Here is a 288,358-nt window from a genome sequence, read left to right on the forward strand (position 1 = left end):
TATGGGAATATGAATAAAATGAAAGCTTTTGTGTAGCTTCTCCAGAGGGTGTTGGGATCACAAGATGGAAAAAGTACCATTTAAGACTGGCTTGTGTTACGAGAAGCAAATGAAAATTCTCTTTTAATTGTATTACATTAACTTGACTGTGAAAGATAATGGAAATAGAAAACACCTGCAGCCTTGATGTGATTTACACTGCAGTTAACACCAACAACAGAGCATAGCTGCACCAGAGGCTGAATTCACTGAAGATCTGATCTGCAGAGTTTGAAGGTGTTTCAAAGGGTGGTATAGTGTTTTTCCTCTTTGTGCAATTTGTTTTAGCAGGTGTGAACAAAGTTAATAGCACTTGTGTGACCAAAACAATCACCAAGACCTGGAGGAACTGGTAACATAACAGTAACAAATGAAACCTGCTTTGGTTTATTTGTGGTGGGAACATGATGTGACCTTGATTCCATTCAACTACCAGATGTACTTCATATATCTGAGTGGCTCCTGTAGCCAGGTGTGCTTTACTGTTGGCAGAGCATGTACGCTGTCACTGCTTGTGTATTTGCAGTAGCAGGTAGCCAGAGAATCAGCCAAGGTCTCTAACCAAGGTCTCACAGATACGCATAAGCCCAGAGCAGGACCACCTCCCTGGATGTTTTTTTTTTTTTGCTCCAGCATTAGCTACGTCTGACCCACAAATGGAGCGAACAAGTGGTTTATAGTGATGCATTTTGATTTGTATGGATTTTTCTCTTTGTGGAAAAAAACTGAACCAAGTGGAGGATGCTCAGAGTTTACAAACGTATTGATTGAAGCTCATTGATCAAGTGATTTGGACTAAATCAAACAAACCACAGGTGAAATGTTACAAATCTTATAGTTCTAAATCACTTGTTTTCTTGGAATTTCCACCCTAATACTGTTCTAATTATTAAAATGTAGAATTGGCGCTACATTCTCAGCACAGTATTAGCAAAAACTGAAGGGGTTCGTGTATTAATTTCTAGCTTTTTGTGATATTTGAATATTTAAAATTCATCTTTATTCATTCAATTTCTGTTACTGATGAATCCTCAGGAGGGTCATGGGGGGGGGGGCTGAAGCTTATCCCAGCTGACATTGGGGGAGGGCGGGACTCACCCTGGACATGTTGCCAGGTCATCGCAGGGTTGACGAACAACCATTAACTGTTATGTTCACACTTACAGGTAATTTAGAATGACTGGTTATACCATTAAGATGTAATGGCTTCACCATGCTGCTCAAATTAAATTTGACTTACATCATAATCATAGATATTCAATTATGATTTAAGAAAAATGTAATGTTCTGTATCCAAAGCTGTGTGGAGTTTGCATGTCTGGAATACCTGGGTTTTCTCCAGCCTCTTCCCTCAATCCAAAGACACGGACATTAATAGGATAATTGGTGAATCTAAAATGTGGTAGGTGTGGTTGTAAACACAAACTGGTTGTTTATCTCTACATGTCAGTTATAATGAACTGGTGCTCTGTCCATAGTGACTCCAATCTTTACCCAATGCCAGAATGGATCAGCTCCAGCTCCGTGCAACCCCACAGAGGATTAAGCAGGTTTGGGAAATGAATGACTGATAGTCGGAAAATGTTTGTTTCACCAACTGAGAAATATTTGTCAAACTGATAGCATGTGAACATGGCATCAGTTAAGCATGCCCAAATGGCCAAATGTATTCACACTTTTCCTATTTTATGGAGAAAGTTTTCAGCGCTGACATGTGGACTTTAATGTGAGAGCATTCTCCAGGGTGCATTTGGCATCATGCAGCAGCAGTACTTTGAGCCAGGCTCATAACTGTTAGAATTTTGGTGAGTCAACAATTGTGAGAATATTTCAGATGAGAAATTAACAGCAACATTTTAATGCTAGGATAGATTTATCATATTAATGTCCCCTTGAAGGCTGTTCAAATGTTTTTGGACGGATAATGAATCAATATTTTTTTGGCCTTCCTAACTGTTTCCCAATTTCCAGTGTTAATTCTATGGTGAACTACCTGACATAATTCACCACAATCTGTAGTTTGTGTGTGTTCTACACATAGTTTACGTCTGTATGCTAGGCAGTCATGAGTATTTTGAAGGATTATTAATATGGGAAATGTGTACATGCTCAGACTTGTAAAGTTTTGCTTGAGTCTGTGTTGTTTGTTTGTTGATGCTAGCTACCTGAATTTCCACGTGACTTTCTTAGTTGCCAGTTTCCATGGTAACAGCTTGTGCACTGATTTTTACATCAGTTTTTTGCAATCTTGAAAAGTGCACCAAAGTTTTTCCATTTGGTAAATTAGCTTAGATTAAAACATAAATAAATAGTGAACAAAGTGTTTGTTACATTAACAGTGTAATAATAAAACTGCATTAAGTGATTTCAGCTGTGTAATAAACATTAACTGATACAGTTCTGTTTGATAAAAGTATGGTCTAAGTCGTAGAATGTATAAATACATTGAGGTCATAGAATTCAGCATGAATTGATGCTAACTTCAGCTAATGCAGCTAGCTTCACACTGGGTACTGTAATTAAGTACTGTAGACCTAATGACAGAATCCTCTGACCGTCTTGTTCGTGTCACTCCATAAACACAACTACAGCAGAGCTGCCTGTTAGGAAGGAAAATAAGTCACATTCAGTAAACAGGAGCTCTACATGTCCTTCTCAGAAACACAAGCTAAAGCTAGTAAAGCCCACACAGCCACTGATGGCAGTCACCTGTCAATCACAGTGGCCACACCCATAATTATGCAGAAACTTTAGTGTGAGTTAATGTAGTTGGTGGTGGTGGTGGTGGTGGTCGGGGGGTCATATCAAAATGCAGCCCTTGTACAGTTGTCCCAGAAGGGGAAATGAACTGTGGAGAGCAAACTGCCTGTTGTAGCAGCTGTAAACATGTTTGTACCGGCTACGTGGCTATTTTAACCCACAGGTCTATGGGGACGGACTCCCTCTTGTAGCCAGCCCCCAGTGGACGTTCACTGACACTTCACTTTTCAGTCCCGGTGGGGGCTCCTTGGCTTCAAAATACAGTTAGCAACTATCAACAGACTGGATCCCAATGTGGAACAGATTCCTACACAAACTTCATGTACACACACAACCACATGCAAATCTTACACGTCTAACGAAGACAGACTGGGTTTTCATTTTGTCTGTTGAGTTTGTGCTGAGATCAATGACATGCATTTATGTAGTGCATGAGAGGCCTGTGCCATGCAACTAACATTTTCTTTCTTTCTTTCTTTCTTTCTTTCTTTCTTTCTATTCCTTTGTTTCAAGCAGAAGAAAAAAGTGAAACTTTTGTGTGTACAAGGAACTAATAGCAGAGCAAATAAATTAATAAATAGAGGTGATTAAGAGAACATAGCACTTGCCATGTACACTAGTAATAACAAAATAAATTCAATATGTATTGCTCAAGAAGGAGTGGGAAGAAGAAAGCCTATTAACTCCCACCCCCACCTCTCATTTATACAACATAACACATTACTTTTGCTTCCTTAATAATAAAGTTACATCTGTTTAGAGTCCTAATAATGTAAATAACAGATAGTAAACAGATTAGGAAAACTGATGCATATTACACATAGTAACTATCTAATTGATAGTCTGCATAACTTATAATACAATATATTTCAACAATAATTGCATACCAACAATGGTAAAACCACAAACCGTAAAGACCCAGTGTGATGTTTGTGGCAGTTTCCAGGTACTTTTTTCCCTATATTTAATCTTTCTTAAGTAATTTATCACCATTTATTGTAATATTATCCTTTGTATTTTTTTGTTTTGTGAAAATCATGTATTTTCCTATATTTAATTTTCTTATGATCATGTAGATGAGCAAAAAAGCTCAGAGTAAATTCAGTGGTTATTTTATCAGGAACAGAGAAAACTAAAGAAAAGCTGTTACAAATACATGTTATTATTCAATTGTCTATTGTTAATTATTTAGCTTTCTTTCACTTACATCTTTTAGCCTTAAACATCTGTGTATTACTTGTTTAATCTCTGTCTTATTTATAAATGACACTGATATCCATTTAATTATCTTTTTCTCTTTCCCTTTTAACACAAAAAGACCCAGTGTTATTTTTATGGCCATTCCAAAACACATTTTTCTCTATATTTAACTTTTCTTAAGTGATTTATCAAAATTCATTATGACATTATTCTCTGTATTTTGCGTATTTTCATTGAACATCATGTATTTTCCTATATTAATTTACTGATCATGTGGATGTTCATAAAAGCTCAGATTAAGGTTATTGTCAGTTATCATATCAAAAACAGAAAGCTGAAGAAAAATTGACTTTTTCTGTAAAAGATATCATTAACTGAACATAAACCAAGTGTGTCCATACACTGTCATTGATCCAACTCCGTGGGTTTTACTGGTGAATCAATGTTGTTGAAGATGACAGTGTTTCCACATTCACTCTGAACGTCCAAATGGGTCATTTCTGATAACCATGAAAAGATGACAAACTGTATTTTACACCAATTATTTACTTGTATTAATAGGATTAGTGGATCAACAGGTACTAAACAGTTTGGATCAGTAGATGCTTTTGGTTGACGGTGGATGTTTGGGTCTTTATGGGTTAAACATAATGTACGTTTAGATATAATGGTTTACCTATGGGAACCAGTTTGTGCCCTAAATATGAGACGGATTCCCAGAGAATGTGAACCAGTTTCACTCCTTATAACATGAGTAATACTAGAGTCCATACACACACACACACACACACACACACACATACACATACAGAGTGGGCTGTGGAAATCTGTCTCAGGGCTATAACTCACTTCAGGCCTATATTTGCTATGTAATGGTTCACTACTTATCTCTCTTTGTCTCCTTCCTTCTATTTCTCCTCTTCACCTTCATCATCACTCACGCTGGTTCTCACCCCTCTGCCCTACCACCCCCAGATACCCCCCCCCCCCCCTTCTCCTTACCCCACGTCCCCTCTCTTTCTGTCTTTCCTCTTCCGCCCGTCTGAGCTGTGTCTTTTCCTGTCTTCTATTTCTGTCCCACTCCACGTCCCCCCTTTTTTCCTCTCCTCCTCCCCACCTCCCATCCCACATCTCTCTTGTCTCCTCCTTCTCAGGGGTCCTGTTCTAATTCAGTACTCATCCTCCAACCTAGTTTTCTGCTTTTTCTAATCCCCGTCTACACTTTAACGGCTTGTTGGGACACAGTAAAGTGATACAGTAGAAGAGGCCTCCAGTAGTCCTTTACTCTCTGCTCTTTTCTTGTCAAACTCTTCCCTTTTATCTCCTCTTTACCCTCTAACATCTACTTTCCTTTATGCTTTTCTGATCATGTCTTTGCTCTTAACCTTGTCTACTCTGCATTCCTCGTCTCTTCTTTGTTTCTTTGCTTCTTTTCCTTACTTCTCCCTCCTCTCACTCCTCATTGCTTTTCTCTTTTAATCTTCTTTTTTCTTTCCTCTCTCATGACGTTACAAAGTCATGGCTGGCCGGAGGGGTGGTTAAGAGAGGCTTTTGACAACAAACTTTCAGGGAAGCAAACACACTTTCTCAGTAAGGAATTAAGACGACGGCTGCTTATCCACACTCAACACTTCCCAGTCGCCTCTTTTTTCTCCCTCCTCAAGTAAACTACTGAGACTTCTTCATACTCTGCCTGTGTGCAGGGACTGGATAATATATATCTAAACACATACACACACATCATTTAACAGATCAGTTTAAAATAAACAAACCTTCAGTTGTAGTTTTTATTACGATGGGAGCCAAATTAAACAAAATAGTATTAACTGAAAGCATCAAGAGCCTCCAAAAATAAAAATAAAAAATCCAAAAAATTGAAAAAAGCAGTACGATTTCCCGCATTGATACTGAACTTTACAGATTGTTGTTTTTGTTCTGAATTACAAAGCAAATGCATCTGCCAAAGTTAAACAGGCCAAGATTAATATTATGGAGCTGTGCAGCAGAACTGAGACTTGAGGTTTGAGGCAGCCTGCATATTGCTTGCATAATGCTGCTTATGCCAGTAATCTCATTACAATAATTACATTACATTTTAAGGGAGTGTAAACATATTTGCTTATAACACTGAGGCTGTGTCCTCTGTTTGTGGTTCTAGCTACTAAATACATCATTACATTATGTCCTTACATTCACAAATTTAACAACTAATGAACTACCATTTTATCAATAATTACCCTTTTGGATAGTTTCTTGGTGTTTAGAAAGTAAAGAAAACTAGTCTAGTTTCTCTCAGTATAACATTTAATGGTCTTGGTTGGAGTTGGAAGTGTGGAGTAGTTGGAGTTTGTTTTCAGTACAAGTCTAACCAATCTGGTCCGATCCAATCCACCTATCAAGTAATGAGCTTTGTAGACCGAAATACATATGAATGAACTGCTTTAAGCAACATGCAGATGGAATGTATAATCACCTATGGGTGTTAGGGCATTAGTGACTTCAGATTTTTTCAGATTGACTTATTTGTCAATAAAGTTGAAGTCGAGTTGATTAGTCGTATGATGACGTCATCACATTGACAGCGGAGGAACAGCACAGACACACAGCCGTTCAAACAATGAGCAACTTTTATTAAAGTTAACTGGAACATTAAAGGTGGTGTGTGAGATGTTTTCCTGGAGCATTTTCTACTATATTGCTTAAAATCCCCTTCACACCCCGATTACAACCAATTAATAAAAAAAATTTTGTCACTTGTGGAATCGACAGGATTGAAAAAACACCATCCAACCATTTTAAGCACCCAATTGAAATGATTGAATGGTGAAATGCCTACTAAACTCAGCTGCCATTTGTCCCTCCCCCCTCCCCCCTCTGCACATACCCCTCTTTGTGCATGAATCGTGCGTTCTCAGAGGCTTGGAGCACTTGTACGGGAAACGAAGCCAGAGCCAGAGCTTGGCTATATTAGTTATATTAGGATGGAGAGTTCACCGGCAAACTGTTTCGTCGCTAACATAAATCAGTCGTAAATGCAACGTTAGTCAGATAGGTATGAACTGGGGCTGTTCTGTAAGAGTGGGGGTGTTGGAGGAGACTGGATGAGGTATGCATGGATCGGGGCTGGGGTCGGAGCCGGGGTCAGAGCCAGGGTTGGAGCTGGGCGAATTGTTGCTGTGCAGCGTTCGTGAACCCTCAGGAACAAGCACTGCTCGTGCTAGTACTCTGGAGGCGTGGCTTCGGGGGGAATGTCTGAAGCAAGGGGTTTGGACTTTTGAATTGAGTATTTTCAGAATGTAGCTTGCTCAAACCATTTTTCTAAGATCTCCTACCCCACCTTTAACCCTTTCACGCACAGAGGTCACTACAGTGGACAGCTATTCTACAGCTGTTCTCTTGTATATTCATGGGTTTTATTGTTTTAGTTCCATATCAGCCAACACAGTGGACACTTATGCATCATCCCGTACAGTGCATTTCATACCATTACTGTAACTATGCTGTTCTGGATAAACCTGATCTGCAGTGACATGTTTTAGTGTAAATCAACAAACAAAACAGTTTTTTTTTTTGCATATTATCTCCATGAAATGAATAATAACTAGTATTAGAGTATGTTAAAATGTGGGAAAACACCTGATTAGCAGCATTAAAAATGTTTTTATTGCATACTTTTCCATATCACTTTCTGATATTAGGTTTTAAATACATGTTTTTTTGCTTGAAAAATTAAATGCATGGAGTCCAGCTGAGTGGACAGTTTAGTAACTCCTTAAAAAAAAAAAAAAACTAAATCACATGTTTTTTTCATGCCTAAAGAGCAAATATTGTGACCAAGGTTCTCATAATTGCATGAAAGGGTTAACAATATACAGTAAAGAGCAGAATAAAAATCTTGCAAGACACAAACATCAACAGTCCTTCTCAGACATTTTAACCAAAACAAAACGTAGGCTAACACCTTGAATTTTCTTTTAAATTTAAGTGAACAACATAAAGTGGGAAAAGGTTCAGACAGTGGCAGCCAAGACGTACAGCACGTCAGAGAAAAGAGCGCACTGTCTTCATGAAATAAATGAACAGAATAATCCAAACACACTGGCTGTCCAAATTGTTATTCAGTATTGGTCGTGCTTACATGGTTCACAGAACATTACTTAGACCAGGGGTGGCCAACCCTGGTCCTGGAGAGCCACTATCCTGCATTTTTTAGATGTTTCCCTCTTCCAGCACACCTGACGGTCCTTATCAGGCTTCTGCAGAGCCTGATGATAGGCTTATCATTTGAATCAGGTGTGTTGGAGGAGGAATACATCTAAAACATGCAGGATAGTGGCTCTCCAGGACCAGGGTTGGCCACCCCTGACTTAGACGATAGTTTTTCTAGATCACAATCAGTTTAATAATCCCACTCTGAGTCGTCTTCTTCCTTCAGTCTTGGCCTTGCGCTTGTGATGCACGGTTTCTTTGTTTTTTTCAGTCTGCTTTTATGGCATTATTTGATCTACCCTGCAAATAAAGTGACATTTTTTGGACCTTGCACCAACCTAACCCGGGTCCGCTGATCTGCACATCACTACCTCGCGCTCCCTGTTTTTATGTAGAAAGATGAGAGTATGGACATGCACTGAATGAAGGCTCGCATGTTGTTGGGTGATGGAAGGGACAGAGAGAATAACACACGACTAGTCGACTCCTCCAAAGTAACGTCAACTTGTGCCACAGACGTTGACGCGCCAACAAACTGGCTTTTCTGTTAATGCCCTAATGGGTGCACGTCCATTCAGCTGTCATTATTGGCTTTTTCAATTTGCACATGGAATCATAGAGTGGAAATGCAAAAAAACATGAAAAAAGACTCCAAATATTGCACAAATATGGTAAAATTTCCTGTAATGCTGTTTTGGTTTTTTTTTGGTTTTTTTTTTACTTTTTATTTAGATTTTTGCACAATATAAAACAGAACAACACATCTGAGACAAGACATAAATAAAAAAAAATAATAATAAATTACACCACATAGTATTATTATTGTTACAAATATTATACTACATCTATAGATACATTGCCAAATATTGAAATATTCATATATTTGTATACATATGCACACATCTATATAAATACAAAACATCTCATGTCAGGGCTTATAAGAGCAATTCTCGTCAACAACCCAAAAAGTTTAATTATACAAATAGTCTTTGACCATGTGCCATCTCCGCTTAAAAATGCTGTTTGTTTTAATGTGGTTTTTCTGTCTGTTTGTCTTTTAGCAAGATAACTAAAAAAGTTATGGACGGGTTTGGATGAAATTTTCAGGAAATGTTGCACAACAAACAAATGATTAAATTTTGGTGGTGATCAGGGGGCTGGGGGGTGGACTGATCTGCCTTAGCGGAGGTCTGCGCTCTCTGAGTGCTTTTCTAGTTACTAATATTTGTAATATATTTAACATATTTTAGTATTGTATGTGTGTCATGATACTGCTACACTGGAATTTCCCATTTTGTGATATGTACATCTATCTATCTATCTATCTATCTATCTATCTATCTATCTATCTATCTATCTATCTATCTATCTATCTATCTATCTATCTATCTATCTATCTATCTATCTATCTATCTATCTATCTAATAATATTTTATGTAACACTCCAATGAAATATCATCTTAAGTGAAAAGCTGCAGAACCAAATGTTAGGCCTTGACAAGTTCTGCAGCAACGTTATGATCCAGACCTGTGATTGCATTTGTGGAATAAAAGCTAACCCAGCTATAGGTTTTTGTCTCCGTAAACCTTTTCCCTGCTTGTCTGTTGGATGAATATGGATATAATAGAAATGGATAAATGTAAAATTTCACACAATGAAGGTGATGATGAAGCAACTCTTAATATTTGCATAGCATAACCTGACATAAATTCACGTTTTCTTTTGCAGATTTTCTGAAGATTCTGCTGAAAAATGCGATACAGCAGAGCTCGTTGCTGTGAGCAGAACTTCAAAGATTTAGGCTTTAAAAATCAAAGTATAAGATGAAAGCTGAGATCACTATTCATATGATTCAGTCATTTGATGCATTGTCAACGTACTGTAAGGAGATTGATTGGTGCAGTTTTAATATTTCTTGCACTAATTAATGAGTCAAATATGGTTGGTTCTAATCGCACACAATTAGACTAGACAGTATCATTAAGTTTGCAGCTTTGACATGATTGATCTACAACGTCATATCTCTAGCATCTGTGCTCTAAATTATAACGTGGGATACATTCAAAGACACGCAGTTCTTTTTGTTTTTTGTTTCTATTGTTGCATTGAGGAGGTGGTATATAGCTAAAGTGCTTTATCTGAAGGCGAGTTTTACATAAATAGGTCAAAATTTTTCTGTTAAAGAGGGAGATGTAGTCGGAGCACAGCTGATTTGATGGTTAATTTCTAAGGGGAGAAACTTTTCAGGAAAGACTTGTGAGTATTTGTGTATCCCTATAATTTGCACCTGATGTTTGTGTTGATGTTGTTGCACAAATTATCCTGCCTGCTTGTCTTTATTGTGAAAAATGTGGCTATTATTTTGTCTCCTTGAATAGTTTCAGTATAGAGGATGATGAAAGTCAGATTACTCGGTGCCTCCTTGTGTATAAAACTCTCATGCATAATTCGCTCAAATACATGCACTGTAAGACCAGATAAGTTGAGTTCACTTAAAACATTTGAGTAAACCGGTTGCCTTAAAAAATGTATGTAATGAGTAATGAAAACTTGAGTGTATTAAACTTAAATGCTTGATTTGAATGGAATTACTATTTTAAGTACAACACACTAAATGCCAAGTTAATTTAACTTAAAAATTTGTTGCAATGTCAGTTGCTTTGTATAATCATTAGAGTTAATATCATCAGGTCATTGGACTCATTTCCAAGTTGATTTAAATTAAAATCTTTTGCAATATGAATTGCTTTATGAAATTATTCAACTTAATATATTGTGGCGTGGATGGAAGTTCGTTAGGACGATAGCTCAGGGTTATTTGCCAGTACAGAGAGTGCTATTAATTTGGCAAAGCATAAAGATTTGCTTGGGGTAAGAACAATTGTAGCTGAACAGTACATCCATTGTTTGGCCTATGGCTCTGACTCATGGTGCAGCTCTGCAAAAATACAAAAACAAACACAAAAAAGCCAATAAACACTGCCATACACACATTAAGTCAAAATTAACACTAACATCACAACCCCACTGAACCCCTGCACAGAAAAATAACACATTTTCAACAACATGCCCAATACCCACAATGCAATGCGGAGATAAAAAGGTGTGGTCATGACTAAAACGTAGTGATTTAATTCCATTCAACTTAAACTTTTTCATACTTTTGACTATGTCTATAAATTAGTAGAATATACTTAACATTTTACAGTAATGTAATAAAACTGAAATCATTTAAGTTCATTGTAATTAAAGCATTTTAGTAAATACAAAGTCTGGGCTTACAGTGCGACTGTGCTGTACAGTTATACATGTCAGACATCCTGTTTTTCTCTGACAGTCACCGCTGACAGCCTGCAGTCCACAGGTGACATCGGGCAGCTGTGGCCAGTTTAACCCTCTGCCACACATACAAATGTACACATCTGTATGTCCTATATGTCTGTACAAATGTATGTTTTAAGGATCATATCTGACTCAGCATGCTTTCCACTCTCCTCGTTCCCCACCATTAGCAGCAGCATATTCCATGACATGCTAATAACAGCTTACTGCAGTGGCAGGCATGAGACAGTAACACCACTTACAGCCAGCCCTCACAGCTGGCTAACCAGTATCCGCAGTGGTATCATTTCCATGTTGTCACCAGTCATTCATTGTTTAAGTTCTGCTTAAGCAATTGCAGGCTGCTCAGCAGAAAGGGCTCGTGGCGATGTGTCCCGCCAGCGCTGCCTGTTAACTCAAATGTAACACGTTGTCCTCCGCTTCACCCCCACCAAGCTGGGACTCAGAGGCAGACACATAAGATGCAGCCGAATGGCTTCAGGATCTGGCAGGTCCACCGTGGTTTTTAAGCCAGACTGAGAAATGGAGCCAAAGAAAGAATGAAAATGAAGAGAAAGAACCCAAAAGAAAAAAAATCTACTGCTTTAGGGAGAGCAAAGAACTGTAAAATAAAAAGAAATGGAGAAGGGATTGATTAAGAAAGAGTCATGGTAATGAGGAGGTCGCCCTTTGTGGGTTGCCTTGGTGGATGGCTGCCATCTCCACGTGAATGGCCTGGCTGATTAGCCAGACAGACAAATGGGGCAGATCATGCATCACTACAAGTAAAGATGAGACTCCTGGAGGAGAACAGGCGACCGAGGGTATCTGTAAGAGAGATGATGATTTTCAAAGTCAAGCCAGAACCCTATAGCGCACTCCTTTCTGTCTTAATTAGATGGCAGTTTTCGCAAAAACATGCGCTCTCCGACTGAGGGAATGCCATGGGAGCAGATTAGGAAGGTGTTGTTCTTGGAGATGAGGACTACACAGGACTGTATGTGAATGTGTTCCATCTCATTCATTAAACATTCACAAGAACTGATGTGACTTTTACTCATATACTGAAACTCTGAAGATTTATTAATATGTTATTTATATGTAGGTCATTTGTGAAGTTAGATCAGTCTCAAATATCCAGACGTATCTGTGCACTTCATTTTAGTGCTGCAATGTCTGGCTGAACCCATTATCACACTGGAAAAGAAGGGAAACTCTCCAGCATGTTTGCATTTTTTAAAAACCAATCCCAGTCATTTTTGGTGGCACTAACCCAGGCACACAGCAACAGTACTGTGACAAAAAGTGTCATGGGAACACTTATTTATTTATTTATTTATTTACTTTCTATTGACATAGTTTTCCAAAAGCCACACTGATGGTTATATAATATATTGCTTACGTCCAAATGTTTTATTATTCTTGAATACACTAGCTTCTTCATTACTTTAGAAAAAAAGGGTAAAACAGATATAGGGTGATACTTTGTAAATGTGCTGGAATCATCAGATTTGAACAGTTTTATTACTTTGGCTACTTTAAGGTCTCTTGGTACAACATCTTATTTGAAAGATAAAGTTATACTATGGGTCAGGGGCTCGATAATAGAGCAAACAACTTTCTTAATCAAACCTGCTCTTATTGCATCGACATTTACATGTACAACTGAGTCCTGTCGTTAACATGTAAAAATCCCATCTATGGCACAAAAAGACAAACCAGGCCTTGTCTTATTGTATGATCCAAACTCCCATCAAAACTTGGCATTTTGCATGAAGTCCCTACCTCTGAGGAGGCTGTTAAAAAGGGAACTTTACAGTAACACACAGGTAACAGAAAAGGAGGTGAATCGTCACCAAAAAAGTTATTTAATGAAAAGTTTATTCAGTAATTGTCTAATAATGGTAATATAGTGGTGACAGAGTTTATTGCCATTGTATTTAAAAGTAATATGCACTGTAAAAAAGATCCTGTTGTTTTTTACAGAAAAAAACTGGCAGCTGTGGTTACCTGTGGTTATCAAACTGTAAACATATTCATGGAGTAACATGTAGATTGAATATTTTAAACATGTATATTTAACTTTGGATTTCGGTAATATTTACATGTTTAAAATGTTGAATTCACTTTTTTATTACTTATCTATTTTTAAAAAGTGTGAGAATAGGCTGTTATTTCAACATTATGGTCTTGCAATTTAAACAACACCAAATTGTTTTTCAATTTATAGTTTTATTTTCTCAAAACATTAGAAATACATAATTTCTGCACATAAATCTGGTTTTGTTAACATACTCTTTCCGTAAAAACAGCTATATTTGACACAAAAATCCTTTCAAATAAACAATTTGGATGGTATTTTCACTTACAGTTTTTTTATGTTGTAGTTTTACAACTTTTTGGTGTTAATTCTACGGTCATTTTTTTTTTTACAGTGTGCAAGATTGTTAAAGTGAGTTAATAAATAAAGAAATAAGGAAAAACCATTGGAAACACACATACTGACATTCAAAAGCAATTGCTACATTATTATAACTAAACTGATGAATAAATATTGTATGTAAATTGAATATTTCTTGCACTTAACATCCTTATTACTTACAGTCACAGAAGAAACTGTTAGACCACCCTTGTTTTCTCCAATTTCTTGTTCATTTTAATGCCTGGTACAACTAAAGGCACATTTGTTTGGACAAATACAAAACAAAACAACAAAAGTAGCTCATAATAGTTTAATTTCAGAGCTGATATCTAGCCATTTTCCATGTTTTCTTCATAATAACCAAAATCACTTCAGTTCTTACATCAATAGCTATGGCATTGTACTGACAAAAATAGTACTTTTAGGCATTCCATGTTTTCTTTTCTGTCTGTTTTAGTCACATGATACACACAGGGGTTAGTACTTGATTGCATAAGCATTGTTTTTGATGACTTTTGATGGTCTAATAATTTTTTCCACGACTGTATTTCTATATATATTGTTTTGCACATTTTTAATTTGCATTCTACTGCTGCAGTCACTGTCTATGTATGGCTGTCAATAAACTGTGTGCAAAAATATTCAAAAAAGTAGAAAAAAGGCATTTAATGTCAAACTGAAAACATTTGAAGAAAGAAAAATAACCCAGTAATCATGTATAAAAGCTATGTAACAATGTGAAAAATGCTGTATATTTTATATCTTATTAAGTCTGAATGGTATTGCAGTTGGGTTTGTCTGTCTGTCCACACAAACATCAAAATCTACACCATGTTTCACCTTAAAATTAAGTGAAAATAGACATTTCTCCACCCTTCAGTCATTTTCTCAGAAATGAAGGCAGCTATATGCTGTATAAGGCTATAGAATCACACACATCAGCTGAGATCATATCATTTCCACAAACCCAAAGAAGAACCATTGTTTTTGATAACTTTTGATGGTCTAATAATTTTTTCTGTGACAGTATATGATACACATAATCCTTATTGTACTTGAATACAACAGTGAGTCTGACACGTTAGATATTAATTCCAGTTGATCAACAGGAATCTGCAGAATTTCGTCAAGCAATAAACATTTAAAATAAGCAACAATTGCAACTCTGGGGCTTTTATAGTTGTATTTTTGTTACCAGTCTTTAGCTTTTGGTCAACAAGTCCCAGGCTATAAACAGGAACAGGCACATAAGTAGTTGTATGTGTGTATTATGTGGATGTGTATGTGTATTTGTGTGAGAAATAATAGCCTCAGGCCTGTCCACAGTAGTAATTATTGTGAGAATATGGCTGGATGACAGCTTGTTGGTTACAGAGAGCCATTCAGTGCTCAGTCATCCTTCCCAGCAGCCCCGTGGGGACCCTACCACGAGAGAGAGGAAGATGAAGAAGACAAAGTCTGGAAATGGGAGGAGGTGGATGGACACAGGAAGTCATTAGAGTCTGGACAGAGATTGGTTTGACCCTGGCGTCCACCCCCTCCCCATTCTTCCCAGAGCCTGACTGGACACAACAGATGTTAGTGGAGGCGGAGTCAGGAGAGAAGCAGTTAGAATGGCTGAGGGGAGGGGAGGGGGGTGGGGTGGGGGTGAGATGACAGCTGTACATTGTCTGTCCACACCAGGCATTGTCGGAGGATAAAAGAGTGGAGGATGAGAGGTAAAGAGAGAGGGAATAGTTGATTACCAGCATTTGAAACTGAATTTTGTGCAGCACTTTGGCAGTGATGTCAATAATGTGATTGAACTAATGGAAGAATGAAGAGAGAGGAAAATAAGAGAAGGAAAAAGGGAAGAAAGGAGAAAGACTCTGCCAGACGTTGTGTAGAGTTACCGGCTGCTTCTGGACACAAGAGTCCTCAAAAATAATGAAATCTGAGACACTTGAAAAATGTTACAAAGCCTTCATTCTATCATCTGTTGATGGTAGAAGGTCAGAACTGATGCAGACTTTTACTTCAAAATGTATCATTAAAATTTGCTCAAGTAACGTATTCATGACAGAAGAATAACACAGAACCACTTGTCTTTTAGTATTATTTACATGGGTCTAGCTGGATTCTTGTATCAAGTCAATGCAGAAAATATGTGCATCATGAAGATATTTTAACCCATGAAGACCCAAACATCCATCACCGACCAAAAGCATGTACTGATCTAAACTGTTTAATACCTGTTGATCCACTAATCCTATTAATATACGTAAATAATTGGGGTAAAATGCAGTTTGTCGTCTTTTCATGGTGGTCAGATATGACCCATTTGGACGTTCAGAGGCTCTGTAGTTACCATGGAAACACCGTCATCTTCTACAACATTGATTCACCAGTAAAACCCATGGAGTTGGATCAATGACAGCGGAGGGAGACACTTGTTTGTATGTTCAGTTAATGATATTTTTGCTGAAAAACTCCCTTTTTCTGCTGTTTTCTCTGTTTCTGATATAATATCCCTCAACTTTAATCTGAGCTTTTATGAAAATTTATATGATCAAAGAATTAAGTACAGGAAAATACCTGATTTATAGTGAGAAAATGCAAAATACAGAAGATAAAATTACAATAAATGGTGATAAATTGCTTAAGAAAGGTTAAATATGGGTGCTTCTATGAAACTGGATTCATTTTGGTACCTGGCAATTTTCCAGCTTTTTAGACCCAATAATAAAAGAGAAATGTAGACATATTTCCCCCCAGGATGTACCTAATGATGACCTCAGATTAATGCAAAACAATTATACTCTTGCTCTGAGCCATCCCAAAATTAATGAATTTTTAATAAAATACTGGGGCTAAAAATAGGACCTAAATTGGGACATGAAAAGCTACCTAGCTGCCAGTGCATTTGATCTGGAAAACATGGCTGTAAATGGTCTTATATACCACTATAAATAAAGACACTGTGTTAAATATGTCGATCATTGTGGTTTTTCTAATCCAGACGTGTTTTTTTTTTTAATGAATTTCAGTCTCATTCAAGGTTTTGTGTGTAACCCATCGTGTCCACTTGCGTTACATGCAGAACCTGCCCATTTAGATGCATATAAATCACAAATGATTTTGCAACAACGGTCATTTTTGTGAAACACACTGCCTTGCATAATTAGTTCAATTCCCAAAATGTACCTGTGAGAGAATAAAGAGATATTCAAAAAAATAGTAGCATGTAATTTTTGTGTCCTTTTGACCATGTTACATGCAGATTTTTGTATTAAATATAATGTAAAATAACATAAAAATGTGTTTTATCTGAAAAATAGTTTCTCTTTTATCTCAGTAAGTATTATATTTTTAAAATAGACCCAAAGTGCTTCCAAACTTGCTTCATAACATTAGTCTACATCTGGTTTGAATTTTTACCCCCGATGACCAGTTTCATAGAAGCATCCAAGTAGAGAAAGTTTTATTTGGGAACTGACACAAAAGTAGCTCTGGGTCTTTATGGGTTAAAATCATAGAGTTTTTTGTGTTTGGATGCAGTCATACGCCTCTTCATAAGAAGGATTTTTTTTAAATTCCTTGAGTAAAAACCAGTACATTTAGATGAATACTGGGGAAGAAAATGAGGTTTTTAGGCATTATTCTCCTGGCAGGTCACTGTGGAAGTAGATTAATACCAGAATGTTCAAAACTGATGAGACTGAAGAAAGAAGACAGGATTAACAGAGTAACAGAGACAGAGACAGATGGGCAGGGGAGGGCAAGCATCCTAGATGGTGGACAGCCAAGGCTGACAACTTGATATAGGACACAAAAAAACTGCTAGGTCAGGCAAGAAACCCCATCGGCACAGGAGGAAATTCATGACATTCACATCACATCAGCAATATCAATTTTCAGAAAAACCAAAAGCAATGCATAGATGGGGGGAAAGGGCAAGAAAGGAGAGCAGGAGGAGGAGACAGAGTGATAATATTGCTATTGATGCTAGTAGAAACCAAAGTATAGAAACATCTTTTCCAAATGTCTCACTGCTGCAGCCAAAGAAAGGAGAGAAAGCCAGCAGGGCTCGTATCGATGCAGCAGAGGTTTGGAAACATCGACAATGACACGGCCAGGCTTCTCCTGAGGGGAAAGAGTGACGAGAGTTGTTCCAAAATCAGCTGTGTAGCCATAGCTTTTTACCCAGGCTGACCAACAGAATATAATTAAAAAAGAAAAGGACACAGATTTCAATAGTTTAGCACATTAGACTGTATTGAGAATTCCGGCTACTATAATGAGAGCATTTCCAAATGATTGTTTTCCAATGTTTTAAAACTTAGCAGACACATAAATATGCTAAAATCACAATACACAAGCACAATTATGCACATAAATATGCACACTAACCCCACAGAGAGACATCAGCCAACCCTGCAGTTAATTGAAACAAAATCCTCAACTGTTAGTGTCTGAAATGAACTTTTTGACTCATTGGCCAAGAGGACTGGTAGATTTAAAAAAAAAACTCCAATGGAAAGGCATATTTCTTTCCAGCCAAAAATATATGCACACTGGGTATCTCTTTGCTATTTAATTATTTTTAAATATTGCATTAAAATAGCTTGAAAATGATCACTGAAACATTCGGGGGTCTATAGTATAAGACCCCCAAAAGGACATATGAGTTTTATGTTAACATTTTTAAATACTATTTTTTAATCTGCCTATGTTTTAATACTGCAGGAAAAAAAAACAAGAAAGCAATGAAAAATGTATACTGTGGTTAAAACAAGGGATAAAATACTGTGTATAAACTTCTGTGATCTTTCATCTTTCATTTATAGATACTGAGTTATGACGTGCACCTGAATGCACCATGAAGTCCCTGTCGGCGTCCACACTTTTCCATGAAGATTTCCTAGTTTTTGAGATGTACCTTAACGCGCCATAAAGTCCCTATCCCTGTGTTCTGTCAAACTCCAACAGAAATGACACCAAAACTCAATAAGAACTCTTTATTCCATGATTATTTGGTACAAATATTTAGCTTGTAGTATGGAGCTTTGGGGTGTAGCTACAAAATGACTGCATAGTCTGCTCGTAAGGTGAAGACACACCAACCCAGTTTTCGATGGTCGGACATCGTCAGGCAGTCTGGCGAGGTCAGAGACATGAGTCTGGTTGGTGTGTTCCATTCAATCGGCTGTCGTTAATGCCGTCGCCATTCTTTTTGGCCGATTCAACACGTGTAATCGGCCACTACCGGTCGTTCAGTCAGACCAATCTGATTGGTGGAGGGATAGCCCTTAACTAGTGAATCAGTGAATGAGAAGTTTCCATGTGAATACAGCTATGCCAAGGTACTTCACACTATTAATGTCTTCTATAATAGACCATTCACTGCTCATATCGTATCTGAATGAGTGACAGTTAGTGTTGTCTATGGACTTCATTCATTCCATGAAGTGAACACCAGAAATGCACATCTCTCTAGATCAGGGGTGTCAAACTTATTGTAGTTCAGGGGCCACAGTCAGCCTAATATGATATAAAGTGGGCCGGACCAGTAAAATTATATAAATAATAGGATAAGAATTTTAGTGTGAAAAAGTAAATTCCGTAATGAAAATGTTTACATCTACGAATTGTACTTGAACATAATAATAATAATAATAATAATAATAATAATAATAATAATAATAATAATAACAACAATAATAAATTTTACTTGTATAGTGCTTTTCATATAACTCAAAGACACTTTACATACAGCAGATAAAAACAGAAACAAACATATTAAAACAGATAAAAACAGGTGCAAAAGGCAGGTATGCAAATATAAAACAGTTAAACATTAAACATTAAGATTAAACATTAAAAGCTATTTTAAATAAATGAGTTTTTAAAAGGGATTTGAAGGTGTTGGGGTCGGAGCAGTGTCGGATAGAGGGTGGGAGGGAGTTCCAGAGGGTTGGGGCTGCGATGGAGAAAGCTCTGTCCCCCTCCTCATAACATGAACAAATATGAACAACCTGAAAATTCTTTAGTAAGATAAGTGTAATGTTAACAATATTACGCCTTAGCTTATTGTTTATACATGTGAATCACAACTTGGAGATCACAGTGGATCTACAAATACACAAAACACTGAATAACAGGGAGAATATTATTAAAATTCCACATACTTCTCATAAGAGATTTCAGATATTCACATTTTTTGTAGAAGGCTAGTCTGTAAATGTGAACATTTTTGCGTAATTTTCCTTTTTTTTTACATGAAAACAAAGAGACAAATTTCATTATTTATAGGTTATTAGGATAGTATTTAACTAGTCTGATCCACTTTAGACTGAAATGACCTAAAATGATTTTAACATCCTTGATTGTTAATATCTTCAGTGGAATTTTTGCATTTCACAAATTTATCTCAGGGGCCATATTGAACCCTTTGGCGGGCCGGATATGGCCCCCAGGCCGCATGTTTCACACCCGTGCTCTAGATGAAAACACAGAGCTTGTGAGTCGTCACTCATTGTTGCCAGCAGAGAGTGTTGAGTAGTCAAGAAGGGTTGTTGTAGTCATTGAATGCATGGCTAGTAATAAGAAGATACTGGCATTGTCAGCTCTCAAGCTTCTTCTCGTTGGAAGAAGAAAGATGTCACAGGCGAAAACTACAGAGAAATTGCACTGTGCTAACAATGCTAACAGGTTTTACGTCTCGCACAAGCGCAGAACGTACACTCTTGTCGGTAGTCGGTTTGGTGTGTTCTTCACACTTTTTTGACAAGGACACGAGAGCCGACTGAACAATAGGCTACCTTTTCTGGTGACGATCGGCAGTCAGGGTGGTGTGTCTCCGCCCTTAGGAGTATTTGACCTGCAGCTTCACATAAATATTACTTGCATTTTGTGGTTAAACCAGGTTTTAGTAAAAACTTCTTGGTCAGTGTTTTTAGCTTGTTGCACGGCTTCCACCCGGAGAACAAAAGCTGATATGATGCAGCAGAGTTTACTCAACTTACTGCTAAGACCTCTTCCTCTCATTTTATTGCACTCTTTATTGAACCATTTTGTCTCTGCCTTACAAACAAAATAAATCCACAGAGAGCAATTTTCCAGATTTATTCTCCTCTGTACTTCTCTGTCTCTGGGTCTTAGTATGCCGGCCAGATGCTGTCAGACGCTGCCCCAGTCATAGCAGTCAGGTGTTCATTTCTGCCTCTGGTATAAGAACACGTGAACAACATTAAATATTTACAGCTACATCTTCTTCCCTGCTCCGTTCCTCTACTCTTCATTAGTCTGGACTAACACCGGCTCGTACACGAGCACACAAAGCAAAGGTTAGCCTCTAATGTAATTCATCTTGTACTTTCACATGTTCACAAGCACACGGCTGTGCACAAGCGATAAGATGCACGAGAAGGACTAATTATTTCCAGCCTTTATTCAAAAAGAAATCCGACAATTTAAAGATTTCATTGAGAGCAAATGAAAAAGGGGGCATATAATCAGCTCATTTGCATTTTCTCACCTTTTTTCCTTCATTTTATTCACAGAGGCTTTTGTCTGAACTCACAACACCACAAAATCACCTTGTTCTCTGTTAACTCAGGTGATCGGAGTCCTGCAGCGAAAAGGGTGACATGCCTTTCACATTTGTATAGTAAATGGAAAGCTACAGGGAACAGCCTGCTCGCTTAATTTAGCAAAAGGTCTGTGGATAAAAAGAATAAAGCAACTCTGGGCTCATTGTTATAGGCTAAACAAATTAAGATTAAGTATGAAAACTGCAATTTGTGGTTATACTGGGATTATTTTTGATTTAAAGTTACACAGGAGGACTGACACTTTACAGTTTGTGACTGTTCATATTATATAATATCTTTCACTGACAGTGTTTTATCCGTTAAATCCCAAATTCGTGTTTGCCAGGTTTTCAGGCATTTTTGAATTAACCGCAAAATCAGTGACACGGGAGCGCTCAGTTTCCCAGTTGTAATTATAGCTTAGATGTTGTTGTGAACTCCATTTACTAGTTTAGAGTTTGTTAAGAACTTGTAAACAGTACAACCAAGTTCCAAAAAAAGTCAGGATGTGATGTAAAATGTAAATAAAACAGAAAGAAATGATTTACAACTCTCACAAATCCATATTTTATAACAGAAAATGTACCATTTTAAGAAACAAATATGGTGATTTTAAATATGATGACAGAAACACATCTCCAAAAAGCTGGAAGAGTAAGTGATACTAAAAATAAAAAGAAGGAACATATTGCAAAAACCGATGTTAACTGGCATCAGGTCAGTGACATGACTGGGAGTAAAATGAGCATCTTAGACAGGCAGAGTCTGAAGGAAGTAAAGATGAGCAGAGGTTCACCAATCTGTTAAAAATAAAAACTGTACACATTTTGGAGCAATTTCACAATATTTTTCCTCAATCTGAAATTAAAGATACTGTGACTATCTCTTCAAATACAGCTCATAGTGTCATCAAAAGATTCTGAGGTTCTGGAGGAATGTCTGTGCACAAAGGACAAGACTGGAAATCAGTTTTTTGATGCCTGTGATCTTCGGGCGCCTGGGTGGTGCTGCATTAACACCAGGCATGATTCTGTAATAGAAATCACTGCATGGGATCAGGACACTTCCAGAAATCACTGTCTGAACACAGTTCACGTGTCATCCACAAATGCAGGTTATAATTCTATCACACAAAGAAGCCATATGTGAACATGATGCAGAAACACTGGCATCTTCTGTGTGATCAAAATCTCAAAACAGTTCAGAATGAAGTGAGAAAAGTGAAAACCTGTTCTGTGATGAGATACACTGAAATCTGAAATTCTTTTTGGAAACCATGGACACCACGGCCTCTAGAATAAAGATGAGAAGGACATCCGGCTGCATCTTTGATGGTGTGGGGGTGCATTAGAGCCTATGGAATGGACAGCGTTCACATCTGGAAAGGCATTATTAATGCTGTATATAGCAACATATGCTTCCATTCAGATTATGTCTGTTTTAGAGAAGATGTTGCATATTGAAGCAAGACCATGTTAAACCACACATGGCATCTATTACAACAGCATGAATTCATAGTAGTAGAGTCCAGGTGCTGAACTGGTCTGTCTGCAGTCCAGACCTTTCACCAATTGAAAACATTTGGCACATCATGACACGAAAAACATGACAAAGATGACCCCGGATGACCCCACTGAGCAGCTACAATCCTACATCAGACAAAAATAGGATGATGTTCCTCTCCTAAAACACCACCAACTGGTCTCCTCAGTTTCAGATGTTTATAGATTGTTGTTTAGAGAAGAGAGGATGTTACACAGTGGATCTGTCCCAACTTTTTTGGGGGGGGACATATATCTGCCATTAATTTCCAAATTACTTTTTTTTTCTCTTAAAGGAGTGATATTTTTGCTTTTTTAAATGGAATGCATTTGAAACATTTCCCTGTGGTCTACATAAACTGTAAATGCTATGCTTGGGTCTGAATTCTTTAATTCAGCTCCACAGGTCCATCTTCAACCCTATTTCTGAGGAATGACACCAGAAAGGTCGTTCTGAGCGCTGGCCCTTTAAATGCAAATAAGCCACTTCAGGCCCCACCCCCTCCAAGTTGTTGACCATGCTTCTCTGTCCAATTCAGCCACTTGTGTTTGTTAATACAACCAACAACTGAACCTTTTAGGTAATCAGCTCTAAGTTTGGACATATTTTCAGTATGGACTACAACTGCTGCTGCTGACAAACAGTTATGTCATACTTGGAGAAATGTTCACTGGAAGTCTTGACCTTATATGTGCAAATGTCATAATGTAACTAGTTATAGACGTAACAAATTAAGAAGGAGTTAAAACAGGTTGTAGAAATGCAATTGATTTTTGCCAAAATGAATATAAAGATAGCTTTGCAGCACCTGGAGGGTTCAAATTCAAATTTTTTGAACTATTAGGGTCCAAATACACAAATAAATGAACCAAAGACTAATAAAAGTGGGTGTAGCAAAATATGACTCCTTTAATATGCTAATTTTTTTCTGTTTAAACATTTGATGTATTTTCTGTATTCTATCATGAATAGAATATGGGTTTCATCGCACTCCAACTTCTTCTTTTTTGTTTTTTTTTTTTTTAAATATAATAAACCAATACATTGACAAAATACATCAATAAGCAACATGTGGAGATATTCTTTTATATTGTAGGTTACCTATTGCACTAAGCTTTAGCTGGTTACAATTGCTTTGATTTTACGTTGCAAAAAGAGTAATGATCTCATCTAAATTCTGACCACAGAAATATATTGGTATAAACTACTGCTTTGAAAGACAAGTATATTTCAGTTAAAGTCTTATAAGAAACTCACAGAAGCAGTATGCAGCCTTTCACACAAACATACCTTAAAGCATGCTAACACACACTCCCTTGCCCACGGCTCCAGCTCCACCCATATATCCACATCTTGGGGTGCCATTGTGCATGGCCACTCAAGCAGGTAATTCACTGACAATGAATAAAATGAGATGTAATTATTCTCAAGCAGTCACTTGTTGAGCAAGACTGAATGGGCTGAGAAACATGTGTTGCTCCCGGACTCCATTATTATCATGCTGCCGTGAGTTTTACAGTAGCCAGACAGAGGTTAACGCTCACAATCAAATTGTATGCCAGTGTGTGAGCGAGTGTGTTTTCGATTTGGCAGGAGAGAGGGTGGGTAGGTGGGTGGGTGGGTGGTAGAGGAGCGGTTAGATGGGAAAGCGGTGGAGAGGCGGCGAATGGAGGGAGGTGAAAAATAAGCCCCTGGCTATCATCACAGTAAATGGCCTGAGACATCCACTTCTCTGTCTCCCTGCCACCCACCCTCCTCTTGCTGTCTATCTCTCACACTGTTGCTATCTTTCTTGTTCATTCAACCTTTTTCTCCCTCTCCAAACTCTCTCGGGCTTTCTTTTCCACTCTATCTCCTCCTGAATCCTTCTTTTCCTTTCTTCAGATTGCTTTCTCATTCACTTCCCATCCCTCTCTGCCTCTCGTTCTTACTTGGTGTCTCTCTGCAGTCATTATCTGCTTTTGCTGCTCTTTCTTTCCCCGTGGCTCCTGTTCTTTCTCCATTTCACTCTAGACTTCAGATTCCCCCCCCCCCTCCTATATGTCTATTTGACTCTTTCTTATTTTGCGCCTCCCTTTTCATCCCTTATTCTTCTATTCTTTCCATTTCTGTATCTCTTATTCTGTTTCTATCTCCCTATATTCCCTTCGGTGTACCAGAACAGGTTGAGGACAAGCTGATAAGTCTCAGTTTGACGCTTTCCCTCCTGCCAGCCATCACTCTGATACTGTGTTACTTAAAACACACCTTCACTGTTATCTGTGTTTGCGTACATGGATCGCATTGTATCTGCAGTGTGTACACGGCTGCATTACAACCAGAGAGATAGATATTTTGCTTTTGAACTGTTCACACAAAAGCAGCTCTACCTCACCCACCACACCAAAGAAGCAATTCCAGCCAATTTCATCCCAGTCCTGTCTTGGTAATAATTTGCATCCTTTTTCTCAGCTACTCTATTTTTTCACCTTTTTCCACTCTCCTGGCTTAGTGTCTTTCATCTCAAGGCAGTACTTGTAATACTCACATGCACAGAGCTCATGTCACAGGGACATGCACAAGCGCACACACACACACATCTCACTCTCATATCTCTTATTACTTTGGCTGGATAAGGTTGAGCAGGACTGAAGTCAGATCGTTTAACATATTACGGACTCCCAGGGGTTCCTGTTTATGCCCGCTCACTCCACAGCAGAGGAGTGGGATTCCAGTAGCTGCTGTGCATTAAGCAGATAACTGCAGCTCCAGAGGGCCCCCGAGGACCTCAAGATGCGACAAATGCGCGTAATGCACAAAACAAATTGAAGAGATTCACAATTTTTGGCGGTAGCAAATAAGCAGAAGCATGCAGATGTATACAAGTACATGCTTGATCGTGCACAGAACAGAGATATGCAAGAAATGATAAAGCCTTTTTATATAGACTTTAAAGTCAGATCCATAGACATAAATCTGATGAATAGTTGTAGTGCTCAAACAGATGATAAAATTGTTGCATCTTTTGAATAAACTGCCACTCCTCGCTATTTATCACCATTAGGGAAAATAAGCTCTGTTGTCAGACAGACAGCAAATATTGATCATTGTAAAGTGTACTGTGGAAGCCCAAGGTGTTCATCAGACTGAATTGTCATGTTCTCTGAAAATTGGTTAATTTTCCTTGTTGTATAGGTAGTGGTTTTTATTCATCATTTTTATAACCATCTGTAGCCATTTGTTAGAAATATATTAATATATATATATATATATATATCGCCTTTTTTTTCATTAATATAGCTATGTAGATTGATAACTTTTTAGTTTTTATATCATGATATGATCACATGGTGACAGCACTTGTTAGCACTTCCATCTCACGGCTAGAGGGTTACGTGTTAGATTCCCACTTCCACCAGGGCCTTTCTGTGTTGAGTTTGCCTGTTGTCTCCGCACCACCACCATCAAAAACAAGTATCCATAGATCAGTTCTCCTGTCAGTGCCCTCGGTCCATGAGCACAGTCAGTGGCAGCACACTAAACGTCCTAATGTGCTAAGTGCTAATGCTAATTACTAATGCTAATGCTAGGTGCTGTGTGTATTATAATTGGTAAAATGCAGATACTGAATTCCTGTACAGAGATAATAAAGTCAGTTTAATACTTTGTTCAGCACCAAGGTTATAATAGTTTTAGATGTTTCATTATAGTTTAGTTGTATTTAGTTTTGACTTTTTTTTCTCTAATTCAGTTAGTTTTAATTAGTTTTTAGTGCAGGTTTGCTGGTTTTTATTAGTTTTGTTTTTTTTCTAAATGCTTAGTTTTAGTTTCGTTTTAGTATTAAGTTTTACTTTTTTCATATTTTTTAATCTTTCCCGCCATCATATTCAAATAAATCCCGTACAGGACTCTGGTGTTTTCTCCCAACTTTAGTGACGCACAAGAAGTGTTGTATGGTGCCTCTAGCTAAAATTGCTCGACTGAAATAGACTAATTTCATATAAATCTGACATTGACAAAAACAAAAAACGAAGGAAATGTTATCCATAATTTTTACACGTTTTAGTTAGTTTTGTAAGCACACAATACAGTTTGAGTTAGTTATCGTTTATTGTTCTTTTAATTTTAGTTTTTATTTATTTCAGTTAAGGAAAATGTGTTTTCAATTCTTGTTTTTGTTCATTTCGTTAGTTTTCGTTAATGATAATAACCTTGTTCAGCACCTCCATGTCTGAGGCCATGGAAAGTGAAATGGCAGCTCCAGGTTGGAAATGAGTTACCTCCTCAAGTAAAGGAGTTTAAGTATCTTGGTGTCTTGTTCACAAGTGTAAGCAATGACTCAGACACTGTACCAATCCTTTGTGGTAAACAAGGTGCATAGCCGAAATGCAAAGCCGTCAATTTACTGGACAATCTGCATTTGTAACCTAACCTATGGTCATGAGCCACGGGTACTGACCAAAAGAATAAGGTCATGGTTATAGGCGGCAAGAAAGGGTTTTCTTAAAGATGGTCTGGGGAGCTCAGAGTAGAGCTGCTGCTCCTCCACATCCAGAGGAGCCAGCTGGTTGGGTGTCTGGTTTAGGGTGCCTCCCTGGTGTGGTGTTTTGAGCATGTTCAACTATGAGGACACCCAGAGACAGACCCTGGACATACTGGAGATGGATGGATGGATGGATGGTACAATCTTCAGCAGTGTTACTTTTTTGTACTTTTTGTAGTGACACATATGTATATGATAGTGTATTATGTAAACTGGGGCAGTTTTTCCTAAAATTCAATTTAGAAATCTCAGTTGCCTTGATTAGAGTATCACAATATGTTGAATTGCAACCCTATGATAAATATCACCAGATTCTTGCCAATACACACCCCGAGACACATCCAGAAAAAATAGACACATGGGCAGCAATTCAGATGTCTGCCATCTGTTGAGATTTTTCCATGAACACATATACGTTTTAAAGATCATGTAAATCACGTCCTCTGCTTCTTATTGAAACTTTCCTAAAACTCAAAATGCACAATGATTCCCATATCATGCAGTCCAGTTGCAGCCCAAGATTAAGGCTAACTTTTATTGTATATTGTTTAGTGTATAGCAATAGCTAATATTAACTTTAGGGAAAGTTGAGGCTGACAAAAATCCATCATTAGTAAATTTTCACTTGTCTGACTTTGCATTTAACTTGGAACAGAGGCTCCAAAAGGCAGAGGATGAAAAGTCAGAGAGATGTGAAGTCAGTGAAAGACAACTCTTTATTTAGCACAGTTCTGCACACCATATTTCATGCCTATCTCTTCATTTCCTGCCAAAATATTTCACTCTGAACCAAGACAGTGACAGTTAAAGACAGACCTTCATACTGACATGATCATTCCCATGGGGCTACACTCCCAGTGAAGCTTCAGTTCTTTTTTCTTTTCTTATTAACATGTTGAATTCATATATATACACATATATATATATATTTCTTATTTGTGTGTAGTTCATACAAAAGCCAAGTACAAGGGCTCACACAAAGGCACACACAACTGTTTCTAATATATTCATGCCTGTACATGCAGACACACAAACTAAACCTTGTTAGCGCAGACCGACCTTGTTACTGTAACAAGTCACATTGCTCACCACGCTCAAGTCAGCAGTGCGTTCACATGCTCCTCAGTACAACAAGGGCTCTATACTGCAGCGTCCGTTGGGACAGGGGGTTCAAAACGTATCCAAAGGGCTCCGGCTGAGACAACAGAGGCCCGTGTTCTCGTCCTGCCGCCGCTCTGCTGTTGGCCTGGTGGTGGCCAGCACAGGGGCTGCTGATGGAGTAGAGTTTCAGGTTTCAAAAGGATTTTTTGCTCCCCTTTTCTACTCAACTGGATCAGGGCAAATACAGATACAACACAGGGGTGTGTGCATGTCTGTGCAGTGTGTATTTATTGTAGCATTTGGAACTGAATTTGTTCACAAAGCACCTAGTGTGTGTTGTTCATATTCAGGTCGCCAGTGGAGAGCCGCATGCTCTGTTCTCATCACCACCTGATCCCACCAGAGCCTGTATGACAGCAAAACAGACCTCTGTGTGTTTGGCTCAACATGTGTTCACAGTATGAATTTGTGCATATGAGAGCGGAAAAAAAGTCACACTGAGCCGTTATGTCACACAGTCACAGACCCAATTCGTCCCATATGTGGTGTATTATCCAGGCCTTAGCTCACTGAGCTACAATAGCAAGCCACTTTTTAAAAACACCAGCACAATGCACGACAGTCACGTGGTGAAACCGAACCCAGTCACAGGATATGACCCTGGGGAGTGACGGAGAGGGGGATTTAAGTTCAGAACCAGGAAGTGTTTCGATGAAAGGAGTAGGGCTTTGGGGGAAGTTTCTCCACCCCCTCCTCCTCCTTCCATTTTACTTTCCCTGCCAGCCTAAACACATCTGTCCCAGCCTGACCACCATCCCCACCCCCACCTCCCCACAGCTGGAGCAGCCAGTCCATGCCACGTTCAGCTGAAACTGAAATTGTGATTTAGGAACAGATGAGATCAGAGCAGCACAAACATACATATAAAGAGGATTTTAAAGGATTTGACTGTGGAGTTGGTGAAATGTAATGTAGAGTGAGATGTGGAAATCTAAGAAACTATGAAAAAGGAACCAAAAGGATAAAATATATCACAGTTTAAAGTTAATGAGCTTCTTTTGTCTTGCTGTATATATAGGGAAAATTACTTTTGAAATGTAATAAACAACAGATTACTAGTTAAATGCATAATAAAGTATGTCATATTTTAACTGATTAAGTTACTTTTCTAGCACAAAAGAAATGGGATAAATTCAGATAGAAGACCTGATCAAAAGTCTTAAAATCTGGACATATACTACCAGGCAGATACAGAATTTCCCAAAAGTTTCGTAGTGCTTCCAAAATCATACATGCACCTTCCTCGAAATGAGACACAGCTAACTTTATGGTGGGCAGTTCTGTCTTTAAGTGTTTCACATAAAGCCTTCCTTCCGATCATAAATATGACCTACTGTATGGCATTCAATTTTTCTTTTTTTTGGGGTGGGGGGGATGGGGGGTGGAGTGAGTTCAAAAAGTAGTCCAGTAGCCAAGGTAAGACTTGGTTATATTTACTTCAGCAGTAGACACAATAACATTAGAAAAGGAAATGCTTAAAAGTAGGATTCTACTGAAGCAGATTAATGCTTCATATTTTGCCGCAGGTGTTTATCTCTAAAGGTCACATCTCTACAAATCAGGCTAGAACTTTCCCAGTCATACTTACTTTGTTCACAGAATTACAATCTGTCTGCCAGCATCTGAAGGCAGCATAATTACTGGAGCGTTGCTGCCTGTTGCCCCCACCCCCATCTAACCGCCTACCCCTCTCAGGGTCTTACTGGGAGGGTTGTTAGAGAGCTGGTTGTGTTTTTTTTGTGCGGCCAGGCCTCACTATCACATTACTGCACACATGCTGATGCAGCAGCTCCTGCAGCCCCCTCCACCCTAAACCATCCCAGCCTCTTTTTTTTTTTTTTTTTCTACTGAGCTACCCAACAATGGAGTGAAACAAATTACTATTTCAATGTGAGTAGCGCCACATTACAGTTTCCAGTCACAGAAATAAGTCGTTACTTTTGTTATCGCCACTTCTAAATATAAGATTAAATTTGCATTATCTAGGAAATATACCCCACCCACCCACCACCACCACCCACCCAATCTCCCTGATTAATTTTCATAGAATTAGTCATCGTCTGCTCTCAGATTGCACTGAGCTGAGATGAGGAAAGGCAGAAAAAGTTGGCTTTGCCCGAAGGAAATATTCCCTCAACTTTGATTTTATCGAGAAAGAAGGAGAGGAATGGAAATTAAGTTGAGTCCCAATCTTCAAGGATAAGAGGATGCCACTGATAATTTTAAAGTTACAACACTGAGGTAATATAGTAGCCTTAAAAATATAGTTTTAGAAGAAGAAGAAGAAAGTTACGATATGAGTTTTAAAGTGCCTCCAACTATTTTTAAGTAATAACAGCTGACATGTTTGGATATCCCACTGGCAATGAACAAAATCACCAAACAAGTTGGAAAACCATGTTATTCTACAGCGTTCACTTACTTAAATGAAAAGTTTGGAAATGTTTACATGCAGAATAGGCCGAGTCAAAACCAAATCACAAATTGGACTCTTCTCATATCAGGGAAAATAGCCACACTGGCAAGAAAAGTGGTCCTGTAATAAAAATACAGTGTTTACTATGTTCTGAGGTCTCACATCTTTCACAAAGACCCACCCTGACTGTCTTTGTGTTTGACTTTGACATTAACCCTTTACAGGACACTCATTGAAATACTCTGAAATTCAAAATTTTAACCTTCGTGTGTCAGGGCATTTTCACACAGCATACATGAGTCCATACCGTACTTGGGTACGTTTACACTTTTCCCACGAACGTTGTGTACCGCAGCCCGTGCTCGAGTATGAATGGGTGTTACAGGGCTGAAAAAGTAGGTGGTGGTGTGGAAGGAATTCTGTCGCTATCCAACAAACATGGAAGTCAGAAGAAGACAAACCCTTATGTCATCAGCTGAGCAACTGTTCTGTTCCCAGGCAATACTTTTCTATCTGTTAGCCTGTTTGAGGCAAGAGAAGAAGAGCGCCCTTCATTGTCCCTGATATATCACTGAGTGGTTCGGTCGATAAGGTGAGCTTGTGCTGCGCAGATCCGAGGCATTTTCAGGAGACAACAGGAGCGGCGTATATGGTCTCATCTTGAATAACTCACTTCCATTGTCGGAATAGTGATTAGGTCACGTCCAGTCTCGGGCACGGATCGCATTCACATGGCAATGTACCGTGCTGCAGTCCATACCCAGGACTACCTTTTCAACTCTACTCTGGTACAACACTTGAGCATGGAACAGTTACATTCACATGGATAAAATTAAGTGGACTTTAGGGTCCAGCGTACTCAGATATGGACTCAAGTACGCTGTGTGAAAACGTCCTTAGATTCCTCCCTCTTGCCATAAAACATCTGAGCAGCACTTGCAAAAAAGTAAACATATGCAATAAAACGACTGTTAAACAGTGAAACTGACAAAAATCCCTCACGTTCACTATTTACAGCTTAACAATGTTTATAAAATCTAACTGAATCACTGTATAGTGTTATAAAAACCAACATGCTTCTTGACCTCAGTGGGGCAAAGGGTTGGCCCCGTATTGAATGTTTGCGAAAATGACCAAAAATAGTCACCAGCCTGATAAAGGGTTAACTTCAATGTTAAAATCAAACCAATGATCATCTAAACATAATCCTGTTACAGAAAGGGACAGCAGAGCAGGTTTGTGGAGAACGGGTGGAAAAAACTCCATTATTATGTTGCTAGCTATCGTTAAGCTAATTACTTGGTGTCAGTGTTTACAAGGAATAAGCAGCCTTTAACACAGAAATCTACCAATAAGAAGAAAAATGAAGCACATACAAAAGAAGCTGAAGCTGTGGTGTGGTATCTTCTCCCCAGTGTGTCTCTACTTAAGTTTGTAGGCAACATAATACTTTATCACAATGAAGTGCACTGAAATGAATGTATATATCACGTACAAAAGTCATATATCATTGAGCTGGTGAAAAAATATTCAAGGCTCGTGCATTTTGCCGTCTGGAGTCAAAAGAGGTTATTTCAGACGTTGCTCTCCGTCTCGGTTCAAGTAAGGGAAAACTCCTGCGGGGGAAAGAGTGTGGTCATATACACAGAAATGTATATTTCAGTGAGTATTCAGAGATGATAGGCTTAGACTGCAGAGGTTGGGAACTTGAGTCACACTTAAGTCATGATTTTTAGAACCGGAGACTTATTTGACTAACAGATAAAATACTCAATTTGACTTAGTCTTAGTGTTCACCTGACATTGACCTACAGCAGAAGATCTGCTCCGAAACATCAAAGCCTTCAGTATGTAGTGACACTAAACCACATAGTTGGAAGACGGCTTCATGGTTCAATGTAGTAGTGAAGACAGCGGTGGAAGAAGAAGTAGATGAATTATTTCAGAAATCATGCAGTGAAAATACTCTTGGTACTGTGTTCTGAAACTTATTTCATTAAAAGAGTGATATTTTAAATTCCAAATTACTTTTTTTTTCTCTTAAAGGAGTGATATTTTGCCTTTTAAATGGAATTATCCATTTTAAATCATTTCCCTGTGGTCTACATAAACTGTAAATGCTATGCTTGGGTCTGAATTCTTCATTAATTCAACTCCGCAGGTCCATCTTCAACCTTATTTCTGAGTAATGACACGAGACAGGTGGTTTTGAGCGCTGGCCCTTTAAATGCAAATGAGCCACTTCATGCCCCGCCCCCTCTGTGGGGGCGCTCTGTCCCATTCAAATAACAACTGAACACTTTAGGTAATCGGCTCGAAGTTTGGGCATATTTTCAGTATGGACTACAACCGCTGCTGCTGACAAAAAATTATGGCGTACTCAGTGAAATGTTCGTCATAAGTCTTGACCTTATATGTGCAAATGTCATGACATAACTAGTTATAAACGTAACAAATTAAGCAGGAATTAAAACAGGTTGTAGAAATCCATTCAATTTTTGCTAAAATGATTATAAAGATAGCTTTGCAGCACCTGGAGGGTTGAAATTCAAACTTTTTTAACTTTTAAATACACAAATAAATGAACCAAAGACTAATAAAAGGGGGTTTAGCAAAATATGACCCCTTTAAGTTTAGGCTTTATACTAATAATACTATAATAATATACTAATGATACTACTAATAAGTATAAACAGCTGAGTCAAAGTGTTGATTGTGCAGTTAAATAGTGTCAAAGTAAAACTATTAAACTACATTCCACCACTGTCAGTATGTTTTAGCCTGCTATTAATTTTATTCTAACTTTGACTTAAAATTTATTTTTATTTTATATTTTTTACTTCCTGATGAAGGTTTAAAGCTGAAATGTGTTGTTTTTACTGGTATAACTTGACTACACTGTGACAGTAAATGCATCTCGATATTCTTAACCCATAAAGACCCAGTGTTATTTTGGTGGCAGTTCCGAAATATTTTTTTTTACTCTCTATTTAACCTTTCTTAAGTGATTTATCACTCTTTATTATAATCTTATTCTCTGTATTTTTCATTTTTTTCCAGTGTAAATTAGGTATTTTTCTATATTTAATCGGCTGATCATGTTGATGTTGACTAAGCATCATTAAACAGCTCAGAGTAAATTCAAAGGTTATTAAATTAGAAACAAAGAAAACTGAAGAAAAGTGACATTTTCAAAAAAAAAATATCAATAATAGCATAAAAACAAGTGTCTCCAACCGCTCTTATTTTTCAAACTCCATGGGTTTTACTGGTGAATTAATGTTGCAGAATATGACAGTGTTTCCACGTGTTTCTACAGAGCCACTGAACGTCTAAATGGGTCATGTCTGATGACCATGAAAAGATGACAAACTGTATTTAACACAAATTATTTGCACGTATTGATAGGATTAGTGCAGTAGTTCTCAAACTTTTTTTTTACAGTGGAGTACCCCCTGAAATATACTTTTTCAGCCAAGTACCCCCAACTCTCACTTCAACATTTTTGATTGAAAAAAATTACGCAACATGTGTTCCCGTGCCAAAGGTGTCTGTTTATATTTTCAAAACTTTGTAAACAAACAACACATATTTAACTGTAATATATAAAAATAGCAAATTTTTTTAAAGTAAATTTTGTGTGCAAATTATAAACTGAAAAGTGCCCTTTTGCATTGATAAGAACTGTTAGGACAGATTGTACGAGTACTGGACCCAGATGCAAGACCCTCAGACAGGAGTACAATTAAAGTGGATTTATTAGAAATAATCAGAGTAACAGGTTCACACAGAATGGTAATGAATGTATCTTCAGCTGGACTGAGATGGGGAATCGTCTCGGCTTCGGATCTAAAGAGAACCTCGTTACGGCCCAGGTCGGGAGCACACGAGGGGAACCCGACTAGGAGAGAGCACAGGAGAATCAGTGGACAGACCAGGTCATACACGGGCAGACTATCAGACAGGCAAACGTACATAGGGGCAGGCAGGCTCACGTACCAGTAGTCCAGGCAGGGGTCAAACCAGGAAAAGGCACCAGGGCGGAGGAACAGACAGGGGTCAGGCGTAATCTCAGGTGTGATGGACAAACCAGGTCGAAGACAGACAAGCAGGCAGACGAGGAACAGGCAGAGTCGGTGGTCGATGGGCAAAACAGGTCACAACAGGCAGGCAGGATCAAAAAACGCTGGTAAGTTATCACACCGAGGGTTGAAAACGAACTGGCAACGAACAGGGGGAAACACAGGGTTTAAATACACAAGAGGGCGGGAAGACAATTGGACACAGGTGGAGACAATCAGGGAGGAGGCAGGTAATCAGGGCAAAGGTGAACACAAAGAGGAAGTAAAGACACCAGACAAGACACATGAGGGAAACTAACAAAATAAAACAGGAAACACACAAAACAAGAAAAAGTCCAGGGACTGATATGACAGAACCCCCCCTCAAGGGACGGCTCCAGACGGCCCAGGAACCTCAGGGTGGCGATGGTGGAAATCCCTGATGAGCTCCGGGTCCAGGATGAAGGACGCAGGGACCCAGGACCGCTCTTCTGGTCCGTACCCCTCCCAATCCACCAAGTACTGGAATCCTCTTCCACGGCGGCGGGCCGCTAGGAGACGTCGTACTGAGTACACCGGGTCACCATCGATGAGCCGAGGCGGCGGTGGGGGTGGAGTGGGGGGTACCAGCCGGCTCTCCCTCGCAGGCTTGACTTGACTTACATGAAACGTGGGATGGATCTTCATGGTTCGGGGCAGCCTTAAACGGACTGAAACAGGATTAATAACCTTAGATATGGGAAATGGGCCAACAAACCTGGGCGCCAGCTTGCGGTTCTCCACCCTTAATGGGAGATGACGTGTGGATAGCCATACCCGCTGGTCTTGCTGATAGGCCGGCGCCGGGGTCCTGCGACGGTCCGCCATGGTCTTATAGTAGCCGACCGACTTTAATAAAGCCTGTCTGGCCCGCATCCAGGTCCTCCTACAACGTCTGATGAGGGCCTGGGCAGAGGGAACACTGACCTCTCTCTCCGAAGATGCAAACAGGGGCGGTTGATATCCATACACGATATGGAACGGAGACAAACCAGATGAGGCACAGGGTAGCGAGTTATGTGCGAACTCAACCCAAACCAGCTGACGGCTCCAGGAGGCCGGGTTATGAGAAGCCAGCACACGCAGACCGGTCTCCAAGATCTGGTTGACCCTCTCAGTTTGACCATTGCTCTGTGGGTGATATCCAGAGGAGAGACTGACAGATGCCCCTATGAGGGCACAAAAAGCCCGCCAGAAGCGGGCCACAAACTGTGGGCCCCTATCAGACACCACATCCTTAGGGAAGCCATGTAGTCTACACACATTGAATAACAGGGCCTCAGCCGTTTCCTTAGCAGAAGGGAGTTTAGGCATGGCGACAAAATGAACCATCTTAGAAAACCTATCCACAATGGTGAGTACAGTGGTGTTACCGTCTGAGGGGGGTAGACCTGTCACGAAGTCCAGGGAGATATCCGACCACGGCCTCTTAGGAACTGGTAGGGGATGTAGCTGACCAGCAGGAGCTGCGTGGGATGGCTTACAGGATGCACAGGTGGGACACGCGGCCACATATTCCGCCACCTCTTTATCCATCCCGGACCACCAGAACCGCTGTTTAATGATGAACATCGTGCGTCTAACACCAGGGTGGCATGCCATCCTGGACGTGTGAGCCCACTGGATCACCTGCGGACGGAGACAAACAGGGACAAACAGCCGCCCCGGCGGTACCCCCTCCGGGACGTCACAGTCTTTAAGGGCCTCATTAACAGACTTCTCAATGGCCCACTGAAAAGCCCCCACTACACAGGACTCCGGTAAAATAGTCTCAGGTTCCATGACAGAGTTAGTGGCAGAAAACATTCTGGACAGGGCGTCCGGTTTGCCATTCTTAGAGCCCGGCCGATAGGACAGGGAAAAATTAAAACGGGTGAAAAAAAGAGCCCACCTGGCCTGCCTGGAGTTGAGCCGTTTAGCAGAACGCAGGTATTCCAGGTTTTTATGGTCAGTCCAAACCAGGAACGGGACCTCTGTGCCCTCCAACCAGTGCCTCCATTCCTCTAGCGCCACCTTGATAGCCAACAGCTCTCGGTTCCCGATGTCGTAGTTCCTTTCTGCTTGAGACAGCCTCCGTGACAGGAAGGCACAGGGGTGAAGTTTATTGTCCTTCTGGGATTTCTGTGAGATGACCGCTCCCACCCCCACATCAGAAGCATCCACCTCCACCACAAACTGCAGGGCCGGATCAGGGACGGACAGGATCGGTGCTGATGTGAAAGCCTCCTTAAGGCGACCAAACGCCTCCTCGGCTTCGGGGCTCCAACTGAAAACAGTCTTCGGAGAGGTGAGGCAGTGCAAGGGGGCAGCCACATTGCTAAATCCCCTAATGAACTTACGATAAAAGTTAGCAAATCCCAGAAACCTCTGTACCTCTTTACGAGATGTGGGTGTGGGCCAGTCCCTGACGGCGCTGACCTTCTCTGGGTCCATCTGGACACTCCCCTCACCAATGATGAACCCAAGAAAGGAGACAGAGGACCGGTGGAATTCACACTTCTCGGCCTTAACATACAGTTGGTTCTCGAGTAGCCTCTTCAGGACTTGACGGACATGCTGGACGTGAGACCTCTCATCGGGGGAGAAAATCAAAATGTCATCCAGATAGACAAAAACGAACAAGTTAAGCATATCACGGAGGACGTCATTCACTAGGGCCTGAAAGACAGCGGGAGCATTAGTCAAACCAAAAGGCATTACCAGGTATTCATAGTGTCCGCTGGGAGTGTTAAATGCAGTCTTCCACTCGTCTCCCTCTCTTATTCTCACCAGGTGATATGCGTTTCTGAGGTCCAGCTTGGTGAAGATCCGGGCTCCATGCAGGAGCTCAAAAGCAGATGACATCAGAGGTAATGGGTAACGGTTGCGGATAGTAATCTCGTTAAGTCCTCTGTAATCAATACAGGGTCTAAGGGTCTTATCCTTTTTATCCACGAAGAAAAAACCCGCCCCAGCAGGGGACGAGGATGGTCTGATTAACCCTGCAGCCAGTGACTCATCAATATACTTTTGCATTGCGGCGGTTTCCGGACCCGACAGGGAATATAACCTCCCTCTAGGGGGACAGGTTCCAGGCCGGAGGTCTATGGCGCAGTCGTAGGGTCTGTGTGGGGGTAAGGAAGTAGCCCGGGTCTTACTAAACACCAGTTTCAAGTCATGATAATGTTCTGGAACTTTACTGAGGGCCGGGAAATCCGCCTCGTCCACCTTAAAGGACTGGACAGAGGCCACCGTGGTGTGGGGAACCTGGGCTACTGGCTCAGACTGAATACCTCCCACTAGACAAGAGGCGCACCCCTCCCCCCATGCCCGGACCTTCCCTGTGCTCCAGTCCATACAGGGGTTGTGACGCTGGAGCCAGGGGAAGCCTAAAATAAGGGGGTGAGCCTCAGACTGGTACACATGGAAGGACAGAGATTCAGAGTGACCGTCAGGGAACCGGACAGTAACAGGTTGGGTGCGCTGGGTGATACGGCAAATTAGCCTGTCATCTAGAGCTTTAGCCTCCAGTGGTCTTTCAAGGGGCGTCAGACCGAGTCCCAGCTTCAGAGCGAGGCTGATGTCCATAAGATTGGCGTCTGAACCGGAGTCTATTAACACGGGGTGCTGTAATGACAGGGAGGTAGAACTGAGAAGAATCATAGGTTGCAAACGGGAAGAATCTGAAACACACACAGTTCGACTAATTAATCTGTCCTCACCAGTGGTCGACTTGTTCTTACTGGGGCAGTTAGCGACCCGATGACCCTCCTGACCACAGTAGAGGCAGAGCCCTGCCACAAGACGGCGCCGATGTTCCTCCGCAGAGAGACGGGTGCGACCCAGCTGCATAGTCTCCTCCTTAGGACCGTCTCCTGCCTCCGTGACCGGGAATGGTAGACTTGCCGTCGGATTGCCTTCAGTCACCTGGGACGACGGACGGAACCGTGCAGGCTCCGCGTTCCAGAAGGTCATCTGGTCGGAGGTCTGGATGGCAGATTCGATGACCTCATCCAGGGTCCTTAGCTCCTGACGGAGCGCCATCTCGCGTCCGATGGATCGAGTGAGTCCTGACTGAAAGGCAGTTATTAAGGCTTTCTCGTTCCACTCAGACTCCACCGCCAGAGAACGGAACTCACATACGTACTGTCTAATGGACCGCTCCCCCTGCCTCAGTCTCATAAGCTGTAAGGCAGCCTGCGGTCCTCGAACGGGGTGATCATACACACGTTTAAGTTCAGCACATAATCTGGAATAGGAACGAGCCACTGGGGATTCCTTTTCCAACAAGGCATTGAAATAACTCAGGGGAGGACCCTCCAATAAACTAGCCACGTATGCTATTTTAGCAGAGTCATTGGAAAAACGCCGTGGCTGAGCCTCTATGATTAACTGAATCTGAGAGAAAAAATTCCTACAAGTCTCTGGGTTACCTGAGTACTTGTTCGGCGGAGGGATATTAGGTTCGTCCAGGGCTCGGGCAGACGAAGCAGGAGGCACAGACTCAACAGACTGAACCGGTACCGCAGTCTGTGTTAGGGAGGACTGGGCGAGCTGGGCGGAGAGCTGGTTCATCTTGTCGAGGAGACTGTGTAACACCTGCTCGTGCCCCCCTAAACGCTGCCCCTGTAACCGGATAGCCTCCCGGACCTGGTCAAGGTCTGCTGGGTCCATATCTGGCCAGTTCGTACTGTTAGGACAGATTGTACGAGTACTGGACCCAGATGCAAGACCCTCAGACAGGAGTACAATTAAAGTGGATTTATTAGAAATAATCAGAGTAACAGGTTCACACAGAATGGTAATGAATGTATCTTCAGCTGGACTGAGATGGGGAATCGTCTCGGCTTCGGATCTAAAGAGAACCTCGTTACGGCCCAGGTCGGGAGCACACGAGGGGAACCCGACTAGGAGAGAGCACAGGAGAATCAGTGGACAGACCAGGTCATACATGGGCAGACTATCAGACAGGCAAACGTACATAGGGGCAGGCAGGCTCACGTACCAGTAGTCCAGGCAGGGGTCAAACCAGGAAAAGGCACCAGGGCGGAGGAACAGACAGGGGTCAGGCGTAATCTCAGGTGTGATGGACAAACCAGGTCGAAGACAGACAAGCAGGCAGACGAGGAACAGGCAGAGTCGGTGGTCGATGGGCAAAACAGGTCACAACAGGCAGGCAGGATCAAAAAACGCTGGTAAGTTATCACACCGAGGGTTGAAAACGAACTGGCAACGAACAGGGGGAAACACAGGGTTTAAATACACAAGAGGGCGGGAAGACAATTGGACACAGGTGGAGACAATCAGGGAGGAGGCAGGTAATCAGGGCAAAGGTGAACACAAAGAGGAAGTAAAGACACCAGACAAGACACATGAGGGAAACTAACAAAATAAAACAGGAAACACACAAAACAAGAAAAAGTCCAGGGACTGATATGACAAGAACAATAACTGAATTGGTCATTAATTCATAAATGAACCTTTCATCAACAAAAACATAATTACTTAGCTACTCAAATAAACTAATTTTGAATAATATAAAATAGAAATGTTCTTAAAATGTTACCAAATCTTAAATAAGATGATTGACAATAAACTATTATATGAATGTATTTATTGTGCTTTATATTTCAGCATTAATTCTCATTATTTATTTTGTATTCAGTACATGATGACTTAAAATTCAAGTACCCCCCACTTTGGGAACCCCTGGATTAGTGGATCAACAGGTATTAAACATTTTTGGTCTTTAGATGGTTTTGGTGGCTAGAGGCTGTTTGGGTCTTTATGGGTTAACTCTCCGGTATCCCGTCCAGCAAGACCCTTACTAAGCACCAAGTGTGCCATTTTGGCACACTTGTGGAATAATGTCCAAAAAATTTTCATACAATTCGTTTTTAATTCTTTTACACTTTTTTTCTATTTCATCAACTTGAGCCGTAAATAAAAATACCAAATACTCAAAAATTTTCACATTTTTTAACCCTTTAAATGCTGTGTTTGTAATGTAAACAAATCTTTTTTTTTTGGATGGAAAAAACACAAAAATTTTTTTTTTTTCAATATACTACATAAAAATGGTATTACATGTATTTGATTCTTGCATCCTGGCATATGTCAATGATTAACTCCAACATCGGTTAATTTGCATTATTATTTTTGGCGCTAGGCCAAATGTTCAAAAATACTAGCATCTGTCACCAAGTGTGCGAAAAATCCACACCGATAAATCAAACTATTAAATATTATATATTGATTTATTTTTCTGCTCTAATTTGATTTTATTTTTGTAAATCAAGGTCAGCCCTAATCATACATATCAAATAGAAGGAATAGTGTGTTTTAGGCACACTTGGGAGACAGATGCTCGTCTTGTAATTTTCTTTTGTTTACAATGTGCAAATTTTAATTGGTGGCCAGAATTTTAAAGATCATGCAAAAATAAACAACTTTTGAATTCTAACCTTATTTAAATTGTGAAAAATAATATGAAGTTTATAAACACGAATTGCAAAGTGTGCCTAAAAGGCGCACCCGGATACCGGAGGGTTAAAAGAGAATACCTTAGAATTCATTGTTGTTACCTGAGTGCATACACATCTTAGTCTAAATAGCACCTCCGACAAAGCATGTTTTTTTGTCCATTTTATGATTTAATATGTGTTTGTGTGGAGAAACACATACAAAAAAAATGACTTGTTGTTTTCACCTTGCCTCAGAGCTGTTTAGACTTGTAGGTCTATACTTTAATTTCCTAAAGTCATTCACCATTGTTGTTTGTTTGAGTTTGTAAATGTTGATTCTGTTTTTTATGTAGTGTACTGTAGATCACCAGAGATTTGTGTAACTTGACTCGTCACTTGTTTTTCTTGAACAATGACCTGTCTTACTCGGCTTTCGGCGGGGACTCGACTCGACTTACTTGATTTTCTGATCCGAAATATGTGTGATTTATAGCTTCCAGTTCCTTTTAATAGATTGGACCTGAGACACACATCTCTGTCATGATGAAATGAGCAAAATTCACACAATACACAGGCATCATATAACCCTTATTCACATACGTGGGAGAGAGCAACAAAGAGGCAAGAGAGAAACACAGCTATGAAGTGGGAAATGTTAAAGGATTGTACTTACAATGGCTGCATTTTGAGGAAAATTACGCTATATGAGTCATAGGACAAGAAATTTGCACTGGATAAGAATAGTACTGGCAGCTGTGTTTCTGGATTCAAACTAGAACTCCTGATATTTCTTTCTTTTTACATTAGAAAATTCAAGGAAGGATAGCTGTAGTGATGAACCACATTTGCCATCACTGCTAGTATAACTGGAAAATCACAAAATAAAACATAGAGTGAGGTCGATTTCATGTTTTACTCTTCTGATCATGACAGAAAATGAATGAATATATGATAGCCTAAACTGGTAACTGCTACGAATACCAAGTGTCATAAATTGAGTACATTATCGTACATTTGGCATTACTGATCTGCATTGTACAGAGGGCAAAATTATCATTCAAATGCAGTAATTATTGTAGATCTGACAATGCTGAAGTGAGACAAAGATGAACAACATGAATGCAGGGAGAGAGAAGAATGAGGTGAATTGTTCTGCTTGTTCCAGAGAGCAAGATTGAATGTATTGAAAATGTCAGTGGTATTTTTATGATAATTTAATAACATCTAATTAAAAAAGTAAATTAAAAAACCCTTTATTTTCTGTATGAAGCTGAGACAATGTTGGGGCTGTGACAAGTCAATAAACTCCATTCATTTTCACTTCTACCCTGGATACCCCCTCTTCTCCCCCCTCCCCGCTCTTTTTTTTTTTTTTTATTGTACCCTGTATATATCCTATATTACATGTATATGTCCTTGTTTGTTGTACATATTTCTCACTGTAGTATAGCGTTAGCTTTTTGTATATTTCAGCAGTTTTTGTAGTACATTAGTAGTATTTGTATATTTAACATTTTATCTTGTAGCGTTTGTACATTGCTTACATTTTCAGTATTCTGTGTGATATTTTTTTATACAGTCCTTTTCTGCATTAGTTGTTTTTGCTGCTAAACAGAACAGAGCTTCTAAACAAATGTTAATTGTTCCTTTGACAGTAGATGCTTTCCCATTGACCCTCAAATTGCACAAATATAACTTGCTCATAAAAATTTACCTAATGGAAAAATGACAATTTTGCCAAAACTCTTGTTTTTAATTTAAAAAAATTTTGCGCTGGTAAGAGGTGATTTTTTTGGGCATAACGCAAATTGTGTATCATGCAAAACTGCAATGGAAAGACCGTTTTCCGCGACTCACCGAATATTGACGGACATTACAACAAGCGAAGAAGAAGAGTTTTAAAAGAAATATGGCGCGGTATGTGTGGACACACCAGGAAGCCGAATCATTTTTTAATTTAGTACAGAATAGAGGGGTAATATATAATAATAATAGCTATATCTGTAAATTAACACGATATTTACATTTGTCGCCATGTTTATGGAATGATTTCTTGTGTCATCTAGCAATAATAAATAAACAAATCAGTGCGTTTGTGATTTAAAGGAAAAAACAACATTATGCACTTCTGTTTTTTCAACATTGAGTAAATATTAGTAAAGTTTTGTGCAGATGTCCAATGGAAATGCCACTATTGACAATTAAGATCTATTCTATTCTATTCTATTCTATTCTATAGCCAACAGTGAGAGACACTTAAACTGTAAAGAAAAAAAAAATAATAATAAAGAAATTCAACTTTTCTGCACAAAATGTTAAACAGGGCAGAAAGCGCTGAAAGCAATGAGGTTTTGTTTTGGTACTGTATAGAAAGACGTGTGCCAGACTGCAGCATACGAAAAAGGAGCAGTCACTGTTTATTTTTCCTCCCAGCAGAAAAGGCCTTCATTGATGGTTTTGGATACGCTGCCCTTTTAGAGACATGGAGCGGTTTTGACCTGGCCTTTCTTTCCTTTTTCCTGACTTTCCTCTCCCTCCCCTCTGTCTCGCCCAAAGAGCTGGAGGGGAGCTTGTAAAGTCAGCAGCCATACGTTGTGTTATAAAAATAATCCCCGTTTTATTGGGATTGCCACGGGAGGGTGGTATTAGAGGGGTGGTGTGGGGGGGGCAGGGGTTAAGTGGTTATACAGCACAATTCACTCCTCTGACCAGAAAGAAGTGCACTGTTATGTACAGTGTGAGCGCACAGGGAGACAGAGCAGCTATTGGAGATGCCAGTGGTGAGTTCTTGGAGATAGAATACAAAGGTAGGAGTGTTGACGTGTATTTCCTTGAGCATGTGAGGAGGCAGTATGTGTGAATCAGTGTGTGGGGGCATTAACAACATGCTGGTATTTAAACTACGGCTCTAACAATGGGGCTTAAGTCTCTGCCCAGTGCCCACAATCTGTCTGCTAATGGTACCAGTCCACTTACTTACCCAGCAGGATGGAGACACTCCAGGGCCAGGAAATACTAAACATCCTTAAACGATCCTATGGAGTCCAATATAAATGCCAAATCACCCTGTAAACATCTTGTCGTCTGAAACAGAGATGTTCAGGTCCAGTTTATACGCATGTGTTAAGACAGTGGTTCCCAAACTTTTTTGGCTCGTGACCCCATTTTAACATCACAAATTTCTGGTGACCCCAGACATAAAAAATGGAGACTTTTTTTTTTTTTTGCTAAAATTAATTTGTTTTTGATCATGTAATAGTTTGCTATACTATGTTGCAAATAAACATTAATTTTAGACAGCATTTAGTCTATATAATGTATATTATTATGTATGGAGGCAGAAAAGCCAGGTTGAGATTACTGCACAAAGGGAGAATTTTATTTTTACTGAAAAAACAATAACTCAAACTATGAATTAGGAAAGATCTGCAGCATCTGAAACCGACCACAATGAACATTTGACAGATAAACAGAACCACAGTGCTTCAGTTTCAGAGTTTGTCGTGTCTTTTATGTTTTGTGATTCTCTCTCAACTCACCACATCATTTTTGTTAGTACGTTTTTTAAAACTATTTTTATCAATTACTAGAAATTTCAGGCGACCCCGTTTGAATTCCAGGCGACCCCACATGGGGTCCCGACCCCAAGGTTGAAAAACACTGTGTTAAGACATGCTCTGGAAACAGGCACTTTTAGCTAAAGGTCATTGAATAAAAGTAACAAAGCAAGTTCAGGCCCTGTCTGAAGCATTTTCAGGATGACACAATCACAGCTGTGCACAGCTGGGCCTACATGCAGCACTCTGCTTGAAGGACAAAGGGCTGTAGAAGAAATTGATAGATTAGAAAAGGCCACGGTCAGTCATTTGTCTTTTGTTTTTCCTATCAGAAGCCCTCGGTGTTGCCATGTTGCCGGGAACAACATTATAAAGCATGAAAGATTGCCTAGCTTATGGGCATTTATGGCAAGTGTAAGTATTTCGACTGTTTTTCATGGCTGAGTGAGTTGCCCTTTAGGGATTGCAAAGATGTCTCGGAAAGGCATTCTGACGCCCAGGCTCTGGAGAATGCGAGATATGGTGTAAGGCAGGGGGTTTTGGCAGACGCTCGGCTGTAGAAAGGAGCTCAGTGTCTGTCCGTCATTGTCCAGACGTCTCAGAGGCCACGCTGGGTCACAGCAGTGGAAAATGCCCTTTGTGGGATGGGTGAGGGTGTGGGAGGTGAAGCTGCTGTCTCCACTATTCCAACACCGCCAAGCCTTCATATCCGCCGCATCCCTAACCAGATGAACCTGTAAAATTAGCCTGCTGAAATGGGGAGTTGTTACCCTGGCAGAGGGAGCTCTGTGACAGGGATATTTGTCAAGAATTGGATTAAAGCAGATGGCTCTCTGAAACCTCAAACCACTGTGATTAGATTTTGAGCATTGAACACTGATTGAAGGATGATTGCATTAGATGACACTGGGGCAGAAAAATACACACAAAAACAAGCTCGTTTTGAGCCACGTAGCAGGACTGTAAGCCTCTGTACCCTCTAGCCACACATTTCCACCCTGTTTTCTTGCAAAGTTGGGTATATGTTGCAGTGTGATTTGTTATGTTCTTTAAAATGACCCAATCACAACAAAAAATGTGCATTTCTGTGTTTAATCTTTTAAGACCCAAACAGCTTCTGGCAACCAAAACCATCTACTGATCTAAACTGTTTAATACCTGTTGATCCACTAATCCAAACCATGTAAATAATTGGTGTAAAATACAATTTGTCGTCTTTTCATGGTCATCAGAAATGACCCATTTGGACGTCCAGAGGCTCCGTAGTGAACATGGAAACACTGTCATATTCTACAACACTGATTCACCAGTAAAAACCATGGAGTTTAATCAACGACAGTGGATGGAGACGCTTGTTTTTATGTTTAGTTAGTGATATCTTTGGTGAAAAAAGTTCATTTTTCTTCAATAATAATACAATAACCTTTGAATTTGCTGAGCTTTATTGAAAATCTACATGATCCGTAAATTAAATATAGGAAAAATTCCTGATTTTCTCTGAAAAATGCAAAATACAGATGATAAATGGTTGTGATTTTGCAATAAATGGCGATAAATCACTTAAGAAACGCTAAATGGAGATAAAAATGTATCTGGGATCTGCCTCAAAAGTGGGTCTTTATGGGTTGATATCAGTCGACATTTCATATTTCATATCAGCATTTCTACATAAGTTGTATATTGACAGCATAGCATTTCACCTGCTTAACACAAGCTTCTAAACTTTGCAACTACAAACCAGAGTTGTGGGCAATAAGATGTGATACTTAGAATTTGGTTTAATTATTAATAGATAGAAGGAATAGAACTTCCTTTAGAAATTTACCTGTATCAAACCATGTCCTTGTGTCTTTTACACTGTCACCCTTAAAGATAAAGTGTAACTGGTGATTACTGATGTGGATTAAATAGGAATAAAAAGAGCAAGGTGCCTGAAAACTAAATTATTCCAATTATATGGGCACTAGTGTATAACTCTAAACAAATCCTGCAGGGCTTAAACCTGACAAGGAATACAATTAAATTACATATAACCGTAATATCTGATAAATATAGTTGTACCACGATCCAGTGAAAAACTATGACATGATATAGAAATGTACTTTTAGTTCACAAATGTTGAGATGACCTTTGTTCTAGTCTTTTTTTTTTTCTTCTTTTTTTTCAGAAACAAACTATGGCAACATTTTGTTCTTGGCAACTGGGTTGTTGAAAACCTGGCTGCATGCAACATTTAATCAAGCGGTAGATAAAAAATGCAGAGTCACAAACACATTCTCAATTCTGGAGCTGGTCACTGTATTCTACATTCGTGACAGCGTCTCCGAGCGAACAAGTGGACACAAATGATGTGCATTCATAGCCAACGACTAACCAGCCCCAGGCATGAAATGACCTTTTAAAAAATGTCTCAATTCTGTTGAACTCTGGATTATTTTGATTCAAATGCAAGCCAAATTTCTCAAATCTGTCAAACTTCAGGCTTAACCAAAGCCTATTCCCGTGTATCTTGCTGAAGAACAGAACAGTGTAGGAGTTAAGACTCTCTGTGTATAATTTACTTGATGTTGGCGAGTGTGTTTGCATTTGCATGGCTGACGCTGAAGATTCATCATGAGGACTTTTCAGCTTCATGAATGATAGAGCTGAGGGATGTGAGGGGGCTAGCCGCTGTTTATTATTGTAAGCCAGTTAAGGGCCACGGGGTGCAGCAGAAGATGGAGAGTATAGGGGGATACAGGGGTCCCAAGGGCCCCAAACCCTGCCTCCCTCAGCAGTTTTTCCCTCTGCGTTGACAGCCAGCACGCTCTCTCTGAGGGACTGAAGAAAGCCACTTTTGTCATTTCCAGTGGAATTTAATAACCCCCTGAAACTATTCTTCTTTACATAAGACGGTAAATTAGCATGCTGTTATCCCATCAGGGGGGAAAGAAGGCCAGAGAGGTAATCTATGCAGATTGCCAAGTTACACAGTGAACCAACACTGATTTATAAGCTCAGGGACTTGAAATTAAGTGAAAGAAACTTCGGGCTTAACCAGTGGGTTTGTCTCTGTCATCCATCAGATCTATCACCTGGACTTTGTTGAAAATTAACATCCTCTCTAGATTTCTCCTAAACCACATTATTCTGATGAAAATAGGCCTTGTTATGTCTAATCAGTACTGCAATTTCATCTACAGGTCAGATCATAAAGATGGTGTGTGTTTATAAAGCGCTAATTAAGAGCAATTCTTGGTCGATTCTCATTTTTCCTGCCCCAAAAACCCTCCGATTAAAACCTCACTTGTCGCTTCCTATCTGCTTTTAATGAATATACAAGCTAAATGAAAAGATGTTCTGTTGAACTGTAATTTCCTTCTTCCGTCGCAGGAAGGAGGGAGCTACTCATCATATGGGACATGCTTTAATACACTCATCTCAATAGATATTAACCACCAGGCGATTGCAGAGGCAATGAAACATTTGGGCCATTCATTTCAGATGAAGACAGGAGATTTCTCCACTTCGTTCCACAAATGTTTACCCATGAAATTGCAATGAGATGAAATGTGACAGATCAGCAGCGGCTGAAAGCGGTTTTCTGTCAAAAAGCTAACGTTGCGAAAAGACCTTTAGATTGATTATGACAACTTTGGTTCTCTGCCGTTTAGAATCAAACTGCCACTGCTGGGTGCTAAAATCATTCATTACTTTGCATTTCACTCCCTTTATGATCTAACTGGTAGTCTAGTGTCCTAATTCTATTATCAGGTCAATTTTATCTGATTTAATTGGACTGATGTCTGTCAATAGAGAATATGAAATATATATCTGTTGGAGATTTTTTAATTATAACTCTAGCCATGACTTCAGTGAAAATGAACAGGCTCCAGATAGGTGTTCCAAATATATTAACACATTGAACTCCCACCTGTATTGTTGAAAAAGATGTGCATATTCGTAGACGTGCTATTAAAAACTCCTCGAGGCGATGATGAAAGGTAACGTGAGGTGAATGAGGTAATGGTGGAGAATAATTGCTTCCCAGTTCTGCTCCTTTTCCAGTATGAATCTCAGCCAAAGTAAAGCCGAAGTGATGGAAAAGTCCAAACAGAGCAAACCCAGAAAAGTGATGCAAAGAGAACAGACGCTCACGGGAGGTGACCTGTGCTCTGCCTCGTAATGAGACTTTACCCCACTTCTCGCTGACTGGCCTGCTTTCTACATTTGCCGGGCGTGTGCTAAATAATGTTCCTGTTGCTGTTTGTCACCAATTCAACCTTGATACCACCAGTTCTGGGACACACCGAGTCTGGAAGTATTGGAGCAAAAACTGATTTTGCATCCACCAGTTGAGGATATAAAAGCTTTTTTTTTTTTTTTTTGCCTTGCAGCCCGAAGCTCTTTAGGGTTTAGCGCTCATCAATACTAGCGAAATCTCCCCCTCTATTGTTGCTGGGGAAGATTGACCTGAATTGTGAATCACTACAGTTAATCCCTCCTACAGTTACTATATGAAGGGCTGCCTCTCTTGAGCCGGCCTCATACACACTAACCGTGGATTAAGCAGGATTCGGCATCAGGTTGATGTCTGCGTTGCACACTGTAGACGCTTGATTTCTTTATATTTTTTTAGCATATGATGCAAATGAGGTACTTCACTGCTCTTCAAGACCTCAAAAACACACTTCACTCTGTTATCTCAGCTTAACACATGACTTTTTATAAACTGACTGCTCCACAAACAGAATTTTGAAGCGATGACACTATTTATAAGTTAGTTCTAGAGACTGAATGACTATTTTCTATATACTGTGTCTTTGTATAGAAAAATTACCATTGACTATATGAATGAATGAATGGTTTATTTTTGGTTTGTACAGTAATCACCGGACACAGTACAACAACCACAAGAAACACTAAAACCAAAAAAAAGGAATAGGCCAGAAACAGAAGCTTATTTTTTGCCTATCCTTCTCACCTGACACTCCAATTACATTAAATTAAATGTGCGCATCATCAAGCATTGTCATTAAAACAAAAGAATCAATAACAACAAAAACACATCTACCATCTCCACTTAATATTCCTGGATGATCTTATACTTAAGGTATTTTTTTTTAAACATATTTTATTTTGCAGTTTTCAGTTATGTAAAACACACACAAAAACAAACAAACAAACAAACAAACAAACAACCCCCCCCCACAAAGGCTCAGATGTGTGTAACAACTAACGAATGAATTAACTAGCCAGTCCTTGAACTTTGTCAGAGGAGTGAACAACTTAAATTCATCATCAAATCCATTCCATAATTTCACACCCACAACCCAAATACATCTGGATTTCACATTGGTCCTCACTTTTATACACTGAAAAATATAAAAACCTCTTAAATTATAATTACTCCCTCTTAAGTTAAAGAACTGTTAAATGGTATTGGCAACAAAATTATTTTTTACTTTATAAATCATCTGTAATATTTTAATATATACAATATCTGGTAATTTTAAGGTATTAAGTTGAATAAATAGAATATTAGTTGCTTCAAAATATCCTACTTTATGAATTATTCTAATAGCTTTTTTGTAATTTTACTAATGTATCTATTCATTTATTTTTTATTTTACCTTTATTTAAACAGGAAGTCCCATTGATATTAGGAATCTCTTTTGCAAATATACTATACTGTGGGATTTTTGGTTTTTTTTTTCCAGTTCTGCTCCCAAAACTATGTTACATTTCTTGTGTCTCCATTGTGTTTTGGGGGTTTTAATAAGAAAAATGTAATCTGTTGCAGTACCTGTGTTTCTTGGTAATTTCTGTACCATCATTTATCAAAAATACTTGCACTGTTTGCAACAAAGAGAAGGGTTACCAGTTGAGGTCAGAGGAAAAGGTAAAGAGGAAAAATGCTTATATATTACAATTTTATCCACATGGTTATTTCTACAGTCTTTCTTCAGTTACTACTTGATGCAACTAGAGCAAGGTACACAGAATAAAGAGAGCTGTGATTTATTTAAATACTGTCTAATCTAAAGATGATCTATTGAACTGCCTCTAAAAGAAAATCTGCATCTTTTTATCCCCTCATATTAATTTCTGGAAGAAAAAAAAACACGGTAGTGCAATGCTGTAATTACTGGCGTATCCTTGTTATTGTTTATCAGATGCTCTGAAAAATAGTGTGCGAGCTCCAAGCCACTGAGCAGCTATCAGCCGCTATCTTTCTTTGTCGCTCTGTCAGCCATTAGCCTGTAATTTATGCTTTCACACTCTCAAGGCCTTATGCTCAAAGCAACGGCGTTTGCTGTATGCAAGAAAGTTTTCGCTTTGAGACTGTTGACGGCTGTACATTGACTGATAAACAGAAACGCTGACAAATTGAGTGCTCCTTCACGCCCACTGCAGGTGTTCGAACAAAAAAATAAAAAAGGGAAATGAAAGAGCGCTCGTCGGAGTGGAGGTGCGAATTTAGCTCCACAGCGGCGGCGTGGTGTGCAACGTGCAAAAGCGACACAGACCTTGAAACTTATGCTATGCAGTTTAAACAACTTAATAGTGAATCTTTAAGAATGAACTACTGGTGCTGTTATCAAGGACAAGAAGCTGCTTTTTCTCCAAACATTATAAGCACAGCCGAGTGTGTGCAGTATTGTCAGATCAGCACCATGGATTTCTAAAGTAACATCGGAATAGAGGCCTAGGGGCTGTGAAAGTGGCTCAGCATACAGAAAATGGAGTAAACTTTCAAAGAGAACAAGCATAACATTATATAAAGCTGTTTGCTATAGTGAAACTTATTTATCTTGAGTTGCTGCAGAATGCAACACAGCACATCAATAACAACCTGAACTGGAGGTCAGCCGTGGAACTTTACACATGATTGCTTCCTCATATAATACATCCGAATTCTATTCTACCCAACCTTGGATAATAATCCTTTTAAATTAATTTTCAACAAAGTCATTTCCATTTTGAAGTGTTATTCACCGGGACGGGTGCCGAAAACATCGAGGGAAGGTCAATGTCTACGTAGGGTTTATTTAAATTCCTAGAAGCCCATATTCACCATACTAAACACAACCTTCCAATACAAATCCCACATTTTTCCCAGCACTGTCTCTTGATGTGGCCCGAGGCTGTGCTACTTCTCCTTTTCATCACCGAGCTGTTTTTAACGCACAGCGGAATGGGAGTCCGACTCCAAATTAGTGTCCTAAATCCAAACTCATTAAGTCTCAAACCAAACAAATGTGCGCCAGACGTCTACAACCTGATGTATGTTTGAGATTATGAGCATTATAACTCAGCCTCGTTTATTTGGTAATCTGTCTGCGTGAGGATTTGGGCATCTTCAGACAGCATGTAAATTCAGCTGGTGCAGATAATTTAGCAGCAGTCTGGGCTCAAAGGTGCTCGACACACATACTCACAGATGGCTGTAAGCAATAGAAGGAAACTACTGAATGTATTTGAGCGCCGAAAGAAATTAAAGACACCGTGGTCCCTCCGTTGGGAAATAGCCGCAGTCACATGGAGTGTATTGATTTGTTCAGGGGTTAAAAGGCCCCATGGCATCTGTAGATACATCCGGCTCTTCTTCCACTACACAAAACATACCAGACCAAAATAATTCATGTTTTCTGTGCTAATCCATCAAGATTATTGTTCTAATATTGACTTTCTAATCTGTATTCTTAATCTTTAGATATAATCCCATGGTTTATGTTATTTCATACCAGTTGTTTTTATCCTCTGTTATTTATCCTGCATGCATGCACATTTTAATATGTTTATGCTTTATTATTTCAGAAAGCTATCATATTAACACCCAGAGTTCGTGTTTACTTTAAATGTTTACTTTAAATATGAAGGTTACTTGTATATTAAAGCGTCAAATAGAATATAAGTGTTGTCACATCTTTTAGCAATACGACAAACTGAAAATGCTTTGTTCCAAGTAACGCTTACTGCACTGTACTTTTACTTAAAGGAGTGATATTTTGCTTTTTTAAATGGAATTATGCATTTTAAAACATTTCCCTGTGCTCTACATAAACTGTAAATGCTCTGCTTGGGTCTGAATTCTTCATTAATTCAACTCCACAGGTCCATCTTCAACCCTATTTCTGAGTAATGACACCAGAAAGGTGGTTTTGAGCGCTGGCCCTTTAAATGGAAATGAGCCACTTCAGGCCCCACCCCCTCCAGGTTGTTAACTCTGCTGCTCTGTCCTGTTCAACCAACAACTGAACATTTTAGGTAATCGGCTCAAAGTTTGGGCATATTCTCAGTATGGACTACAACCGCTGCTGCTGACAAACAATTATGAGAAATGTTCGTCGGAAGTCTTGACCTTATACACAATAAAATCGCCAGTGTTTATATAACACTTAAAGAGTTAATTTTAACACTACCTCAATGAACATATGGTCCCTATCTACAAAGTGTAAAATTTACACTGGACATAGACTTACATTTCCAGTCAACTTTACTCTAGTAAGAGTTAATATTTTTACACTACACTACACTAATTAGTGTCAATCAAGTTTTACACTATGTGAGAAGTAACACCCATAGTGTTATTCACATTCAACACTGAAGAGTTAAGTGTCAAGAAATAACTTTTCCAGTGTTAAACATACTTAACACTACATGTTGATAAATAAATTACTCCAAAGAGTGTTGATTTTTAACTGCCTCCTACCAGTGTTACATATGATGTACTACAGTCCCAGTGTCTGCAGGGGTGAAAAAAGATACAATTATTTCTGTACCCAATTTATTCCAAGTAAAAATGAAATATTGCAATTAAAAGTAAACATAAAATGACTTGTAAAATGAAAGCCACCGACCCGATATCACGTTATCCATTTGAAATTCGGTATTTGAAAACACGTACCCAACATTGACAACGACGACGTAACTATATTCTTGCGCACAGATTCTGCTTGGATGGAATAACAAAAGCAATAGTTTATTTACACAAACTGACAAACGCAGTTTTTCGATGTGAGAAAGATGGCAATGCTAGAGTCCAACTTCTCACTCAGTTTGAGCATGGCGGTTGGTGGGCGGGGCTTTTCAGAGTCATTATTTTTTAACACTGAAAGGTATCTTGCTCTTATCGGTGTTGAATTAACTTTGAGAGACAATTTACTTTAACACTGAATATATGACACTGACAGTGTAAAACCTCTGTTAACTCCAATTATTTTCACCGACACTGGAAGTTATCTTGTTAATTTTACTCTATCCATTGTTGGAATGACTGCGAAAGAATTAAAATACGTTGACACTGCATTTTTTACACTGGTAAATTTACTGTGTAAGTGGAAATGTTGTGACATTACTAGTTATAGACGTAAGAAATTAAGCAGGAATTGAAACGAGTTGTAGAAATCCACTCAATTTTTGCCAAAATGAATATAAAGATAGCTTTGCGGCACCTGGAGGGTTCAAATTCAAACTTTTGGAACTATTAGGGTCAAAATACACAAATAAATGAAACAAAGACTAATAAAAGTGGGTTTAGCAAAATATGACCCCTTTAAGTTAAAGTACGCTGCGTATGTATCTATCATTAAAAGTAGTGAAGGTAAAAGTATTCATAATGCAGTAGAATTACTCATATCAGTTATTTTGCTTTTACATTAATATTAATATATCTGTCTGAAGTGGTACTTTTATATCATACTGTGATATGTATGTACTTTCATGTTATATCATGATATGTTTCCTACAGATCAGTCACTATGATTATTACAACAGACTTTTTTAATATCGTTAGCCTCATAGCATAATTGCCAAAGTCATACACTGTATGGACAAAAGTGTTGGGACATGTTGAATTCAGGTGTTTCTTTTCTAACAGGGGTCTGGGATACAAAACAATAATGACAAATATCGTAATATAGTTTTATATTGGGATAAATATTGCATTGGTTAGTTTGTCTGTCTTTGCTTCCAAAATACCTCAGAGATAGCTTTGCTTAATTTCTCCCAACATTGATTTTATTTTTTTTGTTTTTATCCATGACTATGACTTTAACCCATAAAGACCCAAACATTGAACATCGACTATAAGCGTCCACTGATTTAAAATGTTTAATATTTCTGATTGACTAATCCTATCAATACATGTAAATAATTGGTATAAAATACAGTTTCATCTTTTCATGGTCATCAGATATGACCCATTTGGACGTTCAGAGGCTCCGTAGTGAACGTGGAAACACTGTCATCTTCTACAACATTGATTCACCAGTAAAACCCATGGAGTTGGATCAATAACAGTGGATGGAGACACTTTTTTATGTTCTAATGAGTCACGTTTTCTTCAGTTTTCTCTGTTTCTGATATAATAACCCTCAACTTTAATCTGATCTTATATGAACATCTACATGATCAATAAGTTAAATATAGGAAAATACATGATTTACACTGAAAAAAAGCAAAATAAAGAGGATAATATGACAATAAATACTCATAAGTCACTTAAGATAGGTTAAATAGAAACAAAAATGCATTTGGGAGCTGCCACAAAAGCAGCACTGGGTCTTTATGGGTTAAATGTTCCTCTAAATTCCTAAAATATTTTTCGTGCTCTGGCTGTAAATAATAATTTTCTACCACAACTAACCATCTCCTTTCTCTACGTCTCACTTAGGAAGAAAATCTCCCATTAAACTTTAAATAAATATTGATGTTTATAAAGTACATGGACAAAAATATTGGGACACATCATGGCTAAAGCTGTGAGATGTCCTGTTCAAGCTGATATGACACATAAACATCAATATTAATAATGAATATGTTTATCCCAGTATAAAACTATATTACAACATTTGTCATTATTTTGTATCCCAGATCCCTGTTAGAAAAGAAACACCTGAAGTCAACGTGTCCCAATACTTTTGTCCATATAATGTATGACTTTGGCAATTATGCTATGAATCTAACAATATGATAATCATCATTCTGTGTCTGGGGAAGTTATCAGTTTCATTTGTTTGCATTTTCAAGTAAAAGACAGAATGTTTCAGTTTTGTTTTTTTTTTATTTCTATTTTCTATTCTACTCTGATTCTTGAAAGAAGGTTTCATTCTAATTGTTTTGATTGTTCTGATTCCTTAAGTGTTGTGAAATGTTTGCCACTTTCTTACCTCAAAACCACAAGTAATTGTATGATTTCTTCTATTATCACCCAGGAACAAAAACGAGACTTGAGAGAATTAATAATTTAACATTGACTTTCTCATCATGAATTAGAAAACACACATCCTCCTACTGCAGCCCCGTCCTAAACACAGACTGAATATAAAGATGGATGGGTGTCTGTGAGTCTGCTCAGTACAGACTCCTCTGACTCATGCTTCACTGTGATTGGTCATTACAGCTGTCAGTCACATGTTTTCAAATCTCACCTCCCTGTGATTGGCCAAAATCTGTCAGAGGCTGGACTTTCTGAAACCTGAAAACAGAAACATGAGTGCACAAGTTTCCTCTCATGATGCTTTAACTCACAGGTGTCAAACATGCGGCCCGGGGGCCAAATCTGGCCCGCCAAAAGGTTCCATTCCGGCCCGCGGGATGAAAGTGCAAAAATGAACCTGAACAGTCCAGGTTGTCCGAATTATTTTGGTTCAGATTCCACATACAGACCAATGTGATCTACAGTAAAAATAACAACACAATAACCCATAAATAATGACAACTACAAATTTTCTTTGTGAAAAATTATGTGGAAAAAAATTTATTTACATTACACTGTGAAAATATTTACACTTACAAAACTATTCTTTCACAATAAAATGCAAATAAATACATAGAAAAGAACAAAGATGAACAACTTGAAATGTGCAATTTTAACAATATTCTGCCTGTTACTAAATGTTTGGTGCATTCATGGATCCACTGTGATCTGTAGTTGTGTTAATAATAAGAGATGGAATATTGTAGTAATTTTTCAGATTTTAGTCCCACTCTCCAAAATTTTAACAATTTTCTGCCTGTTACCAAATGTTTATGTAACACTGTGTGTAAATGTACATGTATAAATAATAAGTCGAGGCATAATATTGTTAAAATTGCACTAATTTTTCGAATGAAATTTCTGTTTTTTCAGGTTATTCACGTCTTTTTAGCAAAATGTAAATATTTTCATAATGTAATTGGGGTTTTTTGTACCAAAACAAAAAGAAAAACTTGGATTTGTCATTATTTATAGGTAATTAAGTCATTATTTTACTGGTCTGGCCCGCTTGAGATCAATTTGGGAGAAATAGGGCCCCTGAACCAAAATGAGTTTGACACCCCTGCTTTAACTTGTAGAGGTGCATCCCATTTAATTGAGGGACAAAGACTTACAATTATATTTTGGACTTCCAAATGAAATTTTGTGATTTATCAACATTTATTATAATATCATCCTCTGCATTTAGCATTTTTCAGTCAAAATCAGGTGTTTTCTTATATGTAATTTACTGATCATGTAGATGTTCATAAAATCTCAGGGTAAATTCAGAGGTTGTCATATCAAATCAAACAAAACAGAAAAAAGGTGACATTTTTAGCAAAATATATCATTAACTGAACCACTGTCATTTGCTAAACTCCATGGTTTTTGTGGTGAATCAATGATGCAGAAGATGATGGTGTTTCCACATTCACTTTGGAGCCTGTGAACATCCAAATGGATCATATCTGATGACCATGAAAAGCCCAGAAACTGCATTTTACCTGAATTATTTACACGTATTAATAGGATTAGTGGCTTAACAGATATTAAACAGTTTAGATCAGTAGATGCTTTTGGTCGCCAGAGGCTGTTGAGGTCTTCAAGGGTTAAGTAAGGATTCTATGAAGTAACTGGGGCCCATATTTATTTAATAATGAACATCCTACCTTATTTATTTCTTCTCTTTGTTTCAGCTCCTTGCCATATCATCACAAACCTCTTTTATGGTTGGGAGAAAATCCTGTGAGCATGATCAATAAACATACATTACATACATGATGAAACCTGAGACCAGGTCTGGAAGAAGCTTTATTAGTAAATTCATTATTGATTTCAAGTCAGGACAAAGAAAAATTAATAGAATCAAATCTAAACTATGTAATATTTGGCTAAAAGGTTTCTCCAAAGGGCTTTATCTGAAACAGATCAAACAGGCTATTTTCATTCATACCCACTTTCCTGCTGTGTTCACTTCAGCTCAATGCAATAACAGCACAGGTAATAATAATATAGCAGTATAAATGCTGTATTGATCTCTAGTGGCGTATTCCACTCTCCTGTTCTGCACTAAAAGAAAGATCAAGAGACAAGGGAACAAAGCTGGTGCCTTGCTCACTGGCACATCAGGAAGGAAATGACTTCAACAGAGCTTTTCCTTTTTTTTTTTCCACTAATAAAAACCCAAACAACCACTGTCAACCAAAATCATCTACCAATATAAAATGTTTAATAACTCCTGATCCATTAATCCTATCAATACATGCAAATAATTGGTGTAAAATACAGTTTGTCATGTTTTCATGGTCATCAGATATGACCCATTTGGATGTTCCGAGGCTCCGTAGTGAATGTGGAAACACTGTCATCTTCTACAACATTGATTCACCAGTAAAACCCATAGAGTTGGATCAGTGACAGTGCATGGACACTCTGGGTTTATGTTCAGTTAATGATAAATTTTGTTGAAACTGTCCCGTTTTCTTCTTTTTCTCTTGTTTCTGATATTATGACAATTAACTTCAATCTGAGATTTTATGAACATCTACATGATCAGTCAATTAAATATGGGAAAATACCTGATTTTTATGGAAGAAATGCAAAACAGAGGATAATATTAGAATAAATGGTGATAAATCACTTAAGAAAGGTTAAATTTGGAGAAAAATTCATTTGGGATCTGCCACAAAAGTAGCCCTGTGTATTCATTTGTTCAAATAAGAAAGCATATGAGGTCATGGTAGTGTATTATATGGGTGCATTCTTTATTACATGTCACACATGAGCATGTGTCTCTGACTTAACTGTTTTCCATGGCGTTTGATCAATGACAGTGGATGGAGACACTGGGTTTATGTTCAGTTAATGATATATATATATTTTTTTTAACTAGTCACGTTTTCTTCTTTGTTCTCTGTTTCTGATATCTTCCTGAGACCCAACAATGCATTTTTGTCCTCTGTAGGGGACAAAAGTTGAACAGTTTTACTTGAAAAATGCTGTCCTTTGCAAAGGACACTCCATTACTAAATAAATAAATACAAATTATTTAAAAAAAAATGTATCTGAAAAAAAAAACAAAACGGTTGCGTGATGCAGTTTCCAATCCAGACAATTGTTTAATAAAGGGAAAAAAAAAAAAAAAAAAAAAAAAGCTAAAACTTTCACTTTCCTGGGTCTGGGTTTATGTTCAGTTAATGATAAATTTTGTTGAACTGGTCATGTTTTCTTCTTTTTCTCTGTTTCTGATATTATGATAATTAACTTCAATCTTATATTTTATGAACATCTACATGATCAGTACATTAAATATGGGCAAATACCTGATTTTTATGGAAGAAATGCAAAACACAGAGTATAATATTAGAATAAATTGAGATAACTCACTTAAGAAAGGTAAAATGGAGAGTAAAAAGTAGCTGTGGGTCTTTATGGGTTAACGGGGGCGGCACCCTGCTCTTCAGCTATATGCTCACTTGGCTGTGGGTCCCCTCTTAAAGACCCTCGGGTCAGACCCCAGGTTGGGAAGCACTTTGGCCCAAACAGGCTGTCACTTTGCACACAATGAACGCGTCTTAATCATGCGGTGTAATGGCTGCTGGTGCTGGGGGGCCCCTGGTCTGTGTGGGGGCCCTTGTTCGGAAAGGCTAATGGGCGGAGACCTGGTTTTTGTGCCTTTCTGTTTTTTTTTTTTTTTTTTTTTTTTTTTAAACCAAGTCCCTGCTGTGATGCGTACTGCAGAAGTAGGCTGGGGGCGCACACACGCTGCAGCGCCACGCACCACGCACGCACACACTCGCTCTTTAAACACACGCATCATTTCTAGTGGAAGAAAGAGAGAGAGAGATTGGCACCGGAGACGCAGCACCACGACCACTCCGATATGTCTGTTGGGGACGGACTGCTGAAACTTGTGCGCAGAGACACTCAAAGGCGGATACATCCATCCAGCGCGTCCCAGATAGTGGATTAAATTCACGCTTTCTTCTCTCTCCCTCTCTCTCTCTCTCTTTTTTTTTTCTTCCTCCTCCTCCTCCTCCTCTGGTTTCGTGTTACAAAGCCTTGGGAGGGAGTTGCGCGGAGAGCCAGTCCCTCTATGTAGTAACTGAATGACAGGATCATATGGCTCGGTTCGCCTTATAGTCCAAACATCTCCAAAAAATTAGAAAAAAAAAAAAAAAATACAAGGAGAAGAGAGGGAAAACAGGACGACTTCATGTGGAATAATTTATAACTCCGATTGAATTTAAAAAGGCAAACCAGAGATAACGGAGAAGAGGAGGGGAGCAGGAGAAGGATACTGGGTCTGTCGTCGGAGGGAGCCGAAGAAAGCGCAGGACGCGTCGGCTGGAATCATCAGCACCATCTGCGTAAAAACAAGGTAAGTTTGGAGCCCTAATTTATCATAATGGAGGTTGCAGAGCTGCGTTCAAAGTATCAGCACAACCAAAGGATACAAAACATCCTGATCCAAGCTCCGGATTTCTCCAACTGTTGCCACGAACCCCCCCCCCCACACACACACACACACACACATACACACATACACCTTCACCCCCCTTCTTTCTTTAACATATATGGAATCCGTGCGTAATCGCGTCCATTTAACAGATTCTTCTTTTTTTCTGCTGTTGTGTTTTGTGCGTTTGGGGTTCAGTGTGATGCAACTTTATCCCCATTCCACGCGGTGTAAACACAGCGCACTGCGGTCAGGGGCAGTTGGAAGAGGATCAACTCCAGAGTGTGTGTGTGTTGGACTGAATTCTGCTCCAAAAATCACTGCGTTTCCTGTTCACTTACTACACCGGTTGACTGTCACCCTTCCTGGTGCATGGATCCACGCCTGAATAACATGTCTTATTAATGCCACTGCCTATAAGGTCTGGGTCTCTGCAGGTGTCTGGTCCTCTGCAGTGAACTTTTAGAAAAGCCACTCTAGTGTATTTGACACTCCAGTTGTATTCTTCTTTTACTTTTTTTTTATTGTGCTGAACAGACTTTGCAGTTAAAAATAAATGTTAGAAAATATTCTCCCATTTTACTGCATGCATATGACATTTTTATAGTATATTTTCCACACAAACTCCCAGACTCGTGCCGTTTATAATGCCACTCATCCACTTCCACTACCTAAAAAGCTAGGACTTTTTTTTCAGTTGCCGCCTTCATTTCTGACACTTCAATATTAAGCTCTCATGGAGAACTGTGACAATAATCCACTGACTTGAGATATTATTTTGGAGTGCTTTTTCCCTCTTCCACTCCTGACTTTCTTTTTTTTTTTTTTTTTTTTTGGTATAATGAAGTAAGTATTAGCTTCAGTTGAGTGATTATTGTAATTACTGAGGAGGGGGACAGGCGTCTGCACTGGACAGCAAACAAGGGTTGTGTATATTTAAAAAAGACAAAAAAGTGGTTTGGGAGCAGCTGAGGGGGGTAAGCCTGCTTTTTTTTCCCCTTCCTTTTTTTTTTTTTTTTTTTTTTTTTACAAGCTGAATGGTGCCACTGCCAGTTAACTATCAGACAGTTCAGAGGGGAGTAAGCAGCAAACAGGCCCTAAAAAATAAAGGTTATAGGAGAAGTTAGTGGAGTCATGTTATTGCCATGTGGGAGGGAGGAAGACGACAGGATGACACCAACGTTATTGTGCCTGAGGACCGGCTTTCCGCTCTGATATTTGTTGAATATTCTCATATAGTTTGTCACATGATTTCTTTTTCATAACGTTAGTGAGCAGGTAGGTGTATGTCCCTGCGTGTTTGTGTCACCGTGTCATTTGCAGTGATTAATGAAAGTAATATACCAGCAGACTTCAGTGTGAGCACAGAGCCACACAATGACATTTGCAGTGTATTAGAAGGAGTCAGGAGGATGTAGCAGAGGATAATCCTTCTGAAATTCACTTTACTCACCTTTTAATTTGCTAAATCAACTTCTTAGACCTTCAAAAACAGACGTAATCCTTCATATAAATACAAAGATTATATTAGGTGGTAACCGGTTACAAGGATGACTCTTTAATGGCAAAAAATACATTTGATTGTTGAAAACCTCCTGGTATCTGTATTAGTGCTAGTCTGAAGACGGCCCTTAACACCCAGTTTTATCCAGGACCACAGATGTGCACACACATTCACACACATTCACACACTTCCAGAAACACTGCAGCCCTCTGGCCCCAGATGTTAATGCCTCCATTGACGGAGCCACAGGACTCCTGCCGACTCGATCTCTTCATTGTCGGACAGACAATAGACTCCACATCCTGATGGCCAGCCTCCTTCCCATCTTCCTCACACACCCCACATATTGCTCACATTCACACAATTAAACAGCACACAGCCATGCAAACAAAGAACAAAACACATGCCTAATGTATACATGTTGTACACAGCTGGCCGTTGACTTATATAAACTTTATTCTCCACGTGCGTGCATGTTTCCTTACATCGATATAAGCTTTGGTCAGTGTGACGTTCACGTGTTCGTTGGATTGTCCATTCTGCTGTGTATCAGTGTACGTTTGTGCACATGTGACAAACACTGTGTTTTGACATCAAACATTGCATCACAGCCATTGTATCGTCACTGCGCCAGATGCCTCCTGTCTGCTGTGTGTTTGTGTGTTTAATTGTCAACTGTGTGTCACATGCATCACGTCAATGCAACAGATACTGTAGCCCACAGGGCATGCAGCTGAATGCACAGTAAACTCCCGTGATAACGGGATGATTTCAGATTATGTAACTCATACAGGAACACACACATGGACTGTTCAGTTGGTGTTCATGCTGCTTTGGTCTGTGGATCTGAATTCACTCCCTGTAATGTATTTTAGATGGTGGGAGAGGCATTTTTCACATCCTTTACAGAGCAACAGTTGATGTGCCAGCTTCCCACAGGATTTGTGGAAGAAGCATTTTTCAAAACAGCAGCCCTTTCATCCAAGCAACAATTTAATTCCTACTCTATCAGCCTTTCTGTTCTTCTTTAAATATCTCTTTCAAAGGCAGATTAGCTTTTGTTTTTGCTGCTTCAGACTGGTCTGTGAGCTGTATTTCCTGCTGAGCTCAAGAGTGTTCCAGCCTTACCCTCTACGTTGCATAAAGAGAATCACCCCAATTCATTTCTTGGTGCTTCACGGTGTGTTTGTGTTGAGCAGAGATATGGTTCATGGCAGGCCAGATGCAGGGTCTGGAGAGCAGAAGCAGATGGGTTGTGTGTGTGTGTGTGTGTTCTCGTATGTGTGTGCTTGAGGGGAACAGCAGGAGGCAGGGCTCCGATGGACAGGCTGATGTTTAGAGAAGAAGGAAGGGAAGAGGCTTGTTTACAAGAACATCATGGCAAATGGGCTTTGGTTGGGCACAGGGTCAAAGTGATATAAACCATCTGGTTGATGCTCTGTGAGCACTTACTGTATGCATGCATGTATTACTATTGATTAAAGCTGACTAGAAAAGTCTGTATTTGCTTCTAAGACATGCTGAAGTGTTTGTGTGTGTGCTGAGTTTTGCCTTATGTGCACAGCTGTTGACTAAAGTGACAGTGACACTGCAAAGTCACAGTTAGTCTCCCACATGCAAACATTACTGCCACATTCATGGTGATAGATTGGATTTGACTCTTTGAAAATGAGAAAAAAATCCCTCTGTGATGTTTTTTCTCACAGCCGCTTTTTGGTGATTTTTTTTTTTTAATTTCTTTGACTTTTGTCATTAAGTTAAAGATGTTAAGGTTGAGGTCGTAATGTTGTTCTACCAACCTTGTATTCTGTGGCATGAAAAGGTTCCAACTGCAATTTTATCTGTATATACTCATTTTCTTCTTTCATAGTGTGTTGAGTTCTTCTGCATAGAAACCTGACCCGACAACTGTAAAAACTCTGACAAAGTCGACTTGGCTTTAATATATTGATGTTAAAAGGCTATGGAAGATTCTGACACACATCTGTATCCACCACAACAACTGCCCAACCTCCAGCCTCTTCTCAGTGGCTTTGAGGCCCGTTGACAAGTTTCCGTCAGGCGTCGAGGATAGATCCAGAGGCTTTTGGCAGCGGCTGTGATTGCAGTTGTTCCGAGACGAGAAGCTTTTGCTCTTCTGCAACTTAGCCCTCCCTTTGAGCTCTCTCTCACTCTTCCTCTATCTCCCTCACCCACTTACGCACGCATATTTTTACACCCCTCCTCTCTCACTCGTTTCGGCTCAATTCAAGTAGCATAATGAGGTCATTTTTGCATTGCCAAAGTGTAAGCACTTACCACTTATAGAGCTCAGCTTTAATTGAACAGACAAGTGGATATTCACCCTATTGTGAATGAAAACTATGCTGGGGTACAGGAAAGTAGTATAATCCTTTTGGGCACTCGGGTAGTAGTGCCAGCACCCAGAATGCCCCTGGAGCAACCATTATAGATCCATTCCAATCAATTCAGTCAAACTAAATGAAGATTTATAGGAGTTATTGTGAGTCAGTAACATTAGCGCCAAATTACAGTACTCACACATTACACATTACAGTAATAAATATTTGTCTCACCCCACCCCCCTTGAGACACTGTGTTGTAAAAAAAAAAAAAAAAGAAAAAAAGCCCTGAGGCGGGAGAACTGTTTTCCAGGAAACTTTTTCCACCAGCTGGTGGAAAATCCAATATGGTGCACAGTGATGGTCCTGGAGGCCTGATTGTGGAGCAACTAGAGGGTTCCACCAAATCTTTCTCTACCTTTACGTGACACACTCACAGAGGTACTAAGGCTTTTTGAAGGAGCTGCCCTGGGTGGCTCCAGCCTCCTGCATTATTTATGAGCAGTAGAATAGAGGTAGAGGAGTCCTGACCTGCTTGTTTGTTACCAGATGACCACTATTGGCCATCTGCTGCCCGCCAGCTTCACACTCTCTCTCAGTCTCAGTGTCTGACCCTTCTCCATATAGCTCTGCTCTCTGTATAGGACTGTCTATCAATAGCTCGGTTTTCATCAAGTCGGCAATGTAGAAGAGCCATATAGAGCTAGAGAGGTTAGACTTGGTAGCTCGAGCAAGACGTAGGAGTTCTTGGTGAAAACAAAGTTATTAAAATAGGACCAGTGGCCCTGTAGCTTACCGGCACTTCCTATCTGTTATAATGGAGAAATTTTTCAAAGTTGCACCAAATCCAGAATCAGAGCCAGATCCAAATAATTTCACTAACTTTTGTTGACATCATCATAAAGAAGTTTATTACCAAGTTTAAAGTCAATTGGAATTGTAGTTTCGGAGAAGAAGACGATTGAAATTTTTGTAACAGACAACAGACGCTGTCGCCGGAGGCCGCATGACAACAATAGCTTAGAGCCTATTGGCCAGTAAGATAATAACATCATCATACAGTGCTTATCTTAAAATTGTGGGTCTGCTTTGTCATTTTTATTCTACATTGATTAATTGTTTTGAAATAATTAATTACTGCAAAGGCTGCAACTAGTGATAACTTTCATTTCATTCACAACCAGCTTGATCTAGTCAAAAGATCATGTGATGGTCATGTGAGGTAAAATCATGATCCACGAGATGAATCCCAATTTTCTCACTCCTTAAAACTAGTTTTCTTCTGCTGTCTCTGTTTGTGTTGGTTTCAGCTGTGTGAGATGGCTTTTATTTGTTGTATCTGACAAGAAAGTCTGAATTTATTACAGTGTTTTGACAATATCTTGATCATTTTCACTGTAGCAGTGCTCTGTAGCATCTATGTAAATCAGACTCAGACACTGCAGCTCAGTGACTTATTTCATTACATCATTATTTATTCAGTGATGGCAAAATAACACGTTACACAAACTGTGCAAATAAATACAGACAGAAAGTAATAATTCTAGTACAAACACAAGTATTGTTGTAAATTGATTGAAATAAACGCTAGCCTTGTAACCTGTATTAGCGACAGTATTGCTAGGGCAAAATCTGTCAAATACTGCAATCACAGGCCTTTTACAACAAACATTAGCCGAATAGGAAAGTTTTGAAAGTGTGCTTATTCTTTAATAACACAATCTGCACAAAAAGTAGATCATATGCCAAATTAAAATCAGTCTCAGTTTAATATCATGGGATTCCAGAGATAATCATAACATTATCTGTTGGTTCTATTCTCATTTAATTCATTTATTTGTTAAATGTCAGAAAATGGTGCAAAAGTTGTTGACAAGATGTTGTCATCTCCTCTACTTTGGTCAGTATGACAGAGGGGGAAAGAAACCAAAAAAATATTCTCATTAGAGGAGCTGGAATCAGAGAATCTTTTCATTTTACTAAAAAAAAAACAACCTCAAATTGATTATTGATTATTAAATAAATTGTCGGTTAGTTTAATCTGGTTAAGTCTGATGTCACGGTACCGTAAAACCAATTTCCACATCCAAATGTCTGTAACAGTGGAGCCTATAATTGTTTTCTATAACTCCTCTCCCTAAAGGCCTGTACATACTCTGCAAGAACAGAGAAATGGATCTAGTTTCTCAAGGTGGCGATAACAAGAATAAAGTTTGTTTTGCTAATGATCTGCCGGGTTTGCAACATTGTGAAAGAGCCAGGCTACAGATTTACCCCTGTTTTCAGTCTCTTTGTCATGCTAAGCTAACAGACATACAAGGATGGTGAGAATTTCTTGACATAAAGCAAGAAATTGCATTTCCAGCTCACCGTTAAAATTTTTAAAATAAATATAGCTAACTACAACAGTACGCAGTGTTTCTGCCCTGTAATCTATTTCTTCAATCATCTTTCCGAAGCAGAAGCAGATAGATGGAGAGACATGTTCATCGTTTTTGATACTGTAATTTCCTCCCCAAATAGCAGCTGGACTCCTTTTTTTCCCTTTTTCATCCTGTTTCCTGGGCCTTTCTGTCCAGCTGTGCTTGAAATTGTAAAAATGGATTGGGGACAGATCGTATGCTCGGCCAAAAACCTTGACAGCGTGCCAACTGTGTTTCGGGGGCACAGTGTAAGGTATTTAGTATGTTCTCTGAGGCCCCCATCGCGCCTGTATGTCAGCTGGATGCTGTTTTGTTTGTTCCGACTCAGCAGATGTTTTCTGGCTCAGTTATCCACACTGCGTTTTGTGTACAGAGGACCACGAAATTGTTCTGTTTCTCTTATTCTGGTTTTGGTGACACGTCAAAGCTGTTCGGGCCCACTGTGAATGCAGAGGGTCCTATTGTTTAAAGTCATTGGCAAAATGATGGTGTTTGTGTGTGTGTTGACTTTGCATAAAGTGTATCCCCATGCATATTCAGCTCCTGCTTCTATGTTGTCTGCATGCATTGTGTTTTGGATAGTATATGCAAATATGTGTATATCTTACCAGCAACAGATAACACTGAAATGCTGGCTCTTGAACTGTGTGTGTGCGTATGTGTGTGTGTGTGTGTGTGTGTGTGTGTGTGTGTATGTGTGTGTGTGTGTGTGTGTGTGTGTGTGTGTGTGTATGGGGGGGGTCCAGACTCGGCTCCTTAACTCCTCTTCCCAATGCTAACCAGAGCATGGTAGTTTGTTTTTATGACAGCCTTTTTTGGCATTGTTCTGGTCCAATAGAGCTCACCCTCCCTACCGTGGGATCGCCCGTTAGTGGGCAGGAAGTGCCGGGAGTGCGCAGCTTGAGCACACACACTGTACTGCAGACCCTTCCCAGTCACACTGCCCCTCCCGTGCTATCACCCCACACTCACACATAAAGTTTTGAAAGGACAATAAAAAGTTGCCCTGCGGCTCTCAGGCTGGTAAGCTTCAGCTTATCCAGGAAGGAGCTGCAGCCAGGCTAATGGCCTCACTCCAGGATAGGCACTACAGAGGGGCCCATGCAGGCTTATCGGCGGCAGGAGGGCCCTAGGAGGCTGCACTCTGAGATCTGCAGAATAAGTACGTGGGAGTAGCTTAGTTTTTGTAGTTAGTGGGAACTTGAGTGCTGCCCGTACGTATTTCCTGCTGTGTTTGTGTAGTGTTAACATGGCCAGTAGGAAAATCAAAGTTAGTCGTCAGCCCCTCCTGAAGGAAAATATAGATGTTTACCCAGTGCTGTACCTCTAATTGGAAACTCAAAGCTAACTTAATGTTGCACTTCCTAATAGAAAACCACTCTTATTTGGAAGTCAGTGTTACTCTTTAATATAAAAAAATCAATGATACACTAGTTTGGCTCTCACTGCTGAGCACATACTTTTCTCTAGTACCATGGGGCACTTTTGGCAAGTGTGAGGACGATGGCAGACAAAGTGTGAAATACTGTTTTAAAGGACTCCATGGTAGAAACGTATTTCTTTTCATTAATTGGAAACGTCTGAGTAAAAACCCAGCATGATTTGTAGAAATGATTTAAAGCGTGATGAAGAGGAGGAGCGAGGTACTTTGCCCCCTGACTGACTAATCAGATTTTACCTCATGGATCCCAGTATGACGACTCCAGCATGATCTGATCTCATGAGTCACTGCTCCTTGTCTTCATCATATCGAGGGAAGAACTGATACAGTATTCACAGCAGTTGCTGAGTCGACTGCAGCGAGGAAACCTGTCACTGTACTGTGGCTTTTCATAAAAGATTTGTTAAACATAACCCTTTCTGCCTCCAATGAAAGGCCAGTACAGGCTGTAGAATGTTGTGCCTACATATCCTAAACCTGCTGCTCTGTTTTGTTGATCATACCACCTTCCCACCTCCTTGTCTGTTTTGTATATTGCCCATCAAGGATGTACTGAGTTCATGCAGATAGGAAGAACACCACTTTCAATACTGGATTCAAAAAGGGAGATCAAGCTGACATTTTTTTTAGCTCTTTTGGACTGTGGACCAGAATATCACTGTAACGCTAGACACACATGCATAAAAGCTAGCTTATCTCCATCCTTCATAATGGAAAATGATGGGAGTTTTTAGACCTGTGTGCATATATTTCCTAAAAATCAGCTTTGCATATGTTATTATTCCACAAAAGGATCAACACTTTATATCAGTAGGGGTGTAAGAAAATATCGGTTCTGCAATATATTGTGATATTTAATTTCACAACACTGTATCGGTATTTAAAAGTACTGTATCAATATTTTTAGGTATTTATTCAAATGCAGATATTGTGGAGGTTCACTTGTTTTTCTTTTTTGTTTTTTTTATTTTATTTATTATTATTTAACACTCTTTTATTAAATAATGTTAGTTCCTTTGTTGGAATTACACAAAAATAATGTTCTGATGTTAGTTATGAACTAATAGAATATGAACATTTGAACAGGATCTTAAACTGTAATGTCTGTTAAACATCATTTCAGTTTGAACACAGGAACATTTTGTGATATAGCATTAGATCCTGTTCTGATCAAATAAAAATGTGTTTAGTATTTGTGCATATTTCCAGAAAATAATCATTTAAAAAAAAAGAAATAAACAAAAAATTGCCTTTTTAACAATATCATGATATATTGTGATATATCGTATCATGATCCTAGTATTGCGATTTGGATCGTATCTCCAGATTCTTGCTGATACACACCCCTATATATCAGCTGATCTTTACTTTAATAATGATGATGAATTTGAGCATAAATAATTGAAGAATGCATTATATTTGCGGACCGCTTTTAATATGAGGGGCCGCGCTTTATTAACTTCACAAATGCACTGCTATGCGTGTACAACTGGATTATTTATTGATGAGAACAACTTGCTTTAACAAATGACCACAATACTCAATAAGCCAAACCTATTCCAATGCATATATTACATACTGTGGTACTAGCCGACTATAAATTTGTGCATAATCCATTCCACTGTGTGCTTCGCTAACCTCAGAGCTGTTCTACTGTGCTCTGCTTTGTAAATTACCTTCATACATTCTCTCAAAGCATCGGCGGTAGCTCGGTACGGTGTTCAGTTCTTTCTCAATTTGGCTATTAGTACTTCATTAGCTTCAGCTTTGGTCCGGCTGCGGGGGTCTTCTTGAAGAGGTGAACTGTACGCTGAGAATAACCCTCCCCCTCTGTAAGATATAATAGACACTGGGTTTAATTTATTTATGAGGACCTTTTACGCCCCGATGTTACTTTGCTGCTGCTTTTTTAAAAATGTATTTATTCATATACCCTTATCGTACGTGGTTAAATTGGAGTATAAGTTGCAGATGTCGGCTGTTTTTACTGAGATGGAAGAGTTTTAGTCGCTGCAACTTGGTATAATATAAAAAAAGTTATTAATTCTTAAGAAGAGCTTGACTCATTTTTTTTTTTTCATCCTTTGGGAATTATACATTTTAATCTCATTTTACTTCTAGCTGTTCTTGTTGATTCATCGTCTTTCTACTTTAATTGATGCAGTTTTTCTTAAGATTTTATTGCTTTACTGAATTCCATTTGGTTATTATTATCCTTGTTTATTTTTATTCTTTGTATAAAGTACGATCAGCCTTGATCTCTGTATTTTCTGGGTATATTCTGATTGAATGAAAAGGTGAAATAGACTCAGACAGTTTGCATTTGCCCCGTCATCTGCCCTTATCCTGCTGCAGACTCACCTCTGACCCCCGGCTGTCTGCCCTCACCCCTCCCCTGCTGCTCTTTTCCAGTCCACTGCTTCTCTGCATGCGCCACTGTCTGCAGAAAGGGGTTGAAAAAGTAAAAAAAAAAAAAAAAAAAGAAAAAAACACAGAGAGAAGGATGTGAGATGCTCAGTGGGATAAGGCCACAATGAAATGACAGAGAAGAGGAAGAGAGGTGAAAGAAAGAGATGGAGAGGACTACAAGGTCTGGAAGAGGAGAAAAACAAAAATATAGAAGACAGAGGTATATGGGTTGCCAGGTTTGGTCTACATCTCAAGAGAGACACAGATTGGAGAGCGAGAAAGAAGCCAGTGTGCCCAGACAACAGCGCTGAGAAACCAAGATAAGAGCCGACCAGCAGTCAACAATTACACCATCAATTTCCAACCTGGCTTTCACCCTCTTTTCTCACTCTCTTTTTCATCTTTCGCTTTCTTGTACCCACTCTTATTCTCTTCGCCCCTTTTGTCCTCTCCGCTGCGCTCCCTGGGTATTTTTGTAATAGACCTCTCGGTGTGAAGTCACATGTACTCACACGCACTCACCGAACGAGCTCCCACTCAAGAGCGAATACAGGTGGAAGATAGTAAATAAGTTCACGTGAATGAGGTAAAAGTAGAAACGCAGTGAGCAGCTGCGGAATTGTTCATGCATCAAGAACAAATGACAGAAATGTAACCGTGTAAAAGATCCACTCTGCTGCGTTTACAACTACACAGGTATATTTTGCTAATTCGCCTTATTTTCATCGTTTTATCTCAATTCAGGATCATTTTTAATGTATGCGCCCCCAAAACATCAACCTTTAATGTGCTTGGCCTGTTTTTAAAGTGCTCGAAGCTGCATTATCTTTAATCTGGCACATTTTGAAATTATCTACTTAGTTCAGGAAGTTTTGAACATTTATAAAATATAGATGAGAAAATCTTTTCGGGGCCAGGCAGCGGTGCATTCAAGTTCAGCAGAATGGAATATGAGGTTTTCACAGTTTGTGAAGGTTTGTCGTTGTGAATATGACATTTCCCTTCCCTCCTTTGTGTTTTTCTGAATGTTCGCTTGCTGAGCAGCAGCTGGAGAATACATCCTGGTGGTGGCATTTAGATTCCATGGACAAAGTACCGGCCAGTAGCAACACACATACAGTATTCACGTTTCAGACCGTCTCATGTTTTATGTTGCTATATCTGGGTTAATGGGAATATATTTGGTAGTGATATTCCAAAGTCTCAACTGCACGGGGAAGTCGTGTATCGGAACACACTTAGAACCAAAACTGATCAATGCTATGTACAGGGGTCTTAAAAAGTCTTAAATTTAACTTGTAGAAACCCTGTATGTATCCACAGACTGTATCATTCACTGAATAAAGTATAAAACTCATTATTTACATCTGTATTATGGAGTAGGGATGTAACAATTACCGGTATAACGATAAACCGTGGTAAAATTGCCAACCGTTTTAATTCTAATTATCATGATAACCGTGTTTGATTACTGCACTTTTTCAGAGAGAACGCCTATATAAAGATATGTTTTTATGTCAAATATTTGAGTATAGTTTTAATTTTTTACAATTTTAATTTTTTTATACCTAATATTTGGAACCAGTATTCATTTTTAAAGTGTTTGAAAAGGTTCCTTAAGCATCTTTGTGTTATTTATGCAATAAATTCTATACATTTTTCAAATCGGATTGTATATTTTTTTGTGTTTTCTGACCTTTTATGTTGATATAGTAGGATAAAATGAAAAAATAATAGACAGATGATATAGATGAAGTTGTGCTGAAAAAAAAAAAGATACCAAACATGGGTATAGTAAACATTTGTTTATATAGTATATAAAGGCAAAATCAAAAGTACTGAAAAACGGCCAAAATAGGCCCAGACCCCTAAGGGTTAATATTTGAATGTTTCTACCAAGAGAAAGTGCACTGTGCCAATTATTTTATTTGTTGTTGTTGTTTTTTTTCCAAAATATATGTGTTTTGAGCACAATTTCAATAATACCGTGATAATAATGATAACCGTGATCATTTTGGTCACAATAACCGTGATATGAAATTTTCATATTGTTACATCCTATTATGGTATCATCAAGTTTTCCTCTGCAAACTAAAACTCATAGCCAGTCGGTCATAATAACACTGTGTCTTATGAACTTCACGTGTTGCATCTGCTGATAGTTTACATTATAGCTCTGTTAGCTTAGCTGTGTTTTTAGACTGAAAACAGCCACAGTAAAACCATAGATCACCTGTTTTCTGTGCAGTTTGTGTTGTCAGTAACTGAACTAAAGATCTGTTTGGAATCAAAGAAACAAGGTCAGAACTGTCACAGTTTAGTCTGAACCGTGGATCAACAAACGACAACTTAGCAAAGATAATAACATCACATAACAAGTGGTGCCAGGCACAACAAACCCCGCCCCTCGCTTGTATTGTAGCTTATTTTGGCATCGATCCGGCTGATGTCATCATGTCTATGTGTGTGCTGATGTCACCTATTTTTCCCAAAATGTAATGAAATGTATTTTGGGTCACTGGCAATCTACAAACCCAGTTTGGTATGAATTCAACCAATACTTTTGCTGCTACAGACGTGAAATTTTGCCCATTATAAGTAAACAGGGAAAAAAAGATGTTAAAAAAATTCATCAAAAATGTGAACTTTGACCTACTGTTCCCAAAATGTAACCAGATCTATTCTGGGTCACTAGCAATATATAATCAAATCTGGTATGAATTCAAGAAACAGTTTTGCTGCTAGAGTGTTAACAAATAAACAAACAAACCAAACCAAAAACAATACTCCTTGCCTCCCCTTCGGGGGGTGGGATAATAACTTTATACCTTCATAAGCCTCATAATCAAACTTACCCATGTAGATAAAACATTACTATTTCAGCATCAAACTCTATTCTGTTCATTTAAAGCTGTGTCCAGTGATGTGAATATGTTCAGGTCATGTCTGTACAATCCAGTGCATTGGTATCTTTGACATAACTTCAAAGCTCTTTATTCTAAACCAGTGGTTTCCAACCTTTTTTGGCTCGTGACCCCATTTTAACATCACAAATTTCTGGCAACCCCAGACATTCAAAACAGAGACTTTTTTTTTTTTAGCTAAAAGTAATTTGTTTTTAATCATGTAGTAGTTTGCTATACTATGTTGCAAATAAACATTAATATTAGACATTTAGTCTATATACTGTATATTATTCTGGACGGAGGCAGGAAAGCCAGGTGTAGATTACTGCACAAAGAATTTTATTTTCCTTGGTCAGGATATGTACAGTCAGTCCAGCTTGGATTTACAAGGCTGACAATTAATACTGAACAAACAAGAACTCAAACTATGAATTATGAAAGAGCTGCAGCATCTGAAACTGACCACAGTGAACATTTGAAAGATAAACAGTACCACAGTGCTTCAGTTTCAGCTTCAGTTTGTCATGTCTTTTATGGATTGTGATTTTTTTTTTTTTTTTTTATCAATTACTAGAAATTTCAGGTGACCCCATTTGAATTCCAGGTGACCCCACGTAGGGTCCTGACCCCAAGGTTGAAAAACACTGTTCTAAACACTCTAATGGCAATTTCAGGTTATTTTTTAGAATATTTAAACATAGAAATACTGTATATAACCCCTTTAAGGGTGATTCCTAAATCCACACTCTACTCCAGCAGCTTCAGTCTGTCATGTTTAATATACTGTGGTGATGGACTTGTGGGATACGATGGTTTGGATGGTAGTTGTTTTTTTTTGTTTGTTTTTTTCAGAAATATAACTGAATTTTGAATGGCTTTAGTTCCCAGTTGACCGACATATGACACAATGGAAATTCCCTGTTTATTTGACTAACTCTGGCTGCTGCTCCAGTTTAGCTGCACTTCAGAATAAATCTGGCAGTGACATTCATGATGAATTGACTGTTGTTGTGTTGGTATTTTTACATAAGTAAAGGACTAATGACTTTTCTCCTGCCTCTGATACTCCTCTATTAGGTCTGCATGATATGAAGAGAAGCTGCAGCGTGCGATAACATTGTGCAATATTTCAGAGATGATGTGACTTGCGATAAGTAAACAAACTAACCTCACAGGCGCCTCGAAATTGACACAATTAATCTGAGGGCCTCGTCTGATTGGCTGAATGCATAGCACATGTAAAGAAAGACATTTTTTCCCCCTTTTTCATTATATTTGTATCAGTGTCTGCGCAATATTGGATAGACATGTATGGACAGTGTGTATGTTATCAGGCAGAGATACACTATTAAACACACACACTTTCTTACCTGTAATGACTCATTCACACATTGTTTCCCGTATGCGTACACATTCACACATGAATCTTGGCTTCACGCATTCTCAGACTCGTGGCATATGGAACGGTTTATCTCCCAGTGTTTTTTTTTTTCATACCTATTAGGCAAAATCTTTTTTTAAGAGCACCAGGGAGGGGTGTAAGGCAAAGTCGTTATTATGTTTTTTTCGCCTGAGGTTAGACCAGCCATGGTGATTGTTCACACACACACACACACACACGCACACATGCACACACACACACACATGCACACACACACACACATAGATAGGAGTACACTCTGAACCTCCCTCTGCTTCTACACGTCAAAAAATCAATAGCACGTCTTTTGAAAAAAGGTCTGAAAACTAATGGAAAGAGACAATCAGGGGGAGACAGAGGGATGCTGATGAACCCACCATCACACACACATACAAGAGACTCGCTCTGTCGTTTTGTCTCGCTCAGTTTCTCTGCTGATGCTGCTTTTTCTCCCAGTCTTTCCACCACATGAATACATGCACAATAGACAAATGGATACATGGCCAGACAGATTGATAGATAGCAAAAATCCAAGCACAGAAGAGAGACAAATTTGCAAAGTTGTGTTGAATTTTTCCCATTGTGTTAAAATAAATCGAGTTATCTGTTTTCAAATTAATTGGCTATACTCCATCCCTCCGTCCATTCCATTCCATTCCATTCGTATCTCTGCTGCTGAACAGCTCAGATTTGTGTACCAGGATTAAATTCCTCAAATTTGTCTTTCGCTCCCTGTGGGAGATCACTGTGCTTTCTAATTAATTGATTCTGAAATTAAGTTAGCGGCAGAGTGTGTGTCTGTGTGGGTAACTTTGTGTGTGTGTTGCTTAGTGGAGTCACAAAGGGGTGTGGCATGGTGTGTATTGCTGCCTTTGTGGTTATTTATTGTAAAAGGAGTTAAATTGACACTAAATCTTTGTGTTTTAACTGGACTTTTGGGGGATAAAAATATTTTTTTTCCCATGTGAGGGATCATGGGAAAAAGGCTGAAGAGAGCAAACGGACATTGGCAGTGATGTATAAAGCCAGTGTTTAACATTTCACATGTCCTGATAGATTGATTTCACTTGTTTTTCTGTCCATTATTTGCACACTAAGCACTGCATGGACTGTCACAGTACCCTGAACTCATAACCCCTTATTCCACCTCTAGACCCCTTACATCCCACCGATCAGACATCACTCTCCATCTCACGCAAAAGAGCTTTTTCAATCATCAGCCCTAAATATTAAAACAGTTCACCACCTACAATTAGGTTCTTTAAAATGCAACCCACTCTTAACACCTACCTTTTTTTCTTTGGCCTTTAAATTGTTTTCATGACTGCTTTCTGGATTTTATTTGTACTTACTTTTTTTTTTTTTATTTGCCTCGTGCTTTTGCTGCCTGTGTTTGATTTTATCTAGTTAGACTAGACTCTCATTAATTCACTTATTCTCCCTTATTTATGTCTGTGTTTTATCTCTGCATATCTGATGTCTCCTGGCTGCACTTTGGTCAACATTTTTTTTTGTTTTTAAGTGCGCTTTATATATAAACTGACTCCACTAAATAATTTCCCAACTGTTACACTTCTCTAAAAGCTATTGTTTCATATTGTAACCAGTAGGGATGCTGGGATATGGCTGTAAAACGAGGATAGATCTTTTCCTCTACAGCCAATTCTGGTTAATCGTCTGTTAAGTCGTACATATAGGGATGCTGTCGTATCCACTTTGCCTTCCAACCTGTGTTTCTTCTCAGAGTCTGGGAGCTCCATTGTGCTTGTATTTTTGCGATTTCTTTCTTTTCCAGATGCACGAGCACTTTGCTTTGTTCCACCGAGCTTCTCTGTTGTTTAATGCTCATATTTTATAGCGCTTTAAACCGTGTTCTCTAGAGCTACGTTTGCTATCACAATGCAATGCCTCAGAGCTCATAGTTTATGAGGATTGTGTTGCTTATTGGTCGGGCCTCTTTGTTTGTCACGGCGCTGTTGGTGGATCTGCTGCATGCTGCCGGGCCCATGCCGTCTGTCGCAATGTGTGTGTTTCCTTTTCTTTGTGTCTGTGTCTGTGTGTGTGTCTTTGCCTTTGTTTCTCCGAGTCTGTGGAGCTGTTTCTTTGTGTCTGTGTCTGACTGAGTGTGTGGTAACCTGTGTTTGTCCTTATCATTGTGTGTTTGAATGTGTGAATGTGTATTTGCCTCTGCACCCGTGTGGTTTCATACGACTTTGTACACATGAGGGTGTGTGTTTGCCTAAATGCTTTGTGACTATAGTCTGATTAATTATATATATATCTGTGTACCCCGGGTGTCTTTATTTTTTATGTGTGACCACAGTAAATGACAGACCGAGTCCCCGCTAGACTTTATTTACAACATTTAGGAGAATCTCTGCCGGGTATATCTAAGCTCAACGATTAAGATGTACATGTGCATAGACACACACTGAAGAGACTGATTCACAAAGGCACCAGGGGTTTTGGAAAGAGAGGATGATGTGTGTGTGTGTCTGTGATAGAGTGTGTGTGTGGGGGCGAGCTTTGCAAAATCAACAAACACATGCGCTGTAGCATTCCAACACATTCACTCACACTCTTTTCTCACATGTCCTTGTTCTGTCGTACTTACTGTGTCACACCTCCCACACATACATGCACGCTCAAAAACGAGCATACAGGATGCAATTAGTATTAAATGACTTATTTATATCTTGTTTTCACCGGACTGTAACACCTTGCATGATCTCTCACACACCTGAGCAACTAAGGTGTTGTTAAGTACTGAAAACTTCGTTGTTGTGTGCCTTTTTTCATTATGCGTGTGTCTGCTGTAGTGCTGTGGTGCAGCAGCAGCAGTTGGAGTGAGTTTATTGACTTAATGATTCTAACAACGGGAATGTGGGATGGGTTGATCATCGGTGTTCATCTACAAGGAGGGACTGCACAAGCAGATGCTGTTTGGAGAGATGAATAATCAGAGGTGGTTTAAGTGGTTATATGGATTGTTTATATTTACAAATATTCATTAAAAAAACCCTTATCATTAGAGTGTTTAGAATGAAGAGCTATGAAGTTATGCTATAGATGCCAAATGTAGTGGATTGTACAGATATCAATTGTATATATACGCACTGGTTCAGGGGATTTATGTGACCACTAGAGGGAGTAGTGAGCCACTCTGGTTAAGAAAACTAATGCCATGGGGCCTTTGACCAAAGTGTCAGACAGTGACCAGATGGGAGGAGAACTAGAGCCTGACTGATATGGGATTTGGTAGTGACATAAAAATTATTTGCGGTATCATTCTTTAATAAGTAAGTGACAGTTAATAGACAGTATAAATACCCAGGTGCACCTGCAGAATGAAATTGTGAGGCATACAGGAAGCGCACAGACGGGGGTGAATAGTTCGTAAGACGGGGGGCAGGGTGGGGATTGTCAAAGTGAAAGTGAAACTGAACACACTTTACTATTCCTCTAACTCTCCAGGCAGCACAGACATGCAGGAGCAGAGCGACAGCAAAAAAGTTAGTACATCGGTTACAAATTGACCGATATTGATTAATCAGCAGTCGGGCTCCAATGAAAACCAATAAGAAAGAACTGTTAGAGTCAAAGAATGTGACAAAGTGATAAACATAATGTGCGCGCACTTGAAAACCCTTGGCCTGACTTATCAGACGCACTGCTGCCCCCAGTGGCCTGACTTATCTGTGCATGGCAAAGTTTTATAGAGACGGACGAACGGACAGACGGACAACCAACTGATGACAATACCCTGTGGTCAATGTGACCAAGGGTAAAAACTAGAAGCACTGTTGTTGTTGTTGTTGTTATATAACAGCTCTAAATGGAAAAAAATGGAGTTTTATGCTGAAATGGCAGCATTTCTTCTCCATGGGTGAGTTTGATTATGAGTCTTATGAAGGTATAAAGTTATTATATGATGTTATTATCTTTGCTAAGTTGCCGTTTGTTGTTTCACGGTTCAGACTAAACTGTGGCAGTTCTGACTTTGTTTGTTGGATTCCAAACAGATCTTAAGTTCAGCTACTGACAACACAAACTGTACAGAAAAAAGAGGTGATTTGTGGTTTTACTGCGGCTGTTTTTTGACTATAAACAGAGCTAAGCTAACAGAGCTATAATGTAAACTATCAGCAGATGCAGCATGTGACGATTATAAGACACAATGTTAATTTGACCGAATAGCTATGAGTTTTAGTTTAGAAAAAACTTGATGATACCATAATACAGATGTGTGGAAATAATGAGCTTTATTCTTTATTCAGTGAATGATACAGTCTGTAGATACATAGTGTTGATTCATTGATGGTTTTATTAGCTGTAAATGGTTCTGGTATGTGTATTCCCCCTGCTCCTGAGAGTTTGGAATAACTATCCTATATAGAACCCTGTAAAGAAGTAGTTCATATCTTTGCTTACTCTGTGTCTGTTTGAGACTGAAATGTTTGATATTAACTCATGTCTGTGCTTTAAATGCACCAAGTGGTAATTAGCACAGCTTATGAACTGGAGAGAAACATTTTGTTTGTATATGGCAAAGTCAAAAGTGCTGTCAATTAGCCAGCAATAGAAAAGTTCATAAATGATCACACTGCATTTATTATTTTTTAATGTGTGAGAACATTTATTTTTGTACAGAGCTAAATGTGATAGTGCAATGCCCTGACAGGAAGCAACAAAATATAACAAGAAAAGTTGTTAAAATATGACCCTAGTTAATAATTCCCCGACTAATTATATTTTTTCATAATTTTGAAGAATTAAGTGAACATTAAGTGTTAAATACAACAACTAAGAAATTGTCTTCTTTTTTCTTTTTTTAAACTTTAGCAGGCTAACTGTTTCTCTTTGTTTACTGTCTTTTTGCCAATTAGTGAAGAGCCCAGTTTAACACATCACAATGTTCAACCAGTATGACATGTACAGAGACAGAAAAAAAAAAACTTCACAAAAACTTTTCCTCTAAGAAAAGTAAGTGAACAGAGAAATGAATAACCCCAGGCAGGTAATGGCTCAAAGGGAGAGACGAAAGGGCTAACAGACCATCCAGCAGACATAAAACAAAAAAGTCAAAGTGCCAGATAAAAGTGAGAAAAAGCAAAACTGGAAGCAGAAATAAATGGAGAAAAGGGACTGAGAAAACTCATACACAGTGAATGGGAATCCATGGGTCTGAGATTACGAATGACAGTCAGAAAAAAACAGATAGAGTGAAGCAGACAAGAATAGGAAAGCTCCAAATACTGCAGATAAAACAGACACAGGCTGAGTTTGCATTCGTTGTCGTCAGCAGCTCCTGACTTTTGCGCGGTGACCACAGTCCTCCTCTGCACTTCATTTATTGTCAGTCTTTATTTGATTTCTTTCTTGCTGCTGTCATTTTCCCCCTCCCAACTCACCACCCAGACACCCTGCCGCTTTTGTTTTTCCATTGCTGCAACAAAATGGCCTACTTTTTTTCCTCTAACCTTGAGTTAAAGGGCCAGAAAGTGTGCTTTCACTCCTGTTGTTGCTTCATGAAGTTGAGGTTTTGTGTAGTTTTCTAATTAGATTTTTTTCCTTTTCTTAAGGTTGGATGATTGAAGTGTTTTGGCTAATTTTTTTAAGGTTTCTTTTGCAAATCTGTCCCGATACCTTTAAAAATTAAGTAATTTGGCACAGGTTTGAACGTCTCAGTATGTGCCATAGTTTTCACATCATGTGATTAAAAAAAATGATAGATGTGTGTTGAATCCAACACATCCTTTTAAACATACCAATTTGTATTTTCATGCTGCCAGGGTGTCTAAACAGTTGGCCCACCACTGGTTTTGGTTATGTGCAGATGTGGCTTTCATTTACCAAAATGAAGACATTTTTTCCAATGCGAAATTGACTGCTGAGCTTTTGATTCAAGGACTGACAGCATGTGTCAGCTACCACTGAGCTTCGCATTTATTTAGAGGCAGGTTTGTTTATGTTGATATTATTCAAAATGGCCTGCAATTTGGGAACGGTTGATGGAAAGTTGAAAAAGCTTCTTAGTGACAAAGCTGCATGTGATGACAGTTTGTATGAATAAATTAGGGGTTCTAAAAGCTGATCTTTATATCTTGGTTGGAATAATATCAAGCTGATTTTATTGAGTCTCCATCTGTGATTTAATGTAGGTGAAGTAATGATTTTTCTCCACAGCTTCTGGGCTGCCAGCCTGTAAAACTCTGCAGTGAAACTTGCCTCAAGCATCTGCTCACCCACCTTAAAAAATCTCGTTTGTATGCCTTTTATTGGAGCATTTACATGTGACATGGTGGCTTAAAAGAGGCGTCAGATGGTTTTTCACACTGATAAGAATGAACTTGGAGCGCAGATTTTCTAATTTTTTCAGCTCGAAAATATATATTAGACCCACTGCAATTCAAATCAAACCCCAGTCTCCCATCCTGAAGCTTTCCATCGCTTTCTCCATTCCTCACAAATTACAAGGTGAGCATTTTACCCGCAGTGAAAGGGCAGCAATAGAGGCTGCATTTAACAGGTAACATTATGCTTTAACACGGTCTCCTGTTGTCCATTATAGCACCATTGATTCAAGTTAGGCTCACATTGGAAATGGATAAGATGTAAGTGAGAAGAGGGTTTGAGTGGAGAGTTTAATTTCATCTCCATCGGTCCTGACACTTTAAAGCACATCTAGCAATTGGCTCGGGGCCTGCTGCGATCTCATGACGAGGTGATATAATCCTTGTTGGTCATGGTGTCTGAGCTGCCAGTTGTTTACCATTTAGCGAGCTGCTTAACGTACACGTCTGGCATCGTTTCACCTCTATTTTTGAATAGTCATTGAATTTACATCTACATGAAAAATGCATGCAAGCCTTTTTTCAGCTTCTTCTAAGATCACAAAGATATTTGAAGTCTTTCTACCCCTAGAGGATGCTCCACAAAATGGGCCCAAACAGTGGAAATAGTGTTTTGGGATGTCCCAAGGCTTCAGTGGGCTAAGCTGTCTAACTCAACAACACAGTGTGCTCAAACCCAGCTGGCAACATTTGTGTTTGTACCCTCAGTGTCTCTGCCATGTCTCCGCTCTGCAGCCTCCAAAAGAAGCACAAATACCATAGAACAGCGTCGTCGAGGTGGAAAAAGAAATTGTTTTTTAACCCAAAGTTAAATGCAGCCTAACCAGAGCGAATGGTGAAATTTACCAGCTGTTCTGCATTTTACAGAGCAAGACGATCCGCTGAGGTTGAAATGTCACATGCTATGTTCTTGAGCTCTCTTAAAGACACGGCGTGGCTTAAGACTCATCTCGTCACAGAATCGCTGCATGTACCAGGAGTCGTGAACGCGATAATCTGCCGCAGCCTTTGCCGTCCTCTCTGTTACAACACTGTCTATGACACGACACACTGGTTATTAAACATACATGCCATTCATAAAGCTTTTATTTGTTTTTCTTGGGCTCTGCCGCAGTAAACAGTCAGCGTGATGTAAGTCAGCACTGTGAAGAATCCTCTAGAACATGAAGTATCACAGGAAGTGGTGTGTCTTACATTTGGCCTACAGCAAACACAGGCTGTTTGAGATGGCAGAGAAATATAGTATGTTGTTAAAATACTTCAAATTGTCACTATGCTACTTACAAAAACCATAAAGTTGTCAACTTGGTGATGAAAGAGTCACCACATTTAAAATTCTGTTTTTTGATGACTGATATTTAACCCTTAGACGCAAAACTATTTTTGTTTACGACTTCCTACTGAATTTTTCTCTTAATTTAACCTTTTCTAAGTGATTTACTGCCATTTATGCTAATATTGTCTTCTGCTTTCTGCATGTTAATGAGTTAATTTGAAAGTTATTATATCAGAGCAGGGAAAACTGAAGAAAATGTGACTTTTTCAGCAAAATATGTCATTAACTGAAAGTAGCAACAAGGGTCATTCATCAAACTACATGGATTCTACTGGTGAATCACTGCTGCAGAAGATGACAGTGTTTCCACATTCACTACGGAGACTCCGAATGTGACAAATGGGTCATATCTGATGCTGGTGAAAAGCTGAAAAACAGCATTTTATCAGAATTATTTCAGTGCATTGATAAAATTAGTGGTTTAACCCATAAAGACCTAGTCCTACTTTTATATCAGTTCCCAAAAAAATTTTTCTCTCTATTTAACCTTTCTTACGTAATTTCTTACTGTTTATTATAATATTATCATCTCTATTTTGTGTTTTTTAATTGAAAACCAGATATTTTCCTATATTTAATTTACTGACTGTGTAGATGTTCAAAAAAGTTCAGATTAAAGTTGAGGGTTATTATGTCAAAACCATAGAAAACTGAGGAAAAAGTGACTATTTCAGTCAAACTTATCATTAACTGAACATAAACCTAGTGTCCATCCACTGTCATTGATCCAACTCCATGGGTTTTACTGGTGAATCAATGTTGTAGAAGATGACGATATTTCCACATTCACTACGGAGCCAAATGGGTCATATCTGATGATCATGAAAAGATGACAAACTGTATTTTACACCAATTATTTACATGTACTGATAGGATTAATAGATCAACAGGTATTTAACAGTTCCATAAGTAGATGGTTTTGGTCGTTGGTGGATGTTTGGGTCTTTAAGGGTTAAAAGATATTAAATATTTGAGATCAGTAGATGCTTTTGGCCACTAAGGGTTAACAACGATGAAGAGAAAAAAGGCTGATACCTTACTTTGGCAGTAACCACTATGTTTACCAAGGCACACCGCAATGTAAAGTTGAACAAACAGCAACAAATCAATCAATAATGAGTCATGGCGCCACTTAGAGTGACGTTTATTCAGTCTGACAGTCTTTTCGACTCAGTGTGGCATATGCAGGAGTGTTGTGTGTTTGTCTAATCCAATGGTTATAATAGGTATTCAGGCTGGTTGATAACATGCCACTCTGTTTTTTCTCAGTGCTCTTGGCTGTTCTGTCCCAGATGGCACTTAAAAAAAAAAAAAAGTAATTTTGGTGTCACATAGGCTGCCACCGCTTGCTGGTTTAGCAATAACTTACCAAGTCTGCTAGAGAAGATTACATATGTTGCAGCTGTGTGTGACCTATAAATGTTTTTGTCACTCACATTTCACCTGTAAACACTTGCTGTTGATAAAGTGTCTATCGCTGGCACATATCGCTATCATTTGACTGCTGTGACAGCAGCCCATGAGCTGAGACTCATAAAAAAGACCTTTAGACACGTGCAGATCAATCATCTTGGTTTAATGATGTGATTCTGACCTCAGTTACTCTTACATGTGTTAAAAAACTGCTGAAACAACGCAAGATTTTCTGTGTTACTCGCATTGGTCATTGGACCCAGTGCTTCCTCTGTGGCAGTTCCCAAATGAATTCTTCTATCGACTTAATATTTTTTAATTTATATATCACCATTTATTATAATATTATCCGCTGTATTTTGTTCTTTTTCAGTGTAAGTCATGTATTTTCCATATTTAATTTTCAGATCATGTAGATGATGATAAAGGCTCAGATTAAAGTTGTGATTTATTAAACCAGAAACAGAGAAAACCGAAGAAAAAATGACTTTTTCAACAAAGATATAATAACTAAACACAAAAACAAGTGTCTCCATCCACTGTCATTGATCCAACTCCATGGGTTTTACTGGTGAATCAATGTTGTAGAAGATGACGGTGTTTCCACGTTCACTACGGAGCCTCTGAACGTCCAAATGGGTCATATCTGATGACAATGTAAAGATGATGAAATGCATTTTACAACAATTATTTACATGTATTGATAGGATTAGTGGATCAACAGGTATTAAACAGTTTACATCAGTAGATGGTTTTGTTTGATGATGGACGTTCGGTTCTTTATGGGTTAAATGCCACTGGGTAGATTCATCCAAACATATCATTTTTGCTGCCTTTAAGGGAGTCTTGCATACACTGCAAGAAAGGCCTGTACAAAAATAAGAAAATTAAACTCATTGTTGGGTTGAAATGTCTTATTTCAAGTAAAATTATCTGCCAGTGCAGAAAGAAAATTGCATCAATCAAGTTTTCTTAAATCTATATTATAATACTGGAAGGTCTCAGAGTGTCTGTGTGTGTACTTGTGTGTACATGTGTGTGTGTGTGTGTGCGTGCGCGTATGTGCGTGTGTGTGTGTGTGAAATTGAGATGTTTTTAACTGGCCAATTTGATACCAACATTTGAGGAATAGTCCCATCTCCACATTACATATCTCGGCAAGTTGATAGGACTCATATTTTAGGAGATATTAGTCATTTTGGAATACAATAGCCTTACAATCACGTTGCTCAGTTGACTGGAAGGGCAGTACCACACTGCATGATGGGAAATGAAGTTAAAAACAGGAACGACGCATTTACTAACTTCAGTCCCTGGACAGTGGTATTAATAGTAAGAAAATCTTATCTTAAGATTATAGGATGCTAAAATTTTCATTTTTAGCAGAATATACTTGTTTCAAGTCTTCATAGTAAGATTTTTTTAAATCTATGACAGCTGCACAATATATCATTTGAGCATCAACATCGCAATGTACGTGCCACATCGCAGGTCCTACAACTTAGGAGGCAAATGAACTCAGCGTGTTCTCATGTAATTTCAACCTGGGTACCTGACACACATCACATGCAGCGATCCACCAATCACAATCTTTCTTAATCAGTTTGGAGTGAGTCGCTGGTAACAACATTGAAAAATGAGCAACGAACAAGAGAAAATCACCGTAAACAAAGACTTGGTGCCAAAAAGAAAAGCAATGTCAGTTATCTGGAATTATTTCAGCTACAAGAAGGATGATATTGAAACACGTATTCTGTGTCGATAGTGCCTTACACCTGTTGCCACAATGAGAAGTAACACAACTAATTCGTTTTATATATGGTCTTGTGAAGATGTAAGGAGTCAGTAGATATGTATAAGCAAAACTGCATAAAACAAGTAGGGATGTAACGATATGAAAATTTCATATCACGGTTGTTGTGACCAAAATTATCACGGTTATCATTATTATCACGGTATTGTTGAAATTGTGCTAAAAATGTTCAAAAAGTACTGATACACACACTGAAATAATTTAACCAAGTTGTATTAAAAAAAACAACAAAAAACAAACAAATAAAATAATTGGCACATAACACAAAGATGCTTAACGAACCTTTTCAAAGACTTTAAAAGTGAATATTGGTTCCAAATATTAGGTATGTAAAATTAAAATTGTAATAAATTAAAACTATACTTAAATATTTGACATAAAAGCATATCTTTACATAGGCGTTTTCTCCCCTAAACGTGTGGTAATCAAACGTGGTTATCATGATAATTAGAATTTAAACGGTAATACCAACCGTTGGAAATTTTACCGCGGTTTATCGTTATACCAGTAATCGTTACATCCCTAAAAACAAGTAAATATTTCTTGGGGGCAAACAGTTCCTGTGTCCTCCATACTCCTCCCCCAACAATGTAGCTTGTTTTGTTATAAATATTGCTTAAAATTAGGTTTAATATCTAAGCGGGGTAGCTCAAGATGAACATTTTTGGAACACGTCAAATAATCTTAACAAGATTAAGTCTCAATAAGTACATAAATCTAAAAAGTGATTTTTCAAGGTAAATATTCCAAATTCATGTCAGTTTATCAAAGTCAATTCCTTTTTTACAGTGTCTTCAGACTAAACAAACTGTGGATTGTTTTTCTTGTTTTTATTCCTTAAAACAAATCACATCTGTTTTGCAAAATTAAATTAGAAAGTGTGTCTGGAACTTGTTTTGGTGTAATTTTCAAGGGGAGAAGTGGAAGAAAACAGCGTATAAATTGACGTATCTGGTCAAATCTAGCATGTAGTTGCAGCTCAGATGTTGTATGTCACATATTAAAGGGAGACTGAAGATGCATATAGTGGAAGGGAGGTGAATGCAGACTGAAGTAAGTGTCTGATTGCAGCTTTATTCCAACACATTACTTCCTGTGAGTCAGATTACAGGGGCTCAGGTCTCTGGAAAGGAACAATGCAGGTCAGCGCAGTCCACCAGAGGAAAATCTTCTTGCTCCGATGCTGTAGCTCCGTTTCTTACAACCGTGTTAGCTGAGTCACTTCCTTAAGGGCACTTCATCATCCTGATCCCAGGTCAGGTTCATCAGAGGCCCCTTGGAGCAGAACTTCTGTGACTCTCCATCATAACAAATATCACACCGACGCAAAACTCCAACGTAAACATACTGGGTAATTAAACATAAGACTTCCACCTTAGCAGACAGACACAGGCTTAAGCTTTGATGCAAACGTTAGCTCTCATCCACTGCTTCTTTGCCGTTGACTGTCTCACACACTGACACACACACCTGTCCTCCTCCCTTAGGCATATCTTGTAGTGAACCATCCCTCTCCTCTCCTGTCAGTGGGAACAAATGAGCCGGGGCATGTTTCTTAGTGTGCATCTGTGTGTGCGTTTGAGTGTGTTACTTGTGCAGGGCAAACTTCCTGTCTGTCTGGCCTTCCTGTCTCGCTTCCACCCCCAAAACACACACATATACACACCTGCTCCGTACTGTTACCCTCTGACAGATCACTGACATGCTGTCTCTAGGCCATCCTGCACTCTGGTGTGAGTGTGTGTGTGAGTGTGTGAGTGTGTGTGAGTGTGTGTGTGTGGTTACAGACAACCCCCCCACTGTGTCAGTCTGGCAATTGCCATTTCTCAAGCAGCTAAGTAAGGGAGGGAGATGAGGGGAGGGCAGGAGCCTTGATGTGAGTGTGTTTGTTGTCAGAGGGTTTATTAATAAAGATGACCTCAGCTGGAGCTGCTCGCAGGGTATTGGTTTCTCTTTTTTCTTCTTTTCACCCTTTGTGACTCCTTGATCAAGTCAAATATATGATTATTTTGCCAATAAGGATTCCTTTCCAGTGTGTTCATGCAGAAATTTCGATGAGTTCTCCTTTCTTCCCTCATTCTTCCTTGTCATCTTGTGGTCTGAGGTTGCTGCACTCCGTTTGCGTGGACTCATAATGCGTCTTTGCGTGCATACGAGCTCATCGTAACGTGTGTGCGTGGGCGCAACAGGGATAATCCCTCTTGATATAACTCCTTTGTGTCTCAGCATCCGAGGATGTGATTATGGGCTTCATTATGTCACACTAAACAGGTCGAGTCCACTGTGTGCATCTGTGCAAACGTCAGTCACCTGCTGTGTGTCTTAAGAACAACAGATGCCCTCCCTAGAATAGCACGATTAGTTATGTGGTCTCAGGTCTAACAGACTGACTGACGACTGTCTGTCCATTTCCATCAGCTATCACAATCTGTCGGCAAGTCTGGTCTGGCTTGTTTGTCTTTATAAAGGTTAGACGCACAAATGGAAGAAACTCACATTTTCACATGCTTATGAAAATGACACATGTAGAACGTATTAGGGCTATGTGAGTATACTCATATTTATTACCTCCGCCAAGGAGGTTATGTTTTTGTTGGCGTTGGTTTGTCTGTTTGTGTGCAAGATAACTCAAAAAGTTACGGACGGATTTGGATGAAAATTTCAGAAAATGTTGATACTGGCACAAGGAACATTTTTACATGATTACAACATGAAACATGATTAAATTTTGGTGGTGATTGGGGGTGGGGGTGGGGTCACGGGGGCCCACTGATCGGCCTTGGCGAAGGTCTGCGCTGTCTTTTCTAGAAAAGCACTCGTAGAGCGCAGACCTTCGCCAAGGCCGATCAGTGGGCCCCCGTGACCCCACCCCCACCCCCAATCACCACCAAAATTTAATCATTTGTTCCTTGTGCCAGTATCAACATTTCCTGACATTTTCATCCAAATCCAGGGCACTGATCTGCCTTGGTGGAGGTCTGCGCTCTCCAAGTGCTTCTAGATTTATTTTATTTTACCTTTGTTTAACCAGGAAGTCCCATTGAGATTAGGAATCTCTTTTACAAGGGAGACCTGGCCAAGGTAGCAGCCATACAAGGTCCAAAAAACATAAAACACATACATACTACACAATGAGCAATAAAACACACAAAAAAAACCAAAAAACACATGCCTTTAGTGAGAATCTACAATGCAAATAGTCATGAAAATAAAGAAAAACCAGTTGAGTACAAACTTTTGACTGGTAGTGTATGCTAAAATCAAAGTTTTCTAGAACTGTTATGCACATTTTCAATTACATGTGTAGAAATGTAAAAATAAGAAGAAAAAAAAACCCTCTGTACTGAAAAAAGACCTTGGTGATGAGTGTTACCTTGACGTATTCTAGACAAAAGCACATCCAAGTGACAGAATTAGTTCATCCAATACTCCACATCTTGTCTTAGTCAGTTCAAGTTCCTCTGCTTTTCAGAATTAACCCAATCCTACCTGCAGGGCAACTTCTGACCCATAATATGAGTCGACGTGTACTTTTGTTACATGATATACATAATCTGACCAAACAAAATCCCCTACTCTGAGTTCATGCAGATTGACCCTATTCCAAAGGGATGGACACATTAGGGTCAGGGGAGAGGTAGATGAAATGAATACCCATCATGCCTAAACATGGCTCATAAAACCTTAACTCTAACTCTTAAATGATTTGCCGTTGACCTGGTGGATGCTAGACAGTGTGACTTAATAAGTATGCTTTAAAAAAATCAAATGGAGATTTAGGTTTTTGGTCTCATGAAATAGGACATTTTTAGCTCTAAAAACGTAATGGTGTTAATGGAGTAGGGTTGCACGATTAGTTGTTAAAAGATTGCGATCTCGATTCACACATGTAGGTGATCTCATTTCTAAACACAGACAATTCGATGAAGCGTCTTTACAACAGGTGAGCCTGCTGCTGTCGGCTGCTTTTGAGTGAAGAAAGAGTGAATTACAGCGGAGGAACGTCTGCGGTAAAGAGAGTGAAATGGATGAAAACCCCAGTGGTAGTGGGGAGAGTCACCCACCCGAACTCGTGCCCAATAAAGGTTCGCATTCAGCTGTGTTAAACGCATGTCGGTCTTCTTTTCTGTCGTCCAAATCCAAGTGTCTTTTCACTTTCACTTCTCTGACCTCTGCGCTACTGTTCTTCTTCTCCTTTTCTTTTCTTTGCCGGTGAGGATAACTCAGCCTTTAACCAAGAATCAAAAGTCTCGCCCTTTACAAAAACTTTATATTCAAAAAATTCCATTGTGCCGGCTGGGAAGTTTCCTTGCGCTGCAAACTTTCACAGGTCAGTTGACGTGGCTTAGCAACCGGGACCATAAGTGACCGGACTACTTGCGGAGTGATATGAAAGACGTGAATCAGAGGTAAAAGAACCTATTTTCCTCGACTGCAGTGCAATAAACATTTTGTGAAAAAAGTCATGCCAGAGAATCGTGATCTCAATTCTAAGCAAAAAAAATGTGATTCACATTCTTGCCAGAAGCGTGCAGCCCTACAATGGACTAAGTTAGACTTACACCCAAAAGAATTCACAGATCTTGTGTTTTAACGTAGTAAAAGTAAGTTGACAGTGGGTTTTGATATTTAAATTAGTTTCTTCTGAATTCTGATGAGTAACTCAGATAAGGTTTGAGTGGTAGAGACATATCTTAAAGATTAACCCTTGACAGGGCACTCATTGAAATACTCTGAAATTCCAAATGTCAACCTTAGTGTGTTATTGGACATTGTCATCTACCTCCTCGTCGGTTGTCGTGACAACAGTCTCCATTCTCTTGCCATAAAACATATAAGTAGCACTTGGTAAAAAGTAAACACATGCAATAAAACAACTGTTATAAGGTCATAAACTGACAAAAATCACTCATATTCACTATTTACAGCTTCAAAAAGTCTATAAAATCTCGCTGAATCACTGTATGTTGTTATAAAAACCAACATGCTTATTGACCTCACTGAGGCACGGGATTGGCCCCATATTTAATGTTTGCAGAAATGACTGAAAATAGTCACTTGCCCGATAAAGCGTTAATACCTTTAACAGATTCATAGCTATTAGCATAGATCGTGTCTCACTCAATGTTAGTAAGAAAATGTGAATTTGAGCTGGTTGACTTTTTTGAAAGACAGAATTAGGATTAGCAAAGTGAGGCAAGGTTAATAAGAGGAGTGAGGGAAGGTTGAGGTTCACAGTCTGAGTAGTGGGAGGTGATCTCATTTGTTTAGCTGTCTAGCTCCTCTCTGAAACTGTCCCTGAGGGCTGGGGCTGGAGCCTGAGTGGGACACAGAGCTCAGCAATGGGCCCCCGGAGGCCCGGCGGTTACCATGGAGGGGGGGGGTGGCCCGCATTTTGCCCTCTGTCTGCCCCAACACAATGAACACAGTGACCACTAGGGACGGAGACCTCCTGCAGCCTGGGAGAGCCACTTAATGAGATAATGCAGGGAGCTCGTGCTATTACTGTCACCTGCGCGCGCACACACACACACACACACACACATATATATATATACAGTATGCAGGGTCACATGAAAGTCTGCAAGTGTGTGTACGTTACAAACAGCACCCAGTGGGAATATAGATGTGATGCACGTCTGGACCCACGTACACTCACAGGAATAGCTGTATGAATTGATCCTCGCTTGCATATATTACTCTTTAACCTTCCTCTCTGTCAATAATCCTCCACCCATGTAGGCTTCCCTCGCTATTTGCTATTTCAGCTGCAGCTCCGACCCTCAGCTGGCTACATTTTGTTGTACAGACGGCAACAGCAGTGAGAGGAAAGCTAATGAAACAGGATATCCCTGCCACTGGATATTCCACTGGAAGAAAAGAAGAAAAATCACACTAACTCTGACCTTGAAAGAATCTATAAGATAATAGAGTATGCAGAGACCGACTGAAGGTTTACCCGCTTTAACGTGTTCGCTGCCGTTCTTCTCAGACTCCCACGCAAGATCTGAAACAGCGTTTACTCCCCCATAAGGATTCAGGCTCTCCTCCAGGGAGGCACTGACTCATACCTGTTAGTCTTTTGTGGAAAGTTAAATCACATATTGTTTAATGTCAGTACCTACACTATGAAATTACAAAGAACACCACTTTGAAGAATACTTTTAATGGATGCTTCTTTTCTCCAAGACCTCAGGTGTGTGTCAATTTAAAGACAGTTTTCTTTCACGAGCCTGAGGCTTGTTAACTTCATTTATTTGTATTTGACGAAAAGTATGAAAAGAGAAAGTATGAGCGCTTACTTTGTTGTAATGATAGCCTGGACATAAAGTGGATATAAAATAATATCCGATTAAAGCTGTATCTTAGTCTTACCCTCGACGGGTTTACCTTATTTTTATCCCCTGGTGTCTTTTAATTAAGCCAAAAATCATCACTTTATTAAAGATTCTGCTTTCTTTATGTTGTACATTTTAATAAGTGTGTTGTAGGATTTTGCAAGAGAACTTTACAAAAAACAAGTTTTCTCATCTAACAAATGTAATAATCACTCTTGGCATGACAAGCACGGCAAAGCATGTCCGTATTGGGATGACACAGGTCAACATTTGTATTCATTTGTATTCATGTTTGAGACCACCGGGCAAACACAGATTCTCTCCAATAATTCTCTCCTTTTCTGTTCTTGCTGTTCTTGCTCTTATGCTTGTTTTTGTTGGAAATATCTGCTCTTTAGCTTGTAAATCTCTCCTGAAAACTGCTTCAAAGAGTGGTGAGAGTGAACCAACACTGTGAAATCGTGAGCCAGGAAACCCAAAAACTGACTGTGAATGTGCTAAGACACTGACTTCTGTGAATTATCAACACCTTTTTGCTGTGTTTCCTTGCTACAACACTACAAGTCCCGTCCTTCGTGATACATTTAATCCCATTTCATGTAAAATATTGACTGCAGCTTTAATAAATCTTGGTAAGTCACTCTAGACCAATGTGGAGGGGTTTAATATTATTAGCACCAGGATAAAACATTTACTGCTGGATTTCATTCCAGCCTCAGCACTTCTCTGCGTTCACACCATTATTGGGAATTTCAGTGGATGGAAAAGTTGACTTGTTGACGGGTACGTGTTGGGGGGAAAAGCGGAGATAGGTGGTAAAAGCAGTCCAGTTTACGACCCTGGAACGTTGCAGGTTTTATCAGAGGGTGCCTCAGCAGGAGGGATTTGTTTGGCTTTACTCCTTTATGAGACAAATATTGGGATAAATCCCCTCTCAGTCCTGAGCCCTGCTGTGAAAAGGCCGGAGCCCAAGCCAGTGCTTTACCATCACATCCTCCCACTTACGTAAACACGTTTCATACAACACACACAATCATGCATGCATCCCATAGTAGTTTGGTGCACGCTCATCTTTTTCTTCTTCTGCAAAACTTGAACACTTACTGAATGTTAATCAGACGTATTTCACTTTAATAGACTCTTTGTCATCGGGGGTCTTTTAATGTCTTTGAATACAGATGAGTCTTTTTATCCTATTGGAATCGGCCTCTTAGATGTAAAGTACTTGTGGATGTATTGACAAATGTGACCATTTTTCTTCCTCTGCACTCATGTCTTCCTCAGTTGCAGCCCGCACACCAGGTGCTGCTCAGTATTTCATTGCCATTGTGAGCTTGCGAGCATTCTGGCACCGTGAGACTAATAATCACAGCCCCTGCACTCAAACCAATATCAGTTGCCAAAAGCAGCAAACATAGCCTCTGAGCTTCACACAGGAAATGAGTGGATGATAGTGGAAAGGTCCCACTTCACTGAAAAAATCTAAATCACAATCACTTTATCTGTCCACACCAACAAATGTTGGGTTTTTTTTAACACCGTGCAGAGACAATAGTCTTTCCGGCTGCTCGTTCATATTGCCAGAAGCTCGGTCGACGTGTTCTGACCGACTGCAGTGCCAGAGGCTCTGATAGCATCTGTGCTGTGGGCTGCAGTTACAGGGTTGGAGCTCGCAAAGCATGCCTCTCCCTCTGGTCGTGGTTATGTTCATTTAAAAAAAGAGGACACAGAAAGTTTGAAGCTTGAAGTTTAATTAACCCGAAAAGTCTCAATGCACGTGAAAAACTTGTCAGATTTAACATATTGACTATAATGACACAAACGGTACATGTTGGTCCCCAACAGTGTTGGGAGTAACAAGTTATAAAAGTAATGGATTACAGTAATGGATTACTTTTTGCTGTAATGCAGTAGTGTAAGGCATTACTAATCAATTTTTCGTAATATTTTACTCTATATATGTTCAATGTTTACCCATAATTTAATTGTTCAAATAAAAAAAAAAAAAAAAGAACAGTAAGACCGTGAGACCTTTAGGAATAAAAAATGCCATAGGAAAGTTCTGTTTCCTGTTGGTGTTCAGCCAATGGGTGAAGACGGCAGAGGACAGTCCATTGTCCACATGGACGTATGTTCATTACTAACCCTAACCCTGCTTTACAGAAGCTAGTTAGCATGATCCCTGTGATCAGCAATGACAACGTAAGCTAATGTTTCTATGACTAGTTGGAATTCTTTATCGATTACGGATTTATCTACCAGTGTCCTTGGTGCCACAGCCCCTGTTTGAACATGTAAAATGTTGAAAAAAATGCAAGTGTTCCTGCTAGGATTGGAACATCGTAGACCGTAGTGTTATTTACTGAGCTATCGTCTACATGTACTTAGGAGCGCAAATTTATGCGTCCCAAGGCTCTTCTATGTCTTGTATTGGGGGGGGATGATTTCTACTGCGCACGCAACATTTATGACAAGAGTCTGTAAGTAACTCAAAAGTAATACAGGAGTCATGTAACGCATTACAATTCGGAGACAGTAATATTATAAAGTAAGGAAATACTTTTAAATAACAATAACAAGTAATCTGTAATGGATTAGTTTGACAGTAACTTGCACAACACTGGTCCTCAAAGCCTCATATCTTTCAACTCTCATGACAGAAATAGTAACACAGTGCAGACACTATTTTTCTCACATGCAGGGTAAAGCTATAAGAAGACAAATGCTGCTCCGTCAGCTGCATATCAGTCATTTCTATGGTACGCTGAATAATCGATCCTTCAGTACGCCATGAATTGACGACTCTCATGAGAGAGCTCAGCAGCGGTTGACTCTGTCATGCATTTACGTTGATAATGGCCACAGCAAACGGCAGCCAACCTTAATTTTAGCTTGTAAATCATGACCTGTGAGTAATGGGCTGCACTTAGAGGGGTCAAAGGTTGCGACTAAATCACCCCGGCGGACAAAAACGGTAAAGTCAAAAGCGTCGCGACTCAATCTTTGTATTATTTAGACGGGCGGAGTTGATGACGGTGGTGTGAGTTGCATGATGGGAGGGAGGGGGAGGTGCAGTTGGTACTCATTTCTCAGATGTACCCCTGACCTTGGCCAGATGTCCACCAAGATGGAGAGTGTGTTGTGTGTGTATGCATGTGTCATCGCCAGGTTTTCGGAGAGTGCTCAGCTCTAATAGGGACTGGCAGGCATTTTGTTGGGCTTTATTGCCACATGCCTCTTCCAATCTTGCCGCTGATTAGAGTTGCCATTACTAGCACACACACACACACACACACACATACACATACACTTCTGGATACCCACACAGAGGCAGACCCACTCACACACTTTTGGCACATACTCAAAGCTCAGGCCTTTGAATGTGATTAGCATCTCATTGCGTTGTCTTGCACGCCGATCAAACGGGAGTTGTGCTCTTGTCGAGTCCGATCGGAGCAAGTGACAGGTACATCGTTGTCTGACTTTCATTCTGCTCATCAGGGTGCTGTCAGCTTAGACAATATCAAATTTTGTGCAGCGCAATTAAAGGCTCGGTCTGTCACAATTGGGCCTGATGGGTAAGGCTTCCATAGTGTCACAGATGCACACTCATATACACTTCCACCCACATGCACACATACATATACAATCAGAATGCGGGCGATTAGCTCAGAAAATGCAGGTTTAAACTGTTAGTCACTGCTGATTCACATAGGACTGGCTGCTTTCCATGCTACCACTCACATCACTTTCTGTCAAACATGCACCCAACCAGCAGCTGGAGCGAGTGTGTGTATGTGTGTGCGTGTGTGTGTGTGCATGCAGGTGTTCTTAAAATCCTGCTTTTTAACCAAATGCTTCGACTCCCCCCCTTCCTCGCTCCACCCCTTGTCCTCTTTTACGGCCTCGCGTGTGTCTGCGTAGCGCTAGTGTGTGGATGTGTGCATATTTAGTGCGTGCATGTGTGTGTGTGTGTGTTTGTGTGTGTGTGTGTGTGTGTTCGTGGAGCCTTGCAGGGTTTTGGCTGCCGTAGTCTTCTGGATGAGTCCAATGGAAAGCTGAGGTCTGGATGACTTACTTATTTAGGAAAAATCCACCAGAGATAGTCAGTGTGCTGCCGTGCTGTCACATAGTATGCGTTTGTGTTTCAGTTCAACCCAGCCAGCAGACCCAGTAGCAGTGCTGTATTTCATTTTTCCTTTAAAGTGATTCTGCTGCTGTTACAGCTTCTGCAGAGTCCCAGTCCCAGGTGGAGGCGCTCACTGAAGGGTTAAACGTTTTACCAGAAGCCGTTTACACACACACACACACACACACACACACACACACACACACACACACACACTTATATGGTGAGTTAGTTACAGCCGTGAGGTTTTAGATTAAGTCTAAATTCACTTTCCATCACATTTAATTAAACTAACTCGATTCAGAGCTGGCGTCAAAGAGGGTTTTAGATTTTTATGTAACTCTCAACATTCAGAGGAGGTTTTTGTCATCCTTGAATATACTTTTCCTGTTGAATGGTTCGCCCATGTCTCTAAGGATTGAATGATTTTTTTTTTAATGTTTTTGAGGATATGCTTTGGATAAATAAACACTTTGAAAGCTTTGTAATGTTTAGCAGAATGCCTAAAATGAGGAAGGAGAATTATCAGACAATGTAGCTTGAAATGTTTTTGTTTTCATTTAATGAAATTAACAAAAATGTGTTCCCAGAAATTTTAATTACAGATTTTTTTTTTCAGAATTTTCTCATTTTCCTTTTGTTAAAGAATAATTGCAATGTTCAGCACAGTGTTTTTTTCTTGTGGATGGATCAATGAAGTCTGATGAACATCACAGCTTTTCCGGTCGATATCATGTAGTGCTACGTGCGCTCTGAGTGTAGCTGACTTTCCAGTATCTAGTTTATTGACAGCAGTGAATGAACTATGACGGTGTCAGAGGTTTTTGGTCCTGCGTCTGTGTAACACTGGCCAACCCATAAGTTACTGACATTTCTGCTTGGCCTCAGGCACGCTTATTGTGATTAGTGAGCCATTGATGTTGACACGAATCACGGCCTCTACGCACACACTTAACACTGTGCTGTGACTCTGCACTTTGTTATGTGGGCTGTAATGTGAGGTCTGGTGTGAATCTTAAAGAATTCATGTGTGGGTGGGTGTGTAGATAAGTGTGGCCTTTTGCATCCAAAACTAATTCCAATATCAAGTGCAAACTTTAGAAATGGGGCAAAAAATAAAAAAGCAAAATGCAAATTAGGCCTCCATCACCTGGTTTGGTCAGCTTTCAGATGGAATATTATGACAACTGACATAATATTCCATCTACCATACCATACCAATAAAGTTGGTATGGTATGGTATGGTATGGTATGGTATGGTATGGTAGGGAAAGTGGTATTTAATTTGGATTATCTCATTACAATGGGACCTGTCAGTGGGTCGGTTATATTAGGCAGCAAGTGAACATTTAGTCCTCGAAACTGATGTGCTGGAAGCAGCAAAATGAGTAAAATAGGGAAATGAGAGACTTTGACCAGGTCTTGTAGGGTGCTCCTGGTCTGCGTTGAATAGAACTCACCAAAATGGACCAATGCGGGACATCCCAAATTCAGCCTGATGGACAAATACAGGGTTATTCAAAAAGAAGGAACTGATTTCATTACCCAATATTTTAATAAGGAAAAGCAATAGAAAACTCCAGCTGAGTCACAAGTATTCTACTCATAATCAAGTGTTATTTCCTGTCTTACAAGTGTTCAATGTGTCCACCACCTGCAGCACGGACAACATCAATGCAATAAGAGAATTCTTGCCAAACGCATATCAGTTGATCGCTGTTGTTATTTGATGTTTGAGGTCATCGAGGTTAGTGGGTTGCGGTGGAACATAAATGTGACCTTTTACATATCCCCACAAGAAAAAATCACACATGGTAAGGTTTGGGAATCTCACAGGCCAAGCACAAAGAGCAAGGTCTTGGGCCCCCTTCTGACCAGTCCATCGCTGGGGCACTTTTTCATTTAAAAAAAGCTCAGACTTAGAAAACTCCTCTTTCAAATGGTCACTGACTCATTGCATGACAATGCTTGAGAAGTGAAGCAATGCGTCATGAAATTGGTTCATTCTTTTTGAGTAACCCTGTATAGTCCCCAAAGCTGATATGTTGGAAGCAGCAAAATGAATAAAAAAGGGAAATGAGTAACTTTGACCATTTCTTGTTGGGTGTTCCTAGTCTGCATTGAATAGAACCCATTAAAATAGACCAATGTAGGACATCCCAACTCAGACTGATGGAGCATCTGTGGGAGGTGTTGGACGAATATAATGTTCTTAAGATACTTTTGGTAGGTACTTTTTTTTTTTTTTTAATTTTTTGACACCTAGTTTTTATTAGTTATTTATCTTTTTGTCATACAGAATGTAACAAACAACAATTGGCAACACATATTAGTCACAATCTAATAGTAATGATGATGTAAGGCTCAGAAGTTAAAATAATTTATGTTGAAGGAATGTAAGGTTTAACAATGGAATAATTTACAGGGAATAAGTTAATTCAGGTATTTGTTAAAAAAAGTATGTTGACAGTGTTTACACAAATAACTATGTACATTTATGTTTGCAGAATTATTATTTGCACATATACACATTTAATTATTTTCATTTGTTGTATTTAAGGAGCTAAAATCATGTGTTGAATGTGCCTTTTCTAAATCACTTACATTTACCAATCTAGGTACTGTTAGTTCCTGATTGGCTGCTTCGGTCATGTGAGGTGATGTTTCAGGAAGTGTTGTGGTAGCTGTTATAATATCTGAAAAATAAAGCACTGTGGTAAGAAGAAATCCATCTCCATCCTGCAGTCTCATTTTATAAAGAATGAATTATTAACCACCAACGAACCCTCACGTTACAATAATTTAGGTTACAGTTATGAAATGGCAATCAAGTTACATAATTAATTACAATTTTAGAGCAGCAGTTTATATAGAATTTCACCGAACTATGAGACAAACCACACATTAATTGTATTTAAAGAAACTAATCTGTTTGCCCCATCTTATCATGTAAAGTTCATCTTACAACCTCAGCATAAATGTTAAATATCTCCATTTTGTGAATTTCATCAACAATTTTCAACATGTCCTCCAGCACTGGCGGTTGGTAGGTACTTTTGTGGCAGTGCACTTTCAACACATTTTATTTGGCCTATCACACATTGATAAAATAACTCCAGAAAAAAAATATATATATTATCGACCTTTTGATTATTTTTGCCAAATTTCACATTCATTGCTCCAAATTTGCACATCAATGTCCAAACATCACTGTTTTCAAAGCCCTTTTTTCCAATTATGTAGACAATTTGAGACAGTATAAATTGTAAAGCAAATAAAACAAAAAAAAATGTCAAATGTATAATCTTATTCAGTTTGTATAATTTCTATTTATTCCTCGAGCAATTTTTTTTAATTTTTACTGCATATTTATATTTATTTTTATTTATTTATTTTATTATATTTATTTATTTATTTATTTATTTATTTATTTTCTTTCCTGATATTTTTACTTGCATGTATTTCTCTATATAATGTAGAAGATTTTGTGAATTATGGAACTTTCTACCCTTGTTGTTGTATACTGTTATGTATGTTTACTATTCAATGTTAGTTGTTCAAATAAAAAAAAAAAAAAAAAACTTTTGTGGCAGTGCAGTGGATAGCACTATTGCCTCACAGCAAGAAGGTCCTGAGTTTGATTCCAACACTAGGAACCTTTCTATGTGGAGTTTGCATGTTCTCCTTATATTTGCGTGAGTTCTCTCCAGGAGATGATCAATATTATTACTGCTTTTTCTGTCAGTGGCCGTAATGTTATGGTTGATCAGTGTGTGCAGAGTTGTATTGTATTTGTGGTGCTGGTCATGTGGGTGGGTATTCAGACAGCACCAATACGACATTTCATAAACTATCCATACAGACAGAAATTCACTTAGATAATATCTTATGGTGAAAAATGGACTTCTCAACCTCTCATACCTCAGAAAATGCTGTTAAATTGATCCTCCGTTCCAGATTTATTGAGAAATTTGATATTGATTGAAGCAGTTTCATTCATTACTTTCACTTGATTTTCACATCAGCAGTTATCTGCTTTAAAATAAAGTCAAAGATTGTTCTTTTTCCGCAATATTGACAGATTAATTGGCTATTGGATTACTTCTGCTCCAAAATATTATTATTGTTATTTCAGCCGCACCATTGATCGATCTCTATAGTTTTTAACATTAATGCTGCTGGGTTGGTGAGTTTATAGTAAGTCTGTTTATAATGTATTTTAGAGTCTGTCAGCGGTAAAGGAGTTTGTGTTAGCCTACATGTTTTGCTGCTGACAGTGGAAAGGACATGACAGTGGACTTCACATTAGTTCAGATTTAGCTGACACGCACAGTGGGCATGTCAGAAAAGTCCTAGTTTCTGAAAGTTGTGAAGGACATAATAGATACTAAGTTCTTTTTTTTTTCCGAGATTTTTATTTAGAAATATTGAGAAAAATTCAACATATATTTAAATTACATTGTGGTCATGTGTGGTCAAGTATGTGACCAATGACCAATCTTTCCATTGTCAACATTTCAGTTTTTCTTTTTTTTTTTTTTTGTTAATAAACAAAACAATTGAACAGTGAACAATGGATGCATTGTTACATAAAGAAAACACATACGAAAAACCAAGAGACTTTGACCTCCTCTCTCTAAAGAAAAAAATAAAATAAAATAAAATATAAAAAGTAGAATTAATTAAATACACAAAAAACAAGACAATTCCAGATACATTGTCATTATATTGTCATTTCTTGTACATTTAGGGTTCCAACAGATTGTGTTTGGTAAGTGTAAACAAAAAATATCCACTTTGACCATAGATTTGAAAATTTTTTCATTTGTAATCGAAGGGAGAAGGTTAGTCTTTCCATCTGGTAAATTTCATTCACAATATCTACCCATTTTTCCAGATTAGGTGGTTCAGGTTGGAGCCAGTGCCTGGTCACAGCCTTTTTGCCAGCAGTTATTAAAATTCTATACAAGTAGGCGTTGTTTACTAAAATTTCAGTTTTTCCCATAATTAAGGTGGCAAATTACTAAGTTCTTTAGTTTGTCATGATAAGCTGTTGTGTTTCTTGCCGTATGATATTTACTGCTCAGTCTATTATGTTGTACATGCTGTACATCTGAGGCATGTAGTTAAGGACAAGACCTGTGTGTGGACACATATGAAAAGATGATCTGCTTGGTGTTCAGACTGTCGTGCTGTTATGAGTCTGACTCACAACATGGTCATTATAAGAACAACATGGAAAAAAATATAGTGTGGCAGACTCCTGCAGACTATATAATTAATAGGAAACACCACATACAGTAGAGACTACATTATGCATTTTTATATTAAACACAATGGAAGCAGTAGGGGTCAGAAAATGGGAATGTTCTGTGCGTGGCCTTTTTATGGAAGAGACAGGAAAAAACAGCTTCTTCATCTACTACAAGCTATGTTTTTTTTTTTTTAATGTATTGAAAGTAGTGCTGTCATCACCAGCCAGCAAGACAGCAAACCAATACAACTTAAATACTGATGTAGTATATGCTGGAGTGCCGTAAAGGGGGGGGTAAACGTGACAAATTCATGGGGCCCAGCATTTCTGGGGGGCCCATAGAGCAGTGGAGGGGGTCCAGTGAATACAGGTTAGAAGGTGTGAAAATTTCATGTAAGATCCGTGGTATAATAGAGGCATAGAAGCGGGGAGTCAGACATTGAAAGTATGTCAAGTTTCATTTTTGCTTCACCCCAGCGTTAGTTATGTTAGTTATGAACCCCCCCACCCCACCCCCACTCCAACAAATAGACAAGATAGTGAATTTTATGAAGGGCCCACAACCTTTAGCTTTCATGGGGTCCACAATTGCTAGCAGCGCCCCAGAGTATATGTGCAATATATGTGTATACCTACACATAACAAAATCAATACAGAACAGAAACTCTAGCTCTGCTGTGATTATTTCACATTTCTTATATCTGTAGGTGTGTAAGTCTGCAGTAGATCGCTGTCGGCACTAATACGTGTTTTAGTGTTATGGCAAAATGTACATAATATAAACGATATGCTCACAGTTCAGTATTACTCAAGGGTTTGTGATTTAGATTCTGTCAAAAGTAGTGATTTGTCTGAGTCTGCGCACAACTTTATCTCATGATTCCACAATTTTACTGTCCACTGGCCAATATCTAAAGTCCAAACGGGGCGATTTAGGTTACTCAGAGTGTAAACCACTCTCTTGGGCTGAATCATTCACTCATTTCAGCCTGACCAACAGTTTATGTTAAACCTTGCAAAGTCACGATTTTCTGATTCCTTTCCATCTTGCCTTTGACTGAACCCAGACCTAGATGTTGCAAGAAGTGCTGGAGTATACACTTGCATAATTGGAAGTCTGTGTTTGTTTACAATATGTGAGGAATTTCCAATATTTGCACTTAAAGGAAGATGCTGCAAACGATATCTTTTTCTTCCTCTTCTTCTCTTGAATCAGACACAGTTGATCAGCCATGAGTTAAATATTCACTGTCAAAACCTGATCCGACAAAGTGTTTCTACCTCAAATTAAGTGCTGTAGCTCTTTGTCAACAAATGCAAAATCCATCTCACTAATGTTATTATGCAACCCCCCGAAGGGGAGGCAAGGGGTATTGTTTTTGGTTCAGTTTGTTTGTTTGTTTGTTAACACTCTAGCAGCAAAACTAGGCTATTAGTTGAATTCCTACCAAACTGGGTTTCTATATTGCCAGTGACCCAGAATAGAGCTGATTACATTTTGGGAAAAGCAGGTCAAAGTTAAACATTTTTATGAATTTTTTAAATCTTTTTTTTCTCCCATTTACTTTTAATGGGCAAAATTTCAAATGTCTGTAACAGCAAAACTATTGGTTGAATTCATACCAAATTGGGTTTATAGATTGCCAATGACCCAGAATAGATGTGGTTACATTTTAGGAAAAGTAGGTCAAAGTTCACTTTTTTTTTTTTTATGAATTTTTAAATCTTTTTTTTCTCCCATTTACTTTTAATGGGCGAAATTTCAAATGCCTGTAGCAGCAAAACTATTGGTTGAATTCATACCAAATTAGGTTTATAGATTGCCAGTGACCCAGAATAGATCTCATTACATTTTGGGAGAAGTAGGTCAACATTCAAATTTTTAATGAATTTTTAAAATATTTTTCTTCCCCCATTTACTTATGCTGGGGCAAATTTCAAATGTCTATAAAAACATCAATTTTGTTTCAATTTACTTCAGACTTGGCACATATATAGAGGCAGTTGATGTGCTGACATCAGATGGACTGAAGCCAAAATAAGCTACAATATGTGCGAGGGGTGACGTTTGTTGTGCCTGGCAACACTTGTTTTGTGAGGAGTTTTTTTACCATTCGATTTTCTTACCATTTATATCAACCTTTTCCAACTGTGATATTTCAAAAGTGCATAAAATATGATTGAAACATTGCTATAGAGTGTTTTGCTGTGTGCTTATTAATGCTCCTGTATGTGTAGGAGTATTTGACTGTAATTTTTGTGTCATTACGACATGTGAATGTAGTCTTCGCATCAGTATCATAGTAATTTATGTCTGTTTTTGTGTATCCGTTATTCCGAGATGCTCACAGTGATTAAGTTGCCAATCTTATGTGGAGAGATACATGTGCACACACCCACACAGATGCATAAACTTCCACTCCTGTCTCTAACAACCCCCCCTTTTCTTGATTCTCCTTTAGCCCGATGTGACCTTCATCTGAGTCAAGTGTCTCTACTCAACATTCACGAAAACGACAGAAGGAGGAAAAAAAAAGAAAAGCCTGAAAGGGAGATTAAGAAGAAATCACACAGACGCGCAAGGGAGGAGAAGAAAAACAAGTAAGAAAGCAAAAACAGAATAAAGGGTGGAGAAGAAAAACACAGCAGCATCTTTTCTGCCTCCTTTGAAACCTTATTTTGTAAACAGCATGTGAATCAGAGGGAGGAGGACAGAGGAAAGAAAGAATGGAAGTAGACCGTGGGGGGAGGGCATCCAAAATGAGCAAGGAATCAAAAGAAATAAGAAAGTATGAGAAAAGGGAAAACTGTGAAGGAGGAGGGAGGGAGAAGAAGGGAAGGATGGCAGCAGTTGTCAAAACAGGACGTGGAAATTACAGGCATTTTCAGGTACTCGGAAAAGAAATGATTCTAGAAGGAGACAAAGAGAGAAAAGGGGGGAAGAGAAACATGAGCGGGGAGATAAGAACGGCGCAAACAAAAGGAAAACGAACAGTACCGAGGAAGACAGAAAAAAAAAAGTTACAGATAAAGTATTGGTTTTCAGATTTTTAAGGCTGATGATGAAGGTTACTGGTGTGTGAGTGTGAGTGAAAGAGAAGCTGTCGTATTTTGCCTGGAGCATCAAAGCAGAAAAAAAAAGAAATATATAGCCTCCAACGATGCCAGGTGAATGTAAATGTTTGAGCAGAAAATTAAACGATAAGGCCACACTTAAGGCTGTTTAATATTTCCAAGAACAAGAGCGTGTTTTATATTCTCATCTTACTACCCAAAGGACCAAAAAACAAAATCTATGTTGATAAAATGTCGAGGTTTACTACAATAAGCTTTATTTATTTATTTATTTTTTAAGATTTTTTTTTTTTTTTTTTTTTATATCCTGGTTTTTGCCTCTTGTTCAAGGTTCTGGCCCTGACCGATTGGTTGAAGCTACAATAAGCCTAAAGGGAAGATGCACCTGTACTATTTAGAAGTGGAAAAGCATAGCCAGATAATCGGTTAACTCCCCCGAACCCTGTTTGTTGGAGTTCGTACTTTCTTAAAGTTGTGGGAATCGAGCTCCTGTCTATAGACGAGGCTGTTTCATGCTGTTATGGAAGTGAAGAAACTTTTCAAAGCTTGACCAAATCTGGTCAGCGATGAGTAATTATAGCTCTGTAACATGTATTTAACCTCTGAAAGCACCTCAAATTTGACAAAAACCTGTGTCTGAGTAGATTTTCTACAGCCCATAAAAACACAGGGAAGTAATAGATGCAGAAGGCTCATGTTCTGTCACTTAAATTACAATATACTGAAAGATATGATTTTTTTTTGCCCAGTGACACGAAGAGGCTATGCAGCTTTAAGGCTTTAATCATGTACAATTTTACTTTAGTTTTACATACTGCATATTCCAGATGTACTTTTATTGAAATATTTACCATATACATAGATTTCCTCAGGTACTATAGCAACAACTAGTCCATTTTTATTTAATTTAAAGCAAAACAAAGAGCAGCTATTAATAAAAATCACCATATATAGTCATAACCTTGTCATTATAATTATGATAAACAATTATCAGGCTTCAGGCTTTATTTATTTTACATTTTCAGCTCAAACACTTGTTGATTTTTGTAACTCTCAAAGACCTAAACAGCCTCTGGCGACCAAAAACATCCACTGATTTAAAATGTGTAACAACTATTGCACCTCTATCCATACATGTAAGTAATTCAGGTAAAATGGAGCATTTCAGCAGCATCACAGGTGTCTTTTTTTGGACATTCAGAGGCTTTGTAATGAACATAAAACACCAAAATCTTCTGCAACATTAATTCAACAATAAAACCCACATTTTAACTAATCACAGAGGATATAGATGCTGGTTTTTATGTTGAGTTAATGAAATATTCTGCTCAAAAAGTCACCTTTGCTTCATTTTTCTCTTTTTGATATAACAGCCTTTGAATTTCTATTAGTGTTGTCAAATGATTAAAATTTTCAATCAGATCAACCACAGGGTTGCTGCGGATTAATTTTGATCAATTGCTATTAAATATAATTCATTTTTAATCTATATTGATCGCGTATCATTTTGTATGACCAAACAGACTCAAGAAAGAAGGGAATATATATGCACTTAACATGTTTATTAAACACCTTCAACAGTTTCAACAAAATAACTGTAAACAACCGTTCCATCTTGGGGGTTTTTGTGCTCATATTTCCATCCAGAGGGTCAGCGCGCTGTTTAGCATCTTCCATATTTATGGGTTGGTTCTGTTGCCTGTCACTACTGGATTAACTGCCCTTTTGTGCATGTGTGATGGTACGAGGGCTGTTCAATAAGTTCATGGCCTCACCCAGAAATACTGGTTGTTATAATACAGGATGTTACATTCTTTCATGATGGGATAGTGATGCTTGAACATCGATGGACCAAGTGCATTGCTGTAAATGGAGATTATGTTGAAAAATAAAATATAAATTATCAGTCTGTGTTGTTCTGTTCTGGGTGAGGCCATGAACTTATTGAACGGCCCTCGTAACTGCCTAAAATTGCGTTAAAATTTTTAATCAGATTAATCATAATGATGGATTAATCTACATTAATGCATTAATTTTGACAGCCCTAATATATATATATATATATATATATATATATATATATATATATATATATATATATATATATATATATATATATATATATAAACAGTAAAAACAGGAAAATACATGATTTTTTATCAAAAAATACAAAATGCAGAGGATAAAATTGCATTGCATAAAATGCATTAATTTTGACAGCCCTAATATATATATATATATATATATATATATATATATATATATATATATATATATATATATATATATATATAAACAGTAAAAACAGGAAAATACATGATTTTTTATCAAAAAATACAAAATGCAGAGGATAAAATTACTATAAATAAGGATGAATCTCTAAATACTGAGAAAAATTTAGCTAGCTGGAGACCTTAAAGGGTTAATTTGCATCATGTATAAGTTTATATGGAACAAATGTTTTACCTGTAGAACATCCAGGCTTCTGCAACATTAAACCAGGAAGAAGCAAAATGAATACAGGGATTACAGGTCATCTTGAGTCTTTTCAGAGCCACAAATAAATGTCTAATTTCTTCAACTTTCTCTCAGGACCAAATATCAGCCTTTAGAATGTGAATTAATAATGATTTGCAGCAGGTCAGAAACTCTAGCTGCACTTTGTTAAAGCTAAACTGACATGTTTTAGCTTTGGCCTTCAACAGGGTCATCATAAAATAAATAACCATCTTCACTCAAATAAAATAACTTATTTAAATGCAGCTGGCTTTAATAAAGTTGTTCTATACTAGACTTGCTGCTGGAGTTTTTTGACCTTGTACAAGTTTTTTTCTTTTCAATTACTTGGACATAGTTGTGCTGCAACTTTGTCCTTGTTAATAAATAATGACATTTATTAGGATATTTACTGATAGACTGAATTTTTTTTCGGTCATGGACAGAGCTCTATTCAGACCTCTTTCTAGGAATTTAGCTGCAATAATAAGTAGTGAATGGGTTGGATTTTAGTTTGACAGCAGTCAAGTCAAAGAAAAATACACAAGGCAAATGGTAGATTTTTCATTCTTCAAGCATCCTCATCTCCTTCAGGATACATCGATAACTAAGGGATCTGTGGTTACGATGCATGACCAGTACATTGTTTTGTTGTTGTTGCTGTGTGTCATATTTCCACTCTGGATGCCACTATGCTGTGTGTACACGCTTGGGTTAGTAGGTGGCATCTCTTGTTTCAAGTGTGTGATGAAGAGCTCTTTCATTTACGGTCAGTTGTCTCTTTGATCGAGTGACTAGATGCTGCGGCAGTCTTTCAAAAATTGTCTTCAATAAAAAAAGTCATTTGTATCCCTACTTCCACCTGAAGATTACTGAAGCACATGGGCAGCAGAAGTACTCGCTTACAGATGCAGTGACCACAACAGGGGCCGAGTTACACACACTATATGCAGTGGATTCTCACACATAAACACAAAAACAGCCTCAGGCAACATCACTCTATTCCTCAATCCATATCTATATATATATATATTTTTTTTTGCAAGTATATGTGTATGTGTTTTCTGTTACAATGCACTTAGTCTTCAGTCTCTCTTAGGGATGCACTGATCTGACTTTTTCAGTATCGCTGTCGATGCTGCTGACTTACGTATTGGTCGATACCTGATACCGATCCGATATCATTGTTGTCATCTACGTGAAACCGGCTTGGCTCGACTCATCTCGACTCGGGTACCAGGTACTATTCCTGGAGATTGTTTCCATTACAGGATATTTCCGACCTTTAGAGTACCTGGACATCATAGCAACGCGGAGCATAACTTCCATGAGGTCTGCTCAGAGAGTTGATGATAAACTTGCTTGTTGCCTGTTGCCCCATCAAGCTCAGACAGAATTTTTTCGTAAGCCGCCAAGGCCAGAAATGTCTGAATCTCCTCAACTGACCATGGTATAGTTTTGTGGGCTGTCATCATGTGGATTAACCTACCGCTATATTTACTGTCAACTTTCACATCTGTTTTTTAAAAAAATGGTGTGTTGCACATTGATCATGCAGTGATGCAGAGACAACTCTCTGACCAGTCAGTGCTCTGCAGTGTTTACGCGTCACATTTTAGCATCTCCTCCCCTGTTTTGAGACCTCGGTGGAGTAGATATCAAAAAAGTAGTACCGGGTACCACATTCCAGGTCCTTTTACATAATGGAAATGCAAAAAGGCCGAGTTGAGTCGAGTCCCATGTAGCGGAAACGCAGCATTTGACCAGAGGTTCTCAACCAGGGGGGACACTCTCTCAGAGGGGTGCGAGCACATAGTGTGGGAGGGGTTGTTGTATATTGTTGTTATATACATGTTTATAACAGTATTTAAATTGTTAAGTTTCCTCTTTATGTTTTTAATTTTCTTTCATTTTTTTTCTTTTTTTTCTCTGTGATTGCTTGTTGTTTGTTGCTGCTGTTAACTGTAAAATTTCCCCATGGTGGGATAAATAAAGTCTTATCTTATCTTATCTTATCTTATAAATAGCTTGGCACATACTCTCCCCCGCCAGTTGCAAATTTGTTTTCGAGCTATATAACCCACCACATCCTGCACATACAGGTCCGTCGTGTTCCTTTAGAATTACGTTTGGCATGCATGACGTAGCCCATGTCGCAAAGATTTAAAGGGGAAGGATCAGTGTTATGGATCGGTTGCTTTTACCGATCCCCAGTCAAGCTAAATTGTTGATATCGGGGCCAATATCCAATCCTAATATCGGATCGGTGCAACCTTAGTCCCTCTAATAACTCTCCTTTCATCTGTATCTCTCTCTCTCTTTCTTTTATCCCTCTCTCACAATGTGTGTGTATCTCCATGAAGATATTGGTTTGCCAATCATAAATAGCTTTTCTTTGACAGGATGCCATCACAGATATTGGGAAAGGGGGAGGGTTGAGGGTGAGCAGGAGGTAGAGATAGAGGGAGGAGGGTGAAGGAGAGGAAAAGCTTGACAGCTGACAGGTATGCATAGATACTGTGAATGTACTGCACTTGTATACACTGCAAACCCTGCAGTGTTCATGCACATACGCTGTAAATGCAGTTCAACACTAAATAATGGCATGAATTCAACAGTAGTTACACAGAGGCTTTTTTGCTTTGACAGCAGAGTGAGTTGTTTATGTGTGGAACAGGCCTTTATTTGGGATTGAAAGGTGCATTTTTTATTTGACTAAAGCTGTTCTGATCTGCTCCTTCTGTTATTGCCGTCTGCCCTCGTTCCAAATCAACACTGTTCCCCAGATGAATCCAGGCTAATGCAACACTAATCTGATGCAGCGCTAATTCCATCAGTGCAAGAGTCATGTCATTCATAATAGAAAAATGCATTTAATCAGCGTTGATTGAATTAGACTAGTAGGTAAACTACATTTTGCAGTTTTCTGGTAGGTCAGTAATGTTCATATTTGTCCGGTAACAGTTTGTGCTCATAAAAAGGAAAGGAATCATTTTTGTCATTTACTCTAATTGAACCCATCTGACCAAACCTCTGTTTTCGGGCACAGACACTCACTTGAACTTTGTGTGGTTCATTTGTAAAAGGGTGAATATTGCTCAGTGTTCTCACATTGATGAGTCACAATGAAGCCTGAGGAAGACTCATCCTAATGATTTTGCTTAGAACTAGTTTTTCTGAGTAACTTGAATCAACCGCATTTATCCCTAGGGTAGTTTTTCCTTAGTTCATCTTGTTCCTGTCAAAGTACAGCATATGGACAAAAGTATTGGAACACAGTGAATTCAGATATTTCATTACTAACAAGAACCAGGGTTACATAAAGATAATGACAAATGACATAATGTAATTTAACCCATAACGACCCAAACATCCACCATCGTCCAAAACCATCTACTGATCTAAAATGTTTAATATCTGTTGATCCACTAATCCTATTAATCCCTGTAAATAATTGGTGTAAAATGCAGTTTGTCATCTTTTCATGGTCATCAGATATGATCCATTTGGCTCCATAATGAACATGGAAACACCGTCATCTTCTACAACATTGATTCACCAGTAAAACCCATGGAGTTGGATCACTGACAGTGGACGGAGACACTTGTTTTATGCTCAGTTTATGATATGTTTTACTGAAAAAGTCACTTTTTCGTCAGTTTTCTCTATTTCTGATATAATAATCCTCAGATTTAATCTGAGTTTGTATGAACATCTACAGGATCAATGAACTAAATATAGGAAAATACATGATTTACACTGAAAAACAAAAATACAGACCCTAATATTATAATAAATGGTGATAAATCACTTAAGAAAGGTTGAATATAGAGAAAAATTCATTTGAGAACTGGCACAAAAGTAGCACTGAGTCTTCATTGGTTAATATTACAATAAATATCATTACAAGAAATGTTTACAATTTTTATCTGTCAGGTTAATTTTGCTCACATTGTTATCTAAAATCTATGTTTCAGTTTACTTTTACCTAATCTGACTTAAAATTTAATGTTTTTTAATCAATATAATTGTTGTTAATGTTCTACCTGTGGATGTTCTGACCATATTCAATCATTTTAATCCATAAATAATCATCTGGTTTCTTCAACTCTCACCAAAAATATAAATTACCTCTTAACCTTAAAGGGAATATTGATCTGACATTTATCTTGATAGTTACTGACAACAACCATCATTAATGTTTTTGTCATGATAATATAAATCAGTATCATTTCAGTATCAAATATCTGTCATCACTTTTCCATTGACCCTCAAACTGCGTGAATATAACTTGCGCATAAAAATTTACCGAATGGAAAAATTATAATTTCGCCAAAACTCTCGTTTTTCGATGAAAAGTTTTTGTGCTGGCAAGAGGTGGTTTTTCGGGCGTAGCGCAAATGGTATATCACGCAAAACTGCAATGGAAAGAACTTTTTCCGCAACTAGAATCACATGAATAAAAAAACCCTGATGTTGACGGATGTTACAACAAGCCAAGAAGAAGAGTTTTAAAAGAAACATGGCATGGTATGTGTGGACACACCAGGAAACTGAATCATGTTTTTATTTAGTACAGGATAGAGTGGTAATATATATCAATAATGAATATATCTGTAAATCAACACGATATTTACTTTTTTTGCCGTGTTTATGGAATAACTTCTCATGTCATCTCGCAATGATAAATAAACAAATCATCGTTTTTGTGATTTAATGGAAAAAATGACATTATGCACTTCTGTTTTTTAGACATTTAGTAAAAATCAGTAAAGTTTTGTGCAGATGTCCAATGGAAAAGCAGCTAATGACAATAAAGATCTATTCTATTCTATTCTAAATGAAAAGCTACTAGTGAGAATGGGAAGTACTAGAAACTGTAGGTTTGTCTTGTTTGGATATTTTTGTCCATATAGTGCAGCGTCTACAGTCTTATTTCTCTTTTGCTGTTCTTTGTGATCAAACTGTTCTGAAAACTTCTTGCCAAAGTTTTTCAAAGATAATCTTCAGTCGATACTAATTTAGAAATAAATGCTTCACTGACAATAGCTTAACACTGAATGGGAAAAAAAGGCTAAATTAGAGGAATTTAAATTATTACTCAAATGAGCAGCGGATTGATCTGCATTATGTGATTGTTATTGCAGTGATGGACTAAGTGATGTGGAAATCAGCATTTGATTTATAATTGTATCTTTGTTACACAAGAAGAAAAGAACCCCGTGTTGTCAATTTCAGATACTAGCATAAAGACTGAAGCGTCACACTCTCTGACTCACCTTCGTCAGGTGTGACGAAGTGAACGAGTGTGAATCTGTTCTATCTCACATTCCTCCATCCTCTCTCTCTCTCTCCACGCAGCAGTAGTCCTTGTCTCTCTATCGATCCCGTCTTATCTTCCCGTAAACCTGGACCTCTTTCCCTCCTCCTCGTTCAGCCGCCTCTCCCACCCTTCTCTCCATCCTTCTCATTGCTATCGATCACGCCGCGTGTTCAGCAAAATAGAGAGCAGGCAGTGGTTAATGTAGCGCCGGGCTGGTGGAGCGCTGCTCGTGGTTGGCGTATCATCTTTCCCTTCTAATGGGTCCAATCAGGCTCTAATAGACCCGAGGTTAGAGCATCGAGGCCCGCCGCTCACTTCTTATTCCTCTCACCTTTCACTTCTCCTCTCGCTTCTCTCCCCCTGGCTGTCTTCAACAAATATCTGTCTGCCAGGTGCATTTTTAGCTGATGACTGTTGATTTTCGCTAACTGATCCGATAGCTGTCGTTAGCATTTTTTTTTCATACATTTACTCATCCAGGGAAGGATTTGCTTTTGCTGAGTGTGCACGTGCTTCTTCTGAAATGTCCTCCTTTGCATTTTTACAGTAATGCACATTCATTCCTGGTTGCTGCCCAGCAGAACCACAGTCTAATTTTGGCCACTGGGAAAAGCCCAGTTCATAAGGAAGAAGGCCTCCATTGTCTCCAGACTTCTATCAGTGACTGAGCACATTGACTCGCCATGAATTAAGTGCCTTGCTCAAGGGCACCTTCATTGTCAGCAGCTCTTAACCCTTTATAGGTCACTTATAGAAATACTCAATCAAATTTTCAACCTTAGTGTGTTATTACAGGACTTAACAAGACTTTATTACTTTGATGACATTTTTCTAAAATGATTATTTTCATATAGAAAATCAAGGTCAATGAAGTTACCATATTTGGTTCCTTACCCAAGTAAATATAAAAAAAAAAAAATACAAGAAAAACACATGTAAGGTGAAAGGAACATGTATTTTAGAACATTAGAACATCCCTTTTAGAACATTACAACAGCATAAGTGCTGATCCAGACACCTGTCAACGTCCACATTATTCCTTTGAACATCATTACTTACATTAGTTCCATTACTTCATGGGACACAGTAACATTTGAGTAAAAATTTACTCTATGGCCAGTGTCAAATTTTCAGAGTTAATTCTACTCAATTCAGTGGCAAAATTAACAATAAATTTGTAAAAAAAAATAAAAAAAAATTAAAGTAAACACTGTTTTCACACTGTTGAGAGTAATATAATTACACTTTATAGAGCTGTTTTTTACTCCAAATTTAGTTTTAAAATGACTCTATCATATGTTTGTATTTATTTCTCTGCAGTTTGCACCCTCCACTAATATTGAAACAGTGTAGAATTGCAGGGGTTCCCAAGGTGGGGGTTGTGAGATGATTTTTAGAAATTTCTTCAAGTAGCTCTTGGGGTGGTAATGATAGACATAGTGAATTATTGTTACACATACAATTTGAAGAGCGAAAACTTGCTCTTTGGATTTCAATCACCCCAGGAAATACTTTTACTTTGAAAGAGCAAAGGCTTCCTCGCTTGTAATACAATGATAGCTTCACAGCGACAATCAGGTTTAGCATTGTTCAGCCTACAGGTTTGACTAATGGTGTCACATTAATAAAAATAAACAAAAAAAGGCCAATAAACATTGTAAAACAGACATATTAACCTAAATAAACATTAACACAAACCCCCCTTGAACCACTGCACATAAAATAGAACACAATGAGTAAAATGTCAATCAATCCATCAAATTTTATTTATATAGCGCCAAATCATAACAAAAGTTATCTCATGACACTTTACTTTATCAAGCCAGTCGAAACCAGACTCTCAAGCCACTTTACAGAAAAACCAACAGCCAACCAACAGAATCCTCCAGGAGCAAACACATGTGAGTAGTGACAGTAGAAGGAAAAACTTCCTTTAAAGAGGTAGAAACCTGGAGCAGATCCTGACTCCTGAAGGATGGTCATCTGCCTGGGCCAGTTGGGGTTAAAGAGAGAGGGTAAAGGAGGAGAAAAAGATAGAGAGACTGGGGGAGTAGGGGGGAGTAGGGGGAGACACATGGATGCAATTGATGCACAAATAACTGGACTAGAACTGTCAAAAGTAGATCAGCTGGTGTTAGTATGTCCAGTACCCACAATGCAATGTGGCAGACTGGCACTAATCATCACTCTATAGAGCTGAATTTTACACTGCATCTGTGCAGAACTTTTCACTGACTTTTAACTCTACTGTTAGAGCTGATTTTCTCTCCATAGAGCTAAAAAGTACTCGTCAGTGGTTCCTAACCTTTTTTGGCTCGTGACCCCATTTTAACATCACAAATTTCTGGTGACACCAGACATTCAAAACTGAGACTTTTTTTTTTTTGGTTAAAATTAATTTGTTATTGATCATGTAAGTTTATACTTCTTCCTACTCCTTTTCGACCATGCAAAATTTAGACTTGTATGTGCTTGAAGATAGATTCTGTCCATTTAAATGTTATTTTTTTTTGTCTTAATTTGCTTTGTTTTTTCTTATTTTCTTTGCATGTTCGAAAAATAAATAAATAAATAAATAAATAATAGGTTGCGATACTATGTTGCAAATAAACGTTAATTTTAGATGACATTTAGTCTATATAATGTATATTATTATGGACAGAGGCAGAAAAGCCAGGTGTAGATTACTGCACAAAGAGAGAATTTTATTTTCCTTGGTCAGGATATGTACAGTCAGTCCAGCTTGGATTTACAAGGCTGACGATTAATACTGAACAAGCAAGAACTCAAACTATGAATTATGAAAGAGCTGCAGCATCTGAAACCGGCCACAATGAACATTTGACAGATAAACAGAACCACAGTGCTTCAGTTTCAGCTTCACAGTTTGTCTTTTATGTATTGGGATTGTTTCTCTCAACTCACCATATATTTTTATTAGTAAGTTTTTATTGTTTTTTTTTTTTTTTTTTTAATCAATTACTAGAAATTTCAGGCGACCTCATTTGAATTCCAGGCGACCCCACGTAGGGTCCTGACCCCAAGGTTGAAAAACACTGATCTAGGTTAAAATAGCTTGACTTTGAAATATTGACACTGCATTTTTTACTGTGTACCTAACAAAGCAGTCACACTCACTGTTGATGCAGAGGTGGACCTTGTAGACCACATTGGACCTGAGATTATCGCCTCACTGTTCTAACTGTAACTGTTGCTATCACTGTCTTGTAATGTGTGTGGAAATTAACAAAAAATAGTCACTTGCCCGATAAAGGGTTAAGTAAGGGAAAATTGTCCTACTGTTTTCTGTTCCAGCTCCAGTTTGCCTGCAGGCTTTACAGTGGCTCATAAATAAAAAAGTAAAACACATGAATGATGATGCAGAGTTCAGTGTCATTAGAATCAAATTATCTCATTCTTGTTGTGTTTATGTAATGGCATCTTTGCAGTGTGTGTAATTATAATTCTGGTGGTTCACATGCTAACATAATTTCAATTTATGCCTCATTTTCATATTTTTTTCGTACTTCCAGCAGCAGTAATAACATTAAAGGTTCTTTTTAGGTCTGGAAACAGGAATATAGATAAAAGTCCAATATACAATAGAGGGAATGCAATGGAGTCTGTGGACATCACTGTGGATCAAAGTCAAACCTATTCAACTTTGTATGTCTTCTTGTGATATTTCTGTTTTCCCAGGTGAGCAGCAAACGGTTTAGGATCCTCTTTATGTTACATTGAAGGAAAAAGTCTGTAAGCTTAACCCTGATTCTCCCTTTGCTCACAAATCTTATAGCGCAGTTTGACATTGACAACATGCGATGAACATGAACAGAAGGAGAGAAACATTTTAAATCCAGATACATCTAAATGCTAATGTGGGAGACGACGAGGGAGGTACGGGGAGTTTAATGTTCTGAAAGCAGACAGAGGTAGGTAGCAATGCAAGTGCAGATGCATGCAGATGATTCGATGAACAGAGAGTAGAACATGTGACTATTCAACCTTCACAGGAGTCTATTTGGATTTTAAATGTCTCCAATAGAAGTTTGACGGGACTTGAATTGATTGTGTTATCAAGTTAACATTACTTGTATTAAGTTGCTAGAAGTTGTTTTGGGAAACATTTGTATTGATCATTCTGTAACAAAACTACGAAAAAAAAAGGGAAAAAAACACTGAATCAATAAGTGTTAAGGCCAAGTGTGTAGTAATTTATCTAAAGCACAGGTGCCAAACATACGGCCCGAGGGCCAAAACCGGCCCACCAAAGGTTTCAGTCTGGCCCCAGGGATGAATGTGAGGAATACAAAACTTACACTGAAGATATAAACAATCAAGGATGTGAAAATCATTTTAGTTCATGTTCCACATACAGACCAGTAAAATACTATCATAATAACCTATAAATAAGGAAAACCCCAAATTTTTATCTTTATTTTAGTGTAAAAAAAGTGGCATTACATGAAAATGTTTACATTTTTTGAACTATCCTTCCACAAAAATGTGAATAACCTTAACAAATATGAACAATATCTTGAGAGAAGTAAGTCCAATTTTCCCAACATTCTGCCTGTTATTATATCTTTTGTGTATTTGTAGATCCACTATGATCTGTAAATTGGAATGTAAATGATAAAGTGAAGCATAATATTCCGTACGTTTACATGACAACTTTTATTACTGGTTTAAACTGATTAAAGGTTAGATCCTATTCCAGATGCCCATGTAAACACATTATTCCAGTTGAAAAAGAAAAGTTCGGATTAAATTTAAACCCGATTAAAGTCACTGGTTTAATCCACTTTTGAATCTGGTCTAAATTATTCCTCGGACATGTAAACCCTTTATTCCGTTTGGACTTTATTCCTGCCATTCTGCACATGCTCGTTGTCTTGTCCTGTCGCGATGACGCACACATTCTGCGCTGGCGGAAGAATATGCAATGCAGTCTAGTCAACCCAAACCGTTCCAGTGGGCTGTTCTGATGGGATCTACCAGCCTGGAAAACCTTGAAGGAATAGTTCACCACTTGTTTTTCATTAATTCATTTGTCATGCACTAATGAGTTCGATAAGTGGGCAAATCAGTTTGCACTGCAGTGCACCGAGTGCCTTGTTCTTGCAGCCCTTCCGTTAGCTTAGCTTAGCCTAGCTTAGCATAATCGCTTCATTCCTATGGTCAGACATAGCCAGTATTTTATGAGTGATTTTGTGAAATTCAACTCTCCCTAATCATTACTTTAGTCCGGTGGGGTCACTATGATCACAAATTGAGGCTCAAATCATGGTGATGTGACTTACTGCAGTAATAAAATCTTGGGAAATAAAAACTAATGCAAAGCTAAAACGGTAAAGCAAAGCTAGTTTAGCACATGCATCCCTTCCAACAAAAAGATTTTCCAACTTCCGTCAACACAACAGTCCCAAGATTGTATGAGTGCAGTAAGTCGCAGATCTAAAGAAATAATTAGGGGGAATTTGATTTCACAAAATGACTTAAAAAAGACAACAAATCACTGCTAAAAAAAAACTGGCTACGTGTGACCATGGAAATGCAGTGACTATGCTAAGCTAAGCTAACAGAAGGGCTGTGAGAACCAAATAAACGTTTCTCATGTAAACCTTTATTCGGGTTTAACATTCCCATGTAAACAGAAGAGAAAGTACTTTAGTTCCGGATTAATTTCTTCTGGAAAAATAAATCGGATTTAAAAAACATCATGTAACCGTACCCATTGTTAAAATGGCACTAATTTTTTTAAGACATTTCAGGATGTTTATGTTATTCAGATTTTTAAGAAAACTTTGTCGTTGTAAACATTTTCATAATGGGATTTTACTTTTTTCATTGTTATTATTTTACTGGTCTGGCCCACTTGACATCATATTGGGCTGAATTTGGCCCCTGAACTAAAATGAGTTTGACATCCCTGAGCTAGAGTGTGAGATGTGGTGCGTTTGGCTAATATACCATCTCCTCTCATAGAAAAAAAGCATCAGCTCTTAGCACTAGCATTTAAGATGGTAAATAAAGCTAAAATCGTCTCCTGTAATGTTATTTTCCTCTAATATGTATGAGTGCGAGAGAGAAAATTTTGGCTTTAAAACAACACATTTATTGCTTGGTTGAAGCCTGTTGAAACAAATATGACGCCAGCTGCATCTTGTGCCAGAAAACACTTTGGAACTTTGGGTATAAACGGATTAAGAACAAAAAAAAAAGCCACTGTAAAAAAACAGAACCAAAAAATTGCTCTGTATTGAATATGATAATAATAACAAAACAATATTTAGCTTGTTAAAAATTTCTTCTGTTTATATTCATATCTCTGTCAGCCCCACCCCCACCCCCACCCGCCTGGTATTGGCATGTGTGGGTTGTTCCTATAGGGGTCCAGCTAGGTATAACCTTTCTGCCCCATGGCACCTCACTGAGATCCTGGGCTCCGGGCTCAGCGTGAACTCCTGAACTGTTACGAAAGAGAAGCTCAAAGACCAGAGCGGTGGAGAGGGAAAGGACACTGAGAGTGGGAGGTAAAGCGAAAGAGCACTACTGGACAATTAGCCCCCCTAGGAGCAATGTAGGCGGCCTCCCCAAGCCAGAATATACTATGAGCGTTTCAGGGACCGGCAACCAAACATAAACCAAAGTGAGAGGCAGACGGTGCATGTGTGTGGGCGTGTGCGTTGCAGTGTTTAGCATTCACACACCCAGCGGTTGTTGTTCCGAAATGAGACAGTACGTCAGGTGCCTGCAGGCATCAATACGACCATTTCTATTATTCAGAGCTGATTACAGCGCTAAATTGTACAACGGTGAATACTTTTTAATGAGCATTGGAATACAACAGAGAAAGTTTGTCAGCTTTTTGTTTGTCTGGATCTGGCTGGCGGGCGGAAAAGATCATATTCGCTGGAGTGATTTGATTAGTGCGCTGGTGTGTGAGGAGCAGGCGAAACATATGTGAGTGGCGAGTTCGGAGATGTGTGAGTTTGTGGTGTACGTGCGTGAGCGCTCCAGGCGAATATGTGTTCTGAATTTATACTCGGGTTTGAAACATGAAAAAGTGTTTGTACGAATAAGTTGGTGTTTGTCTTACCACGTTGATCATGAGCCCGGCCACTGCCTCCAGCACGGCCGATCGACCTTTGAGCGCACAGCGATCACGGAATAATGCACACGCTTGTACATGTGCATTGACGACAGGTCAGAGCGCTAGCCCAGCAACCCTGGAGGCCTGAGGACAGGGCAGCAAGGTCAGGGTAGGCCATAATACACGTGGGTTTCATAACCTCTTCCTGTGTTTGTGGATTCATCAGAAATGACATATACCACAAACAAAAACTTAAGGATATTTCTTTTTTTTTTTTGTCATTTTTGCCATTTGTAAATAAAACTATGTCTGGTCATTTAAAAAATGGGTTTTAATTCACACACAAAAAAAGTAAAAAGCGCAAGAATCTCAACTGAAAAAAATAGCCCAAAGATTAAAAATATCCTTAATTTTTTGTTTGTAGTGTACTTCAGAATGACAACACAAGGTAAATCAGAGAAAAATGAGAGGAACACCTAGATCACACGTGTCAAACATTCGGCCCGGGGACCAAATCCGGCCCGCCAAAAGCTTCAATCTGGCATCATCATCATTCAATCATTTTAGGTCAATTCAATCTAAAGTGAATCAGACCAGTAAAATACTATCATAATAACCTACAAATAATGAAAAGTGCTAATTTTTCTTTGCTTTAGTGTAAAAAAAAAAAAAGTTACATTTCACAAAAATGTATACATTTACAGACTAGCCTTTTACAAAAAAATGTGAATGACCTGAAATGTCCTAATAAATGTATGTGGAATTTTAAAAATATTCTCCCTGTTATTAAATGTTTTATGTATTTGTAGACAAACTGTGATCTGTAGTTGTGAGGCACATGTATAAATGATAAACTAAGGAATAATATTGTTAACATTGCACTTTAAATTTTCAGGTTGTTCATATTTGTTCATGCTATGTTCAAGTACAGTTTGTAGATTTAAACATTTTCATTACGGAATTTTACTTTTTTCACTTGAAAGTTATGCTATTATATATATTATTTTACCGGTCCGGCCCACTTTTTATCATATTAGGCTGAATGTGGCCCCTGAATTAAAATGAGTTTGACACCCCTGACCTAGATCATGAGACTGAAACAGAAAAATTTTTGTTTTTTACCTCCGCCAAGGAGGTTATGTTTTTGCCGGCGTTGGTTTCTTTGTCTGTATATCTGTGTAAGATAACTCAAAAAGTTATGGATGAATTTGGATGAAAATTTCAGGAAATGTTGACGCTGGCACAAGGAACAAATGATTAAATTTTGGTGGTGATCGGGGGAGGGGGTGATCTTCCTTGGTGGAGGTCTGCGCTCTCCGAGTGTTTTTCTAGTTTCATTTGCTATAGTTATATTTGCTAAGTTTCAAATAAATAATAACACTAACAAAAAAAAATTAAAAATGAATTTAATCTTTAATCTGCATTGTGGAACTAATGAAAAATAATCCATCCCAAGAAACCAACTGCCATATTGTGTGTGAAATAATGCTTATGATTAAACAGATGAGGATGCAAAGTGTTAAAATGCTGATTTCTGCATTAACTCCAAACCACGTCCACTGCTTCTACATCTACTCCTTTTCTCAGCTGCTTTTACGGATGCACCGGAGGAAATTAGCTGCTCTTGTGACCGGCTGAAATTAAAACGCTGACCCTCTGGGCCTGATGGTTGGGACCTAATTAGGATCATTTATGAATACTAAACTCAAACTAATGAGGGGAACTTTTTGAGGTAGGTTTGACATCTTGCTTGAAATGAGTCTGCTGGAGGAAAGATATATCAATAAGCAGTGGTGGAATGTTAAGTATTTTACTGAAGGGTTGTACTTAAGTACAAATCAGAGGTAGGAGTGCTTTCCTTGAGTATTTTGAATGTATTTACAACTTTCAACAAATGGTAGAGGCCAGTATTATACTTTTTACTCTATTACATTTATCTGACACCTTAAGTTACTGTGTGTCGATTGTGATTTTTTTTTTTTTTTTTTCACTTCTACTCCTACACTATAAGACCGGATAAGTTGTGTTTACTTAAAAAATTTCAGCAAATCGGTTGCCTTAAAAAATGTACGTAATGAGTAATGAAAACTTGAGCATATTAAACTTAAATGCTTGATTTGAATGGAATTACTATTTTAAGTACAACACACTAAATGGCAAGTTAATTTAACTTAAAATTTGTTGCAATGTTAATTGCTTTGTATAATCATTAGAGTTAATGTCATCAGTTCATTGTACACATTTCCAAGTTGATTTAAATTAAAATCTTTTGCAATATGAATTGTTTTGTATAATTATTCAACATGATATATTGTAGCGTGGATGGAAGTTAGGCAGGAAGTTAGCTCAATGTAATTTACCAGTACAGGAAGTGCTTTTACTTTGGCAAGGCATAAAGATTTACATTGGAAAAGAACAATCATAGATGAACAGGAAAGCCATTGTTGGGCCAAAAATACAAAAACAAACACAAACACTGAACCCCTGCACATGAAAATGACATTTTCAACAACATGCCCAATACCCACAATGCAATGCGAAGATAAAAAGGTGTGGTCATGACTAAAACTTAGTGATTTAAATCCATTCAACTTAAACTTTTTCGTACTTTCGACTATGTCTACAAATTAGTAGAATATACTTCACATTTTATAGTAATGTAATAAACCTTAAATCATTCAAACACATTGTAATTAAAGCACTTATGTAAATACAAAGTCCGGGCTTACAGTGTACTTCTTATTCTAAACTCTTGGATGAACTGGAAAATGAAGCCATAAAGCTGAAAACCGCTATTTTTCTGAGCTCATGAAACATTTTTGAGACTTTTATGTGGTTTATGCAGGACAGTGACGTTACAAACGTATGATGGTTTTATAGAATGTAACACATTGATGTAGATTAGATTACGAATAGTTTATGGCATCAACTCAAAGCAGTAGTAAAATGCAATGTACGCATTAATACAGTAGTAAAATAAAAATCCAAAAGCATTATGTGTAATAATAAAACACTGACAGGGCTATTTTACTGCACAAAACTATTTTAGGATTCGGTCCAGTATGTCGTCTTCATACTTTTCTAACCCCATTGTTGCTCTGCTGTTGTTGACACTCTGTACTTAGAGGTCATTGGTTATAAAATATCTCCACACCACTGCCACTCCCTAATGTTTTCAGTTGGCTCTGCTTCCATCAGTTGTGTGAGCGCCACCGCAGACCAAAAGCACAGATGGCGTTGCTGTCCGATTAGCTGGACGTCGGTCGCTGCGGTTTCATCTCGTGTGCGCCTCCTCTTCTATCACTTCTTAGGGTCTGAGCAGGTGTTTGGCCTGCAGTCAGAGTCCAAATCAGATCCATTTCATCTGTAATCAGCTGGAGCTCCTGGCACTGATGGAAGAGATCAGAGCGGCGATCAAAGAATTATAAGCCAACCACGCCTGACCAGCCGAGCGTGACACGAACAAGGCGGCGAGGAAAGGAGAGAGAGAGTGAGAGCGAGCGAGCAAAGGATGAAAGAACAGAGGTGGTGGTGGTGAAGGGGGGGGGGACGATGGAGATTTGAAGGCCTGCATGAGCTCCCAGGGGAGGGACATGAAAGAGCAGGGAGCTGGGGGACGAAGCAATGGGGGAGGCTGAGACGTTACAGTGCAGGCTCTCATGGGAGTTTGTTTTTTCTCTTTCTCTCTCTCTTTTTTTTTTTTTTTTTTTGACGTTTCCATTTAGTGGAAATAGGTTTTTAAAGTCAAATGCAATCCTCAGTTCCGCTCCAGTGTGAGGTAATTAGGATGGGAAGTGAATTCCAATCACCATGTGAAAGGAAAGTCAATGACATTAACTTGATGCATTAGAATTGCTTGATGCCCTGCCACTGGTTAGCAAATCATTAATTGTATGCAAATATGGGAAATCATGTGCTCAGGCGCATGAAAATTGATGGGCGGCTCACATATTGATGTTTTGTTTTGTTTTTTTTTAAAAGTGGGGTTTCAAATACTTTTTTGAAGATGCCGTTTTGAATGTTTCAGAAGGACTCTACAGCGAGTGTGATCACACAGAAGCTGATCGGCATTCATCTTTTACATTTGTCCACACACATACGCACACCACATGCGGCTTATTAAACCCCTCTTTGATTATCAGGCTTTCATCTGTGCCAGCTCAACACAAACGCTCTTCACAATCTGCCAGCACATCATCTACACACACATACAGCCATAAACACGCGCATATAGTTCTTTAATGGTGGTCAGCATAAATGCGTCTGTTTGCATTTACATTCTCAGATTAATGCTAGCACCTCGACGCAGACTCAATCAGGCATGATATTGTTTTAAGCCACTCAGGCTCTTACATAAACCCTCTACCTGTTCTAAGCGTCCACCTGTGTCTTTGAACTCTTGCAGACGCTGAGGGTGCATCGTGTAAGCGAGTGGGCGTATGCTCGTTTCGCTGTCAATGGAGTGTCCATGTCTGCTCCATTAGCTCCGTATTCTGAACAAAAGCAGTGCATCAGCTCTGTTGCATTCATCTTCCTTGTCCTTCTATAGTAAAGGTTTTCTGGTGTTGTTTGTTAGCGCTGTTGCACACATGGCTCTGAAGCACAAGATGAATAAGTGAGAAGATACAGCAAAAATAGCAAAAAAAAAAAAAGAAAGAAAAAGAAGCTCATGATGGTTTCCCTCACTTCACATCCCACAAGTCATCAATTTTGCAAGGAGCTCTGTAACATGATATTTTTTCACTCTGATTTCATTGCCGTTTTGCTCCGGACTTGAACCCAAAACCTTGAAATCTCATCTTTGATCCGTTGCCACAACTGGAGCTATTGTGTATTTTTTGCATTTATATTCTAGTCAGTTCCCTAAAGCTGTCATACAAGAAACACAAAGCATGTGTGTTCAGATTCATATCACCAAAGCTGTTTCTGAGGGACTTGTTTTTGAGAAAGCTGTTTTTCAGCTGCAAAAGAAAAAAAACATAGACATTAAGAAATCATCATCTGATATCTCACATGGCTATCTGGTGATTTCATGAGATTTAACATTTTGAACTGTTAAGAATATATTTGAATCACAAAAAATAAAGCATACAAACGTCCACAGATTACCATTTGGCCATGAATCATTGAATTTAAAAACTATTTTTGCCCAAGCAATTGCTTTCTGAAAGTAAAGTTCAAATAGCTGGACCGTGCTGTTTTTAAATAAATTTTACATTGAAAATTAATGAACAGTATCGTTTGGATTCAGAACACCTCTACATGATGATTTATAGGTTTTTTTTTTTTTTTATTATTATCCTTATAAATTTGCCATAAAGTAGGATTGTCCTGCCCCTTCTGGTTGTGCCACATAGGATGTAAGTTTTGGGGAAAAAAAATAGTATAACAATCACTAAAACCGCTGTTTGTGGTAAAACTGTTTATCAGAAAGTAAAAATACATAAACAGAAACACTACACACCCAAGAGTAATGGAGGTGACTTCATCATCTGTGACGTCTCTGCAGCTTCAACATGTTCAGACTGTAATGATTTCTACTTCTTCTAACACTTCTTCACCTCGCTTTCGATGATTGAGGTGGAATGTGTCAAGGCAGCAGCTGTTCTGGTGTTTGTGAATAGTGATGGGAAGTCCGATTCTTTTTACTAACTCGATTCTTTTGGTTTGTTCATCTGTCGTGATCGTTTAATCAATTTAAAAAAAACAAAAAAACATCTAGCAGGCATTGGTCACAAACTGGCGATCCATCTATGAATAATGTAATAAGAAAATTACAAAACTTAATAAAGATTTTCAACTAGTATATCAACATAGTACTATCTATCTATCTATCTGTCTATCTGTCTGTCTGTCTGTCTGTCTATCTATCTACTTCATGTTTCTTAAAATAACTTTGTGCTCTGTGTGTTGAATTTTATTAGCGTGCTTTCTTGCAATCAAACTTAAAAAATTTGAAACATTACAAAAATAGTTGACTTCAGAGCCTATATTCGCTTTGTTTGTTCATGATCTAATATGGTTTCTGTTCTGTCTTCTTACGGTAGGGGTATCTAGTTGCGTTCAGCAGTTCAATAGACTCAGCGTTTCACAAAGTGATTCGGCGAGTCATGGATTCGTTAATGATTCAGCGATTCTTGAATGATTCAGAATCAATTCAGCAACTCGGCTCTACTCGGCCGCTCTTTCATTCAGCGGTTCCCTACCTCAGCTCGGTCCGTCCTTCGCCGGCAACTAGTCCCGCGATACAATTAGAGATCTTGCTGTGGAGACTACCTGCTGCATGATGCGTCACACAGCACTTCCTTCTCCAGCTTAATGAATGATTCTGACTAGTTTATGTGATAATAAACAAAATATTAGCTAAGTGCTGCTGAATCAATCGAGTTGCATTTGTAAATCGATTCAATTTATTCACTTAAATGAATTGATTCTTTTGGAAGATTTGTTTGTGAATCTCCCATCACTATTTGTAAAGTGTATCACATGCAACGAGATGTAGTCCATTCAGCTGTTTGACACAAAACTAGATGTTTCTTTAGGATCTTTGCCACAAACACTGACCTTGTTAGTTTGTAAAATTATCTTTTAAATAATAAAAGTCATATGTATGAAATGTGGCACAATAAAACAGATTTTTTGACTATCATTCATATTTTTTCCTATGGAACTCACTCCCATAAAACATCAGGAACTCGGACTCAATACAAAACTTCAAATCACTACTCAAAACTCACCTGTTCAAACTTGCATTCTCTTGAGCCCCTTTGTTCTCTTTGTTCTTTTTGTTTTGTTTGTTTGTGAAGTGTCTTTGAGTGTCCAAAAAAGCACCGTATAAGTGTGATGTATTATTATTATTTATTATGAAGTGTATCACATGCGATGAGAGATGCAGTCCATTCAGCTGTTTGACACAAAACTAGATGTTTCTTTGTGATCGTTACTGCAAACACTGACTTTGTTAGTTTGTAAAATTATCTTTTAAATCAATAAAAGTCATATGTATGAAATGTGGCACAATAAAACAGATTTTCTGACTAACATTCATATTTTTTCCTATGGAACTTAAAACATCAGGAACTCAGACTCAAAACAAAACTTCAAATCACTACTCAAAACTCACCAGTTCAAACTTACATTTTCTTGAGCCCCTTCATTCTCTTTGTTCTTTTTGTTTTGTTTGTTTGTGAAGCACCTTTGATTGTCCAAAAAAAGCGCCATGTAAGTGTGATGTATTATTATTTATTATTAAGTGTATCACATGCGATGAGAGATGCAGTCCATTCAGCTGTTTGACACAAAACTAGATGTTTCTTTATGATCTTTACCACAAACACTGACTTTGTTAGTTCGTAAAATAATCTTTTAAATCAATAAATATCATATGTGTGAAATGTGGCACAATAAAACAGATTTTTTGACTGTCATTCATATTTTTTCCAAAGTTAGATCCCATGGGGCACAGCGTGAGTGGCATGACTTTGGCAGTGTGATTAATTACACAACCAGTCATTTAACATCAAAAAGTACTGATCAGCTTCAATACTCTTGGATTTAGAACAGCCCCACATGGTGTTTTAGGAGGTATTTTTGACAGCAGTTTGTAGTTTGTCAGGAAGTTTTGTTTTTGACACTCTTAACAATCCAAACATGAAAACAGGAGTCTGGCGTTTCAGAGGCACATACAGTACATGTCCACATAAATATGCAACAGTCCTGCTTCAACTTCCCACTGTGATGATTTCAAAGTGAGGGGAATGTGGTATCATAGCTCCGTCCGTGAGGTGTGAAACGTTTGATCTAGCTTGTTCCAGTTTGGTGAGAAAGCCTTTGTGCGTTCCAATTTGTTGTGTGTATTTGTGTGTTTTTTGTGAGCAATAAAAGGTGGAGTGGTGGGAGGGGACGGGGTTGCAGGAAGGAAGGAAGGAAGAGAGCTGACGGCAGCTACTGTGTTTGTTTTGCAGGGAGGCGAGAGAGGAGGTGGAGGGCGGGGGTATCCTTTAGCCCATCCGTTCATGTGAGTGTGTAGGGGGGCAGGTTAATGGACAATAAGTGTGTCCCAGTGTGAGGGACATGGTGGTGGGTGGTGGGAGATGCGCCCTCGAACTCTGTAACACACAAATGGGTCAAAGGTTGGGGTTAAAAGTCAAACAATGCCTGGAAGGACAAGCAATCAGCTGGGACTGATAGAGGTCACTGTGTGTGTTTGTGTCAGTGTTGCATTATGGGAGAAGAGGAAGGAAGAGGCTGCCAGGAAAGGAGAGGTGGGGAAGATTAAGGGCAGGAAGAGGACAACGGAAAACCAAGATACACCAAAGAAGTAAAAGAAACGAGGACAGACGGATGGGTCTTGAAAACATGCTTCTTTTCATCGTTTTTTTTTTTTTTTTTTTCCCCCGACATCCGCTTACTTCGAAGAAACCACCCTCCTTTAGTTTTCCCTTCAGGGATTCATTTTACCTCTGGATACACCCTGACAAAAAACACATGCACAGCAATGATGAACATGCAGACAAGAGCTGTTTAATCAGAACATGTGGCCTATTTCTCCGTATGTTTTAATGAGCTCTCCATTGTTGAACGCTGACTGATATTATTAGGCTGCCGTGTCTCAGCTCATTAGCTAAATCAGGCTTAACAACAACACTAGCGACTGAAAGATAATTTGATACCGCCTGCAGAGTTATGCGACACCGCGGGACTTTAAGAGACCGTGGTGAGAGACGGAGCATGAGGGTTGGCTTGGTCATCAGGGCAGGCCGGAGGCTACATCTGGTGTCTTATGACACAGCGAGGGGATCATAAGAGTTAGTTTGATAGAAAGAAACAGAAAAATACATCATCAACTCCAGCTGTCTCTCCCTCCGACATTTATAAAGGCAGGGCTGGAAGACTGTGTAATTTCAGCAGCAGAATATTATCAAGTTAAAAGAAGTAGTCAGCAACAGAGAGTGAAAAACAACAGCAGCTGGCTAATCTGTTTTTACTCGATTGTTATTCCTTTGCACTAAATGACTCGACATGCTAATTTTTGTATTCACATTTCAGTGCCATTTGTCGTATTTATAGCTAAATGACTCAAGCTGAATTGTTAATAGACTGAAAAGATGTGTTTTTGTTAGGGATGCACCGATACCGATACGAGTATCGGCATCGGCTCCAATACTCAGTGTGTGTACTCGTACTCATACTCGTAAAAGACATCTGATACACTGCACCGATACCACTTACGGCCATATGACATTCACAGTTCAGCGCAGCAGGTACGCGGCGGTGGAATAATGTGTGGGGAGTGTGAAGAGTGTGGAGATTTTTGAAAATAAATGACGGTGATAAAAGTAACGCTGACTGCAAGTAACGTTAAAGACACGGACGCAGCATTCTGTCCGTCCTCCGTGTACATTACATCTGTTTACCAGGTGCTCGCGGATGTGTAAACAGAATGAGAATACCAGCAGGAGTACGGAGAGGTGCGGACCATGCCGCCAACAGAAGTGAAAACAAAACTTATCGCTCATTTCTCTTTTCTCTACCTGCTGAAGCTAAGCTTTTAAACTTTACCAGCGAAAATGCTGTAATATTAGTATCACATTAGTGTTACCTCTGTCGTCTCAATGTTTGTTATTACTGACTTTCTTCTTCTTCTTCTCAAAAAACTTTACTCTTCTTCGTGGTATTTGTCCAGTATGGTTAATTCAGAGCGGCACCCCCTGGTGGATTAATTGAGAAACCCTCATTCCAACACATTAAATGTCAGTAGCAGCACTTTTTTCCAGTCAGACTAATGACAGCGACAATAAAGCACATTTACAAAAGGAACTAAGAACTGGAATGGGATTATTAAGTACTCGTATTGGTACTCGGTATTGGCAAGTACTCAAATGTAAGTATTTGTACTTGAACTCGGTCTGGAAAAAAGTGGTATCGGTGCATCCCTAGTTTTTGTAAAGCGCCTAGCATTACAAAGGAGTAATAAATACATGTTGAGTTTGAAGCCGTACTGGAACTATCTGATGGCGGCTAGATCGTGGCTCCAATTGACCCCCAATCAAACAGATGTCAATTCCTCTCTCTAGAAGTGCTAAGTCATTCATTTTGTCCAGGAGTCAATGGTCTCGTTTGGTTTATTTGGGCTCTAATAAGTGCACTGGAGGTTGTTTCAGATGAATGGAAGTAGATTAATAAGGTTGCTTTACTGCTTGTTTTTAGTCGAGGCGGGTTTAGTTAATGTTTCTTGAGCTGTTTGTCTACTTGGGTGACAGTGGGAGGAAAGAATTGGTCCAAATCTGTAAATAACATTCACATCTCCCATTTGAATGACTGGAACAGGATTTACTTCTATTCCCCTGTGTGATGATGAAACATGAAATCATTTTGGCTTCATCGCCTTTCTCTTCAACAGCTCTAACCTATGGCCATAAGTGATCAAAATGGAGACCTGATTTAACTTCCCATCACTCAGATATCTAAATGAAATGTGTTTTAGATTGTTTTGTATTGTAAGTTGTGAATAGATTTTGTATTGCATGCCAAAAAAATTTCTTTTATAATCAGTGCTAATGAATGAAAGATAGTATAATTTCTTAATTAATTCAACTTTAGGCCATACACATAGTCAGGTATAGAAACAGATATCTCTCCTCCTCCATTCTCAATAATAACATCATACACACCAGATCATTTTCAGAAAACATTTTTCATCTACATGAACCTGCATAAATACACCACAGAGCACTACCATGGGGATAGGGTTAGGACAAACAAGGTTGCACACATGACATTGATGATTGATTTAATGTTGCTTAGCCTATATAGCTAAAAAAGAGTTTTCATGTGGATGAAAGACAAAAATGTATGAGAGAATATTTGTTTTTCTAAATACCTGGTATGTGTATACATGGTATTAGTGTACAATTGAGTATGAAACTGTTATAGCGCTTGGAAGTACTGCAAAATAATAGATACAGCCACTGTTATAAATATGGTACTAATGGGTTAATAAAGAAAAAAGAGAGATAGTACCAACATGAAATTAATATATGGTGATTAAAATGTGTTGAACAATAAATAAACTGGGACTGTAGCCACAAAACCTTTAGATTTCTGACATACCTTTAAGTTATTTTGTAATTTCTTGTCAGATTGTTTGAACAGTTAGCTGCTGTTAGCTTGCTAGCTAATGTAGCTCATTTGACTGTAACTACAAAAAGAAAGGTAATACATCTATTTCAACTGACTTGAAACCCAAAAACTGCTGCGACTTATTTAGATATACGAGTGACGGGGGATAAAATGAATCTGGTCGGCACTTTCACTCAATCTGTCGTTCATATAGGAAGCTAATTTGCTAGCATATTTAGCCTAGCATCTGCTGACCCTGATGTATGTTTTATAAGCATTTTCACTTTTGATGTATTATGTAAAACGTTCACATTTAGTGTATTTTAGTCAGAATTAATAATTGAAAAGGGTGTTTATAGTTACTCTAGGGGCACTGAGCTGTGTCCTCGTCACTAGTCATTTTTTAAAGCACATTCTTTCTTGTCAAGGCAGGAAAAGCTAATAACATTAATGATGGCTCTGTTGTATTCAGTTGTCCCAGTGAACTGTGACAGCATTACTGTGAGCAACAAAGCACCATGCCAGTACCTGAAACTGAAGCAGATAAATGGAATGCAGCCATCATTAATTTTCCCATTTGCATAAACCTCATTTTGTAGGTTGCGACAGTCTCTTGAGAGTTTTTCATTTGTATGTACGGGATTTTTCTATCACTGTCTGCACCCGCACAGTGTGAGGAGGAAATTCCAGAGGACATCCATTTTGAAAATAGTGCTATCATATTGATGTATGTCTCCATGGGTATATGCACCATTGTTTACCGGATCTGAAAATCAATATTTACTGATAGGCCATATAATAGACAGGTATAAACGGTGCTGAAAGAAGAAAGGACAACAGGAACAGTGGATGGCAGAAACAGACACTGTTAGGTACAAAAATTAGCCTGCTAGAAATGAGACTGACTTGAAGGTTAAGTGTTTTTGTTGTTGTTGTTGTTGTTTTGAAAGCAGAATCCTTGAATCTCTACTGTCTGCTTCACCATCCTCTTCCTCCTCATCTTCCCCCTGCAGTGTTTACATGCTGCCTCTTCACTTAATCCGGCCTTCAGGATGCGTACTTCACTTTGTTAGCTCTCAGTGCAAAGACGAAAAAGTGGATGGTGAAAAAAATAGAAAATTTCAAGCCCCTCCACGTGTGTTTTCTCTCTTCATAAGTCTCTCTCTTTTTTTTCACCCTCTCATACATCCCTCCATCCCTCCATCTCAATCTCTTCTCAGCTCACTCAAGCGTTGGCCAGCAAGGCCTCCAGCATCGATCCAATAAAGCTGGTAGTCGGCACTGTGAGGCTTGGAGAGCTTTCACCCAAACCCAGCATTTAAGCACACTCATTTAACAGCACGTCACCATGATCTGATCTGGGGTGTGGAGAGTGGCAGGGAGCATGGGGGGGGTGTTTGATTTTTTTCTTTTCTTTTTTTTTCCATCCTCTTCTTATTTTCCACTCAAAAGTGTAATCAATAACAGTAGCGCACACACACATACACACCTCCAAATCTCAATTACCTCCCCTGCCAATCCACCAAATAGACCAAATGTTTGTTTGTCATCTCAGAAATGTAATATTCACACATGGGGATAGAGGCCGAGTGAGGTAGAAGGAGAAGGGGGATGTAAAATGTGTGACACAAACACAGACTTTTTTATTTTTTTTAGCTCTAGGCTGGGTTAAAGTAAATACAGTTTGACATTTTGAGCCTGTTTAAAAGTCAATGGGTTCTCTTCTCCAATGAGCACGCATCATCAAAAGCATCATTTCACTCGCTTGATACGCAGCAACAGCAGGTGCAGAGGGGAGAACTACAGATGGTGTTTGTGCAGTTGTGGTTGCCTGACTTCATCTTTTCATTTAAATTCTTATGAGGACTAAATGTCATAGAAATATTTTTTTTCAAAGTCCCTCATTGTTGAAGTTAAAGTTAGTAAGGGCTGGGTAGGGGATTACTGAGCCGCACCGGGCGTCCTGATATTAAACCTCAAAGACCCAAACAGCTGCTGGCGACTAAAAGCATCTGCTGATCTAAAATGTGTAATAACTTTTGATCCACTAATCCTAACAATACACTGAAATAATGCAGGTAAAATGTCATATTTGGATGTTCAGAGGCTCCATAGTGAACATGGAAATACTTTGATATTCAAGTACATTCATTCAACATAAAACCTGTGTAGTTCAATAAATGAATGCAATTATAGATGCTTTTTTATGTTCGGTTAATGATATACTTTCATGAAATACTCACATTTGCTTCAGTTTTCTCTGTTCTGATGTAACAGCCTTTGAATTTACAGTGAGCTTTAATGAACATCTGTATTACCAGCTAATTAAATATAGAAAAAGACCTGATTTTCATCGAACAATGCAAAATGCAGTGGATATATAATTATAATAAATGGTTAAATGTAGAGAAAGTGTCATTTGGAAGTCGCCAGAAAAATTGTACACAGCCTTTCAAGGTATTGATTTCTGAAATTCTTTTCTTTCCATTTGATGACACTGGAATTCATTTTGTACAGTTCACAGTATTGGAAAAAAAACCTCTCAGTCTATGTAGAAAAAAACAAAACACCAGTTCCTCACACAAAGCACCCCTGTTTCTCTGGATAATTTGCACGCCAGTGCTGTAAACAGTTTTTTTTTTTCTTGTTGCTTTGTGAATTTATCTTTAACACAATACTATTCTTCAGATGAAGTTGTCAGTGTGTTTAACAGCATCAGAAATGGTTTTCTGTGTTTGGATAGAGATGTGTCTGCTCAATTTTATCACAAACTATAACAGAAGTCACTTTTATTGTATTTAAATAGCAGTGAAAATCTCATTATGCGATTATGTCAAAAAGTATGTTTTCAGTGAATACGTTCTTTCTGTCAATCTTTATTTCTATATAAAAACAGCCACTTTTAGTTTGCAGATCATGACATTTATTTCTTACTTACTATCTCTTACTTCATCATGCAGGTGTCTGCTGCAAATCCACTTATAACAACAGCCCAAGATAATTAAAAAAGAAAAAAAATTACAATGAGAGTCAAATGCTCGGCTAATTAAAAAGACTTTATTTAGAGCTCCTTATGACGGTTTTTATTCAATCGTAAAGTAGGAACTAAATGCATACGCATCTAATTGAAGTCATAAAGTTAAATGATGTTATAAGTTTGTGGTGACAGGTGGCAGGCCCTTCGCAAGCTAGTAAAAGAAACTTGTGTCCTTCTTGTGTGTAAGTTGTGTTTTAATGTGAAGTTCCTCTGTTTCTCTTGTTAATCAGTTTCACCTGCAGCTCCCTAACAAGTCAATCATGCCATGCCGTTATTGGACTGTAAGGCCGCTCCATCGCCACACACTTGACATGTTCATTAGGTATAAACCAATTCATTTACAACACAGTGCTATTGGATTGTCCTTGCCTCGACATTCATTTCCCAACACATTGGCGTTTGATGCGTTGCCAGCGCCAATTAACTTTGATAACTCAGCCCCAGTTTAATATACTGCTTCTGAATTGGCTTGACAAGGGTACAGCGATAAGCTATTTCTGAGCTTTTTGAGTGGCGATAGCTGGATTATCGCTCTGAGTGAGGGAGGGAAACTTTCCTGCGTAACCCCCCGGCCAAAAGTCATTAAAATGTTTAGTTTGTTTTTGTTGGCACACACATACGCACACACGTAGAGAAAGGCAGAAAACCCTGATTACAGCTATATCCTTGTTGGATTTCATGATTTGCATAACTCATTTCTGTTTTTACATTTTTGGGGATTTTGATGACCATGTTCAATTTTAATACTACATATTTTCAAAGTGAGAGATTTATCTTTTCGTGCAGCTTGACTGGTTGAGCTGTTTTTTTTTTAAATGGGCCTGTTTTATACACTTTGACAAAATTGTTTCTGATAAACAACCAAGCCAATAAAGGAAGTGAAAGGCTGCCTCTAGCTGATGTGTTGCTTTTTTTCTTGAATCTCGGCAGGTTGCCAGGAGCCCGGCTGCTTTCTCGAGTCTCTCTGATCATCTGATTGATCGCTCGATCCATCACTCAACACCACTTCCAACGAATGGGAGGTGACATAGGAGCCATGGGCGGGACAAAGGTCTTGCTCCTGGTGTTTCTGGTTGGATGGGAGAAGTCGCTGGGTCTCAACTGGAACCCAATCCCACGCAAGACTGTTCGATACCAGGGTGAGTGAACAATGCGATTCTAGCTGAAACATGAGTAAGCCCTGAGGGTGTGCTGAAAGTCTCCAGTGAAAGCCAGACAATTCTTTAAAGGCCTCTTAACAAATGTTCTTACTGAAATTCCTTCTCATCTTTGCACGTCTCTCTTAAACACTTGCCAGCTGGGATGATGCTGGTGACATTTGTAACAACATATTATATTATCCAGGTTTACAAAGTCAAGGCAAGGGCAAAGGCAAGAAGTGTCAAAATACTGTTACTGATGCATCAACAGATTTCGCAAAAAAAAAAAAAAAAAAATCTAATTTGCCTAAGTCAGAATTCCTGTAGATGTGTGTGGTGTTGACCAAAAAAAGACTATAAGTAGTCATCATTCAGAATAATACCATTCAGTATTGTATAGCAGTAAAAAATATGAGCCTTAGCTGTTTTGAATAAGGTCAGAGATTGAACCACATGACATGTCATAAGAATTGTATCTTATTATATTTTTGCTACCAAATAAGCATCTACACTGCCTTTAGAAAATGCATATGGAAATACATTTGCTTATCCACACTCTACAGTCGTGGAAAAAAATATTAGACCATCAAAAGTCATCAAAAACAATGGTTATGCAATCAAGTACTAACTCCTGTGTGTATCATGAGACTAAAACAGACAGAAAAGAAAACATGGAATGCCTAAAAGCACTGTTTTTGTCAGTACAATGCCATAGATATCAATGAAAGAACCGAAGTGATTTTGGTTATTATCAAGAAAACATGGAAAATGGATAGATATCAGCTCTGAAATGAAACTCTTATGAGCTATTTTTGTTGTTATCATTATATTTGTCCAAGCAAATGTGCCTTTAGTTGTACCAGGCATTAAAATGAACAACAAATTGAAGAAAACAAGTGTGGTCTAATTATTTTTTTTCCAGGACTGTATAAATATTTAATGGTCCAACATCTAATACCAAACTAAACTAGCAACTTTTACCATTATTAGTTAATCACTGAGTTGTCAACTTATCAATCAATAGCCAACTTTCTATCATCAATGAAAAAGTTTAAGAGATTCCAGTCCGGAGATGTTACTAGGATCTGATTTTTTTATGTGATAATTGGACCGGTTTTCATCATATTCAGTAAAATGAATATAAAATGTGAGGCACAGTGCTCTACCAAAGTGTGCGCATCAGCTGCTTATTTTTTTATTTTTTGTTTTCTTAATTTTGTTCTCAATATTATGGCAACATTTAGTCAAAATGAGCAAAAATAAGTGCAGTATTAGCTCTGAATTGATGGGCTTCTCTTCCTAAAAGCAAGAGCAACAGAAATGCCAAGTAGTTTGACATAAATCTGATGAGTTGTTTTAATTAGTATGTCATTGATATCATATTTGATGTTTTGTAAATATGAATATTTGTTATTTCTATACTCCTCTGTGACTGTGAATATTAAATATGATTCAGACTGGATAATGTGTTGTTGATACCATGTTGGCATTTTACCAACCATAAACTCATTAACTGAGAAAGTAAGTAAGACATATTAATAGACAACAGAAGTAATCATTAGTTGTAAACCCTTTATCAAATAATGATAAAAAAAAAAACTGTATTATTTTAATGTTTACAGCGGTTTTGCCCTCATATTAATGGTGGCAGAGACAGACATTGAGCCACAGTAAAACAACACATGAGTCTAATCCTGGTTCAACTGTATTTGCAGCCTTTATCTCAGTCTTCTTCTGCAGCCAGGCCCAGCTTTCTTCATTGAACAATGCCAATTGTTGCAAACTGAGAGAAAAAGTCTTTTTTAATCCCTCAAAGGGGAAGTGCTGTATTCTGTCTCGTGGGGATTAGGGAAATACTATAAAGAGTGTAGAAAAAATATGAAAAGGTCTCATTTTCTCACCTTTCTGTGCCACCTATCCTACCTTTCATCCTATATCTATTTCTTTTTTCCCAACTCTTCCTCCTTTTTCTTTTCGCCTTTTATCATCCCCTCCCTGCTTTGCTTTGTATTCTTCGGCTCATCGCATGAACCTGAAATGCTCTCAAGAGCTCTGATTTCACCCGCTCTCGAGGAGAATGGCGTGTGGTGGTGGTGGTGGTGGGGGTGTGTGTGTGGGGATATTTCTAAAGCCGCTTTCTCATGCTGCTATCACGTACCCCACCCCCCTACAGTACACTACCCTGTATTTTTTTTTTTTTTCATGTTACAGGCCAGTCTGCATTAGGATGTGAGGAAAGAGAACGGAGGGAAGAAAACAATCGATAGGGTGTCAATACTTTCTGGTGAAATGTTCCAGATCGAAAAAACAAAGCAGACAGTGTTGGCATAGACTGGCCCACATCCCTGCTGCACTTTAACCAGCTCACACTTGTGATTAAGACACACCAGAGAGGGCAAACAGGGACAGCTGAACACACATGCTCATATATGGAAGGAGCAACGGAAATGAACTGCCAAAAAGTACTTCATATTCAGTCTCGCGAGTGTATTTTTGTGAAAAACAGCCTAATAAATCTGCCTGTAGAGACAAGATAACGTCCCTTATTTCTTGCGCAGCTTCTTCTTTCTCAGGAATGTTTTGGAAATAAAAAGCCTTGTCGCGAAACACAGGACAAAGCAGATCACGTCACTTCTATCGTACTTGATTCGAGTATGACACTTGAGCGCAGGAATATTCTTGACATAAATTGATTTGCATTGGGAACAAGTGGGATTATCTTGCCCGTTGACAGTTTTCTCCACTTGGTTAAAGAAAAATGAGATTTTCAGGCTCACTACTGGGTTAAATGACTTATATGGATGGGTTCTTTCTACAGTGGCGCGGAGATAGGAGGCAGACAGAATGGAAAAAACAAAGCTGGAGAAAGACAGAGAGGAGGGAAAGATGGAACAAAATGAAGCAAGGGAGAGGAGATGTATAATGGAAAGAAAGTAAAGACAGGACAGAGGTAGAGAGTCACTGAAATAGACTTGGAGAGAGAGAGAGAGAGAGAGAGAGAGGCTGGCGTTGAACTGCCTTAAATGGACTGAAAGTGGCTTGAGATGAGACAGACAGTCCACACATTCTGCTGGCCTTTCACTCTGTGTTTCATTTTGCATGGAGGCGTTTCTCTGCATCCATATTAACATGTGTATGTGTGTGTGTTTGTGTGTGTGTGAGCTGCTGTTTGTATGTAGCGCGGGTTTGCAAGACGTAGACGAGAAGACAGGCGATGAAAAACAAGAGTGAGAGAAAATGCAGGGGCACAGAGGGCGTGTATGTTTATACCTATTTGTGTAGAAAGAGAGTGTGTGTAGCTTTGTGTCTGTCTATTTAATCCCCTTTTGTTTATATGTGTGTGAGAGTGTGTGTACTGCTTAGGCTGGCAGTCTGAGGGATTTGGAGCTCCGGGCAGTAGGGGAGGAGGGGGCGGCAGTGTTAGTGTGTTATAGTGTGCGAGTTGTGTGAGTGATCATGGGGCAGAGATGGTGGAAGCGATAATATTTACCCCCTCCCACTGACACAACCCCCACCCAGCAATTACACGAGGCTTACATGTTGTAGCAGAAGAAGCGCAAACATCCTCTCCCTGTGTTTCTCTTTCCCTCGCTATCTATCCGCCTCTTCTTTTATGGCTTTTTTAAAAGTAATGTGTTGGCATTTGGATATTCAAGCTGTTGTTATTCCTCACCCACCACTTGTCCCATATAAGAAGGTGAAAAAAAAAATCATCACAGGCTCCTAATGAGACATTTTATGTACACATATTATGTATGGCTCTCGTAGAGCTGCTAATGAGGACTGTAAATTTACATACATTTCATTTTTCTCTCCTATTTTCTCTCTCTAATCACTGACAGTCCAAGAAATGTTGATTATCTGCTTTTATGTGGCTTATATTTCATAATTATGTTCACATTGCACAGGCCTTTCATTTCCATTTTTGGCATTTTATTTTTCAAAATGGGTTTCCCTTCTAACATTTTTACTTACCATTAAATGCAGATATCGGATCTAGTGATACATTATGCATCACAAGTGTTATTTTCTGCCAATACTAAATCCCGTGGATCCATAGGAATAAAACAGTATGTTATTAAATATTTTAGTGGATTGTGGATTTTAAATATGCATAGTTTGAAGCAAGAGAAAATAGATATCATCCACGCCTTCCTGCAAAAATGTTGATACTGAAAATGCAATAGACATATCTGAAATTAACTGTCCTTCCCTTTATTAAAGTGAACGGTAACTAGTTATCTAAGTAAAGTGATCTGGATCATTGAGCATCAAACTCAGACTAATTAATCAATAAATCAATAGCTTAACATCAAACTAGCCTAAACTACCTAATGAAAAAAAAAAAAGAAATCAAAGGGTATTTAATTGAACCAACATGCAAACATTGACATTGCACACACTGCTTGTGCAGTGTCACAGTAAATGTCACAATATTTATTTTCATCAATAGTAAACTATAAATGTATGCCTTAAACTATGCATACATACATACATACATACATACATACATATATGTGTAATGTACATACATACAACATCATTACCTATTTATTATTATTATTATTATTATTATTATTATTATTATTATTACCACCTCGCTACTTGTTTCTGTTTTTACTTTGCCTGTTTTTTCAATACTGTTCTCTTTTTTAGACTAATTGTTTTCTACTTTCTTGTTGTATTTCTTGTGTGTATATCCGGTATTGTGTTGCTATTGGAACTTCAATTTCCTGAGGGTTTTACCCAAAGGATCAATAAAGTCCTGCCTAATCTAATCAGGTACATCTGTTAATTTTTCCCCTAGATCTTGTATTGATGATGGGAGAGTCGGACCAATGTGTAAAGTCTTATTCATCACATCCCAAAGATTGTCAATATGGTTCAGGTCTTGACTGTAAATAGTGTCTCATGCTCCTGAACCACGTTTTCACAATCTGATACTGATGCAGATGAGTCCTAGCATTGTCTTCTCTGAATATGTGTGAGTCATCAGGGAAAGAAAATGTGGTCATTCAGTATATGCTGGGAGTAGCTGACCTCATTTTATGGACACATACATAGATAGATAGATATACTTTATTGATCCCAAACTGAGAAACTGTAGTGCAGCAGCAGAATGACAGACAGCAAAAATTTAATATAATATTAACAATAGAATACAAGAGCCATCACACTATACATAATAATTTAGAAGTATAAAAAACATAAATGGTGGAAAATTCAGGCAATAAATCAATAAGGTGCAACAATAAACTGAAATATGCAAAGTAGAATTTTTCTGTAATATGGACAGTAAAGTGTACAGTGGAAATATGTTTATAACCTGGACCTGATTAAGTGAACCCACCTCAGTTCATAACACTGCCCCCACAGGTTTGTATTGTAGGCACTAGGCATGATGGGTAATCACTTCATCCACCTCTTTTGTTACCATGATGCACCCATCACTCTGGAACAGGGTCAGTCTGCACTCATCAGACCACATGACCCTTTTCCACTGAAACACAGTCCAATATTTATACTTTCTATCAAACTGATGGTTGTTTAAAGGAGTGATATTTTGCTATTTTTAAATGGAATTATGCATTTTAAAACATTTCCCTGTGCTCTACATAAACTGTAAATGCTATGTTTGGGTCTGAATTCTTCATTAATTCAACTCCACAGGTCCATCTTCAACCCTATTTCTGAGTAATGACACCAGAAAGGTCCACTTGAGCTCTGGCCCTTTTAATGCAAATGAGCCACTTCAGGCCCCACCCCCTCCGTGTTGTTGACCATTCTTCTCTGTTCCGTTCAACCAACAATTGAACATTTTATGTAATCGGCTCGAAGTTTGGACATAATTTCAGTATAGACTACAACCGCTGCTGCTGACAAACAATTATGGTGTACTCGGAGAAATGTTCGTAACTAGTTATAGACTTAACAAATTAAGAAGGAATTAAAATGGGTTGTAGAAATCCACTTGATTTTTGCCAAAATGAATATAAATCCAATCCAATCCACTTTATTTATGTAGCACATTTAAACAACATTTCCAAAGTGCTGCACATCATAAAAACAATAAATCAATTAAAAGAAATACTAAAAACAGTAAACAAATGTATAGAACTATAACAATCCTCTTCATAAAACAATAAAATCAAATAGTTAAAAGTAATAAAATCAATAAAAATAAATAAAAGATAGCTTTGCAGCACCTGGGGGGTTCAAATTTAAACTTTGAACTGTTAGGGTCCAAATACACAAATAAATGAACCAAGACTAATAAAAGTGGGTTTAGCAAAATATGACCCCTTTAACGAATGAGAAGCTACTCACTACATCAGGTAGAGTTAAAGAACCTGTTGCAGCTGAAACATAATGGTCACTGCAGTAATTATTCATTTGGGTGGCTTTTTTCTTCTGGACAGTGTATATAAATATGGGGCTTTTGTCAGTTGTGGACTATTATAAGATTGGAAGTCTTATAGTAGGGATTATGTTAGACTGACTTAGTATAAACTACAGAATTATTGTTTGTTATTGTGGAGTAAGAAGTTTGACAAAATGTGCTTTTAGTATGACCATTTGTTAGTTAGACAATGAGTCCTAAAAACTAGACTTTGGATCTCTGTTCCAGTTGTATGTGATTCCTGATAATCTATTTAACCCTATAATGCCAGACGTATCATATTTGATACATGAGTTTTGAAGCCCTTTAGATGATCAGTGTAATTTTTTTTTTCTCGAAAAACCTGATGCATACAATTAGATACATGCAATACACAGATAATCCACCGGAGGGGGGGGGGGGGATTCGTTCACCAGAGGCGTTTCCAGTGACACTACAAAATTGTCATTTATGAGGAAGGAGGCAGAACTTTGCCAGTTTTGAAAAGGAATTACCAATTTGCGACATGTTTGTGTTATATTATGTTTTTGTTTGTTCAAAAATAATAATATGTGAGCATTGAGACCCAGTGTATCAAACATGATACAAAATTGAAACTCATACATGGAAATTGTTAATTAAAACAAAATTCTTTTGGTTGTTCAGAAGGACCAATAAAGGCTCCAGTTTCAAAGAACTGGAATTTTCTGTCAATGATTTAATGGTTCAGCCTTTACAGGGTTAATACTAAAGAAGTTGGAATGGATTTTGACACATCAGCAGTATTTGGATGATCTGACTTTTGCCTTTGTGAGGTTGGTTAGAATATATCAGGTCATTGCTGATCAGTCAAGTGAAGTTCAAAATAAAATGATTATATATCTTTTTCTCACTTTTCCTGTGACACCTTTGTCGTCTTGGAAACTGCCCGTCTTCATCCAGTATCATACAAAGTCATTCGGAACTGTCCACAGCCAATTGGACAATTTTTCCTGTCATTTGAAGCAATTTCCAGTCCATTAACCTGGTGAGCACAGAAAATACTTAAGATAATTACACCAGTCTTCTTTTACCCCTGTTTACTTTCTGTAAAAATAACCTACAGTGGCGCCTGGACCTTCAGACCCATATCTGATTACCATCCCATTTCTGATATCCACTAGAAATGAATTCACAGCCTTTTGAATAAAACTTCAATAATGATAATGTTCCGCAATAAATAAATGAATAAGGCTAATGTCTTGCTCGTTAAGTTGCTTCATCTATATTTTAGGAAATCTTGTCATGTTTTAGGCCATAAATATGGAGAAAAGGATAACTTTCTAAAGCACTTACAAACTTTAACTGTATATCCCTGTGTTGCTCTAGTTTTTTCCACAAATTGACACATAGGCTACACTTCTAAGCTAAGCCTAGTGACAGAGGCCAGTAACCAGAAACCATGACAAAGAGCAGCAGCTGTGGTTGAGCAAAGAAAGGAAGAAAGAAAGAGTTGGCGAAATGGAGCCCTAAGAAACTTGATATTTTGTTTGAAAATCTACCCAGCTTTGATGCAGCAAATGAGCTCCGGATCTTTAAAGAAAAGCCAAAGCAAATGTATGCCTCTTGATTTAAAAAGATAGAATGAAAGACGGTGGATGAAAAAAAAAAAAAAAAAAAACAGAAAGCGGAGGGAGGATGGAAAAGGGCTGGGCCTCTGACCTCCAGAAACCTCTCCCGCTCGTTCTCCCAGCCTTTAGTTTTTCCTTCCTCCAGTCTCTGTGCTGTATCTCCTCAAACCCTCCAATTACTGTAATGAGTGGTTGAGAGCGAGGCAGAGGAGGAGGCGCAGAAAGGCAGTGCGTGACTGGGAGGTTTAGACTGGAGAGCAGGAAGGAGGGATGGAAGGAGATTCATCAATGCTTTTTATCTGCTATGAGTGTCACTCATCCCCTGACCCTGAGCTGATTGGACAGTGAAGATTAACAACCGGGACCATATGTCAGGACCTGCGCTGCTCTCCGTTGTCATACTGACTTTGTGAGCGCTGATGTGTGGGCTAGCAGACATGTGGATTAAAATGGAAATGCCACTCGAAGGCTGCTCCTACCCAACACACCCCCTTTTAGCACATGCTTGAATGATGCTCTGGTTTACCACTATTGATGCTCTTGAAAAAAAACGTATTCATTAGTGATATGACTGTAATAAGTGATGAAGTGGTGTAACATTCACAGGTCACTGTGTGATTGTGTTTTTGAAGTTTAATCGACATCACTTCTAATCTAATGGTAGCACAGCTGTCACTAAGGAAGTTTCCATCCAAATACACTTTCACCCATAAAGTAAGAATAAAATAATAATGACATGATTGTGACAACTAGGGGTGGGAATCTTTTACTATGTCATGATTTGATTCCGATTTTTGGGGCTACGATTCGATACAAAATCAATTTTCAATTCAAAATGATTTTCAATTCAAAACGATTTGATTCATAATGATTTCTGCTTCAGTCTATAGGTGTGCGAAGGATACTCATGGATCTACTTCAGTCTAGCTGCTAATCGCTATCCCTAACAGCTAATCGCGCTAGCCGCTAACCCTAACTGCTAATCATGCTAATGGCTTGAGACTGCTGTTGGATTTGTTTTATTTTTTAAGATCAATTTTGGGACATTTTAAATCAATTCTGAATCGTAATAAATGAGAATCGCGATTTTTATATGAATCAATTTTTTGGCACACCCCTAAAGACAACGTGATTTATTCTTGATTACATGTAACTGGGATTCATTTTATAATCTTTGCACCTGGCCAAAGGTAATTATTGATGTATATAGATTAAGAATAAAAAGAGGAAAAGGCCTGAAAATCAAATTGTTCCAATTTTATGTGCAACAGTGTACATTGCAATTTGCAGAATCATCAGGAAATCTGCAAAAGAAAATGTACATTTACACTACCAGTCAAAAGTTTGGACTCATTTTCTCTTTTAAATGGCATGAAATGGACCGCAGATGGTCAACAAGTGCTCAGCATCACTGGGAACTGCTTCAGGACTTATGGAAAACATTTCAGGTGACTACCTCATGAAGCTCATCGAGAGAATACTAAGAATATGCAAAGCAGTAATAAAAGCAAAATGTAGCTATTTTGAAGAATCTAAAATATAAAACATGCTTTGAGTTATGTCACACTGTTTTGAAATACATAATTACCTCCGCCAAGGAGGTTATGTTTTTGCCAGGGTTTGTTTGTTTGTTTGTCTGTTTGTTTGTTTGTTTGTTTGTTTGTTTGTCTGTCTGTTAGTGTGCAACATAACTCAAAAAGTTATGGACAGATTTGGATGAAATTTTCAGGGTTTGTTGGAAATGGGATAAGGAAGAAATGATTAAATTTTGGTGGTGATCGGGGGTGGGGGGGCCCACGGGGGGGCCCACTGATCAGCCTTGGCGGAGGTCTGCGCTCTCCGAGTGCTTCTAGTTTCATATGTGTTCATTCATAGTTTCGATACCTTCAGTGAGAATCTACCATGTAAATATTCATGAAAATAAAGGAAAAACCAGGTGAGTCCAAACTTTAGACTGGTAGTGTGTGTGAATTTTCAATATTAACAGTTGACTTCTCATCTTCATGGCTCAAAACTTAGCTGGTTAGAATAGAATAGAATAGAATAGAATAGAATAGAATAGAATAGAATAGAATCAAGAAAACAAAATTAAAAGTGCTATCAGTGCAGTGCTAAAAAAAAAAAAAAAGTGTAAAGCTAATAAATTGCAATAAATAAAATAATAGAAGGGTGGTTGGGTTTTTGCCACTCCATAAATGAGCAGGTTAATAGTGATTGAATTGCTGAGTAATAATTGAGTTGGCACATGTTGAGCTGATAGACATAAAAGGTATTTTATCAAACAACCTAAAGCTGTTTTTTTTTCTTTTTTCTCGTGAACTGAGCCGTTTGTCTGGTTCATACTATGCTATTTCAGACTCTCCATGATTTGTCGAAGTCTTTGTCTTACATTTGTTTTATTAGCTCTTCATACATGGTAGAATTTTGTTGCTGTTTCCCAACATTGTTTAATGTTGCACTGTCATTGGTCCACAGTTGCCAAATCTGTTTCCATTGTACATTTTGGCATTTATCATTAATACAATAGTGTTTCCACTTCTCTTAAGTATAAACATTTCCTCATGATATATCATTGTTTTTTTTAGAGTTGAAGAGGCATTTAGGGACTGGAGAGTGACCAGATTTTTTGCAGTAGGTCTGATAGAAAATAGTGTTTAATGTTTTATGTCTGCAGGAAACTGACCCTTTTGTTATGTACACACATCTGTTTGCATATAAAAAGTGATTAATGTATGTAAATTTACATATTGCATCTACACTAATCATTTATTTCTTGCTTATTTATAATTTAACATCCATCTAATGACCACATGGACTATAAAAACTGTCTGCACTAATAAGCCCACCAAGAAAATATCAACCAACTCAATTCCCTTAAGCTTTTTAGTGTCTTTCTGTTTATTGCTATGGTTGTAGGGATCTTTAGTTAACTGTGTTACTTTGCTCTCCACATTACCAGTAGTCAGTGGTTTTCAGTTAAAAAAAAAAAACCTTTGATAAACCCACTTCATAAAATCTGCACAGCACCAAACAGCAGAGAAGACTAATAATTTGATGTCATGGTGTTAGTATCTAACTGGTGCATACAGTAGAACACTTAGCAGCTAAAAACCCACATATTACTGTCAGGGGTTGAACCTCGTTCCCCATGTTGGCTTATTAAAAATAATATTAAAATTGCTTTATATCTCCTGAAAAGATTTTGCTAACACAAACACTGCCTCGTACAGTAGAAATGTGTTTATCTAGCAGCGTTGTGAATAAATTAGAATACATGTTGAATCTTTCATTTTCTCACAGCTGCAGATTTCGCCTCCTCTTTTGGAATTTTTACAGTAACGCGGTAATAACAATAGTCATTTAGAGAGAAAACATCAGTGTAAGTTTTCTGTCTTGGTTGAGACTGTATCTCAAGGGGCAGAGAAGGGTTGGGCTGTAATCATAGGTTTGGGAGGTTTGGCGGTTCACTCTCTGACTGTTCCTGCTTATGTTTTAACATGTCTTTAAGGAAGAGAAGACACTCACTGTCATGTAGAAAGTGGTGAATATACGCCCAATTTGAGCACCAAATTAAAAGACTGGTTATTTTACTTAATTCTATAGAATTACCTGTTTTCCTGTTATGTCCCATTGTCTGGTTTCACTTCAGGATCCTATATTGCCAGTGGCATGTCAGGCACTTTTCACTTCATAAAGTCCTTTTTTTGGAAATCATAAAACAATTTTTGGCATGCAACAGTTCAGTTGGTCACACCCCAAAGCCGTGACAGTGCTTCTCCCACTGAGCGACACAGACTTCTCTCTACCTCTCATTGTGTGTGGTATCACCGCAATATTGTGCAAAAAAAAAAAAAAGGCCCCAGCTTTCCCCAGCTGGTGCCCACTGTTGCACATGTCATACATGCCGAACCATGACGCTGGAATGGAAACCAGCGTCAACCAGCTTGTGATTTGTTCTGCTTGTTGTGGATGGCAATGGCGACCCCCCCACCGAGGCAGGCTGTTTTATCCCCTCCCGCTTTCATCTTCCCCTTCAGCCCCTCCTCCACTCCACCCCTCCCAAAAAAACCATCCCCCTACGAGGCTCACTTGTTCCGTTGTTGTGTTAATCCACTTTACCACTTCCTCTCCTCCCACACTCCCATCACTTCCTCTCTTCCCATTCAGTTTCATTCAGTCTCTCTATTACCATGAATGTTCATCAGAAACAATAATGATAAAGCTGTATGTGAAATACAAATAAACCCATCAAAACAGTGGCTTACACATCCAAAACATGTGAAAACAAGTAATTACTTTGCTTAAACCTGTAGATTTATTCTTTATGGCGTATTGATTCATGACTAATTTAAGTCAATAAATCCCTTGTGTTATTGTTTCAATAATCCTCCAACCGTAAAAACATAACAATATATTAATGATTTCATCTATAATAATGTATGTTTTTTTAATTATCATATTCATTATATATTGTCTAGTGCGTATTGTACAAATTGCTGTTTTGATTTTGTGCCTTAATAGAGTGTTTTCTTATGTATATTTGGTATGTTCACAGCTAAATATGTGTTTGTATATTTAGAGCTTTAAACATGTGTGTGTGTGTGTGTTTTGTTTGTTTTTTTCTGTTGTATTGATCATTTATTTCCTGCTACTTTTTTGTTATACTTGAATGGAGCGACTGTAACACCCAATAATTTCCCCCTGGGATTAATAAAGTATTCTGATTCTGATTCTAATCTACAATGCCACATAATCTATAATAATTAGCCTCTGACTGATACTGGGTATCTTCGCAGCTTCAGGTAGTGAATCATGTGTATCACTTTGTTTTTGTCTCACTTCGTCTTCGTGCTCTCATTCTGTCGTACACCTGACTCAACTGTGAACTTGTCGTCTGTTCGACAAACAAAGCGCGTGCGTTCACGTGGGAGTGTGCGCGTCTTTGTTTGCGTGAAGTTGTTTTTACTTTCAAAGAGGGTACCTGCTCAGATGAGGGCTAACGATGCTCTGTGTGCACATTTTGGATCCACCGGCATGTTTGTGTGGGTGCTGCACAGCATGTCTCTCCTCCTCTGTCTGTCTGTCTGTCTGCCTGTCTGACTCTGCCTCTTACTCGGTGTTTGTCGCAGCTTCAAAGCTCTCTTAAAATAGGCCTTTAATCATAGTTTGGTGTGTGAGTGGCTCAGCGGTTAGAAGCTATAAGCAGAGGTTGGGGGTATTTATAGCAGACAGACAGAGGGAGGCTGGAGCGCCGCTGGATGGTTCATGGAGGCAGATCACAAAGTCAAGGCCCGGGTTCAGACCTTTGCAGCTGACTGTGAAGCAACAGGCATCCCCCCCACCCTGGGCCGGTACTCTGTCATCCTCCTCTTCCTCCTCCTCCTCTTCCTCCTCCTTCTCCACCCAGCTTGGTTTGGATCCCTTTTGCTCTGGTTGGATGATGAAGCTGCATCATGACCCTGACACAGTGGCGACTTCTCATAGACTACAAGGGAAGCCCGGCTTTCCCCTAAAATTACGAAAATTAAATGGTCAAATATGTACGGCTGTGTTGACATTTCATTGACTACAAATGTGTCAGAACATGTTCATCTCACAGATGAGTTTGTTCAGAATCAGCTTTATCACAAATCAACGGACTCGATGTTGTTCACTTCTCATACATTCCCGTTGCGCTGTTTTCTCATACGATCTCTGCTCAGTGCATTTGCCCGTAGACGCTCGGTGTCCATGCACTTCAATGGGACTGAGTGGAACAGGTTTTTTCATTGCCTCAAAACTGGATGGTAATTGGATAAATGCCACGATGTTGTCCCGCCCCCAGACGCCGGGTGTCTCTGGGGGTGAATGGAGCTGTGGGCAGAGCTCAGCTGGGCAGGATGCCGGGCTTCCACGTGCTGATTGGAGGATCGGTCGAAAGGCTGAATCCTGTTTGATTGACAGCTGTTTTCAGATCTACTCCTTCACTGACACAGTTCAGTTTAATACCGTAACACATTCTGCTGTGAAATGGAGAGAGAAACCACTACGAAATTACTTGTTCATTTCTTGCACTGTAAATAAAACACACTCATTATACTTCCTTGTTTCAATTTAACATAATTTCAACGTTTTCTTGTTTCTGTTACATAATTTAATCATTTCTTGTTCGAGTTTAATATCGTTCTGTAGATAGTTAAATCAGTCAAACTGTCGGCTAGGTCGGAGTGAGCTAGCTATCAATTCCCTGGAAAAGACGCCTACTTGGTACGATAAGGTCACTGACCATTTTCTTAAAAAGGAACAGAGGGCCGAATTTATGTTTAATAACTTGACAATTTTTTTTGATGTAAGCTGACATTAGCTTCCCCTGTCTGAAAGACGAGCAGCTGCCACTGCCCTGACAGTGAAGTGAACATGCACATGTGGAGACTGTGAATGGATAAATACACAAAAAATATAATACACAGCATAATCTGATGTTGAATTGTCCATCAACCCCCCCCCCACACACACTCACACACACACACACATACACACACTTTGTCGGCTTTTATTAAGTTTTAATACAGACATGTCTTATCCTGATAACCAGATTCACTAGTACTTTAAATTACACAAATTTTTTAAGGTGTTACCTGCTCTTTACAGATTGATTGCCAACCTTGAGGTAGCCTTCACTTTCACAGCCCATTGACAACTGCCTCACACAGCCTTGAAACTTCTCTTAACCATTATTGCAACAAAAAAAAAAAGTTTCCGTAACTTTAATAATTGATTCCATTTGCCTCTTTCAAAGGGTATAAAACATAAATGTAGGGTTTATTAAGTTTGATACAGTACACTGCATCATCATCTTCATAATATTTTGTTTGAAGTTAGATTATTTTTGTATTATAATGGAGTTGCTGCACGGGAACTCTTTGAAAATTGTAATTTATGGTGCATTTAAGGACACAAAGACGTTCCATCATTTTCTTTTCCAAACAAGGAGAGCAATAAGTAAAAAAAAAATAAGAGGCCCCAGGGGATTTTTGTTTCAGGCATTTCTCTTCCTGGTTATACGACATGTATTTCACAAGGAAATATTGTGCTGTTTACTGGGCTACATTTATCTGTCAGCTGTAGACAGTTACTTTGAAGACTGTTAATTTCCATATAAAGTATATGTAGTATATGGCCTTTTTTTGTTTCTGCATGAGGACTTTCAAAGAAGTTGGTGCAGATGCGGAACCATGTTTCAAAACTAATACCTAATAACGTTTGCAGAGGCACTGGTATGGCTCTTATAATATATCTGTAATATCTTCTAAGCATAGAGCAAACTTGCAAAGTGCTAATGTTTTACACTAATCAAACCTGAAAAAGTTGTAGTCTCATTTTTCCTTCCATTGTTTATATGTAAATGCTATACACTATCTACATTTAGACAGACAGATCCCAAATGTCAGTTACTCTCCTTTGTCTCCATTCATTAGCCTTCTTTATCGCAGCCCTACACCCGTCTGTAGACAAACAGGGCCAGTGTAGAGGTCTCACAGTGTTGTGATCTCTGATCATCTCTGTTTCCACTGGTACTGACCTCGGTCAAGCCCTCTGAGTTGCCTGTGTTTTGTATTCTCCCTTTCTCCTCTGGCTTTCTATTTTTTGCTGTTTGTTTGTATTTCTCTCGTCATCTGTTGGACTCATTATGCCTCCCCTCATCTCTGCCTATCATGTCTTGTTCTTTTATTTACATTCTCCTTTTTCTTCTACTCCCCACAAACTGTTGTGTCTAAGCATCAAAGACCTTGTAATTTTACCCAAACCGCCCTTACACATACACTCAGCAGGTCCTTAAAAATGGTGGAAGGTCTTTAAAGAACACAGGATTAACCCTTTAGTACAAAGACAGTGTTTCTTCTGCTTGCTCATTACTGCTTATGTAGTGTGTAGTATGTAGTCCTAGTCAGTTATACAAGATGCTTAGTGTAGGATTTATATTTTCTTGCTTTTTATTCAATCTGATGATATGAAAGCTTCCCCATTCCTCTTGATATTTAATTCCAGTTGTAAAGATGTCTTAACCAGTCAATTGGTGCTCACAGAAAATAACATACAGTGGCTTGTTGATTTTTGCATGAACTCTTATGGATCAGATATGAGCAGCCTTGTGTCTTTTATAGAAAATCCCAGACTCATCAGAGGTTACAACCTGACACAGAACAGAGCAGGTAGCCTCAGCGCTGCCCCAGTGTGGTACCAGATGGTAAATGCGTCTGCCTTCGTCCCCTTTTAATGAGCTGCTGATCACTTCAAACAAGCCACTCGGAGCAAAACTTTTCCTCTGTTGGTTGAGAGATGTTCAAGTCACTGAGCAGGTACCCTGGAGAACTACTCAGGACTGCGTGTGTGTGTGTGTGTGTGTGTGTGTGTGTGTGTGTGTGTGTGTCTTTTAGCTTATCCATAAAAGTGTATGCATTGTGTGTGCAGTTGTGCTCAAACATGCACTAATTTGCATGTGAAGCGACATACCTTGACACTGTGTGTGTGTGTGTGTGTGTGTGTGTGTGTGTGTGTGTGTGTGTGCGTGTGCGTTCGTGCGTGTGTGTCAGTATCTCAGGGAGTATGTCAGCTATGGAGTTTTTTTGCCTGGCTGTGTGGAACAGCAGATGTGCTCAGATCTCCCCCGAGGATGCTGCCTCCCTCTCTCTCTCCCTCTCTCTGTCTCTCTCTCACTCATCTAACTTGCTCAACGGTACAAACCCTCCAATGTTTATACGCCACTGGTCTTCAGATAATAAGCTGACTTCAGTACTTATCCCCTTCCTTCCTCTGGTCGCTTATTCCCTCTACTATCACCCTCTTTTTCCATCCCCCTGTACTTCACACATGTCGCCTCTCAGGTTTTATTTAACCAAACTTGTCCATATCTGATTTGCCATGTTTGCTATCATTTTCAGTGCATGTTTACAGCTCAACAAACATGGAGACTGGGTTGGCAGTGACGTGACAGCGAAGGTTTTTGATACGCCATGAAAGAATTAGAATGTAGGACTTTAGATTTTGCAGGGAAAATTGTGACAGAGAATGAGAATAGGCATATTTTAAAGTTATTGTATAATATCAGTTTGCCCTTGCTACAGAGGTTTCAAATAACAATAATGCCAAGCTGTTTTCTTGCACATGGATGGTTGGCAGAAGAAAAAAAAAACACCTTGAAAAACTGAAAATTCAGTCTTCATCAAGATAATAGATCATGACTGATTATGTCTAGTCTGTTAATGTTAAAAACCTCCATTACTTTCAGTGCTTTTGGCATAGACATTTTGGCTGTGTGCAAAGATCACCTTCCATTTAGTTCAGATGGATGCTATCAAGTGATTGTAAAAGAGTTGTAAAATGCATCTTACTTTTATTAAATCAAAGCATTAACTTCCTAACAGTCCTCAAATTCAATAACAGGCTAACCTCCTTTATTTCGCCTCTGATACACACACTTTTGTCATCGACATCAGCCCAGCACGTGTATATTATATCTCTGACTCTGTTTAGTCCCAACTAGGCCACGGCATCACATGAACATTTAGTCACACCATAAATCACTGCAGTTCCCTCCCCGGATTTCAGCTGCTATTTTCAGTCGGTAAAAACAGTGAAAGAAGTGGAAATATTCACGCTGTAGAAAACAACACAAGAAAAAACTTTTATTCAATTTATAAGATCACATTACCTGCAGCCCGAGCTGTCGATGCTTGCATTTTGCACATATTCTATCGGCCCAGATAAAGTGAGGGAGAAGGCGAGGCAGAACAAGGTGACACTACAAGCAACAAGAGTGTGGATAATGAAAACTAAACACCATCCTTTCTTTTTTTTTTCTTTTTTTTCCCCTTGTCTCTGTCTTGCTTTCTGTTCAGCTCTGCATCACTAGTTTGTCTGTATTCTAGTCAGGGGATTTGTGTTGTGTGCGTGTATATACAAGCATGTGTGTTATTGTACGTGAAACAGACAGCAAGCAGCAAAACAGCGGGTGCATCTCTTTAAAATTTAGATGAAAAAAGCAGCTTTACTTTTTTTTTCTTGCTTTTTTGATAAATCTTGCAGATGCGTCGTGAGGAGAATATTCTGTGATTTTCATATAATCTCCTTGGGATTGTTTGTGTCAGTCTGTGAGCAGCAAAATAAGATACAACCCAAAATATGGACGATCCTTATGTAAATTAGACAGTCTTGAGATAAATCACACGGATTCAGCCATTTGATGTCAAAGAATCAATAACTGAGTTTACAAGGAGGCTAATATTCTGTTAATGCTCTGACTGATAGCCTAATCAGAGTAAAAGGCCTCATTTATGCCGTGTATTAAAATGCAATCTGCATCTGGATGTGAAGCCCAGATAAGGAACAATCTAATCACACCCACAGATTTGCACCCATTATTAGTGTGCATTTATAAGCATTCTTATGCTTTGCATTCTCCCCACGTTTTGACTTAGATCTCATTTTCCATTTGCAGTAAAGCTACTCGGTCCAACTCTAAATCCCTGTGTTGTTCTATATAGGTGTTCTATACAGCTTGGATTAAGCTGTAGTGCTGAGGTTCTTTTTTAACAATCCTTTGTCTAAAACTTCTGTTAGATTCAAGCAAAGTACAATTAGGTTGTTTTCCAACACAAGATTAGCAGATCATCTCCATTTGCAAATGGTGAGTCTTAATGGTCTTTTTATTGTGTGTGACTATGAATACAAAAATCTTGGCATCTGGTTCAATAACACACATTAAAACACAGCCTTTCTGGAGCTGCTGAGGGTTGTTTTCCTTTATAGATAAAAGGACTGGCGATTTAAGCAACCAACCTTCCATTAAAGCTGCATACTGACTTCTACTCTGCTGCTAAAAGCTCAAAGCCGTGGTCAGTCATAGTGGACGGTACCGTAGCCTTCATGAAAACAAGGGCTGGGCTCAGAAAGCGTCATTACCTCTTTGTTTATTTGCACAGTTTTTCTAAATAGACGAGCACCTTATCTGACTTGTGACATGCAGATCTGGAACTTATCAGACTCGCCCTGAAGACTGGCTTCTGCTTCAGGTTCCCAAAGTAAATACAGAGCTTGGGAAGCTTTCAGCGTAACGTTCCATCTTGCAAGAATAATTTACAACAGATCTCAAAGTGTGATACTGTGGGTAGTTTGAGCAAACACATTAGGGCCTGATAGTTCAGAACTGTGAAGCCTTACTTTGCCCATTACCTTAGTTAAGACTTTATTGTTTTCTTTTTTTGACTGTTATTAAAAAACGCAGAATGTTCTTGTTTTTCACTGTGTATATATCGCACATAATTGTAGTTGCACTGTGGTGCTTTGCTTTGCTTTGCCGTAACAGTCCAGGGGTGTAAATGGGTTCAAGTGGATCTTGTGGCCACTTAAATGGAATGAGATGACATTTGTTCCACTAGCTTTAAAACTAGAGGCTACTAAAAGTTAAAAGCCATTTCACAAGCAAAAAAAAAAAAAAAACAGACCAAAAGAAGTATATTGTATGTTTAAAGCTGCTGTGCTCGAAATGATGCATGTTAGAGCTACACAGGACGGAGGGGATTGTACAGGGGAATTCTCTGAAGGGTTTCATTAGAAATTAGTCTGTTTTATGTACCGTGGAGTTATTTAATCTTTAATTTAATTGCTGATATATATTGATCTCTATATCACGTACATCTACAAGGAAAGGGGTTGGAGTACATGGTGAGATTAGCTGACCACAGCGCTAAAATATTCAGCGGGGTATGGTTCTGCTTCGGGCACCTTTTCACAGTTAAAAAGAGAAGTGAGATGAACCATGTACACGTAGGACGGATGATTAAGATATAGGTGCTAAAGTGGACTGGTACAAAGAATGTGAGACATTTCAACAATCTCACCAAGGTGTGAAATGTTCTTCTCGGGTTTTAATCTGTCAACAGTTCAGTTGGAAGCGAGTCTGAGATATTTTACAGATAATTGCTAATGCATCCATGTGTCTGCTCTCTGTGTGTCTTCATCCAGATGTGTTGGACAGCATGGCGAGGTTCACCGTCCAAGGAGTGTTCAACTACAGCATGTTGACCCTGTCGGACCACGAGAGGGTTTTGTACGTCGGGGCTCGAGAGGCGCTGTTTGCACTGGACCCCAACGATATCAGCAGACAGCTTCGGCCACAGGTAATGCACACTGTGAAGGCTTATTTTAGATGAAGAAATGGAATAAAACTATGGAAAAACATGGATTTAAGTAGGAAACAGTGAGAACACCACCACGTTTAGTGTCACAGCCATGCAAACTGAAGATTCAAGCGGTCGTATTGTATTAAGATTCATAAAAAAAAAAAAGTGATTTAAGATGACAGGGCTTCACAATGGAAGGTTTAATAATGAAAGACATCATCTCCAGAGATAAATACATATTCCAGATACTTAATTTAAGTCACTAAATTCAATTATGATATACATTTTGATATTCCAGGGGCTTAGTGTAGACAAGCGTAATCTCTGCCTCAGTCACACTTCTTCGCTGCTTATGAACTTAGACTGACCTTAATTTATTCTCTTTTTGGTTCATTTTTGGTTTCAAGGACGTTCGAGAACACACACAAATTTCTGGCAGATAATCAAAGAGCTTAAGTACCATAATAAAGTTGACGGGGTCATGCTACGTCTTGGGTTTTTTATTGGTCTAGGCTGTACTTCTTTTATTAAATGTTGAAGCCTTGTAGGAGCTATAATGCGCAAACTGTCCAGCAATTTAAAGCTTTTTCAGAATGTCCTCCATGAAGGGTCAAAAATATTGTAAAATATATTAATTGGTGTTGTTAGCTAAAAGCCTTGAGCCTCTATGTCAAGTTTTCCACCCACAGAAAGTAGCCCTGCTTTTGTTTTAAACCCACAAACCATTTTTCAGCTCATAAAAGACCAGATTAGCCGTCACAGCTGCAGCTATCTTTAGCTAACCCTGCACAATGGAAGCAGGGGGAAATCGCTAATGTTAGCCAGATTTTATAGAAATATCAGCTCCCTTGTTATAAAACTACAAGTTTTTCAGACAGATTTGCGTGAAGACTTTAGAAGGGATGTAGAAATAACTCAGAATTACAAGTACATGGGTCTTTTTTAGCAGCTATTTCAGCTAAGCTAGGTGTTTTTCTCAGCTCAGTTTAAGCTAAGCTAATTGTCTTTATTGGCTTTAGCTTTAACTAGATATTTAACGCACAGATATAAAAGCATATTAATCTTCTCATCTTCTAGGTCAGAATTTACGTTCATGTTTAAAGGAGAGGTTTATCAGGTTTTATTATATTTTGGACTCAGTTTATGTGTTTTGTGACATTTTGCCAAGTTATTACTTTATTTTGCGTTATCTGTAAAAGCCTCCAAGAGAAATGTTGTGAGTAAGCTGCCAAATATTAAGATAATATGTGCTGCCATTGGCTGGAGTATTTCACTTCTATCAGCAGAAATATATCCACTGTGAACACTGTGAATGTGTGGGTGGAAACAGGTTTACACACACACACACACACACACACACACTTGGGTATACACTTGCACAGGCGTTAGTCCTGTTTCTCAGAGTTTATGATGCACTTATTCAACGTGTTTTTTTTTTTTTTCACTATCCAGTTTTTAATTTGCGGATCTTGTTTTTCTATAAAGCACTCTGGTGTAAAGTTGTTTGTTTAGGGCACTCTATAAATACCCTTGACTTGTCCTAATATCCACACATATAGCAATTTGAAGCCCTCAGAGACTCAATCTGGTTTTGCCTTGCTCTCGCAATAATTGGTCCATATTGCGATCGATACAATTACAGCAGTCCAATGAAGGTGCAGTGAGCAGCCTGCGGCGGTTTGGGGATTGTTATCTGATTTACCACTGTAATGAACAGTTATAAGATGCACACACACACACACACACACACACGCACACAACAGAAGCACAGACTGTTAGAGTGAGGGTTATGAGTCTTACAGTAATGATAAGCCCACCTGTTGTCATCCCCCCAGTGTACAATGTACTGTGGATAGAACAAGCCGAAGCAGAAAAATGACTGAGTGAAGACGAGGGAATCGTCCTCCCCTCTGTCGCCATCTGCCCATCATTCTCATACCCCTGTTCACCTTTCCTTCCTTTAAATGACACTCTCATTTCTTGGCTGCCGACTTTTCTTCTGTCTGTCTTCATTATTTTTTATGCCCGATGTCTTCTCCTCTTTTCACTGGATCTTACCTTTTCCTTTAGAATACAATAGAATTTTAAGATTTATGATACAATACAATACATTACATTAACACATACATCTGCTTATGCTATCACTTTAGATGATATTGCAACTTCAGCCACGACTTAATAACAGCTACAAGTGAGAAACAATGTTCCCTTTAAGGTCTTATTTTTATTCATTCATTAAAGTGCAGACTGTGGTATTTGTGCTGACGCAGTGTGAGATAAAACATCAGAGAATTTGCGCGTGCCTTGCAAATGAAGAAACCAAGTCACTAAGCTGCTGTGTAATTACACGGAGTTCCTTCCAAAAATAAATATTTTCATTTCTTATTGCATTGTGTATTGCTCTGAGACACACTGACTTTCTGCAATATGTAGTGTTTATTGTACAGAAATCTGAAATATTAGTTAGTTCTTTTCTAATCTAAAGATGCTGATAGAAAAGGAGTTAATGTATTTGTCCACTGACTGTTTCTTAAATTTGGTCACGTGTAGTAATGTGAAGGTGTTTATAGCATTTATTGCAGAAGGTATTGAGGCATTTATCAATATTCTGTCATTGCAGTTACAATATTAGTAGGATCAATATGGAGCAATTGAAAGATAATGAAACTGAATAGCTAATAGGGTTCCCTTGGCAGCAAATTAAAAAGGAACTCAAGACTGTGTTTTTATTCTTAATTTTATCGTGTCCTTTCCTCACATTTCATTGGTTATAAATTACAATTACTAACTTTGCAAGCACCACTTCACTGCCACCGTTCTTACTGATTAGTTCAGTTGTCAATCAGTTGTTGCTTCTTCAATGACCATGAACACACTGTGAATTAAAAGTGCATATTCAGTGGACAGTGGCTAAAAGGGCGAGGGGTTTTATTTTATTTTTAAAATTTTTATTTTAATCGTATAAAATCTGAGATTAAAACAGAGACCGGGCCTGGAGGGTGGCATTGAAATCATTTTTACACCAGTAATTACAAATAGTAAACAAAGCTACTGAAATATCAATGTTACAAATTGAAAAAGCAATGATGATTGTATTCTATTTAGTAAAACAATAAATGTACTAACACTGGAAATATTTATTAGACTCATATATCGAATGGATGTGTAAAATATTGGATGACACTGAAGTTAATTTTGGTGACTAACCAGGTGCATCATTTCTTCCGTCCGTAGCCATTAAAAGCCAGTATTAATGTACTACATAAAAGTTTATTTAGTGCCGTTTCTCTCCTCCAGTTCTCCTTCAGCACAGTTGAGTATTTAGCAATAACCCTTTGTTTGATTGCCATTGGTTTAAATCCAATCTAAGGAATTGGAGTTTAACTCTGAATTTACTGCAGCTCTCTCCCTGTAATGACCAGTGTAATTATTTCTAATGGTGTGGAAACCTCTGAGTAAACACACTTAATATTTCGGTCTTCTGTCCACGGAGCAAAGTTCAGCCATGTGTCACAGAGTCATTAATAAAACTAGTAAGTGTAAATAATACCAAATGCTCATTGGTTAAAAATAAACATTAACGTGAAGTATACACTCTTATTTTCTAATTACTGTGCTGGACTTTTAGGATGTTGGTGCCATTCTAGAGACTAAAAATCAGAATGTGAAGCCTCTGTAATTTAGATTTTCACTCTTAAAAAAACCTCTTCCTGTTGGGAGGCTCCATCTGAATGGAAGTTCAATACTGAATCACAGCTTCCTGCCTACCAGAACTGTGTTTAATTTGGCCAAGCCTGAAACCCACTGTAGTTTTCCCTTGTGCTTGAAGATTTCTTTTTTTTCTACTTCAGTCACCTGGAATTTTGCACACAGTTTATTTAAAGCTGCTTTATGCATTAAAGAAGAAGCACCTATACCTCAAAAGGGTTCAGCAAAGTAAATATTATAGCCTAATGCTATTATGTATCTGTGACCAAAAAACCTACAAAAATGTATTTTAAAGGTAGTTGCCATAGTTACAGTAGAGACTGGTCAAGAGTGCAGAATGGCAGCAAGGAAAGATGTGCCATATTACAAGCAAATAAAGCATTAGTTTGTGCATTATTTATAGGTTTTGCAAGTGCTTACACATGCAGAATTTGACTCATCACATACAGGTCCAATGAGACACAACTCTTCAAGCTAAACACATCTATGTTGAATGCATCATGCATATAATTTTGGTGTTTTTTTTTAACTAAATGTTTGAATCAATGATTCTTGAAGCTCAGTCTCTGAAACAATTTTCACTGGTAGCTAATTTATTTACCAAATGTGTCAAACTGAATGCACACTGTCTGCATTATACTCTATTCTGTCAGTTGCCTCTGCATATACATGACATATGTGGAAACACTTTGAGATAATCAGTTTATTTACCAAGAGCGTATATAAGCCACAGGTAAGCTTTGGGTTTGGACTGAAATGAAGTCCACAGACACAGCACCACAGGTACTAAAAAAAAAAAAAACAGATGTTTTTTTTCCCGTTATTTAATAGTTTATGTTGAGAATATGCATCTATACATTAATGGTTCAAGATTTGAGGAAATATTGATTATAGAACATGATTCGTTGCATTCTGATGAATATGATTCAGTTATGCCATTGATTTATAGTGGAAATGTCTTTATTTATGTAAAGGGGAAAAACTATTTCAGGCACCAAGTGTAGTAATATATAGTGCCTTCAGATATTCTGCGTATTTTGCGTTCAAATATTTATTTGCCTATACCCTAACAGCCCTGCAAATGTGTAAAACACAGAAACAAAAAGCATCTACATAGGTCATTGTTATTAATTTGGTGCTCAGAAGCAGCAGATTGAAAGACGTCTAACTGACAGTTTCTTACATTTTAGACACAAATTTGAGCTCAAACTCACTGACATGGATACACTGTCATATAATAGACTGTTGTTCATAAAGTTGGAAATTAGGAGGAAATTGGAAATAAAGGGCTGCCTCTAATACAAACCTCCTTCAAATAAAGGCTGGGTATATCCATGATATTTGAAGAAATTCTTGTATTGTAACATTTTTTCAAAAATAAAAGTCTTCTGTTTCACTTTCATGATAAAACTACTGAAAATGGTATTAACATAAAAAAGTACAAAAGCATTCAAGACCTTTGCCAAGGCAGATCAGTCCCCCCCCCCCCCCGGATCACCCCCAAAATTTAATCATTTGTTCCTTGTGCCAGTATCAACATTTCCTGAAATTTTCATTCAAATCCGTCCATAACTTTTTGAGTTATCTTGCACACAGATGGACAGACAAACGCAGGCAAAAACATAACCTCCTTGGTAAAAACAAGCAGAGGTGATTGTATCAGTCTATAGTGATGGATTTCTGTGCTTATTAAAAAAGGGTTTGTGTTCAATGTATTGACTCGAAAACCACCAAAAGAACTATAAGAGGTGTAAAATGTGTTGTTGGTTTGGTGGTTAGTGTTTAGCATATGGGTGCTTCTATGAAACTGGATTCATTTTGGTATCTGGCACTTTGCCAGCTTTTTAGACCCAATAATAAAAGAGAAATGTAGACATATTTCCCTCCAGGACAAAAAAATCATACTCTTGCTCTGAGCCATCCCAAAATTAAATGAATTTTTAATATAATATTGGGGCCAAAAATTGGACCAAAATTGGGACATGAAAAACTACCTATAGGTGTCAGTCCCTTTTATCTGGAAAACATGGCTTGAAATGGTCTTATATAGTGCTTTAAATATAGACACTGTGTTAAATTTGACGATCCTAGTGGTTTTTCTAATCTGGACATGCAGGTTTTTCGTGAATCTCAGTCACGTTCCAGGTTTTGTGCATAATCCATTGTGTCCACTGGTGTTACATGCAGAACCTGCCTATTTAAACACATAAATCACAGATGATTTTGCAACAGGGGCTATTTTTGTGAAATACTCTGCCTTGCATAATTAGTTCAATTCCCAAAATGTGCCTGTGAGAGAATAAAAAGATATTCAAAAAAACAGTAGCATTTTCATGTCCTTTTTACCATGATTTTTGTATAAAGAATAAAATTTAAAAAATATAGAAATGTGTTTTATCTGAAAAATAGTTTCTCTTTTATCTCAGTAAATATTTATTTTTAAAATAGACCCAAAGTTCTTCCAAACTTGCTTCATAACATTAGTCTACATCTGGTTTGAATTTTTAGCCCCCATGTCCTGTTTTTAGGGACCAGTTTCATAGAAGCACCCATATAGTTTCAACAATTATTCCTAAGCAAATAAAAAAACACTGCTGTTTTTAGTATTTTCTCCACCATTTCTATTTCTCCATGCAGGCTTCTGTGAAAGCTTGCTGCTGTAGACTGTAGTACATCTAATCACATTTCAATGAACACAAAGATAGAGAAGCCATAGAAAGTGAAGCGTTTTCCCAATGAATGTACGAGATTTCATTTTTGCGAATGTGAATAAGTGTCTAATGTAAGAAGCAGTGTGCAATGTTTTGCATGAATTTGGAAACATAACTCAAAGCTGAAAATGTGTTTGTACTTTGGTCTTTGGTTAAGGCATCAGTACAAAAGCATTGACAGATATATTCATGTATACTCTGATTTGAGCATTTTTACATTTGTAGCATGTGTCCGGTAAGTGCATTCTAAGAAACTACATCAGATCTGTTTTTCTCTCTCTGTCTCGTTCAGATCGACTGGCCAGCTCCACAGGATAAGAAGAGGGAGTGTGTTGCCAAGGGAAAGAACAACCAGGTATCGGAGCTTTTAGGACAGTAGTTTATAAGAGCAGCATTATTCATTTCACTCTGGTCAATTACATTTTGTCAAGTCAGTCTGGGGTTTCAAGCTGGAAACTGTCCAGTCATTACATTAGCACACAGTGAAGTGCATCTGTGTTGCAGGGTTTATGATCAGCAACTTTAGAGGAGCTTTGGATCAGCAGTTGTTGTGTTACAAATAGGTTTCTGAAAGAGAATCTAATATGCAATAAAGGCTGATGCTAATGCTATCATTTTGGTTATCTTGAAAGGACAAATCACAGTGCTTGGGACATGATAGACTAATCTAAAAGCTCCACATCACTTGTTTTTTTTGTCAGTATGTTCTACTTTTTCTGATTATTTTTAACCTATAAAGACCCGGTGCTACTTTTGTGGCAGTTCCCAATTACATTTCTCTTTATTTAATCTTTCTTAAGTGATTTACCTCCATTTATTATAGTTTTATCCTCTCTATTTTGAATGTTTTCAGTGAAAATCAGGTATTTTCCAATATTTAATTTACTGATCATGCACTTTAATCATCATGCTGAGATTACATTTGAGGGTTATTATATCAAAAAGTAGAGAAAACCTAATAGAAAGTTACTTTTTCTGTCAAATATATGATTAACTGAACATAAACCAAGCGTCTTCATCCATTGTCATTGATCCAACTCCATGGGTTTTACTGGTGAATCAATGTTGTAGAAGATGACGGTGTTTCCACGTTCACTACGGAGCCTCTGAACGTCCAAATGGGTTATATCTGATGACCATGAAAAGACAACAAACTGCATTTACATAAATTATTTACATGTATTGATAGGATTGGTGGATGAACAGGTATTAAACAGTTCAGATCAGTAAATGGTTTTGGTCGCTGATAGATGTTTGGGTCTTTATTGGTTAAGCAAAGAGAAACTTTTATTAAATCACAGTGCATTGCTGAGGATGATGATTTTCCATTTCATACTATGACTTGTAAAAAAAACGGATTGTGAACTCGTCCCAGCTGTGCACTTCAGTCTCTGTTTATACTGCATAATGTTCTACTCATTTACACGAACATCTTGTTTAATTTTTTATGGTGGAGCACAGAGCTGTTGGAAGTGGAGCTAAAACTTCTCTTATTGCCCAACAGTCAATTTTGATGTGGTTTAGCACAGAAGGAGAAAAGAGAAATGGTTCACAGCCACGCAATAGTAGCAACTGTATTTAAAGTAAAATTAACTCTAAGGGGAAAGAAAATAATAAAAAATATTCATAGCTGGAGCTCCAGTGTTTTCAGATTATTAAAATGTCATGCTTATTCAAAGTTCACCTGTTGAACTTGAGTGGTTTCCTGGTTTTCTTCTGGATTGGCTGTGATCAGAAGTAGGAGTGCGTGTTTTGCTGCAGGGTTCTTTAAGTTCTGTATCTGCACAATCATAAATACATGCATACATATGGTTCTATATATTTACTTACATCGCAAGAATGACCATATGGTGTTTACACTGTCTGCTGATCCATTTAATGATTTGCGTCTTTATGTTATGTCAGAGTTGTGGGCTTGAAAGAGGCCTGTCTGCCAGACACATCTCATCCTAATTATCCTCAGTGATTGCGGGAGCTGTAAAAATGAATTTAAAAAAATGCAAATGATTGTAACGCAGCAGTGAGATACCGATATTGTTTTGCTGCTGCAATGGCAACATCAACTGGATGCATTGAATTATTCATTGCTCTGGTACACATCATGTGTGAGCATCTGTTTCCAATTGCATTCAAAGAGCTTTATTGTTTGTCACAGTGCAGACATTAAAGGGCACTTCCCATAAAACACTGCATATATTATACCCTTAATTACACACATATTCTTTGGATGAAGACAATCTGTCGCTTTTTTGTTCCATTTAAAGGTTATTGAGATAATTAGCTGTCTGTTTAGTAATGCCCTCGACAGGACCCTAAATACATGTGTAAATTTAGATACCTCCCACAATATCATCAACTGGTGAAATGGTTTCAAATTATTAATATAAACAGTTCAATCCATAAATGAAATGATATGATAAATTTTATTTTGAACGTAAGTAGGAACAAAATACAAAGGCGAACGAAATGCAAAGAGAGACCACAAATTTAGACAGAACACACGAGAATATTGAAGGCAACAAGCCAACCAAATACACGATGTATAACTTCCTCATTGTGGCTCCTCAACAACACCTCATGTCCGAAATGGAGTTTGAAGAAGCTGAGCATATATTGTCCTACCCTAATTTTGCATAACTGATATATACAGTCCATAAAAAAGAACAGGTCAGGACTAAGTTACTGAAAAAAGAGCTCAGGTTATAATACACCAGAGAAAACAGAAGAGCAGAATGGTGCTATATAAGCCTCTTGAAGGGAATCAGAGAGTTGCAAATCTTGAAGGTGAAGTAGATTTTAATAGACAACGAGGCTGCATTCTAACAATTCCTCATCTGTCCTTTCCAGACCGAATGCTTCAACTACATCCGTTTCCTGCAGAGTTACAACCACACACACCTCTACACCTGCGGCACCTACGCCTTCCAGCCCAAATGCACCTATGTGGTAAGTATGCATGTGTGAGTGTGTCCCTGGACAGTGAGTCACAGCTAGCCAGGGCTGGCAGGTGTCAAGTTGACATGTCTGGCATCTAACCCGAGGCTAAGACCACTGTGTGACAAAATAAAAATAAATGCAATGGAAAAAGTACCTCATGCAGGGTTAGCTGGATGTGTGAAAGTTGGAGTGTGTGTGGTGTATATAAATATATATATAGATATATATCTATATATATAAGTGTGTTTGTGTTTGTGTGCATATAAGTGACACTGATGCGATAGGACACCGTGGCGAGGGCTGAATATGCGGACAGACAGAGCTTGCAGCTGTGTCATGTGGGTCATAATAAATACTGACCATGAACCACCTGTGCTCTTCATTTTCTGTATGTGTTTTTGTGTGTGTGTACGTGCAGAATGCAGACTATTTCACCCTCAACACTGCACCGCTGGAAGATGGGAAAGGGAAATGCCCATATGACCCTGCCAAAGGCCACACTGGGCTGATAGTGGGTGAGTATGACTTTGTTTATTCAAAGCTCAGATGATAAAATAAGATTCATGTGAATGTGTGTATTTTTAAGTCCATCCCACATATATATACACTCCATAGATAACACACACATTTTATAATTCAAGAGATTATAGCTTTGGGATTTGATTCAGTTTAGTTTATAAAGAACTGATGAGTTGTCATTTAGTTTTTATTTAGCTTTATTTAGGGATTCAAGATTCAAGAATTTTCGTTGTCATATATGATGTTCTAGTTATTTATTTATTTATTTATCAAGAAATGATAAACGCTTAAACGCTATGTACAGTGGTGAACGGTAACAGGGGATGCACCATTTATGCTATTCTAGGCCTGTACCAATACAGATGTTTAGTAATAATTGGGCCGATAGCTGATATCAGTGTCGATTGTGTCTTAAAGTCTGAAGGCCGTCATTACAATATCATTAAATGAGAACAAATTCAGTCATAGAAAGATCATTCAAGGCCAAGATCAGTTGATTCAGAGTTCAGCAGATGTAACTGTGCATGCAGTTTTATGTTCTCTTCACATTAATATAAATATTTGGCAAAACAAATATGTTTTAGCCTCTCGTCCATGAGTTGATTGCATTTTATGTTATTAAAAATGAGTATTTCTTAAAACACCTTGTGTGTACCCATGTGGACAAGGAAAATGATAGCTTAGAAACTTAGGGCATCACACCTTAATTTGTACAAGCATATTGTTGCTTTGTAATGAAAATGTATCTGAAACGTTAAAAATATATCATACAGTTGAATAAGTCACATTTTATTGAACACACATTTACAGGTGTTCATGTGAAATCTGTAAAATGTATAGAATACACTTTGAGAACTCAAAGCGAAGTTTTTAAGTTGAGTTTATAACTTAATTTGTTGTTTCTGCTCAATTTCACAACAGACTGAAGCCTCTGTGTCTGCTGTGTACAATATTATCTTTTAATCTCAGTGTCCACAGTTTTAAGTCCACCAGCAACAATGGCTCGTTTGAGCATTTGTACCATTTGTTGTTGTTTTTGCGTTCTAGAGCGAATCCATGTAAAAAGACAAGTACAATTTGTTTTATAACGGAGGAAGGAAATGCTTGTTTGAGTGTCAACAGGACATTGGGTTTAAAAAATCATGAGAAGGAATGCTTCTAGGACCAAAAAAGAATTAGTTCGAGGTGCTTTGTGGAAAAAGGGATTCAATGCGTTTCAACTTCAAGCCTTCATCAAGTCGAACAAAACACTTTGAGTTCCTGATGAAGGCTTGAAGACGAAACGTGTTGAAGTGTTTTTTAGGTCTATAAATGACCATGCCATGAGAATAAAGGCATTTTAATGCTTAAAGACAGTGCCTTGGAGTTTTCTTCCTGTTTGTCAGGACACTGAGTTTAGTTTTAGTTTGATCAGGCATTAGGAGGTAAACTGTGACTTATAAAGGCGGAAAACGGTAAGAGTCAAAGGATCATGCCATCACAAAACCACTGAAGGTCCCCCATTGTACAAAGTGCAAAGACTGACAACTGTTCAAACAGGAGTAAAAATGACAGATTTGGCCTGATCTTGCATTTCATTTTAGTTTGCGTTCCACAGTTTGCAAAATCCATTGACATTCAAGACTCAATACACACCGTCAGCCACTGTTCCGTCTCAGCAGTCTGAATATAGAAGTGAATAGCACCGTGTTTTTACAGCTCAAACTGAAGCATAAAATGTCCATCAAATCTGTACAAACCGCTCTGGCAGCATTTCCCATCTGTTTTGTAGCTGTACGGTTGCACTGCAAGTCCAGAGGTCCAATTTCAGTTCGAACGCTGCCTTCACTCCAGTGTGGACAGCCTCCCAGAAACCTACACACAGCTATTCCACATTCGTCTTTGTGTCTCCCCGCTGTATCATTGACCTTCGTTCATTGTACTAAACTTGAAAATGTGGTTGGAAAAACAGTATTAAACTAAAGTTTGCATTTTGTTGGCACAGATAAGGAGCTGTACTCAGCAACGCTCAACAACTTCCTCGGTACAGAGCCAGTCATTCTGAGGAACCTCGGCTTACAACATTACAGCATGAAGAGTGAATACCTGCCTGCCTGGCTCAATGGTAAGAAAAAAAAAACAGCAAAAGGAAGACAAAAGCAGATGTGGTGACAGCTAAAAAAGAGAGACAAGGAGGGAAGTAAAAGGAGAAAATAATAATAATAATAATAATTAAAAAAAAAAAAAAACACTTCAGCCCTAGTATTGTGCATCAAATCATGTTATAAGTTTTCCCAAGACAGACACTGGCCGTGCTGACAAATGAAATACGTATTTAAAAAAAAACACACACACACACATTAGAGGTTGATAACACCTCTGGCTTCTTTTTAACCAATTTCATCAAAAATAAAGAACCACATACATGCAAAGGGACAAGAGAAAAATGAGAAAAAAGAAATGAGTTGCAGGAAATGAAGCGCGGAACACGGCTACAGCGAAGGATCGTTATCTTTCGGAGGGAGGAAGTGCAGAGAGGAGGAGAGCCACTCCACAGAGATATGAACAGAGGAGAAGAGGAGGATGAACTCACAGCAGGAAAAATAGCTGATGAAAGAAAATGAGAATTGGTGATGAACAGATAGAGGACGAGGAGGAGGATAGAGGAACATACAGATGAGGCGAAGGTGGACTGAGTTATTATTCATCCCTGAACATGAGCTTTTATTAAAAACTACACCTACAAGGAAGTCTAGCTCACCTTCATTTAAGCAGCCGATTAATTAATTAGCTGGTTTTTAGAGGAAAGTTGTTCTGTCCCATGATAATGTAAATAGCTGCTCCTGAGATTTTTTTTTTGTGAAAACATGACTGTCTGGGGAACCATTGAATATTTTTAGTGTTAAAAAAAATAACCCTGTATTTTATGGACGCATAATGCTGCCAGGATACAATAAGTGGGTTAGTATCACATTATAGCATGAAACGTTATTATATTATATTATATGTTTTTCATATTACAGTAAGTGTTTTCATGCTATTATGACCTCCAAACTTAACAGCATAACAGTATTAATTATGTTATATGATGAAATGCTTGATTTCATAATAATATGTTAGGTTACTGTAACAGGAAATCTCTCCCATTATAACAGGATAATCTGTGTATAGTTAAACAGGATTAGATTATTGTATTAGCAAGGTTCCTTGTGATGACATACATCTGTATGACATTATGACATACACTTCATTTTATCATGAAGTGTAACATATTTTGTTATGACATGAAAATATCCTGTTTTTATGTGAATTGTCTTGTTATAGTATGAGAAGCCATCTTGTTTTAAAATGAACACAGATTATAATATAAAATATCCTGTTGTACATGGAAATGATCATGCTATAATGTTAGAATTACCTCATATAACATAAACATGACATTACAACACACAAATATCCTTTTATAGCATGAAATTGTCTCATTATGACAGGAAAATCATGTTATAACGTGGACATATTTTGTTTAATGTAAAACAATCTTGTTAAAATGTAAAGTATCCTTTTATAACATGAAATCATTGTGTTATAACATAATAATCATCTAGTTAAGTCTTTAAATTTTCCCATTATAATATATATATTTTTTTACAACTAAATCAGCTTTATATAATAGGAAAATATGCCACAATATGACAGAAATATCATGAAAATATCTTGTTTTAACAAGAAAATAATCTTGTTCTAATGTGAACATGGCATAACATGAAAATATCTTGTTAGAATAGTAAAGTGTTCACATTGTAACACCCATCAGTTGTTCTTTTTATGGCCTGGCAGCCATACTTTTCCATTATACAGTATTTAAAGCCCTAAGATACCTCAGTCAAAAGTAAGTGGCTGCCTTTTAAAAAATACATTATTCACATCTAATGAGGACTGGATTCAGTGAGAATCTGAGGAAGACGGGGAGGCCAGAAGTGAGAAACCCAAAATGGACCATTAATGGGGAGCATCAGAGAGACGGGGAGCAAGAAATGACTGGAGGAAAGATGAGGCGAAGGAGAGTGTGATGATAGAAAATAGACAGAGAGGTGAGAAGGGGTGTCAGGAAAGGAGATGGAGGTGTCATATTTGTGTGCCTGAGTGTATGCGGTGCGAATGCCTCCAGGCTCAGGCTGTCTTTTTTTCATGATGCATGTCTTTACCATTATGTGTAAATACTCTTTCTGATAATACTTCCCGGTGTGTGCATGTGTGTGCAGAACCAGATTTCGTGGGTTCAGCACTGGTGAGGGAGAGCAGCGGCAGTAAGGAAGGGGATGACGACAAGATCTACTTCTTCTTCAGCGAGCGGGCATTGGAGCTGGACTGTGACACTGAGCTCACTGTGGCCAGAGTAGCTCGTGTCTGCAAGGTAATGCACGGGTTCATCATCAGATCCTTGTGCTTGCAGTCACTGTGGTCCTGTCTTTGCCTGTCTGGACTCTCAGTGGAGGTTTATTAACAACATCAAGTGGATAAAAGCATAACTCAATCCTTGAATGATGATTGGAAAATGCACTGCGATACTTGTAAGCCCAAAGTATGTTTGATCTCATATACGCTTGGCTTGCCATCAGCTGTTTTCTCTACTCTCCAGCTGTTTTGGCAGCTGTCTCTGAGCATCTAATAATGGGCAAGAGCGCCTGATTGCAGACAGCCATATAAGGAGGCAACTGGTAGAATTGTTTTATAGTTACATATGCACAGGTTTTATATACATATACATATATATATATATATATATATATATATATATATATATATATATATATATATATGTGTGTGTGTGTGTGTGTGTGTGTGTCTCCTGTCTCTCCTATACACATCTGTAAAACTGTTGAATTCCATTGGAAACAACCTGATGTTGATTACAAAGAAAATTTTAACAGCATGACGCTTTATTCCAGGTCAGATGCTATAGTCTTCCCTCTGTTTTTTGTTGGATGTTCATCCAGAGACACAAACTGCCGAATGAAACAGAATGTTACACAGAAGATGAAAAGATTCTTTTAGATTCTCTTTAAACATCTTAAGAATAAAACAGATAAAGAACATGAGTTCTCCTCTCTAATGTTCAGTGCAACTTCTCTTGAAAAAACACTACAATGGGCAGCTTATTGTTGAGTTAATTTATTTATTATTTATTATTCACAAAGCGAAAGATATTTAACTTATTAGTAGTTTCCATTATATTATTGCCATGGAATTTCAAGTGATTTCCGTGTCTTCATCTTCCAAAGCACATGAAAGAAAACAGAAATAAAGTGAAAATGTATCACAGACATCCAAAACTGTTAACAGACTGATAGATTGTTGTGTTCTTGTATTGTGTTCTACAGGAATATAGAAGATAATTGCACTTTAAAAACAACAGAATCCTCCAAACACATCAGTTACTTGTGATAAAATCAAAAATGAAACTAACTTTAAAAAGTCGATGGAGATGCATTTCTTTGTTTACCTTCAGAGACAGACATCCACAGTTTACTAACAATGTCTTGTGTGAACACAAACTGTCATATAACAGTTTGGGAATTAATCAGCCATTTGCCTAATTAATGGCCTCATTAGGATAAATGAGCAGGTTTGATATAGCACCGCGATTATAGCTACAGACGTCAGAGAAGCTTTTCATCAACTGTCTTCTTCTCCCAGACATTAGACTTCGGCGTGTTCATTTTGTCTCATCTCAGTGACCTTTTAGTATTTGGAGGAGCGTTTAGTGTCATGTCACAGCTACATGTGTAACCGTATCATGTCAGCAACCATTACAATGAGCAAAACAGGGACAGATTGCTAACACTGTGAGGATATGTGTGTAATTAAGAGTACGTTATACACTGTTTTATGGGAAGTACCCTTTATTGTCTGCACTGTGATGAACAATAAAGTGCTTTGAGTTAAATTAGGAACAGATGCTCACACATGATGTGTACTAGTGCAATGAATAATTCAGCACATCCTGCTGAATTGCGGCAGCATCCCAATGTCTATTTCTCACAACTATTATATGAGCATTTACATTTTTTTAATTCCGTTTTTACAGCTCCAGCAATCACAGGGGATAATAAGAATAAGAAGTATTTGGCAGATGGGGCTCTTTTCAGCCCACAGAATGCTATATAAAGGAATTATTTATCAATACATTGGCAATGTTTGTTGCATTTAATAATATTAGAATCATTATCATACATTTCAACAGTAGCTTTAAACATCTTAGAGTCTAAATGCTCCATAAGAGGCTTTTCCTAAACAGTTCAGTCAGCCAGCTCAAATAGAACTGATTATTACATAAATACAGAGAATATACACACTGAGATGGTGTTTATCCTCCATGGGGTGAATGTTGGGCTAATGAAATACAGTATAGCAGTGGCAGGAGTGTGGCCAAGCCCAGCTGAAATAGGCCTCTTAATTGCAAAGGATGTGTTGAAATTATACCTCACATAGCAGCGAGTGCCATGTGTGACTGTATCAGTATTTAATCTATCAGGCACCAAACCAAAAGGGGAGAGGAGCAGTGAATAGAAACATCTGAAACATGAAAAAGCATATAGTGTGTACACAAAGTATAAATTAGAGGAAAAAAAGGGGTCGTACATGGTATTGATACTCCAAACTGTCAACAGCAAGGGAAAGTCACATACCAGAACACGCTTAGTATTACCAAAACCACCAACAAATCAACACTATGGATCCACAGACTGTATCACTCACTGAATAAAGTATGAAGCTCACACATCATCAAGTTTTCTTCTTCAAACTACAACTCAAAGATGCTTATTTTGGTGGTCAGTCAAAATAACATAGTGTCTTACAATTTTCACAGGCTGCATCGACTGATAGTTTACATTATATCTCTGTTAGCTTAGTTCTGTTTTTAGACAGAAAACAGCCACAGTAAAACCACAAATCACCTCTGTTTTCTGTTCAGTTTGTGTTAGAATTGGTTTGAATTGAACAAACAAGGTCAGAACTGTCACAGTTTAGTCTGAACCATGGATCAACAAAAGGCAACTTAGCAAAGATAATAACATCCCATAATAGCTTTATACCTACATAAGCCTCAGAATCAAACTCACATGTAGAAAAAAAGCTGTCATTTCATCATCAAACTCCATTCTTTTCATTTAGAGTTGTATCCAGTGGTGAAAACAACAGTGCTTCCAGCTTTTATCACTTTATCACTTTGTCTCGACTCTAAAAGTTGTTTCTTTAGCGCTATTCGGACTGGATTAGTTTTACATGGGCACTTTACCACAGGACGTCGGTAATATCAATGGCCGATTCGCACCGGATAAGAAATATCAGTAAAACTACCACAAGTGGGAGGGGTTAATCCATTCACACAGCGCCGTCCTCTCCTGTCGTCATGTGCGTATGACATTGCCTCCTGATAAGAATATTAATATTGTCCATCAACATAATGATAATTAAGCTGCTACTATTTATTTTATCAGCCACATAACTCTGCTACGTTGCTTAGTTTACCTAAAGCAATCAGAAGTCCCGTGCCTCTAATAAGTGCTTTCGACCTTCTTTTGCTTCTGTTTGTCGTAAGCCAATTCCAACAGTACACACGCACTGGTCCGACTGCCTACTGGAAAACTGAGTGCTTCTTCAAGAGCCTCTATGCTTGAAAATCCACGAGAAACCACGTGTAAACAGAATATGAAGGAATATCCACACACATATTAACTACTGGTCTATTCGCACGAGATTAGTATTACCTGGGGTCATTTGCCCGGACCCTTTTACAGAAGGATAAAAGTCGTAATCTTTACTGACATTGTGCGGTAATGATTTCTGACATAGCACATTCAGACAGAAGTAAAGTCTCTGGCAATTAATACTTTACCTCACATACCTATGTAAAACTAATCCTGTCCAAATATGGCTTTAGCCGTTCTCATCCCTAAGGCCCCATGGAGAGACTCACTACTCCTTCTAGTGGTCACATACATCCCCCAGACTGTTGGTGTGAATATATTCAGTTCATATCTCTACATTCCAGTACATTGGCATTTTCAGCACTTTGTTCTAAACATTCTAATGATGATTTATAGTTATTTAGGGTCAAAGAATGGAAGCAGAGTGACGGATCTGTAGCCTTGGATGTTTTAATCCTATTCATAAGAATATGAATATGTTTTTATTCCTATTAATAAGAATATGAATATGAGGGGTGGGATTAAATAAGTTATACTTTCTCCCACTCCTTTTCGAATATGCAAATGAAGTCATGCATATGTGTACGTAAGTTTTGGGGTTTTTTTGTTTTCTTCCATGACTTCTTACTACCTGTTTTATTTCTAATGACTAAGTAAGATTACTTTGTCTCGTTGCATATTCGAAGCAAACCAAAAAAAAAAAAAAAAAAAAAAGAAATCCATAGAACAAAAAAATGACAAAAAGTAGCCTTTGCTACATCTTTTAGAGAACAATGGTTTATTTCATAAATAATACACATTTATTGTTGATAGAAAAGTTGTTTAATAAAACTTAAATGGTTTTCCGTTTTAGAAAGTTGAAAATGAAAATCGAGCCTTTTATGAATGTTCCAGCAACATGTGAAAAATGGTTTTTGTGTGTGGATTTTGAAATGAAAAATAAATGACTCGTCTATTTTCCTTCCTTTCATTTTTGTTTTTAAAAGCTTAGTTAGAAATTACAGATCTATAGAAATAGAGGATGAAAACAGTGAGTTGGGTCTCCTATAAAACCAAAAGAAGTCGAAGGTGACACCTCTTATCTCCTGAGCTTTAATAAGACCTGATTCATCTTCTTTCAGGGGGATCTGGGTGGTACCAGAACCCTGCAGAAGAAGTGGACCACCTTCCAGAAAGCCCGGCTGGAGTGTTCCCTCCCTGAGCGACATGTTTCATTCAACAACCTGAGGGCCGTGTTCACGCTGCCGGGGCAGGACTGGAGGGGAACCACATTCTACGGCATCTTCCATGCACAGTGGTGAGTCACTAACCCATCAGAAACAGCTGTAATCTGCAAATAAATGTAGCCCCAGTTTTTGGTGTAATTGTGTGCCAGTCACTTCTTCATAGAAGACCCAGGGCTTTAATTAAAATCACGGGTCAGCCTGATACGACAGCTCTAATTACTGGACTCTGTCTTATTGTATAATTGGCCCTTTGATTTAACACTGTAGGGTTTTAAGTGATATTAATGTGAGTTATTTGGATATCACTCCAGTATACTTGAATGTAATTTGTGGACCACATGTGGGCCTAATCTTGTTCCATTGATTAAAAAATTATATTACTGACTATGCTCTTCAACGGGGGTATTTCATTGAAAACCAAGCTAGAAGCAGAAATTCATGCAACTTCTGGGATTTTTCCTCTTCTTTAACATTTGTCAAGTTATTGACTGCTGTCTTGACAGTTTTCAAACTAAGTTGCTAAGGTAAAGACATTGAGAGAAAACTAATCCATTGCAAAACAGATCAATTTGATAAATATACTACATTCTGCTAATTAAAAGGGTGTTGACAGCGGTGACTTTGCATCTGTTCGACCAATATATGAATATAATGAGTTACTTATCAACAAAGTAAGAGGAAGCCAGGGCACGAGGGTTTCTTTGGGTGGAAAGTTGGAGACTTTTTCTGTCTCCAGGCAATGCCCTTTGATGTGAGTCTTTTGTGTTCTTCAATAAGATATCATATCGCAAAGTGAGAAGCTTTGAACTTCGAGCTTTGTTTCTTCATTCGGAGAGCTCCTACTGCTGCAGAAAAAAGCTTAATCCTCTCTCTCTGTGTGACTCGCTGGGGATTCCTTAAAGCCCTGTGGCTTTCACAGAGATAACATTAAGATAATTGGACATTATGTAAATGATGACTTGGAGTTCAAGCCATAATCTGAGTGGATGGGCTAGCTTTTTAACGTGCTAAAACATCAGCGCTGTCCTCTGGTTTGACGTGTGTCTTGTAAAGCCCATGACTTCAGGAGAGTTCCTCACTTTAAAACCACCTTCCTCATGGTAAATGTCATGTTCTATAAAATAAAGGATGAAACTTTTCCTGGATTGTTTACAAACCTGACAAAAAGTAATATTTTACAACATTAATAAGCTCTCTTTGATAGAAAACTCTGAAACAGTGTGCAAACAGGTAATACTGTAGTACACATAATCCTACTGGTAAGGAGTTTGGGCATGTTTTAGGTAAAAATAAACTCTCAACTTTACCTCATTACTACAGTTTCTCTCTATGTATCAGTATAAGCGACCTTGTCAGTCCTGTAAATGAGCATGGAAATTAAATATACTTCAGAGATGAGGTCTACAAGTGCGGTTTAATGTGTCTGAGGCACACATCAATACCCAATTTCAGTCCCACTTGGGCTCTGAAATTGGTTTGGGAAAAAAACAAGATCTCAAACCCCTAAACTTACCATTAAATGAAGTGCATTTCCTGGTTCTTAGTACTAACAGACTGATTTCAGAGGCCTATGAAGGAAGTATATTACATTATCAATTTGCACATCAGTTTGCTTTGCTGCCGAAGGAGGAGAGTTGTTGAAACATCTAATCATCTTAAGTGGTTCAGTAAAGGCCCATTAAGATTTGGAATTAATATTTAATGGATATATTTACGCTTTTATTTGAAGACACATATGTAATAATTGAAACTGTCTGATACTGTTGATGCTTTTTTTATTTCTAACATTGGATTTTGGTGGATTATTTCACATCGTGCAGCTTACTCATGTTGCATTCAGGGAGTGCCTGAAAAGCTGTCGTATTTTTCACATGTGGGTGACCGGTAATCCGTTTCTCAGTTTTTACCGCCACACATGACTAATTTCTCGCCTGGCTGCCATGTTTCAGGGGTGACGTGGATGTGTCAGCCGTGTGCCAGTACCAGATCGCTGATGTGAAGAAGGTGTTTGAAGGGGCGTACAAGGAATACAGGGAGGCATCACAGAGGTGGGGGCGCTACACCGGTGCTGTCCCCGTCCCACGGCCTGGATCGGTAAGATTCTGAGAAATGAGCTACAGTCGAGATGTATTAAAAATGCAAATATTTCCAAACACCTCCAGGAAGTGTGTTTTCATATTATGAGAAGATTACCATTCATACTGACTTGAGATTTTTCGCGCACCTGTTTTTTGTGCATCCACTCATGCGTTTACAAAAGGAGAGATGAGTTGGCAGAGGAGGGATGGAGACATAATGAGAGAGGGAGTGAGGGAGGGAGAGAGAGAGGGAGGGAAGTCGAAACTGGTGGCGTAGAAAAGTGTTGGAGGCGGAAAACGGCAAAAAAGCTGGCACCAAACAAAATGCTAAGAACGTAGTGATCCAAGACGAAAGGAAAGGAGGCAGAGGAAGTGGTGTGATGGCAGGCGGAGGTGAAAGTGAGAGTGAAAGAAAGATTGAAGAAAAAGAAGGGAGGGGAACAGTGGGGGATGAAGAGAGGGGAGTTATTTCTAAGCCAAAAAGCTATGCCAACCTGTCCCAGCTGCAGCTAAGAACTTTCATCCTCATCTTCTTTTGTCCTTCTTCACTCGTCCCTTCCTGTCCTTCCTCTACCTCCTTCCCCTGTTTCTGTCTCACCTACCTTTCTCTTTTCTCCTCTTCATTTATTTTTTACCGTCCCTCTGTTCTGTCTGCTGCAGTGTATAACCAACTCAGACAGGGAGAGCGGCTACAACAGCTCTCTGCAGCTGCCTGACGCCACGCTCAACTTTGCCAAGAAGCACCCTTTAATGGAGGACAAAGCTCTAGCTCGCCCCCTGCTGCTCACAAAAGGCGTCAATTTCACCAAGTTGGCGGTGGATCGGGTTAGCGCCCTGGACCAACGATCATACAACATGCTATTCATCGGCACAGGTACAAAATCACGAACTCTCATGCACACGGAATCTATTACATTCACAATATTATCATTACCAACCACAACACACAGCTGCTTCTAGTAGAAAATCTCTGAAAACACAACTTTAACATTCATTAACCAAAGGCACGCAGAAAAACTCAGCAGCAAGAGTCAGATTTTTTCCCTCAGGATATCAAAAACAGAGCTATAATGACAAAAAATACTGGACCTTTCACCATCGGGCCACAAGCAAATGGAGCAACAAATATAGAGCCTTACAACAGAGATTAGACTTTTTTTCAGGGGTTGCAGGGTTGTTAGATCCCATTTACACAATATGAGGTGAACTATCATGTTCTCTTCAATGAAATTATAGTACTTTTCCACTTTTCTTGGCTCTGCCTGAACTCGCAATGACTGTCTGTTTTTTTGGTTTTCCATCAGGCAAAAGTTGTAAATAGTACCTGATATGTGGTTCTTTTTGGCGTCCCTTCTGTCAAGACTCAAAGGGAGCTGAGGTGACACCTAAAGATGACGTTAAAACACTGCAGACGTTTTGTTAGTCACTATCATCGTGTCATCTTTGTGTGAGAAGTTAAGCTAGCTCAGTTAAGACACTCCACTCGTTGACTGATTGATGTCACATCAGTTTTATGCCATATCTCTACGTCGACCTGCTGTGTTACTATATCTGCAGTGGAAAACAAAGCAACTGAAACCAAAAGGGAGTAGATTCGAGTCAAGTAGAGCTGATACCATGTGGTGAAAAAGCATCAAATACAACGCAGATCAAGCGCAAAACATAAATGTCCCACATTCCCCTGTCCCACATTGCTGTTCCTCAGCTATGCAGCTGTGTGTATCTGTGTGTGTAGTGAGGGGAGTTGGATTTAGTGGAGAGATGAGAGCGTTCAGGGCATGGCAGCAGACAGGGACAGGTACTAGCATTAGGCATGGTGGCACAAAACAACATGCCATCTGGCCAGACTTCAGCAGGGTTTCAATTACGGACTTGATTTGCATGCTGAGATCCATCTTCATGCATCAAAGGAAACATCTACATATGCACGCCTTAATTAATATCTCCAGTTGGTGGCCACTGGGCCCATATGCAGGTGTCCTGTTTTGGCACAGATCTGAAATCAGCCAGCCCTCCTGTAGCCTTAATCCTGAATAACACAGATCTGACGGTGGATTCCAGGGAATGTGAATTTGAATGCAGCCCATCTCATGAATAGAGACAGAACTACTTACCATTCAGATCACTGCAGCAGCAGAGCGACGGTGGCAACTGACAGTGTGACAACAGCGGACTCGGGGTTTCTCTGCTGGCAAGCTGGTAGGCCACGCCGGACACACAGACACACAAGGGGGCACACAAACACACACACACACACACACACACGGGTAACACACTTACAAATTGATATGCACACATACAAACACACACACTCACACTCACCGAGCCAAGTGCAGTCATCCCCGCGTGTCGTGCTTCACAGCACAAACTCAACAGGGCCCTTGGCAGACGTGTGCTCATAGTGCCAATTGGGCTGTGGGCTTGATTAGCTATTAGCTGCAGCATAGCGACAGCTGATGTGAAAAGAGAGAGAGAGAGGGAGGGCTTGTCAAGACAGTTTTTCAGAAAACCAAGCCACAGGATTGAAGGATTAGCCGACACTGGTCTCAAACGCTGCAAGAGGCGAGTGTGGTGATATGCCCGCTGCTTGCAAAGCTTGTATATGTGTATATATGTGAATGTGTGTGTGTGCGTGCGTGCGTGTGTGTGTGTGTGCATATTTCCTTCTCTGCAGCCTCCTGTTGGCTACAGGGTTAGCATTTCATATATCCATGACAGTCTCTGAGTACAGAAGACCACACAGGAAAGCACATGTCAGCATGTAACAGTATTTCGTAGTCACGCACATGAAGGTCACCCCAGCAGCTGTAGCAGAAACACCTTTCATCACAGGAATCTGAACTTCTTCACAATGCCCTACATGAAAGAAGCTCCTCTTTCACCTCGTCCAGCCCGATGGCTTTAAAGGCTATAGCCAACATCTTGGCCTTTTTTAATTAACTTTTAATCTTAACCACACTGGATACCCACAGTCCATACAGGTATATTTTGTCATGTCTCACTTGTGCTTTATTCTATCAATACATGAGTTTGAAGTAACAGATTTCCTCATGAGTTAAGTACATATTTTACACCACGTCAGTTTTTTTTAGGTGTTTTATACTATCTCACAGTCAGTAAGTCCTTGTCTTGTATGTATTTTTGTTGGTAGGATGAGCTGTAAATACAGATGCATAAGACAAGAACAGGAAGCCCTGATTGCTGCAGTAAACGCCCACGTTCATGGGGCACAAGGGGTCACTGAATGATTTGATGAGTTTGGAAAGGATGTGAATCATATGCTATGACCTTCACAGTCATGAGATGTGAACCTGGTTGACAGCGCTCTCCACTGCCATCATCAAAACACCAGGAGAATAAGTGAATATCTTTCAGAGGAATGGTGCTCATCCCTTCAGTCGAGTTGTAGAATCAGTGCCAATGTACTGAAGCTGCTCTGGCCCAGTGCCTCACCAACACATTTTGTTATTTTTTTGTTAATGTGTCACCTGTCTGTAGTTTCTTGAGGTGCTGGATCCAGTTTAGTAACAGCTGTAATATTTTGGCAGGAGGGATTGTTTTCTTTTTTCGCTGCAGCTGGCATCAAAATTTCAGACAAGTTGCGAACAACTTGACAAAACATTGTAAAGATTCTTTTTTTTTTTATTATTATTTATTTATTTTTAAAAACAAACAGTTTTTACACCACAGCAGGAAAAACCCACATGTGATTAATAACCTTAATTAAGGTTGCATTCCAGTTCCAGGGCTCTGATATTTGCATGCTGGTCCACTGGCATGACTTACTGTGGCACCCATAAACATCATTAGTGTTATTAGTTTCACCTGTGCTTTCCCTGCTGTGACAAGTCAGAATTAAGCAATAAACCTTAACTGAGCTGTTGCCTTAGGTTAATTTTACATCAGCAAATGGGAAATGCAATGCTCAGCGTGGTACCATACCGTATTAATAAACTGAGGAATGCAGTTTTCTGATTTTCTGCAATTAGGATAGTTCGTTTCACCTACTCAAGAAAGTAGTTGTTCAGAGTGTGAATCAAAGAGGTTTGTTTGTATATTCTAATGTCCTCTGATTAATAATGGATTCAAAGCCTCTGCAGTCACAGGTGTGTGTTTGTGAATGTGTTAGTATATCATTAATATTTAAGTCAATTCTGTGCAGTCACAGGTGTTTGTTTACACATCATAAATATTTAAATGTACTCGTATGCAGTCGCAGGTTTGTGTGTAAATATTTCTTAAATTCATATCAATGGTATTTAAATGAGCAGTTAAGCTGTCAAAGGTATGTGTTTATGCAGAAAACCTATTTCAAGAGACAGGGCTTTGTCAGTCAGAATTATTCACCAAAACTATCTGTTTGAAATTATGTGTTTTTATGCAAGTTGTAAAAAAAAAAATTGTCCCTTCTGGGTGAAACAGGTCTGTTGCACTGAAATGAACTTGAGTAGAAGGTTTGAGAGGTGAGCTGAAACCCTCCTCCTCTTGCATTGCAGCGGAGGGTTGGCTACAGAGGGTGGTGGTCCTGGGCTCTGAGACCCACGTGATAGAAGAGATCCAGCTGTTTGAGACAGCCCAGCCGGTGGACAGCCTCACCATCTCCCACTCCAAGGTAAGAAGACATCAGCTATAAACAGGAACTTCGCCAATCAAATACCTTCAGGGATCAGTCTGTCAACAACAGCAACACTTAGCCTCTGGGAACAGTTCTCTAATGTATTCAGCAGCTTTTTGAAGCTTTGTCAAGTCTATGGTTATCTCTTTCAAAGAGGGGCATGCGATTGGAAAGACTTGCATGTTTCCTACACAGGTAGGGGCCAAAAAATATGCAATCCATTTACATTGAAGATTTTTGGAGCTTAACCAAGCCAACGGCAAAAATAATCATTAGTCCGGCACTGCTGCTTTGATTTTGACTTTTTTTTTAATCAGTTCTCTCAGGTCCTCCCAAATTTTATAAAGTGCAATGCTAACTACTCTTCAGACTAATCTTTTGTTCTAAACAGAATCCAGACTAGTAGGTACGACTAAATGCATCAACTGGTTGGCATTTCAGCTGCCTTTGGCCATAATTCAGTAATTCAAACTCTAGTTATGATAAACTTTCACACAAATATGTAATGGAATAAAGTTATGAAGCTTTTTATATCCAAAAGCCCAAAGGTCAAGTTTCATGACTATTATAATATTCTACAAGAACAATTTTATGACCATTATTCAACACAATAACTCCAGCAGGGGAGACTGTTCGCATATTTCACATTTGGTCAGATACTGATTTGGTGACACTGATGCTGGGGACATTAAAACTGTGGTGATGGTGTAGATCTGTGCTATCAGGTGGAAGATGTGAGTAAAACATCTAGAGTTTTTAGCTTTTGCAGCAACACATAAACAGCAACAGAACTTGTTGGCAACATACATTTATGACTGCAAGGTGGTAACGCTAGTTACCTCTGAAGGTTATGTAACCGAGGAGTTTTGTATTTGTTTCCATCCAAGTGATTGATAATGGAACCTTGACAGAAGTATGTGCTCTTGGAGACTTCTATGCTCTTATTAAAAAAAAAAATTCTTTCCCCTTTGTCTCCTTGATTGTTTGAGTGTGAGAGTTTGGCTGTTCCCACTGACAGTAAAAAAACACCTGTCATCTTCACGGACTCTTGGATTTATACTTTTCTGTCTTTTTGAGAAAATAGAAATCCTAGAGGCCTTTGAGGTTTACAAAGTGGACAAAGATCCCCTTTCCTGCTTGAACTACTCCATCTAGCAGGATCTGTACTGACTATAACCCTCGAAAGTCATTTGGGAGTTCCATTAGCTTGCTTTGCTGTTGCATCACTTGTTCATTCTTTTAGTCAGTTGCCCTTGTCTCCTGCAGTTCTGTTAAAGGATTGCTGTGTAAGATTTAGGGGAATCTTTCAGCTGAAATGGCAAATAGTATTGATAAATCTCACAGGCTAGTTCTTCAGTGCTCTTTTTTTCCAGGCACATACAATCACAGAGGCACAAAAGACATGGTGTCATCGGCCCGGTGCTACTCTGCAGATGTTTTTAACAACGCTGCCCTTTTGCAGCTCAAGTGTCGCCTCCTGAATTCAAAAACCTCTCCACAATAACAGTAATTACAATCCTTCAGTGCGGTAGGGAATTGAACCCCTGCCCCTGTTGTTTTCTCAATCTATCCGCCTTGTCAAGTGATCCTCCGTGTTGACACCAGTCCCGTTCCCGAGGCTCTGCGATGACATGTCCGGCGATCGATGCAGTTTTGACTGGGCGTTCCCAGCCCTAAAGCCCACTGCTTATCTCATTAATGCTGGCTTAGCGGTACCCAGACATTTTATAACAGCTTTTGCAAAGCACAGCCCAGATTGGATTTGAAGGGGGTCGGGGAGAGTGTGTGGTGGTGGTGGTGGGGGGGGTGTTATTGTAATTGAGAGTGATTATCCCATTATCTCCTCTAACCCCTAACTGAGTCCCTCTTCCTCTCTCTCTGTTTATCTTTCTTCTTGTTTTTCATCTCTCTCTGGTTTCTGTCTTTGGATAATGGCTGGATCTGTTCTTTGTCGTCTTCTTCTTCTTGCCTTCCCTCTGTCCGTCTCTCGCTGTAGAAGTATGTGTACATCGGTTCTCGTTCGGAGGTTCTCCAGCTGCCCTTGGCCAACTGCAGTCGCTATCAGTCTCAACCAGACTGTCTACTGGCCCGGGACCCCTACTGCGCTTGGGACAGCGAGGGTCGGGCCTGCGTCCGGATCGACCTCCACCGCGGGTGAGATGTGCATCCACACATGCAAATCACAAATGAACCGCACACCCATTTAGCTCCTCCTATTGTTTTTATGCTTTTCTACAAAACTGGGATTGCAAACACTGAAAAAGCCCTCTCTGAAGACATCTAAAACATTATTTAGATATTACATGCCCTTAAAGCCTGTCTTGACAGCCGTACTAATGAAAGTCTTTTATCTTGATCCAACAGAGTGAATCAGGTTTTATGGTACGATTTACAGACTTTCTCCCTGAAGTTGTTGAGTAAAATCCCTGCACAGCCTCGCGAAACAAATGTAATCATAAAACTGTAGTGACAAGCTGTGGTCAGAGAGGAACCCCCTGCATAATAGAGTTGGATAAGATATATACAGTATATTTCATTAAAATGAAGTTGATGTATCTATCTAATTAAATACATATTGATCTGCTAAAGATGCAACTGAATCTGAATATGTTCTCCAGTGAGGTAAAAATAGCACTTTTTTGTACAAATATTTATTTCACACTAATATTTTAAATGTTTTTTGTTTTCGAGAAGTGAAAGGATGTGTTCCTCATAACTATGAGAGGAGAGAGAGTGCAAAAAAAGAAAGGAGCAGCTTTATTGTCACTATTTTGTATTGATTAAGGTTTTGTCTTATACTTGAACTGGCTTGCTGAAGGAATTTATTTTAATGTTATTTTTCTTTTCTTTCCCTGTTGATCCTGCTACAAAGCAGAGTTCTGTAGACCAGGAAGATGAGATTAGCCTTTGTTTGCTCTGACATTGAAGGTGTTAGCTCGTTCATGTGGATGATGTGCTCACTATAAGTTGCTTAGAAACTGAAAGAGTCTAGAACACTTCTCTTTTCAGTGGTGCCGTTTATGGATAGACACATTTATTGCTTGGTTTATGGAAACCATAAACCAGTATTACATTTAAGTGCTCATAATTATTGTGATAGCTTATTGGGAAATTTAAAATAACACTTTACAAAGTGTGATTAAAACAAAAATTGTCATCCCACTCCTCTTTTTCCCCTTTTAACAAATAATTTTTCAGCTTTAGCAGATGGAAATACCATAATAAAGCTGTACTTAATGACTAAAGTGTTTCTTTCTCCTCCTCACCCTCCAGCTCCACTGCCTCTCTGTCACAGGATCTCATGCTTGAAAGGTTCAGCCGAGGAAAAGCCAAATTTGATAAGCCGGTCTCCATCCCCAGCCCTGGTGAGTATGAGGCCACACCTCAGTAGTGGCCTCTTGTGGGAATTGACAGTCAGTGCAGAAAGCAGAAGGATTTGGAACTGAGTGAATCCATTTGGATTCAGCTGAATATATTGAATTAAGTGGAGAAAGCTGGCTGGTGCAGAATATGAATAAGAGTTTTAATAGAACTTAACCCCCTCTCTTGTCTGCTCCTCCCCCTCCCCCTACCCTCTCTGTCGATCCACAGAGCACTCCCGCCTTCGAAACATAACCGTGGTAGTGGGGTCGGACATGGTGCTGCCTTGCCAGCTGGTGTCCAACCTGGCTCAGCCCTGCTGGGTGTTCAACGACCGCGAGCTTCAGTTGGGCGACCCCGAGACTGAAGGGACACGCTTTGACCGGAACCTCAAGGCTCTTGTGATCCCAGAGGCAGGCCAGGCTCAGGCAGGCCGCTATATCTGCTACTCTGAGGAGCAGGGTGTCAAGTTTCAGACAGAGCGCTACCAAGTGGCTGTTGTTGCCAGTGCTCCAGTCTTCATGGAGGCCCGAGCTCCGGACAGCAGCATGGGGCTCTTCTGGGTGCTGGTCATCACTCTCGGAGCAGCCTGCTTGCTGCTGTTGGTAGCTGCTCTTTACTTGCGCCGAAGACTGAAGCTGGCACTGGGAAAGGGCGCTGACATGAAGCCACTTGAGAGCACTCTTGTCTACCCGATCACTCTGCCCAAAGAGCCGCCTACATTTGTCCCCAGCAAGATGCCCAGTGATGAGGACCGTTTCTGGGAGACAGGCGCCAACTACTACTACTCAGACGGGTCTCTAAAGATCGTTCCCGGTCACGCCATAGGGCCCAGCAGCGTCAGCAGCACGGCGTCGCCCAGCGCCATTCCGGGCCAGCCCATCCACTCCCCCAGCCGTCTCAGTCTTACTAACATCAGAGGCTCCAGTAGCAACGGCTACATCCGCCTCAACCTGAGCACAGCAGGGGAGGAGAGGGCTAGCGGGGCTGGCGCTGGGGGCGGCGGGCTGGGAGGCCTGGGCATGGGCGGGAATGACTACTCCAGCCCCTTCAAGGAAGAGCTGAGACGCACACTGCAGCAAAGAAGCGTGCTTCCCGACGCAAATCCAGAGGAGTCGTCTGTCTAGGCCTGTCCTCCTCCATCTCCATTCCTTGAGTTGGAAAAACGAAAACAACCAACCTACCTCCCTCCTTCCGAGGATGCCTACTCTCTCTCTCTCTTTCAGTGACACACTGTCGAATCCTCATGCTCTCTCTCTCTCTCTCTCGCTCTGCCAATGCCTGTTTGGCTCACTGTAGACATTTATAGCACACACAGCATGTTAAATATACACACACATACATCGTGTTCGCCAACATGCAATCCTATAATTATTGTGTTCTGGCCACCATGCAGACTTGTGACTTTTTCTGCTTTCACTGTGCAATCGCCACTTGTGTAAATTGTGTATTTAAAAGGCATACTGAATGCAGAGGAGAACACCTCAAGCATGGAAATCAAACAAATGGCGTTATGTGTTTTCAGAAGGACACACTTCTTTTAGTGGACCAAGTGGGGCTTTTAGCCTCTTTGCTGAGACCAGTGGACAAGCAGCAAAGTGCAGCAGACTGGAAATGTTGAACTGATTTGCTGTCCTTCTGTTCCTGCGCAACTTTTTTCAGCTTACTGCACTTAAAACTGGAAACGCATTCTTCTTCTTTTTGTATTTGTGAGTCAAGAGTGTGAGAGCGGTATAAAAAGACTAATTAAACTCGAAGCAAGACGACAATCATGTCCCCAAAGCAGGAGCTCCGCGTGGGACTGAGGAGAGAGGAGAGAGAGCGAGAGACAAAGAGAGAGGAAATTAAATGGAAAATGAAGTGAATTGAAGTGAAAGACACAAGAGGGTTTTTGAATGAAGGACAATCTCTCAAGACTTTCTCTGCTCAATTTGTAATTTTTTTCCCCCCACCGTTGTATTTATCCCTGGAGAAAGTCCTCGATCCCTTCCACTTTAATTTGTTGTGATGGTTGGTTTGAATTGAGACATTTCTTGTTGTTATTTTTCTATGTCTTACGGACTACAGCAGTGTTCAAATGGTTACCAGTGAGTAATGGCTCTCCTCTGTGAATGACAATGCGAGGGCGAGCGCTTACGTTTCTGGCTTAGCCCCGCAGAGTGACCTTCAAACGCACCTTCAAGTTCAATACACTACAAATGCACTCCAGACTACATTTGTTTGAGTCACAGCGTGTCACAAATATGCGCTTCGGTTGAGCCCTTGTGGACGTTTGTTCATCTCCTTTGAAAAGAGAAGGCGATTTGCATTCAGCTCTTAGCGGCAGAACAATAACTGCACACTTAATTCCAAATTGAAGTTGACGTGAAGACATTAGGAATGGAGAATGTAGTTGAACCCTCACTGCTCCGACCGCTGTGGATGTCTCAATAAGTGCTTTATATCTTATATGTATGTGAGGGTGGTAACTTGCACTGCCAAGAAGGAAACTACCCCCCCGACACACACACACACACACACACACACTCATCCCTCTGAATGCCAACTATTCTGGACTACAGTGTTTGTGACACCACCCCACCACCCCACCCGACCTTCCTTTTACCGATACCCAGAGACTGACCTGGGGCTACTGTGGACATAACAGAGGAAGAACACTGTAAAACACACCGACACTAAAAGAAACCCACAGTGGTGAAGGAAGAATGGACAGACTGACTGCTGCTGTGTTGACAGATTGCTGGCTTCGGGCAGAGAGCAGCCACGAACCAGTGAAAGGTACCGTTCTACTTAATTAAATTAAATGTTAACAGATTTCAGCTATGCCCCGACTCTTAGCAGTTTCCAATTTTGCTTTTTGGCTTTTTTCTTTTCGCTCACTGGGTATTTGGGACAATTTGTTTCTTCATCTAGCCATTTATTTATTCAACTCATTGCTTAAATGAATAGACCAGCATTTTGGGAAATAAGCCTATTTGATTTCTCCGCCAATAGCCGGAATATTGGAACGACTTTCATTTCTGTCTACTTAATATGAAGATAGTGCAGAGAGACGGTTAACTTATTCTAAGGGTCACTCGGTGCCAACTCACACAGAATTTAGAGCTTTTCCCAGTCTGTGTGACGGAATTTGATTTAATTTGTGTAATTTTAAATGCAGGACCAAATAATATCCAGAAATGACAGTATTATAGAATCAGAACAGGGGTGCTAGAAAATAAAACCATGCAGAGATATTAATGTTTGATAATTGAAGACTTTTACTGTGTTAGATTAAGATAAACTTTACTGAACCACAAGGGAAATTACTTGGTCACAGTAGCTCAGTTGCATACACAAACAAAAAAGCAAAGAAAAGAGAAAAAAAAGAAGAGTAAGTGTGAAGAAATTAAAGCAATAAATAATATAAACAGAAGCCGAAAAAAATACAGGATTTGCATATGTACAAATCTACAGGAAATGGAAGTAAATATACTTAGATAATAATATATAGAAGTAGATAATACATAAAAATAAGGCAAAATATAGAAAAATGACATAAAGACAGTAAAATATGAAAATGGAATGATATGATCTATGAAATAATTAATGCCTTTAAATTATAAAAGTAGATAAAATAGAATTTAGACATAAAAACTAAAATACACAATGTAAACAATATAATGACATAAGTAAAGTCTATGAATCATGTAAAACCTGACTAGTTGTATTTTGTTGACTGTTCTACTTACATGATATGAAATATTTGCATCATTTTTAAAGACTTTTCAATGTAAATAAATGTATTTATTGCACCTTTTGTTTTTATGTAGCATCAGAAGATTTTGTGGCAAAGCTTATTTTTGGTTTGAAGTCGTTTTAATGTTCAAAACTGCACATAGAAGCCCCTTTTCTAAAACCTAAATCTCAATCTCTAGTGTCTTCCCATACAAAGAATGCTCTTCTACTCTGTTTGCTACCATTGTATTGTCTTTTTTTTATTTTTTAACTGGATTTTAGTTGTAACTATTTCTTTGTAATTTATGCATGCTGAAATTTTTCCTTAGGGCTTCTTAGACATCAAGTCAAAATTAAAAAAAAAAAAAAAAATCTGTGAGTCTTAAAATATTCACCCTAATGAAGAGATGACGAAATCAAAACATTCAAAATGAAAAACTACAACTTTAGGATTTTACCAGGTCCTGTGAGCTTCATAGAAGTTTTCATATTTATTTTTCCAAGAATATCCTTGATACAAACTGGTAGAGTTGGCACGGGATGACTTTAATAGAATTTGAATACCAGAAGCAGGAGGTTTGGATGGAAAAATAAGATGATAAAATAGCAACAGAGTAACATTTTAGCCTCAAATTAATGCTCAAAAGTCACTGTTTGAGCCAAATAGAGTCCCCACACACTCCTCACCACTTGGTTTTTATGCTGATCAGCTAAACTTCATACAGAATAACATGCTAACAAGTGGTGCCAGGCACAACAAACTCCGCCCCTCGCATGTATTGTAGCTTATTTTTGCATCGATCCAGCTGATGTCATCATGTCTATGCATGTGCTGATGTCAGCATATCAGTTGCCTCTATATATGTGGCAAGTTTGAAGTAAATTGAAACAAAATTTATGTTTTTATCGACATTTGAAATTTCATCTATTATAAGTAAATGGGGGAAGAAAAAAATATTTTAAAAATTCATCAAAAATTTTACTTTGACTTACTTTTCCCAAAATTTAATGACATCTATTCTGGGTTGCTGGCAATCTATAAACCCAATTTAGTATGAATTCAACCAATAGTTTTGCTGCTACAGACATTTGAAATTTCACCCATTATAAATAAATGGGGGAAAAAAAAAAAGATTTTAAAAATTCATTAAAAACTTATAACTTTGACCTACTTTTCCCAAAATGTAATCAGTTCTATTCTGGGTCACTGGCAATATGTAACCCGATTTGGTATGAATTCAACAAATAGTTTTGCAACAAACAAAGAAACAAACCGAACCAAAAACAATACCCCTTGCCCCTTCAGGGGGGCGGGGTAATAAATGCACTTTTGATCCATATTGGACAGAGATGAATGTAGTATTAATGAATCCTCTTTTTCAGCCAACATAGTGGCCTTAAAAAAGTACCATCATTTCAGTATAACTAATGCAGCCTTGATGTTTTTCATACAGTATTCATGATGTGTAATTCATGTCTTTATCGTCCGCTGTGTACAGCTCTTATGTAAAAGACAGAGTGTAGGTGGTCAAATGTGTCTTTATGTACGTTCTGCTCTAGTTGACCAGTCTGCTTTTCATCAAAAGTTGTCCTTGTACGCTCCTCATATGAAAGTCTGGAGGGAAAACTGCATCAGAAAAGCTCCTCTTAAGGCAGAAGATAAGAAAATGAGCCCATTCGTAGCCTGAAGGTCTCACTGAGCACATGTTTTCAATGTAACTTGGCATAAGGAAGATCTTTATCAGTGTTCTGTGTCCATGCTTTAACTTTTTCATAACAACTTTGGAGTTAAAACTAACATATATACTGTAACCTCATTCAAGTTCAAATTTATTAGAAGTATTTTTATGATTTACTTACAATGATAAGTACAGTCGTGCCCAACTTTCCCTGAAACATGTGACTTAATGATGTAATAATGCCCTAAAAAAAAGTGACCTAATTCCTGACTTACTTTCAGTAAAACTTTTCACAGCCTGCACTCTTTGTGAAAGTGAAAAAAGTCACATTATATTGAACTTTTTGGTGGTTTTCTGTTGCTAACTTTACTCTCTTTGTCCTTTTGTTGTTCTTTGTCCATCAGGGGCGGCTTCTGTTTTTGGGACGTGTCTGTCGGGACCAGAGGAGCATAGCAAGAAGGAAGGGGAGGACAAAAATACTCTGTTTTACCCCACTGTTTACAGAGCGCTGAGAAATGTAGAATATGAAAATGATCCCAAGGTTGAAGAGGTACTCAGCCATCAGCACCTCATCCTAGTGTTGCATGATCCTCTGCAAGTGAACTGTACATCTTTGGTATGTTCATCCTCGTAGATGTGCATCATTTTGATTGATCATTTTTGGACTTTTACAGACTTTTACAGATATTGTGAAACCCTAATGCTCTCTTTGGAGAAAAAAAAACCATCTGACTTTATGGTTCAAGGGTTGTACAGGATTTCATGGCTGCATTTCAACATGTTTACTTTTTCTGTGCCTCTTCACCTTTTGGATAAGCCAAAGTAGACTGCAGTTGCTTTTATTCGTGTTAAAACACTTAAATGAATTTTATTTGAATCCAGATCAATATTTGAGTCTCAGCAGTCCGTCCACTTTGCCATTCTGAGCTGATATCTGCATATTTTACCTTCAGCTTAATTTTCCCTTAAGAAAAATGCAAAAAAAAAAAAAAAAAAAAAAAAGGCTTGGCTGACAGACTTCCTGGTGGTTTTCTATTTACTTGTCAGTAGAAACCAGCTCAATCTAATTGTTTCAGCCTCTTACAAAGAGCTGCAAAATGAACCAAAACTATTATTTATAACAATTCTTTGATTTGTCAGCCCCCTAAAAGACCAAATAAGTAGCTGTTGGTATGAAGCAGATCAGTGACGGAATGAGTCCTCTCTTTAATATTGAATCTCTTGAAGCAGGTAGCTTAGCCACAGCTTTTTACACTGGTACTCCGTTTTGTCTTATTTTGCTTTTACCCTTAGACTTTTCTTTCATAAAACATTTTGCAAAAAACTAAAAAGGAACACAGGTCTTAAGCTTGAAAAAAAAAATGCATGTGTGATGTAACGTATTTGCATTTCTTCTGCATCAGCTCAGTTCTTACACATTTGTTTGCTCACACTGTAACAATTTCTTTCACACAAGGCTTTAAATTCAGTTTCTCGCATTATGAGTAGTATTATTATATTATTACCAAGATTTTATTTTGCCCCATTTTTGCTTGTCTGTAATTGATCTTTTATGTTTGTTTTTAAAGTATGTTCAGTAACTTATTTCACTTGTACAAACATGTTGATATTTATTATCATTGTACATATGTCCTTATTTTTTATATGTGTATATATACACAAATAAAAATAGAGATATACTCAAGTTGTGTGAGTTTGTTTGTTCAAGAGAAACCAACTTTATGTGTCAGATAAATGTAACTGTGGCAGGAGGAGGCAGGTATATAATTTCTTCGGTGGGCGTGAGAGTCAGTGATGTCACTTTTATAACAGAAAAGGTGAGTGTTTTAGTATGGATGTTATAAACAGGTTGCGATTTCTCTGTATCTGTTGTATTCCATTTGATATTTTTAGATTTATCACCAGGTATATTTAGGAAACAAAGACATTTATAGATATTGGCATGTAAATAACTGCTGGATACTGTATATAGATTTTCTGGTGATTTTTAAGCAGGTGTGAAATTTTCCAGAAGCATAACATCTCAGTTTTTGACAGGGATTCATGCAGCTCCGGGCTCAGATCACTTGTCTATATGTCGAAAGCTGTTTCATTTCTCCAAGTCTGCGCTGCACACAACAACAGTCAAACTTCTATTGACTTTCACAGCCTTGGTGTCAGCAAAAGAAGCCACATGCCTCATGTGGTAGACAGTCTCAGCTGTAGAGACAGGCTTTCAGTTGCATCTGATCTCGGTGTACTCAGCTGTGCCGCAGACTCTGAAACCTCGCAAATGGAGGAATTCAGTTTTTTTCAGTGTGTGGCTACGATTTACTGGTCTTTTCAAGAGCAGACCACAGTTTACCTACAATCTATGGGATAATCAAAATTTTGTTGATTATAGGACACTCAAGTTAAATGTTTGGAGGTCACATGATTGAGTTGTTTTTTCGTTATTAGCAGCTCAGCCTGAGAGGGTGTTCACTTTGTTTTGTTGAGCATCTCTATTAAAAACACTCAATTAAAGCAATAGCATAAACACACAAACCATGTTTTAGATCAAGACTGTCAAACATATGAACCCTGGGTCAAAATCGGTGCAGCAAAGGACCCAATGCGACCCGTGGGATGAATTTGCAAAGTGCAAAAATTACACTGAAGATATTAACAGTCAAGGATGTCAAAATCCTTATAGTTCAGGGCCCTATTTAATCTCAAGTGTGTCGAACCAGTAAAATAATATCATCATAACCTATAAATAATGACATCTGGGTCATTTTACAAAAATAGTAGAAGCGCTATCACTTACTTTTGCTGATACCAAAATACTTCAAATTGATCTAATAATCACATTAATTATATATTTTTAATAAACAAAGACTGTCATTGGAATGATACCAATAGAAAAATAAATAAAAATTGCAAAAACATATAAAATGGTGATTTATTTAAAATGCCAAGTTTGAGGTATTGTCATGTCACTTTCATCATACATGGAAGTGAAGCTTATAGTTTTCATTTAAAAATACTTTTTTCATGAATTAAAACTCATTCACATTTACATAACATTACATACACTGAATACAACATTGATATGATAAAGACACAAATTATTATTAATAAGATCAAATATATGTCCAATTTTTCTCTTTGTTTGAGTGTAAAAAAGTAAAATTACATGAAAATGTTTACATTTACAAGCAAACAATATTATGCCTGTTTACTAAATGTTCAGTGCATTTGTAGATCAACCGTGATCTGGAAGTTTAAATGATCAGCTGAGGCATAATATTATTAAAAATGCACTTAATTTTCTTAAGAAATGTCAGGTCATTTGGGGTTGTTCATGTTATACACTTTTTTTTTAATCAATAGTTAGTTGTTGTAAACATTTTCATAATGTAATTCTCCTTTTTTCCACTATAAAACATAGAGAAAAGCTTGAATGTGACATTATTTATAGGTTATTATGGTATCATTTTACTGGTTTAGTCCACTGGAGATCATACTGGGGTGTGCGTGGCCACTGAACTAAAGTGACTTTGACATCCCTGTTTTAGATGCCTAAACCATAAGAACTGCTAGAGTGTTTAGTTTATGTACGAAGACTTGGACCATAGGCTGCACAACCTGGAAAATACAATGCAATGTTTATTCTCCACTAAGACAAACTGACTTTATGAGTTGCTACCTGTCTGGCTGACATATTGGGAGCTTTAATTTTAAGCATCAGGTCAGCGATGAAACCAATGAACTGAGAAGGATGCAGTAGAAGCTCCAGCTGTTTAGTTGCAAAGCAGCCAACAACAGATGGCGACCTGAGAGTGAGCAAGTTTCAGACAAACAAGATCCCCAGAAAAATGCCCTCCTTTAATTTTCACCTCAAAACGTCATATTAATGAAGTGCATGTTGTGATTTCTGCATTTTGAACGTAGCTGCTCACCATTAATGAGCCTCTATGGCAGACCTGGGCATTGTAAGGCCCAGGGGCCACATGTGGCCCGACAACTGACCCTAACTGACCCACATGAGGTCATTGGCAAATTAAAAGTCAATGCAAATATATATCATCATAATAGACATAACCAATACAACGCCACTGCTTTTATTTTGAAGGATCTGCTAATTTACCGTTTTTCCACACATACTTTCTGTTCTTGCATAAGGCATATGCTCTGATAGGTTTGTTGATCAGTTTCAGCCCATGAAGATGTCAGCTAATGCCAAAAAAAGAAAGACTGATTCCGAATGCAGAGTTTTAAACAAGTCATGGACTTGTAAATATTACTTTACTGAAGTCAGAGGTAAAGAAAAAAGGAACTGTGATATGCAAACAAAGCTGGATGCATTTATAGTTTTTTATGTAAAGTTAATGTGGAGCTGCTTTTGCACATTTTCGAAAGTCTTTTTGTGAATATTCATTAGATAGTTGTATTCTGAGCTCCACATTTTCATTTTATTATTATATTGTTGCATTTACTGTTTTTGTATTATAGTAGAGAGAGAGAGAGAGAGAGAGAGAGAGAGAGAGAGAGAGAGAGATGCAAGTGTATTGATCCGTCCCTTAACAACTGTCAAAGTTTCTCATTTGCCCCTATAGGAAACTTAATTGCCCACCCCTGCTCTATGGAAAACATTACGGATTTCCAATTTATCACAGTAAAAAAGAAGAATTCAGATCATTTTTAAATATAGTGCAGAAATAGTACTGGGCTGAAATCAAACTTTTTCATAAGAAGTACAGAACATAAGTATTATAGGCAAAATGTACATAAAATAATTCAAAAGTATTGGTTATGTAGAATGTCTGCTTTAATAAAGCCGTATAATCAAACATTAGAGTGGGTCTATTATATCATAATTATCTGGTTTATCATCATCAGTTCAACTAGTACCGTCTATCAATCACATGCTTCGATAAAACACGTGATTCATTTCCGGCCTCTCTATTGGCCAGTTTATATTAAACTAGTTCCGGTCCACAGACGCCGTGCAAATAGTCCCCCACTGATGACAACATTTTTCAGCGATAATCGTTGTTATTCACTAGAGCTTATTTTTGCCCTTTATGAATTGCATTTACAAACATAATTTTTTAGTTTAACTTCTCTCAGGGATTGTTGTGTTGTAGGTTTGCGGACTGCTTCGCGTAGTGATCTGTGCGCCGCAGCCCGGTCTGTTGTGGAGCGTATTTTGAATCGATCCCTGTGTCTGATCGTTTGTAGTAAAAACGTATTCATGGCCTTTTTGCGACATTTTAGTGTAGTTTAAGCCACTGTATTTTAACGTTTAAAAAAAATATATTTAAACATTGTGTCGTTGTCGTCGTCCTGAATTTGACGAAGTAAGTGCTTAATTTGATGTCATACTATCTTCTTAAACGCAACGGGCTCAAATATTGCCAGAGTTCAGTAGCTAGCTGTTATTGCTGTTTGCTAATCATTCAGACTCATACAAGCTAACTAGGTAAAACAAGCTAAACAACAATTACTGTTACCTGCACTTATACTTAGATACGTAGTAATTAGTTACTGTTTGTGCCTTGTGTCTTATGGTAACCATTGCATTAGTTAGAGCTACAAACATGCTAGGTAGCTAACACAGCTAACTAGGTGCGGTGTCCTCTGATGGACGTCGACTGCTAACGACTATTACAGTTCACTGAATAGTCATTTATTTTTACAAAGGTAGCATAATTTAACGTTTTGTTACCTAGTGCTGAACTGCACAAGCTTCCTGCTCTATTCAAGGCAATCCTATCTCGTTTGTATTGATGTGCTCCTACATATTTCTCATTATCATAGGTTGTAATGGACTACAACAATATGTCATACTGTATAATTGAAATATACTCCCTGGTGACATGTTATCCTGCTCTGTTGTCTGTGTAACAATTGTCCATACAGATGGCTTCCTTAGAGATAAATACTCCTGACACTCAAGAGGACCAAAAGGACTCCTGCACTGTGTTAGCTGACACTTCTTTTGCCCCTCTGAATTTCTCTGGGCTCACACCATCTCAATTTGGTATCTCTGTCCAGAGTTTTACCCCAGCATCATTACCCTCATCAAAACGCAAAGGTGAGAGCAATGAGCCTTGTTTGAAGCCAAACTGGTGTCTTTGTCATATCCTCTAGCAGGGCTTTAACCTGTTCTGTACAAGACGCAGGAAAATTACACCTGTGTTGCATACAATCAGGGAGAAGAAACTGACTTGACTGATTATATGTGTGCCCTCCCAGTTCATGTTATGGATGGTCTTGAAAGTAATCATGTAAAAGCACTGCCAAATTCAAAGGAATATGCAAAACCATATGGCTCTACTCAGAAACTTTTTAATTATGAATTTGTGAGGTTCTTTACAGCAACTCACCAGTTCTGGATATTTTTACAGTAATGTGTTTAAAATATACACTCAATATTTGAGAAACCACATGAGAAATACAAGATGAATTCCAGTCAATTTGTTATTGCTGACTCAGTTAACACTATAATACTGTGTGGTGTTATAATTTGTAATTTTATTAAATTCACAGTTTATGTGGACCTGAATTACAAGATGAGTGTGTGAGATCTAGTAATATATAACTGCGGTGCTGAAAACCTTTTTTTTTTTTCTCATGAAGGAGTATTTGAACTGAAACTTTTTCATGGGAAAATGTTATTTTGGGTGACTTGGAAAGGACTGACCCATATCCTGTGTATTGCACTGATCACTGAAGCGGCATTATTCTGGTGTAGATAAGTCTCGTCTAGCCCAACTAAAAGCAAGGCGGAGGTCCTCTGTGGGTGTCCGAGGCTCTCCAGAGACCAACTCCCTCATCCGCTTCATCGCACAACAGAAAATGAAGACTCCAACATCCCATCGCACTCCAGAGGTGAGATCCTTCTCAGGTTACAGCTGAGCACGTTTAGCATCCCTGTCACATCATATTAGAGTGTGAAACAGGGTCTGGCTTCTGGTCTACTCTCTGTGATCAATACTAATATAGGATGGGACTGTGCAACATAGTTTCCTTAGTTTTATGTGTTAGACAAGCCCCCAAAAACTCTTACCATCACAGCAACTCACCTGTGAACTATAGCTGTTTGTACTTGATATTCTTTGGTAATTATGCATGCTTAAATATTATGCAGAGATTGTTATTGTGATATATTAATGTTATATTTTACCCTAGGAATAATTAAATAAAAAATAATTAAATGAACTTACAATGTGCAAAAGCCTCTGTGCTGTGTACAGTGCCTGGCTGATAACAGTTAAACAAGTTGGGGGGTTTGCTTGCATTACCAGAACCCCCTTCACATCATTTAACGCCCCATTCACACAGGACTAGTGTTACCTATGGACCTCTGGAAGTTTGTAAATACAGAGATCGTCTGTGATCTTAGTCCTGTCCAAATCAATCATGTCTGTAATTTGTTAAAGAGTTCAGCACAAATTGCCAACCCTATTTCAGTGAACACAGATATCCTGTGATAATGTAAGTCCTGTGCAAAACGACATCTCTGTGATGCAGTCCAGGACTATAGAGGCTTTCTGGGGATGATAACTGAAAGTGTCATCAGTGTAAATTCAGGAGGCTCAAGATGCAATATAGTATTGATATTCACCAGAAAAACTAAGTTAGATCCTTAAAGCTGTGTATGACTTTCATCACTAATTTTTCTTCAAATTTGTAAAACCCCAGTCATATCCCCCTTATCACTAATCCATAAGTTTTTCTGTGCTAATGCACCTATATCACTTCCCACAGTGAATAACTTTGAAGTGTACTCCATCACAAGTTGTCTGTTTGTTTACATACGAAACTGAAACCAAACTGTCATTTGGGCCTTTTCGGAATTCCACGCAACCGCAGCAGCAAGACGCAATGAAGCCGTTTCCGTGTTTGTTGCTGCTGCGGCCATACTGCGACTCCGTGGAATTCCAATTCCCACAACGCACTTCGCAACAAAATTTCCGAAGAGGCCTGAGTGACATATCAGTTTGGTATATAAACAAATGGACTGCTTGTGATGGAGTACACTTCAAAGTTGTTCACTGTGCAGGAAGTGATTGAGGTGCATAAGCACAGAAAGACTAATGGATTAGTGATAAAGAGGCTTTCACTCAGGTTTTACAGATTTGAAGAAAAATTAGTGAAGTCATACACTACTTTAAGAAAAGTGACATCTCAAAAGATGAGATGGATGACAAGCATTACAAACATCTGTAAGTACTGAGCCTGCTGTAGACAGAACAGAATGTTACAAAATTCAAAAATTCTAGTAAAGAATAGACTGCTTATCCTGTGCAAATAACCAAATGAAATGCATACACAAGGGTTTAAATATCACTGGAGGTTACACTAGTCCTGTGCAAATAGATGTCACATATGTAGTATACTCTGACTTGAGTGCAGAAATAACACACAGAGTCATGGCATGTTTGTCTAAAATATCTAACAGTCACAGCTGTCTAAACAAGATTACTGATTTTATATCTACATACACATTAATCCTGACTGCACTGTAAGCAGTAGTGATCAGAATGTGTGAAGCAGATGCTGGGAGTTTCCATCAATATATGCATCAACATTAGCAGTCTGGTTTGATAATAATCATTATTTAATAGTGGTCACCTTTTTCTTGTATCAATTTTGCATTGAGGACAGACACTTAATGGTCAGTGTGGACAGGATAATTATAATCACTGCCAACTGTTGAAATGAATGTGAGGACTGCATTAAGATGGACCTGAAGAATGTGACATCATCTGAGGCCTAACATTATACTGAAAAACATCAGACAGTACAAAGCAGACCCTTGTGAATTTACTGGCGTGGTCTGATGATACAATATTGATCAGATATGTGTAGGAAAAATTGGCTTAACTATTGGAGAACATCTGAACATCACTGTCAGTGTTTTGACTAGTAAATATCTTGTAACTAGAAGCACTCGGAGAGCGCAGACCTCCACCAAGGCTGATCAGTGGCCCCCCCCCGTGGGCCCCCCCACCCCCGATCACCACCAAAATTTAATCATTTCTTCCTTATCCCATTTCCAACAAACCCTGAAAATTTCATCCAAATCTGTCCATAACTTTTTGAGTTATGTTGCACACTAACGGACAGACAAACAAACAAACAAACCCTGGCAAAAACATAACCTCCTTGGCGGAGGTAAATATAAACCTCAGCTTTTGCTTTCAACCCTAGTTTGCCTCAAACTGAAATACAGAAGAAAGAATACTGTACATATCTGTTTTTTTTTCAACTGTTTATTCTTCATCCACATCAGGTCAGATTCACCACACAGGCCACATGTCTGCCATTAAAGGTTACTAGTTTACAATTTTAGTTTAATTACATTACTAAAACTCACTTGGTTTATCCTTGGAATGAATATGGTGGTTCAGTCAATCAAATTTTAATAATACAGTGTAAAAGTTATCTCATGACACTTTACATACAGAGCTGGTCGAAACCAGACTCGAAAGCCAATTTACAGAAACCCAACAGAATCCTCCAGGAGCAAACATTTTGTGACAGTGGAAGGAAAAACCTCCTTTTAACAGGCAGAAACCTGGAGCAGAACCTGACTCCTGGAGGATGGTCATCTGCTTTGACCAGTTGGGGTTAAAAGAGAGGATAAAGGAAGAGGAAAAAGAGAGAGAGACTGGGGAGAAGGGGGGGAGTAGGGGCAGACACATGGATGCACAGCAAACTGAACTAGAACTGTTAAAAACTGGAACAGCTGATGCTAGTATAATTACATAACTAGAACAAATGTCCATAACTGTTAATACTACTACTGCAAGTACATGTATTAACAGTGGATATACTATTACTGTAATTGTTACTACAAATGATAGAAACCTCTACCATCTATGGAACTTTATAATTAACACTATCACAGCTATATGGATAAGTGAGTGATGATGATGAAGGCAGGAGAGAAGAAGGACCACAGCAGCAGGTCCAGAGATGATCCAGGGAAAACCTGGGAGGACATAAACCACAGAAACTCTAGGGAAGAAGACAAGTCAGTAACATGTATCTGCTTGGGTGTGAATAAAGGGGAAGATTAGGAGAGAGAAGGTCAGAGAGGAGGAGGAGCAGAGAAGAGCTCAGTGTATCATGATGTCTCCCAACAGGCTAAGCCTACAGCAGCACAAGTAAGAGCAGCCTGAGCCACCCTAGCTATAAGCTTCATTGAAAAGGAAAGTTTTTAGCCTCCTCTTAAACATAGAGAGGATGTCTGCCTCCCGGACCGAGGCAGGGAGGTGGTTCCACAATAGTGGAGCTTGATGGCTGAAGGCTCTAGCTCCCATCCTACTTTTGGAGATTCTAAGAACCTCCTAGATTCTGTTATGTCGATTAAATCATCACGGACTGTAATAGAAAAGTGCAACTGTTCTTTTTTTTTTTTTTTTGAAAGGTTTGTGTGTAAACATATAAATGGAATGGCTTTATTTTCAATTGTCAACTGAAAAACTAAAGAAGAAAGACTTGAGAATTGAAAATCAGCACTTTTCTGGAATATGGACATCAATCCACTGGCAAAATCTATGATGTGATCTTTGCAAATAACTTTGTGCACATTAGTGGGTGTTTCGAAAGAATGTATCTACGCAGAAAATCTACATTGAGGTGGAAAATCATGTGGTAGATTTTCAGCGTAGATGGTCAGTCACAGGTGTTTTCAGCATTGTTGGGGGGGTTAAATATGATGCATAATTTGAATTATCAATAAGTGTTAAGATTCCTGTCTAATACACCTCTACTGGTTTACTCTGTGGTTTGTCACACATGGCACATAGATGCTCTCAACCATGATAATTTAACATGAAACTGTGATGCTATTGTATTTGTACTTCAATATAATTTTCTTGTTCATGTAATTTTTTTGGGGAGGGTTGTGTTTTTCAGTATTGTGGTTAACTTTTTCACTGTGAGAGCTGATTTTGTAAATTGCCATGACTGTTCTGAAGTTTGAGCCTCACTCGAATTTACCATTTAGATGTTCCCTAGCTCCATAAGCCACAAAACTCCTCTGTGATGTGGAGAAAACGTGATAGATGCTTCTGCCTCTCAGTAATACCACTTTTGCAATTTCAGAAGTCTATGACCTGTCAGGCTGCATCACTGAGCAGATATGTTTGTTTTTGCTGTCTCAACTCTCAGCTTGTCAAAAGTAGCCCCTTCCTTCCCCGGGTCGCCTCCACGCTGAAGCAGAAGATGGCCTCGTTCCAGAGCCTGATGGGTTTGGAGGAGAGTGAGGTCTGTGAAGCGATGCCAAGGCAGGACAGCAACACTGGAGGATGCATCAAGACAAGAGATTATCTGTCTGGTGAGGCCGCCTCGTTGCCACAGGATTAATAGTTTCATTACTCAACAGGAATCTATGCCAGTAGGGCTTCTTTATGATGTCTGGAGGCACCATTGCTGTGGATTAATTCATAGCACAGTATAAAGCTGACACCGACAACATCTTCCAGCCATCATTTCTACTGAGATTGGTCATCTTCTTAAGTGGCCCACTTTCCAAGCTGTTTGTTGCTTGAGTTAGATTTCATCTCTGCTCCTTCTGATTAAAAACTTTGAAGTTGCTTTTTTTTTTTAAACTATGTTTGATGTGATGTTTATTTTATCTAAATTCCCTTTTTTTTTTTTTTTTTTTCAATGTTTTTTTTTTTTTTTTTTTTTAACTGTTTGGATATGTCTCCTCCTTAGATAGAACAAATCTTGATGCAGGCAAAGAGAACCACCCACGCTTGATGACGCCCACACCCGGCAAGAGGAGGCGCGTGGGCCCCATTCAAGGCTGTGAGATGGAGATTAGAGAGGCCAGCGCTCCTACCCTCCACTTCAGTTTGAGGGAACAGGAGGTACACTCTCTCTGGCCATGTACTTACTTGACTGCTATTAATAATTTAGCTACATAAAAGGTTTTACCTCGCTATACTTGGCCTGCACAGAATTCGTGGATTACCTTTAACGCCCGTCTGAACGGTAGAGAGAGCTTTACAGGGTCAGAGGAAAACAAGCGCTCTTCAGAGTGCTGAATATTGTTTTTTTTTTTTTTGTTTTTTTTTTGCTTTTGGTTTATAGACTTGGAGCTGTATTTATTTTAGAAAGTGCATGTCAGTAACAGTCTGATAATTGTTACTTATGTCAGTATGTTTGTCCGCTGTTTGGATCCAAAGCAGCAATGTGAAAGCAGTATGAATCTCTAAATGATGTCCACAGGAAGAAGAGCAACCAGTGAGACAAGGACCGGTCCAATCCAGTGAAACAGTGGAAGAAGCACAAGCTGAGCTGATTTCACCACCTTTCTTTGCTGACTGTGAACCACCCGTTTCCTCTGAGGTCAAGGCATATTCACCCACAGAGAATCAGCAGGTCAGCGCCTAGCCTTTCCAGACTGTTACGCATACACACACACACACACACACACACACACAAAACTACAGTTCACTGAAGAATAATTAACAGATAAATCAGCATCTGTTTCAGGCTCTTTAGGAGAGGCTCCTGCTTTTTTAGGATGCATGCTTCTGAGCTTTGTAGAAAAAAACCCATACAATGAACAGGTCGGGCATAAATGACTTTTAATCAGGGTTCTCGCAGGGTCTTAAAAGTCTTGAATTTACAAATCTGCATTTAATACCTTTTTAAAATGTCTTTAAAAGTATTAAATTTCATATGGTAGATCTTACATTATGTTGCCATAAACTTGTTCGCTGTATTGTGTTTGAATGTGTCAGTTCCACCCGTTCCATCTCGACAATTTATATGGAAATTAGGAACCAATTATTGCTAACTTGGCAGCCCCCGTGAGAATGACTCGGAACGGTGGGAATCAAAGCATTAGAGTAAATAAATACATTTTCCTAAATTCTAGGAGTCGTGAATTTTTGCCAGTATGAATGTTAAATAGGCTGTGAAATGGGCATTAAATTCTGTTCTAAGTAGTCTTAAAAAGATCTTAAGACGTCTTAAATTTAACTTTTAGAAACTTGTAGAAGCTAACTTATCTAAATTAACTTGTAGAAACCTGTAGGAACCCTGTTTAATGGATGGATTTCAGTCATTGATTTTTCTGCTTTATATTTTTATGGAAGAAACTAAACCCTGAGATTTGTTCACATTTTGGAAGAATTTTAAAGATTGTACCGTAGCCCATTTTCTTGAGTTTTGTTTTCTTTGGAACTTGTACACTAACGGGATGTTTCAGCAGCGGTATTGTAAAATTATACTTTTGAAGTCTTGTTCTTATTTGGATTGAAGACTGTAACTACCATCAAATGGTTGCAGCTAATACATTTTTCTCTGCTTTGAAGCAACAAACAGCTTTGCATCAAGGATTTTCTGTATTTAATGGTAGCACCAAGAAATAAAATCAAAACTGAGGTTTAAGGCTCCCATTGTGGACTCTTCAGAGAGTATCAGTTATTATTATGAGGGGAAATGTAAATGAAACGTATACAGCGACTTTATGAGAGTAACTGGAAAGTGTAATTTCGACCCCATTCTGAGTCTTAACTATCCACTGCATGATTTTGACAAGTGGGAAAGTGGAAAAGAGGGTGTTTGTGGAATAGCTGAATGGTGGTGGATATGAGGCAGAAGGGCATGGAATCAGGGGTAGTTTGGATTTTGTACCACTTAACCACAAAAAAAATAAATAAATCACTTACCTCTCCCAAAGATAACAGGTCCTGAAGTGCTCTTCAAACCAACTAGATGCAGCTGGTAATAACAGCAATTCTGCATGGGCAATGATGGGCTACCCCATTTGTTCTCTTGTGTGTAGTGTTTCTGAATAAAGCATTATATCAGATTGAGTTCTCTGTAGGGCAATGAATGGAAGCGGTTAACGCTGAGTGGTTTATAGATATTTTATGAAGTAGAGTCACCACAAACAGTTGACTCCATGTCATTGTCAAGGTGAGAAAGTTCTGGATTTTAAGACCCTTTTCACCCATAAAGTTTATTTGTTATATATATATAAATTTGCAGATGTTTTATCTCTGCACTGATATTTTATCACAGAGATACAATTCAGTTTCCAGCTAAACCAACATGTTTTATGTTTAGTGTTTTTAAACAGGAACCATTCATATACTATTTCCACTATATCCAGGGTTTGTATGGGTGCTTGAGATCCTTGAAAATGCTTGAATTTCAATGTTGTGTTTTCGAGGTCTGAAAAGTACTTGAATTTGAGTTTCAGTGCTTGCAATTATAACTCTGATGTGATTTATTTGTGTATTTTTAGTATAAACTCTGCCAGGTTACATAGCAAGCCAAAGCCACTTACAAAGAGGTGATACATTTTGAAAAATACAGCTATATGTCAAAAAAGATCATTAGCAGGTGTTCTCAGGTCGACTCCAGTTAGATTTTTATCTTAATCTTTGGCTCGGTGCGAGTGTGCCTGAAGAATGCCAGGTGGCTTCCCTTTTTTGAAGAAAACTTTGTGTTCTTTAATTTCTAAACTTTTTGCTGTTATGAAACCTAATTTCATACGTTTATAGCATCATACAGTGTACCTCATTTTGATAAGGATAATCATGAGTGTATGTATTCCTGTAGATATGTAATTTACCACGACGATAAGATGCTGTTCTGGAGAAATTACCCTTACAAGTGCTTGAATTTGACCTTAAAAAATGTGTACAAACTCAGCAACTTTATGCTGAAGCTGTTGCTGTATCAGATGTACAGTCATTCTCAAAATTATTCATACCCCTGCCATTTTTTATGATTTTTTTTTTTTTTTGTGTGTGTGTGATAAAATGAATGAGTTTTGTCAAGTTTGTTTGTGATACACAAGTGAGCGAATAACAACAAATGATACTTGAAGAAATACTTTATTTCAGGAGTATTTTATTAATGGATTTCCAAAAAACACCATGTTCAAAATTATTCACACCCTAGGTTTACTAAGTCCAATGTCTTTTCTTAATAGTCAGTAGAGTAGCCTTTATTCTGGATGATGGTTCCTGTTAGTGTCCACAGACTCTCTTATGTCTCCTGTGGGATGTTGGTCCACTCTTCCTGGGCCAAAACCTCCAGCTGGGTCCAGTTGGATGGTCTCCTCCCATCACTCTGGTCTTCAGCTCCTTCCACAGATTCTTTATATGATTTAGGTCAGGACTTTGACTGGACCATGTCCTTGAACCACTGCTGCACTATCTTGGTGGTATACTTGGGGTCATTGTCCTGCAGGGACATCCATTCGGGAGTTTCTCAGCAGATGCTTTCACATTGTCATCCAGGATGTTGATATAATCCTCCTTTTTTGTGATGCCCTGTATCTTGATGAGGTTCTTGGTGCCACTAGCCGAAAAGCAACCCCATAGCATGATGTTGCCACCGCAGTGCTTGATGGTTGGGACTGTGTTCTTTGGCTTTTATGCTTCTCCTTGCTTCCTCCAGGCGTTGGCAACATCCATGTGGCCAAACAACTCCATCTTTGTTTCTTCAGATCACAGGACCAAAAGCTAGGATCTTGGCTAAGAAGAGCTCTAGCAAATACCAGACGAGCTTCCTGATGTTTTGTCCTGAGTTGTGGCATCTTCCTGGGTCTGCATCCGTGGAGACCTCCTTTTATGCAATACTTGCTGGATGGTTGCCGATGATACCCTCATAACTTTGGTATAATGGTGGCAACATAATGTGATGGTTAGCGTCTGCTGAGAAACTCCAGATTGGTCCTGATTGGACGTCCCTGCAGGATAATGACCCCAAGCATACCACCAAGATAGTGCAGCAGTGGTTCAAGGACATGATCCAGTCAAGGTCCTGACCTGAAGAGAATCTGTGGAGGGAGCTGAAGACCAGAGTGATGGGTACAAGACCATCTAACCAGACCCAGCTGGAGGCTTTGGCCCAGGAAGAGTGGACCAACATCCCACAGGAGACATAAGAGTCTGTGGACACTAACAGGAACCATAATCCAGAGCAAAGGCTACTCTACTGACTATTAAGAAAAGACATTGGACTTAGTAAACTTAGGGTATGAATCATTATGGAAATCCTTTAATAAAATACTCCTGAAATAAAGTATTTCTTCAAGTATCATTTGTTTTCATTCCTTCACTTATAAGTCACAAACAAACTTGACAAAAATCATTCATTTCATCACAAAAACAAAAAATGGCAGAGGTATGAATAATTTTGAGGACGACTGTACGTCAGTGACTTCCACTTAGCCTGTTCTGTGAAGCAGCCTCAACGAAAATCCAACTAAACTGAGGCTCTCATGTGTTCTCTCTCAACAGGAGGGTGTCTTTGAACTCCAAAGCCTGAGCCGACCAACACCTGATGACCCTGCAGCAGCTTCTCCAGCCCAGCCTGCCCCCCCTTTCCAAATCCTCTCTCTGCCTTCTCTGCTGGAGATGAAGCCCACAGGTAAACACACAGTGCTCTTTGCAGCTGTGCCGGAGAAACTGGCCTTTTATCTTGGTTTCACTTTGAGGCTTTAAATACAGGGCTAAGCTTAACCCAGTATATCCAGCAGTCCAGCAGAGTGGCAAAGCTGTGTTTTCAAAGAGGAAATGAATATTAATAAACTGCATGTGATTTTTTTGGGGGGGTTGAAACCACTATTTAAACTACAGTGGGTGGCTTAATATTTCTCACGGGGTAACATTAGTTGTTTAAAATATCAAGACATCACCGAACTGTGCTTTTACTCCCTAGGACTGATATGTGGTTTAGCAAATTTGTCAATCTCAATAAAGTTCTGATGACGAATTAAAATCAGGGTTCCTGCGGGGTCTAATAGTCTGAAAAGTCTTTAATTTACAAATCAGCATTTAATACCTTAAAAAAAAAAAAAAAAGTCTTTAACAGATGTTGAATTTGATATGGTAGGTCTTAAGTTATGTTGCCACAAACTTGTTTGCTGTATTTTGTTTAAATATTAAATAAGCTGCAAAGTTCCACCTAACCCAACTCTACAATTTATATTGAAATTAGGAACCAATTATCACTAACTCGGAAGCCCCCGGTGAGAAATGACTACAGAATGTTCAGTTCTGTGTACAGTATGTATGCAATATTCCATCTAGGATGATGTAAATAAATACATTTTCCTAAATTCCAGGAGACATGATTTTTTTTGCAGTATTGAAATAGGCTATGAAATGGGCATTAAATTCTGAAGTAGCCTTAAAAAGGTCTGAAAAAGTCTTAAATCTAATTTGTAGAAACCTGTAGGATCCCTGTAAAATGTATGGTTAGAAGATACTTGTGAAAGGTATAGTCAATATCCATTTCCTTTTTAAAGCTTAAGTGAAAATTAAATGTCCTAAATGTAGTAAAATAGATGGTGTATGTTCACTTGAGTCAACAAACCTGGTTATGTCAAACAAAATCATAAAAATGTATTTTTCTTTGCTAATATGGTTATTTTGTTTGTTAAATTTTAGTTTTGGTGTTTTGTTAAGGTTTACAAAATGCAACAAAACCTCCTCTGGCTTTGTATGAGTCACAGTCATTTATTACAATGACCAGACAGTCACGGACACAGTCCTCACAGACCTTGATACTGAGACTGTGACCCCGCCTCTTTTCATCTTTCATTTTATATGATGTCAAGCATTTCACCTTTCCTGTGATGACCCTATCTGTTGCCCTTTGGTCTGTCTGGCTCTATTCTTATGAAAAATAAAAATAGTAAAAAATAAAGTCGGGGGGGAAAAAAAAGAAAACAGTAAAAGATTAATAGCTCTTTTTTTTTTTTTTTTTTTTCAGTTGGCATGAAAATGTCCTAAATCTTTCATCTAAGTTGACGAAATCTGCAGATGCTGTGAACTATAAAACAATTGTTGATACGTCTGTTCCCCTTTTATTTGTTGAGATTGTTATTATGGAGTTTTTCCGAGTGATAAAATGGAAGGAAAGATTAAAAAAAAGCTAACACTCGATGAGGTAGTTCAGCTCAAATCATTTAAGTTAATTAACTCCAGCAATTTTAGCATAAAATAATATTTGATTTAAGCACAAGGTACTCTGGTATTTATGTCAGTTTTTACTGAGCTTGAAAACTAGCATTTTGAGTAGAATTGGTAAATCTCCTCATCACCAGACTCTGTTCATGCTTCATGCTTGGTCTTTATGATTAAACAGTTAGTTAGGAGGGGTTGGCGCACTCTACTAGAGATCAAGAGTGCTTTTCGTTCTCCTTGTCCAGATGCTGCTCTGTTCAAGAGCACCGAGAACATCACCCTATGAACATGTAGACCATTTTAGCTAATGTTCATAAAGTTTGTGACTCAAACCAGACATCATCCATGGCATCCCCCATAAGTTCAAGTAATAACAATGTGTTAAAACCACGTGTTTGAGAATAACTTTTTTTTTTTTTTTTTTTTGTTAAATCAGAATCTCATATGTGGAACTATTAGTATATTTTGTGTTACATTCTAATTTCCACTGAGCCTTGATGGGGCAGATTAATTACAACAGTTTGTCTGATGTGGGGCCAGGTTAGATATGGTTTGATATGTTAAAGTTTGGTCACCTATAGCCCTTTTGACACAGCACTTCTGTTGTGGAAATATTTCGCCTTTATTCCAGAACAGCATCTGTGTAAACAAAATGGTGGGATCATTTGGTCCCACCTTTATTGCGGCTTTCTAACGCCTCTGGAGGTAGTAACAGAGCCGTGATAAAGGTGGAATCATGATTCCGGAACGCTGTGTAAAAGGAACACCTCTCGTTCCGCAACCATGGTGTGACGTTTTGATGATGGCGACCCCTGGCACAGGAGACAGCGGGCCCATATGGTGGCACTGGCAGGATTCTGTGACTACGTGCCATTTTCACCTGGGGCACAAAGCCGTCAGAGGCGGGCCGCAGAATCCATGCCAGTGCCTCCATATGCGCCTGCTGTCTCTCCCGCATCGGGGAGATTTAAAAATGAGTGCTGTGTCACCCCCCTTTTGATTCCAGAATGCAGGTCCGCTGTCTAAAAGTCCAGCCTGTCTCACCTCTGTTGCTCCTCTGGCTTAGCTGTGGAAATCAGTCAATGGTGGAAAAAAGGTGGGATCACCTCACGCCTTTTTTCAGGGATCTCTGTGTAAAAGTGGCTTATGACTGTTCTGATTGGATGCAGCTATTGAGAATCCCCTTGGAAATCAAAAATGAACAGACCAATTCTAATATAATGTCCAGGTTAGGTTATTGTTCCCTTTGACTAAAAGGTTTGGACTGAACAAAATGTAACACTGGCTCCCTCTGTGTTTGTTAACAAAACACAGGACGTATTCAGCTGGTTGCAATCACAGCTAAATACCTCTGCATTTTATACAATAAACATTTAATCACAACATCGTTTCTTTCCCCACTTATGTATACGTTGTGTAGCTGCAGACAAATCAACTGCTCATTTGTGTTTTCCACATTTTACTGTGTGCAGGTGAGGTTGACTCCACTGTTGGCCCCACGGTTAAGAGGAAGAAAAAGCAGGTGCGCTTTGGACGTCCGCTGTCTCCTGAGCTGTTTGATAAGACCCTGCCCCCCAGCACCCCGTTACAAAAGGGGTCCACACCAGCACGAGCACCCACACCAGGTGGGAGCTTAAAGCTGCGCTCACTGCTGAAAACACCCGAGAGGAATGAACCCCAGACCCCAACCCAACAGGACCCCAGTAGCCCCACTATGTTTGGTGCATCCCCTACACTCATAGTCCTTCGCAGCCGTAGAATGTCATCTACAGGAGAGGACGATGAAGAAACAGACGGAAAGGTATTTATAATGCCAGTGTTTTTATGAGTATTTCTTTGAATATCTTACCCTAATTTAAAGTTTATTTTCTGCTCCTAGATTGTTTTCCCATCAAAAGAGGAAATTAACATAGCAGTGACTGATGATGCAGGTTTGGTTATTACAGTTTATTGAGTCAGAGAGTTATAATTTGATATTTCTGGCAGCATTACTAGCGGATTTTTTTCTTTTTTTCAGGCTTTACGTGGGATGCTCAGCCATTGAATTTAAATGATGCTTTTGATGAGGAGTTTCTTTCTCAGATTCCAACAGGTGAACTTCATAGGAGTTTTCTCTCTTTCATTGTTTCACACTGTTACTCTTATGAGAGTACCACAGTACAAGACTCTACAGAAAGTAAGTGTGTGTGTGAGAGAGAGCGAGAGAAACTCACATGTCTTGGGTTTGTCATCTCAAAATCAAGACAAACCAAACTATATATTATCTGTGGAAAACAATCAATAATTCTGAAGTTACTCGACAGCTTTTCCAGGATTAACGATAATATACTAACACAGCTGTCAGAATCTCACATGGTTGTTATTTTACCACAATATTTTTCTCCAGAATCTGATTCCCAACCAAACACAGTGTCCCTGATGGATACCTTACAAACCCCTGAGCCTGTTTGTTTGAAGGGAAAAGAGACTCAACCTCAAGCAGATGGTGAAGCTCCAGCTCCTGGCAGATGTAGCAACAGAAGGAAAAAGGTCTGGCACCAATATAGAATTGAATCTCCTCTCTTAGAAAGGTCCTTGTGGGCACGATTTTTTTGTTTTTGGCAGCACATTACTACATTCAAGACAGTCTGTTATTATCAACAGCCTCTGCTCTCATCTGTAGAATTCTATAATGTATGCATTCATTCTCCAAAACCCTTTTCCATTTCTCTCATTGCAGGCTGCCCCGGAGCATGGATCTACCACTGAGTCTCCAGCTCCCTCCAGCAGTCGAAAGAGAAAGGTCTGCCATTTTTACAAACTACTCTCACCTTAGTTTCACTTGTAGAGCAAAGACTGTATTTTCAATAAGCTAGAGGTTATAACACGTTACCATTTAATACTCTGCTTAATTCCACTGAATCTGAACTTAATCAAGTGCAATGATATCCACTTTATACGTGTGAGAGAGTGTGACAGCGAGACCGTCGATATAATGTATCCTTATTCCGACTCTCTGTTCCCTCAGCAGCCAGAAGAGAGCGAACCTGTGAAGAGGTCGACACGCTCCGCTGCCAAGTCGGCCTCTGGGAAGATGAAGGTGAGCTGGCTGAGTCTGTTCGTTTGATTTCTTGTTACACCACTTCACAGACGGCTCTCCAGACTTCCTACAGTCTTTCTGGGAGGCACTCAAGGCGCTGATGACTACACAATCTGGCTAGAACTTAGTTTGCCCTACATAGTGCCTCACATATTCGGAGAGTTGTTAATACGGGATGTCTGTTGGCCCTTAAAGGCTGTAACATTTCTTGCTTGTGGTTTGCAAACACACCGTTCGCTTTGGCCTCTTCCCTCCATCCATAAGAGGGAGTAGTAATAGTAAAAATTAAGCTGTGAAATAGAGGAATACCTTTTTTTTTCTTACTTGTTTTACAGCAGTTATCTTCTAAACTACAAATAAACACAGTAACACTTTTGCACACCCTCTGAGTGTAGACACAGGCTTCCTGTGTTCCATTGTGTTTGTATCGCTATAATTCGGCCCTGTGAGTTGTCTCATGCATACACAGAACTGCAGCGAACCAAGGGTAGAGCAAAGCGAAGGGACAGCCATGTAACTGGAAGTGCTAAGGTTTTGTAGAGTTCCACCTGCAGAGAGTAGCCAGACCATGTCTGGAGCTGTTGGCTGGAGGTAGAGTCCTGCTGGCCAAAGGTCGACGCCAAGTAGCATCCACAATGCAATAAAACGAGGAAAATCACAAAAACACAAGCAGGGCAAGTTTTCTGTAAATAGATACACTGCAGCACACTTACAGTGGGTCAGAAGGGACGTTTGAGGTTAATGAATTCATTTTATTTTTTGTTCATTTCTAACTACAATCTCACATCTTACTTTTTTAATGCTTTTAATTTATATCAGGCCTTAAATCGTGTCATTAAATAGTGTTCAGCTTAAAGTTGTGAAGTCTTTATTATCATGAATATTTATAATAATAATATACTACATTTTATTTATACTGCATTGCTCATTTAAAACAAATCACAAAGTATCTTAATTCATTCTATTTCTTTTGTCAAAGTGATTAATGATGTTACCAGATTTTAAATGTGCCGGCCTTTTTACTTTAAACTTGTGCTTAAAATGTTGGCAAATACACATTTATCCTGACTGAATTTAACTCTTTCGGTGCCAGACAGTTAAGGGGCTAATAAGCCTTAAAAGTGCCACAGAATTTGGCCGTTTTTCAGTATTTCCCGTCGTTTTTATAATATTTGAAGAATCCTGCAGGAAACCGCTCGGTAACATCCGACCGATTGCTGATTAGATTCAAAACGCACCGGACACAGCCGATTCATTATTGATCGTAATTTGCATAATTTATAATAATAATAATAATAATAATCTTTATTTATATAGCACTTTTCATACATTAAAAACTGTAGCACAAAGTGCTTTACATATCAGTTTAAAAATCAGTACCGCCCCCCACCCACGCCCACCCGCACACACACACACACACACATATACATGCAAACCCACAAGCTCACACATACTTAAGAAGACTGACTGAGCACGGGTAGACCAGAACAAAAATGTACAAGTAAAAGTAAAACATCAATTTAGGAGGCGCTGTCTCAGGGAGCCATCCGCACCAGGAGGCAGCCGCTGACCCCGGCGACCAGGCACCAGCAACACAGCCCCGCATCCCAACTAGTGGGAGAGGGCCAACTGGGACCCCCACCCACCAGAAAGGAGTGGACCCCAGTGAGAGAAGGCGCCACAGCCCCCGGAGTCCACAGCCGCCCCCCGGCATGGAGGGCTCCCTCTGATGAAACACCGGAGAATAAGAAACATTAAAAAGATATAAAAATATTATTCGGTCGCGTGACCTCAAATTCCCGTCTGATTGGTCTCAAAAGGGGGACACAGAAAGAACGTCATCGAAATGTGAGAAAGAAATGGGGGTGGATGGTTTGTTTGTACACAAATATGGCGTGTTCTCCAAAGCCGATCTGATCGGCCCGTGGCACTTTAAAGGTTGTTTTCGTAAAGCCGATTTAATCGGCCCATGGCATTGAAAGAGTTAATAACCATTTTTCCATATGAAATCCATCTCTACATGGGGGTACATATGTTACTTGCTGTGATAATTGACCTGTGATGCTTGGTTACTTTAAATATTATTTGCATTATTAAATTTGCTTGTAAATTATTTCTGAAAATGTCTGAAATACGATTAAACATACCCAGGTGTTGTCGTGTTTCCTAGATTACATATAGAGGTATGGACTTGGTGTTAAGATTAACATTTTTCACGAATGTATCTTGAACTATGTTGTGAAAAGCCTGTTCCGACACGATTACCCAACAGATGGGATATGCACAGGTAATAAGGGCCACATGCTTCTCGCTAACCAGACGTCTGATTCTGGAGAGTGTCTTATTCTGTGCAAAATTAGAGCAGGTAGATGGTATACGGTATGACATTTCTTGCAAATCAAACTAGTCATATAAAGGCCTCAGGATAATAGGTCTCATTATAACAGCCTTGCCCTTCTATCAGTCAAGACTGTGTGTCAGTCCAAATGGCCTCCTATTAATCAGGTTAAAATAACTGTTCAGTTCTGCCGTTTCGCTGCACAGAACATCAATAAAAAAAAAAGTGAAAACCCTGCTCTCGATCATAAAGTTGCTGACCTGCTAATAAAAAAATTTCAATAAAGAGTGCAGATCTGCTCACAGTGCAGATTGTCTTTTCACAGATGACCTCCACAGCAACACGTCGATGGAACAGGGAGGTGGACCGTTCACTCTACGGCTCTCGGGAATATGCGTCCAAGAACCCTGCCCTGAGCCCCATCACCGAGAGGCGGTCTTTCATCAGTCAGTCTCCGGTGGTGCTGGAGTCTTTCTGCACTGGTAAAATTTGCAGATGCACTTTTATCTTAATGATTCATCTATCAGCTCTTTCCTGAGTATGTTTGTTCTTATTTCTTGAAAATAGCCCAACCCCAGGAGCCTCAACTTCACGTTTTCAGTATTGGACAATCAGGAAACGGTGACCTTGCAACTGAGGTGGCTACAGGTGACATCAACGCCCCAAATACTTTTACAGCTCCAGAGGTGTCTATCTGTTTCCAAGACAGTGGCACTGGAAAGAGAAGAAGGATGTCAGGGCGGAGAGGGGGAGGGAAGGCAATCAAGGGAAGAAAGGTCATTTCTGAAGGTAACCTCCAGGACCAAATGGAAGAGAAAGTAGATGAATGCTGTGAAGGCCAAGCCACTATAAGTCAGGAGGACTCTAAAGAAACTCTGTTGACGCAAACTATACTTGAAAATCTTGGAGATGCCACTGAAGAACTTTGTGCTGCCAATTCTGCACAATCACTCTGCACAGACACTGATGGGAAAGCAGAATGTCCCACCAGATCAGATTCTCCCACCTCAGTCTGCCGTCCTGCAGGTGAAGAATTCAAAGACACATTAAGTTTGTCGGCCCAGCGAAAAGTCAAGCGGGGCCGGAGGAGCCAGAGGAGTCAGCCAGAGGAGGACAAAATGAACCATAAAGTGGAAGAGAGGGGACAGGGAGAACAAGCAGCAAGCCAGCAGGAAAATAACAGGTCAGGCTCCGATAGCCATGAAGAAGAGAGAGCAGCCCATCTGTGCCTCGCGCCCTGGCAGGCTGACTTTAATTTTGAAGATGTGTTCAAACCTGTCGCCGCCAGAGGGCAGCGCTCAGTCCGCCGCAGTCTCAGGAACCAAAGCAACCTCGATCATGGCAGCAACGGCACAGGACTGGCCTGGCTGCCTCACATCTCCCCTGACTCCAGTAAAGAGGCCCGTAGGAGGACCAGGGGTCGGCGGCTCAGCGGCGCTCTACCTGCCAAGCCCTCAGTCCCTGAGGAGGACACAGCTGGGACTGAGACGGCTTAAGCTGACCACATGAGACAATGTCTGCCGCTCTGAAATACGGGGAATAAACAATCATCGTTAAACTGTCATACATGCCGTTTGTTTTCATAAAAGTAAATGAGATGAATTTTTGAAGAACAGTCTGTCTATTTCACATGAACTGAAAAAAATTGTCCATTTCTGTTCCTCATGAATTATTAGACTTCACTAGTAATTTGTGGCCGGTTTTCCTCCGGTAACCAAGTCAGTCAATGCGCTGAGAGCCCAATCATCTCCGCTGACCTCCTTCCAATCAATACCAACCACTCGGCTGGTAATCACAGTGCATCTTCAGTCTCTCCAAAGTCACTGGATCGAGCATCTACAAGTCAATACCTTCACTCTGTGGATAGATGAAGACTACATTCACCAACTGTCAGGCTAGACTGGGCGCTGCTGGAAGAATGGAATACCAATTTGCGGCACAAAATGTTCTTTACACACAGAATACAAATAGGGATGGAATCATTTGTTTTATTTGGAGTTTGCTGGATTTTATTTTACTGTTATTGCTGATAAACCTCTCTGCAGAGATCTGATTGCATTATTAAGTTTTTAATGGATGTTCTTTCAGTCAGTTATTACTACTAATAGCTAGTCAGATCGGCAGTGTTGTTTAATTTAAAGTAAGTTTTGTTCTCAAAGAATGTTCCCTGCCAGACTCCTTGATTCTGATTAAATGCTTTGATTGCGTATAGACACTTATGAGATCAGCTTGTGTTCATTTAATCTGATGACTTGGACTCATTTACCTGGACTTCCTCCAAATCATAAAACAGCCAGTATATGCACAAATGGGATGTTCCAGTGGCGTACAGTAGCGTTCCGCTTACATATACCAGGACCTTGTGCTATAACTGAATGCATCATGACGTAAATTACCATTCTGATCTACATTTTGACTTCCAAGAAATGTCTGGAAGTAAATTGACCTCTAACCTCAGATCCCACCAGTCACGGATTCCAATCGGCTCCTCTTTACTGCCTCCATCCATCTGTCACAGAGGAACTGAGAGAGCAGTAACAAATTGAGTTTCAAATTCAGTTCACATTGAAAAAATTGGCTCCCAGAATGATGCATGACTGTAATCTATCCATCACCGGGTAATTGACTCCCTCCTTTTACATCAAGTCAGAATCACTTGGCTGAAGGACACCAGAGGTTTTTGGCTCCTAGCATTTGTGCCAAGGTTTCTAGTGTAGTCTAGATGGTGAGGCTGGTAATTGTGTTGATGCAGTGGTGCTATTGTGCCATCTGGTGGTTACTTTAAGGGACTGTACATATAGCTTGTTCATGTGTCAATTGGATCAGCAAAGAGATTGAAGAAGTCACAGGAACTGATCTTATCATAAGAACAGAAAGTAATTGTTTTTTATAGTGTGGTGCAGAAAAATAAGAAAAAACAAATGCATCTCTGTGTTTATTTTTATAGAGGATCATGTGCTTGCAGTCTTTTCCCTCCTTTTCTTAAAAAAAAACAACTTATAACCAGGAGTGTCTTTTGTGAATAGGCTGTTTCATTGTTGGAGTGTACAGCTAAACTGCAGCACCTCTTTAAAAGTGGGTGTGGGGTGTGTTTTCAGTGTGTGGGAGCGAGCGGGAGTGTGTTTGTGTGAGTGAGGGGTGTGAAGCCGAAGCCCCAGTCCCTGGCAGACGGGCATAGTGAAGACGGCTTAACACAAGAACAATGGAGTCCTTTGACCAAAACGACGCCCCCAAGACATGTGGCCTCCTGTCACCGTGGCAACCCCCCATGGGACAAGGGAGCGGGCTGACAGCTGGAGAGGAGGACTTACAAAAATGGAGTCCATTTCTTTCCACTGAATCTCCCCCTGCTCTATATCTTTTCCCTCTTCTTCATCACCGAGCCTGTATATAAATGTGGGTTACATCTCACTTACAGCTTCATGTGATTGACCTTATGGGCTTCACTCACACCCTAAAGCCCCTCTTAACTCTTCCAGACATAAAAGAGTTAAAGAGACTACAATAAATCAGGGCTTTATGGGCCCTTGTTCCTGTCAGTAATAAGAGAGCATTGATCTCATTGACAAATATGGGCCTGAGCCATAAGATTTCACACTGACTGTACACTTGATTTTACGCCTCATTTTAAAACGGATGAGTACTTTCTGTACGAGCACAAAGAGGCATAATCAGTTACTTGTAGTTCCAGATTTAGAGACTTTCTTCTTTCAATTAGTTAATTAGTAGCTGAATGGTATTAAGTTGTCCCGCTGCCTCAGTCTTCAGTGCTGTGAACCCTCTATTATTGATGCTCAGAGGCGCGCTCTCTAAGCCCCTGCACCGCTCCCCTATAGAGCCAGAGACAGCAGGAGGACGGCAACAAACAAAGGCACGACAGCAACAAGAGCCCGTCTAGCTTCAGAGTTTGGTTTTCTATCCCAGTGAGTGTACATGCTCCCCCTGCATCTGGCTGAAACCAGTGTCAAACGGGTGCCTCTGTACACAGCATGCAAACCTCAGACAGGCCTGAGTATGAAGTGGATTTGTTTCATGTTTAATTTAATATGCTGCACATAAGTCTGACTTATACTGTATTTCTCCTTTATCTGTAAACACATGCAGACCAAAGGAGGAAAAGGAGACAGCTGACATCCTGTTTGTGTCAGGAAGCAACAGGATTTATGGTGATGATTTTTTCTCTTTCCTTCTTTTTTTTTTTTTTTTTTTTTTTGACACCACTGATGACGTTGTTGGCACGCTGCCTAACAACACTGCAGCCACAGAACAGGCTGTAGCGCCCATAACTATGGTGGGATTTGTTTAGAATGTTCATGATTATTGAACAATATTTTCACCCATTTTAAAGGTGTTCTATGTTTTATCGATATTCCAGACTCTCAAGAGCAGAGGGATGACACATACCAGAACACACTTAGGTATCTTAAAAACGACCAACAAATCCATACTGTGTATCCACAGACTGTATCACTCAGAATAAAGTATAAAGAGAATTGTTTACATGCTTCTATATCAGGGGTCTCAAACATGCGGTACGCCAAAGGTTCCAATCTGGCCTGTGGGATGTTTTTGCAAAGTCAAAAATTTCACAGTCTTGAATTAAGTAAAAAATAATAATTTAGCTGGAATTAATGAAAAAAATGTTAAATTAAGCAAAAAAAAACTTCAGTTAAGTAAAAAAGAATCTAGAATTAAGCCAAAAAATCTTAAATTTAGCAAATCTTTCATTAAGCAAAAAAAATCTTAAATTTAGGAAGAAATCTTGAATTTAGCAAAAAAATCTTGAATTAACAGCTTAATTTTTTTTTTCTTTGTTTTAGTGCAAAAAATAACATTGAATTATGGAAATACTTACATTTACAAACTATCCTGTAACAAACTGTGAATAACCTGAACAAATATAAACAACCTGAAATGTCTACAGAAAATTAAGCACAATTTTAACTATTTTCTGCCTGTTACTTAGTGTTTAGTGGCTTTTTAGATCCGATCCATAATACACATGTAGGAATGATTAGGTGAGGCAGAATATTGTTAAAGTTGCACTTATTTTTCTTAAGAAATTTCTTTTTTTTTTTTCAGTTTATTCACATCTTTTTTGTTTGGGTAGTTTATAAAGGTAAGTATTTTCATAATTGAATGTTTTGGGGGTTTTTTTTCTTTACACTAAGACAAAGACAAAAATTTGGAGTTGTCATTATTTATATGTTATTATGTTATTATTTTACTGGTTTGGCCCACTTCAGATCAAATTTAGCTGAATCTGGCCCCTGAACTAAAATGAGTTTGACACCCCTGATCTATATTATATCAAGTTTTCTTCGACAAACTGAAATTAACAAGTGGTGCCAGGCACAACAAACCCCGCCCCACACATGTATCGTATCTTATTTTGGCATTGATCCAGCTGATGTCATCATGTCTATGCATGTGCTGATGTCAGCATATCAATTGCCTCTATATATGCACCAAGTGTGAAGTAAATTGAAACAAAATTGATGTTTTTATCGACAGTTGAAATTTTGCCCATTATAAGTAAATGGGAGGAAAAAAAAATTGAAGAATTCCTAAAATGTTTGAACTTCTTCTCTTCTCTTCCCAAAATGTAACCACATCTATTCTGAGTCACTGGTAATCTATAAACCCAATTAGATATGAATTCAACCAATAGTTTTGCTGCTACAGACATTTGAATTTTTGCCCATTATAAGTAAATGGGGAAAAAAAAAAAGATTTTAAAAATTCATAGAAAATTTGAATTTTGACCTACTGTTCCGAAAATGTAATCAGATCTCATCAGAATTCATACCACATTGGGTTTATCGATTGCCAGTGACACACAATAGATGTAATTACATTTTGGGAAAAGTAGGTCAAAGTTCAATTTTTTTTATGCAAAAAAAAAAGAAATTCTCCCATTCACTTATAATGGGTCAAATTTCAAATGTCTATAAAAGCATCAATTTTGTCTCAATTTCCTTCAAACTTGGCACATATATAGAGGTAACTGATATGCTGACATCAGCACATGCACAGACATGATGACATCAGCTGGATCGATGCTAAAATAAGCTACAATACGTGTGAGGGGCGGGGTTTGTTGTGCCTGGCACCATTTGTTATTATTTACATTCACACATAACTGTATTCTATTCCTATCTGTACGATCCAGTACATTGGAGCCTTTGGCAGAACTTCATAGCTCTTTATTGTAAACACTGTAATAGTAAATTTAGGTCATTTCTTTAATATTTGAAACAACTATACTACATATAGTCCCTTTAATGTGGAAGATTTAGGCAACGTATCTAGGGCATCGACATAACTCCATAAACACATCCAAGGCAGTGGTGTGGTAAAATGTCTAAAAAAATGGAATTACATGAGAGTAACTGTAGTTTAAAATGCTTCCAATCTGCCTGTTAGAACAATTAAAAGACTTACAACACCTGTTTCTATAGCAAGATACACAAGAATGAACAAATGGTGCCAGGCACAACAAACCCCGCCCCTCACATGCATTTTGCCAATTATAAGTAAATGGGAAGATTTTTAAAATTCATTAAAAAAAATTTTCACTTGGACCTACCTTTCCCAAAATGTAATGACATCTATTCTGGGTCACTGGTAATCTGTAAATTCAGTTTGGTATGAATTCAACCAATAGTTTTGCTGCTACATACATTTGAAATTTTGCCCATTAAAAGTAAAAGGAAAAAAAAAAAGATTTTAAAAATTTGAACTTTGACCAACTTTTCCCAAAATGTAATGCCAACTATTCGGGGTCACTGGTAATCTGTAAATTCAGTTTTGTATGAATTCAACCAATAGTTTTGCTGCTACAGTGTTAACAAACAAACCAATCGAACCAAAAACTATTCCCCTTGTCTTGTGGGGTAATAAATGACATAAACACATCCATAAACATTCAGTTTTAGCAAAACAACATGGAGCAAACACCACTGTCAGTATGAAGTAAAGGTGAACTCCACAGGGCAGGAAATGTCAGTAACATACCAGCTTAAATCTCCAAAATGCCTGGACATGTCTGAACTCAATTCAGTCTCACAGTTCAGAGACTGGGTTTAGCCTCAGTGTGGAAAAGTTTGTCTTGAGAAAATAGGTCTGCTTAAAGTCTCTAACAGTCACAGTGATGGTTCAATATACTGTTTACAGCTTCTATGGTGTCACTAAACTCAAAGAATGTATGTGTCTTTTGCGTACAGTGCAGTGGAACCTCCCAAACTGGCCAAAAATCAAAGTAATGAGACATCTAAGTGCCTCACTGCAAGTATAAAGAGCTATATAGACTCTAATACCTCATGTTTTCCACTTGTTCATTTCTTATTTTTGTATAGTGTTTGAATATCTTTGATTTCTTTAGCTCTGCTTCCTCACATTAAGGATGTGCCACTTCTTTGAATCTGGACTTTTTACTGCATGAGCTCATTTTCTCTCCACATTCAAATAAATTTTCCTCTCATTCCAGGGAAAAGGCAGACTCTGCTATAGACTACCATGTGAGTCCGGGTGGTAAACATGTGTTAGACTGTCAGTGTGTCTAGGCTTTTTTTTTTCCCCCCTCTCTCTCTCTGCTATTACAAGCCGGGAAAATATGACCCCAGTTCTCTCCATATGAGACTGACAAGACCAGCTGCAGGTATATAACCGGGAAAACCATAAAAGAACAAACTCCAACACTCGCTTACATCGTAAATGCACAATAACTTAAAAATCTTTATTTCCAGTCTCGGGTAGTGCAGTCAACTGATCCAACATCATCATCATCATCATCACGTCTCCAGAGATAGGAGTCAGCCTGCCATGGCAACTGGAAGACAAGAACTATTGCTGTTTCTTGTAGACGTCCCTGAAGAGATGCTCTTTCTTGAGCTCTGTCTTCAACTCTGTGAGTATTGTGCAGAAGGGCACTGAAAGCAGCTACTACACATTCTGCAAAGGGGCCTTAGAGATTCATCTTAAGAAGTGGTGTAAGCACAGCTCTGGCAGGAAAAAATACACTCATGAACGCAGGCTCTACATGTAAGCCTTTAAGGGATGAACAGAACATAAAGCTACCTATAAATGTACAGTGATTACTTTCAGGAAATATAACTTTAATCTCCTTATTCATTGCTGTATATATATATATATATACAGGGTGGGGAAGCAAAATTTACAATGAACATTTTAGTTGTTTTTTCTCAGCAGGCACTACGTCAATTGTTTTGAAACCAAACATATATTGATGTCATAATCATACCTAACACTATTATCCATACCTTTTCAGAAACTTTTGCCCATATGAGTAATCAGGAAAGCAAACGTCTAAGAGTGTGTGATTTGCTGAATGCACTCGTCACACCAAAGGAGATTTCAAAAATAGTTGGAGTGTCCATAAAGACTGTTTATAATGTAAAGAAGAGAATGACTATGAGCAAAAGTATTACGAGAAAGTCTGGAAGATACTATTAAAGAAGAATGGGAGAAGTTGTCACCCGAATATTTGAGGAACACTTGCGCAAGTTTCAGGAAGCGTGTGAAGGCAGTTAATGAGAAAGAAGGAGGACACATAGAATAAAAACATTTTCTATTATGTCAATTTTCTTGTAGCAAATAAATTCTCATGACTTTCAATAAACTAATTGGTCATACACTGTCTTTCAATCCCTGCCTCAAAATATTGTAAATTTTGCTTCCCCACCCTGTATCTATATATGTAGATTCTCTGTCTCTGTCTTTCATTATCTGTCCATCTAGTAAAGAGGTTCTACACTGCAAAAATCCAAATCTTTTCACTTGTTCCATTGGCAGATTTTTTTGCTTGAATTAAAGCTATACCGTATGATGTGGCATTGTTACACTTTTCTTTTGTCATGTTAAAATGCTCCTAGTAAGTGTGTGTCAAACTAAAATGTAAAAAAAATCCACCAGGTATTGAAACTCAAAAATGTTTAATCCTCATATATCGCTCGTATTTCTGATAAAATTCTGACCAATCATTTTATTCGGTCTGAATGAAATGATTGGCCCAACCTGGCTGAGCCTCCTGTCAATCATCCATTACGGACGTCCAGCATCTAATCCATTATCGCCGTCTCCACACTATGTGTCCCTCTGAATCTGACACTTCACTTGCGCTGCTCCTCCTGTCACTGACAACAGTCTACTGCCTAAGGATGTGAATGGATAGAACTCAAATGCACATGTGGAAGAGAAAAAACGGATTTATTAACAGAAACAACAACTAAGGGGAACAAACATAAGTCCGGTGAATGAAGGATGGAGATAAAAGTCTGGAAGTCTGGTGTACTGGACTAAACAGACTGGTCTGCACAAAGGTCAGCTTTTATGACCGTGGGACTCATACAGGTACATGTACTTGGTGTCACACAATGTAGGATGATGTAGGATGATAAATGTATGGACTATGAAACCTCAAATGTCCACGGAAAATTCGTGGAGTCTGCGCGTTCACAGTGCATGCGCCCATCGCCTGGACACCTCATCTCCCAGCTGATGAGTGAAGACCCTGACCCAGCGCTGCGCAGACCAGACCCTTAAATTCAGGGTCTACTGATGAAACAGGAGCCGTGGCAGATGGATGATGTATCTGATTACTGAGGGAGGGGTCTGCGGACACGCTGAAGTGGACCGGACCTCCACCTCCACTTCCACCACGTGCATCAGGTAAGAGGAGGAGAGCATCAGAGCTCAGGCAGGGGAAGTAGGCGGGGCTTTGGAGGGAGGCGGGTTGTTCATGTTCAAACTTTTACTAAATGCTGCGAGAAATGCCACATCGGTAGGTATAGCTTTAAAGCTGCAGTATGGAGGAATTATGTTCTAAGTAATTGTAAAATTGCCTTGACTGTCACCAGACATGAAGGAATCATGTTAAGTGCCTTGCTCAAGGGCACATCAGCCAACAACTCTCCGCCAGTCCAGGGAATCAAACTGGTGGCCCTTCGGTCACAGGCCAACTCTCCAGCCATCTAGGCCACGTTTGCCCCATTTCAGCTTCAAATTCAGCTACTGTGTTTCTAACTTCTATCACTTTGTCACTTACTTGTTTCTTAATGGTTCTCATCCCATCTGGTCACTTTCTGTGACTTTGGTCGAAGGATTCGTAGCATTAGTTTTCCTCACTGGGGGAGACCAGCAGAGTGACTCACTACTCCCTCTAGTGGACACATAAAGCCACCAGACTGTTGGTTTAAATATGTTCAGTTCATGTCCAATACGTTGGCATCTTTAGCATAACTTCAGAGCTATTTATTCTCAACACTGTAATGATTATTTTAGGTCATTTTTTTATTATTTGGAAGTATAAATACTACACATAAAAGCCCTTTATGGGTCTTTGGTGGGGGATTTTTCTTACTTAAGCTCATGGTGGAAGGACAAAGAGTGCTGTATGTTGCAGATCACAAAGCTCCTTGAGGCAAATGTGTGATATTTCTTTATATAAATAAAACAGACTTGACTTAATATAACCATTATATACCATACATAAGTCAGCCCGTATGATGATGTACTAAGTATGCACATTTCATTTACTGCAGGCTATGTTGCCTGTAGCAATTCATCTTAAAAGATTGGTGCAGGGAAATGACAGTAAAAATGGTTTAAGTCTCTGGATGTATAGGTTTAGCAAGATTTTATTTTCAAAGCTTGCTGTGAGCAGCTTTGACTTCGCTTTGTTAAAACAAAGAAAATGAGCAAAAGTTGTTGACTGTGGATACAACAAGAGTAAAGTGATTTTTTTTCCTACAATATCCCTCCATCCATTTTCTGAACCGCTTAATGAGGGTCACAGGTTTTTTTTTTTTTTTTAAGTAAAACTTTAAAATCATCCTTGTTCTCAGATCACTGATCCTCAGTTATGGCTCAGAGTGTGTACATATTAATGACTGTAAGGGACAGTCTTAAAGAAATGTGCACTAACTGCATAGAACATGCAGCCTATAACTGTTTATCTACCGTGTGATGCCAAATTTCGAACACCCATGCAGACACTAATGTGCAGGCGTCTGTAATAAAAAGCCAGTCACAGTACAGACATGACCCTGTAACCATGCACTTAACTCTGTGTGTTTTTGTGAATTAATCTACTCACTAAAGCCCTTTCAGAGCCGGAGGTGACCTGATCAAGATCTGTAGTGGCTGGCTGGCTCCTCTGTGAGAAATGGGCCAGGCTGACATGTGTCAGCCATGATAAATGAGCAGGTGTTTGGGTCGGTGTTAAGTAAATGGAGTCATTATTGATGACCTCAGAGCTCCCTGTGTGTTGCCAGTATCAGTGATGACTTCCAGGCCTTCGCTGCAGTAAAAGGGGATGTTGTGATTCTCTGGGTCAGGGAAGGACTCACAGCCTCGGGGCCCGGCTGGAGTGTCTGCCACAGTGGGGTTAGGCGGACTTACTTAGACTGATGACCCCGACCAGGGAAGTTCACTGCCGGTGGGACTGTGGACTGTGTGGCAGCGTCTGGGTGGACCGGCTGTGACAGGCTGCTGTCATGGGGTTCAGAGCTAGAAGTGACATTAATGGTTTTATGCAACCTTTTTCCTTTGACATAAATGGTTGGTTGTATACTGAAGTGAAAATGAATAAAAGATTCAAAGGGTTTTATTTGTCAGATAATAAATCAGTATATGCACAGAGGCGTATACCTGAGGTTGGGTGAATACTTAAAGTAGGAGAATAATAACAAAAATAGCACTAACCCTTTTACGTGGCTGTACAGCAGCATGTTAAAACACTCACAGCAACTAACCTAGTGATAAAGTATGGAATACTATCATTAGTGTTGGCTGTTGAGACTTGAGCAAAAGGAATGGCATTAGTTTTACAGGAATTTAGTGTTAAACCTTTAAACAAATGAAGACTTCTGTACCTGCTAAAGGCGAAGACAGACTGTTACCAAAACTGATGTAATTCATTAGATTAGATTAGATTAGATTAGATTAGATTAGACTATTGATCCCACAATGGGAAAGTTTGTGGAAAAAATGGTCAAGGCAGAAAAGGAATAAAGTGCAAGAAAAAAAGTGTACATGCATAAAGATAGTGCAAAAACAAACAATGTAAAATAATAATAGTAATTAAAAAAAAAAAAAAAAAAACACTACAGACTACATACATATTTACAAAAGAGAGGAAATTGCAAAAAGTCCAACAGTAAAATATTTTGGAGCATTTATATCTACCTGCAGTTTAACCAAAAGCTATTGAGACAATTCATGTTTGTAGAAAAAACAGGGACATTTTCTAAAATGAAATAGCAAGTAAAATCTGTACTTTATTGATTCACTTGAACCTTTTAGTGACAAAAGAACAAAATACCTGGTTATAACACTCACAAAAAGTTAGAAACTGAATCATACTGAAAAGCTCATAAAATGTACAGGTAATACAGAGATATTCTTCAGTTATTGGGTCACTTTGTAAGAAGCGCCACATCACGGGTAACTTGCGCGTGTGTGAACGTACCATCGATGTGAAGAGAAACATTGGAATTTTAGAGAGACATATGAGGCCACTGAGTCAACATCTTTTCTCTGAAGTCGTGGTTATTTCAGCGGGACAATGCCAGGCCTCATTCTGCTCCGGTTCCAACAGTGTGGCTTCATAGTCACAGAGTACGTGTGTCTGCCTTCAGTTCACATCTGTCTCCTATTGAAAATGTATGAACGTGTGGGCAAAAGTTCCACTTACAGAAGTACAACAGCAGCCTCTTCCAAATTATATAAAATGATTAAGAAGTATAATCAAAATAAGAGGGGATGAGACACAGGGGCAAATATTCCATATGTTTGTGAATGTGTCGCAGCATCAGCATCTAACTTTGAATATATACTGACAGTCAATAGAAACTTTGAGGTAGAAATGTCTGCATATTTCTACTTGTAGGGGGGTTGTAATTATTCATTGTGGATTTATTGATGACTTAGTGCTCGGGTAGTTGAGATAATGACGAGTTGTCATGTTGTCACAGTTCATTGCACATGGGTTGGTCTCTTTGCAAAAGTGGACCAAATACACATTGAGTAATACTCAGTGGGTATCTGCACAATTTGAGGATTGGTTTTGAAGGCCTATATAAAGGCCCAAAAAAGGCCACCATTGTTAGTCCAGTGAACGGCATCATGCCACGTCTATCACATGAACAACATCTCCGGGCACTGGGTATGGTGGAGGCCGGTTTGAGCTACAGTGATATAGCCAGGCCTATGTATGGGCTTTTCCTAACCCACAATCAGAAACCTGGTTGAACGCCACAACACCACAGGCTCTGTTGATGATAGACCACGTCCAGGGAGAGAGAGAGTGACAACTCCTGACCAGGACCGCTATTGTTGGGACTTTGTGTTTGGCAGGTGCCATTTTCTTTTGTTAAGTTTTTTGTTTTGAAATTATTCTTGAAACTTTAGATTTTTGTTTCTGTATGCCAACATCCTAAACAAATGATTCATATGAAAAAATTCCAGTTTAGGGTTTCAAAATAAAAATTACGTCAAAAAATATGGTCTCAAAGTTTTCATTTACTGTGAGTATATTTACAAAATAATGGTCGCTTGAAAACACTGACACTTTTTTTTTTTTACTTTTGTGAGTCAAACCCAGATTTTTAATTTATTTTTTTAACTTATATTTTTTGTTTCATTTTTGAGATTTAAGAACTCAAACATTTAGAACATAGTGTCACTTGTCATCCTGTATATTGTCCACTTTTTCCATCGATCTTCGCATGTTGCTTACTGTAGTCTTATGATATAAGTAAGTCTCTCCATGTTGTGAATTTCTTCCACAGTGTCTCTCCAATTATTTAGGGTGTGTGTGTGTGTGTGGGGGGGTGTCATCAAACCCAGATTTAAATGAATGAAAAAACACCACATATTTGTTCATTGTAGTCATGCACCTCATGGTGGCACTAGAAGAAAACTCAGGGACATTGAATGTTATAACAGATGTCATGGTAAAGCATTCACTAAAGGTTGAAATATTTCAGCGTGGACTGAAGTGCTGGACCAGCCAACAGATTGGCAGACATTCCCGTCTATACAGCCAGTCACTAGCATGTAAAACCTGAGTATGTCTTAATGCAAGTAGTAAATGCTAATGGCCAGTGCAATTTTTTAGTATATAAAACTGTCAGATGTACAAATGTCCCGGTTGTAAGGCAAACAACTATCAATAAAAATTACAATCATTTCAGCGTTACCCCTTTAAAACTGATGTCAGCCAATAAAGCTGTAAAAATGCATTCCACGCATAAAAAGGATGAAAATAATGTTATATGGTTTCAGCCACCTCTGCACTCTGGAAACCTGTTTCCAGGACGGAGGATGTCTAAACCTGAACCTGGATGGATGAGACATGATATTATCATCAGTCTCTGCTGCAGACTCTGTTGTCTTTCTCCATATGAAAAACACAGCCAGCCCTCCGTCATTGTCATGTGGAGCAGATAGTGTTATCCTAAAGGACTGGAACTATTTATCACCTTCACTTTGATACATATAAGCATGTTGCGTTGTAACACATCTCAGGATAATCTGTGATTTTAATTTACAGCAATATGATTACATAACATGCTCCATCTGTTGCCTCTTGCTAGCACAGGGGGGAGACAAACATGCATATCTTTACACAGACAAGAATCTAATTATTCAATTAGGGACCGTATTGAATGAATAACTGATTCACCACAGTTTACATAATAACAGCACAGATCATTACTGTCTTCGTAATGCAATTTAGGACGACTGTGGAGGGCTCATCATTCATGGGAATGTACACTTTTTGCCCCCATTAACTAGCTGTAATCTCAAAGTGGTACCATTAATATAAATGACTGTGAAGTGAATGGCTTTTAATATGTATTGCATGGCTCGTATTGATGAAATCAAGGGATCACATCATTTGCGTTCACTCGTCCATTAACCAACATATCCTTTCTGACATAAATCTCAGTCCTGGCTCGTAATGGAATTGATTAAGGGCGGCTTCACATTCTGCTTCTGGTGTGAGAAAAGCATGTTGTGTAAGAGAGTGCCTAAAGAAAAAAAAAAGGTGGGGGTTGCTTGTAGTAGGAGGTGCGGAGGGGGTAGAAGTAGACAAAGCCTGCTGAGCTCCAGAGGTTAAGTCCCCCACCACCACCAGGCCCACAGGAATGTGTATGAGAGAGAGTCCTGGAGGCTGCATTGTTGTCTGTGGTGCATCCTGCTCTGCAAACACTGCAGATCTCCTACTCCAAGACTCTGAGGCTTGGACTTGGGAAGCAGCCTGTAATGTGGGAGGTCTGGATACAGAACAGACAAACAAGACATCATGTGAGATATTTGCTGTTTGTTGTGTGAAAGCAGAGAAGAAATCTCTAATGCTGTTGTTTAGTCATGGATGAAGTTTTTTTCTCTCATAGGAAAGTGTTGTGACACTATTTCAACAGTATGAGCAGAATAAACCTGCCCATTGGAAAATGAAAAACTGGGCCGTGGCTGTCACTATCTTATAATTATCATACTTCCCATCTTTATTCTTCCAGTTTTTTTTTTTTTTTTTGTCTCAAGCAAAGCATTTAATGTGTTTCCAGCCTCAGCTTCACTGTCTGGACTTGTCAGGTTTGTTGGGGTTCATGTATTTCAGTCGGTTTCATCTTAGATATCTTACAGCTATTAAACAAAGTGTATAAAAACTGTAAGCACATTCATGGTTGCTAGGAATCAGATCATAATGACTTACTGTACTGTGAATTTTCCTCTGATGACATTTTTGAGGTTTCAAAAACTATGTAGAGATTATCTGTATATTTTGGACTCATACTTACTGCATAATTAATTCATATTTAATTCAAAGCAAAGGAAGTGGAATTAATTTAATAGAATTAATTATTAGTTTGTAAAAAGGGGGTGGGAGTCTATAAGTTATACTTCTTCCCACTCCTTTTCGAGGACCAAAAATTTTGTTTGACTGTGTTGTATGGTTCTGTTATCTGATGATTTTATGTGCTCGAAATAAAACTAAACTAACTAACTAACTAACTAACTAACTAACATAATAATCTAAAACAATAAGGCGATCATGTGATCTGAAGCCAGATTGGTACAACATCTTGTACTGACATCCATGGTTTCCAGATCATGATGTACTCTTCACTCTTACCTCTTGTCATTGCAATACACAAGCCTAATTCAACCAAAATTAAATTAGTTTTGAACCCACAAAGTTGGTTCTTAGCAGAAACCACTACATAGGCTTTCTCCTGACCTGAAGTGTGGACCATTTGTCACATTTGTCATATATACAGGTTAGAAAGAAAGAAAAAATGACAACAATGAAGACGCCTTGAGGAACCAGCAGAAAGCAAACATGCAGTGGCCTGCCAACAAACCTAGTGCTTTGTGGACATTTGTTCATCTCCTGAGTTTCAGGAAAAGCTAAAAAGTAGGATGAGTTGAAAGGCTGGTTTTACTCCAACGCAAGAACATCTGATAAACAAACTAAACAACTTAAGGAGGATTAGAGACTCAGAAAGTTTTTCTGAAAAAAGACCTTATATGTGGGCTGGTTCAGATCTGGTGCTAGTCTCAAACCTGTTTTTTTGCATTTCGATGGCCAAGGAAGCGGCTCTTGATTTTGTTACCACTATTTTAAACAAAGCTGGTCTGAAGAATCTTCAAAGGAGAACATACACCTTAAACTGAGACTAGAGATTTTTTCACCCAGGGAAACTTTTATCATTTACCTGGGATTTTGAAACACCTGTGTTTCCACCAAAATTACTTTGGAAAAAAACTTGCCCTCAACCATCAACTTTACTTGAAAAAGTATCTAGAAGGGGATAGGACTTTTCAGATTCCCCAGAATTCTTGAGGGGTGCACTGATGTTCACCCGCCATGTTTAAACCAGTGTGCATCTGTGTCATTTCCATGCAGATCACATAGTTCTATTTGCTATGTAGTTAAACATATGGACTAGGGATGTATTGATTACCGGTATAACGATTAACCGCGGTAAAATTGCAGACAGTTAGTATTACCATTTAAATTCTAATTATCATGATAACTGTGTTTGATTACTGCACTTTTAGGGGAAAAAAAACCCATGTAAAGATCTGCTTTTATGTCAAATATTTGAGTATAGTTTTAATTTATTACAATTTTAATTTTATATACCTAATATTTGGAACCAATATTCACTTTTAAAGTCTTTGAAAAGGTTTGTTAAGCATCTTTGTGTTATTTATGCAATAAAGTATATATATTTTTCAAATTGGATTTTATACATTTTTTTGTGTTTTCTGGCCTTTTATGTTTTTATAGTAGGTTAAGTGAAAAAAATAATAGGCAGATGATATAGATGAAGTTGTGCTGAACAAAAAGATACCAAACATGGGTATAGTAAACATTTGTTTATATAGTATATAAAGGCAAAATCAAAAGGACTGAAAAATGGCCAAAATAGGCTCATACCACTAAGGGTTAATATTTGAATGTTTCTGCCAACAGAAAGTACATTGTGCCAATTATTTTATTTTATTTGGGGTTTTTTGCTTTTGTTTTTTTTTTTTTTTAAATACAACTTGGATGAGTTATTTCAGTGTGTGTATTAGTACTTTTTGAACATTTTGAGCACAATTTCAACAATACTGCGAAAATAATGATAACCGTGATCATTTTGGTCACAATAACTGTGATATGAAATTTTCATATCGTTACATCCCTAATATGGACCAACAGAATCTTGAGCATCCTCCATCCTGGAGTGTTGTGTCACACAAATGATGATGTGGGCTCATTGGTTGCCATTTATGGCTTCATCGTGCTTGTTTTGCCTTCAGATTCTTCTTACGGCCACCTACTGGACTGGAGGTGTAGTCCAGGTTCTTTTACTGATTTGAATACATTTTCTGGAAATTTCAGATGAAGTCGAAATGCAAACCACACAGATTACTGGGAATTCAGATGTGGCTCTGGCTCAGAAGGTAGAGGGTGGTGTCCAATAATCAGAGGGTTGGCGGTTCGAATGCCGCTCTGTCCTTGTCATGTGCTGTTGTGTCCTTGGGCAAGGCACTTCACCCACGCTACCGTCAGCTGTGGCTACAGATGTAGATCACCACCAATGTGAGAGTGAGTGAATAATGGATAAAAAAATGTAACGTGTTTTGAGTGCCTGAAAAGCACTATAGAAATCCACTCCATTATTATTAGAATTCATTTACCAGGTAAATAAATTCCTGGACATGTTGGTGGAAAAAGGGCAAAAGCCTGCTACATACTATGTGAGAACACTGAAATTTCTTCTCGCTCACAGGGCTGTGGAAACAAAATGACCTAATTTTGTTCCCGGTTTGAGAGTTCTCGTAGCTTGTTCTTGACCAATCATCCAGGCAGAACTTTCTTCTCTTGTGGTGTTCAAGAACTATTGCACGATTGGTCAGAAATTCTAAGTGGTTGTAGATAATGTAGAAAAGCGGAGGACCTCCCACGAGTTCACCACTTCAGTTTCTCGTGAAGTTTCAAGTTTGAATTTCTTGAAATGTCCTGGCCACAATGAACTTTGTTCTTGTTCTTGCCACCTCGAGAAGATGAATAAATTTCTTTCTCCTCATGCAGTATGAAGCAGAATTAATGTTGTCCTTGGTACAAACTTAATACTTGTGACTTGAATGATGCTTTTCTTCTAGCTCAATTTGAGGCTGGCGATTTTTAGATGAAATGTCTATGCAAATCTCGTATGAGGTGCTTTGAGCCACTCACAGTCACTCACGGCCCTGTAAGAATGAATTACTAACTCAGCAGCATCATTACTGTGACTGGGTCCTCCTCTGCTGTACCTAATTGTGTTAAAGTCAGCTTTATTAGTGCTTGTTAATGGTCTTATCAGGAGCTCTCTACTTGAAATGTACATACACTTAAAACAACGATTAACCACAGCAGGACAATTGATTTGTCAAACAGAGTAGTTCTCTCATTTCCCTCGTTGTCTCTCCGCGGGTTATGTGAGGCGTACAAGTGTACTCAGCGGCACTCTTAAGCACTTCTGGTCCCAAGTGAAGGAGCTTGTGTTTTCAGTGTGGTTTCAGACAGGAGGAGTTTGGAGCAGGAGAGGTGTCTGGCTTGACTTTCAGCTCGGCGTGCACAAGCTACACTTCACCTTCCAGCTGCTCTCTGTCCCTTTGGTTCAAGGCAGGGGAGGGAGCAGGGGCCACAGGGAGGGAGAGAGGAGGGGTTTGGGTGGTGGTTGTGTGCCGGAGGGGGGGAATGGACGGGTGGGGGCATGCTCTCGGGCGGACAGGCCCTGGAAATTTCCGTTGTATGTTTCAACTCTTTTCAGGATGGGAGGGGTTTGGAGTTAGAGTCGGAGTTTGGGTTGGGGGGGAGTGGTTGAGTTGGGGTTTGGGGACTTGGCTACAGGCCAGCCACAGCAGGAAGCTTGCTAGTTTCACACGGACAAAAAAAGCAGCCCTGGACACTGCCTAGCTATCTGAGCGCAGCACTCTAGTCATCGCCCAAAAACAGGAACTCAGAAATGCGGTCTGCACGGGTGGTGCACACATTGACTGCTGCTTACTCACAGCTGCGCTCAACATTTATATTTCCTTACTTTATGTTGACAAAGTAAAAGGCACCAGGACAGAGAGGATGCCTTTCCCATTTTTCTTTTTAGCTGAGTCACATCCAGACTTCAGAATGATAATGTTGCTCTCATCAGTTCATACACACCTGACTTTCAGATTGTACCGAGGTAGGATTCATAGCTGATTAGCATTAAATTTAGCGTGTGTCAAGAAGTGTTGTTTACCTAAAGGATTTCCCCTTTAGGCTTCTCACCTGAACTCAATATGTAAACATCCTGATGTACTGAACCCAGACAGGCAATTTATCAGATCTTATTTTACTATATTTACGATATAGGTTCTGACATGGAACTGGATCCAGACTGGTCAAAACTGCCCAAGTCCATATTTGAAATCTGTTGGAAAACCACAACAGTTCCACCAAAACAAACATGGTAATAGTGACATGAAATGTTTGGTTAAAACGAGAGGGATACCGTGAGTTTATTTGTGTTGGCACATTTCCAGCACTGAACCGGAGGCAGGAAGAAGTGGAGCAGAGCAAGAGCCAGCAGGCCCGACAGCAGGCCTGGAGAGCAGGAGGTGCTGCTGTGCATCAGGTGGACGGGATGTGTGTGTGTGTGTGTGTGTGTGTGTGTACATGGTGGGGAGGGGAGGGCTACAGGGGGCAGGTGGACACTGGTGCAGCTTACTGGGGGCTCAGGGCCCCTAGCAGGTGGATGCACAGAGAATAGAAATTAAAAAAAGGAGGGATTAAAGGGATGAAAAGAAGCCAAGGATTACGTGTCTTCTTTTCTCCACCAATGATAGAATACAAGCAAAGGCTCTCATACCGAAACATGCCTGTGTGTTTGGGGGCAAATTAAATGTGATGCTTTTTCAGCCATTCTGGATGATCAGAAACTTTGCATGTTGCAAGTGATTTATAGGTATTAACGTGCATTGTTTTCATTATGCAGTGTGGAATTAGTAAATATTAAGTTAAATTTATTTGGTTGTTTTCACAGGAACAAAACTGCTAAAACATAGCAAAAGAAACATGATAAAATATGTAGAGACGTTAAAAACAACAACTATAATAAATATAGATGGGGTCACAAGATCAATTCAGTGTTCCACATGAGTAAATTCACAGGTGAAAAGGTCTGGTCATTTACTCCTATAAGACAAAATGTCAAATTTGGGGCGTCAACATAATCAATGACATATTGATTAACTTTTTTTTTCAGTTAGTCATCAATAATTTAACCTACAATGCCAGAAAAGAAATGAAAAAAGTGTGCTATAATATGCCTAAATATGACTAAATAACAACAGTCGAAATGGGTTAAATACTGTACATGTACATGATAAATAACGAAAACAAGAAACTGTCAATTCTCTCAGTTGGGAAACAGGAACTAAAGAATATTTGTCCTTTTTTTAATGGTAATTAAAAGTGATCAAAGTGAAAGTGGAGAAATGATGTGTCTCATTTGTTTTTCACATTTGAAAATACTTAAGTACTGAATAGACGTGGTATGTATAATGCTGAATGAAGAGTTAACTTTAACTGTGAGAAACATTTTCGACATTCCTGCCTTCATTCTTTCAGTTACTAGAGAGGTTCTCATCTGAAATAAGTGCATCTTTAATCTACTCTTGTCTGAGAAAAAATGACCATGACCTTACTGAAATTACACTGATATAATCCCTCACCCACGTGCCACACCTACAGACAGTTTGTTTCTACTGTTATGTATTGGTGAACATGTCCTCTGCTGTGGATCATAGTGCACTGCATTATTTATTCATTGCGAGGAACGATAGATGTGGCACAAGCTTCTCCTGAGTATTGTCCATCTGTTAGATGGCCTACTGTACACACTAATGTAATATGTAAGTCCTCAGGAGGCGTACTAATAGCCATTCATGTGTTAACACTTCACACCATTTATCTGTGTAATAACACCGTTACCGTTAATTATAATTAGTGTCTTGTCGTCTCAATGTGATTTATCTGTCCCTGCAGAAGTGCAAGACAAACAGTGAGTAAAGTGTGACCTTAGCAGTTTTATTTGATCACCACTATGCTGACAGCAGTTCACCATCTCACAAGACAACCTCTAACATGGGAAAAACTCAGGTCTAATTGCTCCCTATAAGACACTCTATAATCCGTCTCTGAGGACTGCTGTACACATCATTTTATACAAAGCAACAGATAATTTAATTTCCACCCAGGGAGCTTTCAGCATTAGCCTGTAATAGAAAAGGAAGATTGCTTCCAGATTTCCAACACAAGTGTCTCTGTATCGCTATGATCATAAAATTGGAGCAGCAAAATTAGTTTTCCTCTATTGACTGTTTTTCTTCTCAATAAGAAGAAGGAGGTGATGGTGAAATTGTTCAAACTTCCCCATGGCAGATTCATAAAACTCAGCATGGCCTGGATAATGACTCTTAGTTTTAATATTTAGAATTTTCTACATTTTGGATTAATCTTGAACATAATAAACACAAATGACTTCTATACTGCACTGCACTCTGATGCCTTTACATTACACTGCTTCCATCTGTCTGTGGATGCTGTAATTTATGTTTCACTAAGAGCCATAAAAACCCCTCCTCTCTCCAACAATAAATTATAAGAAAAAGGTGTTAGACTCAGCTGTCGTTTAATGAATTGCAACAAAGTGGATCAGTTGCAGACAGTTTACATAATCGTTTTCTTTGGTAGAAAGACAATACTCTGTTTCAGTGTGAGGAGCAATGCATCACCAGACTATCCTGCATAGACAGATAATAACATGCTTTATCATGTACTGTAATAGTCTACTACTCCAGATAGCTCAACACTGCAACATCTGATCATCTCTAGGGAGTGGATCTGTGTGGCTCACCTCCCATCTTCGTCTTAAAAACACACAGCTGCTACAATAGACTGCAGTGTGGAGGGGTGTCTCACTTTGATCTTTAAATACCCTCTAACGTTAAGGCATGCTCATTGGCTTTGACTTTTTTTTTTTTTTTTTTTTTACAGATGCTATGTAAGATGCAGACGCTCCCCTAGATCCTCCCTTATGCAGCCATAGCACAGCAGAGAATGCGAGAACACCTATCCTCTCTTCTTTTTTTTTTTTTTTTAATTTTTTTCCCTCCTCCAACGCCACTACCATCTGTCCCTTTCTTCCATTTCATGCGCTCAGCCAATATCCACACCCCTCTCATAGCAACAGTACGCCGCCGCCCCCCGCGCCTTGCAGTGGATTTTTTTCTTCCCCAAGATCTGCGCTTCGCACCATGCAGACGGTCCCTTGGCCCTGCCTGACGGTCCAGTGTTCCCCCCTCCCCCACCAGCCGTGCTCCTGTTTCACTCAAAGATGGCGTCGGCTCTAGAGCCCCTAGTCTCTGGCTGCATTTTTCGGCTTGTTGTTGTCTCCGTTTCACACGGGTTTGGCACCTTCTCCTCGGCGGCTCGACACGAAATTCCGGTGAGTAGCAGCGGAAGCCAGATCGGGGACAGGAGGGTTTTTTTTACACGGCCCGCTTTACCCGAGCTTCCATCGGAAACCAGAACCGGACCAGCTCTGGCTTTCTGGGGAACCGCGAGAGGTAGAGGGGAGTGAGGGGTACGGAGGGATGATGATCGCGGAGGTGGGTGGGGGGGTACGGAGGGGGGAGCCGAGGCCTAGCTTCTCCGCTCCAGCGGCCTTGTCTTCCCCGTACCGCAGGCTGTAGCGTTACGTGGGAGGGCGGTTGGTGAAGGGAGGAAGTCAGCGAGGTGGAGACCGCTGGTAAGGACGCGTCTAAGCGGGCAGATGATCCGCGCTCATACCGAAGACTGTGTACGAGGCGGCAGAACATGTAATACTGCAGAATCTGCGGCTGTGATATCTTCATTTTTGCTCTTGCCCGCTAGCCGAGATGGCCGTCTGCAACTTGCATTGTGCCTTTTAGAAGGCCGCGGTCTCACGTTAATATCTACATGACATTCAAAATATCACAATTCGCTGTTAGTGCTCTGGTGTGGGGGTTTGTATTGTCGGAAATATCGGTCGGAGTGGAAAAATGTTGTGTTTTATGACCAGGTGCTGGCTAACCTTTCGTTTCATGCTGTTTACGTTTCGGGTTAGCGAGTAACGTTGGTAACATAATCGTAATGTTAGCTCGTTGGCTAGCTGTTAACGTTAGCTTGCTAAGCAACAGCAGTTAGCGGGAAGGCTTGTTGTCAGATACTTAGCTGCCAATATCATATCAGTGAGAGTAAACAGCACCACAGGAAACAGTTTGGCAGTGCGGCAACTGACTGGGCTTTGATTTTCGGTTAGCCTCTCAGCTAATGTTTGCTAACAGTCTATGTTTTGACTGCATCATGTTTACGTTAGCAACGCAGCTAGCCCCATAGGCAGTTTACCAGTGCAGTTATTGAGTTTGTTTACTTTCCTTACTAACCTCCTCTTTCACCCAATGTATATTATGTTGGTCCCTTGTCAAGTGGTTGTTACAAGTCGTGTGTCTTTGTTAGTTTAAATCAAGTTGTGTATTACATACTGTGTCTTGGCAGGGATGCCTATGGAATCAGACAGTTGTTGTAAAAGTAAAAAGGTGTTAAGAGCTAACAAGTGCCAGTGGAATGGCAGCTCCTCATCATAATTTCAATGTATGTCTCATATATGCACAAATACTTCTGTCCAAAAGGACGATTGGCTTTGTTTATTTTGTGCCAGTGGTGGCACTATAAAATAAGCCACAGTTGTTTAGAAAACCTTTGAAATAGTCAGCATCTCAGTCACACAAATCTATTTCATATTTCATGTTTAAGGTTAATTAATTTGACAATTGTAAGTGGTTGCTTAATGTAAATGTGACTTGTTTTTTGTAATGGTTTGGCTAACAGCTGTCTTTTTTGTCCCTTTATTTTCTGCAGGGTTTGTCAGCTACTGAGGTGTAATAGGCATGAAGGTGATCAGCCCTGGCTGCTCCCTGGGGTGAGATATCTGTTCCGTCCCAGAGCTGAGAAGCCCAGACTGCTGGATGAGTAAAAGGCAGTGAGAAAGTACAAGAGAAGCAGAAGCAATGTGGATCCTACTTTTGCGGAAAGTTGTATTCAGCAGATCACTTTTTACTTTATTTCCCTTACCTTCATTGTTAAAACGCTAATTTAATGTCATGGACACTGTTACCATATATCACTGCTCATAGTGAGCATCGATATGCTTGCCACTGACAAAAACTGACAGTTTTATTGTCCATGTATTCGTACGTTGGGATAGGTGAAGTGGAAACTACATTATTTTTATGACAACCTCCCTCATCTTAAACCTATATTGCATTGTAAGTGTTGTGGGGCTGTCAGTGACTAGTAGAGCTGCTGCTCTTTCCTCTCCCCCTGCTTTCTGCCAGGGACCTTCACCTGGCGGGGGGTCGGTTGACCGGTTTTTACCAGGTGGAGGGTTGGCTCTGGGTTTGTGCTATGGTTAGCTGCTCCCTACCGTGCTGTTCATACTCAGCTTCTGAGGGACTATCTGTGAGACCCCAGGACAAAGGATAGTAAGCAGGTAGAGGGCTAGGAGGAGGAGAAAGAAGAGGCGGCGCTACGGCGCAGGCCAGGAGTTTCCTTGGCTTAGAGTCTCTGTTTTTTTTTTTTGTTTTTTTTTTTGTGCGGTCATTGCGGTAGGGCCCCAGAGCCCCCGCACCCCAACAGACTGCAGCCATGGTGAAACTGGCCAACCCAATGTACACACAATGGATCCTAGAGGCCATCAAAAAGGTGAAAAAGCAGAAGCAGCGACCATCCGAAGAGCGCATTTGCAATGCGGTTAATATGTCCCATGGCCTGGACCGCAAAACGGTTCTAGAACAGTTAGAACTTAGCGTCAAGGATGGCACCATTCTTAAGGTCACCAACAAAGGTCTCAACTCCTACAAGGATCCTGACAACCCAGGACGTTTGGCTTTGCCCAAGCCCAAAGGTGGCAGCTCTGGAGGAGGCGGTGGAGGTGGAGGTGGAGGTGGAGGCGGAGGCGGAGGCGGAGGTGGTGGCGGCAGCAGCAGTGGTAGTGGAGGTTCTCACTCCCATTCAGGGAAGAAACCGGGACTTGACTGGAACAAGCTTATCAAACGGGCACTGGAGGGACTTCATGAGCCTGGTGGTTCCAGTTTAAAGAACATTGAACGGTTTCTGAAGTGCCAGGCTGATGTGGCAGCTTACTTGTCTGGCAGTGGGTCTATGGGAACTGGGCTCTTCCACCAGCAACTGAGGGTGGCCCTTAAGAGGGCTGTGGCCCATGGACGTGTGGCCAAGCAGGGTCCACTGTTCCAGCTAGTGAGTCGCAGCAGCTCGCAGGATGATGGGACTGGGACGGTGTCTTTGGACTCACTGCCGCCTGTCCGCCTGTTGCCCCATGAGAAGGACAAGGTAATGTCTCTGCATGTACATACACAAAAACTAACATATAAAAGAATAGACATCTGAAGTCACAAACACAGATAACACACACTACATTATCACATTGATTTGTACTTGTAATTCTGCATACTTCATGGATGTGGAAGATGTTTTGGGATTTTTTTTTTTTTTAACTTGGCATAAAACACAATTTAGTCTCCTGATTTCTTGGTCGGTGCTGGAAACAGTCATGCTTTTATTGGCAAGAAGTTGTTTTGTAGAAATACGTTATGTGTTTATAAAGATGAATGATCGCAGAGCAGTGTGGTTTGCTGGCATCAGATGTTTCTGATGAGATTACGCACTGTTTATTATGTTGAAACAGCTACTGTTGGTGCTTTGTTGTGCTGTTCCACACCTAGAGTTGTTGTTTACTAAGTGTAAGCATCATCGTCTCCTCCTTTTCAAATTGGTCGCTGCCTACAAAGCTGCAATTTAATCCACCCATGTCAGGTTTTTGTCTGTGTGAATGTCGTTTGTAAGTTTCCATCCAGCATATGGTGTTGCGGTTTACACTTATTTTAGAACTAGCTAAGACATGCAAGTCAACAGTTGTAAGATCAGGCAGCTGCTAGAGTGAGCGTCATTTCTTGTTGTTTTTTGTTTAAGACTTTATCACCACATGTTGTGAGACTAGTGATATTATTTCAGAATACATGCAAAATGAACATCTGTGGACATCAGTATGCAGCTTTCTGGCTGGGTGTAAGGCCCAGGTGTGTGTTTATTGTGGTCCAGGCTGCAGAACATGTATGATGCTGGGTGGGCGGCTGGTGGGCCCGTTTTGAGGAGGAGGAGGAGGTCAGTGCAGAGAGTCACATGGCTCCCAGCCTCCTGCAGGGAGTGTGGACCAGCTGCAGGGCTGCTCCCTGTCAGGAGCTGTCAGGAGATTGGAGGAAGAAAGAAAGAAAGGAAGAAAGGAATCGAGGGAAGGGGAGGAACACAGACAAGAAAGGGAGAGGTGGTCTGTAGTGGTGCCAGAGGAAGAGGCCTGCATGACGCAAGCTACAGGCCTCTGTAACCAGAAGGAGAGGGAGCAGCAGAGACTTAGAGGGAGAAGAAAGCAAGAGAGTCTGAATGAGTTAGAGAGAGAGAGAGAGAGAGAGGAGAGAGAGAGAGAGAGAGAGGGAAAGGCAGACATGCAGGCGACAGAGGAGAGAGGGAACACACCCACTTTTGTAACCTGATCAGAGAGAGCAGTCGGCTGCTAACCTCTGTTTCTAAGGGCCAGGGACATGAACATACACTAACACACTAGCATATCAGCCTGCATGCAAAGGAAGAATCACATCTAGGACACAAACTGGCAAGAATTCAAGCCCAACATTCCCACACACTTGCAACTATGTAAATATACCCACTAGAGCTTCACACCTCTGTCAGTCTAGTGGCCCTTGTTCGGGTCATATGTCAGCCAGGTTATCACCAGTTAATAGACACTGGACTCTAGATTTGTTGTAACCACTGTTTTGACTTCTCTTGGTTTTTACTCTGGCCTCTGCGTGGGTGTGCACATGTTTGTGCAGGTAAAGTAGCTTCAGTAAACACACTTGACGCACACACACACAGTAGGATTAACCTAGAGAGCAGGCTGAAGTCACATGGGGTCTGCCTAACACACTGACCTGGTTGGCTACAGATGGTGCACCTCTTAAGATGACCAGAGATCAGCTTCTCTTCTGCTGACTCAGCTACTCATAGGCCCGCTTCACTGCCTAATTAAACAAAATATAACAAAAAACATAGCAATGTATGAAGGTATATGTGAAATGATAATATATTTGCATTGGAACTACACAATTAATCAAATTGCAGTGTCAGCCTGTACAATTATCTGATTGCAAAAGGCTACAATTTAAGTAAATAAAAAAAGTGTGTATGTGTGAACGTGGTCGCCTGTTTTAATTTTTATTCACTGTCTGAAGAGCTTATGAAAAAGTGAATGACAGTTTCTGTTTAGGTGGTGAAACTTGTACAGTGTGTGGTTACTAGCTGGTCTGTTGACCAGGTGAAATGACTGCCAAAGAGAAAGAAAATGCTAAACTGGTGGCCAACGACAATAAAAACAACCTCTGTGATACAGTGATATATCCATTTCTATGATGTCGACTTTGATAAACATGCAAGTAGATTCATGATTCCATTCGTTTATTACAAATTGCATTATTGTTTACAAAAATTGTAGTGTGACTCATGAATTGTTCAGCCATAATTACATTTCATCAGTTTTTTCAGTACATTCTACCAATGGGAAAAGGTGAATTCTAGTAGGAGCAATTGGCTGTAAATACCACCTTGTTGCATCAGAAAACGTATTCATTCGAGACAATGAATTAAGTGTGTGTACATGAATTGTTTGTGAGACTCATCTTCAGGCCAGATGGATTATGGTACTGCTGCTGCAGCAGTGAGGATGTTGACATTTGTGTCTGGCATTCACACAAGCCTGTTTACTTCTTCCCTGCTTCTTATGATGTTACCTTGATATGTCTCTCCAGAGGATGCAGTCATATTGCGGCTCAATCATGTGTGTTTTGTGCATGACTGTAGTTATATCTATGATGTATATGTTAGTCTGTACTTGTGCGAGTGGCATATCGGTAAAAGAGATAGAATCTCTGCTTGAAAGAGAGAGACGAGTGTTGCATGATCAGTCTTCGCCTTTCTAGTGCTTTTCCACTGGCACATCAGTGCCATATTGCTTTGGATGATCGCTAACAGTTATGATTTCTTAAGAAAGGGGGAGGACAGACAGAGTGTGAGTGAAGGTGGGGGGAGGAAAATCAAAACAAATTGGCTAAGCACCGGCTTTGACCCCATTTGTGGGGAGATTTGTGTACTCTACATGCTGCTGTTTGTGTCACAGCACTCCATTCAAACGGGATCCCAGACCCTATTTCTGTCTCTGTCTCCCCCTCTCTCCCTAATAGGGTGCCATTGCCAGGTCAGAAAGGGGGAGGTGAATGGGGGAGTGAAGTCAACCAAGGGTCATGGATATATAGATGGCAAACCTCATTGCCTCCCTGAGCGCCTGTTAGCAGTATGAGGCTATGGCCATTAGGTGGGATGGGCTTGACGCTGAGCCTTTGTGTGTATATTCGTGTGGGTATTAGTAGTGAGAGTGTGTGCATGATGTTCATCCTGTCATGATAGGCAAGAGCAATCTCCCTGCCCTGCGATTGCCCTCCTCTCAACAGCTGGAGAGGGGTGAAACAGAGTTCTCGATGGCAATGTGCGGTGTCACGGTGAGGACGTGTGAAAAAGGGACTTGTGAACAATGTTCTCACAACAGAAATCCCTATTTGTCCACACTGTGGTGATTTCCCTCCAAATGTTCCACTGACCTTAGAACTGGCTACTGCTAGCATCATGCAGCTAATGGTTCCTATGCCGCTAGTAGACATTACTTACCAAAATGGACGTATTTATTCACTGTAATTCATTGCCCAGATTGAGTTAACCCCAACCAGTCTCCCTTACCTTACATACATTACCCCTGCTTATGTTTGCCCAAGGTGAAAACGGCGTTACAATTCTCACTGAGGACTATGAATACAAAATGCCCCCAGACATCGATTATATGCCTCGGATGCAACTTCCCTCTTCATCTTTCTCTCTCTCACTCTCTCTCTCTCTCTCTGCTGTCCTCTGCTGCGACATCATGCTATGTAGTGAGAGGAAATGAGTTTGTATGTGCTGGGTGGATGTAAAGATTTCTCAGGGTTAGGACAACGCCACAGGAATGCGGTGAAATGACGTAGTTTATTGCCATGAATTGGCCTTGAATCTATTGTTAACTTTTCTTGAATTTCGGATTTAGGATTGGTCCCTTTTCGAAGAAGGTTACACTCGCACAGATTCTTTATTTCTGCCTCAGGTTCCTTGACAGGCGTGCATTGTTTCCAGGAGACTCGGTCTTCGTTGACCTAACATTGATGCTTTAAGTTGAAGCGGCTTGTTCCCTTCTCTTTTGGCATTAGCCAGACGTTGTTTCTGCAGACAATTAACACAGGTGTGCTCCATTTTTAACATTTAGCATTAAAGTTCAGTAGAGAAATAGGAAATCTGTTTGGTGTCTTTTTTTCCTCACTTATCTTTCAAGCCATGCAGATATGTTGTCTTAATGTCATACCTTATTGTTAGACTTCTGCCACATCAGGACAGTTAAGGTGTTTATTTGCCATGTAGTGAAAAAATTAATCAGAAGAAAATGACCCTGAATAACTGAAAAGACTGTCCATGATTTCGTGTATATAGCTGTACTGTTTTTATTTTGTTGTTCTTTTCTAGTGAATGTATTCTCATTTGTCTCTGCTGGCAACAGAAGAACAACCAGGAGCAGAAGCAGCTGGCCTGTAGTCTATAGAAACAGCATTAGCAGTGGTGTCTGTGTCCAGGGGGAGCACTTACCTCAAGCTCACCAGTGACTGTGATGTGAATGGCATTTGGCATGGGAAGTGTAGCTGTGAGGCCTTGCGTATGGCTAACCTCGCCACCCTACAAATCGAGCCAATGTGTTGAGCAGCTGTGGAAGTGACGGCTGGAGCAGGGCCAGGGCGTTCCGTTTGATGCAGTGATTTAGGTTTGTGCACCCTGGCTAACCTCGACTTTTAATGGAAGGTGATGTTTGGCTCAAGCAAGGGTACTTTGGCACAAGACAGGAACAGCTACAGGTGGGCATATGTCACTGGAAAATTTGGACAGGCTTTGGTATTTCAAGGGTTTATTTCGACGCCACATGGATTGCAGTTTTGAAGTTGTTTCTTCCACCTGTCAAGGTATTGTGGACGTTGTTGTGCTCTTATGTGTGTTTTACTATCACTAGGGCTGTTGAAATTCTGTTCTATTTGAAGAGTAATTGTCATACAAATGATTGTGTTGGATGAATTTTGAGCTTATTTATGCCCCTATTATAGCCCTAATAATGGTTCAGTAACACACATAAATCTTATGAAGAAGAGCCATGTATTGGCATTGAACACTGGAACGAACAGATAAGTGACATATCTTTTTTTCTGTATTTCAAATGAAAAAAAAAAATTGCACAGAGCAGATAATAACTAACAGTTAAAAGCACTAATAATTAAAATGTAAAAATAATCTGACTAAAACAGGCTATAACCTTGTCATCAATGATTCAGTGTCATGTAGTCACAACACATGATTATATCAAGTCACTTCACAAATTCAGGTCAAGTTACTGACAAACTATTAGTGGCACTAACTCTCCACCCAGGTTCCATCAGACCTTAGCAGGATGCAACACAATGCCAGATTTCAGATACATATCAGGTGGTGGAAAATTATGTGAAAATTGTGATGGAAATATGATGTGTTTGTGTTTATGCAGGTGAATGGAAATGATTATGACGAGTTTGTGCAACGTTTATCGTCAGCTCATAGATCATGATCAGATTATAATGTAATGCTTGTGATTGCACACTACTCACACAAAGTTGGATGATCCCACCGTTTTGTAGGGGACCTAATGACTTTGGGAACACAGCTATAAGGTTATGTATGTTTGTGTGTCAGCTCCATTTGCATGTCCGGCAATGGTGATCAATGAGTTTGGAACTGAGGTGGGGGCAGCCATAAGGGAAGTGTGTTACTGGAGGTGGTTGCTGAGATTGGACTCCCATTTTAATGAGAACCTTGAGTTGAGATGAGACAAGGACAACAGCAAAGCTTTGCTCTCTTTCCCTTTCCTCTTATTGCTCTTTACCTTTTCTCCCACCACTCCTCATTTCTCTTTATCCTTTCATTCTTTTTTCCATTGTTCTCTACTTCCTGTCTCGCTCTCATATCTTCTGCTTTTGGATAGGAGCAGCTAGTAATAGGAAAAGGAAAACCGGGCCACCAGTAGTTCTTTTTGCTCTATTATATCCCCAAACAAGGGCTCAGACAATACCGCATGCTGCCTCTGGTATTAATTTCCACTATTTGGAAACAAAATGCAGGATTCTTCCACCCTGAGAGAGGCTAAACTGGAGCACAGTGCTACAGGATATGAAGTGTATCTAACAATGTTCTGCTTAAGTGATCCAGAAAGAGGACTCAAAAGACTCGGAGCAGGCTACCTTTGCTTGTGTGTCTGTTTGTGGGTGTGGATGCAGAGGAACCTGTAATGTGTGAGCTGTGTTTGTATGGCTTAAAGGTGGCGTTTCAAGTCCACCCAGTCAATTCAGCTGGTTACTAACCGTTGCTTTGAGGCGTGTCCGTTTGGCTCTGTGCCACATTTTGTTCTTGAATCCTCCTTACAAGAAGACCACACACCAAAACCCGAACACGCATGTTTAAAATAAACCCACGCATGTATACAGACACACAAATAAACACACCTCAAGTCAAATGTCGGCCATGACACTTAACTCAGTCTGTCTGTCGATGTGAGAAATTTCTGGAGTGTCACTGTGTTGTAAGAGCAGTCCTGGCAGCCAGCACCGGCGGAGGTAGAAAAAGCTGAAACAGGGAGGGAAAATAGTTCTCAGGAGGAATTTGAGGATTGTGTTTCGCTGTTCCAATATCCCTGTCATGAAGGATTAGCTTTTCATTTTTTAGTATCTGTTGGGGATTAATTTACAGTGGCAGCCAGTAACTGAAGCCACACTGTAATGTACATCTCTATACAAGGTGTCTCTGTGAAAGGCGGCGCTCACTCCTGGCTTGTGTTTACTTGAGCGGTTGACCTCCTCCACCAGGGAAAGGGTTAAGCGTCAGGAATGATTGAGGTGTTGGTCGCACGCAGGCTGCTCAGAGGACTGCTGCTGCAGTTTTTCTCCCTTTTCTTACGCTTTCCATTTTCTTCACTCTCCTGCCCTCTGGATTCTTACTTGTCCTTGCTCTGTTTTTTTTTTGGTTATTTTTTTTTTTTTACACTATTCATCTTTTCTTCACTGTGATTTCATTAACCGACTAACGGTTTACGTTCCCATTGTAAGGTTTGTTTTGACACCCTCAAGTATATCGTGAAACACCATTTTACATTATTTTTACCCTGTTAGAATGTAAAATGGTCTCAGAAATGGAGCATGAGTGATCCATTTATCCACAGGTAAAGCTTTATCTTTCATTTTCCACTTGTCGCCATTTATCTGCCTCTCTCTTCACATCTTCCACTTTGTAACTCTGCCCTCTCTGTTTACCTCTTTTTTTTTTTTCCCCCTCATGCCTTGCTGCCTCACTCCATACCTTTGTTTCTCTTTCTCTCCATGTCCCTGTGCAATGTTGGGTGGGTGGTTGAGGGGTAGGGGGGGTGTTGGAAGCAGCCTGAGTCAGAAGGAAATGAACCCAATAAATCAAACTCTTGTCCCTGTCTCCTCTCTGCCAGGACCTGCTGCCTACCCAGCGTTCTGCAGCTTCGTGCACTTGCACCGCTGTCCAACAGGAAACCTCCTAACACCAGCTTCACTCGCTGTCATGTTGTTGTTTTTGCATCTAAATAAATTATTAGGTGCTCCTAAGTGAATCTGGAAAAAAATGTTTCGACCTTGGTTGGGTGTATGCAAAGTTTTTCCAACATTCTCAAATCTGACGATAATTGATTTCAAAGTGCGTTGGGCATTCTCAGCGAATTCAATGTAGGGATGTACTTGAGAATAAACACAAACATGCGCAAACAGTGGGTTTTTGTCTGCAGTTTACAGGTTCTGAACTGAGTGGGAGGGACACTCTGTTGACAACAAAACAAGCTTCATAAAGATAATGTTGTACAGGTTGAAGGTCTACTATCATAATAGTCTAGGCACCCACTTGTAGGACTATTCTGTTATGCAATGTGAGTTGTATTCAGATTTCCTGCTGCAAAGAGGTGTTTCAAGTATTTGAAGTGGTAAAAGAAACTATTTAGTTCCTGTGTGTAAAGCCATAAAGATTATCGTAAGTTTTTATTGTGTTACAGCTGTGGATTAGTTAGACTTCTTTCCTGATAAGACAAAGTGGAAATGACAATCTGCAGTGTCATTTTTATTCAGTGAAAATACTTAAGAGGAAAGTAAGGATTAAGCTTTTTTCTTAAGCATTGTGTAAGTAATTTTTTTTTTTTGCCAGATTCTGAATTCGGCTGAGGTCTGGATTTTGACTTGAGAGATGTTTCTATTTTAAAGCAGTTTCCTGTAAAGCTGTGGTTTCATCTTTGAGTATATGCCTCTATGGAACATACTGTACCTTCTCCTGTGTGTGGCAGATCTTTTTGCAGATTTCGCTACATTTGAGTTGCCCTCTATATTCATAAACCTTTGGGGGGGGGGGGGGTGCTGCAACTGACAAGCACCCCCCGCAGTGTGATGCTACCATGCAGTGTTTTTGCTGACATGCAGTGTGTGATACTCACCAAACACGTTCTGACTGATAGCCAAAAAGTGCCACATGTCATTAGATCACAGATCCTTCCTCTGCTTTGTGTTGGAGTCCAATACACAGCGCTCACAAACACAAGCCCAGATGTCAAGTCGGTCATTCAATAGTGGCTGGTCTCTTTGCTGCTCTGCCATAAATCTGGGAATGTTGAAGCACTCAGGCAGCAGATGTTGTGTACACAGTGTGTCCCGTCTCAGCCACAGAACCCTGTAACTCCTTCAGTGTCCGTCAGTACTGCTGCTTTCACACACCCACACACAAACTCTGATTCAATGCTCCTGGCCTAATAGCAGCACTGCCATCATTTTTCCTGTGATGTTGATGGTATTCAGTACCTTGATGTTGTTTTCTACCTGTTGTGTGACTGACACTTCACCTTCAGATTTGTTTGGAAAGTACTGCTTTTTTGTTTTTTTTGGGTCCAAAAAATTGATAACTAGTGTTTGAATGTTCAAGGTGTGCTCATTTACTGGTCATATGTTGTACCTTCATTCTGCAGTTATATTTCAGATATAATTCTGCAACTACAAATAACTTACCCGTGTTGTTTATTTGAGTAATTGAATGTCAAAAATAGATGGGTTATTTTCTGTACTATATTGGTAAATGTGATCTCTTAATTAGAGATCTACTGATATGGGTTTTTCTAAGGCCGATAGCGATTTATTTATTTATTTATTTTAAATTTGGTCAGTTGATGGCCAATATCGACAAACGATATTTGAGGCCGATATTTAAGGATGATTTTTTTTTTTTTTAAGCACATTGACTGTCAAATACAATTGAAATTAAACGAGTAATACATGTACACATAGAACTCTTTTAACATTCATTGAACTTCAAGTGCTGCCCACACAGGTGCCTGATCAATATTTTACAACATTTTTACTACTGATCAAATATTGGCTTTCAAAAAAAATTAAGGCCAATGGCAGATATTGAAAAAAAAATCTATACATCGGCCAGCCGATATATCGGTCTACCTCTACTCCTAATGACTTTACAATGGTCTGAAAATGACCAAAAATCCTATTATTGCTTCCTGCTGCCTCCAGTTATGTATTTAAATACATTTTTTATTGCTATACAACAGGGTTTTTTTCTTGGCTGAAAGTGACTTGGAGGTTGTACCAACCTGACCCTGTGTGGCTCAAATGTTTTATAAGCAGTGTACTTTAAAAGTTTTGATAATTAATGATTGATGACTCTTATTTCGTACATGCAAAGTCAGGTAATATGACAATTTAATGCGTACTGATTATTTTGTTATTTCCACCATGCACTTGAGACATTCAGTATTTGTTGATTCAGTATTTGTTGATTTGTTGTTGTTGTATTTGTTGATGAATCAGCATATTAAATCTTTGGTGCCAGACGGGAAAGTTTAAAAGCCTCCTTTCTACATCTGTGAAGTAATATTTCTCATTAGTAAAGAAAATTACAGTGCCACTATGTCACTGGAATGCCCCAAACGCTGCTACAAAGTCACTGAATGCGGTACTTGTTAGAAAATAGTGTTTTTCCATGAGGAGCGAGAGCTGGAGGTGGCACAAAATGTCATTAGATGTTGCCACCTCATAATTCTCTATGCAGAAAAATCTAAACACAGTGATTAATTTTATTACTAAATATCAGTTTGAAAAGCATGAAATATGCAAATTTAAGAATCTGCAGATTAGGTGTTCTGCGTGGAAAATGTGAAAATAATCAATTAATTTATATTTAATTGATTCATTATTGCTTCTCTGTTTAGTTTTGTTGAAATTGTTGAAGTTTCAACAATTTTGTTTTACAACAAAAGGAGAGAGTATTCTAAGATACACACCCAATGTCAAACCTGCTCTAAAAATGCACAAAAAGAGCTGTGTTTCCATTACATTGAAACTGTTTTCTGATACTGCGGGAAAAAAAATTCATTTGGCAAAGGACTATGTATGAAATTGTAAATATTGCTGAGCTGAAAGATAACAGCAGTTAGACTGCTGAATGCATCTCTGTTGTAAACTAAGCAGGAAATGACTTCAGTTACACTCTGAGGTAGCTGCAAGCAAGCACTTCCCCCACAGGACGTCCAGGCCTGGCCCCTCCCACTAGTGCTAGAGTTGACATGAAGTGCACCTGCACTGCTTGAGGGATGTGATTTTTCAGCTTTATTGTAAATACGAGTACTGTGTGGTGTCTTATAGTATGTTAAATGTTGCCCTGCCTTTTGTTTTCCTGGACACAAAGCAGGCTTAAGCTCAGGCCTGTGCGCATCAGATAATGTGTTTGTTTTGTGTCTGAGAACACACCTGCTGACACGGTTTGCATGTCTGAAGACACACTTAAAGATTTATGAAGCCCCGGAACTGAATGTTTGATGGCATGTTTGAGAATAAGTGTCAAAATGGGACACACTGCAGAGGAATTAAACAGGAAAGTCGTCAACCAGTACAAGCAAAGCAAAGCGAGTTGTGGCTTATGATCACACAATGCCAAAGTCGGTAGAGACACTGACACATGATGCAGCTTCTAACACAACATGTCTTATGAATTATACAAAGTCACTCATCACAGTAGCGCTCATATTGTTCATTATTCTAAAGTCTCTGTTCTCAGATCAACACACACCATGGTGTCACTGTAGGTTTCAGTCCTTTGTAAGCTTGTTAATACACACGACGACAGTCATCCACTTGATTCAGGGCACACAAGGCCCTTTTGTTGTTTTCATTTGTACAATAAAGCTGTTACGTTGAATGACAGTCTCAACTCAGTCTCCTCTCTGCCATGTCCTCTTTTCTCTTGGTTCAGCCGGTGGCAGAGCCCATCCCCATCTGCAGCTTCTGTTTGGGGACCAAGGAGCAGAATCGTGATAAGAAGCCAGAGGAGCTCATCTCCTGCGCCGACTGTGGAAACAGTGGTAAGTGATTCTTAATTACTAGTAGGAGCTGAGCATTAAAAGCATCGTAGATACAGTCGAGTCTTTGAAATGGCTGCACCTTTCCCAGTTATGTGGATAAAAATGGCCACAGGTAGGTAGAGGCTGCAATTAGCTGCCTGTGTCATGTACATCTGTAAAAGAAACGCAGTTGTCATATGGTGGCACTGCATCTGAAAGCACTCTAATGCTTCTCATATTGTCTTGAAGAAAATGTCTTTTGCAAGAAAAAATCAGACACATCCCAAAAAGGAGCTAACTAGAGGAAGTTGCCCATTAAGTGTATGTATACGATGGGGCTTCAAAAAGTTTGTGCAAAAGGGACAGTTGGGAAAAATTTAATTATTATTAAATTATGATGTTTGTTATGCTCCATCTAGGTCAATACACTTCTGCAAGCATTCATACCAGCCTTTAAGTTCATCTGTGTGAAATTGAAGGCCTTGAAATTTAAACTATGTTAGAGCTCTTTTTATTTAGTAAGAGCATCACAAAAAAACTCCGAACTGTTACAGATTGCCCTTTTGAGGAAAAAACTAAGATATAATCATATTTTTCTTGTGATTTTTGTCTAACTAGAGATGATGTATTCCTGCTAAGGTCTGACATTCACTTTGTGAATGCAGAGGAAACATGGTTGCTCTTCTTTCCTCTGTGGGTTTGTGTCCCAGACAAGGCCGTCTTGTTTGCTACTCTTCAAACGGTGCAAAAGCACATCTCTGACAGATTGTCATTTATGTTTGAACACTCTCTTTGCAGCCAGGTTGGATTCAGTGAACGCTTTCAATTCCAAAAGGAGCTTTCTTTTTCCCTCCCTCTATAGTGATGCAAGTGGGTCACAGCTGTCAGTCAATAGTGACAAAAAATAGAGTGTGATGTTGACGCACTTGTTTGTGTATGCGTGTCTACCTACCTGCAGGCCACCCGTCCTGTCTCAAGTTCTCCCCAGAGCTCACAGCGAGAGTCAAGGCGCTGTGGTGGCAGTGCATTGAATGCAAGACTTGCAGCAGCTGTCAGGATCAAGGAAAGAATGCGGTGAGTGGATGAGTGAATATGGCGGACTGGCAGCCTAACAGTGTCTGTGCCAGATAGAGATGCTGACAGATATATCTGCAGATCTGGGATTGAGCTGTTTTAGTCTCCACAATTTCACTCTTTTCTCTTATTGTCAAGTGAGGAATCATTGTTATTCATGTGTTTGTAAGGAAATAAAATGTGCATACACTCTAGATGCCTGATAAAGAAGGAACGTAAAAGAACAAACCCACACAAATATCAACTGTGGATATAGTCACTTTAGGCTCTTGATGTCGTATCTGAGTGAAGAGGTGTTTGAGACCCGTAGATCTGACTTTTGTAGGTTACAGTGCTTCTATATTAAAGTGTGTTACTGCCACTTGATTCAAATCCATCTAAAGCCTGTGTGTCTGTTTATAGGACAACATGTTGTTTTGCGATTCCTGTGACCGGGGCTTCCACATGGAATGCTGTGATCCTCCCCTCATGCGGATGCCAAAAGGTAATGATAATTATAATACCCTCACTGATATTTGGACTAAATGATTAACCTCTCTCAAGGGTCTTTGCCTCCAGATCTAAACAAGCACCTAATGCCCAACCATTAAGCGCTAATGTATTAGATGTCTCCCAGAGCGTGCTGATATCAGCGCTGACGTCTGTCTTGTCTAATCCACTTCAGTGTATGTGAAACTCTTTGCCTCTATCTTTTTTCCCAGGCATGTGGATTTGTCAAATCTGCCAACCGAGGAAAAAGGGAAAGAAGCTTTTACATGAAAAGGCAGCACAAATCAAACGGCGCTACAATGCACCGCTGGGACGGCCCAAGAACAGGTACAGAGATGTCTCGAACTAATAATATCTTGCGCTCTGTCAGTTGACATGTAGCAGTTTTTTCTGCAGACCAGACATTATTTAACCTCCTTTGACCCACAGGGTGCTTTCACAGGTCTCAGAAGTCTTAAAGTCTGGAATTTTGAAACACTGTTTTCCAGAACTTGAGAAGTCTGGAATTTTGTGTCAAAGTCCTAATAATAAAGTATGGAAAAAAGTTTCTCTCATAGTTGAATTCTAGAGTATGCACAAAGGCACATAATCTTGTAAGATAAGAAATACATGATGAAAGTATATAAAATAAAAAATGTGATATAGTTACTCTAACCGGTTGGCACTGGCATGATTCTAGTGTAACTTGTTTGTGTAATATCCATGCACTTTTGTAATTTTCATATGTTTTGAAAACGTTTCATCGGTAAAACATAATTTCTTGCAAATTATGCATTCATTTATTCATAATTATTAAAATGGAGTGTTCTACTACACACAATTGGTACAGTCTCAACCAAAATGGGCATGCAAGTATAAAAGTACATAATGTCAAGTTCTTGGGGGCGGGGGGATAGCAATTATGAAAAAGTCTGGAATTTAGATTTGGATAAAGAGCAAACACCCTGACCCAAAACGAGCTTCAGTGTAGATTTTATTTTTGCATTTTCTCTGTTGGATCAGTATGCATGTTGTGGATAGGTGGAAGGATCATACAGGATGAGTTCTAGACTAAACCATTCCATACCTTTAATCATTGCCTTCATTTCTACAGCAGGCCAGGGCGACCCTTCAAGAAGCTGGGTGGGCGCGGCCGGCGAAAGCGCTCAGCCTCAGCCAACTCATCCTCCAGCTCGTCCTGTGAGGGTTACCCCGGTGACGATCGGCTGCTTTTTTCGATGCGGGAGGACGACGACCTGACGCAGAGCAGCCTGCGCTTCAACAACAAGACTAAGGGTCTGATTGACGCACTCACAAAGTTCTTCACACCGTCGCCTGAGGGTCGCAAGGCGCGCCAGGAAGTGGTGGACTACTCACAGCAGTGCCGCATCCGTAAGAAAGCCAGCCGCAAGGGAGATGGAGATGACAGGGCGGGTAAGGGGAAGGGGTGTTTTCTGCTCGTACACACAGCACTTTACTAAAATTGCTGTCTGTAGCTAACAGCTTACATGATGCAGAACTGAAGTCAAGAGCTTTCTACTTCTAAGAAAAAAATTAAGTTGGCATGTGTGGAGTTAAATGGGTCATCAGCATCATAATGTTGACACATGCTGTATTGTCATGTATCCTTTGCCAATTCTGTTATCAGCCTTGATTAGAAGTTGTTGGCTAGATGCTCTGCAGACTTACAGACTCAGTTCTGCCAGCTGTCATCTGACTGCATAAACTGTGTGTCTTAAATAAATGATCCAGCCCTGAACCTTATTTGGAATTTGCAGAACACGGCTAAAAACAGGCTAGGATTGATTGGTCATGTTTTTTAGCCTGAGAAAATTGTTGCTTATGCATCAAAAGAAATCACTTTGTAATTTTAAGTGGCCACCTGCAGTTCTATTTCCACTGAACTCTGAGGCCAAAAACGCACACGGAGCGTGAAGTACGACGCAGCAGAGAAGAGTACACATGAGAGAGCAGAAACATTGACTTCAGTGTACACAGCAACTCATAGCTGTGTTGTGACCCACATTTTTCCCCACTGTGAATAAAACGCATTTTGGCTCAGTAGCCGTAAGAATCTTAAGGGCTTGTGACTCTTTACATGAATTATGACACCCCTACCTACACGTCAGTCTATCACCCCATCCCCTGTGGTAAATCAGCTGAATTAACCCGCTGTTAGAAGATGAACAGTTTTCTGTTGCAGTGCATATGTGGCTGCCTACTGTGGCAACAGCATCACTGTAAAAATCAATCACCAGACATTTTGGCACCCTGTCTAGAAAGCTTCACAGTAGATTTGTACTAATAGTGAATATGTGTTTCAATCCCCAGACAATCAAGAAGGCAGCGACTGGCGTGAGGAAGATGACAAACTGCCTGGTCATGAGAACCTGACGGAAAAAGACATTGAACTGTTCAGACACATCCAGGAGCTGGCACTACAGGTTCGCAGACAGTAAAGACTACTTCTACCAATTGAACTCACAATATAAGCGGATGTGTTTTAGAGTGAGGATATTTTACGAGTGGTGTTGTTACTCAAATATTGAACTAGCTGAAGACAGGTTACATTGTCCCGAAATCAAATGTAGGATTTATGTCGGTGAGCTGTGGATGTATATTAGTGGGTGGAACATTTAATGAGCTTTGAGACGTGATTGTTTTTCTGCGGTGACGGAAATTAATTTGCAACGAACAGCTTCCAGATTCAACCTGTAGATTAAACCACACAGGGCTGAGCAGGAAGATGAAGGTGTTGGTTTTAAATAGCTTAAAGATGCAAATAGTGATGGGCAGCTTTTATACAAGCTATTTAATGCATGCTATGTTGTCTCTGGGAATTTGCGTGACTTGTAAATAATGTGTGTGTGGGTGGAAGTGGTGTAACCTCACCCTGAGGTCAGAATGCAGTGCCTCTGCTGGAATCCCACATTCACAACAGAGGGGCAACATCTTGTGTTTGATGGGATGAACACTGAACAGGGTGACTTTAATGACAGCAGTCTCCAGTGACGGGTTAGTCAGTAGTTAAAGAGGGCAAATTGGCCACATTACTGCCCTGCCCTGTGACATTAACAGTTTCAGATTGAGTGGGGGAGTGCTGTATGGCAGGTGTCATGGGAGTTGTATTAAAACACCATCCCAGATCCGTGGCTGGAGTATCCACTGTGGTGTTTAAATGTTTGATGCAGACAGAGTAGTAGGACTTAATGATCTGTAAAAAGGCCATAATGTGATTATCTAGGCTGAGCATCAGCAGAGAGGAGTATGATTATAATAAATGGCAGACATAGATGTTCAAGCCAGTGAGGGACATTCGCTTAGAGCTCCATAGTCGTGATTGCAGGTAGCCCAGTCTCTGCTACTATTTTCTTTTCCTACCTTTAGAAACGCCTACATTCTCCCTACCTGCCGTACTCGAGGTAAATCCCAGACCAGTAATCCCTGGTGTGTAATCTGTCTGCGTGCCCCTTGATTTTCTAATCCCTCCAGTAGTATACATGGACTTGACCTCTGAGTCTCGCCTTCTCCTTCGTTCACATTTGTTTGCTTCACACCCATACAGAAAGTCGGTGTGACCGGTCCGCCTGATCCTCAGATGCGCTGTCCGTCAGTCATCGAGTTTGGCAAGTTTGAAATTCAGACGTGGTATTCATCTCCATACCCACAGGAATACAGCAGGTGGGTCGGAATGAAACACATATACACAATGCATAATAATAATGATGATAATAATAATAATATATGGAATGCTGTATTTATGATGTGTATGTAGCTGTAGAATTGCTTCATAAAATCACTACATTTTCCTTGGATATCTTTAAATGGTCAAAGATATATAATAATGACATGAAGTGGATGTTTGTTTTGATATTAATAGCAAAAATATCTAAAACTATTTTCAAAGCTTCCATAAGTGTAGCCATTTTTCTTCATCTCATCCTTCGTCTTCACTTTCCAGACTCCCTAAGCTGTACCTGTGTGAATTCTGCCTGCGCTACATGAAAAGTCGCAGCATCCTCTACCAGCACATGAAGAAGTGCCAGTGGTTCCACCCACCTGCCAACGAGATCTATAGGAAGGATGATGTCTCTGTATTTGAGGTGAATTAGTCCAGAAAGATAGAAAGCATTTGATGAATTTTGTTAATGAATTAAACAGATCTGGCACTGCACTTCTGGCTTGTTCAACTACAAACCAGTTAATCATAATGGGGATTAAGCAGTCATAAATTAATCACTAACAGTCCTACAAAATTAGTAGGATTATTATAAAACGTGCCTATTTACAGTTAAGCTTCTGTTGCGTGTACAGCAGCGCCGTGCCAGATTAATTCAGTGGATTGTTGTCTGCAAGCCATGGCTGCTGCAGCTCCTGTTTCCTGGCTCTGCAGTCCATCCTCACTCGGAGGAGAGTAGAGATAATGGGCGAGCTGCCAAAGTGAACCTCCCTCCTTTTCTCTCTCTTTACAGCTCTTTGTTTCTCTCCACCCTCTCTATCTGTCAGAGTCTCCAGGGATGCAGTTTAGTTGAGATCATTGCCCGACACTAACTTCTACCTCTGTTCACCTTCGCTCTCCCTCACAGCAGTTAAAAAAGTGGATTGTCGTCTTCCTAGGAATGAAATGTAGTTCTTGCGCATCTCTGCTCCCTTTTTATTGTACTGATATATATTTTTTCAACACTCTCCAAACAGGTTGATGGAAATGTTAGCACAATCTACTGTCAGAACCTGTGTCTGCTGGCCAAGCTGTTCCTGGACCACAAGACCTTGTACTATGATGTGGAACCCTTCCTTTTTTACGTCCTGACCCAGAATGACGGCAAAGGTTGTCACCTCGTTGGATACTTTTCCAAGGTATGAGTCTTCTAACTTGTCTGATTTTGTCATTTTTAAAAACATGGCATAACAGGGCCACTGTGTCCCCTATGTATTATTCTTATTTAAGAAAGTATAGTTACCATTAGAGATGGGTACCGAATTCAGTACTTTTTATGGTACCGACCAAATTCTGTCGGTACTACCGAGTATCAGTTCACGTAAAGTCACACGGTACCGCATTTCGGTACTTTAACGCATCCTTGCGTGTGTCGGGCAGAGAGTGGAGGAGTGTCTGCCTGACAGTAGGACGGCATTGGATGCACGAGAGCGTGATTATGTCTGTGGCGGCTTGATGATAACAGCAAACAAACCTGAGGAAACACTTAGTCAAACATAATATACACCTGGAAGCTGAGGAATGTACAGTACTGGAAAGGCCAAAAGGAGCACAGGCTATGACTCCTGCACCAGCAGCAGCCGGTGGCTCCTCACCTACAGCCAACATCGGGGGAGAAGAAGTGGCGTCAAAAAAAGAAAGTTAGTGTGGAGTGGGCTTGAATCTTGTCAGGAAAAAGTAGATATGTTGGTGTTCCTGAAAAAGAACTGCTGAACATATGCAGTACAGGTCATGCTAGAGGGAGTGGTTTGTTTTGGTTTGTAATACTTTAGTTTGAAAAACGTTATATACGTTATATTTATTTTTAAAGCTGCGTGTGACTTTCGTCACATATTTTTCATCAAGTCTGTAAAACTGGAGTCATAGCCTAAGTATCATGAATCCATAAGCCTTTTCAAGATTACGCACCTGAATCTCTTCCCTCATGGTGAACAATTTCAAAGTGTACTCCACCATGAACAATCCATTTGTTTACCAACAGAACCGGTAGGTCACTCAGGCATTTTTAGAAATTTGTTGCAACTTGCATTTTGGGAAGCGGAGCTCCATGCAGCTGCATTATAGCCACAGTGGCAACAAACACAAAAATGGCTTCATTGCATTTCATTATTATTATGTATTTCACTTCATTGCATACTGCAGCTGTGTGGAGGTCCGCTTCTCACAAAGCTTTTAAGTTATTTGCCCTCCCCCACACACACTTTTCTCAAGTTTTATGTTATGTTGTTTCACTAGTGATGTTGAGAAATAAATATTCAGAATTCAGACGTTTTTACTATTTATTATTGTATAGACAAAATGACTTTAATCACCACACATACACACAAAAAGTACCGAAAACAGGTACCATTGTATACCGGCACCGGTTCCCAGGAATCGAGTATCGGTGCCGTATCAGTTTAAATGTGAAAGGTACCCATCCCTAGTTACCATTTGTATGTAGCCAGAAGTGGCTAATAGTTACTGTTAGCAGTATATCAAACATTAACCTATTAACAATGGAGTCTGTTTTCTCCAGATATCCTGTAGTTGTTTCATTGTATCTTATCTTGCTTGACTGGTGGTTGGCTTAGGATTGATTTAATTATGAAGCAGTGCTTTCTCTCATTTCATATTGCTTGCTGAGGTTGTGTAGCACTGCCTCGCCTGAATCAGTTTGCACTCACTGCTGCAAATGGGGTTTCATTTGGACACGACATTTAACAGGGTGTTGAATTCTGTTGGTCTTAAAGTTGTCCTGCATATGCTTCAGCTCCCAGGATGTGCTGATGGAATAGGTTTGCCATTCGGTGACTATTTTAGTCAGCATCCTGCTCTTTTCCTCTGTCTGCCCCCTTCCTACATGCGGGAAAAACAGCCTCCTTCACTGTTATAACTACATGCAGAGAATGGCATGTTATAATGGGGACATGTAAGTTTTTATGTGGCAGTTTCTTTTGTGGAGATTTAGTTACTTTAATACCATGTTTGCTTCCCAACATACAAATTTTCCACCAAAATTTAAACTTTTCTCCTGACACAAGTTTTTAAAGTACTGTTAATGCATTCTGTGCTTAACGCCACCCAGGTCAAGTGGCATTCTTTAATGAAACAGAAGCAAACTAAATTCCGAATGATAACGGTGCCCACTCTATCTCTAGCACCAGCACAACATTAATGAAGTGTCAAGATAGGTCTGACTTTATGAGACCTTCATCTACTTAGTGTATTACCTCATAATCATTAGAGAACATATATTCAGCTTAAAGAGTGAGTGAGTGAATGAAATGCATTGGCATCACCCTCTCAGGTCAGTTTGTCTTCCCATACAAGTGTGTGCCGAGTTGTTTTACAGCTAAATGCTAAATCCTCTGTGCCTTGTTGTCCACTTCATGGTTCATGGTTGTAGGTGCTCACATTAGCATGCCTCCCCACTGCTAAAACACACTATAATGTGCTTTCCTGATTTGTTTTCTCATATCCGATTGTGTTTGTGTCTTCTCGTTTTTTTTCCAGGAGAAGCACTGTCAACAGAAATACAACGTATCATGCATCATGATTCTTCCACAGTACCAGCGCAAGGGCTATGGACGCTTTCTCATCGATTTCAGTAAGGATGCACACTGTGAAAATAACAGCAATAACTTACAGTTTATAGACTTGTTTATTTTTTGATGTCTTCTCCATAAATCCAGAAATATTAAGCTAATAACAAATTGACAATAAAAGAAATCCACGGTGCATCTTTAATATTTTGCTGATGGTCTCTTATATTCCAGGCTACCTGTTGTCAAAGCGTGAGGGCCAGCCGGGATCACCAGAGAAGCCTCTGTCGGACCTTGGTCGATTGTCATACATGGCCTATTGGCGCAGCGTTGTGCTGGAGTGCCTCCATGAAGTACGTGACCGACAGATCACTATACGTCATTTAAGCAAGTTGACCGGGATCTGCCCGCAGGACATCACCACCACCCTGCACAGCCTCAACATGCTGGAGCAGAGAGGAGAAAGGTTAGGAATGAGATCTGCTCACACAGAAGCACAGAGTTGTAGATATACACACATAATGTTCTATTTTTGACTTTTAATTGATTTTTCTCCATGAAATAATGAGAAAAATGCAACCATAAGCAATAAAAACAGAACTCCAACTACCACCCCCATGGATCATCTTCCAAAAATACATGGAACACATGAATGTAGGCATACAAATACAAACATTATGAATTGGATCAACAGCACAGTATGTATTGTGATGAAGTAGAAAAAGGGAAAAAAAAAATCTCCATAAAGCAAGATATTTCTGTATAGAGCTGTGACATATACAACATTCATCAGATGTAAAAAAAAAAAAAAAATGTTCTGAGTCTGTTCAAAGCGACTATAGTAAATACTAACGTCCTGTTCTTGTGACAGACTGGTTCTGGTGCGACGGGAGAAGCTTGTGACTACTCACATGGCTCGTCTTAAGGCCCGGCCACGGCAGTTGGAGGTTGACCCTGAGTGTCTCCGCTGGACTCCTGTCATCGTAACCAACACAGTTGTCTCTGACGCCGATGGAGACGATGACGATGAGGAGGACGATGAAGAGCCAGAAGAAGACAGCCGCAAAGAGGTAAATGGAGTTGAATTTGTTTCTGCTCTAAGGGGAGGACTTAGAATTTTCCACAAACACCTGAGTCATTTGATTTTACTTTATTTGAAAATAGATCAAACCAAGTCACAAGGTCTCATCGATGTCTTGGCACATGCGGCAGGGGAAGAAGAGGGAGGAAGAAGAAGATGAGGATGAGGAGGAAGAGGAAGAGGAGAGAAAAGGCTTCCTGGGGTTTCCCCTTAGCCAAAGTTCCCCCACCTCCCCTCCCTTACGGGGTCCTCCACCTGGCTCGGAACAACAGCGACCACCTCCGCCAACAAATGGGGAACGTAGACCACGGGGGCGCCCACCCAAAAACTGGCCTTGGGGCAAAGTGAAGGACAGCACACGGGTGGGACGGCCAGCCAAAATCTGCCCGGTAGAGGATGAGGATGATGACGACGATACGACAGAGGGCGGTAAAACCTTAGGCTCGGCCACTAGCCCACCGTCTCTTTTCTCCCTGGACAGACAAGCCGAGTCCACACCTTTTCACTCACTGGACATGGCCCGGCACCCCTCCATAACCCCTAATCGGAGAGGACGGCCCCCCAGGAAAAAGAGAGGCCCCAAACCTAGACTGTCAGAGGGACCCGGAGACGGTCTAGGACACCTCCCTGCCATTCCCAGGCTGAGTGACTCTCCTCCTGGCAGGAAAAGCTGCTTCAGTGAGAGCAGCGAAGAGGAGGAAGACGATGATGATGATGAAGATGAAGATGAGGATGATGAGGACAGGAGGGCATGTTCCCCACCTATCCTCACCAAGCCAGCCATGGGGCTCAAATGCAAAGTAAGTGAAAAATGTGAAGAAAAAAAAAATTAAAATGAAGGCTTATTTCGCGTGAGATTAAAGACTCACTGCATCTTTTTTTCTTCTTTGTGATAAAAGACAGCACAGGATTAAACTAAACAAACCTAATTCTCCTTTCTGTTTCTACTTAGAAGCCCTTACGGAAGCGTCGTTTTCGTCAGCGCAGCCACCCTCACAGCAGCGTGGTGACGGAGACCATTTCCGAGACCACAGAGGTCTTAGATGAGCCCTTTGTAGATTCAGACTCAGAGAGGCCTATGCCCAGGCTGGAGGAGGAGACGCCACTGGGACACCCTTTGCGCCGTTACCCACCAGCCCGCTCTGCTCTGCGGTTGTCGGATCCATCGCCTAAAAGGGGCCGGCCCTCCAATCTCACAGATTCAGAGGAAGATGGTAAGACGATGGCAAAGCTTAACAAAAAGCAAAACTGTCTTGTTTGCTTCCAAAATAAACTAAAGCTAGAGAGAGAAAGCCTTTAGTTTGTCCATTTATTCAATATTAATTTATGTTAATTAATCCTCTTGAGACCCAGCAATGCATTTTTGTCCTCTGTAGGGGACAAGAGTTTCACAGCTTTACTAAAAATAACAAAACAAATGCTGTCCACTGCAAAGGACATTCCATTTTTGAAAAAAATAATGTTTAAATAAAAGCCAAAACTTTCTCTTTCCTGTGTCTCAGGAGGTTAATTAATACAAACACATAATATTTTGGATTGCTATGAAATCTTTCTTTTCAAAGGTGTCAGCAAACTTCACTTTCTTACATATCTATGTTCACATTCTATAGCACAAGCGTTTACACAGGCTTTGTCTAACTGTTTTTTTTTTTGTTTTTTTTTTGCCTTTTCTCAGAGTTGACGCCTCTACTGAAGCCTGTGGCTGCTTTGTCGGCACCTCCCACAGAGACCTCAACAGCCAACCCTGAAGTCCCAGTCAAAAAGAAGAAAGGCTGGCCGAAGGGAAAGAGCCGCAAACCACTGCATTGGAAAAAACGGGGGCCCGGAAGACCGCCCGGCAGTGGACCCAACCAGCGAGCAGCTGCTGACAGTCAAGCCCAGAGCGGGGATCCTCCACCTCCCAAGATCAAGATGAAGCCTGGCCGCAAGCCCCGAAGCTGGTATCTGCAAAGAGCCCAGGAGGAGGCAGAGCGGCAGGAACAGGAAAGACGCAGACTGCTTGAGGAGCAGCTCGACAAAGACCCGCAGCTACACGATGCAGACGACCGCAGCAGTAGCAGCAGCAGCAAGCGAATGTGCAGAACCAACGCAGAAAGAGATACCAAACAGAAAGACTCAGATGAAGAGGATGACTATATTCCAAAGCCTGTGGAGCAGAAAGTCCCCAAGAGGCGAGGCAGACCTCCCAAGAACCCAGCCCTCCGCCAGCCCCCACAGCCTGCCCCCAAACCACCTCCCGCTTCAGAACCAGAGGAAGACGACGAAGACGATGAAGAGGATGACGCCGAGCGAACCTGGGAAGAAGACAAACCCAGCCGTCCTCCCTCACGTCCCCTGCTATCCCCTTCTTCCTCGTCGTCCACCTCTGGGCCCCGGGCATCACAGTCCCGGCCTCAGGACACAGATATAGGTGACAGAGAGGAAGACGAATATGACGAAGAGAGGGAGGAAGAGGAGTGTGGCAGCATGGGCAGTGGTGGCGGCAGTATCAGCAGGCGAGCAGCTGTCACACCAGGGTCAGGAAGCAGACGCAGCGATGACCATGATGCAGATGATGAAGGTGATGGGCATTTGGAAGACAAGAACAACAGTAGTAAGAAAAGAAAAAGTCAGGACTCTGATGATGAGGATGACGATGAGGATGAAGAGGAGGAGCCTGCCTCACGTGCAAGCTCTCCGCCCGTCAAAGAAGAACCTCAAGGTGGAGAAGCTTTTTTAGACATGGAGAACAGCGTGGCCAGAGAATATGTCAGCAAGCAGGAGGAGGAGGAAGAGGAGGAGGAGGAGGCTGAGGAGGAGGTACAAGGGGCCAAGTGCCAGCCCTCCTCGGCTGACCCACAGCAGGAAGAGCGGCGGCGCAGAGAACAGGAGGAATCTGCTGCAGCCGCCGCAGCGGTAGAAACGGTTACGGCCATGTCTGTTCCCTCGGAGCCGATGGAGCTCCAGCCTCTGCACCCAGATGATAAGAACGTCACGCTGTTAATGGAGCCCCAGCACACACACACACACTCCCACCCTCATCAGCACTCTGACTTCAAAGAGGAGCTGGGCCACCATCACCCACACCACCCCCATCACCACTCCAATGAGCTGGACCTGGAGACAGTGCAGGCCGTCCAGTCCCTGACACAGGGGGAAGCCCAGGACGAAGAGACCGAGCCCCACCCACACCACGGGGCTTACCAGGACTGTGAGGAGACCCTAGCTGCCTGCCGGACCCTGCAGAGTTACAGCCACACGGGGGAAGCAGAGGAGGAGGCTTTGGCCCTAGTGGAAGAGTGTGGGGCCTCGCAACATAGCAGTCCCATGCCTAATCCGCCGATGCCTCCTCTGCCGAGTCAGTCTGTGCGCTCAGTGAACAGCCCCGGGTTGCCCTCGGGCATGATGGACACAACACCAGCAGGACAGAGGGGGGGGACGCCTGGCCCTACTGGAGCAGGGGGAAGTAGTGGAGGCGCTGGAGGTGGATACACCCAAATCACCCCAGAGCATCCTAGCTCTCTGTCTGCACCCTCCCAGCAAAACATGGAGACATCACCGATGATGGACGTGCCGTCGGTGTCGGACCACTCCCAGCAGGTGGTGGACAGTGGCTTCAGTGACCTGGGCAGCATAGAGAGCACCACAGAGAACTACGACAACCCCAGCAGCTATGACTCCACTATGGGCGGAGGGGGCAACGGAACTGGAAACGGAGGGGGAATGTCAGCTGCTGTAGTGGCAGGAGCCTCCACTGCCTCTTCATCTTCAGCCTCCTCTTCCTCCAGCTCTGCGACCCCATCTTCGTCCTCCCAGTCAAACAGCTGCTCCTTTGTGCCAGCCCCCAGCCTCACATCTTCCACAGGAACTGGAGGGTCCCAGCTCGCAATGGGTAGCTGTAGCCTCATCCAGCAAACGGGCCAGGGGCCGAACAGCGGGCCAAGTGCCAGTAATGTAGGCAGCGCTGTGCCCCAGCCGCCACCACCTCCACCGCCGTCCAACACCCCCAGCTGTGGCATTAAGTCCCCTCAGAGCTGTGGTGTGATTGAGAGACCTCCCAGCACCAACCAGCAACAGCAGCAGCAGCAGCAATCCCAAAAAAAGGTTCCTCAGCAGCCCCCTCAGCAGCAGCAGCAGGCCCCCAACTCCCAGCCCCCACCCTCAGCGCCACCTCCACCCCCACAACAACAGCAGCAGCCCCTGTCCCAGTGTAGTATGGGTAATGGTTTTGCCTCTACACCCATGATCATGGAGATACCTGAGAGCGGAGGTGGAGGAGGGGGCCGTACACTTTATGAGCGCATGGGCCAGGACTTTGGCACAGGGGGCTACCCCCAACCCTCTGCAACTTTCAGCCTGGCTAAACTCCAGCAGCTCACCAACACCATCATGGACCCCCACGGCATGCCCTACTCCCACTCAGCCTCTGTCACCTCCTACGCCACTAGTGTTTCTCTCTCCAATCCCGGGCTGGCCCCTTCACCCCACACTCCCCTCCCTCAGGGCCAGCCCACAATGACTCCACCTCCTAACCTGAGCTCCGGCTCTATGAACCTGGGCTCCCTGCAGCTACAGTGCAACATGCCCACCACCAACATCGGCCTCGGCCCCCCCCCCTCACACTCAGCGGCTTCAGGGCCAAATGGCGACAGTCAAAGGCCACATTTCTATCCGTTCCAAAGCCACTCAGCAGCTGGCTCCAGCCCCACACCAGCAGCAGCTGTACGGCCGCAGCTCAGGGGCTGTTGCCATGCAGGGAACGCCACGCACTTTGGCTGTGCAGCGCGGGATGATGCCAAACCTCATGCCGACACCGGCACCATACAACTCAATGAACATGACGCCGCTCAATGCCATGTCGGCCGGGTACCGAATGCCCCAACCTATGATGAACAGTGGTTATCACGGCAATCCCCCTTACATGAATCAGCCAGCTCAGTACCCCATGCAGATGCAGATGGGTATGATGGGAGGGCAGGGTTATCCACAGCAGCCTATGCAGCCCAATCACCATGGCAACATGATGTACACTGGCCCCTCGCATCACAGCTATGCTGGCGTCCCAAAACAGTCTCCTTACATGAGCAGATGAGCGAGTGAGAACTGATAAAGGAGACGGAGCCAGAGCGGATACTCGCTGTACTCTAAATGTCCATTACTCCTGTCCACCCTCTCCACTGCCACGGCAGGCACAAACGAGAGGATTTAAAAGGAGACAGAGGGTCTTTGGGTTTCCTGTTTTTCTGTGTTGTCATTTTGTCCCTTTTTATTTGGGGTCAATTTCCCTCCCCACCCAGCTGGCAGCGTATTGGAGCAGGTCAGCAGATTTGGGGTTGGTGTGTGAACATGGACCTCAGCGGTGCCGTGCTGCTTCAGGCCAGACCTACACAGCCTTCTGTGGGTTCACACAAGCATCTCCTCCTCCTTTCTATGCTCAGGAGGAGAGAAGGGAAGGACAAGAATGAAGAAGAAGAAACAGAAAAAGACAATACAGGAATACCTTGCTTTGACAGACTGCGAATGAAAAAACAGTGATTATATTCAACCATGCACACAATCTTTTAATTGATATAGGAAGCCTTACCTTGAAAAAAGAGACGATGAAACAATGTAGGCGAACTCTTGTTTTGTTAAACATATTGTTGAATCTTATTTTTGTTGTTGTTTTTGTTCAACTTTTTGAAATACTCGTGTGCAGTCCGACCTCTTATATGCTTTGGTCTTTATACGTGTGGCATTCTGAAATAGCGATACACCCTCTTGCTCTCTCAGAAATACCTGAACATCTCTGTGGCCACTCAGTCTAGCGGCTTTTCACCTCGGTTCAGAAAAGCATTCGAGCTGGGCCTTCTGAGTCTTCCGGGATGGACGGTGTTGTACCAAAAACACAGCAAAGACACGGAGGAGACGAGTGCGTTACTGTTTATTGTTATGTCCATAAATAAAACAAGTAGCATTATTTTCCAGTTTGCCACCATTCTGAAACATTTTAGATGTAAATATTCTGGTACTTCCCAATATCCAGCAGTACATATAAACACACACACAGAGACACAAATACACACTGGCTAGCTGTAACCGACCGGTGGCTAGCTCAGGAAATCCAGCTGATGGCACTCCACTGACAGACAGTGTGCAATGTCAGCCTTTTTAGCAGTTTAAGGGATGCGGAACAAACGGTGGAACTTCCATGTAACTGCTTTAAGGAACGTCAGTTAACTCGAGCTGACCTCCCCTCCATAAGTGTTAATGACCCAAAGAGGTCGAGGACTCTGCTTTTTGAATGGTGTATTTTGTTAAAAGTGTATATTTTCTTTCCTGCAAAATTCTGCACTCCCATTGACTAGAAATACGGCAGCAGACAGTCAGCCTTTATAAAAGGTGTGCCTAAATGCCTGATCTAGTGCGTGGTCTGGCCCTCACTTTGAGCCACACTCGTATAGAAGCAGGGTCGGGGCTGAGGAAGTGTTCGAGGTCCTGTCGGTTATGGTGTTCTCATGACGAAGGGCGACGTCGGTTCTCCATGTACCAGTATTCAAAGTCAAAAGAGGAGTTATCATTTTCTTACAGACCTGGCATTGCATACTTTTTCGTGTGTATTGTTCTGTTCTGTACTTATTATTATTATTATTATTATTTTGTTTTGTTTCTTTCTGAATTTTATCAGACTGGGCAGCTTTCTTTTATGACACAAGCTGACTCTTTTTGACTTTAGAAAACCAATTGTAGAGAAAATGTTTTTTCTATAATATAAAAGGAAATTCTGACATTGATATTGGTACTGTCATTTTTTTCACTTCTGTTTCAGGAAAAAAAAAAAAACAATACATATTTTTTAGCTCACCTCTTGGGTAATAATTACTAAGAAATTCAAAATTTAAAAAAATTACCACTCACTTTTAGTGACTTTAAGATGCCTTTAACCTCTCCATTCCATCTCATCTCTAGAGTTTTTCTATCTTTGTGTAGTATATTAATGCTATTTTAAACAAAAAGGACTACAAATATCTAAAGGTCACTTGGCATTCTTTTCTTTATTTTTTACTTGTGTGTGTATAGGATGACTTCCTTACATTTAAGAGGCATGTAAAAATGAGCTCAGTATATTTCTGTCTGTTTATATCGCTTCCCTTTTTGTATCCTTTGTAATTGTACATGTTGCGTTGTATGCTAAGAGAGAGCGCAAAATAAAGGAGGGAGTGACCGCTGGGCGCACCGTGAAGGTTGATAACGCGCTCGGCAGCCTCGACTCTCTACTCTGTCCCTGTATGTATTTCCATTTATTCGTTTTTTTTGTTTTGTTTTTTTTCTTAGCAAGTACTTTCAAAGAACTCTGTACATTTTAACATAAAATGAAAATAAATTATGTTGAGCCATTTATGTTTCACCTCAGCTTTTTAAAACCTGCAGTTTTTTTCACTATGGATGTCTCTAATGGATGTTTATGTTGCTAATTAGCTCAGATTTGTCCAAAGAATTGAACTGATTTTGATTTACAAGCACATTTTAAATAGTTTCACGCAAGAGTAACCTCAAGTTTAAAAAAAATATATATTCTGATGTGAGAAAGGAAGCTACAAGAGACACTTTTTTTTAGTGAACATCATTTTTTCCTTCAGAGCTTGAATTTATCTAAATTCATGTGACTGATCAGGTTAAACTTTGTCCCTTTTCATTGTCAGAACTGTGACTCGACAAACATCACAGACATTTAGAGCAACCACTTATAAGATTGTTTTAACAACTTTTACCCACTAGATGTCACTGTAGAGTCACTACTATTAGACAAACTTTATTGATCCACAAGGGAAATTACTAGTCCACAACAGCTCAGTTGCATACAAAAACACCAGCAAATAAGCAAAAAAATAAGAAAATAAATATGGGGAGATAAAAACAATAAATAATATAAATAAAATACCCTACTAAAGCAGAAAAAATACAAGATTTGCATATGTACAAATATGCTCAGGGATATGTGAGAATTAAATGAAACCTGATTTTAGTTTAAGGTTATGTTTTTATTTTGAGTCTGATGCGGGCACATTTTATTTCTCATTTGACAATGATGGATAAACGCTTAATATACGAATAATTATTTAGAGAACAGGTTGGAATTTGCATTACAGAGAAGCAAGAGGTTTTATTTTCATTCAGATCAAATTATACACAAAATTACAAAGTAAATTCAGTTTTATTTATAGACTATGTAGTACGTTAAACCCATTTCTACTAGATTATTAAAAATGTTTTCCTCTTAACTGACACTTCTATATTCGATCTAATAAATCTGTTCATATTAACATGCATTTTTTGTGAAAATCAAATATTTTCCTATATTTAGTACAACATCAGTGCAGTGGTACAGTTGTTGCATTCACTAAAGCCTCAAATGATATACCTTAGTACTTGAGTATTTTCATTAAATGCAGGATTTTTCCTGAATATTTTCCTAGAATTACAAGGTACATGCTCAGTATCAAAGCTACACTGGTACACAATACTTAAACTTTTTTGTGGTCACTTCCAAATGAACTTTTCTCTACATTCAAGCTTTCCAAAGTGATTTATCACCTTATACTATAATATCCTTTGCATTTTTCAGTGAAAATCAGGTGCTTTCCATTATTTCATCCACTGAGTATGTAAACGTTCATTAAAGCTCAGAGTAAATTCAAAATGTTTTTTAATAACTGATTTTTTCTGCAAAATATATCATTAACTGAACACAAAAAACAGGCATCTACAACCACTCATTTATCAAACTATATGGATTTTACTTGTGAGTTAATGTTGCAGAAAATGACAGTGTTTCTATGGAGCCTCTAAACGTCCAAATGGGTCATATCTGATGACGATGAAAAGCTGAGAAACTGCATTTTACCTGAATTATTCCAATGTACTGATAGGATTAGTGAATCAACAGTTACTAAACATTTTAGATCAGTCGATACTTTTTGTCGCTGGTGGCTGTTAAGGTATTTGAGGGTTCATAAGCCCCTTCTGGACCAAGTGTTCAGACATGAAATGACTGAACTTGTGTAATGGTTTAAGGCAGGGGTGTCAAACATGCGGCTCGGGGGCCAAATGAGGCCCGCCAAAGGGTCCAGTTCGGCCCCTAGGATGTTTTTGCCAAGTGCAAAACTTCCACAGTCTTGAATTGAATTAAGCAAAAAAAAAAAAAAATTAACTTGAATTATGGAAAAAATCTTGAATTAAGCCATAAAAAAAATCTTCAATTATGTGAAAAAAATCTTTAATTAAGCAAAAAAATCTTCAATTTACCAAAAAATCTTGAATTAAGCAAAAAAAACTTCAATTAAGTAGAAAAATCTTTAATTAAGCCAAAAAAAAAAAATCTTCAATTAAGTAAAAAAAAAGATCTTCAATTAAGCAAAAAAAAAAAAAAAAATCTTTAATTCAGCAAAAAATCGTGAATTAAGCCAAAAAAAGAATCTTCAATTAAGCCAAAAAAAATCTTCAATCAAGCAAAAAAGAAAAAAAAAAATTCAATTTAGCAAAAAATTTTGAATTAAGCCAAAAAAAAATCTTCAATTAAGCAAAAAAAATCTTCAATTAAGCAAAAAAAATCTTAAATTTAGCAAAAAATTTTGAATTGAGCCAAAAAATCTTCAATTAAGACAAAAAAATTTAAATTAAGTTAAAAAAAATCTTCAATTAAGCCAAAAAAAATCTCAAATTTAGCAAAAAATCTTGAATTAAGCCAAAAAAAAAAAATCTTCAATTAAGCCAAAAAAATCTTCAATTAAGCCAAAAAAATCTTCAATTTAGCAAAATTTTTTGAATTAAGCCAAAAAAAATCTTCAATTAGGCCAAAAAAATCTTCAATTAGTAAAAAAAAAAAAAATCTTCAATTAAGCAAAAAAAAAAAGAATCTTAAATTTAGCAAAAAATTTTGAATTGAGCCAAAAAAATCGTCAATTAAGCCAAAAAATTCTTCAATTAAGTATAAAAAAAATCTTCAATTAAGCCAAAAAAAACCTTCAATTTAGCAAAAAATCTTCAATTAAGCCAAAAAAAAAAATCTTCAATTAAGTAAAAAAAAAAATCTTAAATTAAGTAAAAAAAATCTTTAATTAAGCCAAAAAAAATCTCAAATTTAGCAAAAAATCTTGAATTAAGCCCAAAAAAAAAAAAAAAAAAAAAAATTAAATAAGTAAAAAAAATCTTGAATTAAGCCAAAAAAAAATCTAGAATCAACAACTTAATTTTTTTTCTTTCTTTTAGGACAAAAAATACCATTAAATTATGAAAATATTTACATTTACAAACTGCCCTGTAACATTAAAATGTGAATAACCTGAACACATATGAACATCCTGAAATGTCTAAAGAAAATTAAGCACAATTTTAAAAAATTTTTCTGCCTGTTCCTCAGTGTTTAGTGTCTTTGTAGATCTGATCCATAATGCACATGGACAAATGATAAGATGAGGACTAATATTGTTAAAACTGCACTAAATTTTATTGAGTTTTTTAAATTTAAATTTCAGTTTTTTCAGGTTTTTTTTTTTTTGTTTTTTGTTTTTTTTTAATAATTTATAAAAGTGAGTATTTTCATAATTTAATGTTGTTGTTTTTTTTACACTAAAACAAAGACAAAAATTTGTAGTTGTATATTATTTATAGGTTTTTATGTTATTATTTTTCTGGTCCGGCCCACTGCAGATCAAATTTAGCTGAATCTGGCCCCTGAACTAAAATGAGTTTGACAGACCTGGTTTAAGGGATCTGTACGTCCCTTATAAAAGTTGGAATCCACAGTGCAGGATACAGCAGAGGAGACCGCCCTGCTTCAGCCTCCTCATCCCTTTGGACCTCAGCGCTGCTTATATGTGTTGTACTTTGGGTGAGTTATTTTTAATTAAATTTAATAGTAATAATAATAATAATAATAATAATAATAATAACAATAATAATAATAATAATAGTGTGTTTTAGAATTGTAATCTCCTGTTGCAGGGGTGTCAAACATATGGCCAATATGATTTCCAGTGGGTCAGACCAGTAAAAAAACAGTCGCCCATTAAGTTAAGGAATAATTTTGTTTTCAGACATATTTTTTTTAAATCCTAGTTAATCAGCTTTTACCAGGTGGAATGATTACATACTGAAGCCCAGTTACACTTTATCCATCAAGAATAAATCATATGGTCGCAATAATTTCAGAAGAGATCAAATATATTTTGCTCCAACTTTTTGGGTAACTCTGTAATAGCATATTAACCTATGAGTAATGACAACTCCAAAGCTTTTCCTTGGTTTAATGAGAAAATAGTTCAATTAGATTATGAAAATGTTTACATTTACAAATTATCCTCTCACAAAAAATATTAACAATCTGAACAGGTGTTATAACTCACATGTATTTGTTTATGTACATTTATGCAATAGATTTATAAATCTTCCACGAGAAAGAACCTGTAAAGTGAATATATTGTAAAGTGCAGACAGTGTTTAGAAGTAGATCTGAGACAAATATTCCTTTGGAGTAAATCCCATTCTATCATTAATTCTCACAATTTCACATTTTGACCCAAGACTTCACTACTTTTATCCTGGAAGCATTTTACTTGATGACTAATCATCTCCCTATAAAGAAATCTTATTGAAAGGCAAGCACTGCTAAAAGATGGCAATGTTATTTATAATCAGTATTTTTGGCTTTTGGGAAAAAAACATAAATTTAATTTAATCTACACTGAAACTAATGTATGGTCAATGAAGGCAAAACAGTACTGAAGAGGTGTAATCACTAACTGTGCAGATTCTAAAATTTATATTTCTAATACATATTTTTTTTTTTTTTTTGCTTTTTCAAAGTGCTTACAGCAGGGGTCTCAAACATGCGGCCCGCCAAAGGTTCCAAACCTTTGGGGCAAAAAAGTGCAAAAATTCCACTGTCAAAGCTGTGGAACTTATTTTAGTTCAGGTTCCACATACAGACCAATATGATCTACAGTAAAATAATAGTATTAACCTACAAAAAATAATGACTCCATATTTTCTTCTCGGTTTGATGTGAAAAAAATAATGTTACATTACACCTATAGTTAAATAATGACAACTTCGAATTTTTTTCTTGGTTTTAGTGCAAAAAATAACATTAAATTCTGAAAATATTTACATGTACAAACTATCCTGTAACAATAGAATGTGAATAGCCTGAAGAAATATGAACAACCTGAAATGTCTAAAGAAAATTAAGCACAAGTTTAACTATTTTCTGCCTGTTACTGTGTGTTTAGTGTCTTTGTAGATCCAATCCATAATGCACATGTAGAAATGATAAGTTGAAAGCATGATATTGTTAAAATTGCTCTTACTTTTCTTAAGAAATGTCAGTTTTTCAGGTAACTCACATCTTTTTTGTTTGGATAGTTTATAACAGTAAGTATTTTCATAATTTAATAGTTTTTTTTTTAACTAAAACAAAGAAAAATTTGGAGTTGTCATTATTTATAGGTTATTATGCTATTATTTCACTGGTCCGGCCCACTGCAGATCAAACTGGGCTGAATGTGGCCCCCGAAAGAAAATGAGTTTGAGACTCCTGGCTTACAACCTTGGTTCAGCTAATATATAATTATACAAACTATTTCTGTTAAGAATAAATTGTTCATATCTTTTTGTTCGAATATTTATCTCTGTTACTTATGCGTTAATTTTAAACGTTGTACTGTTCACTCAGTCAGAGTTGCTTTAAACAACGCATACCGTATTATACATGGTTTTTATCTTAGCTGTAGTGCTAGTGGTATGTTCTGTTTTAATAATATTATTATGAGATGTTACGGAAAGCAATTTTGAATTTGATACTGCGTTTAAGTCACTCTAGAAATGTTGTGATTTTTACACTTGTTAACTCTGACTTTTATGCTGATTCTACATTTGTTAAATACTGGCACCAGCATCTTTATACTTGTTATTGAAGACAGGGTGTGTGCATACGTGTTGTTTTAATATTTATAACCCATTTTATTATTATTATTTTTTAAATGATTAAAATACTTTATGGCACAGGTGTCAAACATGCGGCCCGGGGGCCAAATCCGGCCCGCCAAAGGGTCCAATCCAGCCCGTGGGATGAATTTGTGAAATGCAAAAATTACACTGAAGATATTAACAATCAATGGTGAAAAAATTTTTTTAATTCAGGTTCCACATACAGTCCAATTAGATCTCAAATGGGTCAGAACCAGTAAAATATTATAATGACCTATAAATAATGACAACCCCAAATTTGGTCTTGGTTTTTTTGGTGTAAAAAAGTAAAATTACATGAAAATGTTTACATTACCAAACTATATTTTTACAAAAAATGTGAATAACCTGAACAAATATGAACAAACGGAAACGTCTTTAAAAAAGTGAATGTAATTTTAACAATATTCTGCCCATTACTAAATGTTTTGTGAGATTGTAATGAACATGTGGAAATGATAAACTGATAAACTGAGGCATAATATTGTTAAAATTGCACTTGTTTTTCTTAAGATAATTCAAGTTGCTCATGTTATTCAGATTTTTAAGGAAACTTTGTAGATGTAAACCTGTTCATAATATAATTTTACTTTTTTCACTGTTATTATTTTACTGGTCCGGCCCATTTCAGATCAAATTGGGCTGAATGTGGCCCCTGAACTAAAATGAGGTGGACACCCCTGCTTTAAAACATCATGTTCTAATGATGCTGATCAGCATTTCTTTTTTCCACCATAATTTCATTCCTGTATAATCTGCAGTTGATTTGATTATACTGAAACTTTCTAGTGGCTGTGATTTGTATCTGACTTTGAATGTTTTGTTAAATATATTTACGGATTATCAGATGGTAAATGTACAAAGTGAATGTTTTACAGAAGAAACATATATTTTGAAGAAAAGTTTGGCAGCCCTCTGATTAGGAATCGACTATTTTATTAGGACTGGATATAGGAAGTAATGAAGTATAAATGCTGTGTTACTACAAATCAACTCCTTACTGTAATTTATGAGACTTTTGGCAGCCTCCATATGAGTATGTGTTATTAGGTTGTAAACGTTGTGAGACATTTGTGGGTGATGTTGTCTGGAATTGGTAGAAATCAACTGTACACTCTAGCAGCAAAACTATTGGTTGAATTCATAGCAAATTTGCTTTATAGATTGCCAGTGATCCAGAATAGATGTCATTACGTTTTGGGAAAAGTACATCAAAGTTACAATTTTTTATGAATTTTAAAAATCTTTTTTTCCACCATTTTCTTATAATGGGCGAAATTTTACATGTCTGTAGCAGCAAAACTCCTGGTTGAATTCATACCAAACTGACTTAAAGATTGCCAGTGACCCAGAATGGATCTCATTACATTTTGGGGACAGTAGGTCAAAGTTCAAATTTTTAATGAATTTTTACAATCATATTAAAAAAAAAAAAAAAAGAAAAAAAAAAAGAAAGAAAAAAAAAAGAAAACACGTTAATTTCTGCAGACTAACAAAGCAAACATCCAGTGGTTATAACCTAATATTACGTAAGCCCTGTCCCTGTTTTGTTAGAATGGAGAATAACTCCACAAGATGAAATCTGATACTGGAAACAAAATGTCAGACCATCTACACCTTTAAACCAATCATCAGGCCGTTTTACTGGTGTTTACTGTTGCCTTTTCTGCACTGTCCAATCACAATTAAGTTCCCAGCCGCCAGTTTCCGCATTATTGACCAATCGCTAAATCAAGTAGGCGGGAGTCTATTGTGTGCTCCGTTTCTGATTGGTTGGCTCCACTACACTTCGCTGTCTCCCATCAGGCTCCGCTCCACCTAACGGGAAGGTACGACGGCTGCTTAATCTTTCATTGGAAAAAAAGGTGAAAGGCGAGACGAACGGGTATAATTTGTCTTCGGTGAGTGAGTTGTAATTAATAAACGCCTCTAGCTGGGAATGATAAAGTTCCAGACAGAGCGGTGACGTTCTTTTTCATGTGTGTTCATCACGTATTGGGTGACGGGGCTTTTCCTCTGTCATGAGACTGAGGAGGTGGGACTGATGGAGGAGCATCTGTTTGTATGGACCGAGGCCTCCGTCTGCTAGCTAGCTCCTCTGTTACACATCTTTGTACAACCGTTGTGTGTAACTTCCTCAATTCCTTTTACCGTCGAGTTATAAGTGTAACCGAACTCGATAGCTTAGCCGCATATTTAATGACTGTTCCGGTGTCACATTTCCATTCACTGGAACTTAACCAAAGTAGTCGTTAAAACAGGCCAAATGTTGCCTGTTGAGCTGCTGAATTTATATATATGTATAATATTCACATTATCATAGGTCTTAGTACTTAGGATACACTGAACTTGATGTATATTGTCTTCATTTGTACACAAAAACCTATCTATATTTAATAGTAGTACAGTTCTGTGTTGTGCATTAACAGAACCACTTTATCCATTCTGCTCTCATTTTATCTTCCAATAACTTTACTTTAGTGATACATGTGCTACCTTTAACAAAATCAGTGCAATAGTGGAATCAATGCTATAACAAAGTGCTTAACCCATAAAGACCCAGTGTTACTTTTCCAGCAGTTCCCAAATTGGCTAAAATTTGCGTAGAGGTCTTATTTCTGTCTTTGTGCATAAGAAATCAATATTAGTGAATCCCCTAAGGAACTTTGTGTTGATAAATGCAAGTTATACAAATTTACAGGATTTCAGTTCTGTTGCAACATGTTGATGGTCATATGAACTATGTTTTCAGGTCAAAAATGTCCAATTTCATCACAATTAATGCTATATCTTAACGTCACAAATGGCCAAGTTATATTTGAACTGAATTTACCTGAAAAACCAATATTCTATTCTTTTAGATTCCCCAGTTTTTCTTATAAGATTATAGACTACATATCACATGTTTTATTTTTACAGGTTCAATATGGAGTATGGTGCTGATCCATCCTGCTTATGTTACACCAATATATACATTAAAAATGTCACGTCACTTTTTAAATCAACAGTTTTCTAATAATAAGCATTTTTATAAAGAAATAACAATTCTATATTGTTATTTACTCTTTAGTATGATGATAAACTATACAATAAATAATTCTGATACTAGTTTTTGCAGAGGGATCATTTGTGGAAACGATGACATGGCTGCTGAGCATCAGTATGATGGGATCTGTAACAACCATGTCACATCCGTCCACTGCCACATTTTGTGTTTTTGTGTCAGCTGTTATTGTTTTAGATCCACAATACTAACATTTATGAATAAGAGGAGAATTAGCAATAGTAAGTATATAAGTTTATTACTAATAAAGTACTGATACTGACCAGATCATCATGGGTAATGTCACGTCCGTCCACCAGCAAAAGTTTTCACATACACGTGCTATTCAAAATCCAATATTTCTGAAAATATAGCTTCCACTGTCAAATAATATCAGTAGTCTGTGCACAAATGTATTAGCATTAATCCAACACAGTTCTATGCATTTCTTACAACTTTTTGTTTTTTTTGTTTTTTTACAAAAATGGCCACTCATTTGACGCCCTAAGTAAATTTTAGCCGAAATGAATTCTTCTCTCTATGTAACCTTATTTAAGCAATTTATCACCATTTATTATAATATTATCCTCTGTATTTTGCCTTCAGGTGTTTTCCTATATTTAATTCCCTGATCATGTAGAGCTCAGATTAAAATTAATTGTCATAATATTAGAAACAGAGAAAAATGAAGACAATGTGACTTTTTCAACAAAATTTATCAATAATTGAACATAAAACAAATGTCTCCATCCACTGTCATTGATCCAACTCCATGGGTTTTACTGGTGAATCAATGTTGTAGAAGATGACAGTGTTTCCGCAATAACTACGGAGCCTCTGAATGTCCAAGTGGGTCATATCTGATGACCATGAAAAAGTGACCAACTGCATTTTACACCAATTATTTACATGGATTGGTAGGTTTAATGGATCAGAAGTTATTAAACATTTTATATTGGTTGATGATTTTGGTCACCAGTGGTTGTTTGGATCTTTATGGGTTAAATATTACACCATCCATCTATAGAATGTTACCATAATCTAAAACTGATAAGAAATGTTGCTTCACTGGTGTAGAATCTTTTAGAAATTGTCTGCCTTAGAGAGTAAATGTGCTAAATCTTATGTACTTTCATAAATGAATAGGAAAACAAATGACAAAAGTGCTGGTTAACTGATGCTTTCAATGAATTTGATGAAGTTTTATTACATATATATTGGTTTATGCACATTTACACAATAGATTTATAAATCTTCCACTAGAAAGAACCTGTAAAGTGAATATATTGTAAAATGCAGACGGTGTTAAAGTAGAGCTGGTAGCTGCGAGACAAATGTTCCTTTTGAGTAAAAAAATCTCACATTAGTACATGTTTGAGGTACTTGAACTGAGTATTTCCATTAATTGCAAGGTTTCAAGGTTATTATCACAATAGAACACTGTAGAAAAGTTTGGTTTTTTTCAGCAAAATGCATTAACTAAAGATAAAACTGTGTCTGCAACCACTGGACATGTCAAACTACATAGGTTCTATTGGTGACTCTATGTTGAACAAGATTATTGCATTTCCACATTCACTACGGAGCCTCTGAATGTCCAAATGTATCATATTTGATGATGAAAAGCTGAGAACCTACTTTTCATCTTAATTATCTGCATGTGTTAATAGGATTAGTGGTACAAAACTTATCAAATATTTCAGATCTGTAGAGGCTTTTGGTCTCTGGTGGCTGTTTAGGACTTGATCCATTAAAATCACTCAAAATTTAGAGAAAAAGCTGGAACCTGTAGAACCAAAGGAAAACCCTAATCTGTAATGTAATACTTCTACTCCACCTCATCTCAGAAGCAACTCCTGCACTTTTTTATTTCACTACATCTATTTCAAGCAACTTCAGTGCCTCTGCTGGTTCATTTTATGAAATAAAAATAAACGAGTAAATGATGATGTGTTGTAGATTAATAGTATATACAATAACTTAAATGAGCATGGCTGTTACTAGATTCAGATTCAGATTTATTAATTGTCATTCAATAAAACATCCCAGATGCTGTTACAGAACGAAACTGCAAAATGCATAGCATGAAATAAAACACACAAAAGATTTTAAAAATGCCACATTAACATAAACGTATTAATACATAAATGATTATATTGTAGCAAAATTATTCTGCAATGGGCTATCCTCCACTTTAACTCTGGTTTTTGAGTGCTTTATTGACAGAAATGTGTAACAACTAAAATTTACATATCTAATTGTCTGTTCTTAAACTTTTTATAAATAACAAAATAATCTCCAAGAAAATGAAAAAGCGAAACAATCAGAAAAAGCAAACAAAAAATGGTACTTAAGGTATATTTTGGTATAAGTAAGGATTTGAATGTTGGATCTTTACTTATAATTATTTTCATACTGTGGTGTTACTACTTTTACAGCAGTAAAAGACACAAATACTTCCTCCACAACTGAATCTCTGTAGGTGGATTATAGTGTTTTATGGTACACAATTTGAGATTATTTTAAGAATGTAATACAGTGCACAGCCCTCTTCTCTTATACTGCAGGATATGCTTTTTTCTGACCATTCCTTATGCATTATCCAGAGCATGAAAGTTGCTTTTATGTTCCACGATGCCCGTCATGTGAGTGGAGGAATGCTCGTAGGTCTGGAACAGTACAGGAAGTTTCCCTGGGGATTGAAGGAATCCAGACTGGGCGGTCTTGGGTTTATTTTAGGTTTGGGCCCCACTGAGAATATGGTATCATTAATGATGTGATATTATTAGGCTTTTTCAGTGGTTTAGCCTTTGTTTTAATTGGGTTCCTTACATTGACAGGATTTATTTCACTTTATTTGGTAACAGTGCTTTATGATTGAAGACATAAGATATCATTGTGTTTGCAGGATTCCCGCGGAGTCTTAAAAGTCTTGAATTTCCAAATCTGCCTTTAATACCTTAAAAAACTCTTTAGAAGGTATTCAGTTTGATATGGTAGGTCTAAAGTTATGTTGCCATAAAGTTATTGGCTGTATTGTGTTTAAATATGTCTGGGAAATATCCAAGCAGCAAAGAAAGTAACATTAGTCTACTTAGTTCCACCCGTTCCAACCCGACAATTTATATATAAATTAGGAAACAATTATTGCTAACTTTGCAACCCCTGATGAGAAATGACTCGAAATGGTAGGAATCAAGGCATTGGAGTAAACAAATCATTTTCCTACAGTCTAGGAACGAATTTTTGCCAGTATGGCGGTGCAATGGGCATTAAATTCTGTTCTAAGTAGTCTTAAAAAGTCTTAAATTTAACTCGTAGACACCTGTAGAAGCCCTGTGTTTGAAATTGACTCCCTGTATTTTTCTCTTATAATCATCCCAAAGTCTGCAGTAAGCTAACATGTCCATGATTTGTTTGTATTATTTTTCTCTGCAGCCTCTCGGCCTGCAGCCAGAATGATCCACAGCCTGTTCCTAGTCAACGCCTCAGGGGACATTTTCCTGGAGAAGCACTGGAAGAGCGTGGTCAGCCGCTCCGTGTGCGACTACTTCTTTGAGGCCCAGGAACGAGCCACTGAGCCGGAGAACGTCCCACCTGTGATCCCCACGCCGCACCACTACCTTATCAGTGTGCTCCGACATCGCATCTATTTCGTCGCCGTCATCCAGAGTGAGGTCCCTCCGCTTTTCGTCATCGAGTTCCTGCACAGAGTTGTCGACACATTCCAGGTCTTCCAGTCTCCATGCACACTTGTCTTAAATGACATTTCTCATGCTTTTCTTGTCTGCTTTTGATATGATTTATAAAACCCCTTCTCTGTGTCTGTGTTCTTTGTTGTCAGGACTATTTTGGAGTGTGTACAGAGGCGGCTATCAAGGACAATGTGGTTGTGGTCTATGAGTTACTTGAGGAAATGCTAGACAATGGTTTTCCACTGGCGACAGAGTCCAACATCCTTAAAGAGCTTATTAAGCCCCCCACTATCCTCCGCACAATGGTTAACACTATCACAGGTACAGTTCATTCCCCACACTTTGTATCAAACAAACCAAACATTTTTAAGATTCAAGACGTTTATTGCCATATACACAGCAGAAACACAGAGGATACACTGGGTAATTGTGGGATAGTCCACTATAACTCTACCTTACTTGTTTGTTTTATTTTATTTTAATTGAATTTTTTTAAATTTTATTTTATATGTATGTACCAAACCACTGAAGCAAATTCCTAGTAATGTGAACCCTATTTACTTACATGGCAATAAACATGATTCTAATTCTGTAATGAAATTCTTACTTTGAGAATTCTTTTTGCACAATTGAAACAACATCTAAAGTAGACTAAAATAAAGGAGTAAATATAACTCTAAGCATAGAAAATAAATCAAATAAAGTGAGTACCATGTAGAAAAGGGTAGAATGCTCACGGTGGTAAAGCATTCAGAATATGCAAATATTGTTTATGTTCTATAAACGTGCAAAGGATGTGTGCAGATGTCACACTGTCAATATTTAGAGGACATTTAGATGTTCACAAGCTGACTTTTGTGTCAACTGTCAGATAAATATTAAACAACAGAAAGAGGATTGCAGACGTTGAGTAATAAAGTGCTCAAGTTATATTCACACTTTACAAATTCACTACCAGTCATCAGCCTGAATACAGAAATCAGATTTATGGAGACCACCGCATGGGTTTGTTATTTCACATTTATGTTTTCCAGGTAGCACCAATGTGGGTGAACAGCTCCCTACAGGCCAGCTGTCAGTGGTACCATGGCGACGCACTGGGGTCAAGTACACCAACAATGAAGCTTATTTCGATGTGGTGGAGGAGATTGATGCTATCATTGATAAATCAGGTATTGCTGAATTTGTAATGAAAACACTCGCTAAACCCACTTTTATTAATCTTTGGTACATTTATTTGTGTATTTGGACCATAATAGTTCATAAAGTTTGAATTTGAACCCTCCATGTGCTGCAAAGCTATCTTTATGTTCATTTTGGCAAAAAAACGAGTGGATTTCGACAACCCATTTCAAGTCCTGCTTAATTTGTTACATCTTTAACTAGTTACATCATGACATTTGCACATATAAGGTCAAGACTTCCAGTGAACATTTCTCCGAATACGGTATAATTGTTTGTCAGCAGCAGTGGTGGTAGTCCATACTGAAAATTAGGGATGTCACGATCCGGTCTAAAGATCTGTATTGGCTGCCAATCTTGCATTTTTTAGGAGATCGGATCGGATTTAGTCACGAGATCAGGCCGATCCGGACCATTCTCAAAGGTAGGGAGAAGGAAAATTAGCTGCTCAACAGCAGTAGGCTTAGAGGAATTAGTGAAGCGTCCGTAAGTTTCACTTTCACTTCAAGGTCTGGTAGTGATGCGCAAGTCGGTTTTTTTTCAGATCTTTTGTGGAATTATTTGACCCGGCTGGACATGCTCCACAAATAATCTGTCATTCTTTTCACCCGACCTGCGAGTAATCCGCTGATTCACACATCACTAACGTACAGTGCAGAATGCACCCCCATATAATATCTGGACGGACCTGTCCATATACCGGCTACAGCAGTGGCAAACATATGGCCCACCGGCCAAAACTGCCCTGCCAAAGGTTCTAATTTGCCCCACAGTATGAATTTGGAAAGTGTAAAAATTATACTGAAGTTATTAAGAGTCAAAGGTATCATACTTATTTTAGTTCGGGTTCCACATTCAGCCCAATTGTGATCTCAAGTAAAATAGTAGCATAATAACCTCTAAATAATGACTCCAAATTTAAATCAAAATTTTATTGTAAAAAGTTGGTATTGGTATTGGCAAAACTAATCCTGAAAAAAATCAGATCAGAAGCAAAAAAAATCCAGTGTTCATACGTCACAGTCAAGACATCACTACTGAAAATATGTCCAAGCTTCGAGCTGATTACCTTAAATGTTCAGTTTTTGGTCGTATTAACGAACACAAGTGACTGAATGGGACAGAGCAGCAAGGTCAACAACCTGGAGGGGTGGGGCGTGAAGTGGCTCATTTGCATTTAAAGGGCCAGCGCTCACAATGACCTTTCTGGTGTCATTACTCAGAAATAGGGTTGAAGATGGACCTGTGGAGTTGAATTAATGAAGAATTCAGACCCAAGCATAGCATTTACAGTTAATGTAGACCACAGGGAAATGTTTTAAAATGCATAATTCCATTTAAACAAGCAAAATATCACTTCTTTAAATAGTCATAATGTGACTTTCTCCCTTCACCTTCTCTTTCAGGCTCTACTATCACGGCAGAAATTCAGGGAGTTATTGATGCCTGTGTGAAACTGACCGGCATGCCCGACCTCACGCTGTCATTTATGGTGTGTTTTTCCACTTCATGATTTTCTATTTGTGTGAAGTAAAACAGTGAGTTGATAGTTGACTGATAATACATGATTAGATTAGAAAAGAGTATGTCTGTAATGCGTCAATACAGTTGTAATAAGGTGGAACACAAAAATAGGGGTAATTTTTACAGGTCAAGAAAAAAGTTGTTGTTATCCTCTTCCTCTGTTTTGCAGAATCCTCGGCTGCTTGATGATGTCAGTTTCCACCCGTGTGTTCGGTTCAAGCGCTGGGAAGCTGAGCGGATCCTCTCTTTTATCCCACCTGATGGAAACTTCCGGTTACTTTCCTACCACGTCAGCTCTCAGAAGTTAGTGTTCATACGTCACACTCAAGACATATAGGGACAAAAACCTCTTATATTAAGTCTTTTTTGTGAAACGTTGCCCACACATGCTGCATATACCTTATGTAACTGTGCTTTATGAGGGACATGGTTCGAGCTGACTCATGTTCTCTGCTTTCTGTCTTTTTCCGCAGCCTGGTGGCCATCCCAGTGTATGTAAAACACAACATCACCTTTCGCGAGGGAAGCTCCCAGGGGCGTTTTGACTTGACCCTGGGTCCCAAACAGACGATGGGTAAGGCTGTGGAGTCAGTCCTGGTTAGCAGCCAGCTACCACGGGGCGTCCTCAACGCCAACCTCAACCCCTCACAGGGAACGTACACCTTCGACCCAGTCACAAAGGTACACAACACTCTCCATATCTGCAACAGAAGGAATGACCTGGGTCTGGAAATTCAATTCAAGTCAATACTTTATTGTCGTTGTATAAAAACACAGTGACATGGTAGAAGAGCATTAACATATCCAACATGCTTTAAGTCGTATGCTTATAATTTGATATTTGGGATCTTTAAAAAATTTAAAACAAATCTGTTCATCCTTTTCTTTACAGTATTGTATCTAAAACTAACTGTTGCTCTTGAAGATGCTCTTTTTCTATCGGTCTACGGTGTGGTGAAACCTTCCTGTTTTGCTTTGACCAGATGTTGTCTTGGGATGTTGGGAAGATCAACCCTCAGAAGCTCCCAAGTCTGAAGGGCACCATGAGCCTGCAGGCTGGGGCCTCGAAGCCGGACGAGAACCCCACTATCAACATCCAGTTCAAGATCCAACAGATGGCCATCTCAGGTACACACAGTCATCACAGTCTCCACCTGTAGATATCATCTTAACCTGTATTTGTTCAGTCTGCGACACCCAGCAACCAGCCTGTTTAAGTAACTCAAACTAAACACACAGCAGCAGAATCAGCTGATAACCACATGATCCTCCCAGTCTGTGTGCGTGGTATGAACCCGACCACCAGATGGCGCCAAATACAATGAAATACACTTCCTCACATGATGTGAGACTCATCTCATGATTTTGGGATGTGATTCACTGGAGCAGTATCTGGGATAATGAAAGATTTACTAAATGCAGATCTGGATAAATTCATAATGTTGTTGACTCAATGTAATGTGTCATCATTTAATATACATATGTTATTTGTCATTATGGGTATTTTAACTCTTTAAAGTCTTAAAATACCTTAAATACAATTTTGACAATTCTCAAAATATAATTGGATCATGACGTTATGCATTGACATGGAACCAACCATTAATGAATTTGTTTAGTGATGCTTGCCTTGTGTGTCATGGTGTTTTTCATTTTAATATAGCATTTTCTTCTGACGAGAAACACCTACAAATTATACATTAAGTTGAAATTGTTAAATGCTAATCTGATCTAATTTGATAAGTGCAAGTTAAGTAAAGTGTGATTCTAGAGTAACGTTTTTAATGTTTGATTAAAGGCTGATGAAAATAATAAAAATCACTGCACTGAAATTCTATAATTAGAAACATTTATAAACTGAATAAAGGTATTATTGGCATATGAATAGTCAGAAAAGCTTAAAGCTGTCATGGACTTGAAGTACAGTGGTGGAAAAAAGGAAAATTCCAAAACAAATACAATTCCAAAAAAAAAAAAAAGATTTATTGTTAACAGAAGAAAATAACAAGCTAAATTCTTGACAGTTTCAACATGTGGATGTGTTTGATTTTCTTGCTGAATCATCCAGTTTTGACCTTGACGGAACAGAGCACGTGCAGAAGGAGCATGTGGGTTTGGAGAATGGAACAACACTTGGCAGAGTTCAACAACTTTAGGGTGATTCTTAATGGGATCTTAAATCATAAATGCAGGAGCTGTCCAAAAAACTTTTTTTTCCCACTACTGCAAGTGTGAGATGGCATTAATAATGGCCTTTAAGGTAAACCGTGTATCAGGTCTTGTTTTCTGTTGGTAAGTAGACTGTCCTGAGTGACTGTTAAAACAAAAATGGACTGAATATAGAGAGCAAGTAGTGAAATACAGCAACAAAACATTATCTTTTGTTTGTTTCACTGTGGTTATGCTCTAAAACAAATGCACTCAAAAGAAATGTTTAGACTCAACAAAAACAAGTTTCCATTAGTCTTTTTGGATTGTGCCAACTTCATCTGAAATGACATTGAACCAACACACAATATTACGTTATAGGAATTAGCTTTTCCTCTACAGTCAAACATAACTGTTTGCTTAAAGGAACATTTTTAAGTTGATAACTAAAAAAATACCTTGCCTCAACTAGCTTTACTGTAGTATTGTAAAGCAATTTAATATGTTGTATAGTTAGTTACAATAATAAAGGACACAGATCTGTAGCTGAAACTCACAAAATCAGAATCATCTTCATTTGTAAACATCATCATCAAACTTCATTCTTTGGCGGCAAATGTTGTCTCTCTAGTAAATTATAAACACAAGATATCATCAAAAACTGTAAGAAAAGAAAAATAAGAAAAAAATAAACTCTACATACATAAGGACATGGTATCAACTTATCTACAGTTTTTGTCAATTTTTTAAAGTGACTGTTATGGGAAAGAAGCTAGCTAATGGCTAATTATAATTAATTTCTTAACCCTACATCACAATATGAAGGCTTTTAGTCAATACGCCGGTGGTCGGATAATGAGTTCTGCTAATATTTTGCGTCACCAGGGCTGAAGGTGAATCGTCTGGACATGTACGGTGAGAAGTACAAACCTTTCAAAGGCATCAAGTACATGACGAAGGCTGGCAAGTTCCAGGTCCGGACATAAAGACTACTGCTCTGAGACAACCGGACCAAAACCACCACAGGACTGAGGGGTGATGTGGCGGGGGGGACGGGGAGTTGGTACATTCCCTTGGTATATGCATTTCAGGATTTACCTACATACACTGGAGGCTCCTTGTAGCAGTTGAAAGTGGACCATTTCACCCAGAGAACACAGGAAGGGTCAGATATTCAGTAAATATGTTGGAGCTTTGACTGAATCTGCACATTGAAACCAGCTTAATGATACATAATGTTATGTTTGCACCATTTTTCACTGATAATTTCAGTCTTGCGTCCAATGAAAACCAAATATTTGCCTGTAAAGTAAATGCCCGCTGGGGTTTGGTCAGGTTAAGTTCAGGCTGCTTTAGTTGAGAAACTGGTCCGTCCACCTCTTTTCCTCACGGTATTTCATTATCAGTATGTTTATCTGGATATAGGCGTGTCAGTGACTTCCATTCAGGACAATAATAATGCTGGATGTTTGACCAACAGTACTAAATTGTGAATGTGTGGGTTATGTAATACGGCCTTTTCTCTTGTCAGAAAACCTCTGCATCAAAGAGAATTACCTCACAGTGCAGTAATACACCAAATACTGAAGACACCAGAGGCAGTGTCTGAAAGTTTTTCCTGTTAAGCCTCTACTGTTCACATAAACTACTGATGAATATTGTTCTGTTTTTCCCTTTTTGTGTACTTTTTAGGGTAAGAGCCCTGTTACCACTTTTTTTTTTTTTTTTTTTTAACTTCCCCTTAGCCTCTTCCCACACCTTTGTCATTTTTTTCTGTGTTTTTGATTGAAATTCATATTTTCTCAATTTCATACTTGACCATTTTTGTCCTCAACACTGGAACATAACATGAGAATGTGAAACTGAAGCCGTCCTCATGAGAAAATCATGGATTTTCTCATCTGTGTGAAGTGAACTGGGTGTTAAGATGAGCTGTTCATTAGGAAGATTGTTCTTGTCAGGTACATGCTCTCCTTTTTATTCAAGTTATTTATTAATCATAGGAGATGATAAATTCTGTCATTAAATTATTGAAAGCTTCTGAATCAGCACCTTCTGAATTAATTAGACCAAGGGATGCTACTGAATATATTGCAAATTTAAAAAAAAAAAAAAAGGTTAAAAAACTTAAAGGGGTCATATTTTGCTAAACCCACTTTTATTCGTCTTTGGTTCATTTATTTGTGTATTTGGACCCTAATAGTTCATAAAGTTTGAATTTGAACCCTCCAGGTGCTGCAAAGCTATCTTTATATTCATTTTGGCAAAAATCTAGTGGATTTCTACAACTTGTTTCAATTCCTTCTTAATTTGTTACGTCTATAGGTAGTTACGTCATGACATTAGCACATATAAGATAAAGACTTCCGACGAACATTTCTCAGAGTACGACATAATTGTTTATCAGCAGCAGCGGTTGTAAAAACTGAAAATATGTCCAAACTTTGAGCTGATGAGCTAAAATGTTCAGCTGTTGGTTGAACAGGACAGAGCAGCACAGCCAACAACCTGGAGGGGGCGGGGCCTGAAGCGGCTCATGTGCATTTAAAGGGACAGCACTCAAAATGACCTTTCTGGTGTCATTACTCAGAAATATTGCTGAAGATGGACCTGTGGAGTTGAATTAATGAAGAATTCAGACCCAAGCATAGTATTTACAGTTTATGTAGACCACAGGGAAATGTTTTAAAATGCACAATTCCATTTAAAAAAAGCAAAATATCACTCCTTTAAGCTAGCCCATTATCCTTTTCTAAATCATCATCTCATTGCATCTCAAACCCTGGAGCCAGAGAAACTGTATACATTTTAATGTCTTAATCGTGAATACACTTTACATAGAAACACATCATTATGTCACCATGGCAGCTGAGCTGGATGTAGCAGCAGGAGGGCGAATGTGATGCATACATGCCTCTGCTGAAACCACTCCACCGACACATTCAGGCCTCCTACAGTTTGGCACCTTGGATTATAGCTGCTACAAATGTGGTGTTACCAACTCAAAAAGATGTTCAACTGTATTCTGGTGTAATGGCCAAGGCACCCCAGAGGAAATGAAGGTTTGCATTTTGTGTTTACAGCATTTTGTTTGTGTGTTTGTTCAACAGCCTCCAATGGAGTGTGGTAATGGTGTAAAAATAAAGATTTGATGTGTTATACAAGTGATCTACGTAATCATGTATGGAACTTTCAGTATGTGTGGCAGGTAATGGACTTTTAGAAATAGCACCAGGATGCATACACAGTTACCCATAAAGTTGGAATAAAATATTTTTACCTCTTCGTGGAATGATTGTGACAATGTGATGTATTCTTTGTAGATTAAGTATAACTGGGACTCCAACTTTATGGGCAACAGTGAATTAACACCGTAAATGTACACTTTATAACAGGGGTGTCAAACTCATTTTAGTTCAGGGGCCACATTCAGCTAAATTTAATCTAAAGTGGGCCAGAAAATAATAACAATATATAAATAATGTCAACTCCTAATTTTTCTCTATGTTTTAGACTGAAAAAAGTTCATTTACATTATGAAAAGGTTTACATTTACAAACTATCCTTCCAAAAGATGTGAATAACATGAACAATCTGAAAAAAATAAGTGTAATTTT

The 288,358-nt window shown here is 39.1% G+C and overlaps 4 protein-coding genes across 6 annotated transcripts; all 4 read left to right on the plus strand.

The window, feature by feature from the left end:
- The first annotated feature begins 60,273 nt into the window (after positions 1-60,273).
- Positions 60,274-190,708, plus strand: sema4c (sema domain, immunoglobulin domain (Ig), transmembrane domain (TM) and short cytoplasmic domain, (semaphorin) 4C). Of its 2 annotated transcripts, XM_030143392.1 has the most exons (17): positions 60,274-60,869; positions 104,491-104,629; positions 135,107-135,315; positions 155,308-155,462; positions 162,177-162,239; positions 164,732-164,830; positions 165,240-165,336; positions 167,325-167,444; positions 169,582-169,733; positions 174,153-174,328; positions 176,207-176,351; positions 176,996-177,209; positions 180,832-180,947; positions 182,947-183,104; positions 184,224-184,315; positions 184,542-187,088; positions 190,111-190,708. In XM_030143392.1, the coding sequence occupies exons 3-16, from the start codon at positions 135,192-135,194 to the stop codon at positions 185,435-185,437; spliced, it is 2,607 nt and encodes an 868-aa protein (XP_029999252.1). In that variant the 5' UTR covers positions 60,274-60,869; positions 104,491-104,629; positions 135,107-135,191; the 3' UTR covers positions 185,438-187,088; positions 190,111-190,708. The 2 variants fall into 2 exon arrangements, with proteins under 2 accessions (XP_029999252.1, XP_029999253.1); XM_030143393.1 differs by lacking the exon at positions 104,491-104,629.
- Positions 190,709-194,897: 4,189 nt separating this feature from the next.
- On the plus strand, positions 194,898-215,265 carry cdca2 (cell division cycle associated 2). Of its 2 annotated transcripts, none has more exons than XM_030142469.1 (15): positions 194,898-195,030; positions 195,593-195,767; positions 196,428-196,564; positions 200,858-201,023; positions 201,407-201,561; positions 201,923-202,075; positions 205,963-206,092; positions 209,106-209,434; positions 209,513-209,564; positions 209,651-209,725; positions 210,020-210,162; positions 210,353-210,415; positions 210,641-210,712; positions 213,376-213,532; positions 213,618-215,265. In XM_030142469.1, exons 2-15 carry the CDS (start codon positions 195,593-195,595, stop codon positions 214,544-214,546), a joined length of 2,736 nt encoding a protein of 911 aa, XP_029998329.1. In that variant the 5' UTR covers positions 194,898-195,030; the 3' UTR covers positions 214,547-215,265. The 2 variants fall into 2 exon arrangements, with proteins under 2 accessions (XP_029998329.1, XP_029998330.1); XM_030142470.1 differs by having other exon boundaries at positions 210,644-210,712.
- Positions 215,266-235,959: 20,694 nt separating this feature from the next.
- On the plus strand, positions 235,960-267,524 carry kat6a (K(lysine) acetyltransferase 6A). The gene is given in 18 exon segments (XM_030142526.1): positions 235,960-236,104; positions 237,541-239,031; positions 250,213-250,321; positions 251,259-251,374; positions 251,777-251,858; positions 252,076-252,190; positions 252,957-253,276; positions 254,174-254,286; positions 255,408-255,523; positions 255,804-255,945; positions 256,538-256,699; positions 259,056-259,149; positions 259,319-259,550; positions 259,956-260,154; positions 260,249-260,965; positions 261,118-261,379; positions 261,841-264,749; positions 264,751-267,524. Coding segments are annotated over 17 exon segments (6,879 nt in total). The 5' UTR covers positions 235,960-236,104; positions 237,541-238,326; the 3' UTR covers positions 265,237-267,524.
- Positions 267,525-274,946: 7,422 nt separating this feature from the next.
- On the plus strand, positions 274,947-286,841 carry ap3m2 (adaptor related protein complex 3 subunit mu 2). Its single transcript, XM_030143848.1, has 9 exons — positions 274,947-275,050; positions 279,631-279,923; positions 280,037-280,208; positions 280,922-281,059; positions 282,476-282,561; positions 282,763-282,896; positions 283,067-283,274; positions 283,577-283,721; positions 285,627-286,841. Exons 2-9 carry the CDS (start codon positions 279,651-279,653, stop codon positions 285,725-285,727), a joined length of 1,257 nt encoding a protein of 418 aa, XP_029999708.1. The 5' UTR covers positions 274,947-275,050; positions 279,631-279,650; the 3' UTR covers positions 285,728-286,841.
- The last annotated feature ends 1,517 nt before the right edge of the window (positions 286,842-288,358 follow it).

This window comes from Sphaeramia orbicularis, chromosome 9 (genome assembly GCF_902148855.1).
Source record: "Sphaeramia orbicularis chromosome 9, fSphaOr1.1, whole genome shotgun sequence".
NCBI classification, from domain to species: Eukaryota; Metazoa; Chordata; class Actinopteri; order Kurtiformes; family Apogonidae; genus Sphaeramia; species Sphaeramia orbicularis.

What these genes read in the sequence shown, in the direction of transcription:
- sema4c (XM_030143392.1), top strand. Translation starts at nt 135,192, where the DNA reads ATGGGAGGTGACATAGGAGCCATGGGCGGGACAAAGGTCTTGCTCCTG. An exon ending in CCTGCCTGCCTGGCTCAATG is followed by an intron (nt 167,445 to 169,581) that starts GTAAGAAAAAAA and finishes ATGTGTGTGCAG; the next exon opens with AACCAGATTTCGTGGGTTCA. An exon ending in CCGTCCCACGGCCTGGATCG is followed by an intron (nt 176,352 to 176,995) that starts GTAAGATTCTGA and finishes TGTCTGCTGCAG; the next exon opens with TGTATAACCAACTCAGACAG.
- cdca2 (XM_030142469.1), top strand. Translation starts at nt 195,593, where the DNA reads ATGGCTTCCTTAGAGATAAATACTCCTGACACTCAAGAGGACCAAAAG. An exon ending in GCTGGAGATGAAGCCCACAG is followed by an intron (nt 206,093 to 209,105) that starts GTAAACACACAG and finishes TACTGTGTGCAG; the next exon opens with GTGAGGTTGACTCCACTGTT. An exon ending in CGGCCTCTGGGAAGATGAAG is followed by an intron (nt 210,713 to 213,375) that starts GTGAGCTGGCTG and finishes GTCTTTTCACAG; the next exon opens with ATGACCTCCACAGCAACACG.
- ap3m2 (XM_030143848.1), top strand. Translation starts at nt 279,651, where the DNA reads ATGATCCACAGCCTGTTCCTAGTCAACGCCTCAGGGGACATTTTCCTG. An exon ending in AATGGTTAACACTATCACAG is followed by an intron (nt 280,209 to 280,921) that starts GTACAGTTCATT and finishes TATGTTTTCCAG; the next exon opens with GTAGCACCAATGTGGGTGAA. An exon ending in CCAACAGATGGCCATCTCAG is followed by an intron (nt 283,722 to 285,626) that starts GTACACACAGTC and finishes TTGCGTCACCAG; the next exon opens with GGCTGAAGGTGAATCGTCTG.